Source organism: Melozone crissalis, unplaced genomic scaffold (genome assembly GCF_028551555.1).
Source record: "Melozone crissalis strain CALT ecotype California unplaced genomic scaffold, PUWL_Pcris_2 ptg000061l_1, whole genome shotgun sequence".
NCBI classification, from domain to species: Eukaryota; Metazoa; Chordata; class Aves; order Passeriformes; family Passerellidae; genus Melozone; species Melozone crissalis.
The window spans coordinates 10,478,348-10,736,870 of record NW_026535839.1 but is presented as its reverse complement, the minus strand read 5'-3'; the positions used below and the strand labels follow the sequence as shown (position 1 = coordinate 10,736,870).

The 258,523-nt window shown below is 44.0% G+C and overlaps 4 protein-coding genes across 12 annotated transcripts; all 4 read left to right on the top strand.

The window, feature by feature from the left end:
* Positions 1–29,181: 29,181 nt before the first annotated feature.
* P4HA2 (prolyl 4-hydroxylase subunit alpha 2) lies at positions 29,182–56,210 on the top strand. 3 transcript variants are annotated; one of them, XM_054288099.1, is made up of 17 exons: positions 29,182–29,228; positions 30,451–30,561; positions 36,333–36,425; positions 38,141–38,237; positions 39,422–39,573; positions 41,025–41,162; positions 41,971–42,210; positions 43,853–44,064; positions 44,833–45,009; positions 48,445–48,515; positions 48,748–48,847; positions 49,773–49,826; positions 52,183–52,242; positions 52,311–52,376; positions 54,485–54,553; positions 54,958–55,054; positions 55,792–56,210. In XM_054288099.1, exons 3-17 carry the CDS (start codon positions 36,344–36,346, stop codon positions 55,860–55,862), a joined length of 1,686 nt encoding a protein of 561 aa, XP_054144074.1. In that variant the 5' UTR covers positions 29,182–29,228; positions 30,451–30,561; positions 36,333–36,343; the 3' UTR covers positions 55,863–56,210. The 3 variants fall into 3 exon arrangements, with proteins under 3 accessions (XP_054144074.1, XP_054144071.1, XP_054144072.1); XM_054288096.1 differs by lacking the exon at positions 52,183–52,242; XM_054288097.1 differs by lacking the exon at positions 52,311–52,376.
* A 51,461-nt stretch (positions 56,211–107,671) lies between these two features.
* Positions 107,672–162,533, top strand: ACSL6 (acyl-CoA synthetase long chain family member 6). 5 transcript variants are annotated; one of them, XM_054288285.1, is made up of 21 exons: positions 107,672–107,762; positions 134,402–134,622; positions 136,228–136,342; positions 137,133–137,197; positions 137,602–137,703; positions 137,825–137,924; positions 138,586–138,764; positions 139,629–139,661; positions 140,634–140,685; positions 145,578–145,651; positions 148,648–148,725; positions 151,177–151,311; positions 152,398–152,532; positions 154,265–154,360; positions 155,185–155,257; positions 155,654–155,742; positions 156,303–156,419; positions 156,658–156,801; positions 157,524–157,625; positions 158,588–158,659; positions 160,695–162,533. In XM_054288285.1, exons 1-21 carry the CDS (start codon positions 107,714–107,716, stop codon positions 160,833–160,835), a joined length of 2,172 nt encoding a protein of 723 aa, XP_054144260.1. In that variant the 5' UTR covers positions 107,672–107,713; the 3' UTR covers positions 160,836–162,533. The 5 variants fall into 5 exon arrangements, with proteins under 5 accessions (XP_054144260.1, XP_054144259.1, XP_054144264.1 ...); XM_054288284.1 differs by lacking the exon at positions 148,648–148,725 and adding an exon at positions 148,514–148,591; XM_054288289.1 differs by lacking the exons at positions 107,672–107,762; positions 148,648–148,725 and adding exons at positions 107,900–107,963; positions 148,514–148,591.
* Positions 162,534–165,929: 3,396 nt separating this feature from the next.
* Positions 165,930–179,415, top strand: MEIKIN (meiotic kinetochore factor). The gene is made up of 14 exons (XM_054288209.1): positions 165,930–166,173; positions 167,543–167,630; positions 167,853–167,928; positions 168,875–168,935; positions 169,843–169,983; positions 170,406–170,525; positions 170,779–170,818; positions 172,038–172,099; positions 172,865–172,959; positions 173,322–173,495; positions 173,870–173,950; positions 174,439–174,594; positions 174,881–175,004; positions 176,345–179,415. The coding sequence occupies exons 1-14, from the start codon at positions 165,930–165,932 to the stop codon at positions 176,389–176,391; spliced, it is 1,509 nt and encodes a 502-aa protein (XP_054144184.1). The 3' UTR covers positions 176,392–179,415.
* A 935-nt stretch (positions 179,416–180,350) lies between these two features.
* Positions 180,351–244,938, top strand: FNIP1 (folliculin interacting protein 1). Of its 3 annotated transcripts, none has more exons than XM_054288201.1 (18): positions 180,351–180,521; positions 207,587–207,713; positions 216,085–216,228; positions 220,475–220,575; positions 220,825–220,899; positions 221,406–221,497; positions 223,893–223,976; positions 224,987–225,058; positions 225,889–226,024; positions 226,553–226,754; positions 227,128–227,213; positions 233,285–233,431; positions 235,376–235,545; positions 236,854–238,279; positions 238,637–238,805; positions 240,290–240,487; positions 240,827–240,942; positions 241,753–244,938. In XM_054288201.1, exons 1-18 carry the CDS (start codon positions 180,433–180,435, stop codon positions 241,829–241,831), a joined length of 3,513 nt encoding a protein of 1,170 aa, XP_054144176.1. In that variant the 5' UTR covers positions 180,351–180,432; the 3' UTR covers positions 241,832–244,938. The 3 variants fall into 3 exon arrangements, with proteins under 3 accessions (XP_054144176.1, XP_054144178.1, XP_054144177.1); XM_054288202.1 differs by lacking the exon at positions 180,351–180,521 and adding an exon at positions 200,562–200,997; XM_054288203.1 differs by lacking the exon at positions 223,893–223,976.
* Positions 244,939–258,523: the final 13,585 nt, after the last annotated feature.

Below are 258,523 nucleotides of genomic sequence, written 5' to 3'. Positions count from 1 at the left end.
TTCAAGTCCCATCCAACCTCGCCTTGGACACTTCCAGGGATGGGGCAGCCACAGCTTCTCTGGGCACCCTGTGCCAGGGCCTCACCACCCTCACAGGGAGGAATTTCTTCCTAATATCCAACCTACTCCTGCCCTCTGTCAGTTTGAAGCCATTCCCCCTTGTTCTGTCTCTCCATGTTCCGGGTCCCTCTCCAGCTCTCCTGGAGCCCCTTTAGGCGCTGGAAGAGGCCCTCAGTTATCCCCAGAACCTTTTCTTCTCCAGGCTGAATGCTCCCAGGTGTCTCTGTCTGTCCCCACAGCAGAGGTGCTCCAGCCCTCAGAGCATCTTCATGGCCATTGTACCCCAAGATTACTGTGTCCTTGCAGGGGTCTCTGGAGCAGCACCTGGCCCTGCAGAGGATCTCAGTTTCCTGGTGGTACAGCTGGATCAGTGACTCTTGAAGCACCATGGAGATGTCCATGCTGCCAGTGAGTGTTTAATGGGATGGTTTGCAGGCACAGAGTGGTGGGTTGCAGGTAGGGTAGGTGGTCAGCAGAGCTGCAAAGCATGTCCCCCAGAAGCTGAGAAAAAAAATCTCCAAATATCTGTAAAATTTCCTTTTCTTCCTGGAAAGGGCTGGGCCAGAATTTCCCACTTAAAAAAGAAAGACCTAACAAAGGATTCATTGTTTAAAAAGTCCAGTTCCATTGAGCACCTTCCCACTGCCTGGTTTCTGCAAGTTTGATTTATGTGCCATTTGCTGTGAATGCTCTTTGCTCGTGACACAGGAAGGTTTGTGTGACTGGCTCTTTGCTGTGCCCATTTTCTGGGCTTTGGTCTGGGACAGGGGTCACAGCTGTGACTCTGAGGTGTCCTGCAGCTTTGGGTATAGCAGCATGCGTACACTCTACATGCTGTGTCACAAACCTGAAACACAATACTCTTGGTTTGCTCTGCTAGAAAGGTGCCTGCAGAGGGGAGGTCCAGCTGCAGCCAATACCAGCAGAGCTTTCCCTGCTCTTTGTTCCTCACAAGAGTCTGCCTTCACCAACAGAGGCTACACAGGCTGACTTTGTCTGGGTGATGAATCATACCTCCTCATTCCTGCATGATATCACCCAGCCTGCAGAAGCCTGGGAGTAGGCTGGTCTGAGGTTTCTTGCTTGTGTTAGAAAATCCACCCAGCCAAACAGCAAAATTCCTCTCACAGAGAGCTGGACTGGTTGTGTCCCACCTCTCCTGCTCTCACTGTTCAGTGATGAAGAGGATTCTCTGAAGGACAGAGCTAAAAATGTGCACAAATGCAGCGTGCCAGCAATGGCATCTCCTTCCTCTTAGGAGGGAAGAGAAAAAATTCTTGCAGTGAAGGGCACTAAGTTTACTGCAAAGTAGCAACAATAAACCAGAACTATGGAAAAAAAGAGGAAAAAACTAAACCCGCGGTTCTGTGGAGTCAAACATTTCCCACTGCCACTCGCTGGAGCTCCATTCCCTGGGTGGGTTCTGAACTGCACCCTGCTGGGAAGGGCAGCTCCGCTGTGCAGCAAAGCTTCAGGGGTTCCAAGTAATTTGCTGGCAGAGGCAAAAGATGATCAAAACACAGAAATCCCCTCCATTAGAGTATTCATTTCAAAAGCAGACAGGAAACTGCTGGCTCCGAGGCACTTTCTCTTCAAGGCTTTTTGAATGCTCAGCCCAGATCACTCCTTATGGAACTGTTGCCTCATCCAAAACTTAACCCAAGTAGAACAAAATTAGCCAAATTGGTACAAATTTGTGGATGTGTTTATTCCAAATGAGACTATATTCCAGAATATACTACACTCTGTGAAGTAGAGGCAGTTTTACTATGAAGAAAACATTATGCATTTGGATTGCTCCTGATTGAAAGTGTTCACATGCAGAGCAGCTCTCAGGATTCAGAACTGTATCAGGAACTGATTTTGCACCACTCTGCCATAGATGTTTTTCCCCAGGATGCAGGGAACAAGAGCATTAGCTAAAGAGATCCATGGTTCACGGTGCCCCGTGTTCTCTCAGCTGCTCACACACCTTTTCATATGTGCTTTCTTTGAGCAAAGCAAACATGATTCTGCAGTCTACAAAGGACCCAATCAGCTCTCACTTCAATCACCTAAAGTGGGCTCATAAATTTCTGGTGTTGTCTTTGAGAGAATCGTAGAATCACAAAATGGCTTAGGTTGGGTGGGACCTTAAAGATCAACTTATTCCAACCCCCTCTCACAGGGACACATTGCTCTAGAACAAGTTGCTCAGTGAGAATTTTTCAATTCTATTTTAGGTAATTTCTAAAATCTAATTGGAACTAATTAAGAGAAATTAACAGGACCAACAGCAGCTGAACCTTGCTGTGGGAGCAAGCCTCAACTTCCAGCTGAAATACAGAATTGCCAATGAGTTCATTCTTCAGCTGAGTGCTGAAACCCGACAGCGAGCTCTAACAAAGACCACACATTATTCAAAGGGAGGTCAAACATGTTCATGAATTCAATCTCATCACTTTGTTCACTTTATCTTTCCCCTTCCCAATATTTTCCTTGATATTTGTTTCCAGTATTTTTCCACCCCAGAGACTTATCACCTCTTTGTTTCTGTTTTTGACTATTCCATTCAGGCTCTGCTTCACCACTGGTGACACTCTCAGTTTCCTTCCTTTGTTATCACAGACTGACTGGGTAAACTATGGATCTCTGTGTCCCATTCTGAATGAACATTCAGGTTTTCCATCCGCCACCCTCCCAATATTTAGCAGAGGTCTGTGTTTATCTGAGAGCCCTGATATGACCCTTCAATGCTTTGTTTTTGAACATCTGTCCATATGAGGGTGATTTAAAGCATCATTATGGCTTGATAGCTCTTCTTCAGGTCAGGAGATTTTCCTGCTTGTACAAATTGCCATCAGGGCTGTTTCTGCTTAGGGCCATTTCAATGGCTGAAGTTAGTCATGAGTTATCCATCCCTGGAAGTATTCAGGGCCAGGTGGGAAAGATCTTGGAGCAACCTGGTCTGTTGGAAGGTGCCTATGCCCATGGCAGGGGACTGGAATGAGTTTTAAGATCTCTTCCAATCCAAACCATTCTGTGGTTCTATGATTTAAAAGTAGCTTTAAGCACCAAACTAGCCATTAGCCTGTGGGTTGGCCTTACCAACAGCCACACTTCGGTTAAAATTGTGTGTCAGAGGCACATGGTTTGTGTTTGGAAATCATTTGTTGTGAATGGTTATTTTTATTTTTTAACGCTGGTTACTCCTCTTCATATTTTTGATTGGAAAAGGTCCCTAAAAGTGATGCTGATCACATGAGTTCAAAATCCTCGTGGGAATAAAAAACTCCAAGCAATGTTTCATGGCATTTGTGCAATTTGCCCTCCCAGTAGTCAGTGCTTCTCAGAGTACAATCTCTTTTCCTTTCTTACATTAATCAGTAATCCTTGATTTTTTCGTCTTGATTTCCATTTCCATTGCCTGAATGAGTCCTTTCTGGAGCCTTCCTGTCCCAAGAGGATTCACATACAACACATTCTCAAGGGTTCCAGTTTATTCCTTTACTTAATAGATTAAAAAAAAAATAAAAATCCAAAGCCTCAACATCCTGTGAACAATTAAATTTGAAACTCCTTACTTGGATTAAATACAGGCAAATCTCAACCCTATGGCAGCTTTAGCTGCAGGTTTCCAAAGGATTACTTAATTTATAGGCTTTGCAGGATCTCTCAGATCTGAGTTATTATTTTGGCTTTTGAAAGTTCCTTGGCAGATGCCCAAGAGTTGGGAACTGTCATTCTGAATTCTGTTTAATTCATTTGTTTGTCTAAATCATTTCTAAGAAGTTTGTCTCAAGGATCTAAGCATCCCACAGATGCTTAGATACCCAGCTGTGATAGAAACCATTAGGGTAATGAAAGAAATCTCATTCCTCCAGTAGAGTTTCTTCTCTGTAATCACGTTCAGGTGAAGAAGCCAGCTGCCTCCAGGGGCTTTGGAGATTTAAGGGATTGAAGTAACCTCGTCTAATGGAAGGTGTCCCTGCCCAGGGCAGGGTGTTGGATCAAGATGATCTTTAAGGTGTTTTCCAACCCAAAGCATTCTATGAGTCTATAAAAACTAAGAACCTTCACTGTGCATGGTCAGATTAAGCTTTGATTTGCAACACTGTACAGCAGGAGCAGAGTCACAAAAGGGACAAAGGCAAATCCTTTGTTATATGTGTTCAGAGAGTAAAATGCAGCAGGGCCTGACACAAAATGCAGTTTATTCTTCTATTCTGGCAAATGTTCATGGGTCAATATTCTAAGTCTTGCTCATCAGGCTACCAGTCATCCACCAGAACTTCATGTGCTGGGGTTTTGCGACCCCCTAAGCAGCAAGGACAAGTCCCTACCTCCCTAACAATGCAGACTAAACGCAAGATAAGAGCCTGTGATGGATTTCCCAAGGGGAGCACCAGGAAGCTATGACACAGCGTGGCCAGCTCACATCAGAGCTCAACAGCAGCCTGTCCTTGATAATGGCAGCCCTGCAGAAGGCTGTGGACAAGGACAAGGCTGACATCAGGGCTCAAAGAAAGGTCACAACACATTCAAAAAGTTGCAAACAAACCACTTTAAAAAAAATATATATATACATATATATGTATATTCCCTTCTTACCAATTTTGCTGGAAAATGAATTGGTTTCATGTTCACCCTATTCTCAGTGTCACTTTCCATCTCAGAAGTCAGAGCAAACAGATGAGCAAGTGCCTGTTAGGTCACACCTGACCTCTCTCACCTTAATCCTCACACTGAGACTGATGCTGTGACAAGCCAGGCAGCACAGAGCAGGCAGAGGACTGTCCTGCTGCCCTGCCACACTCACTGCTGCCACACCAGAGCAGATCCCTGGGTCTTTTTCACCTCACCTGTGTAGCTGCAAGCCTGTAATACAGGAGCAGATGGAAGGAGCTGGTGTGTTTGCTTGGAAGGGGCATGACCTCCTCCCGGCGGGTTCAGCTGCTGCTGACAGCACGGGCAGGATTAACCCTGGCTCTCACCCTGCCAGAGCTGTAACCTCTTCACAGCCATGCCACTGTGACCAGGGAATGGCAGTTGAGAAAATCAAAAGAAATACTGGCATAATATTGCAAGCAGAAGATGAGATTACAAGCGATTTGCTGTTTCTGCAAGGATAATTGTTCCCATTATGGGATTAAACTGATTGATTTCCCATCAGAAACGGTGCCTGGAAGAACAAAGTCAAAACCTCTGGTCTAATGTGAGTCACTTCACTGAGCAGCTAAACACTGATATTTTGTTGGTTTTTCTCTTGTGAAATCATGACAGATGTCAGCTGTTGCTATATTCTGCAAACAAATTTGGCACATTTTTCTTTCACACAGTAGAATCCAAGTGACTGTACCTACCCAGCAGAAGAGCTCCCCAGCCTTTCCTGGGGATCTCAGCATTTATTACCCTCTCTCTTGACTCTGTTTACATTGATGCATCCTTTTTTGGGTGTTGTACAGCTCCAGAATTCAGACAACTGGAGAGAATTAAGCTGAATGTTCCCAATTTATGCAGGTCAAGGAGAGTTTGCCTTTTATCCTTCAGAGATAAGTACAGCAAACTAACTCTTTTTGAAAGGCTGAGTTCCACAGATGCCAGCAAAAAGATTCATTGATCACAAAGGTTCCTGTAGATGGATTTCACAGGAGTTTCCCCATTCATTTCAGCCTTAAACTGATAGGGACAGAGGGACAAACAGTAGGCTAAGAAAGAGGGAACAAGTTTTGTGATATCTTATCCCAGTATGTTCTGCTGGAATTCATTTAGCCCAGTCCATCACTGCTGTCTCACCCCATGTAAAGCATTCCTGCTGTGCTGAGGGTGCTCCATACGCTCCCTGGGGAGGATCCAGAGGGATCAGTTCTCATCTGTGTGAGAGGCTGTGCTCTGCTAAGTGTAAACTGCATGGTAAGGGCAAAGCAGTGCTGCAGAATAGCTCAGGGTGTGAGAACAGGACACAGCTCAGCTCCTGAAGCAGATGCTTTCTCCCTCCACTCAGGCTGTGCTTCATCACTTCCAGCACTCTTGCAGAAGTGTCTATAGAGGCCCAAGGCATCTCCTCACACCGAGGTTCTGCTCACTAATGCACGTTTATATCACATCTTAGGGAAGGGAACATCCCCCAGAAGGACATGGAAAATGCAGTGCATAACTGGGGGTGTTTATCCTGGAGGAGAGAGGTATGTTTAACAGTTTGAACTCTCCCAATTTCCTGAATTCATTGGTTCATCAGAGGAGGATTTCCAAGAATATTTTGAAAAATATTGTGCTTGAACTTTGAGGTGAAATGCTAGGAGGTGCTCACACTGGACAGAAGATTAGGCATTCATCATCCATGAGCAAGAAATGAAGAAACTGAATAATACACAATGAAGAAACTCCTTCCTGATTTCATAGGCTTTTGCTTACTCCTTATTTTTTTGGTTACTGTAAAGAAACAAATACACTAAGCCTTCATCTCATTACTAGGGCTTGCAGGCCAGAATTAAGATGCTCCAAATCCTGCCATTTCTGGGAGAGAATCTCTTGGGCACCAGTTGAGACCAAAAGCAGGCAAATAACATGACAATAGAATTTTAAATATTTCTATAACAATTCAAGATTGGTTTTCTGAATTAGTATGTCTTGTCTTACTTCTCTCTTAATATTCCTGAAGTTTGCACTCGTGCACCCAGATTTCACAAATACAACAGCATAAATTCCAAACCCCGAACACAGGCAGTGACTTTATTGAATAGACAAAAAAAAAAATTCAAAGTAATTGCCAATATTTATGTTCTAGCACATAAGTAGGAATTCATAAATGCTTGCAGGAATGTAACATATCAGTGTCCTTAAACAGCCATATCCTGTTTCTTTTGTTTCCTTTTCTGCCTTTGCAGTGACTGTTGCTACAACACCATCCATCACTGCTCCTTTCATCTGTCAGGCCCTCCAGCCACCTGCCCACAGCTCCATACCTGTTTCCCCAGGTCTGAGCTGTCTGGATTTCCCCCATGTTTGCTGTTTCAGGGTGGAGATGCTCACCCTTTGCAGCTGGAGCTGTGTGGGCAATGCAGGGACTGCTCAGGTTCTTCAGCACCCTCCTGTACCTGCTCAGCTGGTTGCATGAATTGGGTTCACTCAAGCAAGGTTAGATTTGGCAGGTTTTGTCACAGGGCATTCACACTGGGGACTGAAATGATGGTTAAATGGTCTCTTGGCTGAGACTGGGAGCATGGTGGCTGCAGTCAGAGGACAGCATGCATCAACATCCCTGTTCAGAGAAGTTCAAGCACATCTTTCCTCTGCTATTATTAGCTTCCTAGCACATTAGTTTTGTGGCTGATCAGCTGCAGGATCCTGCTGCTGAAGATGCTCCTCTGCTCTCTCCAGAGCATTGCCCCAGGATATCTTCTGGATCATATTCCTTGAAGAAACTGATACTGCACAAATGCTAATTTAATTTTCCTTTACCCCTCATTTCAAGTATCCAGTTACTGGGTTGTGGAAAAGCTGAGCCTGAAATAAACCTTTAAAGTACTTTGAAGGATTTGTCATTACTCACAGAAATAGGTCTGACATTCACTTGAGTGCAAGGAAGTGGAGGGAACAAAATGGGTTCCTCAGAAGCTGCCTCAGCCAGGCCAAAGCTCTGCCTTGGGCTCCATCTGGGCAGCTCATTTAGGCTGAGAGAGCTGTGTCACATGATTTGGAGGAGGATTTGCCCTTGGAGCTTAACGAACCTGAATGATATTTAAGAACCTGCAAGGCTGTTTGGTGATACTGCACAAAACCTTATCTAGCAGCACTGCAAACTTTGATCCAGGATTCAGTGATATCAGTAGAAAAGATCCCACCAGTGATGGTGGAAGGTTGATTCAATGAGCACTTTGGCCATTATCCCAAGTGCAGTGGGCATTAGGATCACCAGGGATTCCACCTAAAATAGGGTCAGGTCTCACTGTTTCTTTTTTAACACATGCTGCCCCTTATGTTCTTCAGCCTTTTTCTGCTTTTCTTAGGAAAGGGTTTGACCTGACTATGGAATAAAATGCCTTATGTCTGACAAAATAATAAAAATCACCTAAAATCCAAGGAGCATGAAAAGCAAATGTTGTTAACATTGAACTGTTTATCTGCTTCAAGCACAATATTACACTGTGGTAATGAATATAGATCTGAACTTTAATTTATTATTAAGAAAATAGCACCCATCTGCTCCTCTAACCAAGGCACTTAAGAGCCTTCTGCAAACATTAGCCCCAAATTTGTCCTCACACATACAATAAATTATGTTTAACAAATAAATGAGACTGTGGCATCAAATGGTTAATTAACCAGTTCCTAGACAAACAGTCATGCTAGAAATTGTACCAAACCTCCTAGTTCACTCTACTGTGGTTTAAGCAAATGATGGATGTGTCTGAAAAACCCACTAGGGACTGAGGGTCCTCTTCTGTCCTGTGGTCCAACTGGATAAAGAACCAGTTAGCAGCAAGAGCTAATGATGTTCCACCAAAGGTATTTCATCTGTTAAAGATACCACAGAAATAACACTTGGTTGCCAAAGAATAGGATATTTTATGAGTGTTTAGGCATGCAAGGTGAGGTGTCACAAGATCAAACAGAACCTAGCAATTCTGATGCTCATAAAATTAGCAAGAAGGATGAATCACTCAGCTTTTTAAATTCTTCCATGACTCTAATTTAAAGATTTAATATGGGGTTTTTTGGGTTTTTTTGTGGTTATCTTTAAATCTTCACAGTGCTCTAAATCTCTTTATTTATTCTCAGCACCCCCAACATCAATCTGTGGATGGTTCTGCTGAGCTCAGCCAGAGGGTGCCCTGCTGTGCAGCCCTGTGCCATGGCCCCAGCTTGCCTGTTCCCAGGAAAATCTCACCTGGATCAAGATCCATTGTTTTGTTTAGTTCACCCCAAAACCTTTCACTGCTTCCTTCAGTATCTTAATTTCAGTACTACTTTTAAAACCATCAGTGTCGCTGCCTAGGGAGAGAGAATACAAATACTTGGCACAGGTGGACATTTACTTTTCTGTTTTCATGGATGTGGAGTCAGTTGTGCCTGTTCAGAATGTCTCAGGAGAAGCATGAATAGTTTAAACATGTGTTCGAGGAAGATTTTTAGTTTATGGGTCCCCAGGTATTATTCCAAGTTGTGCTTTGGTAAAATTTTTCAAATAGGTATACTATTGTTCTTCTAAAGGAGACTGAAAAAATAATTGAGGACAGAAGCAATATCCTTCAGAGCACACTTTGCAGAGGAAGTGAAATTGCTGAGTTAGTGCTGGAGGCAGCCCAGCGTGGCTCCAGCCCCTCACCCTCCTGGCTCCCCAGGAAGCCTCAGGCCAGCCATACTGCAGCCACACGAATCATCCCAACACAAGGTCAGTTTAGATTAGATATTAGGCAGAAATTCTTCCCCAGAAGGGTGCTGAGGCCCTGACACAGGTTGCCCAAGGAAGCTGTGTATGCCTGATCCCTGCAAGTGTTCCAGGCCAGGTGGGATGGGGCTTGGAGTAAAGTGGTCGGGTAGAAAGTGTCCCTGCACATGGCAGGGGGTTGGATTAGATAAGCTTTAAAGGTGCCTTCCAACCCAAAACATTCCATGATTCTGTGAGGGAGAGAGGTATAGTGCTCTTGGAATGCTACAGAAAGCTCAAGCATCTTGGTGGTTTGTAAACTGAAGCTGGGATGGAGCAAGCACATAGTTGAGTTAACAGCAGAGAGCTTTGTTTGCATCTGCAGCCACTGAGCTCAACTGCTGATGAGTCACTTGGCAATGCTTTGCTGGCAGCACAAAGGCTCCATCCCACCACTCCCACTGCCCCCCTGGCTGCACACACAGTCTCCATGGTGTCGGGCAGGGATGAGTCCAGCTGACAACAATAGATACCACAGGAGAAAATCCCCAAGAGTTTCTGCTCCTGTGAGGGATTTGACAATGAAAGAGGGGAAGTCCCTTCGCTGGACTTGGCAAAAAAATTTGGACAGTGCTGTCAGGAAAATATTCCTTGCTGAATGAGTGGTGCAGCTTTTTAGGTCTTTTCTGTATTTTTGTAACTATGAAGACAGAATTAATGAGTAAGAGGCCCTTACAGCTGGTGTCCAACTCAACAGTTACGACATGCTGAGGGAAGCACACGTTTTCTTTCCTTTTGGACAACCAAATGTGATATTTTTAGCCTAGCCCCATGGAGAGTTTTCTCCTCTGTAATGATATAAGGTTCCTGTTAGCTCATCAGATTTGGATGCCCACTGTAAAAAGCCAAAAAGAGATAAAACTGAACACCCCATCATGTCTGAGCCTCGGCTTGATGTCAAGAAAAGACTTTTGGCTGCTGAATCAATCACTCCTCCACTCCTCTGCAAGTGGAGGAGAAGGCAGGACACAGAACCCAAACAAACCACAAAGCCTAATTCTGGTTTGAACAGAACTTCTGCTAATGTATCTCTATTTATGGAGTTGTTTGATGTCAGACAAAATATTAAGCTACTTTATGGCTGCTTCATTTGAGAGGAAATATGTGATGACCTAAACAAATACCAAATTCCACAAATTATACCCAGGTGGCAAATTTATTGTTCATGTTTTCAGAGGCCTTTTTTCTGTAATCCTCCTAATGGGTGGCTGATTGGCTGGTATCAGCCTGTGTAGTTGTGTCCAGTGTATTCATCTCTGCTGAATTGTGCTAGCTAACAATTTGCCCAAGGATTTTCATGTTCTAATGTTGGATGGGGCTTGGAGCAACCTGGTTTAGTGGAAGATGTCTCTGCTTATGGCAGGGCGTTGGATTGAGATGAGCATTAATGTTCCTTCCCACCCAAACCATTCCATGAGTCTGTGATTCTTTGTAGCTAGAAATCTAGAAATCTCCCCTTCTCCCAGCACTGTGTAACTCCACTATAAAGTGTTATTAGGAAGGTTTTTTCTGTCTTATGTTTTTTCCTCTCATAGGCAACCAAATCACATTCACCTAAAGCATTCTATGCAAGAAATTAAAGTAATTTCCTTTGGGCATTCATTTGAGGGGTGTTAGTTTATAAAGAAATCTCGTTCTCTTCCATCGCCCTTCCCAGGCACTTCCTTTGTATTCCTGGGTGTGTGTCAGTAGGAAATGCAGGTGCCTCAACCTTTGGCTGCTGGCAGCCATCACCACAGGAGAATGAAAGTGTGAAATTGAGTGCCTACAATAGTCAGCCCAATGGTTTTTTAAATCTCCCCAGCATGAAAAGCTTGCAACTTCTAATTATAGATGCTAAGCACCCTTTAAAAAAAAAAAAAAAGGTTTCCTATTGATGTATAAAACATATAGGGTCAGTTCCTGATGTGCTGTGAGCCAGCATCAACCTGGGACTTTTAACAAATGGCTGCTGTGCCCTGTCATGCATGGGGACACTTCTATGATGCTTTGTATAAAACTTGGGTTTTCCTTGCTGGACACATGGTCCCTTTTCTGCTGACCCACTCACTAAAAGCCACAGGACAGTTTAGGTGGATGTCCACGCACAGACACGAGTTCCAGGTGAAACATCCTGCAACAATGCCCCCAAGTAATTCTGAGGTGTAGAAAAAGCCTTTCTGGCCCATTGCATGTGCCTGAGAATGAAGTTTCTAAGTGAGGCTGGAGCCTAAATGGGGTTTACTTTGCTGAATGCTCTGAGGGGCCCCTAAAGACTGTACTGGCTCCAGTCCAAGCCACGTGAGCATTCCCGTCAGTGTGGCTTCTGGAGCAGCCTGGAGCAGTAATGGATTGCTTGCAATATTTCCCAGGCATTTGCTTTATAGTCACTGAAGACAAAGTGTATTTGGTTTCTAATGAAACAGGGATGTTTCTCAGCATAATGAAGTTCCTGCCCTTGTTTTGCTTTTTGTAGCCCAGCACTACGTGACACATAAAACCAGCCCATTTGTTTTGCATTGACTGGAAATAAATTCCCCCATAAGACCACCACTGAGCAGATATTATCACAGAGGCCAGCCCCTCTCTACATTCCTGTCTCCCTGGACCCCCAGCCCTGGCTTATCCTGCTGCAGGGCATTAGTAGCTGGGTGATGCTGGTGTGTTCATGCAGTGTCCACCCTGTGCAGGCACAGCACACACTGCCTGCCATGGTGTAATGGTGTGTCCTATACTGGCACCAAGCCCCTGTTCTGTCAGGAATGTGTCACTCTCCTGCCACAGCACATGTTTACTCCTAATTTCCACGGGCCTTTTTCAGCCAGATATGCCCCATGCTCTATCCCACAGTACAGCTGGATGTGTAAATGCCTGTAACATTTCTGGGTGAGTGCAAATGCATGTGCTTTGTTGACAATAGTGCTTTATCTCCTCCAGAAGCAAAACACAACTATATCATAAACCGTGATCATAATAAATAATAAATCATATGGTGAATAAAATCATATGGTGGGTGTGAGTGGGATATTCTGGAATGGAGCTTTTAGTGTAAGGAGATTTTTTTGTGGCAATAGTTCCTCTTTCTATGGCTGACAGAGTCAGGGTTGTTCAGCTTGGAGAAGAGGGTCTAGGGAAACTCATTGCAGCCTTACAGTATTTAAAGGATGTCCATTAAAAAAAAGGAGAATGACATTTTACAGAGGCAGATAGTGATAGGACAAGAGGAAGTTGTTTAAAATTAAAAGAGGAGAGTTTTGGATTTGACATTAGGAAGAAATTCTTCCTTGTGATAGTGGTGAAGCCCTGGCACAGGTTGCCCAGAGAAGCTGTGGCTTCTCTATTGCTGGAAATATTCAAGGCCAGTTGGGTGGTGCTTAGAGCAACCTGCCCATGGCAGGGAACTGGAACTATATGATCTTTAATGTCTCTTCCATCCCAAACCATTCTATCATTCAATGATTGTCCATCTGTGGGGCTGATGGTGGAGTGTTTTGTCACTGGGGCAGCTCTGTCAACCCTGGTGTCAACAGCTGCAGTCCTGGCTTTTCTTCCTGTCCTGCTGGAAGTAATTCAAGCCAGGACAGATGATAGATCTAGCCCCAGGCTGGAACTGGTGTGTCCCCCTCCCTGGTGACTCCAGGGCCAACAGATGGAGACTGGAAAACTTGTGAGGTGGAGAGAAGGAATAACTGTTTTCCAGGTTGCAAAGCTGAGACACATAGAAATGAAGTGACCTGACAGAGGCCTTTGGGGACAAAAGCATGGTCCATGTCTTTCCAATTGCAGTCCTGTGAATTCACAGAAACCCATCCTTCCTGTCCCTGTGTCTGGCTCTAGTGGAGCCTTTAGGAGGAGCAGGAGGAGTCAGCCCGGAGGGAATGTGCCTGGAGAGGTTGGCAGCTCCTCTCAGTGCTCCATGATCTTCCAGCTGGGTATTTCCAAAGCACACAGAGAACTAAGCATGCTGTTGTGGATGTTTTCCCCACAAAGCCTGCTTGCAGAACTTACAGGCTGTGCAGGGTCTCCATTTCCTCCAGTGTCTGGAAGTCACGTTAGGAGCACCTGCTTCTCTTCACGGACAATAGCTAACACACAATCCTATATTTTGCTGCATTAAATGAAGGGATTACTCCCTAAAGGACCCAATACAGAATTCCCGTGTTGTTAAAGATGTGCCAACATTTTATTCACAAATCCTTGGTTCCCACCAAAGTTAGTGGAAAGATGGCTTTTAACTTGCTGAGGCCGTGCTGGGGCCCTAAATGGAGTTCACTTCAGGATAACCCTGAGAAAACCTTTTTTTTTTTTTTTTATGTGAAAAGAATCATATATTCCCTTGCTGTGATTGCCAAGGAAAAAATATTAGGGTTTTTTTTTTTTTTATTCTTTAGCTTGAGGCTTATTGCTTTTTTGCTCTAAGACCAGGTGCTCACAAATGTATGTAGACTGGTCTACACTGTTGGTATAGTGCTACTATTAATAACAACCTGGCCAGAAAAAATAATCTGACCCTGTTAAGAAACATGTTACATAATTCTCAGTGTATTGTGTGTATCTTGAGTTGAATCCAACCAATCTTGATTAATCTGTGTTTGACTACTAAATCTGCAGCTGGAATTAAATTCAGGACAGCAGCAATGTCCTACAGAATCTGAATTTCTAATAAATTCCTATAAATGTTTCATTTAAATGAATGCATCTTCAACTTGGATGTATTTTTTTTACTTTTGAAATAGCCTTAGAGGATTTTAATATTTGCTCTTTATTTATTCATTCATTGAGGCTAACCAGCAAAATTTTTGCCTTTTTTGTGTGTGACAGTAGCCAAAAAGGACGTTATAAGTCTCAGACTGCAGCATTTTGGGTATCAGAGGCTGTTTTTACAGCAGAAGACAAGTTCAGGTTGCCATCAGAGTTGTTTATTAGGAATCCTGCCAATTAAATGCTGAAGATATGCTTTGTGTTTACATCACTTGGTTGTCCTGGGCTGTGCTCACCCTGGCTAAACACTGTTTATTTTCAGCTGCTGCCCTCTCCTCCCCTTCCAGCTGTTTGAATTTCTGTGCCGCAGCATGAAATGCATGGAGGCATTTCAGCCAGAACCCCCAAATTCCTGTCACCACCTTCACGGTGGTGGCAGCTGTGAGGCCTGGCTTGGAAGAACAACACTGTGAGGCTGGAGCCAGCAGTGCTGACCTCAGGGGGCTGCTGCATCCTGAGGAGCAGTGCAGGGAGCAGCTCCTTCACTGCCTTCCCTGTGGCTGCAAAGTGCCTGTGGAGTTAGTCACTCCCACAGCTCCTGTGAGCAGCTCACTCACTCTTTGCTGGCTTTAGTCTGGAGAGTCCCTCAGTTAATGAGGCTTTGCCAATCTGTCTCAGCTCACTGCTGGCCCCACGCAGGGACTCGCTGCTAATTATTCCTGTGAGGAACCAGAGGTGGTTCTGACATGTGGATTTTTACTGGCATAGACATCACAGGAGTCTGGATTCCATTTCACCCAGGAACCCAGACATGGCAGAGGGGACAGGCTCAGACAGGAACCCCAATCAAGGAGGGTGTCCATCAGTATGGGAAACAAGCAGGCTCCTAAAAGGAGCTCAGTGGGTGCACAGTGGGGACAGGACAGGGTGAGGAGGGCAGAGGTGCGGGGGGCCCCAGCTGCTTGCCATGACAGAGCAGGGAACACGTCCTCCCTTGTCACCACTCCTCTCTAGAGTCAGCATCCTTGTCAAAGGGAATTTTCTGGCTCTGCTGCAAACAACCCCTTGTGCAAAGAGCTCCACAGAGTCAGGCTGCTCTGTGTTGTGCCCAGTGCAGGATGGTTGTGCAGGGGCTGAGGCAGGTCACAGCCCTTTGCCCTGCCTCCTCCTCCCTGTCCCCGTGGGACACGTGGCTTCCTCCTGATAGAGTGAAGGAATGATTTGAGTTGGAAGAGACCTTAGAGATCATTTCAATCCAAGCCCCCTGCCATGGCCAGGGACACCTTCCACTACTCCAGGTTGCTCCAAGCCCTGTCGAACCTGGCCTAGAACACTTCCAGGGATAGGACAGCCACAGCTTCTCTGGGTGACCTGTGCCAGTGCTTCAACACCCTCACAGGGAGGAATTTCTTGCTAGTATCCTATCTAAAGCCAACCTCCATCAGTTTGAAGCCATTCCCCCTTGTTCTGTCACTCCAGGCCTTTGTCCAAAGCCCCTCTCCAGCTCTCCTGGAGCCCCTTTAGGCACTGAAAGGGGCTCTGAGGTCTCCCTGGAGCCTGCTTTTCTCCAGGCTGAACAATGCCTGCTCTCCCAGCTCCTGAGAGCAGGGGGACTCCAGCCCTTGGAGCATCTTTGTGACCTCCTCTGGACCTCCTCTAACAGATCCATGTCTTCTTGTTGAAAGGACCTACACCTATGTTCTCATCTTCATCCTCTGCAGGAGCAGAGCAAGGCTTTCCCTGCCTCAGCTCTGCACCCCAGTAATTCCCAGCAGCTCTCCTTGGGTCCCAGATCTTTGCTTTGTTTTCCAAACTACACCTTAATAAAGTCAGGAACACTTAGAGAGACAGAAATGCACTTGACTCCACCTCCAGACAATATCTTAGGAGCACTGGAACCTTATTTCTGCTCTCTGAAGTGGACAGCAGATGTGAGCAGGGACTTCAAGCTCTCCTGATAATTTAGTGTAATAATAGTGTTAGCAAGAACCAAATTGCTAACTTGGTTGTGAATAAAAATAATCACCCTGCCAGACCATTGCCATGAAAACTCTAAGAGCAATGAAAACAGACTGGTCTGGAATGAAACCCACTCATTGTATCAGAAGCATCTTGTGCATATTCATTGCCAAGTATGTTGGCTTTTGGGTTGTTTGACAAAATATGGCCTCAGCTGCTCTCTGCTGTTTGGCACCATGTCAGGAAAACATGGAGAATAGGGAATCCTATTCCACAGACTTTAAGAAAGAAGGTGAAAAAAAAAAGGAAAAGAAAGACAAGGGTATTTTATATGCATTTTTAATAATTTTTTTTGTAGTAGCAATGATGCAAGCAAGCAATTGGATGGATTTGGTCTGATTTTTATTTCTTGGCTACAAATGGGATTTTTTTGTGGGGGAGAAAGTTCATAAAGCCTCTCTGCTATTTATCCCTTTGACCTCTGCATTACCCCAGCTGTGGCTGGGATGACAGATATACATCCATGCAGTTGGAATTGGGAGGTTAAAAGGAAAAGTGACTCATTCAGTATGAAACCCCCAGGAAAAAATCCCTTCCAAACAATAGAGATGTTAGACCAGCAGCTGAATTTTGGCCAGTTGCTGGACTGACTGATGGGCTAGTGCTGTGCATCCATGGCTGCTTTGGGGTAAGCTTTCTGGACTAACTCTTTAGGGCACAGAATGAGTGGGGGCCAAGCAAATCCTATCTGCACAGGTCCTGCCAGGACACACAGCATGGTGCTGGAACAGAAGCAGAGCTGGATATGAGAGGACTGAAGGAACCCTTGTTCTGTGCCTGCTGTGGGAGAGGCCCCAGCTGGTGAGGATGTGTGTCATGCAAGCTGGTCCTTTTTAGGGCAGAGACACAAAGCAAATGGACTTTGACAGTTTTTCATTGACAATTCCATTTTTGAAACACCAGGCATGATCTCTCAATTTCTGTGGTTTGTAACTAGTGCTTGAAATCAGGCTTTTCCTCTCTGTGCTTTTGGGTTTTTTTAAAGTCTGTTCTTTAGGGAACAAAAGTGGCATTTACAGCTCTCTCTGTGTAAATCAGTTTTATTATAACCACTCTGAGGACAGCTTAATCCTCTTGGTCACAGTTCTGTGCTGGGGATGTGTCATGTAATAACACATTCCCAGCTTAGTGGAGGAGGGAGCATCTTGGACTAGAGAACTATCCCAAGACAGATATTCGTCACTTTTCATGCTGTAAATGAAAGGATTGGAAACAGAACTGCAAGGGCAGAACTGACCTCCATCACTTCCATCTGGTTTACACCTTTTAATCCATTGTTTTCAATTCTTTGTCCTCATGTAAGGCAGTTCTCAGCTGCCTTAGCAGCCTGGGCTTAGGTACCAACATGAGAAACCTCATGGGCTCTGCCTGTCTGCCCAGCATAGTGTTAGGATGTTACCCCATAAAGCTGATCCTTTAATTTGTTTCTCTCTTTGATCCAACACTTACAGTATTCTTGCCTGCCCACATGCTTGGATCTCCTCGTCAGTCACAGACAGAGCCCTCTGTGCTGGGCACAGGGAAAATTGCATGTTGAGATGGAAAATACCAATAATGTTGTTGAATTTTGTTGCTGTGGGAACAGGAGCTGCCCTTTGTGAAGGATGCCCAGAATTCTGTCTTTAAACAATGACATGGAAAAAGAATGAGACACAGAAGGCCAAGAACTGCTCTGTGGGTTAGTTTTCTGTTTCTTTTGACCTTTAACTATAAATTGTCCCTCTTATGACTGTCTCATAATATAATCTTCTATCGTACATAATTTTTCATGGTCTTGCATTAATAAATGGGATGATGTATCCCCCTTCTTCTCTCTCTGTGACCTTCTGTGATTAAAATACTTTGTTGAGAGATGAAAGATACTATTTGCCTTCAGCCCAGATAAATATCTTGTGTTAATGCACTAATGCATGAGCATCTGCAGTCTGCACCCAGATGTCAGCCGTGATGGCTTTTTATCTTTCAGTCTGATGACTGGGTTGCTTTTATTTAGGAATGAGTAGGACTCAAAGAGGAGGTGAATAATTCTGTGGTTAATGAGCACATCTGGAGCTATAAAAAGCCAAGCTATGAAGGAGTAGGAAGGTCAAACTGCTCCACACATGTCCTGCAGACAGCAGGCCTCTTCTGAGCTCTCTGGTACTCATGGAGGTACTTTAAGTAGCCAGGGCTAATTCCGTGCTGACAGAATGAAGCTCAGTGTCATACCCAACTCCAGACCCAACATTCTCTGTCTACTAAGTCCTTTTCCATCACTGGGAACCACCCTCTGCTAATGTGTAGCTGGTTTGACGTGTTTAGAGCAAACTAAGTTCCATAACTTTGTAGCCAGGCCATGGCAAGGAGCCAGTTCCCATAATTTCTTCATTGGGGCATTTCCACCTGCACAAATGAGAGGCAGGTCAGTGCAAGGCCTTGATGCTCCAGTTCAGCTGCCATCCCAGCTGTGTCAGGGCACAGAAAACACCCAGCAAGCAGCGGGTCCCAACGAGGCCCATGATGAACCCTCAAAAGGTCTGTTTCTTCAAAGCTGCTGGGAGTTTGGTCTTCTGCTGACTTACAGCATGCACATCTGTGATGTATCCCCAAAACACACGGCCAAACACCGCAGCAGTGGAGGAGGAGGAGCACAGAGCTTGTGTCAGTGTACAGGAGAGGTTTCCAAGGCAGGGTGGGGTGATTACACCATGAGTCCCTCGGCCTGGAGCCCGAGGCTGTGACAGGCGCTGAGCGAGGCCTGGGCCCTGAGTCAGCCTTATCATTGGGGCCTTGCCCCAGGGAGCAGCTCAGGGAGGTTATGGATGGGCCTGTCAGGGCCTCCCGGCACGGCCTGCCAGCACCAGGCAGCGTCACAGCTGCTGGCCCCTTTCCACAGCACTTTGGAGAATGCTTTTGAAAAACGGTGCAGGGAGGTTGTATTAAACACACTGCCCAGTTGACAGGACTGTCTGCTCAGCACCACCCAAATTCCTGCTGTGTTTTTAACCTGTTCATTGCCCATTGCACTGGGTACCTGTGTTAGCTGTCTAGAGCTGCGTTAAATTTCTTTTGTACTTGGTCTCTCAGGAAGGATTTCAGCCCTGGATGCTCTGCTCTCTCCCCAGGGGTGGGAGTTACATACAGAGTGTGTGTTTTGGGTTCTGCTCATGATGAGCAGGTGGCTGATGGTGACCGTGCTCTGGGAGAGAAGGGAAGGTCTGACCCAGAGCAGGGGGCAGTGCATCCTCCCAGCTCAGTGATGCTCCAGGATGCACACAGAGGGTGTGCAGAAGACCCCATTCCTTCTACCTCTGCATGATTGCTCTCTGCTTCCTTCACACCTTCCTTCCAGAGCCAATCCAAAATCAAGACCAGGAGGAGGACGAGGGAGAGGGTTCTGGTCAGCTCCCAGTCAAAAGGGGCATTGGGATGCAGGGAAATGTCCAGGCAGTTATCGGATGAACTTTGGTTTCTACTCACTTTGCCTTTCTTGAGAAAGTGTCTCTAAAACTATGAAAATAAACAGTCTTGCTGTGTCTCAATTGTCTTTTCACCCAACAGAGTCTGTGATGCAACTCCTGGCTCACTGGTGTGAGGTCAGACACAGACCAGCTAATGCTGACGTCCTGCTCACCTGAATTCCCACCCAGAAAGTGACTATGCAATTCAAACAAATTAATTTAGAAAGAGATTCTCTCAGGCTACAAAGTTTCTGTAGCTCCCTAGGGAGTGATGCCAAAGGGGAACTCATTCTTTCCTGCTCATTGTTTCACGGCTGGCCTGTCAAAGTAGAAACAAAGGCTACATTAGCAGGAGCTATGACAGCAACTGATGCCATCTGGACCTCATTCTGCTTGTCCCAGTGATTCACAGGGGCTGTCACAAACCACCCTCCCTTCATAGCCAGCAGATTTCCCTTTCAACTGAATCAAAATGATTCTGTCAAGATAATGAGAGTAACAATGGCATTACCTATCTGGATGGCTGAAAGCCTATTATTAATCTTGCTAATTCTGTGTTTCATTGTCAAGCTGCTAAGTCAGTCACTGGTCTGTATTTGTGTATATTTAATGCTTTTAGGGATAAAGACAAGATCCTCGGGTTTTGCAGAACGCAATTCCATTTTTTTACTTTAAAATAATCATGCCACACATCCTAAATACAGAAATACCCATTGTTTTCCAGTTGGGTTATAACAGCACTGTTGGAACTGTTGAATCTAATTTCTGGGTTTTTTCCTAGTTACTTTGTTACTACCCAATTATGTGTGGCAGATGCTGGTATCGTGTTAGATTTGTGTAATGAATAGTGAAATATATTGCTTACATGTGTAGCCACAATATGTTAGCAGAATGTGAGTTTTTATTTCAGTTTGATGTGAGGTAACAAGTACTTCAGTATTACCCCATGCTGCTTCCTTGGCTAGCCTAGACTCTTCACTTCGAGGGTAATAACCATTTTACCACCGGCATGTGGAGTTAGTACAGCTACCCACAGGGGGGAATGGATTTATTCTGAGCACCTACAGCAAGAGCAGTGTGGTGGGGGTACCAGTTGTGTGTTTTTCTGGGTCTGGATTGAAGGCACTTGAGGCAGTATTTCATGTTTGGACTCAAGTGTTTATTATTTCTTATCAGTAAAACAGTCTCATTACTGTGAGTTTGGCAGCTATTTTTTAGAAGGCACAAAATGGCCAACAATCTCTTGGTACAAGGTCTTTTAAGACTGAAGTATCCAATTAAGAACTGACACCTAGACTATTTTCCCTTTTGACCCAATAACTGATCCCACAGAGCCCTCAATGGGGACTTTTCTGCCCAATTACAAAATGCCACCCAAACCCATGGAAAAGAAGGAAGAAGAAGCATGAAGAAGAAACCCAGGACGACATCCTGTGCCCTCCATCTTGCTCCCATCCACAGCATACTAAAATCTCCAAACCTAAATTTCTCACCAAGTGATACACCTACACTTCTTTCTGTAATCTATTTCACAATTCTATGGATTCTAATCTATCTTGAAGTCTAGGTAACTTTCTCCATGAATGAGGGTCAAAGTCAGTGCTCCCCTGGGGGTCAGGGCACTGCAGAGCAAACAGAGAAATATTCTCGGTACCCTGGGTTTCCACAGAGTGTTTATTATTTCGATGCTGAGTCTCAGCTGTGGAAGCTTTTAGGCTGGAAATGGATTCACGGGAATGCAGGGCTAGAGAAAGGCACGCAGCCACTCAGCCTGATCCAGAGGTGAAGCCGATCCTGCACCCGGCTGGTCCTGGACCCGGCCGATCCTGGACTCGGCTGATCCCGGACCCGGCCGGTCCTGAACCCGGTTGATCCTGGTGAACCGAGCCGATCCTGGACCTGGCTGGTCCTGGATCCGGCTAATCCTGAACCCGGCCGATGCCGGTGAACTCGGCCGATCTTGGATCCGGCCGCTCCTGGAGCCGGGCTCGGCGTGCTCCCTCCCGGCCGATGCTGGAGCCGGGCTCGGCGTGCTCCCTCCCGGCCGCTCCGGGAATCGCAGGCAGGGCCGGGCCGAGCCGGAGGCAGCGCCGGTGTCCGCCCCGGGCACAGGGCCTGGCTGTCGGTCACCGGCGCCCAGCTGGGCTGGGCTCGGGGGGATGGCGAGGCACAACCAGCCGGGCTCACACAGACGATGCATGAAGCCTGGAGCGGTGTTCTGTCCCGTGGGAAGGGTGGATGAGCTTCCCTTCAGGAAAACATCGCAGCTGAAGCGCTTGGTGAGGACAGACCCCGGGGTGCCACCGAGCTGGAGCAGCACCAGGTGAGCATGGCTCCCTGCATGCCGGGGAGCTGGGCAGCAGCTGGGGCCTCAGTGCGAACCACATGGCTGCTGGAAACTGCTCCGGGAAAGGAACAGTGCCACACCGAGGCACCAAAAGTCACACCGAAACTGCTCCGGGAAAGGAACAGTGCCACACCGAAGCACCAAAAGCCACCTCGCACACCACATGGCTCTGGGTTTAACAGGACACAACTCTTTAACCAGAGTGCACAATGCTCAGATACATCATGGGATTTTTGGGGTTGTCCCGTGGAGGGTCAGGAGCTGGACTCCATCATCCTTGGAGGTTCCTTCCAGGTCAGGATATTCTATGATTCCAAGGGATTCTGTCATTCCAAGACATTCCATGACATTCTGTCATTCCAAGACATTCTGTAGCCCAAGAATGTCCTTGAATTTCTCACAGCAAAATAATGCTGAAAGGGCAGGCGTGAGACCCTGCTGGGAGCTGGGCAGCCGTGGCCGCGTTCCTGGCTGCCCTTGGCAGCCCATGGGCATCAGGGTGTGAATGTAAATATGTAAATATGACCAGAGTGTAAATGTAAATGTGTAAATGTGTGCAGCAGGGTGTAAACCCACAGCAGCAGAGCCGTGCCACAGGCTACACCCTCCAGGAAGACTGAGTACAAATACTAGCTCTGCCCAGGGTGAGTCATTTCAGTTTTGACTTCCCAAAATCATTACAGGGACAGCAAGTTAGGACACAATGTTAGGGTTGGATCCACAGTTAATTAAAAATAGCTTCATCTCTTAGGACCTAAAACTTTGCTAATTAGAGTCTCTCTCCAGAAATTATTAGGGGTTTACAATCTGTATAAGCTGAGGATTTGTCTGTAGGGCCAAAATTATTTACCTTGTGATAAATTTCCTCTGTCACACCCATACAATTCAGTACAAGCCAGATTGAGCAGAGTGAAAATGAATATTTATTTTATGATATTTTAATGTGTTTCTTGAATTACAAATGAGAAAATACAATTTAATGTTTTCTGAATTTCCATCCAGCTCTACAGCAAGTGAAAAAGTCAAGGGACATTCTTATGTTAAAGCAAATATTGTTATTAGCCTCTTTGTTGCATTACAAATTTTCCAAACATTTCATTTTTCTGTATTAACCATGGAGCTTTAAACCTTCATTAACCAGAATAGCTCAGTTCAGTAATTGCTCAACAGAGCTGAAGTGAAGACATACATAAGAAAGAGCAGATTAGAACATAAAACCACACAATTACATCATTGCAATTATATCAGAAGTTATGAAAATGCCTATAAAGAACACTGGAATCTGTTCAAGTGGCAGAAATTGTTAAATGTCTATACTCTTTAGAGATACGCAATTTCATTTCTTTTTAATTTAATTTCTTTCTTTCATTTCATTTTCTGCAGGGGCAGTTTAAATCCATTGCCTTTCTACTTTTTTTTTTTTCTCTTCTTCTTGCTGATTTTCTAGTGCAAGGGAAGAACAGAGCCCATACTGATTTAAGCTCTTTGAGTTATTTAATGTGCTTAGAAAATGTGGAGTTGAAGATACTTCCCCACACACTATTTACTGCAGAACCAGTCATTGTGGGAGAAATCTCTGCCTCTGCACTTCTCCAGATCATGCAAAAATGAACTGTCTTGTGTATCCTATCACAGGCAGAGCAAGAAAAAGCATTTGCTCTGGAATAACACCAGCAAATGAATGGTGTGACTTTACCTATGGAGTTGTAGCATGGGTATATGCAGAAGATGTATTTTCCCTTCCAGCAGCTGTAGTGAAAGGAGTTCACTGCCTTATTTAATAGCTCTACATGAATGCTCATGCTCAGGTATTCACTGTTTACTTATGCTGAGTATACAGTGCACACACTGTGCCTCTTCTTCTGCCTGGGAAGGAATAAAGATCTACTGTTCAAGTCAGACAAATATTTTTAAAATGAAGCCATGTGCCAGGAAGGATTTCAGGAACTCCAGAAGTTAACAATTCCACCTCTGCGTTTTGCTGTGCAGATGTTGCTGCTCAGAGGAAGGATCAGGACTCATGGTGCCAGGGTTGCCCTGACTGAGCACTGAAATGGGAATTCAAAGACACTTTGCAGGAGCAGCTCCAGATCAGGTAGGAGAGGAGGCACCTCTGGGAACAAGACTGACTCTGTCCCCCCCTGGCCTGCATGGCTGTGCACGAATCATGAATGATAAACACTAATGAAGGGATGTTATGTGAGAATGATGAGAAGCTAAAAGACAAAGTATTCTGCAGCTGGAAGAAAGATATGTTTGCTTTGCTTGGCTGGCTACTGGCAGGACTGGAGGCCATGAGTCTGTCAGAGTGGAACTTACACCTCTGATCAAATTTAGGAAGGATGCTGTCATCCTCCCTAGGATCTCAATTCTAAGATCTGAGATTTCAGAATCTCAGCACAAAGCTAATGAGCCCTCTGCACAAGCATTTTTCACCAGCTGGGTTTCCCTTCCAAGGTGTCTGTAAATGATATTTACAAAGATGGGATGTGAAAAGCCAGCACAGGGTGATGCTGAATGAGTAAGGACATGGACCTGAGAGTGCTGGAGCCAGTCAGAAGTGAAACCACAGAGCTTGCAAGCAGCATTTGCCCAGGCTGCTCTCTTTAGTACAAAAACCCAGATGCAGTGACCCTTTCTTCATGTGAAGAATCTTTTTTGGGTAAATATACCTCAGTTCCATGTGGAAAACCCACACACATAGCAGGAGCTATGCCCAGCAGATGATTGCCACCTAAAGTGCAGTGACTGCAAATTACCATCTCTCCAGAGAGAAATACTTCATCCTGTCTGACTTCAGACTGATTCAATATGGGTTTTTTTAAGGTCTGCTTTTTCATTCACTAATTAGTAGCCTAAATAAAATAAAGAGATTTTTGTGGTTTTTTTTCCATGGGTTTGTAATGTCTTCTACCCGTATTTCTTAATGACATCTTTCTCTAAACCTAAAAGGAATAATGTGACTGGCTGGCCTTTCCTATTTCTGGATTTGATTTATGCTGCAGTCTGTGAAGGAATGACTTACAGAGCCCTTCCACTGGCTGCATAGCCTTGTACAGAATCTGTGTTGAAATCCAGGGCTTGCACAGAGAGGCCTGCCCAGTGCAGTGTGGGATGACCCAGTCCTCTTCCCCATTCCCTCTCGGAATTTATTATGCAGGAAATGTGCTTCTCCTCCACAAGCCCCTATGTTAAATATGTCACAAGCTTAAATCCCTTGCAGTTTGCTTTCTGACCTTCAGGCAGGGTCATCTGTGTTGCTTCAAAGTCTTCATTTCTTTCAGTGAAAGTCACTGCTCTGTGGAGAGCACAGGGGTTGGGTGGGCAGTGCACAGAGGTGCCTGCTTGCAGCCACCCAGGTGCATTCCACTCCACTTCCACCCCAGCTGTGGTGACACAGGGAGATGGGAATGTGTCTTTCTGCACAAATCAGCATCTTCCTCAGGCTCCAGCCATTTAGGGCATTTCCTTCTTAGTTCAAACAGAGAACACAGGGTGATTCATCATTCCTGCTAGCCAAGTTTACAAAAGAGTTTATTCATTTGCTGAGGCAGGGGCCAAGTTTTGATTAAAAACCATGAAATGTGGATATGGTTAAAAAATATTTCAGCCTGGACACTGCCTCCTTTGCATGCAAATGATGGAGGTCACAGTCCTCAGAGCTGTCTACCCCAAATGCTCCCTGACAGATTTCAAGGGACAATATCAGAACATCTTTTATAAAAGCTGCCTCATGTCCTGCAAGCCCTTTGGATGCTTAGCAAGGACTGCAGTCTGCATCACTACATCCTCTGATTCTTTTGGGCATCCCTGGATAATCAAATTAAAACATGGGCAATGCAATTTTAAATAAAAAGGAGAGAATATGTGTCTTTTTCCATCTCTGCAGTCAGACCCCTCAAATTCTGTATGGGTGCACTTGTACAGTTTTAAATTTACCAGTCAGACAATTACCAGTTTTTTCTGTGTTTGCAGAAGTTTAAACGGCCTTGTGAATGTGCAGCTGGGCACGTCTCAGAGCCCTGCCAGACCATAATTATGTTGAATAGGAGCAGGAGCTGTCAGGTCCCTCCCTGGGAGGATCCTGGTGAATCCAGCTTTATCTGCCAAGCCTGGCACAGGGACAGCTGGAGGTCCTGCTCTGTGTGCTAGACCTTTTCCATCTGAACACTGCGTGTTTATCTCACCTCTTGTCTAGATTATCTGCAGCAGAATTTAAGGCACAAATCCCATCCTTTCACTTCTCTCTGTTGCACTTCAGTGTCCCCAAGGGGTGCAGCCTTGAATAACACTGAGTTATTCATAACTGCCTGCAGCCTCCCTGTCTGCTCAGCTCAGCTGCACCAGCGCTGAGGTGGCTCAGGGCCTCACAGGGCTGGCTTCCCAAAACAGTCTGTCAGCAGAAAGCCTTCTGCCCATTCCAGGAGAATCCTGGCACGAGTCAGACTGCTCAGGAAACCTGCAGAGCAGGAGTTTGTTTACAGCCAGGGTCTCTGAGTTTTGTCAGAGGACAAAGCATGGTATAGTTGATACCTCCGTGTTTCTCACACTGGGTTTGTTTAGCCTGTGCAGGCAGCCCCATGCAGAGACACCTGAGCTGGCCTGAGCTGGCTGCTGGACAAAGTTGCCTGCAATCAGGACAGCAGATACCCAGTGGGGAGCAGTGGGGGCATGTAGAGCAGTGGGCTGTGTAACCTGATGTGGCTTTTTGTTGCTGCTGTGCACAGTGTGTTGTTCCAAGAGGAGGATGTACTCAGTCTGTTCATGGTGAGGTGTGTGTCTGGCCATGTTGCCTTTTTCCAGTGTTTGCATCTTAGTCCCACCTTCTTGTGACGGGGATGTTTCTGTAATGCTCCAAGGGTTTGATTCAGGATGGCTTCCTGACAAATGCTCAGGAATTTTGGTGTTTGGAAATTCTCTGTGATTTTGCTGTCAGGTACCTGGCAGTGCCAAGCCCTTAGGTACACCTGGCACAGGAGGCCTGTCCCAGTCCATGTACCCTTCCCTCGCCTCAGAAGCCCCCTGGTTTCTGCCCATCATCAGCAATAGAGTTTGTATTTCCTTTGGTACACCAAATCCTCAGCTTGTGAGATCCACCTGTACCCAGGAAGATTAAAAATTAGATGATACTTCAGCAGACAGCACCTCCTCAGCATGGCACAATCTTTTATCTACAGCTGATGTAAAGACATTGCTCAGACTTCTGTCTGGATCTTTGAACAGCAGACACTGGATGTTGGCATGCCTTGACTTTTGGCTTCCATCCTTGCTTTTCTAGGATCTGGTGTGATTATTTTTTCATTCATGAAACAAAAAGGAAGCGCAACAGACACAGCTAATTTTAGAATTCGTTCCTGTACAAGGCCTTTTTACACATGTAAGTTTTAGCTTCAGTTTCAGGGAGAAACATGAGCTCTGCTGAGGTCAGAAAGAGTTGTTATCCAGGCATATTCCTGCCTCCTCTGTTCTGACTCACTGCATTGTTTTATGGGAAATCCTATACAGCATGACATAAGTGCTCTTCAGTTCATTTTAATATTTCCTCTGCCTAGGTTTTGACCAAACCTTTGTAATATGAGAGACAAGGGGGCATCCAGAAATACTTGTGTGCACTTTCTGCAGACAAACTCTCTGCAAAGAGATTTTTACCTTAAAGGAACGCAAGAGCTTCCAACACCCACAGGATGTTTGATTCTCCTGGTTTTAAAGCAGAACTCCAGGTTCAGTAGTTCCTCTCACATATTCTCACTCCTCTCTCTGTCTGCAGTTGTGCAGGGCTTTTTTCTCTTTTAAAGTACATTAATACAGCTGCTGTTGCCAATGGGCTCAGCATAGTCCAGCAGCAGTGGACAATTGGCTCCATCAGGCATGGGGGGAGCTTCCAGCAGCTTCTCACTGATGCCACACCTGCAGCCCTCCACTACCAAAATGTTGCCAGACAAACCCAACACACCTCTACAAAAACATATTTTAAATTCTTTCTGCTAAAAGAGGGAAAAAAGATCTGTATCTCCCAAACAAAAGAGTGAGAAGTCTGTAGTAAAAATAGGTTCAAAAAGAAGCATCAGAACTGAATAAGAAATCTGGCTCTGACTCATGTCATTGGGTCTGAAGACTAATGGTGTTTTTACAGTCTCTAAAATGTACTAATATCTTTAATGCCATCACAGACTCACAGCTTGCTTCTCTCATGAATAATGATGCAATCATTTCTGAATTCACCCAATAAATGTTAATGTACAAAGTGTACGTATGTGCAACATATGGTACTGTGTTAGTATGCTCTGGTGTCAGGACAGCTGGACTCTTTTATTATGGTTTATGATATTAGCAGTTGTTGAAAGCCTCAGTGAAATTGCCCCCTTATGTTAGATATTTATTTCCCTATTTTCTATTTTTCTTATGGATTGTGCTTCAGTGAGTCATCTCCCACAACCTTGTTTTTGCAGTTGTAGTTCACTAGATCTCTCTTTAGAAAATGGACTTGTGACGGAGTGAATTTGGAAAGCAAAAGGTAGCTTGTTCATGGTGTTTTGCTTGGTCTGATGAGGTTCCTGGTTCTACTTAATGTTGGAAAGTTTTGGTAGAGGTGACTGTTAGGGTGATTGGCAATGATGATGGTCACTCAGAATTGGTGTGAATACTGGTTTCTGGAGAGGAAACACAGTAAATTAGACGTTTTGGTGAGCTGGGGAATGACTTTCTCTTCGTTTCAGCTCCACCCGTGCCTGTGTCGGGTCTGTGCTCGCCCCAAGCGGTGCCGTGGTCCGGGAGACCCAGTGGGGCTCCGGCTGCTGCTGCCCTCGGCGGAGCCAGGCCAGGTGAACCCATCGCCTGCTCATTCGGCCGTGCCACGTTCCGGCACTGAGACTGTTTTCCTTCATTTCCATCATTTTCCTTCATTTTCATAATTTTCCTCTGCCCCGAGCCCGGCGCCTGCCTGGGGCTCCCCCGGAGCTGCTGCGCGCTGGTCGGCGGTCCTGTGAGCAGCGCCACCGGCCTGCAGGGAGCCCGTCCAGAGCCAGGCGGGCTGCTCCAGGGATGGAGCGGGGGCTACAGCGGTGTTTGGGTTCCCTCTGGATCCGCTCTGCGCCCCGGAACAGCCGCTGCGAGACCCCGGCACAGCCCGGGGCGGCGGCGCCGCTACTCGCGGCATTACGGCGGGGGGCGGGGCTTCGGGCGGGGGGCGGGGCGAGGGGGCGGGGCCGGCGGGAGGTGGGGCTGGAAGGGCCGGGGCGCTTCTAGAACGGGCGGCGGGAGCGGCGGCTGCATGGTGAGTGGGGCTGGGGCGAGCGGGGCAGGGCTGAGGGCACCGGTACGGCCGGAGTCCGCGCTGAGGCGAGCGGGGCAGGGCTGAGAGCACCGGTACGGCTGGAGCCCGCGCTGAGGGTGGGGGCGCAGGTACGTCCGGAGCCCGCGCTGAGGACACAGGTACGGGTGGAGCCCGCGCTGGGGCGAGCGGGGCAGGGCTGAGGGCACAGGTACGGCCGGAGCCCCTGTTGAGGTCACAGGTACGGTCGGAGCCCGCGCTGGGGCGAGCGGGGCAGCGCTGAGGGCACCGGTACGGTCGGAGCCCGCAGCACGCTGTGCCCGCTGCCGCAGCTCCCCGGGACTCGCGGGGGTCCCGCTGCCGGAGCCCTGAGCTCGGTCCGATCGCGTTGCAGGCTGCTCAGCCCTGGCGAGCGCGGTTCGATCCTCTCCGGGGTCCTGGCTCCGCTGCTGGGGCCGGCGGTCCCCGCGGGCCGGGCTCGGGGGGATGGCGGTATCACAAAACATCCCGCGTCTCTGTAAGCGCGTTAGAGCTGTCATCGCTGAAACAATCGCAGTGCAAGAGCTTGTTGCCCTTCTCCGCGCTGTTTGGGTTTGATAGGACAGGCATTCCCGGGTAAATCACTGCCAGCTGACTTTGCCAGCTGCGTTAACTGGCTGTGCGTGTTCCCTGCCTGCCACAGGCTCACGCAGAGCAAGCCAGGGCTTGAGCTTCGTAGAGGTGTTCAAACCCTACTTGTTCTGCTCACGTCTCATTTTATATTACTCTGAGCTTTGTTTACCAAAAAAAAGCCGGTCCCTGGACAGTTGTGCAGCTGAGCTGGGGACAAGCCAGGAGAGCACAGGCAGCTGTGTGTGACCTGTGCGATGCAGCGACCGAAGCCTCGCTGGAAGAGGCTGAGCAAAGGCAGGGGAGAGCAGCTGGTGTGAAAACTGAAGGCACTACTTAAGTGTTACCACAGCTCAGCTGGGGCACAGCAGCTTGGCAGGTCATAGGATAGCAAAACATGCCTTTGACTAGACAGGAGTAATTTTATTTCAGGAAGCAAAGAATGTCCTTGTAACCTGGAAGCCAGGAGGAGAGAGGATATGTAAATAAAGGCTATTTTTGGGACTGTCTGACTTTGTGATGTTTGGTGTTTCCAGCCAATAATCATCCCTTTTCCTCAGTATTAAAGTAGTGTTCCCCAGCAGACCTTTTTGTAACAAAACCTCTTGTGCTTTAGCTATATAGGTGCCCTGTGAGGGTGGAGTGGAGCTGGAAGGCTGCTGTGGCCATCTTTACCAGGGTAATATTTCATCTTTCTGGCATTAAGGACTTGGAAATAATCCCACAGGTATGTTGTGAATATATATAGCAATCAATAACTGCCATTCATATTTCACAAGTAGAACGTTATTCTGCATTGGTAAATTGGCACTGCTATGACACTAACAGACAAAAATGTGGCCTCCTGCTAATGCCATAATTTCTTGGGATTCATTTTTTAATATGACTAATCATACTTTGGGAAGCAGTGCAGGAATTACACACTTCAAAGAAAGTAACAGCAGAGGGAGCTGGGTTTACCAGTAGGCATAAGAAATTTTTCACTGGAGGTTTAAGTCAGGAATCCAATCTGTTTATAATTTCCATGCTGTGTGCATTGGCAAACTTCCAAAGAAGCAAGCTGTAAACATAGATATTTTTCCTATGACTAGTTCTGATTTTTGTGCATGGTTTTCTATATGTCAGAGATGTGAGAACATGGAGTGTGGAAGCAGGCATGTTCTAGGGGGATGTTAGAACAGAATCAACCTCTGAGATAATGCCTGATTTTAATTAAATTGAATTGAAAGAAACAGTTCACTGACAGCAGACCTTTTAATATGAAAATAACTCCTCTTATATCTGAACAGGAAGATACTTTTAATGCTTTATATGGCAAATAAGTTATTCCAAGTTATGTTAAGTATGATTGTATACTAAAGTTATGGCCTTTGCACAGTAAAATGCAGTCTAGATATTAATGCTAAAAAAATAAGCTGTAGTGGAAAAAGCCCAGGGTCTTTTTGTCTCACCAACACTGTGGGATTTGACTCCAGGCTGCTTTATAAAGGCAGAGCTTGCAAAGTAAGATTCAAGAGGATTTGCTGTGCCTTAGACTTGCATCAGTTTTGTTCTCTACTGGAGTGTGGAAGAAATGTTTTGTTATGGCTTTAAAAAATTACTGGGAACTAATCAGGATGATTATGGCTTCTAAGGTGGTTATAATTTATTTTATGTTAAAAGAAATGCCAGCAGTTTTGCAGGACTGTGTTGTGTCCTTGTTAATGCTTGCAAATAAACAGCTTTTCCTCATTTTCTTTTGGCTTGCCTTGAGAAGCACAAGGCAATCACATTGGTGTTTTGCTAGGTAATTATAATTGGTTTTAGATGCATATTAAAATGCTTTGTAAAGAAGGGCAGTGATGTTGGCATAGGCTGCTTCAAGCAGTAAAACAAGTGTGCTCTGGAAAAAGGGGCTGGGTTGAACACTGGTGCATCTGAGTTCTTGTGGATAATGAATTGCAGCTTTGAATTACTTGGTTCAAAGTCTTCAGCCAATGGTGTAGGTTTTCCTTCCTTAGTATTTAATAACTTTTAAAATGTTTTATAGCTGCTATCATGTGCAGGGCGAATCTGCAAGACTTGAAATACTGCTACAGGTGAATGGTTTTATGGCTGCCTTTCTTGATATTGAGAGAGGCTCCTCCTTGGCATCATCTTGAGAACCTGTTTGTAATTAAGCCTATATTTTGGCTCTTAACAAATAAGCAGCCTTGCAGGTTTGGTTTGTATCATTTTCCACTTGGATATCATTAACCTTATTTACAGCCATCAGTACTGATAGCAGCTTAATGCCTACTGTTGAAGCTCCATTGTTTGTGGAGGGGAAAGGGATGAAGCCATCTGCAGCCCCAGTTCAGTGTGTCTGAAAGCACCCCTTGGGGTGTCTCCAGGCAAGAGGATGGGTGGAAAATGGTGGCATTTGGAGGAGCCCCAGACATTTCTGTCTCATCCAACAGTCCAACCTCAAATTGCTGTTTCAGTATGGACCAAAAATTTCAGAGCCTCAACTTTGTGGGCACGTGTGGTACTTTCTGGGGTCCCTTGTGAAGGGAGGAATGATGAATCTGATTCAGTGTTCTTAGAAGGCTAATTTATTATTTTATGATGTTATATTAAAGAATACTATACAAAAACTGTACTAAAGACTAGAGAAGGGATACAGAGAGAAGGCTACAAAGATAATAATGAAAACTTGGGCCTCTCTCCAGAGCCCTGACACAGCTGGTGGTGATTGGTCATTAAGTAAAAACAATTCACATTAAAGAAATGAAACATGCACCTGTTGGTAAACAGTGTCCAAACCACATTCCAAAGCAGCAAACCACAGGAGAAGCAAATGAGATAATATTGTTTTCCTTTTTCTCTGAGGCTTTTCAGCTTCCCAGGAGAAAAATCCTGGGCAAGGGGATTTTTCCAGAAAATATGATGGTGACATGCACCAAGAGCTCATCAGTGGCCTGGGGTGATCTTGAATTGGGATTTGCTTGTTGGATTTCACCATGGTACTTAAATGGAAGGAGCTGCTTTGAGAGTGGTTTCCCAGGTGTCTTTAACAGCACAGACAAGCACAGAAGAGGAGACAGGCTGTAACCCTTCCTTGTGTCAGCAACTTGCATGCTGTATTCCAGTAGCTCAGAAAAATGATATCTGAATCAGATGTTGACAGTATCTGGTTATGTTACTTTGTCTCCCAAGCTTTATCCCTCTGCAGCACGTTCTGGGTCTGTAAGCAGAGAGCAGTACTCTGCATTAATGGCTTAGAAGAAACCATTGCTCTGTGTGCTCTGAAAAAATCTCCCCCAGCTAGTGTTTGGAAGAACAGGTGACTTTGCTTGGAGCAGTTTGGAGCAGTTAGATTGCACCCCATTCCCCACCTCCCCTAAAGAAGCCCCATGGCAGGGGGAGTGCTGTCACCTTTACCTGAGGAGTGGAAGGGCACTGTTTGTTTTCTGCTGTTAATGTGATCAAAAAGTGTTCACATGAGTACAAGTAACACTCTGGTCTAATTTACCACAATAAAGGGTATGACTTGTGTTCTTTATGTTGTACAGTCTGGTCTTGTGTTGGTTCCACTTAATTTAGTTTCCCTGCCTGAGAAGTCTGTGCAAATTTGGAGCTGGATGAAGGACTTGCTTTTTTGTCCCTGTTTTTAGTTAGGCTGTCAGGCAAGTGGAGTTCTCTTGTACTTTGGTGCATAAGGGAGACCATAGCATATCAGTGTGATCAGAAGCTGAGTCCTGAAGGCACTGGATGTAATAGGTATTTGTTTCCTCTTCTGACCTGGAAAAAGTGCTCCCTTTTGGCCTATGCTCCCTGTGACTGCATATGGAATTCAGAGTGAATGAGAAACTGAGAACCATGGTAGATATGCAAGCAATTCCCCTTTAATAGGTCAAGTCTATTTTTATATCTTGTTGCTTATGAGGTTTTCAGAAAGCTTATTTAATAAAAAATTCAGTCTAACCTGTGGAGAAAATTTCCATCCTTGTGTGTTTTGTCTAGGACTTTTTTCCCTCTGCCAGTGTTCCCTGGGCCTGACAGCGCTCTTTCCATAGGAGTGGTGATTCACTGAGGTCTTGTACTGTAAAGAAGTAAGAAAACCCAAAACCCTCAAAAGAAAAGCCAGAAATGTAGGCAGTGTTTGTTATACAAATGCTTGTTTGGCATTTCTGTTTGAATAAAACACACTGCTTTACAAACATTTGGCTCCTTTATTGAGGCATGAGCTGCTCATGCCCCTTCTGCCCTCTTGCCCTCATTTCAGCTGAGTGGGGTGGGCACATGTACGTGTTGCTGTGCACACACGCTCCTGCCAGCCAGGACTGTGGTTATTCAGCCTCCTGTAATTCATTATTTGTTCTGGTTTTCCCAGTAACAGCTGTCAAAAGAATGTACAAACAATCTGCCAACCCTGCAGCCAGGTGTCCTGCTTGTTTGAGCAAGAGCTGCTTTCTCTTTTTACTGAGCTCTCTGTTTATTGACTCAAGTAAAGCTGAGTAGGATGGTAAAGCTGTTGCAGATCTGCTATAAAGACAAGCTGGTAGCTGTAGTACTTCTTGGCAGATTTCCTCAGCCATGAGAGAACATGGTGAGGAGGTGCAGGAAAGTGTAGAGTTGTTTTAACTGGAATATTCACTTGTAATTGTTCTCCCAGGCTTTATGTTGTGCATCCAAAAAACCACTCCATTAAGTGATGGCAGACTGTTCAGATGGACAGATGAGGCTCAATATATCCAAATTAATGTACTTCCCAAGTGCACTTGACTTGCTGTGCTTTCTGCTACATCACTTACTGTGGCTTGTAATGTTGGCAGACCTCTGCATGGCACTGTTCACTCAGCTTTATTCATTTCTCAGATTACCCATGTACTAGTTCTTAACTAACTTCAACAAGCAGTTGGGGAATATGTGGTTTGCAGGAGGGTGAGAAACAAAAGAGGGAAAGGAGACTTTTTATGATACTGTGAGACATTTTCCTGCTTACTCATGCTTGCAAACTGTTGTGGTGAATGATTCTGATTCTTTGTGTAGTCTTGTAAAGCAATCAAAAGAATAATTTAAAAATAATCATCTTGCCTTGTGATAATACACAACAGAGGACAGAGCTATTCCTGATGTTTTTAGTGGTGGTGGTGTCACTGAGGATGTGTTTGGTCTTTGTTTCTGTGGCACTGGTGAGCCCAGCTGAGGGTGAGAGTTTCAGTTGTGCTGTGGGCTTGAAAGAAAGAAATATTCGTTTTTCATCTTTTGTCTTGTGGGTGTTTCATCTTTTGGAGGCAGATGTGTGGAGCCCAAGGGAACAAGTTAGAGTTATCACAGAATTACCTTGGGTCCTTCCTATTTGCTGCATTGCTTGAAATTTCAGGACACTCCATGTATTTTTTTTCATTTTTCCCTTCCATTCCCCTTTCTCAGGTTGATTCCATTTTGTCCCCAATAGTTGCATTTTTACTGTATTTCAAGTTACTGGGTTGCATGTGGTAATTTTGAGCCACCAGTTTCCCCAGTTGCATTGAGCAGGAAAAAGCAATAACTGAGCTGAGGTGGGGAGTTGTCACCTCCCTTGTGACACTGCAGGGCTGTGCCAGGAGCTCCAGTGTGAGCAGCGGTGCTCCTACATGAGGCTGCCACTGGGGGCTGTTCCTGCTTGCTGGGCAGGCAGCTCTGGGGTGAGCTGTGGATGATCCCAGTGCAGTGCTGCTCACAGAGCCCCTGGGGAAGGCGTTTGGTCATCAGGGCTCCCAGGGGCTCTTCTGTGTGCCCCTTGCTTCCCTTGCTTCCCTTGACCCATCTGCTCACACTGGCTCTCCTCCCATACCCCTCAGGCTGTGCTCTTGGAAGTGGAACAATCTGCTTTCAACATCCCTCTCTGGGGCTGGGTTTCTGAACTGGCACAGCCTTTGAAATACAGGAGTTATAAGGGCTGTGCCCAGAGGCCAGTATGCTGAGATAATGCATCTTGAATAAGCAGAACTGGAAATTTCACTTCTAACTTTTCCAGCCATTGCTGCCACTTCTACACTACAAAATGTTCTATTTCTCTATTTGGCTTTCTCAATATTTGTGTTTCTAGACAGTTTTTAAATAACTGAGTTTTATAGAATGCTATAAACCCATTTAATTTAGACTTTTATTATTATTGGAATATAATTTTTGGGTCTCATATTTTCCAGCTCTAGTTATGTCTGACATGGAAGGTGCTAAACTGCTCTTGCAAAAGAGCTTTTTCTCACTCTCAGTGGACAATATGTGTATATAGTTTCCCTTTTCTCTTGTGGGTTTTCCAGTGTCTCCCATGTAAATCCCAAAGAGTATGCAGGATAGCATTTGATACTGTTAAGTAACAGCTCCTATGGTTGAAGAAGAGTTTTTTCAAGCTTTACTAATTAAAATTCAGAGTGTCTAAATAATTTGCATGAGGTTAAAATGACTGAAGATAAAGGTTAATGCTTTAGCTTGTTTCTCACAAATAAGTTAATTATTTTTATTCCTCCTTTTCCTTTTAATTTTTTACAGGTATCTGGAAGATGAAGCCCTGGCTGCAGTTGATGTTCTTCCCTTGTGTTTTCCTGGTCTGGCATGCAGAGGCAGAGTTCTTCACCTCCATAGGTGTGGGAAGAACCAGTGCATGATGTTGTGATGCGGTTTTTGTGATTGCTAGAACTGCTGAAGTTATCATCTGAAGCATATGGTTTTCTAAATGTGGCCCTGGCCAACACTGTCTCTATTAGGAAACGCTGCTCTTCTGCAACCTCAGTGCAATTTGTTTGCAGTTGGCTGACTTGGAACACTGACCAGCATGATCCAAGTTTCTCTGGGGCCTCTGTCAGTAAAATAGGATGGGCTCTGTGTTCTATTCGGATTTGTGCATCTGTTGTCATTTTCAACAGAGCATACCACCTTATGCTAGAAAGCTTAGTCTCCTGAATTTGAGTTATGAAAATAGTTTAAGTGGTAAATCTCCTGAATTTGAGTTATGAAAATAGTTTAAGTGGTAAATGTGTGAAGTTTCTTTTTCCCCAGCAGCCAAAATGTCCAGTCTTCTCAAAAAGCTGAAGTTAGGTGTCAGAAGGAAAAATCAGTAACTCCCTTACATGGTGTATTTTGCTAGGCCTGACTAAATCCTAAAGAATTTGCATTGTAATAAATCTGTAAAATAATTTGATTTTTATGACAATTTAGTTCCTGTGTTCTAATAGGATCCAATCATGTATGATTGTGGTAGAGCTTCAAATGAGCACAAACTGAGTTTTCTGCTGTTAATTGCTGTAACATTTTCCTGTTGAGCAGTTTGGGGACTTGCCCTCCATAAGGGCATTAGAGGCTGATTAACTGCCACTGGCTGTTCTCCAGAATGTTCTTTGAGTCAGTGGAGCTGGTTCTGAATGGCAAAGCTCAGAGCTCCTGGTGGGTTTTGTGCACCACTGTGTGGAACTGCTCAGCCAGTCGTGCTGCCAAGCTCCTCACGTGCCCTGGCTCAGCAGTGTTTAACTACATGAGTATTATTTGCTTCTGATTTTCTAAGTTAAGTAGCATTTTATACAAAGCTTCTACAAAGGATTACCTTCTCTTTACACTTACCTATTTCTGAACCTTTGCTGACTCTGAAAACAGCACATCCTGCTGCCTTCTATCTGCTTAATCATGCCTTATTGATAATTACTTTGGAATGCTGGAGCTGGGGTTGCATTTATGAATCTAATAATGTTCTTTCAGTTTGGGCTTTGAAAAGCCAAGTTTGTCATAGCAATTAGGACTGATATGTTAGCAATTTCCACTAATGCTAATCAGGAGAGTGTGTGTGAGTCTATGAACATTAGCCTGAAATTCCTCTCTGTGTAATGTTAGGCTGTTTCCATGGTTACCCATATTGTAAAGCTGTAACTTTCAATTATGTTAGTGGTTACACTAGCAATTTGTTAGTGTGACCTAATCTGTGTCCATATGTAGAACAGATGCTTTGGCAACCATTTGCATCTTTTGTTGCTTTGTCTCCATAGCTGTACGAGTGTCAAACCTTTCTTTTAATTTTCCTGCTTGCACTTGTAGTACTAAAAGTAATTCAGAGGCAGAGGAAGGGTCAGAGCAAAGCTGCATGAACTGTTGAAGCTGGGACTTTAAAAGCCCCTCGAAGCACTTGAATGCCAGACCTGTGTGTCTGATAGCTTTTGTGGGGTACAGGCATTGAAGTGCACATCCTTCATTTGTCTGTTGTTTGTGGTTGATGGTTTTAATAGCCCTGGAGCATTTAAGGTTTCTTTTCTGTGCACTTGGGAATTGTTACTTTTTTAGGACTGATGAATATTTGCTCCTACTCTTTTTAGGTCAAATGACAGACCTGATTTATGCAGAGAAGGACTTGGTACAGTCTTTACAGGAATATATCCGAGCAGAAGAGAAAAAGCTCTCTCAGATTAAAAGGTAGGGGAGATTTGTGTAATGAAGGGTGACAAAATGGCTCATTTGTGTTCAGTCACACCCCACCTTTGTCACCACTCTCTGATGCTAAATCTTGTTGGTATTTCCTCAGTAGATAATTGCAGGGAGAGGATAGGTACTAACTTGGTTTAATTTATTCCCATTAACCTACAAGGGTCCCTGCTTAAGATATCATTTAGAATTTGCTTCTTTAGCAATGGTGATCTGGTGGGATCTCCCCACCTTGCCCTGTCCTTGTACCACCACAGGACTCCTGCAGAGAGGACACATCAGAGTCATGTCAGTCTTGTCATGAGAGCTGAATGCCTCTGTGTGCCAGTGCTCTGTGCTGCCTGCTGTTTCATGCCATCAGCCCTGCTTACAGGAGCCAGGTGTGCCAGTGGCATTTACCAAATCTCTGGGTTCCTCTCTGTGTTGGCTTTGCCCTCAGGGACAGTTTTGCCCCGTTCTCTTCAAGTGCCAGCCTGGCTGCAGCACATCTCCAATGTTGTCCTGATTGCTTGGATCACTTGACAGGCTCTTGCTGACAGCTGATACTTTGTGTCACATAGGAAGATTGTTAATTCTGCTCTAGCCAAAAGCAATATATGCTAGGGTGTGACAGGAGGATGGGCTGCGTGAGGTCCAGGTTCAGAAGAGCCAAGTGCCTCTAGGAGGAGTTGTGCTTTCCAAAAAACTTCTCAGCAGGAGGCTGTATGTGTCAACTGACCTTCCTGTGGGAGTGTAGGATGAGAATAGAGCTGTGGAATGGTAGGAGTTCTGGTCTCATAGGCACAAAATGTTCTTTTCCTGAAAAGCTGCCCTTCAGAGGCAAAGCAATATCCTTTTCAAGTATTGGTTAAGAGAATATCTGTTCAATCTATGGATAAACTGGTATTTTTAAGGCTTGTTACAACTGAGATGCATGTCTGCTGAAGTCAGGTTTAAAATACTAAGCAGGGAAATACTTTCCCTTTGAAAGAGACTGTTGTAATTAAAAAACCTCCACTTTATCGTTGTGAACTTGAAAGACTGAAAGCCAGTTTTGACAGTAAAAGCAGCAATAATTTGATCTAGATGTGTAATTTGAATGATTTAGGAAGGAAGATGTGCATTCATAAATGCCTGAGAACAATTTATGAATGCACATCTTTCTTCTTAAATCTTGTGCACACTTCTCATTCCAGCTGGGCTGAAAAGATGGATGTACTGACCAGCAAATCGGCCTCTGATCCAGAAGGGTACCTGGCACACCCTGTGAATGCATACAAGCTCGTCAAGCGTCTGAATACTGACTGGCTGGAGTTGGAAAACCTGGTTCTTCAGGACACAACAAATGGTGAGGAGTTACAGGGGACTGCTGTTGGGAGGCAGCCTTGTGTTCTGGAAAACCACAAGCTTGGCTGTGGTTTAAATATTATTGCCAAGTTTGTTTAAAAAGCAGCTAAGGACTTGACTTGTGTGTACTGATTACCCGAGTGAGTGAGACTTGCAACTGAACACGTCTTAGTCAAGACTCAAAGTGTTTTATTTGGGGAAAAAGGGAGACTGGGATGTGCTAAAGCTGTGCTGGTAACTGATGAGTGTTATTGTTCTCTTGTATATAAACTGCTTTATTTGCTTTTCCAGTCTGTTGCTTCTCTTGATGATCACTGTTTTTTGACAGTGTTGATCAGAGAATAAGATTAAGAATCAAAATGAGTCCCATATTGAACTGGTGGAGAAAATTTATCAGCCCCAGCGTTAGAGCTGGCAGATGCTGTAGTCTGTCAAAATCAGGATAATATATGATTGCTATCTGTCTAAACCTGTCCTTCTAAATCAAATGCTTCCAGTACTAATCCTTGGGTTTGCATCATTTTTTTCAAGTGTCTGCCTGAATTTGCTTGCATACCTTTTTTAAGTGGAGGTTTATTTTTACTGGACTCTTGGATAGTGAGAAAGAGGTGGTTGTGTTTTTCAGGCAGAACACCACATGGTTTCCCCTTCTACTCTGCATATGCTAAAGTTTAGGTACTTGAAAGTTTTTTCCAGACAAGGCTTTTATTGCCTTTTGGAATAGTTACCCTAAATGGAAATAAAATACTCAAGTCTATTGAATATGTCTGTCCCTAATTTTTTCTAAATGCTTCTTTTTCCAGTTTGGCTTTCTGAATGATTAGAAATGGTTGGGCTGTTTTCCTTCAGTTGATGGCTTCCTCTTCTGCCAACCAACCTGCTGTGTAACCCTGACATATTTACTTAGTGCCTGTAGCAATTTTATTGCTGAGTATCACTTGGTTTACTTGTCAGGTTTAATTCTCTGAGTAAGGCCCTATGCTAGTGAGGGGATCCTGGATCAGGGTCTCTGTCCCTGGAACTGAGACTTGAAAAGCTCTTATGACTTTGGAGTTTGGAAATACTGAGTTGGAGATCATTGACTAGTACTACAACCTGAAATCAGTTTTCTCTATGGGTATTGCAGGAGATTTGATGAAAGCTGTTTTCATGTCAGAAAGAGACATTAGAGGACAGTGAAGATCATTAGATTCACATTGTGCATCAGTAATTTTGTTGCACAAGAAAACTGAGTTTAGATATTTATTACTTATTTTTTACTCATGAGCTGTATTTCTTGAAAAGGGACAGAAAACAATATGTTTATAACTTTTGAGCCTAATAAGAGGCTTTAAATCTGGGTTATTTGAAACTTAATTCTCAAGCCAGAGCAGATGTTTCCTCTTCTGTGTCAATCTTGTGCTGATATTTATTCAAGCTCTGGAAGTAACATCTTGCCCTTTTACTGCAAAGGCTTTATTGCAAATCTTACAATCCAGCGTCAGTTTTTTCCAACTGAAGAAGACGAGACCGGAGCGGCGAAGGCTCTGATGCGCCTGCAGGACACCTACAAACTGGATCCTGAAACCCTCTCTCGAGGGAACTTGCCAGGTAAGTGCACCAAGGGCTCCTCAGCTTTAACAGGAAGGAAATGGTAACATCCTCAAACTCTCTGCAAAAGTCCTTTATAAAATGAGGATTACCTGATTTTGCCACAGATGTTTCAGAAAATTTCAAGAAATGCTGGGATGTTTGATTATTTAGCAGAGTCCTGATTGTTTGCTGCTGCTGAGAATAGGTTATGATGGCTACCTACATGGTGTTTACTAACTTCATTGGTGTGTGGGTAAATGAGCTGACACAATATTTTTATTTGTTGTAAGTATTACTAGCAATTAATAATTAACTAAATTTTAAGTCTTACATGTGCATCTTCTGAGCTGGAGCAACTGGAAATCAGTGCAGCCAACTCAACTGGACACCCAGTTTGTTTAAATCAACATCAGCTTGCTTATGCACAAATACAGATTTACAGTAAAGAGAAACAAGCTGGCTGTGCAGGTAGTCAGGCTTCTCTGATCATCTAACAGTGTTCATCTGTAGATTAGGTGAAATCTGTTACAATCTTAGTCTGCTCTTCCTTTGTCTACAGCAGAAAACGCAGTAGCTTACCACTGTAACTTCTGTTAACTTCTCTTTGTTTCCAAAGGAATGAGTTAGAATAAAATCAAGGTAGTTTACTCTTTAATTCTGATGGTGATCATTTTAGTACTGAACCTAAAATATTGTCAAAGCATTGTTTCTTAGAAACATTTTTGGATGATAAAAGTGTGTATTTACAGATACTTCTCATTGTATCCCACGTATTTAAGGCAAAGGTGCTTGTGTGGATTGCTGAAAGCTGTATTTTTGTTTTTAGGAACAAAATATAGATCCTCCCTGACGGTTGGTGACTGCTTTGGCATGGGGAAGACAGCCTACAACGATGGAGACTATTACCACACTGTGCTCTGGATGGAGCAGGCTTTAAAACAGCATGATGAGGGGGAGGATACAACAGTCAGCAAAGTAGAGATCCTAGATTATCTCAGCTATGCTGTTTTCCAGTTTGGGGACTTGCACAGAGCCATGGAGCTCACCAGGCGCCTGATATCCCTTGGTAAGAGCAAAGACCACGTTACTTTAGCTGCTTTAGCAGAGCTGAGAACAGTTGTGGCCCATCCACATTGGTGAGGTGGTTGGAAAGGATATCCTGACAGATCACTTTAATAAATGTGGGTCCTGGAAAAAAGTCTGTTTATACATGAAGTATCTTTAACAAGCTGTCTTATGGTCCATGCTGTTGTTACCCAAGGCCCTGGTGTGTCTGGCTGCACTCACTGCCTGTGTGCTTTGCTGGACTGTACTGAGATGGATAAAGCCTTGCTTGTCTCAGGTAGAGATCAAGGCTACCACAGATGTAGGCAGTGCTGCACCTTCTGTAAAATCCTACTGACTTTACATATGCCTCTTTATTTTCAGAGCAGGTACTCATGGATACTGGAATACTTTGCCTGAGATCTTACAGTATTTATTTCTGAGTATTCAGAACAAACTGAGTTTCTTAAAACCTCCTTTTATTTCTGAACTGTTTTTAGCTTTCCTTTGAGTAAGCAAATGAGCTTCCTATCCAGCTTTGCCTACTTCCTGCAGTGGAAAGGTCTGTCCTCTTCATTTAGAGTTAACATTACCTGTGTTAGGTATTAGATGGGGTTTTTAATGAGCTGTGGTTGTTAGTTTAGATATTAGCAGCATCCTGAGAGTGGGTGAAGCCTTCCTATTGAAAAATATTTATTAGTCTAATTTCTGCAGAACTAGAATTCTTGAATTAAAATTTACAAGAATATGAATATGCATTGAATCTAGCTCTAGGGGTTTAGTCCTGATAGCAGAATGCAAATCCTTATCAGCAGCAAACAGTGGAACACAGTTGGCAGTCCCTTCTGAAAGCAGCAGCTTCCTCTGCTCTGGGCTCAACTTCCCTATGTGGCCACTTTTACCCTGTGCTCTAATGAGTGGTGACTGGAGTGAGCTTTTGGGTTGGTTCCATGAGATAAACACAGCAAAGTTGGGAAGTCCTGAAAGGAAAGAATCTGTTGTAGGTAGTAGCATCCAGAAACACAGATGAACAAGGAATTGTTCCTTCTTAGTTATCTGGGATAAAGGTCTATTGATGAGGATAATTAATTCTTACCAACATCATTAATAAATCACTAGTATGTCCAAAGATGCTCCCTCCCATGTAACCCTGTTAGAGCTGCAGATGGGTGCTGTAGGTGGGTTCAGAGCTTCCCAACCTGAGAGAAGTGTTTGGGACTGAAGACTGTGGCTGGACTCCACCACAGTACTTGGCTGAAGTCTGTTTGTGCAGTGTGGGTGAGCAGCATGGAAAGGAGGGGTGCAGCAAGTGGGCTGCCTTGGTCTCTGCTCATCAGCTCTGGTGATTGCTCATCTTGGGTAGAACTGGCCAGAAAAATTGAGAGAAAAGAAGGAATGTGAAGAACAAAAACTTGTATTCTTTTTCTTGGAATACAAGTTTTATGATGGGTTCTTCCAGAAAGAGTTCTTTTATATCCTTAATGCAGCTCTCCTTTGCAAAGACAGGAGCTTCCCAGGATTTTCAGTGCAGACTGAAGCCAATGCCTTTGTTTGCCTGATAATGCTTTAGGAAGGGAAGAATTGTTGCTGTCTTGATACAGGGCTTTGTTTGTCCTAACAGCTTGCAAAAATCACCATTTCTGTCTGGTTTTCTCCCAATGAAGACAGCACTCATGAGAGAGCAGGCAGTAACCTGCGGTACTTCGAGAAGCTGCTGGAGAAGGAAAGAGAGGAGAAGGAGAAAGAAAATTCAATAAACAAGACTGTGACAAGCACAGAAGCTGTGGTGCAAAGTGGAGCCTATGAGAGGCCTCTGGACTACTTGCCCGAGCGTGATATCTACGAGGCCCTGTGCCGAGGTGAAGGGGTGAAAATGGTAAGGGACAAGAATTTCCTGACTATGCTGCCTTTGCATAAGGGTGGTCAAGCTTGGTGGAACATGTTGCTTTTTCCTTCTGTGAAGCTCTTCTTTAAAGAAAAATTCAAGTTTGTTTCTGTCCAGGCGGAGATTTGTATCTTATATCTTGGCTTCTCAATCTTCTGCTCTTACACACAAACAACTCTTAGCTGTACCTCTGAAGGGTTGTTGAAAATTGATTCTCCTCAGTCTACTCAGTTTTTTCAGAATCAGCTTTACAGATACAAAAGGAGGCTTTTTCTCCTGAGAGCTGATTATGCTTTTTCACATTGAGGGAATCACATTATTCCTTCCCTCTTGCATCTTAGGCTTGTTCTTCTGGAGTGACTGTTTTGGCCAAGTGATTTCCAGTACCTCTCAACAAATATCACTTCAATTCTTAGTCCAGGGAAAAGAACCAATTTATTTCATCTGTATTGTCTTAATTATGAAGACCAGACTTTTTTTTTTTTTACAGCTCACTGCTTGCATAGTTCTTAATCTGCAATTTATTGTGGTTTAATTCCCTTAAAGGCTAGTGTTTCAGATGCTTCTCAGTGGTATTTGGAGCAGGATATCTTGTTTTTAATTGCAGTGAATTGCAGAATTGTTCTTGTTTGCCTCTTGTATCTTCTGGTCACCTGATGGCTTTTACAGTGTGTGTGGAATGAAGCTCATCTTCTTGTCTTGCCTGTTTGAAGTTCAAGTGTTTGAGCAAACAGTGCTTTGTTTGGCATTTTGTTTCAGACACCTCGAAGACAAAAAAGGCTGTTTTGTAGGTACCATGATGGAAACAGAAACCCTCATCTGCTGATAGCTCCCTTTAAAGAAGAAGATGAATGGGACAGTCCTCACATTGTGAGATACTATGATGTCATGTCTGATGAAGAAATTGAGAAGATTAAACAACTAGCTAAGCCAAGGGTAAGTTTCCTTTTTCCATCTCACTAATAACTGCCAATTCCATGCTTCAGTCTCTATTAGCAAGGACTAAGCTAAGGATTTGAAAGATCTGGTTTCATACTACAGATGGTACACTGCAGCTGTGAGCCTAAAGGGAAAGATTTTGAATCTGCCTGGTGATGTAGGACCATAAAGCCCAGGCTCCCAAAGGTACTTATGCATTGTTGTACTTAATTATGCAAAGTTCTCACTAAATGGCTTAGAAAGCTTTAAGAAATTAGAGACTAGACTTGAAAAGATAAATGGCTGACTTAAAATGATGGGAGTAGGTGTGCAATATGTCTTGAATCTGCCTTTTGAACTGGAGCCAAACATAAATGATATTTAAAACCCCCAAATCTCAAGAGAAGTGGAAAGATAAAAATGTAAGTTGTGCTAGAATAATACCTAGAGGTTTGGGTTTGTTGTGGTTTTTTTTTGTTTGTTTGTGTATCCTGGAATCCACTGCTTCTATTCTAAACCATAGATACTTCTTGCTACTCATGATATGAGTTCTGGTGACAGCTACCTCATGCAAAGCTAGTAATTATCTGTTTTTTCTGGAGGTGGGATTTTCTGTCACCTTTCTGGCAAAAAGTAGTATGGCAGTGTGATAGTAGTAGATGCCCCCATAGATTTTCTGTCAGGTCTGAGCAGAATGTGAAACAACAAATCTTTGCTTATAGAGGAGTGGTTCATTTTAGCACTCTTCAGGCTACCACTATGAAATATGGTACAAAAATTCTAGTGAAGACTTAGCTTTCTGTATTTCTAAATGTAAGCATAAATAGTTAGAAACAGATTGAGAAACTGGTGCTTCCCCAGATGATTAATAATTTGGGATGTTTGTGAAGCTGGTCTTCTATGACTATCAGCCAGCTAGGGAAATGTTGGCTGAACACTCCTGTCTCAGTGAGGAATCTCACCTCCTTAAATGGAGAATTTTTCCTATTACATCATAGTAGAAAACTTCAAGAGCTTCAGATAAAATGGAAGTATTCACATAGAGCATATCACTTAATCTATTTTATCAAATAAAAGCACTGTCTAAAGACTGCTGTTTTTTATTCAGAGTTTTATGGGAAGTCTTAATGCTTGGTCTCTGAATTTTGCATATATTACTAATGTTAGAGGAATTTTTCATGTAGTCTGTGTAGTGTAGAACTGCAGTCAGTCCCTAGAAGAGTAGGTAAATATTATAGCCTTAAGATTCAGATGAAAATTGTCAATTTTAAAAAAGCAGCCATTTCTTTATGAGTTGTTTTTTCTAAACCTCAGCTGCTGGAGTAACTTTAAATTCTGCACTACTACTGAAAGAATGGAAAATTCAAGTCCTGTGGTGAGATGGTCCTTAATAAATACAGCTTAATTTTAGCCTGGAAATTTTAGTTGGGAATCATGGAAGCTTTCAGACAGAACTGTGAAGTGTTATTTTATTTTAGGCTCAGAAAGGTGACCACTTTGTTTATTCTAAAATGCATTTGCAAGACAATTTTACTTTTGAGTCCAAGCACTTAAGCATTATCTGCAGTTTACACTTGCCAATACTTTTTGTAGAGAAAGAACATCTGTATGTGATTGGGAGTAGCTGCAGTTGAGTTGCTTTTTATGCTTGTTTTGCAAAATGCAATCACTGTTATTCCACTTCCAAAATGTAGATCCAGCTTTTCAGGCAATCCATCAGAACTGGCTGGGGAGCGTCAAGAAAATTCTTAGCTCTGTTGATGTGGATAGCATTGAGGCAGGTCCATCATAGTATGAGAAACATATTCCCAAAATTCTTAATGTTACCTGCAAGCCAGGAATGTCTGAACGTGCAAGAACATGGCATGAAGTGGGGAGGCATAAATATCTGAGCTCATGCTACAGAGTTTCAGCAGTGCAGAATTTCAGAAGGAAATAGCAACAGAGATTGCTAAACTAAACAGACTCTGAAACAGTCAGTGAAGCTTCTGACCAATGAAGGGTGTTATGATGATTTTTGAAAGCAAATGCCTCTTACAAGGCTGATTTCTCCACCCTGAGAGAGGAAGCCTCACATTTATCAGTTGGTTGTACCAACTGAGATGTAGACTGTGTGCCTTAAATGAAGAAACCTTCCTGTCAGAGCAGATAGGAAATAATATCAAAGCAGTCAGGCTTATTTGAGTTCTGATTTATTTATATCATATGCTAGGTGCAGAAATCAAGCAAGCATGTACAAGCTTGAAAATGGCAGCAGAATGAAAAGTCTGGGAAGCAAAATATATATCCTCAAAGCTATGCTTCACTGTACCAGTGAAGACCAACATTCAGTCAGTCTGGCTCTTCTGTTATGATTTACACAGGCAAAATCTGGAACAAAATAACAGTGAGTCAGAATTACAGCAACAGCTGTGCCAAGAACTCTTGTATAGGGACAAGACAGCTGACAAGGAGTGTAAAGCTGGCTGGAGACTTATTTGAGGAAAAATGAAGGAAATAATGACTGCATTCCCTGAAGAAGAGGCAAATAAAAAGGCCTTCTATGACCTATAATTAAGTGGAAGGAAAGAGGTATGATTTAGAGTGTGTGTGGTTAGCAGGAGTTAAATTTAAATGTGGTCTCTGAGTTTACAGTCAAAGAAAAGAGTATCCCAGTTCTTGTTCTCAGCTGCAAGAATGAAACCCAAGTGAGCTGGTGTACTGTTAGCAGTCATCTGTCACTCTGACACCACAGCAAACTATCAGTTTTGCCAAGTTCCATTTTTTTTCCCTACATATCTAGTCATATGGCCTACATGTGATGATACTCACAGTTTAAAATGTCTAGGTGTGCTGTGCTTTTGCAGAGTTACCTTCATCAGAGCTGGATGTTCCAGGCATCTCTCAGCTGGAAAATTTGAGCATGGAAATGTTGAGAGTTGTCTTTGGGAGTTTTCTACTACTGGGGATTTGCTTGTCCCATAGTTTGTAACTCATTCTGTAAAAGTTTTCACTTATTATTTTACATCTGAGAATGAGGTTGGAGTTTTAATCAATATGAGGAGCAGGCTGAATAAATTCATGGACTATCCAATGATTTTCTCTTTGCTAGGAACTTGGACTTCATATGTTGTTAACTTTTGTTGTTGTTCCCTCTTGCTAATATTGACTCCAGCTGTTTAAAAAAAGTGCCTTCAAAACCTGTTAAGCAAGCAACTCATGGATTTAATCAATATCATGGCTTGTGCAGTCCCTCAGACTCTTTTTCCAGGGTCAAATACAGGTGATGGATTGTACTTGTGATTCTGCATGTGTTGTTTTGGCATGAAATCAGATCATATTCCAGGTTGAAGCTCTTTTATCCAGTGAGTTACCGAAGTTGGACAAATCAGGTGTTGCTTTTGGTAAGATGTGAGAAATTTTCTCTCCTGTAGCTGATGTATTTCTTCCCCCTTGGGATTTTTTTTGGCACAGCTGGCACGAGCCACAGTACGTGATCCCAAAACTGGTGTCCTTACAGTGGCCAGCTACAGGGTATCCAAGAGGTAAGCAGAGGGAAGGGCTGAGCTTTAAGGGTTTTGTGTTTAACAGCTGTTGTTTGCTACCTCCTGTGTCTGAAAACGTGAACTGCTTTGCATGTAACCAGAGCTTCCCCAACAAATGCATGGAAAATGGCTCTTTTAGCCATCTGACAGAGGGCAGGAGAACCCTTCTGCCTTGGGAAATGGGATGTGGTGATTGGTATTGTAAAATCATGTGTTGCTGTCCTTCCCTTAGCTCGTGGTTGGAGGAGGATGATGATCCTGTTGTGGCCAAGGTGAACCAGCGAATGCAGCAGATCACAGGGTTAACAGTGAAAACAGCTGAGCTCTTGCAGGTTGGTGCACTGGCTTCACCCTGGTTAAGGTGGAATGCTGCAGACAGATGTTTTGTGTGTGCCAGGCAGAGAAGGGTGGAGAGACCAAAGCAATATAAGAAAACTTTATGCAGAAATCTGATATTTATCAGTTTGTTCTGAGGGAAGTGCCTGCAGTTTATTTTTCAAGTCTGCAAAAGCTTATTTTCTGCCCTAGTTCAATGTTTCTAAGACCCAAGTATTTTTTGCTATAGTCTGACATGAATTCTGATCTTTGGATGGTTGTTGGGAAGAAGAGTGCCAGTAGTACAGCACTGCCAGAATAGCTGTATGTTAGTCTGTTCACTGTTTCTCTTCCTCCATGCTCCTTCAATTCTGTTTCAGAGCTTGATAGAAATACTCTTGATTACAGGCTCTCCATAGAAACCAGGTAATTGTGTAGTGAATGGGAAACACATTAAGTGCAGCCTCAGAGTAACTAAAGCATGTTATGTGATTATAAAGTAAGGGAAGAGGTGCTTTTAAGTTAATTTTCTGTGAAACTGGAGAGGCATTAGTATGTAGCAGATCATACATGAGTGGCACAGAGTCCAGTTCTGTCCCCTAGGCCGAGCTCCCAGGGAGTTGCACACTTTGATCTGCCTTTCCTTCAGAGGAAGGAAGAAAAAAATGTGGTGGAACTATTGGTTCTGAATGTTAAACAAGCTGTTGTAGTGATAAGTACAAACCCTCAAGCTACAAAAGGGAAAAAGCACTCAAGTTGTTTCTCATCTGTGTACCTCAGTTCCGGCAATCTAAAAATAAATCCAGTGCACTATAGATAATCATCTTGCCACAAAGTGCTGGTTCTCAGAGCCTGCTTTGGATTTCTGAGAGCAAGTGCTGTTCTGCAGCACTCACTTGCAGTTCAATACATATTTATGTGCTTCCTTCTTCCATGCTGTAGGTTGCCAACTATGGAATGGGAGGGCAGTACGAGCCACACTTTGATTTTTCCAGGGTAAGATCACACTTGCATTATTTCTTAATGGGGTGGGGAGGAGGGAGCAGTTTGGTCTGAGAGAAGTTTTGGAGGTGTTTTCTTTTAAAGCATTTAATATGTAGCCCTGTTGCATGGATGGATTATGAATTTTGAAAAGCCTTTGCACTGCTTTCTCTGATGCTGCAAGTTCAAGAGAATTATGAACAAACTTCCCTGCTTACTTTGGGACCATGATTCCTTACACAATACAGAGACTCTAAAAGAGTCATGCAGCACTTGAATGTGCTCTTTGCATTGTTTTATTTGTAAACTGAGGTCTGCAAGCCCTGGGTTGTGAGTCTGCCTTGTTCCATTAGGCTTCTGAGTTCATTGATGTTGTCTAAACCCTGCTTTGCTGGGTGCCTTAAAGCATTTTGCAGGAGCTGACTGAGGAGGAGATATCCTTCCACCTTCCTCCTGAAAAGTAGACATTATGGAAATCCTTGTGGGTTGTCCAGCCCTTCTGGCAGACCCCTGAGAGTGGCTGCAGCACTGGGATCTGAAAAGAGTTCCCTGGGTTGGTTTTGAGGGCAGTGCTCCAGCCCAGGTTGCATGAACAGGTGCTAGTGCTGGGTCTTCATGAGGCACTAGAGGGCTCTGCCTGGCAAAGAACAGCTCTGGCTTGCTGTGGGAGAAAAGAAGAGCAGATTCTTGATAATGACCCTCAACAAGTTCATGGCTGTGCTGACCATACTGAGGAGCTGTGGTGACTGTTAACTTCAAATATAAAATCCATGTGATGCCTTGGTTTCCGTGGTATTTCAGTGGGATCTGGCATAATGCAAGTTGTCCCAGTGGTTTTACCTGGTAGGAGGGATTGCTGCAGCCAGAGTATACAACCCAATAATTGAGTGCAGAATTAAAGCCTCCCAACTTAGCACTGTTTAAAAAATAAAAAAATTCCAAGTTTTAACTCTATGGAAGTTTGTATTCATTAGCTTTGGCCCATTCTGAGAATTTTCCTCTAAACTTCAAGTCTGCTTAGTTTCCTGAGTTGAGCAAGTGTTCTTAAATTCTCTTCAAATCCTTTGAACTCAAGGACCTCAGGCATCATATTGGCCACTGTGGACTTTACTTTTGGATTAGGAGCTGGAGCAGAGCTCCACTTGGAACATAACCTTGGCTGCATTTGTCAGCTGAGGCAAGGCACTTGCAGAGGTTGCCTCAGTTCTGGTCTGGGTCCTGCAGGCTCTCTGTGGATCACAGACTGAGTATAAATAGAGGTGCTGCTGTGTCTCCCCAGCTTCTGATCAGCCTTGAAGCTTTTTATTCCCTTGCAGTTCTCAAATAGAGGCACTTCAGTAGCTGCCTATTACAACTTGGAGATTTTATTGGTTTTTCAAGTTAGATTTTTGCTGTTGAAGTTCAGAAATTCATAGTTGGACCTGGGTTTCACAGCAGTGGCAGTAACCAGGGAATTTTCTGTATCTGTGTTCTTATGTTGGCTTTTTTGGATTGGATTTGCATATGCAAGTTTGGGGGTTTTGTGAGCACATTTCAGGAAAGACCACTTGTTCATTAAAACATGCTTCAAGCAGATTGAGCTACAACATCTTAGACATGGTCACTGTCGTTTTCCCTGCTGTTTCTTTTTCAATAATGATTTATTGTTTTCTTTAAATGTTGAACATTACTGCTTTTGTGTGTAAAAATGCAGTTTGATATCTCCTGACTGGAATGACTTCCTGACTATTAGCAATGTAAATAAATTTCTAATTTCATTTTTTTGAAGGAAAGATGCTGGTATTCTAGATGTTCTTTCTGCTTCTACACTGGCACCAGTGCGATCTCAACTTCACCAAATGAAACTCAATGTCTTTTACAGACTAAAGACAATTTGATCTTTTTGATGTGGTCTTTAGTCCTAGACAGGCAACCACCTGAAACTACTCTATAGTTTTGTCTGCTGTCAAAACATGCATTTGCTCTTCTCATGACAGTATTTCTTTGAGTTGTTACATTTACAAGACTGTTATCTAAAGCCCACTGAAGATTAATTTTTTTGTATTCGTGTCAGTTGTTGACTTTGGATCAGTGCCCAGAACAATAATGGCCTGTTGTTGACCTTACTGGGATAACATCTGTGCCACAGGCCCTGAAATCAGTGCTTCCATTCTCCCTCCAGAACTGTTCAGTGCAACTTCTCCTTGTCACATCCCAGTGCTCTGTGCATGCAGCTGTGCACCCTGGCTGCAACTTGTGATGGCTGTAACATTGCCCTGTATTACTTGTCCCCTTTCTGTTCCAACTCTTTAAATTGGGCTTGAGGATCTCTCCAGAGCTGCACATGGGTAGCTCTGTTGGGAACCTGGGTTAAAGTTGTTGTCTGTTGCAGCGACCCTTTGACAGCACACTCAAATCGGAAGGAAATAGGCTAGCGACGTTTCTTAACTATGTAAGTACCTCTGTGTGTCTGCTGTCTGGGAGCTGGAAATTTGCAGTTATTCTCATTTAATTTTATAGAAAGATGAGCCAGATGCTTTCAAGCGGTTAGGGACTGGAAACCGTGTGGCCACTTTTTTAAACTATGTAAGTATGATGATCCTTTATGCATTGAGTGTAACTTCAGCAGCATCTTTTTACAGCTTGTGCAGTTGGTTATTTGTAGAGATTTCCTGGCATCTGGCAGTAGGGATTTCATTATTCATGCAGCATCAGGTGCTGTCTCATATGAATTGATAGAATTTTGGTGGTATTTAATGTCAGAGCAGAAAATTTGAATACAGGACCCATCTTCTCCTTTCGGTCACTCTGCTATGGAATCTTTTACCTAAGTGGATTCCGTGGGGGAAAGGAGATTTTGGCTTAATTCTGAGAGGGAAATACGTGGGGCACTCGTGTGCTTTTGGAGAACTTGACTAGCAGCCACTTAATGCAAGACAGTCATTTTTTTCCACCACTGTTTGACAGCACGTGATGTTGTGGTCTGTGATCCTCTTCCTCAGCTGTGTGGCAAAGCCAGAGTTGCTCAGTTGCTCAGCACAGGTGCTGCTTCAACAAACAAAGGCAGGCAGAGCTGATAAACTTGGTGCAACTAGGTTTCAGTGCAGATTTGAAAGATTCATTAGTTGCATGCATTAAGCAGCCCACAGACCATGTACACTGGAATCCTAAGCAGCTGCCACTGGGAGTAGTGGCCTTGTTTTCACAGTAGTCTTCTGACACTATTTTATCTATCAACCTGTACCCACTATATCTTTAGGATCACTGCATGTTCTGTGTTTAAGATTTTAGTGATATAGTTTAAATATTTTTATCACAGAATTTTAAATTTGTTGGCTGACATCACATTTTGAGAGTGAAAGGCAGCTCAAAACAGATTCAGAAACACTTCCAACTTGGTATAGTGGGGAGGGATATAATCTTCAAAACAAGAATTGGAGTAAGATGGGTAACTGAAATATTCTGCTGCAAAGAAATTTTAAATTGAGTCAATATTTTGTTTGCTTCTTGGAATTTTGGATGAGCTTTGATTTAGAGGGAACAATACACACCTCTGCCAGTTGTACATGGTCAAAGGCACTTTGCCCTTGTTTGTCCAATACAGAACTCATAACACATCATACATGTACCACCAGCCTTACTAAAAAGAGTAGTTGTGTGGCTAAGACATGTATTAACTTGCAAGGCTGCATGCACACCCTTTCTAGCTGGAAGAGGCAAAAACCTGTGCACCTGTGGTATCTGATGCCCTTTTATTGGACCAAGCAGGAGGACACCAGAGTGGTAACAACATTTCCTATAAACAGAAATCAAAGTTACAATAGGGATTGTGGGGATTTGGGGAGTGTATTAATAGTAGTTTTTAAATTTGGTGGGAGTTGGATCTGACTAATTTGTTTCTTTTAATTAGAATCTGACCCAAAGCTTACTGATTTCAGTGGAAAGACATTCTATTTTTAATGGGATCATTTCTAGAAACTTTGGGGTTTGAGTCAAGTCTAGAATTTACAATAAATCCTTTGTTACTGAGGAATACAATAGGGTTAAATTCATTCCAGTGTAGAAGTGTAAAACATAAAAGATACATGGTTTTGTTTAGAATCTCATAGTTGTAGCTTTTGAAGCTTGAGCTGCCTAAAGCACTTGAAATTGCATAAGACTGTTGGTGAACACCACAGAAACAGTGCAGAAAGAGGTTTTTCTAATAGTTTGTGTAGTTTTTGAAGTGGTTGACCAAGATGCATAAACTAAATTATGAAAATGAGTTCCAAAGGCATGGTTTCAATTTACAAGGAAATATGTGGTTTAACAGACACTTGTTTTCCTAATTGGATCATAAAGTAGAATGAAATTCTTGAAACCAGCTTACTCTGAAGTCCTCTCTGTTGTTCTAGAGTATTAGCTTATTAACATTGCAGGTACACAACTTCTAGTGGCTACTTGAAGTAGAGGATACATAATCTGGGAAATACAGAACAGATGGACATAAGCTGCACAAAAGCCTTCAGCTGCAATAAAATGCTTCAACAGCAGGTACTGCTTCTTCTGCAGCTTCTGCTGGTTGAAGTGCACCCTCCTCATCAGTGCTGCTTGTAGAGGTGCAAGTGGAAATGTCAGGCCTTGGGACATTTATAGCTTGTGGGACTGTATAAAAAGCCTTGTAAATGTACAGTTTGTGGACTTTGTTTTCTCAGATGAGTGATGTAGAAGCTGGAGGAGCTACAGTTTTCCCAGATTTTGGGGCAGCAATATGGCCCAAGAAGGTAAAGTCTGTTGATGTGTTTGGGTTTATTCCTTCTCTCTCCACTTCCTGGCTCTCCCTCAGCACAGTCTGTGTCAGTCAGCTGATGTGACAAGTGCAGTTCATTGCAGCTGCAGTGATCTTGCAGACCAAAGGACATCTCCCTTTGTTGGCTATGTGTGAAATGAACAGTTTCTCTGTACAGCTGTTTTTAACAAAGTAAACTTGTGTTCAGTAGAATTCCTCTGTCCTCTGAACATGGCTGTACTAAAACAGGACTAAGAGTTTTTCATGTGCTGTTGATGGTGACCTGTTAAAGTTCTTCCAGCTGCCTGCAGCTGAATCCATGGGCATCCTCCTCCCCTTACTTTAACCTGGTTATGTTGACTAGGTTCTGACTAATCCAGATCTGATCTCACTTTTCAGGGAACAGCAGTGTTTTGGTACAATCTCTTCAGAAGTGGTGAGGGGGATTATAGAACAAGACATGCAGCTTGTCCAGTACTAGTAGGGTGTAAATGGGGTAAGTAATTCCTATTTGGAAACAAATCCTGAAGGAAGGCTCATATACATAAAGCTGGGGATATACTGACCTCTTATGAAAGCATTTATTAACCTGGCTAGCCCTTCAACTACTGGAGTCATTTGGCCATAGTGAAATTTCCTGCCATTGATCTCATGAATTATTCAGCAGCTGCATTGTACAGCTACAGCTTTTCTAGAGAGTTTTTGTGTCAATGGCAGCACAAAGTGTAAGACTGTCACTGGGTTTGTGTCATGTATCAGCAGCAGAATGACTTGAATTGTCACTTGGCTAGAATCAGGTCTATTCCTACAAAGATCTGCCCATAATTTGAGCTGCTAAAGGATGAGAGCTCCTTGTAAGGTAAATGGGAGTGTCTGGACATCAGGAATTTCTACTTCCTGCTGAAAGCTTATCAAGCTTTGTGTCATCTCTTCCCATACCTGTATCCCCTAGCCTCCAAGGTATGTCCCTGGAGTGCCAGAGATGCTGACTGTCCCAGAATACACAAGCCCCAGAATACACTGCTCTCTTAGTGTTGGCTCCAGAATTTTGCATTGGGGAAGATCATTTCTTCTCCAGCCTTTTGCATCTTTCTGTGTTTTCCCTTGGGTGAGTAGAGAAGTATAAGCATGGATCCCCAAACTGAAAGATTTACCTAAAGTATCCATCTAGGGTGTGATGATATCCACACTGGATACATGGTGATAACTAATTCCAGTTCCCTGTTTCCACAGTTTCAAACAAATGGTTTCATGAAAGAGGAAATGAATTCTTAAGACCTTGTGGGAGAACAGAGGTTGACTGAACTCCAGCCTGCTGCAGACCTTTGTTTCTGTCTCCTTTTCTACTGTTGTTGGTTCCAGTTCATTTCTAAGAAATGATCCATCTTTTTCTCCAAGAGTCCTGGCACTTTACTACAAAAGAACAATAAAATATGTAACACCTGTGAAAGAAAGTAAATGGCATTGTACACATTCATGTCTTTTGGTTGCAGTTATTTCCACATTTTCCCTGCCTTCCTCCCTACAGTCTCCCTCTGTAGTAGTGGTGCAAACAGTGCTGTGATCAATTCTGTTTATTTGGGTGCTTGGTCTTGTGCCTTTTGTACCTCAGATTTAGATGTTAAATATTTCTTTGAACCAAAGTTTTTTTTTTTAAAAAAAAAGTTTTGTGTACATGTTGATTTTATTGTATTTCTATGGATCACAAGTTTTAAAGCAAAAATAAATATTCTTTCCATAAAGTGATTCTCTATTTGGAGTCCTTGATTGGTGCATCAGTATTTGGATTTAAGGAACACTGGGCTTTTACTTTTTCCTCTGCAGGCCTGTTGCCTTGTTGCCCTTTTCCTGTAGAAAATACATCATGATTTTCATCAGTGTTCTGTCTCAACACATATGGAAATCAGTAGGATGTCTTGCAAGCAAATCTTAATCTACTTCTGTAGACTGGAGGAGGGTTTTGTCATGCCCTTCAGGGAGGCTGGGAATAATCATTCCCTGTGATTCTCCTTTGCCCTTTTGCTCTGTTAACATGTGAGTATTGGCCCCTTGCCAACACACGGAGGACTGGAATGAGTTCCCATTTCTGAATTATTTACAAAGAAATTAGAGTTAATTGCTGACAAAAAAGCAAAAGTTACAGAGGAACAAGGCAATGTTTTAGAAATGTGGGTGCTTGGTGTTAGTATCAGGCTCTTGTACCAGTATGTGGCTGTGCAGCTGAATTGAGTTTGGAACCACATCCTGCTCTCTTCTTGGGAGAGGCTGGTAGTATGGGAGAGTTTTACATGTTAGATATAATAAATGTCATTAATTTATTCTATCAGTATTAAAGCAGTGTGCCTCAGCAATGCATCTTCATGTGCTCTTATATTTTATATGTAAAGAACTGATGAATTTGAGGGTTATTCCTTCATTTAGGTGCAGGATGCACCTGTACTCACTAAAGCTTTAATTTTTCTGTTAAACATACACAACTGATTGAAGAAAGAGGCCTAGCATTGTCCAGACAGAGACTTGCTGAGCTGAAGTTGTTAATAATACTGAAATGAGAATCCAGACTTGTGACTAAGCTTTGTGTGAATACTTAATGTAGGTAGCTATAGAAACTGCACATTTTTTTCCTAAAAGATTTGTAGACCTAGCACAGCAGAGCTCAATAACTGCTCTCTAATCTCCCAGGGCCCTTCTTTGCTTGCCATGAATTTTGTGGTTGCTGGCTGGCTGTTCAGAATATCTCATTGTGACCTCCAGTTTTCTTAGTAAAATGTCTGAGCATAACATAAACTTGGGAAATAAGGAGTTTTGCCTTATAACAAAGTATTCAATGTATGACAGTCTTGCAGATATGAAGAAGTGATGATGAGCCAAAGCCACAATCTCTGGTTGGAGCACTCTGGGTTTCAGGGGAAGAAGAGGAGCCTACTTAGGCTTTGTCGACGTGGTATGTTGACAGATAAAGTTTACATCAGGACTCTGGCCAAAAACTGCATATCCCACTTCTGAAATAGCATAGTTGGCTGGGAAACACCATTGTTAACTGTGTGTTATCATACTGAACTTGTAAAGATAATTTTACTTGCTTTTTTTCTCTCAGAAAAATCCTGTTCTGTCTTCCCAGTTGTCTTTGACCTTGCTCCCACCTAAAGTAGGAGGCAATGAGTGTGGATGCAGAACTGCTTGAATGCCAAGCTGTTTTTGGTGTTTTATGCAGGATTTGCTTAGTGCTAATCTGATCTGAAGAGTAATAGATAATAAATATCATAATTTGAGAGAAAAGAGCATATGTGGCTTTTGAGATTCAGTAATTTCCCAAGCATATTTGTGTAGTCTGTCACATTATACTCCCTATTCTGTCTCCTGTCATTGCAGAAGATGAACAGCATATGGCAGTTAACCTAAATTTGAGCCTGAATTTGTTTAAGGGATAGTTCTCAGACCTAAACCCAAGAAGTTTCAAATGCTGGAGCAAATCAGCCTTCCTACAGATAGGCACAGGGAGTTCCTACCAGTGTATTACTGGTAAGGGAAGTACTTAGTACTCTCTTGTTGAGACTGCAGTGGTTTTTCTCCTGGCATCATGTGGGTGCTGCTCTGCATGACAGATACTGGTGAAGGCAGACACCATATGAGCTCTTATGGAAAGGTGATTTCTTATTTTCTGTAGATGTCATAGGAGGAGCAACTACCCCAGCCCATGCCAGTAATCCACATTCTAGCCTGAGTGCTGCTTAGGTGGATAAAAACTGGGTCACTGAGCAGTTGTGCAGCCCTCCAGCTGGGTTGGGAAATGACCCAAAATATTCATGTTCAGCTGAACAGACTCAGTGAATTGCTTATAATTTTTTTGCCTACATTAAAAATTACTTGTCTTTCCTGTTGCATTAGAACAGCATGTGAAAACCATCAATCTAATCATCTTAGATGGAAAAACTGGTACCCAGGCTCAAATGTGTGGAGGGAGTGGTGAAAGGGTCTGGCTGGGATGGACATGGGAAGGGGTGCAAGCCCTGGCAGAGAGCAGTTCACATACTCTGCTCAGAGGGCGACTACATTTGTGTTATACAAGACAGTTCTGTACCTTGGCTGAGCTGTGGACTGCCTAATTCAGGAAGAAGAAGGGTCCTTTTTCAGTGATGCTAATCTGTGTTTGAGGTCAGTGTGGTGCATGTGTAAAAGGCAGCCTAGGATCTAGCTGTCCTCCAAGCCTGTTTCTGTTCTTCTGCACCCTGAGATGGTGCTGGGGTGGCTCAGCACAGCAGGTGACCTGTTATTAAAGCCAGGCAGTTCATGCCCAAAACTTACCCCTGCTTGGTAAGGATTTCCCCAAAGACAGACTTGGTTTGCAAAGCCCTGGGAGAAATGTCCCCCAGGTATTTTTCAGCTTTTAGAGAAGCTCTTAGCTTGAGCATGCACATCAGGATGCTTCTGAAATTCCTGATGAGGCTTTGAGAGAAAGTCAAGGATAAAACCAAGCCACTCACTGGATGTTAGGATCAGCTGGGTCAAAACTCACATGGACTGAGAATTATTTTTCCTTGAAATCTGTTTTTCTCTCATGCTCTAAGGCCTCTCAGCTGTATCAGCAGCATGTAGGGAACTGGGGTCATGGTGCCCTGAGCTTACCTGGCAGCAGCTTGCTGTGTAAGGGCACGTGTAACCAGAGTGAAGCCCAGCTAACAAAAGCAGCTGTGTAGCTGATTATTTGCTGGCCAAGGCGAGTATGAGTGAAGCTATTTGGTGGTGTGTTGTTTTGGGCTAGAAATATACTTTATCAGATGTTTCGCATCAAGATTTGGGTCGCAAAAAGCCGACCTCATGTCCTGATTTAAAGGACAGCTGTCTGCCAAGGAAGGCAGGAACCTCCATTGGAATAGAGAATTTGACTCTCTTCCCTCTAAGTTATTATAACTTTGCATTTAAGGGGCTTTCAGGCAAGGGTATGGGAAAGCAATAACAGCTCTTTGCTGGTGTGTGTGTATGAGAAGGCAAACCAAGGGCAGCAGCAGCAGCCCCAGCCAAGAGCGGAGCCGAGCGCGGCCTCCCCTGGGCCCAGGGCTGTCCCCGCGCTGCAGTTCCAGGCACGGCCAGCAGGGGCGCTGCTGGCTCCCGGCCGGGGCAGTGACTCCCCCGCGCTGCAGCTGCTGGGACCTGAGCATGGTGTGAAACGAGCCAGGAGTGAGCTGGGGGAACGCCAGCATCCCCCGCTGTGATTGCTGGTTGTTCAGGACATTGGGCACTCCCTTATTCCTTATGGCTTCGGAGGATATTGCTGTCAGAGTCCATATCTGCAAAGGTGATGGAAGATCGATGTATCACATTGAACACTCAGACCCGATGAGACCTAATGAACTTTCTGAATTTTCTCTGCTTGTCTGGGCTGGGGTGGAGTGACTCACCCACCGAGGTTCAGCAGTCCTGTGACCACATCCATTTGTAGACCTGGACAAAGTCTCCAAGTGATTCATCGCCTGGAAGAGGAGCCGGCTGATCCTGGCACTCATCCCTTCCTCGGCAGAAGATGGATTGCATCCATGGGGCTCCTTCCTCTGGCCCTGGAGCAGATGTGTGGGATTTGGTACGAGAGGGGCAGCTGCAGTCAGCTGTGAGCATTACCCACCTGCACTCCAGATATGCAGCAGCCCCAGTGGCATCACTGAGCCCTCTGTGGAGGGTGCAGCTGCTGCTGCTGCACCCCGGGCAGGCTGGCAGCAGGAGCTCACCTCCTCCTGCTACAGTATGGTTTTGCTTGTTTGTGCACTGATTTCCTCCTCTTTGAGTAGGCACAGAATAGTGAAATGTTTCTGACTCAGTGAGGTATGGGAATCTGTGAGCCTTAGTACCATCTGTGGCCTTAGGCTGTCACTTCCTAACAAGTGTTAATTTAGTCGTGCTCTCCTCTCAGCTCTCACTTTGCCCCCACATAAGTATTTTGGTGGGAGAAACACTGCTGAATGTGTTCACTCACCCGTGCCTGCAGGATGGAGGCAGTTGCTGGCTGTGCTGTCCCCAGCCTGCAGGATGTCACCCAAATGCAGCCACGTCTGGCTCTTGCAGGTGTGAGAGATGAGGTAATATTTTGCTGCTGCCAAAAGGTTATTAGGTAAAAGAATGAAAGTTGTTGGTTCTATGTGTTGTTATTTGTGGTTTGGATTTGTTGTAATTTGTTGGGTGTTGCTGTGAGCTGGGAGAGGGGTGGGGTTAAGACCTGACCAAAAGGAAGTGGGATGAGAGGGGAGGGGACACAAAAATTAGTGGTCAGGAGAGAATGTGGGTTCCTGAGTGCCCAGCTGATGGGAAAGGGGACAGGGACCACCCCGGCCCCAAAGGGCGGTAGACCTGGATGAATGGCAATAAAAAGTTGCCATTTTGTTGGAGGGTGTGTTCGGTTCTGGGGTGAGAGAGGCTCACAGCTGGCTCAGCTGAGTCAGTACAAATAAACAGTTTTCTTTCACGACTTTGTCCCGAATTAAATTGTATGTAAAAGTTAGTTTGTTTCTAACACAGGTGTCATTTACCGTGTCTTTGATGTGTTTCCAGCATGGCTTTCTCCAGCCTCTCCAGCAGCCAGAAGCACATGCTCTTGTTCTGGATGTGCTGGGTATAATTGGATCCCCACCTTCTGCAGCTCAGCCTCTCACAGGGCTTGCTGCAGCTTGACTTAGAAGGAGAGAGCTGTTTCAAATTAGCGAAGAGTCTGAGGTAATTGAGCTGTTATTAATGTCGTTTTACCCTTGCCAAAATAAATGACAGAAACCTCCTAGTGAGCCCTCTGGCCAGCTGAGGCTCTGCTCACTGACCAGTGTGCCCCATGGACACTCCATACACAGAGAACCAGCTGGGTACAGTGGCCTGGTCTGACGCATTTTTGGGCACTGTCACTATGTGGAAATGTTGTACCGTGTCACATTCAAGCAAGAAAGAGTTTGTACATCACACAGTTCATTTAAAAGAAACTATTTCTGCATTGACATCTTGCCTAGGAATTCAGACTGCTCAATGACTCAGGTTTGTACCTCAGTAAGACGAGCATCTGAGTTGTTATATGCTCCCAGCTTTGAATCTTGCTTCCCACAAGAGCTTGCCCATGACTGAACTGCCCGTGAAAGAAGAGCACTGACAAAAAATCTCTTTGAGTCAGAAGCTTTGCACAGGCTGCACTGCTGTGGTTTTCATCTCTGTGTTTTGCTCTGAGTAAATGATAGCTTGGATTTTCAAGGCAATTAGTCTGGGTTTACTCACAGGAAAGAGGAAATGGCAAGCTGGAGTTGGTTTTGAAGCAGTACAGAGGAAACACTTGTAGAACTTTGGGTGTGCTTAAAGGTGGAGAGGAGCAGCCATGGACTGCAGCCTCGGTGAGCAGAACCTCATCTAGCACCAAGGGACATTGCAGCAGTGTGATGTGCCCAAGGACTGACCAGAACCCCATGGCAGCACTGCCAGGACTGGAGTCAGAGCTAATGGAAGCTTTTGCATGAATTCAAAGTATTATTGGCATACATTGTTAGTTGTGATTTGTCCCCAGTGGCTCCAGGCAGCCAAAGCAAGCAAAGGTGTCAAGGAGAGTCACCCTTGAGAGTACCAGACCTTTGTTTCTGCAAACCATTAAATGATGAAATGCCATCTTAAAGTTATATCTGGGAAGCCACAAATTTGAAGCTCCAGACTGATCAGAAGCTTCTTACTAACCCTTGTGCAATCAGTGCCTCTTTTTGACACTTGGCATTCAGTTCTGCTGAGGTGCTGCTCTGGCTGCTTGCACTTTGATGTCTTTCAGAAATAGCAGTTCTGAGTTCAGGAAGTCTGAAGTGTGTCTTATACTCAGCTGGGAAATTGGATTTTACAAACCCAAGTCTAGAGGAGGACTGGGTGTTCCCAGGAGTGCTCCTCTACCTCATCTCTCCTGGGTATTTTAATCCAAGATTTAACTTCATCTTCCAGCACTGCTCTGCTCCTGCCATCCTGGTGGGCTGCTGCCAGATGGGGTTTGTCTCACCCAGTGCCAGGTGCCTCCTTAGGGAGGAGGAAAGATGCAGGCATTGAGGGAACAGCAAATAGCTTGGAAAATACCTCTCCCTCCATTACATGAGAAAAGGCACAATCAGGCTGGGGTGAACAAGTGCACAGTGATCCACCTAACTGTGAAAAAACCCCTTCCTCACTTTTCATGGCTGTTCTGGGGCACCTATCTGGTTTTTATTGAAACAGCATAAAAACTATAAGAGCTGACAGCAGATAAGACAGGCCAGGAAGGTTTTTGTGTCTCAGAATTCTTGCCCAAAGGCAGCACAACATGGGATGTTGCTGCATGAAGAAACCACCATCAGGCAGTAAATGTTCTCTAAGAAATGCCCCAGCACAGCTCCAGGGCTCGATACACAGATAAAGACAGCTGCATCTTCCACCCCATCAGTCACAGGTGCACAGCTCAGCACTTCTCAGAGTCAAGGCCAGGATGTGTGGAGCCACTTGTGCAGCCGAGGTGATTGGGGGGCTGGATAACAGCCAGTGAGCCCAGCAGGGCTGAGCAGCTGCACCTCATGGTTCAGGAACCCCCCAGAGCTGCCCCAGCAGCACCACACCAACTCTCAGGTTAAATCCCTTATGTGTCCTGTACCACAGTGATGACCAAGAAATCCCTTTCTCAAAGAAAGGATTTACCCAGCCAAGCTTGTGTTATCAGAAAAGCTTCCTGAGCTGCTGATACATAACAGCCCCCTTTAGCTGGACACTTGAGCTATCCAAATTCTGTTTGTAAAGTTACAATGAGTTTGCAGTTTGGGTTTAATCCTATGGGAAATAATAACTTGGGAAATTCTTCAAAGACAGCACTGTTGAACATTTCCTCTCAACCAGGATTGACCATGGCTGGCTCTGAAGCCACCCTTGAGGTGTCCCCTGCTTGTCCTCTGGATGTGCCACCAGCTCGTGCTCAGGCTGCCACGTAGCTGCAGCGTGGCTGGAGAGCTGTGTGGGGAACTGGGAGGCTGATCCTGTGCAGCTGGGCCAGCTGCTGGCCAGAGCCACCAGAATCGTGTGAGAAGGAGCATTTGGAGCTTGGGAGGGAGAAAATAATGGAATCATTCGGCTGGAAGGGACTTGCAGCAAACATTTGGTCCAACTGCTTGGCCACTCCAGGATGGAGTTGTTTCCTAGAAACCAACTTTATTAAAAGCATATTTGTTTTTAAAAACCCCAAACAAACAAAAAAACCCAAGAAAGCAAAAACAATTTAAAAATATGCTAAGCGTTATTAAAAAACCCTCCTTTAATAAAATGCTGAATTCTCACTTGTGAGTGATGTTTATCCCTTAAGTGCTTTGAGGAGCCTGTGCAGTGCTTGGCAGTGGGAGCAGTGGCCAGCTTGTTGTGGTGGCCCTGAGCCACAGCTGGGTGAAAGGACAAAGTGATAGTTGTGGATTCCAAAACTGGAAAAAGTTATTTTCCAGAGAACAAGACGAAGTATCAGATAGTTGTGCTCAGTCTACACAGTAAGTTAATGCAATATCCTTTGGAGAGGGGCAGGAGAAACAAGTGACCTTGTTTCCTTAACATGTTACCTGGAGTAAATATAGGATATTTTACACTTCCAGAAGCTTTTATAACTCACAGTGGGATTTTCCTGAGCTGAAGAGGGTGTGGGTGGGATCTGAGGCACCTTGCAGTGGAAGCACACCTGGCACTTCTGTTATTCAGCACATCAAAACAAGGCAGAGTGGAGCCTAAGGAGTTTAATTTGTTTGAGAGCACTGCTCACCTGCGGTGCGGACTCTGTGGTTGGTTTGGTTTTTACTGACAAAACAATTTTTAACCCTTCTGGCAAAAGTAAATAATTCAGAGGCAAAGTGATGTGGTGCAAAGGAGCTTTCTATGGGGCTGACAGAGGAAGCTCTGCTCTTCTCCAAGAGCTTGGTCCTGTCCTTCCCCAGTCCTGCTACTTGCTGCAGGCTGGTAGCTCTGTTTCTAAGCCAGGCCATGGTTTACATGTAAAAACTGGAACTAATATTTCATTAAAATGAGGTGGAAATTAAAATGAAATTTTTCTATCAAGAGCTGTTGTTTTGCTAGCATAACCTTGATCTGCACCAGGTGTGAAACAGCACCTGTGCAAGCTGCTCAGAACCAGCCTTGGTGCTTGTTAAAGCTGGGCCTGGTGGAGGTGATGATTTAAGGGAGATCAGCTGTGCAGCTTCTGCACGTGTCAGTCATTGGGCAAAGCTTTCCAGTTGATCATCACCTCCAGGTGTGTAACTACCTGCCATGGACATTGTTAGCTTGATCAACCAAAGCCTAAACTGCCTTGCAAGTCATTAATCTTGGCTCTGGGGCTACTGGTTAGTGCTCAGATTTACATTTCAGTGCCTTTTCACTTAACTGAAGGGATGCTGCTGTAACTGGAAAGCCACACTGGCAGAAGAGCTGCTTGGTAGCGATGCATTCTCTAGAACTGAGAGGCTCAGTGAGTAACAACTGGATAAAGGAGGTTTCTGATGATTGATTTGAATCCTAGTGAGATCACAGAACGAGAAGCTCCTCTGAGCTCTGGGAAATCATGTTCTACTTTCTGCTGGATTGGATTCCAGTCTGCAAACCAGACCTGGCACTCTGGGCCTGAGCCTGCCCTGCACTCACAGCCTGGCAGAGGATGGGAACCAGGTGGACACTGCAGCAAGATCCCCTGCTCTCAGCTGTGTGGTTTGGGGAGGCAGGACCTGTGCCTGGGATGCTGAGTACTTCATCCAGGGTTATCCATCCCCAACCTTCCAGCAGCACTCCATTCGCATCAGAAACTGAAGTAAGCTCATTTAATTTTGGTTTATGTGCTTTTGGGGAATGAATTCTGGATGGGGCAGGAAGTGGGGGTGCAGTGATGACCACTGCCTGTGCTCAGCTCCCACCACATCAACCACAGCCTTATCTCACCCCTCCATCTCAGGGAGGGAGGTCTCAGTCTATCACACCTCTTTGTGTTTTATTTTCTATCTTCCTTTATAACTTTTCTAAAGCTAAAGCTAAAGCCCCCTTTACACTTCTTCCATTGCATGCTGTCAATGATCACAGGTGACTCTGTTCTGAGTAACACCTTGGCAAGAAAAAAGAAGCAAAAAGGTAAGCTTATTCTTGTGGTGTACTTTAGAAATTACCAGATACATCCAGTAGCCTTCTGGCCACCAGAAAAATGATTTGTTCCTCTGGCTGTAGCTGTTGTATTTTTTCCACAATTTATTTGAAATATGCAATTTTTAGAGAGTAACATTTAAGTTTAGGAAGAGCAACTATTATAGCAATACATTTGTATTTGCCACCAGGTTCTGGGGGAACTGTGACTTTTCAAGGCTAATGTGTCTGGATTTTTGTAGAGTGGATCCATGCTGACTCAGTAGGGAGGTGGATGGGATGTGCCTTCTGCTTCTCTGCAAGCAGGATTGCTCAGATCAGGAGAGAGAACAGGGATGATGCTGTTGCAGATAGCAGAGGGAGGCAGGGAGGGGGCTTTCCCATTCTTTCTGTTGTTTGCTCATGGGAGGTGGTTAAAAGTGCACTCAGGTCCCTCAAGCATTCTGTCCTGCACCCTAAGTTTAGACCCTTTGTGAGGGCAGAGAAGAAGCATTTAATTGCAAGTAATAAAAATTAAGACTCCTTGCATGTGAAGTGTATCACATAAAATAGGCTTCAAGACATGCAAGCCCGGTCCTTATGGAAGTTATTAGAACACAGACTGTGCTGCTGCCAAGAACATTAGATCCAGATTTCTTTTTTTTCCATTGCCTTTGAGAGTATTTAGTGCATTGCACTTGAGAAGTTTCAAAGTCTGGATGAAGATTCAAACAACTTAGGAAATTGTATATAGAGAATTAGGGTTGGTTCAGGATTGTTTCTGACCAGAATCAGATGGGGTTTCTGTAGGTCTTACATCTTTGGGAAATGAATTCTTTTATATCTTTTACATAAGGTTACAGTCAATGATAACCAGGCTTACAGTCTATGGATTGGTGATGTGCCGTTAGTTCAAACAAATTATTTAATACTTGCCATGTCTTCCACTGACATTTTTAATATGAGCTTTTAAAATTATTTTTTATTCTGTCCTGTAGTTAGTTCTATTATTGTTATTGAAGGTTATAGTTTCTTTTAATAAGATTATATTCTTTGTCCGCTCACAGCATTTGTGACTCAAGGATGTGGCTAACAGCTCTTTGTATCTTAAGACACAAAAAAAAGAGTTTCAAATATGTCAGCTATGGTAAACAGGTACTGTAGCCTCAGTGCCTGGTTTATTTCCGTGCTCTGATAAAGTCATGGGAAGAATTTACGTGCTGAAGTTATCTGCCTGTGCTTCCTTTGGGTCAAATCCTCTGAGTTAAACTTGTGTGAGTCCTCTCATAATTTCACATTGATGGGTGATATCAGGAGTCATCCTAAATTATGTGTTTTCTTTTTTCTATAGAAGCATTTGCATTAAGTATAGGCTTCATCAGAGTATTTTTAAAAGCTTTGCCCAGATTTGTTTGGTTTATCCTTATACATACTCTGATACCTGAAAAAACATCAGGGCATTGGTGTAGAATTTTTAATGCTTGTTTGTAAGATTTACTTGGTTACTTCATGTTGTAAAACATGAGGAATAACTGAGCATGACTTTGACCTTGAGGACTTTATGTGAGAGGGCAACATATGTGTGCAGGAAACATGCAAGATAAATGCATTCATAAAGTAGTGAGGAAAATGCTGCTGCCGCCTACCCAGTTTGAAAGGTCGGATTTTAATTCTAATCTGGTTTCCTTTCCTGCATTTCCTTGATGCAAGGGCTGCAAGTAGATGTAGGGAAAAATAAACATTTATACAGGAGGAGTGACCTGAATTTAAGAGTGGGCATAGTAGAGTGTGAGTAGGTGAGTAGGGGTTTTTCCCTCTCTCTTTATGGACTTAAAAAACCAAACATGAGTAATGCTGGGAGTGCTACAGGACTTTCTGATCAGGTCAGTGGAATACTAAGCCCAAATGCCATGCCTGGGATTTTAAAAGTTAAACTGAATTACATTAAGGTTAAACCTTGGAGGAGCTGCTTGAGTAGGTAGGGGCTCAGTGGGAAAACCCAACTGTATCTCAGCCAACTTGACCACAGGCAGTAATAAAAAGATGTCCTCTGGCAAGAGCTCCTAAAAAATCATGGACTCCTGCAGAATAAATACCTTCCTGATGATAATGTGAGTTTTCTGTTTACCATCCCAGTTCAAACACTGACTGGTGCAATATCTCTTATTCTGTGGGGTTTTGTGAAACCCTTAGGGTGTGTTTGAACAAGGCCAGCTCCAGGAAATATTGTGGGCTGACTTGTTATTTTTCGTAGGGTTGGACAGGAGCACTTTGGTCATCTCTAGGGTTCATGAAACTGAACAAAGTTCTGTTCAATTTCTTTCTGTTTTTAAACTGAGCTCTGCTTTGAAATGGTTGGGCAGAGAAAGGAGCTGCATGACCTCGAGGAAAACCCCGGGGCAAAGGTGAGATCACACATACATCGCATTAAACAGTGACTTTGAGAAAGAAACACACTAGGCTTAAAACAAACCACTATTAAACTGGGTATCTTCTAATATTTTTTGAGATCCTCTGGCAGTTGAGGCAAGGCTGAATATATGAGCAAATTCATGTATTACTCAGCAGCTGCTCTGAGAGGAAGGCCAGGAGCTGGTTGCATTTACTGTATGTGCTGTGGGGAATTTTAAGACAGCAATTCAGCAGATTTGTTTCTTTGTGTAGTCCCATCCTTTCTCACACAACCACAGAAACTCATCCTTCATGTGGCTGTGCGAATATGGCCCTACAGAATCCTGCTACAATTCAGATCTTGTTGGGATATCAGATGTTTTTGTAGACTTTGAGCTTTATAATTTTGCTTCAGTTTTCAAGGTTGTCTATGATGTGGGGGTTTCCAGAGTGCTTATCTTGCCTAGGATGCAAAAAGATGCAGAGAGCTTCAGCAAGATCTGTATGACCCCATCACCACTGCTGTTTTAACCTGGAGATGCCAGATGGTTCAGGGCTTGCTGAGCATGGTAGAAAACTCCTGATGTTGGGACTGAAGCGTGACAATAGAACAGATATTTTTCTCCACATGCTTTATAAATGCTGTCTCTCTTCCTTCCTCTTACCACTATTTCATCAGCTGCAAAAATTAGTTCTGATGGTCCAGTCTAGATTGGATATTGGTTAGTGATCCAGACATGATGGGAAATGGTGCAAACCTTCTGGCTTGTGTGTATGAATTACATGGTTTCCATCTGTGATGAATTGTACTGCCATAACAAGGAATTTCCATGGTTGTTAGTGACTTTAATCAGTTGGATCCTGACCATTCCTTGTCCAAAGCTCACCAACCTTAGGTAGGCTGTGAGTGGGAGGGGTGAAGTGTGTTCAGTGGTCTAAGCACCAAGGTAAGATTCACCTAGCAAACAAATATCTGTCATGTTTCAGAGTTAGAAAACCAATGAATGACTCCATTATGTTTTATCACAGTAGTTTCAAATTTAGGTCCAGCTTTTTCTGTGCTTAGAAGAGCTATGGATTTTTAACTGATGTTGGCTAGATTTGTTATTATACAAGCCAATTGTTTTTTGGCTCAATTTTATGGCAAATTGTATCTCTATCTGTACTTAGAGAAGTCTGGGTTCCCCCCTCTTTTCTAGCTGTGAGGACACAACCCTTTAAATCTGTGGTGCCTCTGAATCTCATGGGAACAGTTGTCAGTAACCCTTGGGAAACCCATCATCCACGACCTTTTCTATGTGTTACCTTGGTGTTGTCAGTGTAGACTAGGAGTGCTAGTATTGCCATGAGTAGAACTGGCCTTAACCCCTACCTTGAGATAGTCTGCATTTTTAAAAACTTCTTCCCATTTAAGTCTTTACCTAAGACTTATTCAAAAATACAGATATATAGCAGAAAAAACAGAATATAACAGAAAAAACCTCACAGATATATAACAGAAAAACAGCATTGGCATCCAGTTTATACTGACCTACACAGAGCTGTGTGAGATCTTGTGCAAGGAATATTATGCTTAGTATCTTTTAAGGCATGATATTCAGCACCAGTTTGGATCTAGTCATAACCTGTACAATTCTGTATAGTAAAAAAGTGAAAAATTCAAAGCAAAGTCTGTTTAGTGCACTGAGAGAAGACACTGCAGCCACAGTCACACATGGAACATCAACGTTTATTAAGTTAGGCTCATGTTAAAGCTCATTGTAAAGCAGTGAAAACTAGAAGCATGAATTTTGTGCTCAGGCTAAAAGAACATGGAATGGTGGCTGTTGGGTCTCTTCAACCCTCCTGGGGGTTCTATTTCCTGGTCTGTGGGTCAATGTTTGGTTTTCTGTTCCTTTTTTCCCTCACATGTGATATAAGGCTATGGTATATCCTTATACCATAAAACTCTAGTGACATAATACACTTCACATTTGATAACTGCACAAAATAAATGATGACACTTGGTCATGCTTGTTATATGAAGTTTTAATTGCTGTGTAGAGTTTTAATTTGCCTCCTTGCATTAGCCATCAAAATTTATAATTGATTAGCATCAGAATATTTGCCTTAATTAGTAAAGACTCTACTTTATAACAGCCATATGTCCCACTCCCCTTCCCAGCCAGCCCCTCAGTGCCTGGGCAGCTCTTCCCTAGCCCAAGGCTTGGTGGGATTTCCAGGGGTCGTGGCAGCTGCATTTACCATCCAGGTTTCTATTAACCAGGTAGAAACCAAACTCGCTTCTCCCAACATTCCTGCAGTCCTGCTTCTGATTGATCCATCTCAGGAATTCTTCCAGACTCGCTTTAAATTCTGAGAAATCAGTATTTGACTTCTTTGAGCAGCTCTTGTTGAGTGAAGATTTCTAAGAGGAAAAAGGAGGTATTGATACATGAGTTACAGATGCTGCACATTCTGTCTCAGCTCCCTGGGATGGAGGATGTTGTCCTTCGCACCCCCAAATCCATTTCACACAATTCTTCGAGATCACTAGTCATTAGCTATTTCTCTGTGACTTTCACAGTAGTGCAGACTTTTCTGAGTTGATTTGGGAGGGCAGAGGAGTCATCTGCCAATCAAGAAGGTGTAAAACACTTCTCTCACAATACCAAATCCTGGGGATGTGAGGGACATTGGCTGGGTCCCAGCACACTCCCAGCTGCAGCAGTGTGAATCACTTAGACATGGCTTATTCTGCAGCTGCAATAGATAGAAAATTGATGCTTATCTGGCTTTCTTCCTAAAGCCTGCTTCTCTATTGCAGGGGATTACCTAAACACAGTTATTGTTGGAAATTTAGCCACTGGTCCATGCAAAACAATTTTCTATCCCCTAACTTCTCTGTCTTTCTCTCTTTTGGATTCAAAATCCAATTCTTTCTCTGTAGTATTTCTGATATGGTTTTTCTGCTATTAATTGTCTTGTTCTTTCTGAAGGACAAGCTGTACAGGTCATTATTAACTGCACCTAATAGACAATCTTCATTACTGCAGGTCTAACTGAGCCATATTGATATGGTCTCCATAAGAATGAATTTGTGTGTGGGAGAGAAAGCTTGATATCCTTCCCTAGGGCTGTAGCTGGTTCAAAATGAAAAATGAGTGATCATTTCTTTGATAAAAGGTGAGAATGGTAAATCACTTGGTTTTAAAAACCCTAGATAAATGGATAACAATGAGAAAAAAGTTTGAAATGCAAATCAAAAAATAGTAGAAGCTTACCTTCAAAATACTGCATTTTTTTTCTAGCTCTTCCATATCTTTCTCCACTTTTTTCATGCATGTCCATTTGTGAAGCTTTTTTAGTTCATGAATAAATACTTCAGCATTCTTATGTGCACAGTCTGGTTTCTAGGAGAAAAATGGAAAATATATAGTGTTCTCGTGCAACAAGAAAGCTTTTCTTTCTTAAAAGAACTGTTGATAAATCATATTGAATACACCATTTTTCTCTGGAAATCTAAACTTCTTTCATTCTTTGTAGGATTTCCTCTTTGCTTCCTTCTTGCCAGAAGTGTTATAATGGCAGTTTTCTTAACTATCATAGCTGGAAGCTTTGAAATAAAAAAGGTCCAGTTTCTGTCAGTGGAGGATGTGACCACATTGGGAATTTGATTTGATTTCATCTAAGTCAGAGAGTGATTAATTTTGTCTTTGCTTTGGAAGTAGGACATTTAAGGAGAGCTACTTTAAACATTTTCTTTATATTGCCAGCCCTTTGAAGACCAGACTTTGCAATCACCAGCAGAAATTTCTCTGGAAAAATATCAAAAAGAACTGATAAAAATTGAGTTATGGCGTGATTATCTTTAGGAGCAATTAGAATAGTTAGTAGCTCTCATAATCTTTTAAAAATAGGTCATTGCATCAGTATTTTGGGACACCACTTATATCTGCAACAATTACAACTTGCTTTAAATGTCCTCAGACTTGCTATGCCAGAGGTTACACTCCAAGTACCCTTTGGAGACTCACTGAAAATAATAGAAGGGAAGCAACAGGTTCTTACCTTTACGTAGACCGGTGTGGAGAAGTTCACCTGGAAGCAATAGAAATTTGTTAGTCACAAACTGGAAATCATCTCAAAAAGCAAATCTGGTGTGAGGGCAGCGGGGAAATGATTTACTTTTATGCGTGCGTTTTCACCCTCCAGCAAACAAAGCATTTCATCAACCAGTGAGTTAGCCTTGTTCAATAGACGAGGCATTTCCTTCTGAGGGAGAAAGTAACTGGACACCCCAGAACTCAGTAGTAGCAAGAATACATGAGGATGCATTTTAAAGGTGATAAGTTGGGAGCTTGACCCCTGATATCTGAAAAGGGCTTTGAATTCAAGCTCTTCTCTCCAGGCAGATAGGAGGCTGGCTTATATAGAGAAGACGAGTAAATGCAGGATGTGATTGCTATCTTATCTCATTCATAAATCATTCAAATCAGCCAACAACAAGAGTTTAAGCAGTTGAATTATCAGCATATCAGATTTGAGAAACTTCTATGATTAAAGTTCTGGTAAATTTCCTAAAGCCTCTGACTTCATAGCAATGCTTTAATGCAAGAAAAGTGATGTGTAAAGGCATAAATATCATAAAAGAATAACAATAATAATAGAATTATAGAATGGTTTGGGTTGGAAGGACATTAAAGCTCCTCTTGTTCCAACCTCCTGCCATGGCCAGGGACAGCTTCCACTAGCCCAGGTTGGTCAGAGCCCAATCCAGCCTGAACTTGGACACTTCCAGGGATGGGACAGCCACAGCTTGTCTGGACAACCTGTGCCAGGGCCTCACCATCCTCACAGGGAAAAATTTCTTCCTAACATCCAATCTAACCCTGCCCTGTCAAATTGAAGCCATTCTGCTTTGTCCTATCAAGGAAAATATCTGAGCAAACTTGGAGTAACACAGCCATGAAGGGGATTGCTTCCCCTCAGATAAGACTATATCTGTATTGCCGTAAATTTTTGCAGTTCAACAATTTCAGCACCTCTGGAGCTAATATCAGCTAAAGATGGAGCCCACAGGACCTAATTAATAATCTACATCCCTGCAGTGTGACTTGGGGGGGCATAGACATGTATAGCAGCCTTGCAAATCTGGCTGCTTTTCTAGAGCAAATATCATCTCTTTGACCTGAAAAGAAAACAATAGGCTGTTTGTTCATTGTAAGAGCTGCATCTTACCCTGGCATAATTAATTTGTATGATAATGCTGTGCAAATCTGCAGTCTCAGGTGGCAATTGCAGCTTCTCCTTCTAATGGGACAGGGAATGTTTGCTTCTTATTAATGGTATTTGGGCCTTTATGTAACACTTTATGTAACACTTCATGTAATTTACATGGGGACAAGAGGGGCTGCAAGGACAGTGCCACATTGTCAGGGGTCCTTTGGGGTGGGACCCCAGTGTCCCACAGGGCTCCCCCAGCTTTCAGAGTAACTGCAGCTCTCCCAGCACAGTCAGCTGAGAGCAGAGTGAATGTATGAGGCAATTCTCTTCCAAACATGAAGGCAATGAAGCTCTAAATACAAAAAAGAGTAATTTGTTCTATGCTAGGTAGCAATTAATGTTACAGCCAATCAAAGAGGAGTCATCAAGGGAGCTCTGAGTGTGAAGTTATTTCTGGCCACTGGGGAAAGGGAAATCACTCATCATCAGCATTGGTGCCAACCATGCCTGGCAGTGCAGTGGGAGGTTTTGTAACCTTCCCCAGGACAGCTGGGCTGCCTCACCTTGTTCTGTGCTCAGGAGCAGCCCTGGCTCCAGCAGAGAGCTGGGAGGAACTCCTTGTTCAGTGCCAGAAGCAACATGCTTGGCAAGTGCTCTTTGGGAAGGGTGAGGGAAGAGCCAAGCTCCCAGCCAGAGCACCAAGCTTTGCCAATGTCCTTGTCAGCCTGGGCCAGCTGGTGTTAGGGTCTCTGCTAAGTATTTCCTGTATAGGCCAGTTTCTATTCTAAGTCTATATTTGATTTTTAGATATGTAATTTAATAGAAGATGTCTGACAAAGCACAGAGTTGGTTGAAGGGTTTTTCCAGATTTGATAAAGGGAATTTTGTGTTGAGTCAGGGTTATGTTTCCTCCTGGATAGTCTTCTAAATAATTATAATAATAACATTACTACTAATAATATGAATTTGAATATTTGAGACTGGATGATGTTCTAAATTCTTTGTCTGAGTTTGTTTTGGTTTGTCCCTACTATAAAAATTAATCCACGTTAAGCATGGGCACGTTATTCACTGTTTATTTACCTGCTTTGCAAACTGGAGAAGTTATTTACATTGCTATGTGAAAGGGTCTTGTAGCAAAAAGCACATGGGAAATGGTTGTCATGGATGTACTTTCCAGCCCTGCTTTGATTCAGCTCTCTGATGAGAAGCCTGAATCCTTCTCTCAAAGGGCAACATTTCAGTATCAAGCTGCTTGTGGTTTTTTGCTGTCCAGGCCCCCTCATTTCCCACCCAGGCTGTTGCAAGACCAAGTAGCTTTGGGCATGCATCTCTTTTCAACTGAAACCCTGAGGTAGAGTAGATTAAAATGAGTTACCAAGATGAAAGTTTAAATGTGCTAAACTGGCACACCAAAAGATGCAAAACATGTAAATAGTTAACTAAAATGCCTTTGCACTTTCTCCAATGTGAGTTTCAGCATCTGTTGGTAAAACAAGGAAGCCCATTCTGCTCCTCACCTCTGGAGGTGGGAGAAATCAGGGAAGGACAGTCCCTTTTACCTTCTCCCACTTCTGTCTGGATCATTTGCTCCAGGGGAGGCTGTGGGTGAGAGGTTCAACCATCACCTTAGTGTGTACAAGGATTTAATAACCAGACCCACCAGATACAAAGCCCTGTATGGGCTGTATGTTCACCTAAGCCATTAGGCAAATACTGACTCCTTCTAAACCCATTTATCAAATTATTTTGGTACCAGATACCTTTTGGAACAGTGTCACTCCTTTTAATAAATGCCTAACTGGAAGACATACTCTGACTCTGTGTCAAATAGCTTTGAAGCTGCTGGAGAGAAGCAGCAAGATGTTATCAATAGGCTCCTGCTCAGAGACAGCTCCCTGGGCACAGGATGAATCTTTTGGTGATGCTGCAGGGGCTGGGTGTCAGTGCCCAGCCCTCGTGCCTGCACTGACTCCTGCTCAAAGCCAGCCTTCTCTTAGAAGCTGTGGGGACTGACAGAGTTGTTTTCCTTTCAACTCTTTCTATATGAGAGGTGGAAATCTGCTGGGCTTTATTAAACCCATTTGGTCTATAGGTTTTTAAAAAAATATGTTCTATACCAAAAATATTCTAAACAGGAGTGCTCATATTTTTTACCGGCTGAAGAGTTTCAAGGCTGTTGGCACAGGGAGTTTTGAGAAGCTGGGATAAACAAGCAGAACACCAAATTTCTCAAAGTGGTGAAAAATATCTGACATTAAAGTCTGACAGCTGTACACCTAGGGGATGCCTTATCAGTGAGTTTGGGAACTGAGGCACACAAGCCCTTTTTTCCAGCTCGTTCAGAAAACAGCTCATCTGAACTCTTCCTTCACCTTTCTGTGACACTTCTGAGCTCTTCAGAGTAATACTGAGAAAAGATGAAAAGCCTGATCGAGCAGCTCCAAGGCAGCGCTTGTTTTCATGGTTCTGCTGCGGCGGAGAACGGGCCAGGGCTGCCACCTAGAGAGCGACACCGCCACCGACACACGCGGCCCGGGGAGAACCTCTGGGGAAAAACCCTGCCAGGGCTTTGGGGAGAAATCTCTGGGGAAAAACCCTGCCAGGGCTTTGGGGAGAAATCTCTGGGGAAAAACCCTGCCAGGGCTTTGGGGAGAAACCCCTGGGGAGAAACCCTGCCAGGGCTTTGGGGAGAAACCTCTGGGGAAAAACCCTGCCAGGGCTTTGGGGAGAAAACTCTGGGGAGAGCTCCTGGGGACAAACCCCTGGGGAGAAACCCCTGCTCAGCCTCTGGGGAGAAACCTCTGGGGAAAAACCCTGCCAGGGCTCTGGGGAGAAACCCCTGGGGAGAAACCCTGCCAGGGCTCTGGGGAGAAACCCCTGGGGAGAAACCCCTGCTCAGCCTCTGGGGAGAAACCCTGCCAGGGCTCTGGGGACAGCTCCTGGGGACAAACCCCTGCCCAGTCTCTGTAGCCGCATTTCTCTTCGCAGAGAAAAGCAAGGCACGACTTCCCAAGGGTACTCTGGGATTCATATTCTCTGAACCTCAGAGAAAGAGAAAACAATTCTGATCTCTTTGCTGCTCCTGTGTTGTTCACAAGTGGAATGCATTGTGGAAGGTTGTTCACCTGCAGGGAATTGGTGATTGGATTCTGGTGTGAGTGTTGTGATTCACTGGCCAGTTGGATCCAGGTGTGTGTGTGTGTTGGGACTGACAGTCCTGGGGGCAGTTGAGTGGAGCTGAGTGCCTGGCAGGTTCAGTTTAGATGTAATGTAATATAATATAGAATAATATAATATGATAAAGTAGTTAATTAGCCTTCTGATAAGATGGAGTCCTCCTCATCATTCCTCATGGACATCAGGTGAAAGTATCACTGGTAAGCCTTGGCACAGACCTCTGAGGGCCGGCCTGCTCTGCCACTCATCCCAGCCTGAGGGGTTGCCTGGGGGAGATGAATAATAGTGGTAATAATTGTATTTGTATTTGGGCAAATGATTGCTCTGGGAGTATGTGTGTCCTGCTGTTTTCCAGGCTGTTCTAAGGGAAACATTATTGTAGGATCATGGAATCTCTGAATAGTTTGAGTTGGAAGTGACCTTAAAGCTGATTTAGACTCAGTTTCCTGCCATGGGCAGGGACACCTTCCACTATGCCAGGTTGCTCCAAGCCCCATCCAACCTGACCCTGGGCACTCTCAGGGATGGGGCACCTCCAGCTTCTCAGGGCAGCTTTCTGCAGTGTCTCACCGTTTTTTGATCTTCCCTCCCCACCATGAGCAATGGTCCTCAGCATTTCCCGTTAGCCCTGGCCCAGTGCTTTATCTCCGCCTCAGAAGATTTCAGCTAAAAAATGTAAAACTTCCTTTGGAAGCAAACTTTTTCGATGCTTTCCTGTCTCATTCCACTGGATCATGGCCCCTTCCCTCCTTAGAAGATTTAATATTCCTCTCTTTTGCACTCAGTCCCAAAGGAGAGAGCAGCTTTGCATGCTGGGGGTGATGGGACTAGAATGTTCCCTCGGGTCCCTTGTGAGTTCCTGTCATTACAGGAGCTACAAGCTCCATCCCAAATCACTGACATACCAGGGTCACCTTCCTCCCGCCTCCTCACAGGGTGAGCTGCTTTGACCTGAAGCCACTAAAAATGTCAGACCTTTATTTTCTGCATTCTTTTTTTTTTTTTTTTTGGTAGGTATTGGTTAATGTTTTAGTCCTGACTATTTTGGGGTGGCAGAGAGATGATGACTGAACCTATTGCTGAGTTGTGGTTTTTCCCCTGTTCATACAGTGACTACTTTCTTCTCCCACACTCAAGGAACTCCCCTTCAGGTGTTGTTACAGAAATTGGCTGAGTTTTCAAACATGTGGGCTGCCTTAAGGGATCCCTGCAGATTCCAGCATGGATTTCCCTGCCTCTTCAACCTGCCTTTTCCTGCAGGTGATGTGGTGTTTGGGGTATCCCACAGGCACACCATGGCTTGCACAGCCATTGCTCTCTGCTAAATTCTCCATGAATCATATGTTTTAGGGAAATTCTTTGTAGGTGCTCAGTAATGCCTGCAAAAGTACATAAATACAATGGGCTAGGTTTGGATTGCTCAGAAGGGAAGGTGTGTGTCCAACAGCCCCTGATGTCCCTGTTAGTTTCCCCATCAGAGCCCCAAAAAGGAATTTTTTTTCTGTTGGCTACATTTTGATTTCTTCTGCATGGGTGAATTTTCCTGAAATCAGAATATCCAACTGGATGGGAAAGAGGAGATGCTGGAGGGAGATCTCCATCGTGAAGTGAAAGCAAAGAAAGAAACTAAATCCTGATGTAGTATTTCAGTGCTACTTTTACCCAAACTTGAAAACACTAGTGGTATTAGGTGGTATCTAGATCTAAGGATGATGATTCTCTACATAATTCTTTGTCATTAATTTGTAGCCAATATAATAAACTTAAAGATTTCTGAATATAATACCCTGCTGACACTGTCCAGACCTCACGGGTAGGAGACATTGATTCAATCAATCAAAATTATTTTTAGATAGAACCTTCCTTACATCACCATATTTGTGTTTAAAACAATTATTCTACAGATAATATATCAAATATTATGCCATCTAGATATTTTATATCTAAAACATATATATCATATTACATATTTTATATATATTATATATAATGCAATATACTTTTATGTAAAAAATGTCTTTATGCTTGTGTTATATGTGCCACAAAAGAAAAACTGCCAGTTCTGATTTTGTGCAGGAAATTTATTTTGCATAGATTCTGTTAGAGTTTGGGTACATTTCATAGAGTTCTGCATACAAGTTTCTCAAGTTAAAACTTAAACATAAAAGTTAAAACTTAAACATAAAAAATGTACAAGTGCTGTGCCAGCAGCACACAGCTGTAATGAGAACAGTCGTGCTCACACAATTTTCACTTCACATGTTTAACATTTTAAAATTGTTGTCGCTGCATTTGTGCATAATAAAAGTCTTCAGTTAAAATAAGTATTTAGGTATAATTTGAAAAAGTGCATTCTTTCATAAGGCTGAAAGGGCCTCAGCTTCCTAGAGGGGAGGTGGAGGTGCTGAGTGACTTGGATGGCTCTGCCCCACAGGTTGGCTCCCAGAGAGCTCTCGGGTGGTGCAGAGCTGAGCCCTGGGCTGTGGCTTGGAACAGCACGTAGGAGAAATAGTGTGACATCAACCCCCAAACCGGATCCCCAGAGCAGCTTTTCTAAAGCAAATAATTATTGTATTTCTTCATTGTAAAAATAAATAATTTGAAGTTTCTCTAAATAAATAGAATGAATAAATAAATAATAATAAAGATCCAAATAAATAACAGCTCCCAATAGCAGTGCTTGAAGGAGTATCCTCCTGCTAAGCTCAGGTCTTCTAGCAATCTGGACAGGTGCCTCGAACTCCTTTGAAGCTTAGTTTGTGTCCTGTGGCTTGGCATTTTCACCCAGGAGCCTTAAGAACTCGTCCAAATTCTCGAAAAAATCAAACCCTTCCAGTGCCTTCCAGGGACGTTCCTTGGGGGCAGACTGAAAGGAGAGGAATGAAAAGAATCAGGACATGTAAGTTGCATTCTGTTCTCTGACTAGTTTTTCTTTTTTCTTAATAGTTAATTTTAAGACCAGAAAGAGTCTTCTGAAGATACTGGGGTTTGAATGGCTGAGGAATGTGTTACATGTTGCACCTTGTGCAGCTGTTTCTCAGCCAGCGCTCCAGTCCCCACCTGCACCAGGGCATCTCCTCTTGGTGGTGGGCTTTGTCCTAGCAAGGAGACTTTGGGAAGAGGTGACCAGAGCAGGGGAGGCACTGGGGCTGCGTGCCAGCTGCTGGCTGGAAGCTGCTGCCCTTGCCACAGGACCAGGAGGCAGTGGGTGCTTTGGTCAGACACTTGTTCTCAGTGCAGCCAGGAAAAATCACAGAATCCTTCGTGGTCCTCTAAGACAGGAGGAAAGAGCGAGGAGGGAATCAGCCCAGACATACCATCCACCCAGTGCAGGACTCTCCATAAGCCTGGATGTCCTTCAGTTTCACAAGTATGTGCTCCACACTTTCTTTGCTGTTTTTTAGGGCTTCAATAAATCCTTCCAGATAGGTGGCTGCATTCCCTTCCGCCTCCATCATGTTGGTCTGGAATAACAAAGTTTAGTAATTTTGTCTTTTCTGTACTCCTGGCGTAGATCACACCACATTAATGCAATCAAAATGCCTGCTACAAGAAATAATCTTGAACAATGATTTGAGGCCAAAATTACATAATAATTATTATAAAATTATATAATAATCTATAGAGTAGAGAAGCAATTGTGAAATCCAGTGCTTTCCTTTTGCTCAAGGCTGATGTTACCTTCACAAGTTACACAGTGAGTCTCCAGAGGTGGATCTATGCAAGACTGGGCATCATTTGTATTTTTATTGCCTCCTTAGTTGACTCAAGCATGGGAAGGCAGTGGTTCTTAGGAGAATCTTTAACCTCCAGCTTTGCTACCTGGGCTTTGCCTCTCCCGAGCTTCCCCAAGAAACACACGGCTACTGCTGGCATTGCTGTCTAACTACATGGGTATCTTTTTCCCCAAAAGGCAGGGAAAACAGCATCTTCCCCACTTTCCAATAGCAGTGAGGTACCTGTCTCCATCTGACTCTGGAAGACAGTCAGTTCTGTTTATCTGCCTGCGAAAAGAGAGCTAACCAATGCTGTCTGGGAGCCAGCTGTTCTGCACCGCTGTACTGAGGGCAGAGCTCTGAGCACTGGTGTTTCAGGGAGATCTTTGTTTGATAACTCTGGAGGGAGCAGAGCCCTGCACGTGACCTCTCAACGCATATAACCCCACCATGGTGCTCCCGAAAATTCAAAAGGGTGACTTGGCTGCCATCTAAGACCTGACTTAGGAGCACAAGAGCATCCTGAATGGTGTATAACAACATCTGCTTTCCCCCTCCCTCTCAAAAAGCAGCTAGCCACCCCACGAGCCCACAGCATTGCAAAGTGAACCACAGAGAGATCTTACCCGAAGCATGATTTCGCTGCTGCCCTGGAAGAGATTGGTAGAAATCACATTAGCAGGTTCCTTGCTAACACAGAAAGTCAGATGGGGGGCACAGAGGAAATGGACCAACCTTAGAGCTTAGCACCCGAAGGTCTTTGATGGTTTCCTTGAAGAGGTCGCTGGCAGGACAGGGTTTGACTGTGCTGTGTGGTGCAGGGGACACCAGGCACAGCACTGACAGCATGACCCCAAGCAGGCATAGCATGGTGGCAAAGGGTCTGTGCTCCCCTCCTTGGACTGGCTAATCTGCCTGCTGGCTGCCTCTTATATATGCTCTGGTGCAAGGAAGTGATTAATACTCAACCACAAACATGCTTAAACTGAAGGCGAGTAGTCACCTGTAGAATGGAAGCTGTTCTTATCTGATAGGGGAAACTACATGTTTCTAAAATAAGGACTCCCCCAGAAGTTCAGTGGGAGCTACGTAATGCAGATATTTGAGCCATTCTGATTTTAAATGCTGAAGCATCTTTATGAACTGATATTGTCTAAACGTTGATGCAAAGAAACTGTGTCTTGGATCTTTGCATCCATATTTGCCCTAGTTAATATTGCAAATACATTAAATCATACTGTCACTTCTACTAATTGATTCTCTGCCCTTGTTCTGTGTGTTTGCCATCAGAACCCCATGAATTGCTCAGTGGTACCATGCTCAGACAATGCAGGGTCTGTGCTGGGGAGAGGGACCAGCCATGGACTGCTGGGGTAGCTCAGTGTCTTGGGGGGACAGAAAAGCAGCTCCTCTGCTCTTTTCAAGGAACATTTGTCCAGTTTCTGTGCTCTCCTGAGGAGGTTTAAACCGTTTGTCTGGTATCTCATTTTACTTCATCAGCAGGAAGCTTGCCTGATGGGGTATGTAGCACTTCAAGTTTGTTTGTTGAGGACACTGACAGAATTGCTTCTCAAGCTGCAGGTGGGCTCTGGGGTGGCCACAGTGGGTTCTGGGTGTGCAGAGCCCTCTCCTGTCCCCCAGTCTCCCATCAGGGCTGCCTTTGACCCTGCTGCACAGCTCCTCTTCACTTGTCCCAAGAGGAATGAACACCATGCCAGGATTACACCTGCAGGACATCAGGTCTTTACTATCCAAAACCTCAAAATGTTATGTTAACATGTTTTTGCTTTAATTTAAATTAAGCTATTTCAATCCTGTAGGGGTTTATTATGTAACTGACATGCTTTAATGTGCATTAGGTTTTCTTGCCCTTAAAAATCTCAAGTGGTGCATAGCTAGAGAGATGACTTCATTTCTGCTTTTTCCCTGAAGCAAGGGCAGGTGACTCCCACACACGCACAGGTACCATCCAAGTTGATGAGAGCCCAAATGCTGCTTTTTCCACACTCATGGCATTTTCCTAATGGTGCCTAAGTTGATGTTTCACAGAATGCATAGTGTCATTGGTTCCCTTGCATGATATAAATTAAATCAGAAGACACTGTCTTGTTAGCTACAAACCAGGTTTTGGAGATGCTGCCAGGCGCTTCTCTCCCTGAGGAGCCACCTTGTCCAGTTTTTTGTTTTCAGTCATTTGGTTACTTATTTGGTGAGTGAGGCATCTCCCCATCTCTTCTCTTCAGCTCAGCCTTCAGGAGCCTTTGCTGGATGAGCTACCCAGAAAGCAGCAGCCAGGTGTGGAACAGAATGTTCTCCATTTCCTGGGAATGCAGGTGTGGGACCTGGGCTGGTTTTCCTGCCTTGCCGCTGTTATTCCCAATGCTTCCCTCTGTCAGAAGATTGGCTTTACTCCAGAGTTGAGCTTAACCCACTGTGTGTTACCTCAGTGGGGCAGCGTCCATTGGAATGTTTGTCCCTGTCTCTGGGTGGTTCAGGATTTTGCCTGTCCCTGGCACTGCTGTGGCAGTGGAGATAGAACAATTACAGCATGGTTTAAAGGGAAGGAATGAATTGTCTGTGTTGAATCATAGAACCATAGAATGGGTTGGGTTGGAAGGGACCTTTTAAAGGCCAGTTTGTTCCAACCCCTTGAGCCCCATCTAACCTTACCCTGCCTGGATGGCTGTACCTGCTGGTACCATAAATTCTAGCCAGGTTCAAAGTGCAGGGAATTTCTTCCCTTGGAAAAAGCAGTAGGAGATAAGACTGCAGCTAAACCTTTTGGTGAGCACTGGGGATTTTGCTTTTATCTCCAAAATATCTAAAGAAATGAGAGTTCCAGCAGAAAGGGCAGAAAGGAAAGGTGTGGGCAGGATGGACTTTTACTGCTGGAAAACCACAAATTTAGAAGTTGGGACTCTACCTTTTTCTCTTTATTCTTTTTAAAACCACTAATGACATGCAAATACTTTCTTAGATTGCAGCTTAGATTGCAGGGTGGAAAAAAAAAGAGGTGATAAAACCAGAAAGGAAGATGAAATTTGTGGTCTACTTGCGTATGCACATTCAGCCATCCATCTCACACACACCAACTCTTCCAAATATTCACTCAGAGGTGAAACTGCTGTGACCACCCTGCTGCCCCCAAGGCTGTACCAGCATTGACCTTTCTTGCTTGTTCTGTACTGAAGGGATGAGTGCTGTAGGAATCTGACAGGGCTGCAGGGAGTTTCCTGTCAGGGCTCATGCAGCAGTACCTCCATCCAACTCCACCCTCCACCTCCACCAAAACATCCCACAAGGATGAGCACTGATGAGATGTAAATCACTGATATGATTCCAGTCCTAGGCAGAGCCATATGAAATACCAATATCCTTGGAATTGAATCAATGAACAGAAAATGGCCCAGCCCAGCCCATTAGGAATTAACCAAAAGCTGCATGTAAAATTAACCAAAAATCTGAAAAGATAATAGAAAAATTAACTGAAAACTAACCAAATTGTTCACTTTTCTAAACCTGGAGAGATGTTGAGCTTCAGTTCTGTGAGCTGGGGTCTATGTAACTCAAGTAGAAATCCTGGTGAGAAGTCTCAGCACTGGTAAAGGGACTATTCTTCCCCCACGAAGAAGGATTTGGACAAGAAGGATTCTGAACTTCAGGTTCATCACCACATAAGGGTCCATTATAAAATTGTCACAGCAATATAACTCACCAGAGTGAAAGTTCAGCCAGCTGAAGGGTGACACAAGTTCTTGTAAGGCTTCTTGTCCTATCAGGGAGAAAGCAAACAGTTTTGACAGTACTGATTTGTGGCACTCTATCTCAAAGCTATCTTCCTGCTATCATTCCTCTGTGAAAAGATTGATAAGCATCTCCTTTCACTCCTCTGAATATCCCTGTCACACACATGCCAAGTCCATCTCTGTGCATTCTTGCACAACCTTGAAGTGTTTTGATTTCTCCCAGATGTTTGCCACATTTCTAGCTGGCAGCTGCACTTGTGCACCTCTGAGCAGACCAAACCATCAGGCTCCAGCCTTGATGGCCTCCCTCTTCCCCTCCTTAGCCCTTTCACTTTAATTAACCTTGACCAGGGAGGCTGAAATGATTTACAGCGTCCTTTGCACCAGCGGATTGGCGCTGTGCTCCTCGGTCTGGGCAGGAGTTAAGCAGTGCTGTGTCTCTGTGGTCTGCCCCTGCAGAAGGGAGGAAGCCATGCCTCTCCCTGCCCTGCAGAGTGATTTTACAGGCTGCTCAGAGCAGCAGAACTGAGATCATTGTCACTGGTGACTGTGCCTGGGGCATCTGCAGCAGATGTGTGGCTGTGCTCCCCAGCCCAGGACATTCCTTTTGCGTTTCATGCTCTGGCTGTGGTCACTGCTCTGTGGCCAGCTGTCTGGCCAGTGGGCTGTCATCCTTGGAAAGGGGCCCTTGGAGCATGGGGCCAAATCAGGCTAATTGGAGAGCAGAGCTACATGTTTTGAAATAGTCTCTGGAGAGAGAAGGATTTTTTATTTAATCAGAAGGTATTCCCCATGTTTGTATGACTTCTTCTGCAGCTACTCAAAAAAAGTGCCTGTGAGTCACAGAGGCCTGTCCTTCCCTTGCAGGAGCCAGCGGGAGAATTGTACATCAGAAATTAATCCAAAGATGACTCATCCAGCACATCTCAACCCCCTGGATCCCTGTCCTCTGCTGCAATCCCTTAGTCTGTCGAGGCTCTGCCAAGGTCTCCCTGGCTGATGGGGGTCAACAGGGCTCCCTCTGTCTCCTTTAACCTGTTAAAGGCATGTTTTAGGACTCATAGACAGAACTTTTTGTAACTACACAACTTTGGAAAAGGAAGGAAAACTTCCCTCCTTGGTCATAGAAGTGTCCTGGAGATGCACAACAAATTCTCAGGAACCTTTCAGGAAAACCTTGTTGGATTTCAGTGTTAAATTCTAAGAAGTGAGATGCCTGTTGGATCAGAAAAGATTTCATAGGCAGCTTTGGCACTTTTCCAGCCCCAGTGAGTCAGGCTGGTGCTCGCAGGACAACAAACATTACTACATGCACAACTTCAACTTCCAGAGAGAATAGTCTTCCCTTATTTTTTTTTTTAATTATCTACAGTTTCTTATATCTTCCCACACATAGGAAGAAATTGCAAGATGTCTCTAGACTTGGGTTTATGGTGTAAAAGCCATTCAAGTTCCCCCAGGACTCCTGTGCACCCTGGGAGCAGCCAGCACCTTGCACCTCTTGCGTCTTTAAGCTGGAGCCTGTCTCCCATGTGCAGTGGCCTTGGCACTTGTTGATTAGAACCCAAAGAAGGACAACTGTGTATTCAATGATGATTCATTGCATTCTCAGTCACTTGTCTGAAATCAAGTGAGTCTGAGAGAAACACAGATGATCAATCCAAAAAGTCTGTAATGGGTATTTTTCAAGCCTCACCCACTGACCTGATGAAATTTGGCTCCAGACAGGTGGTGTCCAGAAAGGGACACTTAATTTTTCAGTTTCAAAGACATCACGTATGAATGAGGAAATAAGAAAGAGGTTTTCCAAAGCCTGTGGGATCATGTTGTGCAGAAAATAGATGGTTTGTGAATCCTGAAAAGTGACTAATGAGAATTACAGATGAAAAGGAAGTAAAATATCAACAGAAAATGAGTCGTCAAAAGTTTAAAAAAAGAAAATAGGGGAATTACCCTTGTAGAGAGTAAGCCCAGATCTGGCTGCTGATTGCTCCTTGATGGAGCTGAGGCTGTGTTCCTCTGGCTGTGATGGCATCACCCCCCTCTGTGCACAGCTGAGCAGGGGAGCAATGCCACGGCTGATCTCCATTCCTCTCATCCCTAGTGCCAAGCAATGATGGCAAGAGAAGTGGTGCTGGGATGGCAGGGGAAGGATGGAGCATGGGAACAGCATTTCCATGTGCAAGCTGCTTTCTGTCAGCTCTGCCCTGGCATAAATCAGGGTGATCCCTGTGGGCTGGGGCACAGCTGCCTCCCTCGTGGCTGCCCTGCCTCATTCCCCTGTGCAGCTACTCCAGAACCATCTACAGCCTGGAAAGTGGAGCTCTAGGAGACACACCCCCAGACCAAGGGGAGAACATGGCCTTGTGAAGCTGGTGCCTGTGTGTCCCACATTGTGTGTCCCCAGAGCCCAGTGTCTCTTGGCAAACCTTCCCCCAGACCTGCTTGCTGTGATGGCACAGGACAGCTGCCAGCATTAAAGATTTGGAGAGCATCCCAAAGACTGTGGCTGGTCCTACACAGGGTGGATGGACTTCTTCCACCCTGGAGAGCTCACCACGGACCTCATAAACACAGGCAGGTCTAGGCATGTGGTATGTACCCCAAAGCAGTTTGGCAGACTGGAGGGGGTCTGTGCTCCTGTCACTGTGTTGGGGAGATGGGTTTTACCGTGAATAATTTCTTGCTTATCAAATGGGGAATGCTAAATATAACTCACACCTACAGCTTCTAAAAGTAGCACAGGGCTCTGTGCAGCACACCTTCCCCCACAGTGCCACCAGCTCACACATCTTGTCTCCTGCTGAGGCTCACAGAGCTGCTTTTCCTGCCTTGGTGTGAGGAATGCAACTGTCATTTGTTCATGGGAAAGCTGCTTCCAATACAAACAATCTGCAGCAGCCCTCGAAAGTCAAAGTCACCGCTTGACTGAGACATCAAGGCAGGTGTGTTTTGTTGTATTATGATGATGCAAGATGCTTATCAGGGTTGTTAGAGCTGTGATGAAGCTGTTGGGGTTATCATGCTCAGGCAGCTGTGCTCAGCACACCGGCGCTGTCAGTGCTGGCGGTCAGACTGTCCCGCCTGCTGAAACCAGGCATTTCCTTCACTGCTGTTTGCACAGCAGTTTCTGCTTGGCTTCGTGGTATCAGGTTATTTTGGAGCCACCAGGGGATCAGAGATAATAGTAGAGCCCCTGGAAGCCTGGGCCAAATGGACTTCTCCCTTGCCAGGGCAGGGTGGTGAAGAGAAAGGGCTGTGCCATGTGCCATGCTTGAGGGCTTTACAGGGTGCTGCTGGCATCATGGCTGGGAAGCCTGTGACCCCACTGCCTTCACCCCACTGCCCACATTGCACTGCCTTCACCCACTGCCTTCACCCCACTGCCCACATTCCACTGCCTTCACCCACTGCCTTCACCCCACTGCCCACATTGCACTGCCTGCACCCACTGCCCACATTCCACTGCCTTCACCCACTGCCCTCACCCCACTGCCCTCACCCCACTGCCTTCACCCCACTGCCCACATTCCACTGCCTGCACCCCCTGCCTGCATCCCACTGCCCACATCCCATTACCCTCACCCCACTGCCTGCACCCACTGTCCACATTCCACTGCCCTCACCCCACTGCCCTCACCCCCTCTCTGCATGCTGCAGGGCCCGGAGCTGTCCCACCGCCGATGCTTTCCCTGGCAGTCTGCTGCCCTGGGCAACAGCTCCAGCTGCGTTTTCCTGCGGCCAGCCCAGTATTGACTTGGAGTTATTTAATGCTTCACTTTTCCCTCCTGTCTGTTTGTCAGAATTTCCTGGACTGCTGTGCCAAGAATGCTGAGCTTGATTAATGTTTCCACTGTAAAAAATCCTGATATTCTTCTCTTGTCCGTGATTCTGAGACTTCCCATTTATCTAAAGGGTGAATTTAAAATTTAGTGTAAAACACATAATGTAATTTCAAATAATGTATCTGAAATATGAAACACCTCATTGCTAATGAAAACTTTGAAATTCAGGAAGGATTTCTTCAGGGTGGTTCTTGCACAAGTGCAGCACTGAATGAGATGGAGCTCAGGAGCAGAGATTTTCCTGGCTGTTTAACCTCAGGGAGTTTGGCTGGATACTCACTCATTTCTCTGATCATGGTAAACAGATTCAGGGTTTGGTTTGATTTCCATTTTCCCCAGTTCTTACAAGACTTCAATACAAAACAATGCCCAATGACCTTGCCCATGGAGCCTGGCCAGCTTGTGGTACCCAGGGACAGTCAGGGCACTTGTCCCCATCCAGGGCTGGTGGCTGTGTCCCCACTGTGCAGGTTTTTGAGGCCATTGCCCCTGTGTCAGGAGATGAAGCCTGGGCTCTGCCACATGCGGTGTTTGCCTGGGGAGGTGCTGTTTGAATGCAAAGCACCTGCTCTTGTGTGTATCTGAAAAATGGGATGTGCTGTGCACCATGGAAGGAATGGGATGTGTATAGGAGCCAACCCCTGCTGCAGCAAACCCTCTCCAGGGCCACCATGCTGTCAGCAGGAAAACCCACATATTTGGAGGTTTCTGTGAGGCATTCTCTGTCTCCAAGGGCGCTTGCCATGGTGGCTGTATGTCTCTGGCTGTTTGGGCGTTCATTCCTGCCTCACCTGGACGGTTCCTCCACCCCAGTCCTCTTGGTGAGCATGGACACTTCTCAGTTTTTCAGGGCTGGGAGCTCTCCACACCAGTGAAGGTGAGGGGATGGTTCTCAGCTGTGACAAGTGAAAGCTCTTCCTCTTTCACAGCGCTGCAACGTGGCAGGGACATGGTGCAGCCAGGAATGAATTACCCTGGACAAAAGGACATATTTTTTTAAAAGTTCAAGCACAACATGACTCAGTAAAGCTGAGTTCAGGGCCAGGCTGCAGCAGGTGGCTCTGGGCCTTGGGAAGGTGATGGGTTAGGTGAGATATGGGGTGCTCCCCCTGATCAGGGACGTGCCCCCTGTTGCTGGCAGCACCTGTTGTGTCTGTCCCACTTGGAAATCAAACAGCTCCCCTGAACAGCACTGAAACCACTCACCCTTCACAAACAAAGGACTCTAAATTACGCAGGAAATTTTGTTTATTTTTGTAAAGGTGCAAACATTCAATAACAGATACATAAATACAGGCGGCACATGACAGGAGTCCTTAAAAAACAGTCCTTGCAGAACATTCCCCTTCAATGCTTTTTTATTAAACATTAACTTCCAGAATCTTAACTGATAGCTTTACATGGGTATGCACTTTGTGAGTACCTGCCATAGCTATGGCTACTTAAACAGTTTGGAAAACAAGTATTGTCTGATTCAGTTCAGTAGAATTCAGCTCACATGAGATGTGGGAAACACCTCGTATCAGCTGAGTGAACTGGAGGAAAAACAAACAAGACCTCTTTGCTTTTGTGTTACCTAGTTTGGCTGGATGGTATGGCTCTGCTTCACAAACAATGAAACATGTAGTGGTTGAAGTTGCCCCCTGGATCTGAATCCTCAGGGAGGGAGTGGAGGTGGGAGTGCACAGCTGAAGTTAATCTTCTCCAGTCCTGCAGCCAGTTCAGGAGCCAAGGGGAAGTGAATGGGCTGGGTGGCACCAGTGGCCTTGTCCCTGTCCCACAGACTGACTTTGACCCAGCTCTGAGAGCCCTGGGGCTGTGGCTTGGGACACTGTGAGATAAATATTGTGACAGCTAATCCCAAAGCACATCCCCAGAGCTCCTCCTCACATACCATCACACAGCAGTTTCCTACAGCAAGTACTTAAATACAGCAGCATTACAATAAATATCTCGAAGTCTTCATAAATAAATAAATAAATAAATAAAAACTGCTCTGTCATAATGAAAAAGACATAAGTTAAAATATTAAAATTATCTAAAATATTTAAATATTTAAGTGCTTGTCTTTCGAAAAATCAACATGTTTCAATCATTATAGTGAACATGGCTGCATTATAACATCACTCTTTATACATATATTTATATATACAATGTATCTCTCTATATAAATATTTTTCTACCACATTCCTGAGGATAAGTTAATTGAGTCACAGTTTGGTTGCAACAGAGTTCGGGTTCTCCTTTTCTTCTCAGCTTTGGACTAGTTGCTCTATTTAGGCATTTTGAATTTTCTCAGAGAGCAATCTCAAGAACTTGTCTAGTGTGTCCAGGAACTCATCCCATGTTACTTGTGCAGTCTGACATTCCTTATCCAGATCCTTTAAAAAAGAAAGACACCATAATTCAGCCATGTAACTTGGATATCACACTGAAGTCTGTGGTATTTGACACCTGAACTGACGAGTGGGCTGTAGGAGCCCACAGTGTGTTTTGGAGAGCTGGGTGAGTTGCCCTGGAGGCTCCAAGGCAGGGTGGTGGTGTGTGCTCATCACCTGGCAGCATGCACAGGTGCCCTGAGCCCCAGCTGTCCCTGCTTCTCCTCTCATTTGAGGGTTTTTTCATACTATTATCATCCTTGCAATTGTGATTACCACAGGAAAAGATGTCAGAGTGTGATCTAAGGAAGAAGGTGGAAGTATTTACACCCTTCTTAATCATATCATTTTCAGAAGAAATTTCTAGTGTCCACTGCAGGCAGGTCAGTGCCATCCCAGCTGCCACACCCCATCACTGAACAGCCTTTGCTGATTATTTAGCTATTAAGTACCACAAAGCCAAACTTACTTTGGGGAGGATGTTTCTGTAGGTGTCAATTGTGGTCAATTTTGTGGCAATGAATTTGCTGTAAGTGTCAAGACCTGTCAAGGTGCTATTAAAGGTTTTCAGGTGGCTGTACATGCATCTCTCCATCTGCAGGGATAGGGAAGAGTTATTTCAACAGTAATAGTTGGTAGCATATAAATAAACATTGTATCCCAGGAATTTAAATACCCATGGAAAATAATAACCTACAGGAATTAAGTGCTTGTTTTCAACACTAGCCCTGATCCTGTACTTGGTGTATTTTTACATTTACTGGACACCAAATTTAGGACACCATAGTACAATCTATCATTTTCATTTAAGAACATGCCAGCATCCAAAAACTCCCAACTGCCTTAACTAAGCTGCAGGTGCCTCTAGAAACTGGACATATAAAATTTGGATGTCTTCAATTCTGGAGATATTTGTTCCTTGAGGAAAAGGAGGGCCAACCCTGCATTAGGTCTTCATGTCTTGTCTTTGTGTCTCTCTTGAAACTGGATCAGAATTGTCTTAATGAAATAAAAGCAATTATTGCTGCTGGTGTGAATTTTCAGCTTTTCTCCCTGAAACTAAGAGAGACTGATGCCATTTGTCTTCTGTTCACTTTTAATAGGAGATGAGCAGCTGTTTCTCATTGGTGTTCCTCATGGCCTCCATAAAAAACTCTTTTTTTCACTGGATTTCAGGAAAGTACAGGTCAGTGAAATGAATGGGTCTGTATAGGATATGGACTAAACACTCTGTTCTAAAACTAAGGGATCAGAGTGAATTTGTGATGCTTCCAAGAAGATGCTGGTGCACATCTAAGACCTTTGCCTATTGAGAGAACTACTGAAGCATTTTAGCACTGGCAGCAGCTTTCTGTAGCTGCTTGCTACAAGCAGGAATTTTGCAAGAATCTCTTCTTGCAAAAACTTTTCATTTCCCTAGGTTTCTAAAGCTATCTTACTGCTATTAGAATTCTGAAGTGGGAAAGAAATTTGGGGATTTTAGACAATAATTTTAAGTAAAAGTATGTGGTGTCTTACCGTGGCATTCACAGTTACAAGGCTGGGAACCTGCTCAAGAGAAAATGAAGTCAGTAACTTCAGAATAGAACCTGGAATAGAAGGGCAGCTAGGGAAAAGTTGTTCAAATTTAAGGAACTTACTGCATTTAAATTTAGTTCCTTCATATCTTGGAGAAGTTCTCGAATGATAGATCCCACCGAAGTCCTGGAGCGCTCCTCCTGCAGTGGTGCTGAGCTGCCCAGCACCCCCAGACCCAGCAGAGCCACAACCTGGACCAGCATTCTGAGAGTCAGCTCTGCTCCTCAGCTGGGTGAACTGTGTGTGGCTCTGCCTTGGGCTCCTTTTATACACACAGTGCTGCAGGAAATGATTAATATCTCACCACAAACATGCTCTTGCTGAAGGGGAGGCGGGGAAGAGTTACCTGAAGAATGGAATTTTATCCAAATGAGTAAGAGTCTATGTACTTGGTGCATCAACTTTATAGACTATCTACCTGAACCCCTTTGCAATATGTATTTCCAAGGCAAACTGTACAACCCTTTGGTGTGGATAAAATGTAGGCAGATATCTGGATCTATCTGAAGTTATTAGAGTATGTATTCATAGACTATACATACACCTGTAGACAAATATGCATGCAAATGTGGATGCTGGAAAACTAAAATATTGCTTTATATTAGTTTCTTAGCACTTCCAAAAATTTGGAGGTGATTTGAAGAAAATGTACAGGTTTCCTCAGAAAACTAGAGTTACAGTTCTCAATATCAGTAGATTTATGTTTTTTAAGGTTTATAATAAAACTACCAAAATTATTGAGTAGAGTTTCTACAGGGAATTCTATCTAATTCAGTAAATATAGTACAACCTGACTGAGTCAGGACTGAGACCTCAAAGTGTTGGTGTTCTTAGGAAGGGCACTGTTGCCTCAGGATAGATTTTTCAGGTGTCTGTGGAGAAAACAAACTGAACAGTAACTGAGACATTTTGCAATCAAACTTCATTTAATATGGGTAGAGCAGCACGGGACAAGCTAATTATGAGTATGGAGTGGAGAAATTCAGTAAAGAATGATTCAGAAGTCTGCTGACCTGTGAATATAAAAAAAATCAGATTTCATAAGAACAGCTGTCCCCTGGGTTGCATGAGAGGAAGATCACCACGGATGCTGCAGCCCTGGCAAGGAGAGGTCAGATCAACTATTCCCTGGACAGAATGGCTGTGTCATCTCTCCCTGACTTAGCCTGGGGCTACAAGTGAGGAACCAAGCTGTAGTTTTCCATGTTCTAGGTAACACATGAAAAAGGTTTCCAAATCAGAGTGTTACCAGGAGATTTATTCACTCCTGGATTATTGAGGATGCACTTGTGCGTGCTGGGTGAGGTTGTAGCCATATCCTGGGAAGGAAAGGAACCCTCTACTCAGTATTTTCCCCATACCTAACGCACTTCCAGAGCCAGTAGTAGAAGTACACGCTCTGTCATCCAGAAATTTTGTTAGGCTGTACTTTTCTCTTTAATGCAATATTCCTGATGAAAATCCTGACTAATACTGGACCCAGACCAGATCCTTTCAGCCAAGGAGGTATGACCTTGCAAGCTGATGATGAATTGCTTGTAAATTATATATTTAATGCAGAAATTTCCTTTTTTTTTCACCTAGTTTGCTTATGAAAACATGCTGTAGCCTTGGACAAAAATGTCAAAAAATGTTTTTCAACTAATCAAAGCAGAAGTCCAAGGAGCAAATTCTTTTTAACAAATGTTACATATGACGTGATCTGCTTTGCTCTCTTTGTGTTTGTTATTGCTCTCTAGGAATGAAAGAAGTTTTAAAATCAGACAGTCCCTTGAGCATGCTGTGCCATTATTCTGGATGGACCAAGCTGAGTGATCTTCAGGGAAGGCAACAAGGAGCAACAAGGCAACAGGGAGGGAGCTCAGTCTACAGGCAGGTGCTTTATCACCTCCAGCTCAGGGAACTGGATGCTCCTTTTGCTTTCATTCCTGTATGCTCAGGTACGTTCAGGTCACATGCCGTTTTGCATTTTTCAGATGCATTTTGTCAAATTCACTGAGTTCATTCCTCTCCTGAAAACTCAACCCTATGATAAAAATCTTCTTTTTTGCAGTTGTATTATGAGAGCCCTTGCACCATGACAAACACAGATGACACTGTGAATTTGGATGGTCTTTAAAAGATGTGAAGTAAGAGGCAAAAAGAGAAAGCATATCTCACACGTCAGTGTTATATCAGATCACATCATCAGGCTTTCTTCCAGCTATCTCTGTTTCTCCATATCTATATGGTTCATCTCAGGGGTAATTTCCAGCAGTGATCCATAGTTTCCTCATAATTTTACTAGTATTTCAGCTGTTCTTAATAATTCCTTCCACATTCCATCAATAATCTATGACACTTCTCTGGTAATTCCCAGAGAAATTATTTAGTACAGCTGTCAGGGTCATGCATATTTCAGGATTAACTTTTTACCATCCTGGACATACTTTCATCCCCAGGCAGGGGACATGATGTGCAGGCAAGGGCTGGAGACTGGCGGAAAACCAACTAACAAGTGTAAAATGTATTAGTAAGAAAACTCAGGATGCAGCAAGTGATTTACAACAGGGCTGTGAGTACAAAGGAGTTACTCATGCAATTGGTTACATCCTACAATCAGGACGCTTGCCAGAAACAACAGAATCCAGTGTTAAAATCTGAAGTGATAATCTGACATAAATGCCAGGACTATGACTTTTACTTTATTGGATTCAGTCTAGAGTGTTAGAGTAAGTAAATAGCTGTGCTGAGGAGACTGTGGAAAAACAGTGTAGCTGTCTGGGGTCAGCATCATCACTCTGAGGGAGTATTTTTTGGGTAAAGGCTTTTACAAGATGCTTTTTTATGTGTGCAGAGATGTGCTGGACAGAATAAGATGTCATGCCTTACATCTCCACAGCTTACTTGTACATCCTGCAGGGAGTGTGCACATTTATAAAAAGGGAAGCAGGAAGAAAATAAATTAGAAGAAAAAAAAATAAGACAAAAATCTGCACCAGGCCAACCTAGCTGATGTTTGTGATCCTTCAGTGATGCTTGGCCTCTGTGCATGTGTGTTTTGGCCATTTGCCTCCCTAATCATTGCACTTTATGCCTTGTCCTCCCAAGAGCACATCACACCCAATTCTGACAAGGATTGTCCCTGATTTATGATTCAAAAAGTTCATTATTACTGTTTTTATTATTATTATATCTGGGTCAGGAAACTGCCTATGAAAACTCCATTGTTCTTCCTCCATTTTGTAGGAAATCATCTACAATGATGTTTCATCCTCTGAAGAAAATGTCTTCAAACATTTCAACATTTTAGTCCCCAGCCTGTAATGCCAGGAGCCCAGCAATCCCTTCACCCTCACCCACATCAAAGAACAATTTAACTGTGAGCAACAGTGTCCCCTCAGCTCTATACTGACTACTTTAAAATGCTTCATTTCCAGAAACATCCAAGGCCAGGCTGAGCCAGTGCTGAGCTACCTGGTCTGAAGATGTCCCTGCCCATTGCAGGGGGTTTGGAATAGATGAGCTTTAAAGGTCCCTTCCAACACAAATCATCCTATGATTATATGAAAGCTCATCAATCACCTTATTTTTAGTAGAAAAGACTGATAGAGAACTGGTTTCCAGATCCTCCCACAGCTCAGGCTGAACTGATTGCTCTATAAGCAGCGCCTCAGCTTTCTACTGGTCCCAGACTGTGTTCATCTTCCTCCACTCCCAGAAAAATTCCCACAGTCCTCTGGATTTTCCCAGATTGTCAGCAGTCATCCACAGTCACACTGCAGAGAGCCTTAGAAGCTCAAAAATTAATTGCATATCCTGCAGACTTGGCTATGGTTAGTTTACTTAAATACTTTCTGTGAGGGATATTTTTACGAAGACAGCTCTTATGTTTTGTTGACCAGCTCTCTTACATGCATCCGGTTTATAGAATCTTTGCTCCAAAATTCTGCAATGGATGAGTAATAACAGCTGTGTGTTTGTGCAAAGGAAGGTCCTCAAAAAGACAACCCAGTTACAGAGGGCTACATGGTCAGCAAACAGGTTGTCGAGACATCTCAGAGTCTGGCTCATTCTATATTCTGTATCTGTACCTAAAGAAAGTCTCCCCAAAGCCTTAAACTTCAAACTGGAAGAGCATTTTGCAAAATCATTAGCATTTAACCACTGTGGCAGTTTTCTCAATCTGTGAAACAACAAATTCCTTCCAAATAAGGTACAAGTCTGTTCTAAGAAACCTGCAAAAGCCCTTTCTAGGAAACTGGGTACCTCTGGCAAGTGAGCTGTGTTGACCTATATTGGAGAGTGGAGTAGAGGAAGATTTATGTACAGTTATCAGTGGCAATTTCATCAGCCCATGGGCCATTTCTGTATGCTCAGAGGTGCCTGAAGGTGTCCAAAGCCCAAGAAGTTCTTTTGTTTATGGAGAACAGTGCTGGAAGACATGGTGGGAGAATGTCCTCTGTTCTGGCTCCAAAAAGAATCTCATGTTCATGAGATGGATTTAATGTCTCTGAACCGAGCATATTGCACTAACCTTGCACTGTTAGTACAGTAAATAGTGAAAAAATCTGTATGTTTCAGGCCACAATCCAAGTAGCAAGTGAGCCCACACCCACAGCCTTCTTTGCTGTCCACTACACGCAGTCACATAGAGAAATGTTTGATTTCTCAGTAGTGATGAGATTACTGGAAACCAGGTGGTGCAATGTGGGTGAGCCAACTGCTGTACTGCAAGACACTGAATTACTCTCATACTCAGCTTCCCACTAAACTGAGCTGAAAATTTAGTTATTTTTGGGATGCCCACTTTGGAATGAGCTTGTGCAAAATGGTACATTTCTTCCATGCTCAGTAATCTCAATTTATTTACTCTTCTTCCAATTACTTATTTTGAAATGTGTATATATTTGCAAACATATAAAACTTTCTCCTGGAACTATCAAGACCAATTATTGGGTCATCTTGATTAAATAATTAAGTTAATTACATTTACTCAACCAATTTCCTGAGGGAGTAAAGGAGTTGAATCATAGAATCATTGAAAGGTTTGGGTTGGAAAGGAACTTAAGATCCTCTCACTTCCCCGTGGAAGGGAACCATGAGCAGAATAAGAGAAATATTTGTGTCAGAAAGTTAATGTATCTCATCTAGGTTTTATTTCCAGTTTCTCATGGAAGCTTTACAGAGGTTTTGTCATAAAAACCACAAGTGCAGATAGCAAGTGCTTTCTTGTGTCATTAGTAAACCCTTTGTGAGATCAAATGAGGACACCAGAGATGCAATGATATGATGAGAGCTTTAACTTTCAGTTCTGATCTACAAGCAAATCTTGCTGCTCTGAAATGCATCTCTGCAAAAGTTGCTCAGATTCATGTGAAGATTTCTAGATTTTAGAAGGGGTCTTGGGGTTTGTCAGCCTGATGTGAAAATGCAAAAATGGAGTCTCCTGATGGGCTACACCCTGGCTGCTGCCCTGTTTTCCATCCAACCATCCACTGCACTCAGACATGTCTAGGCAGATCCATTTAGACAGTAACAACAAAAGCCATAACGTCAAGTGTATGGATGGATCAGTCTTGATCTTCCCAAAGGAAATGTGTCCTCCTGTGTACATAATCTCCTACCCCTTTGGGATCCCACTGCTCCAAAATGGAGCCCAAAATAGGCATTCTTGATTCTTGTGCTATTTGCTCCCATTTGGCCAAGAAGTAACTCAAGACATTTTGTGACAATCTATGCAGTTAGTAGAAGAACTATTTAGAACTATTTATTATCACTGCTTTTCTGGTTTTGCTTTTTTTTTCTTTTCTTATTTTCAAACTCACAATGAATTTGGTGCATTTGTAGTGGCTGTGACAAAGTGGGAAGTACAGTGGGTGTTTACATTTATACATACTATAATTTACTTTATAAATATAAATACATCAGCTTGAGATGGCTGCAGGAGCACTGTGTGAATGAGAAACTTTATCAATAGCACAAAGGGAAGAACACAAGCCAGAAACCATACATCCAAACAAAAATCAGGAGAGGTCCATGAAGTTGACCTGGCTAACATCAATGATTTAAGTACAGCAAGTAGTTCAGGATATTTTGCATTAAAAATGCCAAACAGACTTGAAAGTTTTGATGAGAATCTGATGGTCATCAGATTACTGCCATCGATGAGGGTAAAAATCAGACAATTTTCTTCCAAGCTCCTTCTGATGTGGCAGGCAGCCTTAGGCATGCTGGGACCCAGGTGAGAGTGGGCAGGACTGGAAACTCCTCTTTCCAGATATGGTGAGCTGATGGTGCTCACAAGTCATGTGGTGGTTTCTGTTTCAGAGGAAAAATGCCACCCATGCATAGTAACTGTAAAGGCAAACAAAAATAAATTTTTACAAGTCGTTGTGAATTTATATATGAATATTTTCCGTTGAATGGACCTTCAAACCTCAGGAAAGGAATAATCATCACAAAGCCGCAGCTGTTGATAGGATCCTTGTAGCCAAAGATTTTACCTGGGCGTTTTTTACAGGTTTGTCTGAGATCAAAATTACCTGGTAAAAGATTTCACAAATCCAATTACTTGTCTGTGTAGTGAATTCTTTGACCACTATTTATACCTTATTGCAAATAGAACCAAAGTTGAACTCTGAGAAGCTTATCTTAAGGGTCCTTTACAAACTAAATTATTCTATAATTCCTAAGAAACTGAATCCTAAAATGTAATTTGCTTATGCGACCATATATATTAATCTCCTTACATTGTGCTTTGAAACTTTCTTTAGTTATATTTTGTCTATTTTTTCCCATGAAAAATTTGTGGAATCTGTTTTGCTCAGGGTGGATCTCTCTTGGGTGGCAGTTTTTCTGTAGCATTTCTAACTTTGAAGTCGATTTTTTGCAAGCTTAATAGTCCTTTAAAGTAATTTTTTCCCAGGTAATTCTGGGGTTTGTTTTACCAAGTAAACCAAACCCCAAAATCCTAGGCAATCTACCTTGTGGCGTCACAGTGACAGTAGCATGGTCAAGAATTCAGTGAACTGCACTCTCTAAGGCCATAGAGATTTCAAACAAAAAGTAATTTCATGTTCTCAGTCTTACTAAATATCTTTTTATACTAGGTCCTATTTTTAGAACCTACTGACATCTTCAAGATGAGTCAGCATCCCAGTCAACATGGAAAATGTTGTCCTGGAGATTAAACACTGATATGTCTGTTGAGAAAGAAAATGACAGCTAACACATGAGGCTTCCCACAAAAGGCAAAAGATGCATCTTTTGGAAGTGGCCTAGGAAAGAGCATCACCTCCAGCCTGGTTCAACCAGTGGGATTCAGGGAGATGGAAAAATACCTGTGGCTGTGTGGGAGCTGCTGATGCACCCCAGCTCCTCAATGGCAAAAATGCAGAGAGTCAGAGGTTAAAGAGCCCAATATGGAGTTTGTGGAGCAAAGTGTCTCAAGGCACTTTGTGGCTCCCCAGCAGCTGCAAGAAACCCTGCTTGAGAGATTAATCACATCCTTTGGAAGTTTCTGAATCTCCAGATCAGCTGAGAGGAACATCAATGTTTAGAATTGCTATGCTAGTTTTAAACAAACAAGAAGAGAGACCATTTATTTCCAACTCATTTCAAACAACCAGGATATTTTTACTCTGAGCCTCCCAGATTGCTTTCCCCACAGAGCTATGGAGAGAGCAGCACACAGCCCATACCCATCAGTGCACACTGAGCAGGCCAGGGCCCATGGCAGCATCCCCATGGCTGCAAGAAAACTGATGTGACAACACAGAGGTGAGAAATCAAATATGGATCAATGTCAGTTTGTTCTGTTTAGGAAAAAATAATGGGGAATTTTCAGCTTGCTGTGAGGATTTCGGTCTGGTTTTCCACATCTGAGTACTGAGAAATAGGTTTCTAGATCTCATTTGATTGTCTAATAAACTACTAAATTCCAATACTTCTTACCCTTGGGAAAAGAGAAGTAGGTTCTGGGGGTAAGTGTGTGACTTTAAACAACCAGCAGACAGTGCCTTTACCATCATTATCCAGGCAGCACAACTTGCCTTTTGCTGCAGTGCTGCTGGCTGGCACTTCCAGCTGCTCCTGCCCTGCTCCTCTGGAAGGCAGAAGGAAACATTGGTCTCCAAGGAATGGCTTGATCTGTACTAGGAAAAAATCTTGAGGTGTCTTGAGTGCTTAAAGGCAGCTGCTTTAAGATTCAAGAGGTGTTTTCAAAATACTGACATAAATGGAAAATAAAAGCCTTTGCTATGGAGAGCATCGTGTGCCTGCTTGCAGCAGTGACCTGGGAGAGTTACCACTCCAGGGTATAAAGAGTTTTGCTCAACAGAAACATTCCTCATGTCATTAAAAAAGCCAACTCACTCTCTGTTGTACCCATCTGGGTTATATTTCCTGAGTGCATGTCTTTGCATACCAACACTGGGGTTTTTGTGCCATCTTCTTGCCCAATCTCTCATCATTGTGAGATCCTACTATGATGCCTCATACTCAGATTAAAAGAGTATTTGGCATCACTCCACTCCTCACATTTCATCCACCTCCCTTTGCAGAGGATATTAAGCAATGCTACTGTTTGCTACTGTTAATTCTGGCTTTAAATGCTGCTGCTGAAACACGGTCTTGTGAGTAATTAATTGTTTCATGCAAGGACTTTTCGCTTTGACTGAAGTGATCCAAATCCCTCATCATTTTGGTTTTATTTATGCCCCCTTTTGAGTCCTGCATCCATTCATTGAGACTGGGATTTGTTTCCCTTACATCCATTTCATTAGACCATACAGTCTATTTTACTCCCTTTCAAGAAATAATATTTGATTCAAAAGATGAATGAAAAGTCTACTATTTAGAAAAATCTACTATTTCTCCTAGGTAAAAGCTACTTTTGCTGTTACCTTGGTAAACAGTGAGTTTTCCCTCTGCAACAAACTCATTGCTGATGCTTCTACAGTATTTTTAAAAAACCATATTAAGGTTCAGCTCTAGAGATATCCATACCTCTTTTACCTTTGTTTTTCAATGGTTTTCTAAATTCTTAACCTTGCTATTATAAAAATTTCATGACCAATCAATTCTATCTTTTAATTAAACCAGCACAAATAGGCAGCTGGCAGATGATCATGGCAAGAAGGCAAATGACATCAAAAGCCCTGATAGACTGGGCTAAAGGGCTTTTTGTCTGCAACACAAATGCTTGTTTAAAAGATGCTCCATTTGAGTACAAGCTAATAGAAAATCATTAATAAATATGTGAGATGATAGATAGTAATAAAAAATTTTATTAAACGCATTTCAGCCTACACTCTCAATGAGGATATTTCTGCAGCTCTTTGACTTCTGATGCTTTTAGTGGAGTTGACTCTCTCCCAGTTGCCTGAATGAGCTACTGACAGCAGATGGCATCTTCCTCAACACCAGAAATCAAAAAGGGATTGCTACTGGAGGAAACAAGGTGGAAAGCTCATTGCCCTGCTCTGCCAGTCTGCTGTCATTGACAAGGTCACATCATGGATCAGCAGCAAAATGTGGCCATGAGGAGCAGCAAAATGTGACCAGGCTCTGTGCTGTGCCTGTGCTCACACAGGCTGGTGAGGCACAGTGCTTTATTCGAGCACTTACAGCTTGAAAGAGCCTGAATGCTTTTTAAATAATAGGGTGACATTTCAATGGCTCACAGCAGGAACAGTCAGTTGCTTTGCACCCACTGCACAACCTCACTGCCCACACCACTCTGCCATGAACAGGTCAGCATTCAGCTGCCTCCAGCCAAAATCTGTGGCAAAATAATTTAATATACATTAGATATCACTTAAAACTCCACCTAAAGCTGAGGAGTTCTGAGCTTTTGGATATGCTCAGGTCTTGGCTTTGTCCTTTACTTACTTTAGAGGTGTGGCTCATGAGCTGCAAGCTGAACCACAATACCTGCATTTGTTCACTATCCAAATCCAAAGAGGAGAGCTTTTGTGTAAAGAAAGCACAAAGGTCATTACAGTGTATGTTTATAGCTATATAAAGAGGTTGAAACTGTGCTTCCAGTCTGATGGAGGTGTAACATAATTTCCTGCAGCAGCATTAAGCTCTTCTGGCCACAGGAGAAGTGTGACCAGAGCTTGCTCTGCTTAATTGACAGGATCTTTTTGGATTTGAGCTGTGAGTATGTCCTCCAAGCCAGAAGAGGTTAAGTGAATATCACTTATTTCCCTAATGTGATTTCAGCATAGCTGGCATGAAGGGCTATGGGATTAAATTACTTCTGTCAAACTCAGATATTTTCATTTGTTCCATAACAACCATAATAGAACTACTTGTTTTCTCCCTTCTTACTGTGATGTAGAACGAGTGGGTCTGGGATTTGGTTTTTTTTCTAAAACCCCTCTTTTTGCTTTGTCTTTGCAGCTGGGGAAGCAGCAGAGCAGCAGTAGCACCTGTGCACTCCCTGAATAACCCCACCAGAAGTGGTTCAGAGAGTTAATGGTAATGAACGGATGTGAACAGAAACCAAGAGAACAAACTAGGTCATCAAACCACTTCTTATCTAATGCTTGTTGATATTTCTGTATCCTCAAAATGAAATATTCTATTTTTCCTTGTTTTTCACAGTCAGTTAACTGAGTTTTCCTATGAATAGTTGAGGTCTTGTCTCTAGCCTGTTTCTTACAGCCATGAAGATTTTGGCACTAAGGTCATTGATCTCAGCTAACAGTGATGCATAGGTGAAATTTTATGAAATTAATGAGACATACAAAAATTTGCGCTTGGTAAATTGATTCACCTTCTGTTCCTTCATTTAGCCACAATACACTTATCTAAATCTTCAAGGTCAAGAAGATATGGAGAATTGGCACCTTGTAGCATGTTTGTGTAGCTTTCAGCAGCAATTGGAACCATTCTCTTGGCTGTGAGATGCAAAACAGATTTATTGTAATGGCAGTCCTTGCTCTTCACCTGGATTTGGGCTGCCAGATAGCACTGATCTGTGTGCTGTCCCTCTGGTAAATAACTCCATGCCCATGCTGAGCACACCTGCTGTCCCAGCCCTTAGGCAGAGACCCACAATCCTCTATATGAGATGGCCATTGGGGGGTATGAGGAGCAGCTGGAGGGGCTCAGCCTGGAGAAAAGGCATCTCAGAGGGGAATTTTTCTCTCTCCAGTTCCCAAAAGGAGCTTGGAGCCAGGTGGGTTGGTCTTTTCTCCCACAGAACTAGTAGCAGGACAAGAGGAAATGGCCTCAAGTGTCACCAAGGGAGGCTAAGATTGATTATTAGGAAACATTTCCTCAGACACTGACAGAAGCTGCCCAGGGCAGTGGTGGAGTCACCATCCCTGGAGGGATTTGAAAGGTGTAGCTGTGGCACATCTTGAGGGCATGGCTTAGTGGTGGGCTTGATTATCTCAAAAGCATTTATTAACTTAAAGGGTTCTATTAGTCTGGTGCAGAATGGACTTAAATGTCTTCTCTTCCACAGGTAGGAAAAAATAAAATGGCAGAAGAGGAGGCTGGTGATGAAGCAGAAGACAAGGAAGGAACAACTGCAACTTCCAGGGTAACACATTAATCATTGTTGCTATCTCTAATGTTGGGAGTAATGTGGAACACAACAGGGAGTCCCTCAGAACCGCCAGGGATTGGATGGGGCAAGGAAAGGGTTTGTTAATGAAGAGGATAATTACTGAGCTGCCGCTGTCCGTGGTGCTGGAGGTGCCGCCTGAGCCCCCGGGGAGCAGCCGTGCCCCAGGCACGATCCCTCATTTCTCTGTTCTTTGCAAACCCCCGAGCAGGGGCACACCCGGTGGGAAGGGCCTCGAGCTTCCTGCGTGGCGTCAGGGTGGGGAGGGCTTGGAATGGCTGAGGAAAAGGGAAAGATGCCTGCAGGGCTAGAGAAAAATATTAATTATTCTTCCTCAGACATGTTTTTGCATTCCAGGTCTAAAATAACTATGTTAATGTTCATAAAGTGTACTGAAAAAATACCTCAGCTCTCCCCACATATATTTGCTATATTATTTGTCATAAATCTGTCAGCTTCAATTTTAGAAAATTAAAGTTGAGAAACTAACACAGCTGAGATCCCTGGCCAGCCACTTTAAAGGCACTTTCTTCCAGAATGTCATAATACAGTAAAACAACTACCTCAATGACAGAAAACTCCATGATGGGAGAGTTCACACCCTTCTAGCTCTGGGGAAATCCAGTCATGAGATGGGAAACCACAAACTTTGCAAGTTTCACTGTTATAAAAAAAATTCTTCTAAAATTTTGATGACTTGCCAATTGATGACTTGTGGGCTTAGACTTGATAAATTGGATGACTGTAGTAGATAAAGAATTGGCTGGTGGTCACACTCATAGAGTTTTGGTAACAATGGTAACGGGTTGGCCAGTCATCTCTGGGTTGAACTGAAACCCAAAGAAAGAATAAAGGAGAAGACCCAAGGTGTAAATACAGCCTTCAGAGCAAGGTAAATTAAAAAAAAAAAAAAACAAACACATGAACAGAAAGCAAGAAGCTTTCAACATTAACAAAGGGAAGGGGAGCTTCTACTCACAATCAGACAGGGATATTTTGGAGCTGGTTGTGTTGTGGTTTGATATGAGACAAACTCACTTAGCAGTATAAAGCTCCAAAGAAACACTGAGAAATTGTGGAAACAATTCAAACATCTTTGTGATCAACACAAAAGGAAAGCAGAAATAGCATCCTGAATAGGTATGATCTTTATTTAGCAGATTCTTGCATTGATTCCACCAATAAATGCTGAGTTTCACAAGGAAAGAATGATGTTTTAAACATCACAATTCTGCAATGAAACAATAAGGAGAAGACAAGGTTATAATCATAAGAAGCCAGAAGGGTAGACAGCGCTGCTACTGGAATGTGAGGGAGTGCTGAGTCACTCTGCATTAGGTGCTGCCATAGTAACTATTTACCAGCTGGTTGGGAAGGAAGACAGACTGAAAAACTTGAAATAAAAAACATGTAAATCCCAGCTCGAAATACATTTCATATGCTTTTTAAACTATTTAACAGAATGGAATACTTCTGAAGGTTTTTTATATTAGCGTTACTTGGGTCAAATAGATTATATTGGACTACTGAATAGACACATAAATGTATTCAAGCAAGAAATAAACTGTTATTAAACTGGAAATAAACTATTCCCAGCTAGGCTAATGTTATTGTATCTGATTGTGAGAGCAAGTAGGAACTGCCTTGTATTCATGGGGAGGTGATGGAGTGCCTGTTCCCTATAACCCAGCCTAGGCTGTGATGCAAACAGAAAAGATGAGAGTTGTGGTAGTAACAGCTTCTGGGGTGGACTGGAAAACTTAACACACTTCAGAGAGGTGTAAGCTCAGATTCCTTGGCCAATTTTTTCCTGATGCCGCCCTCTGCTGTATTAGGAAGGTCATGCTGGTGGTGGCTTTAATATTTTGGTGGCTGAAGGTCCCCTGCAGGAGAGACAGCTCTGGTGTAGTAGTGATTTGGAGCACTTTTGTGAATCATAAGATTCTGGGTGGTTTCCTAGCATGGAAAATTTCAGCATCATTATGACAGGTGTCTGTCACATCTCCAAAGACAGAACATCCATTAGCGTTATACCAGTAAGTGAGAGCACTTAAACTGCTGTTGAGGTGTGGACAATTTCAGAAGACTGTAGATGGGCCTTTTGATAATCAGTTTGGCCAAGTTTGCCTTGGACTGTAGTTACAGAGAAGTAGAAAGCTAGCAAAGGTTTTAAAGTCAAGAATTAGAGAAAGGTTTATGAGAACTCTGCAGAGAGGCAGGAAGTTTGTGGTGAAACACAGGAAATCACTTGTCTTTTTTTAATCTGTGTAGGGCTTGGAGGAGCTGCTGCAGGAGATGTTGAGGTCAGGAAAGCTCTGCTTTGCAGAGCATAGGCAGACACCTTGTGGCTCCCCAAAGCAAGGGCATGGAGGTGCAGGTGGGATTTGTTTTGCCAATGATATTCACACCTATGGTAGATGAACAAAAGGTGTTTCCAGGACTCATTGTGCAACTGCATGCACAGATCTGTTTGTATCAATCTCAGTGAAGTTTTGGGAGCTGGTACTCTTCAGCCAGCTTCCTCTGATCCCTCAACTTCCCTAAGGAAGTATTATTTAAAAGTACTCATCTCCTCAAAGATCAAGACATCCTGAATCATAGAACATTTTGGGTTGGAAGGGACCTTTAAAGCTCATCTAGTACAACTCCTCTGCTGTGACCAGGGACATCTTCAACTACATCAGGTTGCTCAGAGCCCTGTCCCACCTGGCCTTGAATATTTCTAGGACAATTTGTTTTGTTGTATCTGTTAGCTTCAGTATTGCAATTTCCAGTTAACAGATTTCAGGGGTCCAGAAGCAAGGCTCAGTTAAGGACACTGGTGGCTCAGGGAGAAGCCTGGGCTTGCTTAGACACAGGAGCTGTAGGATCCAGGTAGCCTGCAGAAGATGAGACATGCTAACAGCCTTGCAACACAAAAATTGCCACAGAGAGGCCGGTAAAAATTGGCATAGAAACTGTTTTTCATTTTCAAGAAAGAGAAGGCTGCAGGAATAGGCTACCAATGTTCTTAAGTAAATTAGATTGTGCAATATTTAATCTATAATCTATCTCACTCTCAGGCAAAACAGATGACAGTAGAAATGATTTTGCCAAGTCCTAGTTTATAGTTGTTATATTTGATTTGATGGCACTTGAAGGTGTAGCTGAAGTCCCAATTGCTTTAGAGGCATTTACTATGAGAATTGCAGTCTGAGGAAGCAGATACTGTTCTCTTTGGTTTCCAGCTCACTTGTTAGAGTGCTTGATGATGATTTTCTGTCTTGAGATTGTGAGTCTTGAAAGACAAAGGGCCCTTGACTAAAAGGGACATGACAATTTTATAACAGCTTTCAGGAGTGGGCAGTGATGGCTCTAATACAAATTACATCAGGTTTAATGAGCTGCTGGGCTTCTGTACACAGGAAGTTTTTTTAGATCCTTCCCATATTGAATCAGAAGGAAACCACATGGTGAAAAATTTTTTGCCATGGAATAGAAATTCTTAATTTTCATATGCTTCATTTTCACCTTTGATAAAACCAAAAGCTTTTATCTGCAAAGGAAATGTGTGTCCTTCACAGCTGTAATCATACCTGAACTAGTGCTAATTCCTGGTACAAGCAGGGAATTGTATTGGTGCATGTTGGCCTATGTTCCCAAAGAGTTAAACAGCAGCATATCACAGCTTGGAGCTGGCAGTTTTGCCTGCTGTGCAGACCTGCCATGTTAGTGACTCAAAGGGCTGAATAAAAAGACAGCATCTCTTCTACCCTTTGGCACTCCCATGCTGTTTACTCCACCGGCACTGATTCCCAGAGGGATGCAAGATATGTTCTCACCACTGCTGCAGCTCTTTTAACACCTTCTTCTGCAAAGTCCTCCATGTACCATGGAGCTGGGACATCAGTTTTTTAACAACTAGCTTGTTCAGGGAACAGTCAAGAGCACAAATCTGCTCTTCTCCCCTCTCTCTGTGTATTTAGTATCACACAGAGATTGCAATTTATTTGGTTTCTTTGGATTTTTTTTGGTTTAAGTAGGCACGAGCTGTATGATGATGAGATGTCTACAGGCAATGCCGAGCTGTCTCTGCTGATGAAGCTGGCTGTGTTTCAGCATCTCTGATCATCTTTAGTACCTCTGTTGTGCAGGTCACCGGCCAGCTGCAATTTCACCGGCCAAAGGTGAAAATAAAGCTATAAAGGAGTAAGTTTCTCCGCCTCGCTCATGGATCCCAGGGGGCAGGGATGTTCTGATGAGCATCCGCGCACCGCCGGCAGCATAGCCCCTTTTAGGAGGGATCTGGAGGGCTCGGCTGGATGGGGAGAGGAGGAGGGCTGCTGAAAACGCCGCCCTCCGCCGGGGGAGCGTGCGGGGCGCGGCGGAGCGGGCCGGGCCGGGCCGGGCCGGGCCGGCGGGGTGCGCAGTGCGCGCCGCAGTGCGCGGAGCGGGGCGCGGGGGCCGCTCCGCAGGGATGCTCGCCCCGCTCCTGGGCTCGGCGGGCTCCGGCTGGCTGCTGCTGGGTGAGCGCTCCCCCGGCCCGCCTCGGCTGCGGGGTTTGTCCTTCTCCCCGCCCCTCTCCCCGCTTCCCGGCTCCTTTCTTTCTCCGCAGCGGGTGGGACCCGCTGCCCGCCTCGGCACGGTGGGACCGGCCTGAACCCTCGGAAGCGGCCTCTGGGCCCGCGGTCCGGCTCCCCATGTCCGTCCGTGCTCCGGGATAAAGGGTATTGAAGCTGATTGAAGGGAGGAGGCAGGCGGGAGCGGCGCTCGGCGTGGGGATGGCATGATGCTCGGCGCGATGCGTGCGGCGGAGCCGGCACCATGAGCCGCTGTGGCACTGGTGCAGAGAGCTCGGCGAGAGGCATTACATAATATCTCTCAAACTGTCCTGCTGGTTCGTTCCACCAGTCCATCTCTGGTGCAACTGTTGGGGCACTTTGTCTGTAGTGGGTATGTGAAATAGGGCGGCGCGCTTGGAGGGGTGTGCGCGTTAAGAGCTGATGGGCAGAGGGTGATGCTGGATCCCATTGTTTTGTGGGCAGGCAGTGACGATTCCAAGGGGGTCTGCGTTAGGAAATTCTTGCGAGTCTGAAACAGGAGGATTTCTGTAAGGTATTTAAAGGTTCATCTTGAATTGATCTGCTGTGCTGATTTGAAATTGACTCCTTTGAATTTGTTTGAAAGAAAGGTAATGTTCAATGTCTGTGCTATTTCCCCCTTTATGTATCAAGGAGCTTCCCTCTAGACAGGCAGACTTCCAAGAAGTACAAAGGAAAAAAAAGGGGGAAATTATTTCAAAAGACAACACCTTAGCATCAATAGGTAGGTGATCTGAGGGGAGTGTTGATAATGGAAAATATTGTAATTATTTATGTTCATGTCTACTTGCTATTTTTGATTATGAAAAAGAATGTTTCATACTGAAAAAAAAGGGAACCTAAAATTGGTAGCCTGAATTTTGCATCTGAAAATACTCTGTTAGCTCTCATTAAAGGCAGTGGCCTTACAGCTGCTTATATCAGCAGCTTAAATCAGCTGCTTCAGAACTGTAGCAAAAGTCATGCAGTGAAATATGGCCCAGAGGGAATTACATGGGTGAAACAGAAAGGAGGACTTGGCTGGGAAGCTGTGGGCCAGTGTTTGTTTCCTGTGTTTTGGGCCCCAAGGCCCCAGGGACTGCTCTGAGCCACATTACTGTTGCACCAGGCTTGTTTATGACAACAACAGGAGAACAGAACCCACCGGGAACAGGTCTCCTCCTACCCTCAGTCCTCCACATGGGCCCTGAGGTATTGATTTCTGTGCTTCACATCTCAGTATTTCTGCTGTGTCCCAACTCTTCTCTCTTGTGCATCTGGCTATCCCAAAGTGTGTGTGTCTTGGGGCCTCACTTAATGCTGTGCTCTCTTTATTTTACTGTGGACATGACTTTAGCCCAACGTTTGTCTGCAGAATAGGTGCCCTCAGAAGAGAAGTGCGCTGTTATAGCCTTTTGCAGTGGCATTGAGATATCTCTGAGGGATGGATCCCACCAGAGAGCCAATGGCTCTGCCTGACCTGGCAGTGTGGCACCTGCTCAGCCCTGGAGCAGCAGCTGGTGCTCTCATGTCTGGTTCTGGCTTTCTGATGGCCCCATCCCATCAGTCATCTTGCAAAGGAGTGGCTGTGCTGATTTACTGAACAAGGGGCTCCTTGGCCATCACAGCCCAGTGAAGCATTGTTCTTTAATTCAGATAATTTCTGGTGCCATTAGGAAAGTCTTAACAAGTTGAGAACAGGTCTATAATGTTCATCTCAATGAAATAATAGTAGAAGTCAGTGAAAGACAAAGGCAATTGTTTCCTACTGTGCAGTCTTGGATGCTCTGATGGATGCAGAGTGGTATGGTAAACAAAACACAAACCTAATGTGTAGGGCAAATTCCCCTAGGGACTTGAACATTGCTGGTTTGGTTGAAATTGTCCAAGAATTCACCTTACCTCTTGAAACTCTGGGATTTCCTGCTTTTACTCCTCTGCTCTTCTCTTTCATGTGGCTGCAGCCATGAGTCTCTTGCCTGCCCTATCAGCCCTGCCTTTCAGAAAGGAAGTCTTTGTTCTTTTGCCTCCTGGCAGCAGCTGGAGGCCAGGCAGGCACCTGCACTCACGTGTGGAGGCACAAAAAGGGAAATCTGTCATCACAGTGTCCCTTCCCACCAGCACCAGTGCATCTCCAAACATTTCTCAGTGCACATTTGCAAAGGGCTGGGGGGTTCATCTGAGGTTACAGTGGATTTGTACAATCCCACTCCTGATCCTGGCTCTCGTGCCGTGACACAGGAGTCCTTGGTAATGCTTTGTGTACGGAGGAGATGCTCAAGGCTGCTCAGCCCAGCCTGTGGAGTGCCAGGTGCTGCACCAGAGGCAAAGCTCATGGTGTTGGCTGAGGTATATTTAGTTGCTTTTATTCTCCATCACTCTATTACTGCTCCATTTGAACATTTGCTAGATACTATCAAAAGGAAAGATTAGAAACATTTCTCTGCTCCCTCACAGGACAAGATAGGACATAGCAATTTATCTCTGCTGCTCCTGACTAATCTGGATGTTTATTTGATTCTTGCCTCCACAATAGAACTGTGGATATTACAATTACATTCAAGTAATAAAAATAGGAGAGAAGCTTTGAAAAGAGATGGTAAATGGAATTAACTGGATACCCTCAGAAATAAGAAAGCTGACTTGGGAGTGAGCCAGAAAAAAAGTACAACATTACATCAATAAGGGTATAATTGCCCTTTTGATGTCACCAAACACTGCAGATCACCAGAGGGTTTAAATGTTTCATTGTGAGTACATTTCTGAGAGCACTTTGAGAGAATTACCTTGTTCTTCCTTCATCACTGCACAGTTGCAGTCAGCACCTGGATATCTTGAAGGTAACTGGAGGCAAGTCTGGGTGAGATGGAAAGGGATGGTGGGTAACGTGATGCAGGCAGTTATCCTTTGGTGGGTTCACAGGCATCCAGGGCAGCTCTTTTCCCATGGCTTTGTTCTTAACTTTGCTACATTATTTCTTCATATAGACCCAAATAAAGAAACTCACCCTCTTTCTGATCAGAAATCAACATGAAAAAAAAATCTGTTAATTTGTTCTTTTATTTTTAAGTGCTCTGCATACGTTCTTTGGGGATGGGCCAATACAAGTAATGAGGTTTTTTCCTTCACTGCTATTTCTGTCTCTTGTGCTACTGTGTGAAGCCAAAGCCCTGCAGGTCCTTGGCACTGGGGACCCATCTGTCCCTGCTGTTGTCCCTGCAGGGCTCTGGGTGCCGGGAGCAGGGACAGCTCAGAGGAGGGACAGTGCACACAGTGCAGACCTCTGCTCCTGCAGCTCACCAGTCCTGTCCCCTCTGGAGAAGGCACTGGTGGTCCAAACTGCTCCATTTTCTCACCTCTTCTCCCACTGTGCAGGAGGGTTTATGAGCTTGGGAACCCAGATACCCTCTTACCCTGTGAAACCACTCAAACAGAGTGGAGAAAGGTGTATTAGAGAGCATGTGGACATAAATATATAAATATGCTTGAAATATACATGTAAAATCCTTGAATCCCCAGCAGGGATCCTCACACTCCTTTCCACACTCTCCTGCATTTTGCTGTGAGCCATGATTGGCTCTCCAGGAGCTTTTATTCCAAGATATGCTGATTCAGAGTCTTTGCAAATCCTTTTTGGAGACTTCAAGGAACTGAGTGATGATTCTGTGAGCATGATACAGGGAAATGTTCTGCTAGGCTTGGATTTATTGTGGTGTGCCATCAGGACTGATGACCAGTCATTTGCTGTGTCAAAGCCTCCTTGCACCATAAACATTGCCACAGAGCCTCCAAGGTGAACTGGGGAAGGTGGGTGAGGAAGCAGACCAGGGGCTTTGCCTCATTTTGCTTCTTCCTACACTCTGTACATAGGCAAAATTATAAATATTTTACCATCCTACCAGAGACTGCACTATGGAAAACATGGTAGCTGGTGATGAGAAAGTAAGACACTGGGATCAGTGGGGATTTTAGTCAGGAAAGAGTGCCAAAGCCACAGGGGTAGTTCAGCACCTGCGAGCTGGTGGTCCCCAGCTCCTTGCTGCAGCCACACTTCAGCATCCTTTACTCACTGCTGGGGCTTTTGCAAGCAGTGATGCAGCTGCTTCAGCTACAGTGTGTAGCAGAATCTTCAGAAAAGTATGGCTGAAAATGCAGCCCCTTCTTGTCCTGGGCTGAGTCCACAGCAAGGTTTTGGCAAGACCCCATGGTGATTCCCCCACAACCCCCGGATTAATCAGCCACACGGGGTTTTTCTGTCTTCTGTGTTGTGTGGGATATTCTAATCCCATAAACATGGAAAGAAGCTAAATCCAACTAACCTGTCCAAGTCATTATCTTCCACGCCACAGGAAGAAAATGTCACTTGTCAAAAAAAAGTGTGTCATTCAATGGAAATCATGGTTTCTCTAGGAAAGCCCCAGCTCAGGGAAGAAAAGCCTTTTTATTCAGACCTGTGTGCCATGGTTTTGCAAGAGCACAGCTCACATTTCCATTTGCTCAACAAAGTGGCTTTGGTTGTGTAGATAAAATCTCAGAGACACCGCATGTGAACTGCAGTGAGGAGTTTCCACTAAGCACTGTGTAGTCATGCTGCAAAATCCGCACTGGATGAGTTGACCTCTTTGAGAGTAACAGCTCCAAAGGCACCTGGGGGTTTTTAGGTGACTTTTCCCTCTGTGGCCAAGTGTGTCACTTGGCCCAGGAGCAGAAATTCCAAATGCTGGGTTATTTGGAAAAACCACCTCAGCAGAGGGTCTTTTGCCCACTGTTGCCTGTGGCAGAGGTGAAGGGTTACATGTGTAAATCCATCTTTTAGTGGCCAGATTCTAAGAGACCCCTCCCTGCTTTCACTGGTGAGGGGTTTGATGATGGCAAGGAGGGGAGCATCAGTCCTGCACCTGGGAACAGACACTTGGATGCTTCCCCTGGCCAACTGAGTTTGTGTTTTGACCACAGAGGAATGACAGCCACACCAAAGCTGTCAGCCAGATCAGTCACTGCAATGGGACTTTTTGTTCTGCCAGAGGAGGTTTGAATTAGATATTAGGAAAAATTTCTTAATGGAAGGTGTGGTCAGACATCACAACAGGTTGCCCAGGGAAGTACTGGAGTTGTCATCCCTGAAAGTGTTCAAAAAATATGTAGATGTGGTGCTAGGAGATTTAATTTAGTAGTGGGTTTAGCAGTCCTGGATTAGCCATTGGACTCAATGATCTTTGAGGGCTTTTCCAACCATAATGATTCTGTAACTATTAAGGTACAACTTTGGGTCAAGAAGCAGAAGTGCTGAGGTGGCAGGGACTTGGTACGTGGCGTCACGTAAGCTGATCCTTCCACATAAGTGTGACTCTCCTTGCTGTGAACATATTTTCATTTGGGAAAGTTCTAGAAACTACTAGAAAATCTTGCAAGTTTCCTCTCAAATTTGCATACGACTAATCCAGATCCTGCTTATTTGGATACCAACATGATGTTGAGACTTGCTAACAATAGCCTTGCTATTTGTTTTTCTCTGGGACACTTGCCTACGTGACAGATCTCTGCCCTGTCCTGTCTGCTCCTGGGGCTGTGCCCCCTCTTCAGCCTGGCATCTTTTGCCTTTGGAAAGGATGTTTTCCCTGCTGAGAGCACAGGCAGTGCATGGATGGGTGCAGAAGGCACCACGGCTCACTTTGGGCTGTTGCTTGACCTGCTGTTGGATGGAAAATTGCCTCTCCTGGTCAAGCCACTGTGCTTGTTCATGGCTGAGAATCACAGGGGCTGGCTGAAATGACCTTTCCTTCTCCCACCCCTTAGGAAATTGGGGCTGAGCTGTCCCCGTGCACAAGGCAGAGCAGCCCCTGGGCTGTGCCCACCCCTGTGGGCCAGTGATGGTGCCCAGGGAGGGACAGGGCTCAGGAACAGCCTCCTCAGGGAAGGCCTGCACATGGTAAGGGCCACAGCCCTGCTCCTCTTTGCCTCCAGAGCAACAAGCAATTCCTTTCCAAGGGCTATGGAATGCCTAAAAGCAGCTTCAGGAGCCACACTGACATCACTGCGACCGCTGGGGTGTCCCACTCGCTGCTAGATGGCCCCAGCCAAAAGTTACAGCAGGCAAAGCACTGAGACATTTGCTAAGTTGGCATTCTTTTTATTTTTTCCCCCATCTCCAAGGGCAAGTATGAGCTGTTCGGCACAGGAACAAGCACGCAGATTGCTAAACTGATTTAACTTTTTTTTTTCCTCTGAAAAATTATCTAGGAAACAGTCAATCATTCTGCTGTTGATTGAAATCTGTTGGAGGTGATCTAAGCAGTCAAATTACAGAAGGCAGGAATGATGCAGACTTAATGTCTTTTCTGCAGAAAACAGTACTTAGTAATAAGAAGTGGAGAGGATATTATTTAGTTTGTAGTAAGATTCTTTGCAATGATGGACAAAAAAAGACAAATATATTAGAACCTCTTTTGAGATGTTAAATATACTTTATTTAGTGTCTCCAGTTATAAGTTGGAGATTGGGATTTTTTCCTTTTTTTTTCTTTCTCTCAGAGAATTTTGTCCCATTCGATGCCCAAGAGATGATAAGAACTGGTACTTAAGAGAACAAAATATACGGATGGGGGGAGGAGGAGGGAATTTATTCTGGCCAGGATGTTGATCTGGCCAGGATGTACCACAGAAATAATCTCATCCACACATCGCCCAGATGTGCAGAGAGAATCATTCCATGACACGTGTTTTGCAGGATTTCTCCCCAAACTTTATACAGTCAAAACCCATAGAGGTGCACTGCTTCAAAGTACATTGGTCAAGAGTTGAGCAACCCCTAGTGTTCAGTTTTCCATTGGATCCAAATTTCTTTGCTTCTGATATAGATTAAATCTCAATTCTTCGATTTTCTTATCAGTCCTTTCCGGAGCAGAGGGTGGTAGATGTTCCTGTCAGGGTGGTAGATATTCCTGTGAAGGTAGATATTTGTAAGTGGCCGCTGATGTTCCATTGATGGCATTTTATCTTTCTGGGTATCTTTGGGCTGCTCCCAGTCTGTTGGTATGTTAAACCCATCTCCTTAGAGTGATATTACATCTCCTAAAAATCCCAAAGAAAATCCCTTTCTCCGAGGCAAAGTCAAGTCAAACGTAATTAGAGCGATAAAATAAAAATTTAAAAGTTATGTTGTTTCCAACAATTCAGTCTTTTAATGCTTTTCCTACCATGGCTGAGCCTTTGCTTGTAAGAGCACTGTTACACCTTATCAACCCCTGACCTCACTGGAAAAAAGCCCTCACCATCTACTGGGGTGCGCCAGGGAAAAACCCAGGGCCCTGAGCCCCTCTGAGGGAGCCTCTCCTGGCTGTTTGTGGGAGCCCAGCTGCTGCTGCACGGCCCTGGCCATTTTTTTGCTATTATTTTGGAGTTTTTGCCACACTTTAGCCAGACACCCAGTGCCTGCCAGGACCCCCTGCTGTTCTGCCTCTGCCACTGTTCAGGGTTTAGTGCTGCACTTTGTTTGCCAGTGCAGTTTGCTGGGCTCTGCCGTTCCAGTGCCGCTCCAAGGTTCCGCTGTTGTGGTGCTGTGAGGGCCCCCAGGACGAGGTGAGAGATGAGAATTTGACTCCAAGTTCTCAGAAGGCTGATTTATTATTTTATGATATGATATGATATGATATGATATGATATGATATTATATAATGCTATACTAAAACTATACTAAAGAATAGAAGAAAGGATACATCTGAAGGCTAGACAAGAATGAGTAATAAAAACCCGTGACTGACCAGAGAGTCCGACACAGCTGGACTAGGATTGGTCATTAAGTAAAAACAATTCACGTGCTGGGATAAACAATTCTCCAAATCACTATCTAAAGCAACAAAACAGGGAGAAGCTGAAGCTACCCAGGAGAAAAAATCCTGGCTAAGGGATTTTTCATAAAATATCATGTTGGCATTTTGCCATCAGGAGGGCACCGGACCTGGCTGCCCCTGGGGAGTTGCCAGGGATGCCCCTTTTCCCAGTCTCCACCGTCACCCCTGGGCACAGCGGGGCCGAGCCCGCGCCACAGCGCCCCCTGCGGGCGTGGGGGAATCACTGCAGTGCCCCTGCCCAGCCGGGAGCCAGCAGCGCCCCTGCTGGCCGTGCCTGGAACTGCAGCGCGGGTACAGCCCTGGGCCCAGGGGAGGCCGCGCTCGGCTCCTGCTCTTGGCTGGGGCTGCTGCTGCTGCCCTTGGTTTGCCTTCTCACACACACACACCAGCAAAGAGCTGTTATTGCTTTCCCATACCCTTGCCTGAAAGCCCCTTGACTTCAAAGTTATAATAATTTGGGGGGAAGGCAGTCATATTTTGAATTCCAGGAAAGATTCCTGCCTTCCTTGGCAGACACCTGTCTTTCAAACCAAGATACCAATACAGCTCAGTTTTAGGTAAAACCCTTCTCCATAACTCCAGGCAATCTCATTCAGAATTATCTTTTCTTCAGCCAAATGTTCAAATAGCTCCTTGGAGCTGAGAGCAGCTTGTGGCTGGCCTGTGAGCACCAGCTTGTAAAAGGTCACCCAAGTTGTGCCAGCATTCTGACATCTCCTGAACCTTTGTTCGCTGTAGGTCTCCCTTGCACACCCACTTGTGTTGCTACAGGACAGGGATACTGCCACTAACCCAGGCTGCTCCAAGTGCCATCCCACCTGGCCTTGGACACTGCCAGGGATGGGGCAGCCCCTGCTTCTCTGGGCAACCTGTGTCAGGGCCTCTCCATCCTCACAGGGAACAGGGCTTTGAGATGCTGGGGGAGCCATCCCCAGTGACCTCCTCCCTCTGTCTCCTTGGAATAGCCGAGTCCTGCTTTTTTTTCTGCCTGAAAAGGGTCTTTTTGTGCCGCCACCTCCTCCAGCCCAATCTCCCGCAGCTGAGAGGCTGCTGAGGGTGGTGTGATGCTCTGACCTGCCAACAACAATTCAGGGCTGTGTTTCCTTTCGGGAAAGGCATTTGCATATCCTCTATTCACTTTATTTGGTTAAATATATTTGAAAAGGCAAAAGCTCTGTGTCATTGAGACCGCAGAATGAGCCGTCTGGGGGCCTCCTCCATCTTAACCCTTTGGAACCTGGTTCCAGCATCTTGGAGGCGTAAAATATTCAGAAAAAGAGATTTTAAGGCTGTTTTTGCAGCAGGTATGGGGAAGGAGGCTGGAGACAGGGAAAGCCCTGACAAAAGTCAGCAAAAATGTGCCATGTACATTTGAACTGAAAATTCACTTCTGTGAATACAGCCACAGACTGACTTGCAGAGAGTTTGCAAAATTTAGCACGGATAGAAATGTCTTCAGGGTGATTTGAAAGTACTTGTGAAAACAGGAGAGCAAAAGCAAGTTACAGCAGAGTCAGGGACAGAAAGGTGCAGGGTGCTTGAGGATGTGGCATCAGCAAAGGGAACTTTTTAGAAACAAAAATAGAAATAACCTAATTGTTGGTTTAGTTAACGAAATAAATAAGAAACTCTGAAGCAACAACAAAGATCCTGAAACATAAACCGTATGTTTAAAAATCATTCAAACAATGTAACTGCTTGTTATTAGTGTCAGGAGAAAAAAATACTTCAGTGAAGTATTAAATTTGGACTATTTAAGGACATCTCAAATCACAGCCCAACCACAGATTTCTCAAAAACCCTCCATGAGATGATGCCAAATCCCCCCTTTTCCCTCATTTTCCGGCACAGTGCCAGGCCCTTGCTGCCAGGGGAACAGAAGCTGGGTGTGGGATGTGGCTGGGGTCTCTGGCTGGTGGATGCCAGCCCTGCTGACATGCCAGGGTGCAGGAGAGACCCCCTTGGACTGGGCCAGGACATGGCCCCTGCACCTCACTGTGTGCTGCACCTACCACGCTCAGCTGCAGGGTGGAGACTGAGCTTCTGGGTGCCTGTAAAATGTTCTGAGGATGACAGCTGGGAAGAGATGCATAAGCAATAAATTCATCATCCTGGGTTTATTTTTGTTACCTTGCCATCAGCTGGCATCCCTGTGGTGTAAGGAAATTGAGGGTTAGAGGGAGAGGAGGCAGAAACACTTGCCCAGTAACATAATATTAATGTTCCTAATTATTCAATTAATCCTCTGTTTGTGCTGTATGCTTCCTTCCTGCTGCTTTTTGGAAATGGTCAAAAATATAGGCTGTATAAACATAAAATCATAATACCTGACCAGAAGATATAGAAAAGGAGACCACTAAAAAGACACACAAAGCAGTAAAGTTCCCCTTTCTTACACATTATTTGAATTAGTGGTGGTTTTTTATTTCTACTTGAGGCACAATTTTCCATGGATGGGCCTTCAGGAATGTAGAGATACTGTTGGTAGATTTCTGTTCTGTAACTGAAACTGTCGCTCTGGTTTATGGGAACGCCCTGGAAACCATAGCAGCAACTGGGGTTTTTTGAGTTATGCTCAGAATTTTGAAGTGGAACTCTTCCACAGAGCAATGGAAGCTCCCAGGCTATCTCAGCTCTGTGTGGTTTCCTGGTGGTACAGCCTCACTTAGCTGCTCTGATGACTCTGTGTAAAGTCATAGAATAGTTTGTGTTGGAAAGGGCCTTTAAAGTTCATCTAGTAGTAAACTAGTAGTTTAACCCCCCTACAATGAGCAGATATCTTCAACTAGACCAGGTTGTACCAAGCCCTGTCCAACCCCACCTTGAATATTTTCAGGGCTGAGGCATCCATAGCTGCTCTGGACAACCTGTGCCAGTGTGTCACCACCTTCCTTATAAAAAATTCATCCCTTATATCTAGTCTGGATTGGCCATCTTTTAGTTTAAAACCATTACATCATGTGCTATCCTGTATTCTCCTGGCTAAAAGCAGCAATGTTTAAAATTCAATCTTAATCTGCGTTTCTCATTATTTTTGATAAAGTATAAAAGGACGGAGAGATTACATAGATTACTCTCTTTTACAGGACTCTTTAACTTTGTCTTTGGCTGGGATCATTAAATGCACTGTATTTACTGATACATCTTTTTTTGCATCCCATCCTGGATGGGTCAGGTCTCAGCCAAATCCCAGAGTTCTTTGAAGTCTTTCCACTGATTTTACTGGTAGGTGGGTCTTACTGGGCTTTAGACTGAGCACAAAAGGTGAAGTTTAATTTCCTTTGTGCTAGTATGAACATCCCTGCTACTCAATGCTTTCTCTTGGCTGTGAGTCCAAAATATTAGGTTGTCTTCCCATAAAGCCCTGTCCCCATCACTCTGCCCTGCAAATCACCTGGCAGAAAATTCTGGGGCAGAGTGAAAGCTTTTATTCAGTTTATTACTTAGAGTATGCTTGCATCGTTTTTCCCTTAAGGTAGGCAGCCCACATCCAGCTTCCTCTCTTTGTTCTCCCTCAGATATCTCCAGTGGTTGTTTCAGAGAGTGAGTCCATGTGCGTATGTACTGCAATGAGAGCAAAACAAGAGAAAGGGAATTACTGCTCAGGGTATTTACAGAGGAGGCAAAAGGGTCAGACTCTACCATGAAACGTGTTTTACTCAATCTCACCACTTTTCCTGAGGGCATATTGCCCATGGTGAGCTTCATCTTGGTAGGAAAGACCAGCCCTTACCAGCAGGAGCTTGAAAGAAGAGCTCCATAGCCCAGTATGTTGGTTTTAATCCAATACTCATTTGAAATCAGGATTCCCACCTCCCCTTTAGGGCATTTCAGCATGAAGACAGATATGCTGAGACTGTGGACTACTGGCACTGAAGCACTCAGTCAGCCCAGAACTGTTCACACACCTGAAATATTTTCCGGGCTACAAAGATTCTGTCAAGCTGTGGCTCATAAAGAACAAAGGGGCAGGAATCTGAGCTGGTGAATATTGCTGAGGTCCCATTAAGCCAGCACTGTGATGCTGATTTGCACCTGCAGACCATTCAGTCTAGTACTCCCTGCCCCACTCTGGCACTTTGATGAATTAAGCCTGATTGCAGAACATCCTCCATGTGACCCAAAGGAGAGATATTTTACAATCTTGCCTGAAATCTCATTAAATATTCTCTTCATTCATGGGTGTTAAGTGTTCTTTGAGAATTCTCCATTACAAACTCCAATATCATAAGTAAAATTTAGGACAGGTCACACAGAAACTTTATTAACTATGGTAATAGTAAAGTCAGCTTCTCACCCTCTGCTCCTCACTTTTCTGCCAAGCAGTTCTGGAGAGCCAGCCAGGAAAAAAAAGGAGTAGAGGAAAACAATAATTTCAGTGTTAATAATGCCAGGTATTCAGCTTCTAGAATTCAGCTTCTTTCTTCCCTCAAATGCCTTCCTAACAGCCAGAGTCCTAAGCAGGAATTGAACAGTAAAAAATGAGCAGTAAATGAAGTGATGATATGGAGCAGAGGCTCCCGGGGGCCCAGGGGTGGCACACCCACGTTATCTTTGCTCGGGAGAGGGGAGTTGGAAGCTATCAGACACTGTTGGTCTGTTGGTTTCCAGTTAAAAGGAATGCTCTTGTAGTTGAGAATACCTCAGACAGATCTCTCAAATGTAAATGTCAGTAATTTACCATGACAAATGAATTTCAGAGTTCTGGTCTTGCTATTTTGAGTGTAAATTAACAAAACCTGGTTTGGGCTGGAATACCAGGGGTGTTGGGCTTTTTCTGTTAATATATATAACAGTATAAGGATGATGTTACTGGCAATAGTTACTCTTACTATTTTATTGATTCAGGGGATTTGTACTTATTCTACTCGATCATCACAGAATGTTTTGGGTTGGAAGGGTCCTTTAAGGTCATCCAGTTCCAATCCCTCTGCCATGGGCAGGAACACCTTCCACTAGACTAGGTTGCTCCAAGCTGTGTCCAACCTGACCTTGGACATCCAGGGGTGGGGCATCCCCAGCTTCTCAGGACAGCCTGCTCCACTGTCTCACCGCCCTCACAGGGAAGAATTTCTTCCCAATATCCCATCTAACCCTGCTCTCTGTCAGTGGGAAGCCATTCCCTGTGTCCTGTCACCATCTGCCCATTTAAATATCTGCCGACATCCGACCTATGAAGTTTCTATTTCAGCAGACCTGAACTGGTGGTACAGACTTTCTCAGTGTCAGAAACTTTCTTTTATGATGACTTTTCCTGAAGGGAAAAAAAAAAAAAAAGTTTCTAATTTTAAACTGCGCAGTTGCAGAAAGGTTTTACAGTTTTACACCCAGAAGCGTTTCTTCGAGCCTGTAAATCCTCCAGTATGACAGAGATGTGCGAAAGTACTGCAATATTCAGGAGCGGAGAGGGTGGGTTTTCCTCTGGGAGGCGGCTCCCACCGCCGGGTGTGGAAGCTCAAGGGTTACAGCGGGCATCGCTGCCGCTGCTGCCGCGCTAATTCAGCCTAAGCCGATATTAGCCAAGCTTAACTTCTTTCAGCCGTTTGCGGATGGGAGGGGGAGGGACGGCCTGCAGTCAGCAGTTCTGTGCGGGGCTCGGCAGGGCAGAGCCCCGGCCATGAGCTGAGCGGGCAGCGGCGGCACCGGCGGATGGTGAGTCCCGGCGGGTTCATTGTTATTATCACAGCGCTTCCGAGGAGCCGGGGGGATCCGGGAGCTGCGTCTGGGAGGGCCCGGGGGGCTCCACACGGGACCCCCATCCCCGGGGCCCCGCGGGCTCCAGCGGGGCCGGGCTCCGGGATGCCGAGCCAAAGCCAAAGCAGAGCGGGGGCAGACCTGCGGTGCAGAGGGAGCCGTGGCTGTGGGTGGGTGGGCTCGTTCTTGGGGGCGATGCGGGACAGCTCCTGGGGGACACTGGCACGTGGCTTTGGCATTTTCCCGTGGTTCGCGTGTTTCCAGCAGCCCGAGCGGGGAAAAGCTCCTGCCCGGCTCCGGCTGGAGCTCCCAGCGCTGGAGGCAGCTGCCCCGCAGGTCCCGCGTGGGCTGCGGGGGGCCAGTCCTAGGGCTGGAGACATCCCCGGCAGCCCTGGGGTCAGCGGGGAGGAGCTCTACCTGCGAGGGGGCAGATTCACTGGGATGCAGAGACGGAGCCCGGCACTGCGGCTTCCCTGGAGCACTCTGCCCCTCTTAGTTCATTGCCCCAAATTCTTGATCCTACAGATCGGGGCTTGTTTCCCACAGCGGGAGCTCTGTGGAGCATGGCACACCTGTTTAGTTGTGGTTGACCTCAAATCCTGGCTTGAGTTTTGGGCCCCTCAGTCCAAGGAAGACATAGAGGTGTTGGAGTGTGTTTAGAGAGGAGCAGTGGAGCTGAGGAAGGGTGTGGAGCACAAGCTGGATAAGGAGCAGCTGGGGGAGCTCAGCCTGGAGAAAAAAGAGGTTCAGAAGGGACCTTATCACTCTACAAAGGAGGATGAAGCTGGTGGGGAGGTTTGTCTCCTCCCAAGTAGCACATGGAGGAGCGAGATTAAGTGACCTCAAGGTGTGCCAGGGGAAGTTTAGGTTGGATATTAAGAACAATTTCTTCACCAGAAAAATGTTTCAGCTCTGGAAGGGACTGCCCAGGAGAATGGTGGAGTCGCCATCCATGGAGGATTTGGATGTGAATTTGGCACTTTGGGACACAGTTTAGTGGCAAGCCTGGCAGTGCTGGGGGAATGGTTAGACTCGATAATCTTAGAGGGCTTTTCCAACCTAAATGACTGGAATTCTGTGACATCCTGCTGGTTTCTATGCTTTCTGTGTCTTAACTTTCAGCCACCCAGACTAAAGTGCAGGCTCTTTGCAATGTATGTCCCTGCCTGAGGGATCTCCCGGAGTTGGTGACAAAACTTGCCTTTGCCAAAGCTATGCAGCAGTGGTAGGTTGCAAGCATTCAGTGTAGTGTGCGATGTTCTAATTCCATGCTGTGCAGTCCCACTTTCCTCAAGCATAGAACCATGAACATGCTCCATCCACATGGGATGAGCCTGCTGCTGTGTGGGGTGTGAGAGCTCATGGGGGTGCACCGTGGTGTCAGGGACAGAATGTGAAAACCTTGTCTGTAGCCATGAAATGCCCTATCTGGACATAGTGTGTTTTCTGTCTTGCTGTGTTGTGTATGTGCCTGTTGCTGGTGCATCCCATCCTTTGGCATGCTGGGGACAGAGCAGGTTGGAGATGTGACAAGAAGGGAAGGATGATGCTTTCAGCAGTTTCAGAGAGCCTCCTGGATGGTGGAGGGTCCCTGCCTCCCCCTGGAGCTGTGCCATGTGGTGGGTCAGCTGCAGGGGTGGCTGTGGGCACTGTGGGGCCTCCTGGGAAACCCTCCTGCACCTGGGCACTGAGTGTCCCTGACACCAGGAGCCTTTCTGCACTAATCATCTGCTTTTACTGATACCACGCAAGAGAGAAACATCAAGTTGTGTTCCTTTAAAAGCACGGTGATACTCCTGAGCACAGAAGAGATTATTTTGAGAAGCTCTGGCTCTTGCAGGCAGTGTGTTTCAGTTCTGACTGGAGGCTACTGGCACCGGGCCCAGGCAGGCAGAGGGCACGGCAGGAGCCGGCAGGTCTGTGCAGGGCAAGGCTGCTGCATCAGGCTGCTCCTGCCCCTCTGTGTCCCTGCTGCTGTCCCCCACCTGCAGGGTTAGGGAGCACTTGCCTTCCTTTGGGTTTCTGGCACAAGGCCTGCCTCTTTATTTTCTTGCCCCTCACTGCACTGCAAGGTTGCCAAATAAGCCTTGAACAACTTTCAAAGCTGCCTTCAGTTTCTGGTTTGTTTTGGGATAAAACTTGGAGCGGATTCAGGCAGTCACAGTTCTGTGTGCACAGGGTCTGGATAAAACTCTGCTCTCTCCATGTGTACTTAACCTTTGGTACCCCCTCACTCCTTCCCATCTGTGCAGACAGGGTCCTTTAGGAAAGCACTCCAGCTACAGGGCCAGGTTGGATGGAGCCCTGAGCAATCTGCCCTAGTGAAGGGCATCTCTGCCCACTGTGTGGGGGATGGCTGGGTGATCTTCAGTGTCTCTTCCAACCCATCTGTGATCCCATGAACTTGCAGGGCACTTTCTTGTTAACTAACCTGGTCTAATTACAGTCAGATAACTCTAAAAGAGGGATGCAACTCTATTTGTTATGGTTAGTGACACTACTGTTACTTTTTTGTAAGCTCTCATTTTGATGTCATTTTCTCGTTTCAGTTTCCAGTGTGACCGTTGTAATACTGTCTGCATGGGCATGTGTTTGACACAGAGCTGGCAGAGCCTTTCAGCCCTCTCCTTTTTCATATGGCTTTGCTTTAACTGCAGGGGCAGGTCAGTAAGTATTGGAGCTCTTCAAGCTGTTGGATTGGCATAAAGAGAATTGCTCCTTATAATAATAAAGGCAGTGTTTGGCTGTCATATGGCCCAAACTGTGAGGTCTCTCTACATCTGCAGCAGAAGATGAAAATCTGTGGTGTGATAATGCACAGACAACCTCCTGCAGACAGTAACAGGCCAAATTTCCAGGATCTTCATGGCTGGAGGCAATGCCAGCTGCAGTCTGGCCTGCTTAGCCCTGCTGTGAACACTTGCTACATAATTGTTGATATTGCAGAAGGCAGCACAAAATTGAAGTTTGTCCAAATAAGTGTTTTGGTCCAGTCTGAGCTGTCAGAGAGACAAGGCAGGTTAACACTTGACTTGGAATAGGTGTTTAAAACATTCCTGTTCTTCCCTGCAGGATTAACTCTGGGCATGCCACTGTGTCATGTCCTAAGAATTATGGAAGATTTTCTGTAATGAGCTTGTTTAGTTTTCTGTGTGACTTTGGATGAAGCACTCCCATGCTTGCCTGAATGCAACTGGCTGGCAGGATCCTCAGAGTGTTATTCAGAAACCATTTATTCTGGTGCTGCTGCCAAAAGAAACGGCAACAATGAACCCAGAAAGGTTTGCAGCTGGATCAGTACCCCTGGACTGGTGCACAAATATTTGTGCTGGTGCCTGGGAAAGGCAGGGTGGGTGTGGGAGTGATGGAAGGGGCAGATGCTCAGGAGCACTCCTTGCCCTGGCAGGCCTGGAATATTGTGGGGCATCCCAGCCTGAGTGGGCTCCACAAGCTGTGCTCCAGGCAGGGCTGGAGGTGGGTGTATGGTGGTCAGGGAGCCATGCAGGGAGGACAGGACCCCACCCTGGCCCCAGGATGCCATCTGGTCATGCCAAGCGGGGATTTGCTTGTAAACCAACCACTTTTTCTGATAATATAGCAGGACAGTAATTTCTGTGCCAACAGCCATGTGCCCCGGCATGGGCATAAGGTGAAGGGCCCCTCATGGCCCAGTCCAGCAGTGGTGGGAGTTGGGATCATCCATCCTACCCTGCCAGCAGGAATCAGGCCTCTGCAGTTTGTGTGTGCAGCAGGAGAGCAGCCAGGCTCTCCCTTCATCACTGTCCCTGTATCCCTGTCACCAGTGTCACACAGTGACCCTCCAGGTGCAGCCCAGGGCAGGGTGTAAACGGTCATGGAGAGCAACTGGCAGGAATCTGCCTACATGTGTGTCCTTGTGTGGCAGTGACCTGCTGTGGGGACAGCAGAGCCAGCCCTCAGCAGCCAGGGCAATGCATGCTTGTGGTATCAGATCCTTCCCTGCCTGGCATTGTGCCCAAATGCCTCCACCCAGCCATGGCCTAGGGGCTTTGTAGGGTGAGATGGCCACAGAGGGCCTGGCTAGGGCACATTCATGTGGAGAGACTGAAAATGGGCCGGGCAGTGAGCTGAGGAGGGGAGTGCATCCCTCCTGGGTCCCTGCACCTCTGCACTGCCCAGCACTGACACTGCTGCAGAGCCTTCAGGTCACTGGGGTTCTTAGCTGGACCAGGGCCTCTACAGACTGTACTAAGGTTTATTTAAATTCAATATTGAAAGGCAAACATCAAAACTTTCCCTGGCAACAAGCCATCCAGCTCTTTGCAAAGCACCTTCACATCTCCTCTCTGCCAAGCCAGCTGTCAGGGGTGCAGCTCCCTTTCCATTCAGTGCTTCTCTTTGTACTCTGCCCCAGATAACTATTTTTATGACATTTTTAAGTTGTTTGTTTGCTGCCTGACACAGAGTATTCAGGAATCATATAGTATATGGGACAATCAACCATCAATGTCAGTAAAAAAAAAAAAAAAACTGAAACCCAACCTAACAAACCTCATTCTTCATGAGAACTGAAGTTGCCAATTACTCAATTACTTATGAGTACTTCTGGGAAGGGGGGAGCTCTGCAGATGTTCTGTGAGCAGTGTGCAGAGCAAAGCCCCAGCCCTGGCAAAAGCAGCCCCACGAGGCACTGTCAGGATCCAGCCCTGTGGGACAATGCCAGAAGCACGTGGCACTTCAGCACAAGCCCAGGAAACATGTGCGGGGTTCACTGCCACCTGCAAGCTTTGCCATAAGGCTGAGTGGCAAATTCTCTCCTGCTTTAGCCATCTCAATGGGATGCTCCTGTGGGCTGTGCTGCCTGTGAGCAGGGAAGGCAATGGGGAGGGATCAGGCTCTGGTTTCCCCAGATGGAACTTTGCAGCCCCTGTGCTGATTTTGGCACACTTGTGAGCAGGCTCCAGAGAGCTGAAGACAGCCAGAAAGCCCCACAACTGTGGTGGTTTGCTTTTCCTTCTGGCTGGGTTATGTTTTAGCTGGGTTATGTTTTAGCTTGGAGGAATGTCCTGAGCTCACTTGAGGTGAGCACACAGAAGCTACATTGGCATAAGGGGAACAAGAGGAATGTGATGGGGAGGATATTGAATGCAAAAATATCCCATTAAGGTTTTCCCATCTGAACTCCATCCTCTGCAACCACAGGCTGAGGGTTTTAGCCTAGTCAATGAAACCTCATGACTCTGGCTCACGCTGGTGCTGGGTAACCTTTTCAGGATGTTTCAGCAGTTAGAGGAGCTTTTTTGTTACTGTGCCTTAGGCAGCTGACAGACTTCAGAGACAGCAGAGTTGTTGAGCTTTTCCCTTTTGGTATGAAACTTAAAATGCTTGCACTGGCTTCCTGATGCTTTGTTATCCAGAGGAGTGGCAGATTTGGAGCAGATTCCCAGTCATGGCTTTTCCATATGTGTGAGTCATAGTGGCTTCTGAGGACTGCTACACCACTCTGCTCGGGGGTGCAAAAGGTATTTTTATGTTGGTCCACATGTTTGAGCTGTGCTGAGTGGGTGAGGAGGTGTGGGATGGAGGACAGAGCTTCTCATGAGGATTTGGCATCAGTGGATGAAGAGGGACTCAATGCAGAGAGATGAGGATGGGCTGGTGGTCCATGCATGGCTCTGAGCAAGGAGCATTTCCAGACAGCTGGGGGCTGGATTTTGCTCTCAGAAAGATCTCAAATGTCTAAACTAAGATCTCTGCATAGCACTGAATTATTTATTGAATAATTTCTCTAGGCAAGCGACCAATACGCTGTAGATATTTCAGATACTTTAAATACTTCTATTTATGTGTGATTACTGGTCTCTTTGAGGACATTGAGCTCCTTGTTAGCATTTTTCCCTTTTTAGTGGATGCTTGCAAAGATCTTCTGTTTTGCAAATACATTTCCCAGCAGTGCAGAGCAGGAGGGAGCAGAGGCCAGTGCTGCTCCTCTGGTTGCTTGGAGATTCCATCCTTTGTCTGGGCCCTGCCTTTGGGGTTGGGGATGTCAGGAAGGTGGATGGAAGCTGGAATGTCAGCAAAGCTCCTGAGCCCAGTGCTGTGTCTGCCATTGGCTCTGTCCCCAGGAACCATGGGGAAATGTGGTGCCATGGTCACACCCAGGCTGTTAATGCACCAGCTGCTTTAAACTTAGAGTTTTTTAAGGAGTGAGATGTTTCTACAGTAATGCTAGAGGCACATGGTCTTATGCATTTAGTGCTGTTAATCAGCAGGTACAGAGAGTAGGGGGAAATTCTGCTTTTTATATATATTTTATAAATATGCACATGCACACACAAGCATTTACATCCACACATGCAGATATATAATGTGTGTAAATGCTGTGTATAAATAGGACCCAGTACTTCAGCAGCCTTTTCTCTGAGACATTCTTTCTGTCCTGAGTGAAACTTCCTGTCTCTCCAAAAAAATAATGCACCATTGGGCCAAGTTTATACCACAGCCCCAACTACTGGGGCTGAACTGGTCTCTTTCATCCATCCCTGTGCTCTACTCACTCACTCACTAGGGGACACAGGAAAGAACTTCTGGCCTCCTTGCCATAAACTTTATTTGCTTTATTCTCCTACAGATGCAAGGCTTGACCTGGATGCAAAGCCTTTTTCCATTGTGGATAACCCTGCCTTGCTGAGTGGGAGGGAGGGCACTGGGAGAGGGTGAGGGGGAGCAGGGGCATGGGGACAGGCCCTGGTGGCGTTGCTGCAGCCCCATGTGTGCCCCCATGCCCAGACCCTGAGTTTGGGGTGCACTGAGCCCCCAGGCAGCTCTGCCAGCACAAAAGCAATTTGAGCTAGAGAGGCTTGGGTACTATTGAAACCCTGCTCTTTAATAGGCATGCTGGCAAAAGGCCAGTTTCACAGATTGGATGGGTCTGATTCTCAAAGGAAAGGGAGAAGGATATTCTTTGTTAGTAAAAATAGAATATAAAAGTTATAAACTGCTTTTATAACATTTCTGGATCATGGGGTGCTTTTCTAGCATCTGCTCCCCAGAGAAGTGCCACAGCCTCACAGGCACTGTGGGCCTGTCCTCCCTTGTTTGCTATCCATTGCTTCTCACCCTCTCTTTTGATGCCTGAGCACTGGCATAATAATCCAAAAAAAGAAATTTTATCTCAAAACCAGTTCCTTTACTTTCCCCTCTTTTTTTTCCCCTTCCAAATTATAACTCATTGAGTTGTAGTGGAACCACAGTCAATGAGGCCAAATGCCTTGGCTTTGAGTCCTCTATTATTATTTGACCCTGCAAAGAATTGCATGATCTAAGTAAAACACAGTAATTGTGGCTGTGCACTGGAGAGGCAATTATTTTGCTCAGTGGGTAAAATTAGGCACCTGTAAGAGTTCAGTTTGGTCTGGTTTTGGTTAGGTAGGGGGCATTTTTTTAATGGAAAACACAGCTTTTATGAAAATGTGCTGTCCCAAAAATCAAAGCAGTGATACCTCATGTGGAGGCTGTGAGAGATTGGCTTAGGGTGATGCGTCTGAAGGTGAGAGGCATTAAATGGAGAAAAGGGCTATAGTGAAATAGAGAAGTTCTCTATATTTTCCTCCACGTTAGAGGAGCAAAAGCAGGTATGGTTTCAGAAAGTTTTAGGTAGTATTAGCCTTGGTTTGATCAATAATCCTAGTAATTGCTGAATTGCATGTGTGGCTGATTAACCCCTGCAGAGTACAGAGGGTCTCTGTGCGTGTGGTGGGTCAGGGCTGTGGGGTCACCCCTGCCCAGGCTGCTCTGGAGGGATGTAGGACAAGCAGTGAAGTATTTTGGGTCACTGTTGTGGTCATGTGTTTATAGCACAGCTGCATGTGGGACAGAATCTGTTAGATGTCCTGCACAACTATGTGAGCCAAGTATTGCTTGTCTCCTGCTTCATTTTGGGGCTGCTTACTGGATTTCCACACAGCGATTCTTTCATTGTTTCAGATACTTCTGGTGTTCCTATTTTCCCCACTTCTGCTGGTTTTATTTTCCCCTTGATTTTAACACACCCTTTACTCCTTCTCAAGCAGTTTGCAAGCTTGCAGACTGCCTGGCTTCCTCTCTTACAGCAGGGAATTGTTCTGTAAGGTTTTCAGTAGCTCTCTGTAATGCCCAACAAATACGTAATGGCATTTTCTCTCTGTAATTAACACTGGTTTTGTTCCGCTGTAAAGTGTGGCATTACCATTTCCATAAACACTATAGTGTGAAACCATTAAAACAATAAATTGACCTGATCTCTAGTTGAAAATAGAAAGGTGACCAAGTGCCATGAGTTTTCCAATTTTTCATGTTTAAATAAAACAAGGGAGAAGAAATCTGCAGGTTTGGATTGAACTGTGTATTTTGTGGCTGAGGTACAGCACAGTCTGTAGCAGGAGATCTCATTAGATCACTTGTTCCCATAAAATCTAGAGGAATGTGAGCCCAGCCTCCTGCTGCAGAGTGGTCAGTGTCCCCCTTCCTCACCTGAGCCCAGCCCCAACCCACACTGCCTTCAGGATGAGGGCTGAAGGCTTATCCAGCTTCTCATTCTCTGTGCCCACACAGGGAAAACTTGTGGAGCTGCAGAGCAGAGGCTGACTTGGCATCACCTCTCTGGTTTTAATTACAGCAGTGATTAGGAATTCACAGCCTGTGGTGTCCCAGGAGCTCCCTGGCCAAGCTGGAGAAGGTCAGAGGTACTGAGCTGCATTTAATGGCAGGGGTTCCTCCCAGGAGCCTACATGGAGTCTGAGGAAAAAGGAAAAATAAGAGTGATTATACTCTGCAAGCAATACACAACATCCCCAAATGCCTCTGCCTGCATGGCTGTGACAGCCTCTGTGCATGTTTTCATGAAGATGTTAATTATTGCAACAGCTTCCATTTAAATAAACAAATGGTTTCCAGTGATGCAGTCTGACTAATAATTTTATGTGTCCCTGGGAATGCTGATTTTCCCTTTCCCCTTGGCAAATGGAAACTCTCTTGTAGTGACCTAGTCATAATTTGAGTGCCATTTGTGATTTGGATCCCTATTGCAAATTCCCCCAAGCCCTCTGCACAGAGCACTGGCATGTTTTTTGTTCTGTACAGGAAGGTGAAGAAGGGTGGTTCAAGTTTTGCTGGATGCTTCTTTGTGCAAATGTTCTGTCAGTGACCCCATTTCAGGAAAACAACTATAAATCTCAGGGTCTGGGCTCTGCAAAACTGAACATGAGAAAAGAGTTCAAAAGGCTTGTAGTGTTTCACTGGCGTGAAATCCCTCCAAATCAGCCTGTCTAGATTGAGATGTTTTAGATCCTGGAAATTCTGTTTCCTCAGTGAAATGAGTGAGCAGCCAGTGCCGTAGCCAAGGACACGGATCCATGGTGAAGGGATGGCTGAAGGGATATTCCAGCTTGCTCTGGGAGAGGCAGAGGGTCTCTGTACTCTGAGCCACTGCATGTCACTGGTTCTGCTTTGCAGTTCCCCACTGCAAACTGTTAATTCTCTCAGACATTGAAAAGCTGCTTATTTGGGTTTGGTTTTGTGCTATGGAAGTCTAATGTAAATAGTCTTTTTTGGGGCTTGAATAAAGGGATGGTGATGGGACACTTTGCCCAGTTTCCAGGATAAAATGGTTCACCTGCCTCTTCCCCACCTCACTGTGAGTGCAGGGGGCAGGAGGATATGGATGCCCCAACAGGAGTTGTTCTTCCCAAGCAGGCACTGATGGAATGGTAGAGAGGATGTGATTGTGTGGCTGCACAGGACCAGTAAGATTTTAATTGCATTAGGCACACATCAGTAGTCTGAGGCTTTCCCACACTGGCTTATGTCACTGAACTCCAACTGGAGTTACAGAATCACTTCCAGGAGAAAAAGATGAAAACTGATTTGTACAAGAGAGCCTTTTGTTGCCAAAATAAATAAATAAGCCCTGTTCTGGGGGTGATTGCTGTGAACACAGGCTGGTGGGTGCCCTGGAGCCCAGTGTCCCTGCTGGCTGCCCCAAGGCTGCAGGAGCCCTGCTCAACCCAGACCCAGGCTGGGAAATTCCCCTGTGCCAGGCACCCCCAGCTCTTACCCATGGCCCTTCTCCAGCACTTCTTCCTTCCTTCCTCCAAACCACTTTTTTCTGTCCTTCCTCGCATATTTGTTTCTCTTTTCTTTGCCATGGAAATATTTTGGAAATCCATTGATGTGAAGTACCATTTGGAATAAATGGAAATGTCAGTGTTGCCATGTGCATGGGTGCCATGCTCTGCTTGCTGGCACCCAAGGCTGCTCGCTTGTGGGGAACATGAATTGCACTTCTGGCAACAGAAATGGGGCCAAGAGGTAGCAAAAATGGGGCACAAAGGTAACAGAATTGTAGAGAAGGGGTGTGGAGAGCATCCTGCTGCTGATCCTGAGCCCAAGGTGACAGCAGCAGCTGCTTGCTGTGCAGTCTGGAGTGCAACGCTGCCTTGCTGATGGGTAACCCAGCCCAACTGTGCTGGGTTTCAATTACTATGATTTATTTTCCTGATCACATGAGAAATGTATTCCCAGAGCGTGTGACCATGAGGTGCTCACCTGCTTGTCATGACCTGTCAGAGGAGGCTGTGAGCCAGCACCCTGACCCCTCTGTCTGTAGGTATAGGGAGGGGTGAGGCAGCTCTCTCTGATCATCCCAAACACACCTGGGCCCTTTCCTGGCCACCATCCCAGGGCAGGTTGGCTGCTCTGAGCAGATCAAGTAAGGACTTATCACGAATCACTTGGGGATGCAAAACCCAGGATTAACTCTTGTGAAAGGCAACTTGTGTGAACTCTGCAGTGCCAAAATTGAATGTGAGCAGAAACTGCAGCCCTGACTCTCATGACCCTTCTGTTGATGCTATGAGCTCTGGATGTCCATGGATGCCCTCGACCCAGATGGGTGTAAAGGCCTAGTCCTGCTTCTACCCAGGCAATCCCTGGAGCTGAGCAGGACAGAAGCATATGGCTATAGCCAAGCACCTCCCATGGCAGTGCTGTTCCCACAGGCACCTTCCCAGCTTTCCATTTTCAACTTAACTGCACAGATGGATACAAAACAGCACTTACAGGCTGCTGTTGAGGGAGTAATTCCCAGGATTTCAGTGTAATCAGCAAGCTGGGTGGCTGCTTTTGGTGGGACAGGCTGTTTCTGGGAGCAGACTGTCTTAATTGGGACTTGCTGAAATGCTTTTGCACAAATAGGCAATTCAGCAGTAAATTAATAGCTCCCTTGCTAAGCTCTCCTAGTTTTTGTAGTAAGAGTGTGTTTGTCAGGCTGCTTTTCATAGTCTGGTGTTGAGAAATATTGAGGGGAGAAATCAGTACTCTGTCTCAGTTCATAGAATCATTCTACCCTAGAATACTTTAGATTGAAAGGGACCCTGAAGCTCATCCAGTTCCAACTGCTCTGCCATGACCAGGGACTCCTTGCATTATACCAGGTTCCTCCAAGCTCCATCCAGCCTGTCCTTGAACACTTCCAGGGATGGGGCATCCACAGCTTCTCTGGGCTGTGCCAGTGCCTCACCACCCTCACAGTTCATACCAACATTATTGCAGTTGCATAGTCAGTATTTTATCACATGTAGAAATTTCTGAAAAGGTCCTCACATCTCAGGAGAATGGTGGGTATCTCCCAGTAACATCATCTGGATGTGATTATTGGAGGGGTTTAACCGTTCTTTGAGAGGCTGGTTGTGGTCCCAGAGGTTTGCAGTCAGGAGTTCTCTGGGAGCAGAGGTGGCTGTGGGATGTTGGCTAGCATCAGGGAGCAGCATGGGGCCAGAGGGACATTTGGGCCAGAGCTCTCAGGGGCAGATGGATGACCGTGAACATGGGCTCTGTGTTGCTGTCTCCTTGCTGCTGCCCTCACCATTTCACAGCCCAAAAGTGAGTGAGGCTAATTGTTTGTTATGGTAGCTGCAAATTTACCAACCTTCTCCAGAGCCCTGTGCAAGGGATGCCCCTGTCTTCACCACCTGGCCTGTGCCAGCCCCAATGCTCACTTGGCACAAACACAGGAGAAGGCTACTAGAGAGTAGTCCTGACCCTGAGGATTTCAGGATAGTGCAGCCCAGACACTGCTCCCAGGAGGAAAAAAGCAGGTTTGTGTTAGTGGTGCTGTTGTGTGGGAAGTCCTGGCCCCCTCATGGAAGTGAAGCCATGGAACTCCACAAGCTGGAGCAAGGCCAGAGGGCAAGAGGGAAAGGGCTGCCTGGGCTCATGTGGCTGAAAAACTTTTTTAAGACCTTGACTCTTGTAAAGTCATAAATAGAGCTGTGGGAAACCTGAACTGTTTGGATTCCCCCTGGGCAGCACCTGCTTGGCTCATTCCTCAGAGGGCTGGCCGATACTGGGGACTCCTCAGTGAGGAGCTGATACAGGGCTCTCCTGTAAACAGGAGTTTTTTAAAATGCTCCTTGTGCACTCAATGCCCAAACACGAGTCCCCAGGGGACCGCCTGACCTCTCTGGAGCGGTGAGCCACCTGCTTGGCTCCTTCTCTCTGGTGGCTGTTTCTGTTTGTGCAAAAGCGAAAAGCAGGATAACCTGCTGTGGCAGAGTCTAGATGGATGCCTCATCCACAGCGTGACCTTGCCTTTCCCAGGAGCAGCTCCCACTCTGTGAGTCCAGCACAACTGTCTGTGCAGTCCTGCTCAGGGGAGGCAGAGAAAGCTCCTGGCAGCCCTGAGGCGTCCTAGCTGGATCCTAGAGCCTGTCCCAGCATCTCTCGCTCCAGATAACTGCAGCTGCATCACTTCCTGTACACTGGTACTCAGCTGTCCTTAGGGAGTGAGCTGTCTGCTCTGGCTCACCCTGCTATGGATGCTTCCTCCTTTCTTCTGTCTCTTCCACAGATGCAGTTTTTCTCAGTTAGGGTGGCCACTGGCAGGCAGCCCCTGGCTCAGCAGAGCAGGGTGTCTGCGATGGCTGATGAGGCAAAGCATGTTCTCCTCTTCCCCGAGCCCCGCGCTGCCTCTGCCCCTCCGCAGCCTGACCTCACCCGACCTGACCCATCCCTGTGGCTCTTGCAGAGGTTGCAGTTTCGCTGGTGGAGAAGATGCAGGCTCAGGAGATCCTGCGGAGCCTGCGGCTGCCCGAGTTCGATGACCTCAGCCAGTTCTTCCGCAACCTGCCGGCCACGGCGCTGGTGGGCCTGGGCGCCTTCGCCGCCGTCGTGGCCTACTGGTTCGCCAGCCGGCCGCGCGCTGTGAAGCCGCCCTGCGACCTGCGCATGCAGTCGGAAGAAGTCGAGGTGAGGGCAACCCCCGCTGGCTTTCTCCAAGGTCTGCATGCCTGGAAGTCACAGCATGGATTGGGTTGCAAGGGACCTTAAAGATGATCTCATTCCAACTGCCTGCCATGGGTACTAGACCAGGCTGTTCCAAGCTCCATCCAGCCTGGCCTTTGACACTTGCAGGAATGGGGCTGCCACAGCTTCTCTGGGCAACCTGTGCCAGGGCCTCACCACCCTCACAGGAGATAAATTATTTCTAGCATCTAATTTAAACCCACTTTATTTCAGTGTGAAGCCACTACCTCTTGTTCTATCACTATGTGCCCTTGTAAAAAGGCCTTTTCCAGCCCCTTTCATTAAGGTCTCCCCAGAGCCTTCTCTTCTTCAGGTTGAACAACCCCAACTCTCTCAGTATTTCCTCATAGGGTAGGTGTCCCGTCCCTCTAATCACCTTCTTGGCCTCCTCTGGACTTGTTCCTACAGATCTATGCCCACAGGGCACACCGGAAAGGCTTTTCTGTTGTTGTTGTTTTGGTAGTTCCCCAACCTCATCCTGAAGTCAACCATGTAATGCACTGTGCCAGGGATCACTTCACCCCATCACTTCACCTTTTCCTGTAAATTAAAAAACTAGAATACAAAATACATGTTATTCTCTTAGATTTTCAGTAAAATTTTGGTCCCAGCTTTGCTCAACCATCCATGGCCAAAAATTAGAGGCACTGCCATTGTATGGGAGAAACAACTGAAAGGCAACAGCTGATGAGACCAGATCACCTGGCACACTTTATGTGTGCCCATTGCTGAGTTTGGTGTTGTAAACTTGGTAATAGTAAGAAAAAGTAAACCTGAACCCATGCTTAGAGGCTGAGGAGTTACTAATTGTTATCCTTGCAAATTACTTTAATGATGTGCCTCTGTCTTAAAGAATAGAAATGTTTCTGAGTATTGTCTCCACTTATTTTAATATCTGAAAGTGGGATGAGAATTTTTAAAGCCTTTTGTGATGCTCCCCCTAAGACGTCATTGTCTTTAATTCCAACAGCTTTTTAAAAGGGTGGGAGGAATTAACATTTTTCAAGATAATTTTTCCCTGTGATTAGGGCTTTAGTTTTTTGGGTTTTTTGTGGCTCCCAGTGCAGTCCTGGTTTGCTCATTCTCACCCTGGTTGCCCACTCCTAAAATACCTCTGCTGAGCTCATGGCACTGGGGGCTGGGCTCTGCCTTGGTCTGTCTTTCATGTTGGCCTGGATGTCCTTGTGGAAGTTCTCATGGTGCTAGTCTTGGAGACCTGGGGAGCCCAGAGCAGTTGCTTCTCCCAGCACATCCCCACTCCATTACTTCCAGATCCATAATTCCCTATTAAATTCCCTAGGGCAATATCAATGATCTCAGTGACAATGAGCTGGGTCAAGTGTTCCTCTGTGACCAGAGGGCTCTCTGTATCCCTGAGGTGCTGAGATCTGACACTCTGACATCCCTTTGGTTCTTGGGGCAGATGGTGATCACAGAGCTCTTGCTGGCATTTGGGGAGTGTGCTGCTTTATGGTGGGGGTTTCCCCATGTCCCACCCTGGAGCAGTGCTGCTGGCTGTGTCACCTTGTGTCACCTCGTGTCACGCAGGGCCTGGCCGGGGCGCGCCGCTCGGTGATCGGGGACAGCCCGCAGCTGCTGACGCACTACTACGATGATGCCAGGACCATGTACGAGGTCTTCAGGAGGGGATTCAGCATCTCTGGTGAGAGCACAGTGGTGAGGAGGCCTAGGAGCAGAAGTTGGGAGAGGTGGGGCCAGGCCATGCAAATGTTCTTACCCCATGGTCACTGGTATTGTCACAGACCTCTCACACACTTGAGAGATATCCCTTCCCACTCCAAAGAGCCATGATGACTCTTCCCTGCACTACCAAACTATTTCCATGTCTGCTGTTTATGGTGTCCTGCCTCATTGGATTTAGCAATGTCATGGTCAGATTAGTATTTTTGGTACAATAAAAAACCCCAGAAGATCTGCACATATTCTGCCCCACAAGACAGGGCTAGATGAAGGACTCGGTAGGTGTGTGGAGGAATGGATCCCTGCAAGTAGGTGTCATTAGCAAATTATTCAAACTTTTCAAATTTTCATCTGCTCACACACTGCTGCGTGTTGTTTTACCTTCCTCCAGAGTAGGCTGGGCTAAATATAGTAGTTTTTACCTTTTAAAATCAAAAGGCAGCACAAAAGGCAGTGGGATGAGTGCCCTTATCAGACACTAATGCTCATGTGACCTTTGGAGAAGTGTCTTTTAATGAGGCTGTTTGGGGCAAACTGCTGCTGTCAGTGGGAGGACTGAGGCCTTTTTGGGGGTTCCCAGCAGCTCATCTCCCATCAGATGCACTTGTGTGTGTAATTTGCTGGGGATTGCTGTGAGAACCAACCCATTAACTATGGATTTACTCCTGGAGGGCTCCCCCACATCATGGCCCCATGTGTTAACTCCTGCCACTGCCTCTCCATAACTCATCATCTCTGCTTGTGTCTTTCAGAGAATGGCCCCTGCCTGGGGTTCAGGAAGCCCAAGCAGCCCTACCAGTGGCTGTCCTACAAGGAGGTGAGCTGGATGTGGCACCCAATGTGCATCCTCTTCCCCTGCCCAACACAAGAAGGGGTTTTGGGGTGCCTGCACATTAGACCAGGGGGTTGCTCATGCACCGTGTGATGCTTCTTGCTGTCCCCACCCTGGCACATCCAGGTGTTACATGGGTGTGTCAGCTTTCAGGGGCTGGCTCCCTGCCATGAGCTCACTCCTGAAAGCAGCACTGAGGCACTCTGGAGCCACCGGGCATCACCGACCTCATCAGCTGCTAGTCAGCTAATGATGGTTCATGATAACATAAAAATTGGACTTTTAGATCGGAAATACAATAATTTGAGAGCCTCCCTGTAAGTCTTGGCTTGATTTGGTATTGTTTATATTCCACTTTTTTAATGTATTTTCTCCTCTCCAAATTCCAGGTGGCTGAAAGAGCAGAAGCTCTGGGTTCAGGCCTTTTGCAGCAGGGCTGCAAGCCATCCACAAAGCAGTTCATTGGTGTCTTTGCTCAAAACCGCCCAGAGGTGAGGTTTTATGTCCAACTTGATATTGTATTAATAATGTTCCTTACCTGTCAGCTTGTTCTCAAGCTATATCTGCTCTTGTGGCCCCTTCTCACCTTTGTGCTTCCATGTTCTCCTTCAGTGGATCATCTCTGAGCTGGCTTGCTACACCTATTCCATGGTGGTGGTTCCCCTGTATGACACCTTAGGTCCTGGAGCCATTCGGTACATTGTCAACACAGGTAACATCCAAACTGATGTGATCTTCTCAGTTCTGTTTCTCAGAATGGTTCATTTTCTGCTTCTAAAAGACAGATGATCGTATAATCCTAGAATGGTTTGGGTTGGAAGGGACCTTAAAGCTCATTCCTCTTCATTGGCAGGGACACATTACACTGGACCAGGCTGCTCCAAGCCTCATACAGCCTGGCCATTAACACTTCCAGGGGTGGGGCATTGTGATTTTACTTGTTGAGTGTCTTGAATTCACTTAGAGAGGTTACTGAGAAGCCCTGTGTCCCTGTGCTGCCTCTGTTGCATTTTCCACATGCCCAGTTGTGCATAGCCATGGATAAGGGCTGCTCTGGATGTGGGAATGTGTCCACCCACTCCTGTGTTTCTTGATATTTTGCCTCCTAGATTTTTTAACGTATGTGGGGACCAATTTTAATATTTTGAACTGACTCCCAGAATAATCATAAATGTCAGCTACAGCTTTGTTACTGACTTAGGTTAGCTAAGATTGCATTTTTTCCTCATTTTTCAAGAGAAGCATGTGTTGTATGCTGGGATTTCTGGCTTATCCTGGAGTGACTATCAGAACTGATAGAGTGTTAGCTATGAGCTAATCTTGCATTAAAGAAGATTTACTGCAAACAGCTTGTTTGGCTGTTTTTCTTGCAGCTGACATTTCCACAGTCATTTGTGACAAGCCTGAAAAAGCCAAGATACTCCTCGACCATGTGGAGAGGAAAGAAACACCATGCCTGAGGTCTATCATCCTGATGGACCCGTTTGAGAAGGAGCTGACAGAGAGAGGGAAGAGCTGTGGGGTTCGCATCCAGACCATGCAGGAGGTGGAGGTGAGTTTGCTTTCTCTCCCCTTCTATTATTTTTTTGTAATATCTGTAAAAAGACAGTACATTGCACAGGGACTTGTGAATTGTGTGCCAGGTTCAGTGTCTGGAGAGCACAAAAGATCAACTTGTGGCTGATAATGCTGATGCTTGGTGCACTTGCCTCTTGGTGATATTCCTTGTTGGTAGCAGAGCCAACATTTCAATTCTTTAAACTCAAATATGCTATCAGCTGCTATTTAAGCATGGGAAGGGGGGTGTTATTTGAGACATTGTCCTCATACGATGTTACCAATAAGTAAAACTTTACAAAAGGAAGGCCTTGTAAAATCATGGCTCAGTTAATTTAGCTAAGCAGAAAAGGACTGTGGGAAAGAGACTCAGCTGAAATAGGGGTAGGAAAACAAGTTATATAACTTGTGTATTCACAAGTTATAAAAATTACGTGTTCACATTGTGCTGTATGGTGGTTGGTTGAATTATGTTTGTTATGCTTTAAAACTATGTAACTGATAATAGCCAAACTGCTTTAAAAGGCCTGGTTTTTGCAATAAAGCAGCTCTCCTTTGCACCTGCCTGGGGACTCTGCATTACTAGGGACCCTCACCCACACTACATGTAAGCCTACAGCCTCACACTTGTTTGAAACACCCTGGATGCAGCTCAACCAACCCAAACACTACCTGAAATCCAAGGAAGGCATTGCAGTTGAGGCAAGAAACTCAGGATAATGAAGATGGCCTCAGTGCCAGCTAGGAATTTGTCTGCTTTAGCTCACACTCTCCCTTAGTGGTTTGCAGATCATTAGCAAATGGGTTACACTGCAGGAATTAAGGTGGAAATCACTTTTGTTGCTTTCATCTTTTCCAGGACTGTGGCCGTGAGAATCGACATGTGCCTGTGGTGAGTGTTGGCTTGTTGCTTTTCTCACTTACAACTGCAGCAGAAGGGACCTTAAAGCTCTTGTTCCAACCCCTGCCATGGGCAGGGACACCTTCCATGGGTGCTTGGTTGCTCCAAGTCCTGTCCAACCTGGCCTTGAACGTTTTCAGGAATGGGACAGACACAGCTTCCCTGGGCAGCCTGTGCCAGGGCTTCACCACCCCCATAGGGACCAATGTGCAGTATTTGCTTTATTCCCTCTACCTGGAACACTTAATTGAGATAGCTCATCCTGCTATGAATGTGTTAATGGGACAGTAATTAAATGCCATTGTTAAGCTACCCTAATTCCACTACCTTAACCTGGTGGCACTGGAATGTCTCTGTACCCTTCACTTTCTGCTGGGGTTCCTGTAGTTCAGAAGCACTACTTGGCAGTATTTATATGGGATATTTTGGGAAAGTTGCTTTGATATTTTTCACTGGCTGCTCATACTCATACAAAACTCTCAAAAGCAGCTTCTGATATTCAAGCTGTTTATTTAATCACTAATGACCCAAAATAGTGCACGTATGGGGCGGTGCTGAGAATACAGAGATGCTGCTGGAAATGGGAACAATCAGCAGCTTTGGAATCTTGTCCCCTGTTGTGGAGTTGTTTGCAAAATTGATCTGGAAATTGATGAATTATCTCAAGCTGTCCCACGTGTCTAAAGATACAGGTGGTGGATTGGAAAATGCTAACTGTGAGACAAACACTAAGGCATGCTCTTAGTGCAGCTGGAGCACAGCATAAAAGCAGGAATAGAGCCTGCATCAGCTGAAGAATCCTGGTTATATATGCTGAAGGGAATTATACCTTTTTTTTTTCTCTTGTCAGAGCAAAAACATAATTGGTTTGATCTTTAGGTTTCTACAATGTCAACAGTCTCTACCACTGACACATCTGCATTTGACTGATGTGATTTTTTTAATCTCCTTTTGTATTTCTAGCCTCCTCGACCAGAAGATCTGTCAATTGTGTGTTTTACTAGTGGCACTACAGGTAAAAGAGGCATTTTAATCTAGAAATGTTAGAATATCTTATGAAATTAATTATGAATCCAACCTCAATACATACAAATGTGCTGTTATACTGATATGGCAATGATATTTCTAGGCATTTTTAATATTTAAGAATATATAGGTTTATATACTTCTGTAGATTGCAAATTAAAAATAACAATATATTTATTTTTCAATTGAATTCTCTGACATACATTTTGCCAGTATGATTTCCCAGTTGTCTGAAAATCCACCCATGTCTCTGCTTCCCATTTTGTTGTGTAGTTGTGAAGCACTTGGTTGATTGGTATTTATCTTTTGCAAATGTTTTTAAAAAAAAAAAAACAAAACAAAAAAAGTGGTTCCAGAGCTTTCCATTCTCTGTATCCTAAGCACATTGATGTCTCCAGCCTCACCAAGGTTCTTGTCACCTCTGTCTCCTCTTCATGTGTCTTGCTCATGACACCATGTGCTGGAGAGGTTTGGGATGAGCCTGGTGCTGGTACTCGTGTGTTGCTGGCCTCTTGTTCTTGGACAGAGGAGCAGCATAATTTTCCTGCCTGTTCTTAGCAGAGGCAGTTCTTTCTCCTCTCTTCAGACCCTGGTCTTCATCAGCTTGCAGGAATTTCCTCCTCTTGGGAGCTCAGCCTCTGTAACATCTCCCTGAAATCTGTACGGACAGATGCACAAGGCATCACTGCCCGGGACACTGCTTTCACACTTGCCTGCAGAAAAGGTCCATGCTCCAGGCACTGCTGGAGCAGCTCTTCCAGATCCACCTGTGCTCTTGGGATTGCCTAATGCTTGGTCCTACACCAAAGCATCCTCAGTTTGGTCTCAGCAGAAGATGCTGGTGCTCCTCAGATGGCGAGTCAGGCTGAGCACAAGGGAACACCTTCATCCTCCACCTCGCAGAGAAGACTTGTGCTTCAGACCGGGTAGGCAACTGCTTTATCAGCTCCAAGTAGAAGCTCAAGGTGTATTAAAAGGGTTTGGGTATTTTACCATTGTGTATGGTCCTTAGATTTGATATCTGCACTTCAGAGTGCCCAGGGCAGGGCACTGAGGGACAGGAGCCTGTGACTCTGCTCTGTTCCAGCACTGGGAATTCCTAAATGGGAAGGACTGACCTCAGTGCTGGACATGAACGTCACAGCCATGCACAGAGTGAGTGCAAAGTGGCTGGGCACAAATGGGAGCAGTGGAAATGGAAGGAGCCATGCTGTGGATGCAGCAGGGCACAGTGAGTTTCTGTGCGTGTTCAAGTGCAGAGCAATTATTTTTCAAGTCACATTATTGTTGACATTTTTATTTCTAAATAAGAAATTCTGCAATTATTCTTCTAGTCACGTTATTGTTGACATTTTTATTTCTAAATAAGAAATTCTGCATAGAGAAGGTTTCTTTTGATTTTCCTTTTCATTTGCAGATGCAATCGTGGGCCAGTTTCCGATTTTGTGCTTTTCTTAGAAGCATGGCCAGAGTTACAGAAATAGGATAATCAGGAAGTTCATTTCTCTTCTCCAATCCAAATCAGAGATTTCCAATTTTGCAAATCATCTCAAACTGAACATTTCATAGCAATGATTTGTGATGCATAAGCCCATCCTCTGCTGCTGCAGGACTTTGCACATCGCTCTTTGCCTTTTCCAAAGGTTGCATCAACACTCTGGTCTGTTTTCTACATTGTGCTTTGATGTAAGAGTTTTATATAGCCCATGTAATTTTTTGTGACTAAATTTAGAATTTTCTTCCAAAGGATATATTCTCTAGGGCTTTTCCAGTTCCAAAGGACTTTAAATATTTTTGTATGGTGTGAAAAAAACCTCTGCTCTAGAATTTGTCTCCTGAAAATTGTAGAATTGCAAAGAATTCCCCCGGAGCAGACTTTAACACTTGCTTTTCTTTGACAGGACCAGATGCCCCAGTGCCTCCTCAGGGAGAAAAGAGAGGCTGATCTTGGATGAGAAGAGCAACTTCCATGGCTGAGCCAAGAAGCCATCAGCACTTGGAAATGGGCCAAAGATATATAGATATACCCAAAGTGTCAGGATGCAATTTTTCATGTTGGCTACTCCAGAGAAATCAATCAACTGTCATTCCCTCAAGGATCCATGATCAGGTGGATAAAAATTGCTTCCCAGTGGTTTCTCCCAGCCTGGCCAGTGCATGTTCCTTTTTGCCAGAGCTCCCCAGGGGAGGAAAGTGCTTGCATCCCAGAACACTGATGGATCACACCATCACATTTGTGCTGGAGCACTTGAAAGACCCTTTGGCAATGTGCAAAAGGTTCTTCTATTCTTTCAAAAGTTCTACTATTGCTTATGAGAACTATCAAACAAGCCTGGCAGCAAGATAAGGAGGCCTTGACATTCCTGGATTATTGATGGATTGCAGGTATCCATTCTGTAACAGGACACTCACTGGGCCTGTCTTTGTGAGGAAATTCAAACAAGAACAGTGTTACAGAAATGGCGTTGATTTTTTTAAATAGAAGAGCAGCATCCCTGCCAACCCTCTTCTCTCAAAGTGGTGATTCTGGGAAAGAGCTCATAGAAAGGGGCACCTATTTTTTGCTAGGTTAACTCTTAGAACTACAAAGGAAGGTTAAAGCTTACAAGAGTCCCCCAGCCAAAAAAGCTGCAGCTGTCCCATAACAGCATGGTTTGTTCTGGATTTCTCCTGATGGAGGCTCTCCTGGCTCCCAACACTGCTGCTCTGCTTAGACACCATCATCACTGCAGCCTGTCCAGGGTGTTGAGCCTGTGCCAGAAGAAGGAGGCTGAAGAAGGAGTCAGGATGTTAACACTGCTTCCAGGCATGGCAGAGATGCTGGATCTGCATTCAAGTCAGAGGTGGAGTGAGTAAGTGAGTCAAATATCTGAGGAATCTCACAGAATCACAGAATAGTTTGGCTTGGAAGAGACCTTCAAAGCATGTCTAGTTCCAATTCCCAGCCACAGCAAGGGACACTCTCACCTAGACCTGTTTGCTCCAAGCCCCACCCAGCCTGGCACTGAACACTTGAAATCCTCTAAGGAAACATCTGAAGAATTTTGCCAAGGTGCAGGGACCAGAAGTGTGCCAGAGGGCACAGTTTTGAGTTTCCAAACGAGTACTGAGCACATCCTCTCCACTGTGACACTGCAGGAGCAGAGCTGCTTCTAGAACTGCAGGGGCTGAGCACCAGTGTTTGGCTGGACACACCTCAGTAACAGAAATGATTCTGGAGTTGTGTTGTGTTTGCACAACTGCCACCTGTTCATGGATGTTTCCTGGAGCCTGGATCCATGTGTGCACCCAGCTGAAAATAACCTTGGCACCCGTGAGCCTGGTTCAGCATGTTGGCATAGGAGCAGCCATGGCTGGCAAAGCTGCCAGCTTCACCCCTGAGCTTCAGATGGGACCAAACCAACCTCCTGTGCTCCATCTTCATCTGCAAATGTTTGGGACTGAATTACTCAAGGCACTTGGAGCAGCAAATAGGAATTATCAGTATAATACCTTGTGTTAAAAATATCCTACTCTACTGCAATAAATGTATGCAACAATTGCTGTTTGTGCCTGCCTTTAATTCCTTGGGAGGCTGAGTAGGAGTGGTGGTGGTGGTGGGGCTGGCAGGGCTCAGTGCTGAGTGTGCTCATGTCTGTGCCCATGCTAGCAGCACAGCCCTCAAACTGTTCTGAAATGAGAGGATTAAACATACTTTCCTGTGCTGAAACATATTCACAAAGCACCAGAGTCTCTTCCTAATCTAAGGAAGGCAGAATGAAATTCTGGCTGGTTTGCCTTTTTGTTGCATTAACTGGAGGAGCTTTGCCAGGCTGCTCATGCCCACTGTTCTGGGGACACTGGGCACCTGCAGGTAAAGCTCCCCTGATCTGCCTTCGCACAGAGCAGCAGGAACTACGTGGCAGCGGTGTGATGGAATTAAAACAATCTGCTTAAAAACATGTTGGAGAGAAAGAGGCTGGCCCCATAATCTTTATTTGAGCTGAGCTACACCTTATTTTCACAAGTAAAGCCTTGCAGGGTGATAAAAAGGGACAGTGCTATGATAGGAGGATGTGCAGAGCCCTCCATGTCACTTTTTTGTGAATGTGGAGGTTCCAGCCTGTGGATTTGCTTAACAAACACTGTTTTGGTGTCCAAAAGATGTGAAATGCAAGAGGTGTACTATGGTCAGCTGACCATGGTGTAAAAGGAATGTAAAAAGGCAAATATTGGTGGTGCTGAGGTGCCTATTGGTGGTGGATGAAATGCTGCAGGGGCAGTGCCCAGCTCTGGAACACAGCACAGGGGCTCTGCTGGCTCCCTAATGGGTTTAGGGGTGCCCTCAAGACACCTCTGCTGCTGATATTATTCATTCATTCATACTTCCCTTAATTGTAGTCTCAAAGGGTCTTCTTGTAGCCTAATTTTTACCTGCACTTCTCTGCATTTCTCATGTTATCCAGAATACTGGTTAAGTAAGAGTATAACAGCCTTTTAAACAGTTTCTCTTGGTGTTCAAGATCATTCTTAGTCAAAATCTGGATGAAATAAATCCTCCCAAGAGAGGCTAGAACAGCCAGCCAAGTCTGATGGCTGTGCTCATTGAGTGGCTCCATCTGAGCACTCTCAGAAATTGCAGTTAGGCTATTTTCTGCTGGAACCTGTTTTCCAAAGTCTCCAAGAGAAATATTTCTGTTTGCAGTATCATTTTATTAAGTTTTGAGTATTGAATTGTTTTTGGTGTGTATTAGTGCACAGAAATGATGGTGAAAATCACTGTGTTTTAAAATTGAAGAAGCAAGCATAATATTTTAACCACTTCTTGTTTTGTTTTTTTGTTCAGTTTTTGAAAGTTACCTTCTGGCTTATCTTTTAAATTCCCTCTCTGTTTCCTTTCAGGAAATCCCAAAGGTGCTATGCTGACCCATGGAAACGTGGTGGCGGATTTTTCAGGCTTTTTGAAAGTGACAGAGGTGATTACCCTGAGCTAGAAAACATTGCCATGTGCAGGGTGTGTGGGTTGAGCTGTGGCCCTGCATGGGCTGGAAGGATGCTCTTGCAGATAAAAGATGACATTTTTCCTGCTCAGAGGGCCAAATCCATGGGAATGGAGCAAGGCTGAATCTACAGTACTGGAGGGCATTAAATCCTCTTTGCAGCTCTGGCTCCCAGGCTCTGTAGGGCACTAAGGGCTTCTGAGAAACAATGCTGACTTCTGTAAATTAATTCATTAACTCTTTTTGATCAATTAGGAGAGCACATAAGCCCTGTGCAGTTGCAACTGGTACTTGAAGAGGAGTTCAAGCTTCTCTTGTGCTCTGTGTGTCTCATTGTGCCCAAAAATGTCACTATTTATTTGAAACCTCTCTGCATACAAAGTATGTGTGTATAAATATATATATTTTTAAGAACATACATGATTTTTTACCAGAATGGTTAATGGTTAATTTCATTGGTATTCCAGTATATTTCAGTTTTTGTTATACATATTTCTAACAGAGCACAGCAGAGTGCTGGCCAAGTGCCTTTATAATCTGTTTCACACAACTGTAAACTCATGTTTAGAAACAATATAGGAAGCAAAATCAGTTGACCATGACATAGTAAGGATTTTATACATCTTATATAAAACAAATCTAAATAATTTCTGGTAGTGAACAGGAATTCTATGAAGTAATTACATGCACATAGGATGGAAAATTGGTTATCTCATACCCCTTACTGGTCTTATTGTTGATGTTGAAATTACTGAAGTTTTTTACTTTAATCCTGGAATTTTCTGAGATTTCCGGACCACTGGTATAAAGAAACTGCAACATGTGATGTAAGAAATGCCACTAAACTCACATGTGCCAATGTTTGCAGGACTGTGCCTCCACAGTGTGCAGCACAAAATGCCAGTGAGAGCTCCTCAGCATGGAGCTTCAGTGGCAGCAAGAGGCACAAATGGAAGCTGAGGTGTGGAGAGGCCTGAGCTTTCAAGGGCAGGCATTTATTTTGGAACAGTGCTAATTTAGAGCTGAGGGAACTTGGCATTTTCCAGAACTGGTCCACTAGAATGGATTTAGTGTTTGCTGATGGAGTGGGACCCTGATTAATCTCAAAGGTATCAGATTGAGACCCAAGTCTGGTGTGATTGTAAATTTATCTCCAGTCACCAGAGTATTGCTAGCAGAGGGTAAATGCCTGTAGCTGATCCACAAGATTTGGGTAATGTCTGACCATAGTAATGAAATAGAGTAAAGTGTGAAACATTTGAAAGTAGTATAAATTAAAGAAACAAAATGAGAAGTTCTGTGGGTTTGTTGTTTGCAAGTTCTTGTGGCAGTTTTGCTTAGTTCAGTGATTTTTACAAACCAAATGTATTTTTAAGCGAGTCCAAAGCTTTATAAGGTTGTTCTCAAATACCAAGAAGCTGTTTGCATTTTTATATTTAACTGTGCCAACTGTGAAATGCTATTCAATGGCATAATTTTGTTCTGATTCAAAACCAGATCATTTTGTCTGGGCTCTTACAGCAGTAATAAAAGAACAACCCTGGTTGATATTAAAGGTTTTGCATTACTGTGCTTGCAGAAAATGAAGCCAAATTGAAATAATGTATAAATAGATCTGCAGGGCCTAATGGCTTCATTGAGACTGACAGACACAATAATATGAAATGGGATGCTGAGAACACCCCATGGTGAATGATGTTTGACTTTGGTAGGTGATGGCTGGGAGGCCATACCCAAATCTGACCAGCCCAGATTTAACTTCAATAAAATATCCCCTGAGGCATGAACTCCTGTGTCTGCCTCCACTGTATCCCAGGTCATGGGCTATTGATTCCTTCTGAGCAGTGGAGGTGCAAGTGGGTATAAACTGTTAACACTGTGAGCTGATAGATTTTTATACCCATTTTCCACTAACCACTGGCCTTGATGCAAATTATTGGGTAGTCAACCTTTCAGTTTTTCTAATCCATAATATTACAGCAAGCTGTTCCCTAGGAAATGCAGGTAGTAAGGTTATTTTCTTTTGGGGAATGGATTAGGTAAGGTTCTTGAGGCCTTTGTTTATTCCAGCCTTCAAGAGAGAGTTAAAAACTTGGCAAAATTAAGACTTTGGTCACTTTTGTTCCCCTATTCCCTTCTTCTTTCTCATCTGTGGGACAGTCATAATGCCCCTAAAATCATATTTTAATCATTTAAAATGATGAGAAACACTAACAGAAGTAATTTTGAAGCCTAAGATTGAATCATTAGTTTTCCAACACATTGATTCAAACCAATGATTAACCCAAGGAAAAGGAAAAAAAAAAAGGCTAATTTTGACTCTAGTAACACTGTGATTTTGGAATGGGTTGGATGCAATGTGGGAAAGTGCTGCTCCTGCAGGGCCCTGCTGGTGTCCAGGGGGCTCCTGCAGGTTAGCACTGGGATCCTGGGGGCTCCTGCAGGTTTGCACCAGGATCCTGCTGCCTGGCACAGCTGAGAGCACAGATCAGGGTCTCGGCACCTCCTGGTAGAAAGCAGTGAATAAAAATGGGATTCTCCATCAGGGTGAGCCTCCATTGCCAGCGAGAGCTGCGTGGGTACAATCTGCCTTCTGCCAAGGAGAGCCCTCTGCATTGCCCTGTGTGTACATCTCCGTGCTCTTTACTCCTCCTGCTAACTGAGCTCCATGATGCTGTGGCTTTAACGCTTCCCTGTGTCCGCCGCTCCCTCCTCTCTTGACAATCTTTACCCTTTTGCTCCTCTGGTGCCATTTTTCTTTTTATTATTTTATGACTTTCTTGTTGTCTTCCTGTCAGTGTTTCTTTCCTTTCTGTCTCCCATGCCCTCCACCTGCAGAAAGTGATCTTTCCGAGACAGGACGATGTGCTCATCTCCTTCCTGCCTCTGGCTCACATGTTTGAAAGAGTTATACAGGTAAGAAACTGCCTGAACTGACGAGGCCTCGTGGGGCTCCTTGTGTTTTCTTCCAGAGTCAGTGGTCTCCTACTTGTGAGGATGTACACATTTCCTATTTGCCTTTAGCACACATGTTTGAGAGAATGGTACAGGTAAGGTCATGGTGTCAGTGGAAATCGTCTTTTTTCCACGCCAACAACAAAAAAATAAAATAAAATCAATAAAATACTAAATAACCAGCGATATCTTGTAGCACTAAAAAGGCTTGTACTCCAGAAGTGCCATGTGCATAACACCAGAGCCATGGTCTCAGTGACATGGCTGTGAGTCCAGAACAAGGCCAGGAGAGTTTCCCAAGCTCTCCAGCTTACACCTGGCTCAGGGATTGAAAAACAGCCCTTCAGCAATGAGCCAAAATCTCACTCAGCTCATGGCTACTGCTACCTGAGCAATCTGTGGGACAGATTTTCAGAGCCAATTTTCAGATTTTCTAGGATGAGATGTTGTGTGAGTCAAGATACTTTCGTGCCATTTTCTATATCAGCTAAAATGATTTTTTTGCATAAATAACATGATCTGAAAAAAAAAAAATCCAACCTGGCAGGTACTGAAAAGGAAGAAACTGAGATCATGGTGAGACATGATCCTCCTGGCAGGGCAGCATGTTGTGGCCATTCACTGGAGCCTGTGTCCCCCAGGAATTATGGCAGATCCAAGCTCTTGCCAGCCCACAGAACTGACTCCATGTCTTTTTGACTTGTGCTGCAATTGGTGAGTTAGGCAAGTCAGGTGAAACAGTCACATCAGGTCTCCTGGCCTGAGAAGCTGCAAACTTAAAATAGATCCAGTATGTGAAGGTTGGATCTGGATCCAGTTGCAACTCTGTACTTTCTCAGGGAGGCCTGTTTCAGGCTGAAAGCACGCTTTCTGAGTCAGACAAGCATCTGAATAAAAACCTCCCACTTCTTAGTAACATCTGTGCCAAAAATAATATCTTTTTCCCTGTTAAAACTCTCAGAAATTGGAAGTAAAAGCCCATGAAAGATTTGGAGAATTACAGCCTCGCCTTTCTCCACCTGCAAGGCAAGTTGGTCAGTGTGCCAGCACTGTTCAGCAAACAAGAATATAATTATTCAAAATTCATCTGATGGGTGGGCAGAAAGAAATTAGAAACAATGAAAATGCTTTCATTTCAGAGGATGTTGCTGTAGTGAAAGGGACAGCCTCCAAAGGATGTCCAGGTTTATCCTCCCATCTGAAACAACTTAATATAAAGATTTTTTCAAAAGGGCTAAATGTAATTTTCAAAAGCATTTTGAACAGCAAGCACTGCATCAGTGTCCCTAGTTTTAGCCAACATTATTCATTCCTGTAATTTACAATTAAAATCATACAGATACATTCTTTAAAGCTAAAAATTTCTAGTTGTTACTTTCAATTCCCAATGAGCACACTGGTTACTTTCTTTTTTAAATTCATGTGCAGTGTAAAGCACAGATTCAGCAGTGTGATTTTCATTAAACCCACATCACATGTGTAAAATTCCTGTGGTTTCAGCTGATGGAGACAGTCTGTAATTGTCTGACAGAGCAGTGAGAGCAATTTGGCTAGTACTGCAGATTTTTAGGAGCTGCACAAAAGACGTGGATGTTTCTTAAGAAATTTTCAACTTATTTAGTTATTTGGGGAAGACAAGCCCACAAAAGGGAGCTGAAGTTTTCAGTCTACTCAGGAAGGCTGGGCTTAGCTCTGGCATCACAGGGGCACTTGCTGAGGACACTTTCTCCTCCATGCACTGTAAAACCATGGGAGAAGTGCCCAAATGTCTGGTCTCCAAATGTTCTTCAGTGACAAAATGCCAGAATGACCCAGTCTGTGGTGGCTCCTTGGCAGGGTTACTGGTTACCAGTAACCAGCTACCAGCTGGCTCATGGCCAGCAGCCCCTCTGCCCCATCTCACATATTGAGCTCCATTCTGCTGATGAGGAAAACACCCTGCTTTGTTTTCAAGTCCAAGGCTTCTGGATTTGTAGTTTCCATACAAGTCAAGCACCTTTCATGAAGTGGGCTTCTATTTCTGGGATACAGGATCAGGCACTGTATTGCTAACGTAGTTTATATTGTTGTATTTAAACAAAACTAAAGTATTAACATCTAAAAATTGGCTGCTGCTCCATGTTTCATGATGTTTCTTACTTTGCATTTCTGTATTGATGATAGGTCCTCATGCTGTGAGCTGCTATGGGAGGGCTGGGCTTTAGGAAAGTTCTGATCCAGACTCTGACCCTAACTGGGACTTCTCTATCCCCATATGCAGGGGATGAAGGGAAATCCCTTCTGAAAATTTTGATTCCTTGTTCTTCCAGAACAAGTGGTAAATTTGCCGGATGCTGAATTGCTTGTACTGAAAAACACCCAGAACTATTTTGATATTTCTCTTCAGCGTAAAATTTTATTGTTACTTTATTGTATTTCCAAAGTCCCATTTTTGCCACATTGCAGAGCAGAAATTCAGAAAAGGAGCTTCTGCGCTTGGGATAGGAATGCTTTGCTTTGGGAATTGAAAGCCAAGGGGTTACATGTGCTCCTCTTTCTCCCCTCAGTCTGTAGTGTACTGCCACGGAGGGCGGATTGGCTTCTTCCAAGGCGACATTCGCCTCCTGTCTGACGACATGAAGGCACTGCGGCCAACCATCTTCCCCGTGGTGCCCCGGCTGCTGAACAGAATGTATGACAAGGTGAGCTGCATTTTGATTTCACTCTTTTTGGAACAGTGGAGTTTATGTGCCTTTATCACTCATGTGGAAGAATTCCCTTAGTCATGGAGCTTTCTCAAGCAGATGACACTATTTCTGCCTTGCTGCAGACACATTCTCACCCTGTGTAATGGATATAGCTCCTTCAGTGTGTAAGTCTGTATTATGACTTACACAGACTCCAGACACAGCTATCACATGAATATGAAATCCCTCTGTACTAGCCTCCTACCTTGTTCTCACTAAAATTACCAGTGACGTTTCTAGAGATACAGGATATTTTTTGTCACAGAAACATCAGTCAAACCTGGCTGCACAAGGACTTTTTGTACCCTTCAACCAGATTTGAAACTCAAATCTCTTGTTCTGATGGCAACAACAGCTGGAAATCAGAAATTTCAAAAAGCCTTTGAGGATTTAGGCAGCGTAAGTGTGACAGTGGCTTTTGGATTAGAAATCTTTAAAACTAAGGTAAAGGTATTGCAGAGTATTTAAGACAGGCACGTCTGGTCATCCTGTTAAATCTGTTTGACTAGCTGGGAATATTTATTCCTCAGAAGACTTATCTGCTAAAGACAAGCTTAAGCACAAGCTACTGATGTAATTTTTCCCAAAGGTCAGGGCTTCTGTGCTTTATTAAGGGACAGGCACTGGGGTTTCTCGTTTGTTGAGGTGAAGTTTGTGCTGGTGCCTGATTCAGCTCAGGTAAATGCAGCTCCCATCACCACATCAGCCACCCCTGATACCTGTTCATGTTGCTTACTCCCTGTTGCTCAGGTTGCCTGTATTTCACTGAACCCTATCACAAAAATTATATATTAAAAACAGCCCTGTCAATCCAGTCGAGGCCTGTACCACCATCCTGTATTTTCCCCCCAAAGGAATCACGTGTGCAATAGGGAATGGCGTGAAACACATCATTCCTTTTTCCCCACTAACAAACCCTTGTTTACCTGTGCTGCAAATGTAACTGTGCCCACCTGGCTGTGTGGGTGTCATGGGGAGAAGAGGTGTTGATGTGCTCCCTCTCCTCTGTGGCACCTCATCTGCCATCCTGTGCTCCCGCAGATCTTCAGCCAGGCTGACACATCCCTCAAGCGCTGGATCCTGGAATTTGCGGCCAGACGGAAAAAGGCTGAAGTTCGAAACGGCATCATTAGAAACGACAGTTTGTGGGATAAACTTTTCTTTAATAAGATACAGGTAAGTGATTCAAGAAGTGAGTCTGAAGTCAAAGAACTCTCGTTCCTTCCAGCAATGACTGATTTTCTGACAAGGCACTTTCAGACAGTAGAAAAAATTTCTTCATGGATAGGATTGTCAAGTATTGGAACAGGCTGCCCAGGGGAGTGATGGAAGTGTTAGAAGAGGGGGTGGATGTGGCACTTGAGGACATAGTTTAGTTGTGAAGATGGTGCTGGATTGGTGGTGAGACTTGATGAGTGGTAAGACTTAGAGGTCTTTTCCAGCCTTAACAATTCTACGATTCCTTAAAGTCACTGTAGTCCACTTGCCTGATGATGAACTGTGGGCAATCACTACTCAATAGTGAACAACAGACTTGAAAATAGAATAGAAAAAGGGAACTGAGCACAGTTTGTTGCTGGTGAAGTTTTGTCTTTTTTGTTTGTGTTTTTAAGCACCATGCGTAATGTCAAAATTTCAATTCTCTCAGGGATAACTTTCCAGAGGGAATGGAGAAACACAAGGCAAGCTAAGGTGACATTTGCTACATCCCTCTTCAGCAGCACCAAGAAATCACTAATTTATGGAAGAGTGCCAAAAAATTTTTGCAGCTCTCAGATAGAAGAGAGAGGGAGGAGGAAAGGTATCTAGGGATGAAGTTCAGACAGGTGGTCGTGAAAAGAAGGTCACTGATCAAAGAGATGCTACTCCAAAGTTTTCTGGAAAATCCCAACAAATAGTATTGGACTTAGGGTTGGGTTGCAGTTGGGTATATTCAAACCCACTTTTCTTCCTAGGAAAAGAATAAAGTTGTAAAGAAAAATGCACACATGAATCATGGTTTAGCAACCATGAATAAAGAAATCAGAATGCCCTTCTGCTTCCCACACATCTTAGTAAAAAAAGATATTAAATTGGCTTTAAACCAGGTTTTTCTGGGCTCTGTACTACTCCAGGAGGCTCTAATTAATTTTTTTAATCGGATGACTTATCTGGAGACCTGCCACTTTATTTTTAACTAAAGAAACTGACTGTACTTGTGGTCTGTGGATTAGTTGTCCTCAGTGTGCAAAGATGGCAGAGTTCACCCAGCCGGGAGCGAGCCAGGCCGCATATTGATGCAAGGGCTGGCGAGACGGGCAGACTCAGTCAGCAGTTGTTTTCTTTTGTGCTGGGTTTTCTTTTTTACTTCTAGAATAAAGAAAAGGAAATGAAGGGGGAGGAGAAAGAAGTGAAATAGGACACAGGAATTGATGTAATACCCTCCAGAAATATTTGAAGGTCATCTGCCTTAAAAAAGGGACAACATTATTTTAGAGGGCTTGGGAGGCAGTTCATTAAAACCAGTGAGGTGTAAATAAGCAAAGAAGACTGGATGGGGAAGAGTCTGTTTTTCCCAGCAGTTCCCAGAGCCAGCTCTGCAGCCTGCCCACGCACAGCAGTTGCAGGAGCCTAGGCTGAGCAGCTTGTCCTGCCAGGGACATGAGCACTCCTGTCGCTGTACACTGAATGGGGTTTTATCCCTCAGGAAAGCTTCAGAGCTAGTTCATATTTCCATAGATGGCCTCATCACAGAACCACGGAATGGCTGGGTTGGAAGACTCCTTGAAGTTCATCTAATTCTCACCCCATGCCATGGGCAGGAGATCCTGCACATCTATCCTAGAGAGAGCATTTTGTGCAAGCTCATGGTTTTGCCATCTGCAGTAGCCTCTGATGCTTTCTTTTGTTTCCTCCTGCTCCCAACCAGGCAAGCCTTGGGGGCTGTGTCCGCATGATAGTGACAGGCGCTGCCCCCGCGTCCCCGACCGTCCTGGGCTTCCTCCGCGCCGCCCTCGGATGCCAGGTGGGTTTGTGTGCCTGCTCAGGGATGTTCATCCACTGTGAGCAAGAGAGCACCTGGTGTTTAGGAAAGGAGATGGGTTAGACCCTCAGAACTGCATTCAGGACAGCTGTACCAGGATGGGTTGAACAGCCGGGCTTGGGGCAGCCACGGAGTCCTGGTACACCCAGAGCTCAGCGGGGTGGGAACAGCTCTGGGATGGCAGTAACAGGCAAGAGATATTTTCACTTTGGGCATCTCCCAGAAAAAGCCCACAGGCTCATCCCACCCGCCTCTCAGCACCAAATTGAGTATGGGAAATTAAATGTGTTCGTGCAAATGCTGGGAACTTCATTACACGAGTTTTATTCTATATATAAATGGAGAGAGCTAATCCTCAGATATCAGCCTAACCCACCTGAGATGTCCACTGCATTATTTCTCTGTGAGAGGAAACCCAGTGCAACTGAGAGGTCTCATTTGAGAGCCTAAAATTAGTCAGAAAAAGAAAAAGGGTGGATTTTCAAAATGTCCCACAAAAATACATTTTTTTTCCCATTAATAAGTTTCTCTCATAGTGTAGCATATGTCCTGAATCAAAAGCTAAGTGCTCAACTCATCATCTCCCTATTTTCAATGATACAGAGCCATGGTCTTTCCTAGTTATGTAAATGTTATTTTGTACACAGTAGAAGCCAGGGACAGTGTCCCCATGGCAAATGGGCACCCACACACTGCAGCTGCAGCCTCAGCTCACAGGACTGTGCAACACAGGGCAATGCTTGGAATTGCAGTTTGTAATAGCAAAATCTTTTAGGATCTTTTAAAGATACCTGTCTCTTTGTCAGGTTTATGAAGGCTATGGCCAAACCGAATGCACAGCTGGATGCACCTTTACAACTCCAGGTGACTGGACATCAGGTAATTATTTTCTTCCACCATTGGAAGAAATAAAAGAAATGCACATTCCTTTAGGAAATTATGGACTGTAACATCAAGGCCAGGTTGGATGGGGCTTGGAGAAACCTGATCTAGTGGAAGGTGCTCCTTCCTCTGGCAGGGGGTTGGAATGAGATGAGTTTTAAGGTTCCTTCCAACCCAAACCGCTATTTCAGGATAGGTTTTATATCCAAAGAGGAGGTGTTGGTATTTAGTTTTAATAGTGCAAAACCTTAATTAAGTAAATGATTTCTGCACACAGACACAGCTCCTGCAAGAACATCCAGTGTATCTACAACTATGCAAGTAACTAATGATAAAATGCTAATTATTGTTTATAGGAGAGATGACAAGTGACTTGATAACTTTGATTTCCAGGTCATGTAGGAGCCCCTTTGCCCTGTAACTTAATCAGATTGAAGGATGTGGAAGAACTGAATTATTTTGCTTCCAAAGGAGAAGGAGAGGTAGCAAATCACATTTTTATATCAAATTCTCACTAGTTAACACTGTATGAAGTAGTTTATAGAAGCATTTGACCTTTGTAGCGTGCATGGTTGCTGATGGGTTACATCGTGCAATCAGGAAAGGAAAATGGAAGTTTAACAATAGAGCAGCAAAGAATTAATGAAAAAGGAGCTGTGGCAGTACTTCCAGCCTGATTCCTTAAACTGCTAGGACTGAATTAGTTCAGCTAAGAAGAGCTGAATTGCTTTGATTTCTACATTGCTGCAATCTCTACATTGCTGTGATTTTTATACTACACAAAAATTAAACTTATTGAAATAATTTTGTTATTTTTAACTGCAAATGGAATGCAAATCAACTTCAAATAAATCAGTTTTGCAAAGCCTACTTCATATTTCCATTTGCTTAAAAAAAAGCCATAGATAGTTTAATAACCCAATCTGTTTTAGCTTCATGGAGCCTAGTCATTAAAATATTTCAAATTTAGTGAGTTACTACTTAACTTATATTTATAGCAGAATAGGAAAATAATTCATCACCACCCCTGGTTGTTTTGCAGATCTGTGTGAAAGGACCCAATGTGTTTAAAGGTTACTTGAAAGATGAAGAGAGGACAGCTGAGGCACTGGACCAGGAGGGCTGGCTTCACACAGGAGACATTGGAAAATGGTTACCTGTGCGTACTGGACTCACCCAGAGTTCTTATGGCAATTGCATTATCCCAAGTAAATTTTCAAGGGCTGAACTTAGGTCTACAAGCAGGTCTATCTTTACAAAGGATTGAGTTTCTATTTGGCAGAATAAGCATTCGAAAGCACAACAGGCAATTGAAAGCCCTTTTAAAGACACAGAGCTTGCTGAGTTTCTGTGGTTAAATAACTTCTCTGGGAATTCTCATTTCTTTCTCCTAACAGAATGGGACCCTTAAAATTATTGATCGGAAGAAGCATATATTTAAACTTGCTCAGGGAGAATACATTGCACCGGAGAAGATCGAGAATATCTACATCCGCAGTGACCCTGTTGCTCAGATCTACGTCCATGGAGACAGCCTGCAGGTACAAACCAAGCTTTCAGAAAATCTTACTGTACTCTTGGTAGTTAGAAGACAGAGCTGGGCTTGAAGGAAGGGAAAATGTGAGTGGATCACACCACACTGTCTCCCTCCTGCTTTGGAGCTGGCTGACAGCCAGGCAGGAACCGAGCTGCTGGTGTGACTCTGAGCAGCTTAGAGAATGCTGTGACCAAAGATCAAGCTTTTAAGTTGGCTTTGGTGTCACTCTTTGGGTCTCCAGTGCTGTCCTTTGACACCATGCCTGTGGTAAGCCAGGAAAAGGCAAAGTCACTGCTGCCCCAACACTGCCTGCCCATTCTGACCAATCTTGTTCTGTTAATTTGCACATTTATACACACACCTACAGCTTCTGAAGCCATGGCAATTCATCCTCTGCATTCAAGGCTCACAAGCATGAGCCTTCCCTTGGCATCAGAGTTTGCCTGGGATTTGCAGGGCTATGTGAGTTATTAATGTCCAGGAGGAGAATGAACCCAACTGAGGTATTAAAACTGCTGGTAAATGCAGTCACAGACAACCTTTTATCTGAGAAAAAGGCACAGGCATCAGAAGGTACTTCATGACAATATGTTAGCAAATTACTGACATAATTATCAGGAAGTGGTAAACATGCAGAAATTCAGCTGACTTGTGCATTCACTTCAATGTAGAGCCTGGAATGTGGTTCAGCTTTCACCTGCAACTCTCCTTCTCCTTTACCTACAGGCCTTCCTGGTGGGAATTGTGGTGCCTGATTCTGAGGTCATGCCAGGTTGGGCAAAGAAAAGAGGGTTTGAAGGAACATATGCAGAACTCTGTAAAAATAAGGTTTGTGTCTGCAGTACAGACTTTTTTTATTATTATTTTTTGCTGTAGCATGATGTGTGCACAATACTTTGTCTAGGAATGACAATTTCAGTGACAAGAACTATTTCCTTACTGAACATTCAGCAGGGTTGACCTGGATCCAGTGATATGTGTTGACTGGTGGTACCAACTTCTGCCAGCACTGGTGGGGGAGGGCAAGAGTCTCTCTTGCAGAGAACAACAGTACAGCTGGAGGAGAGGTTGTGTTTGCTTAGATTTCTTAAATAAGACAACTAAATAAGACTTATTGCTGGTCTTCTCTGTGGTGACCAGCAACAGGACCAGAGGGAAGGGCCTGAAGTTGTCAGAGGAGGTTTGGATATTAGGAAAAGGTTTTTCCCAGAGAGGGTGGCTGGGCGCTGGAAGAGGCTTCCAAGGGGACTGGTCACACCATCAATCTGACAGAGCTCAAGGACCAATTGGATACTGCTCTCAGGCCCGTGGTGTGACTCTTGGGCTGTTCTGTGCAGGGCTGGGAGTTGGATTCCATGGTCTTTGTGGGTCCCTTCCAACTCAGGACATTCTATGATTCTATAAAAAGGACCCCAGTCTTAAACACATGCTCTCTAATACTGAGGAACTGCATTGGATCACATCAGCAAATACTGATGCCACTGAACCATTCCATTGGTGTCTGTGAGCAGTGATTCTGCATTGAAGTCTGGCAGATAGTGAAAGGACTGTAAATTTAACAGCTATGTCACATTGCTGGTTTGAAAATAGAACCTTACTTTTTCTACCAAGGAGACACTTAACTTAGTGTAATGTTTATACATTACAACAGAATTTTGCTAATTACATATTAACTGTTAGTAAGGCACTTGAACTTTACTCAGAAACACTTTGTTTGTTGAGCAATGAGCATTAATTGCATGTAAGGCTGGCTATGGTAGCTCATGAGGAATTTCTGTGTTTTGATGCAGGAACTGCAGCAAGCGATAATGGAAGACATGGTGCGGTTAGGGAAGGAGAGTGGGCTTCACTCCTTTGAGCAGGTAAAATGAAACACATCCTTCAGTGTGCTCAGACAGGCCATCTGTCTGTATAGAAGAGGGATTTGTCAGCATTTATCATGTTACTACAAATCTTTGTTGCAGATGCACATGATGTTTTTGGAAAGAGCTTTATTGCTGGCACGCTGTATTTATTCCTTTAGAAAAACGTATTTGCTGTGATTCTGCTTCCCACCCATGTTTGAAATTTTAATTAAATTTAGTGAAAGTTTTGGGTGCAGAGGTCAAAATCTTAATTGGGGACATGGATAATCTCCAGAAAACCAGAGGTCAAGATAAACATCTGTAGGAGTCTGACTTTTCTGCCACTGAAAGCTCTGTTAGAAATTGGGTCACTAATGACTACTCTTATACCTGACCTGGAAATGCTGCTGGTTTCTTTATCTTTAGTCTGGGCACTAGTTCTTTCCTGCTTGTGTAAATACTTCTGCAATAGAGCTACAAACACTTCAGAAGAGGAGATCTGAAATCAACCATGGTCTACATAGAATTAAAAGCACAGGAAAATTATCCACCCCATTTTAAAATGTCAAATGCTTATTTCTGTTGAAAAAAACAAACATCTTAATCATTACATATAATTAGCAAGGGCTTTTTTGCTTTTGTTTAGACTGTTTCTGGGTGATAATTCTAATGAGTAATTCACCATATTGGAGTGGAGCAGAAGCATCATTAAACATAACCCTATTATTTATTCCTCAGTTACCTATGCAAATGAAATGACAGCAAAAAGAAATTTATTTTAAAATAATTCAGTATAAAGCATCGTTTTTAATGCACATAATTGTCTGTGCCAATAAACATTGTTTGCCTCTGCCATGGTCTTCACAGTATGAAATATCCTCAGCTAATCAATTCCACCAGCAGTTTACAATTAATAAAGTATAATGTAGTGAGGAAAGACTTGTCATCTTTCTAAAACTGGAATAAAATAATAAGAGAATAAAATAAAAAATGATACAATTTTCAAAATTAAAGGGCTTCAAAACTTCACCTTTGTTGCAATATGTAATCTTAAAACCAAATTTTGAGCCAGATACTGTGGCTAATATTCATATGGAATGGGATTCTCTGTTTATGGGGATACTCTTTATCATCCCCATCCTCATCTGCAGCTTGGATTTCTGTCTTGGGAAGGACAAGTGTGATTTCTATAACCATCAGCTTCCAGGATCTGAAAGCTAGTGCAGCAAACAGGGGAGCATTAATAATGTGAACCCTGATTTATGAAGGATTGCATGGGGGCAGGGCCTGGACCACGATGCTTGCAGGGAAAGATGAATCACATATCTAAGGAATGCAAAATGGATTTGCAGCCTATATTGCTGCAGCTCCCAGCCAAACAAACTGCAAAGCAGTCTGGCTTGGGGAATCACAGAAGCAGCAGATGGCTGGGGAATTTTGTCTTAAATCAGTGGGCTCTGACCAGTCACGCAGCAGTTTTCTGCTTTCCCCCACACCAGCACGGGAAGGAAAAGCTCACTCCCATCTGTGCTGCCAGGCTCCCCACTGTGCTCTGAGCCACTGCCTCAAACAAGGGCAGCCTTGTGAAATGCCATTTGCACTGGCTGAAAGATCTGGATCATTTTAATTAGCTAAAGATGATCATCATGTACACATTTTGTGCCTGAAAAGCTTCATGATAACTTTGCAATATTGAATCAGTGCTGTTTGCTTTTGCAGTGGGGTTAAGTTGAGGTTTCCTAGCACAATTCCCTGCCCTTGCCCTCTCCCCCACTGCCTTTCAGCTGTGTGAAACTGCAGTGATGATCTCACACTGGCCCTTGTGCGCTGCCTCACTGTGCTCTGGCCTTGCTTTCATGCAGAAAAGCAATTTATGTTCTCATTCTCTTGGAGAGCTCCCTTCTGTGGGCAGGGGATGGAAATCCTGGGGACTCAGCAGAAGAGTGCCCTGGACTTGAGGCACCACCAGAGGGAAGCACAGCAAAAAAAATTAATGTTTAATCAGTTTGATGCTTGTAACCTTTGCTATAAATATATTCCTCTTTTATTTTAGGTCAAAGCCATTTATATTCACTCTGATATGTTCTCAGTGCAAAACGGTTTGTTGACACCAACATTAAAGGCTAAGAGACCAGAACTGAGAGATTACTTCAAAAAACAAATAGAAGAGCTATATTCAAGCATCTCCATCTGAAATCATGGGAAGAATCTTCTGAGTAATGGACTTCATAGCAATATTAGAATAATACTTAAAAACTACAGAGCCAGAACGACACTGCTGAAATGGATAAGCATCTGAATCTTACATCTGAGCCTTTCATTTTTCTAGGATTTCATCACTAACCATATTTTCCTTTCTTTTTGCCATCAGGTGTGATACAATTTCTTTTTTACTCTAGGTATACAGTAAGGCACTACTAAAAGTTATGCTAAATTGCCGCAAAATATGCAGAAATTTCAATCTATGACCAAGTAAATTATGGAAGCCTATCTTTTAAATTACTACAAACATTTCTAGTTAAAATAGGGAAAATTTCAGGTATGTCTGTTGATATTTGATTGTATACAACCTAATATATTAGAAACTAAAATAATAAGTAATTCAATAATGTGGTCTACCTCAAATAATCAGTGACTGATGGTGAAAATAAAAGTCTATTTTATCTCATTTGGAACTTCAAGCTGGATATTGGTTTATATAGTAAGTGATAGTTTTTATATTTTTCAGGACATAAATGACATTGATTTGATTTAATCATCGATGACTTAACAACCAGAACAGAAATAGGAAGGAATTTCCCACTGTTTGTACTTAATAGACCTATTAGTATGTTACATCTAATGGATTCATGTTACCTGGAAATGACAAGAACAGGGTAGGAAGCAATAGCACAGAATTCCCTCTATTTCCTTTTCATCCAAACACAGTTTATCCATGGTTTGCAGATTCTGCATTAGGGCTCCTTCAGTCCAATGCACTCAAGGACATCTGAACTGCTCAAACAGAGAAGGTTGGAAAAGCATCACTGGCTCTGTGGTGGCTTTAGGTTGGAGTTCACGATAATCCATATGCTCCCAATCCCTAATTTATTACTTCACATGCTGCTAATACTGCATAGTCCAGCTGGACTAACTCCCTTCAGAAACAGCGCTAAAGAAACGGAGCACAAGGAATAAGCTGTGATTCTGGATGGGGCTTAGCAAAATGGAAAGGTTTGGGAAAAGGCCAGCCTGAGATGCAGCAGTGGAGGGCATCCTATCCTTTATCTGGCCATGGAAGGGGAAGGAATACCGCCCCAAAAGACTCATGGGGATGGGCTAAAGGCTGTGTTGGCCGCTGCTGTGCAAGGCAGAACAGTGGATGTGGTGGCAGAAGGGCCTGTTAAGGGAACGTCTTTATGGTCAGACATCTGGAAGCATCAAATCCCATTGGCATCACCTCCAAAGGCCTCTCTGGGATAACCAGCAAGTTGTCTGGATAAAACCTTACATTTCTGTGGTCATCAGAAAGGGGATAAGTCTCACAAGGAGTAGGAACTGACTCTAGAGCTCTTTCTTGGTACAAGGCATGGTACAAGGCAAAGAGAAAACTGTCATGTCAAGTTGAATACTTGGACTGTTGATAGCTTCTTTCTGCTAAACAGGGTCCTAAATATCTGTGTCTTTTACTAGCTGATGTTTGTTGCACCATGTTTGTTACATGCTAGCATGGAGCTGTGCCTGCTAGATCTTTGCTAGGACAGTGGAAGCACACTTATTTTCTCTCTTATAGTGGAATCCACTGTAGACTTCTGAAGCTAAAAGTTTAAATTTTTGATGTAAACAGTATCTTATTTTCTCTCTGAACTTCTGTTGCATGCTTCCAAGTGAAATAAATTGAATTAATAAGTTAGTGTTTTACGAAGACTGATCTATTGCAATGATTTCAGAATAATACAGAGGAAACTGCATCAGTAACATAATGACTCAAAGAATGTGGCAGTTTGATTTATCAAATGTGCATTTGTCTGGATCCCTTTATGCATCTGATTCCTCATTTGATTTCAGTGCAGTGACTCATATCAGTCCAAAGCAAGTAAAGAAATATCTGAGATCTGATGGGATCATAATTTTTCACTGGTGTATGCAGCAATAGCATCCCTGGGGAATTTGCCACGTCAATGGAGGATAGGGATTATTGCATAAAATCTGGCTCTTTGGGTCAAGTCATAAAGGATTTTTATCTCAGAGAAGTTTAATTCATATCCTTTTTGTATCAGCCAAAAGACAGTCATTACATATACAACCTTCAAAGCAATGGAGAATTAAATTCAGTACAATTTCCTGTCTGTTTTAATGCAACAGTTTTAAAATAAAAACCTCCAAAACCTAGTCATCCAAGAAAGTAGAGAAAAGTTATTTTTTACTGGGTTTTTTTGCCATTTGAATTGGATTTGCTTTTCTCTTAAGGTGATTTCAGGCTTTTTGAGACAACTAAATTCTGTATAAGTACAGAAGATTCCAATATGAGTTTATTTACAGCTTAGATGGCTGTTATTTTTACATATATGACCCTGAATAATATATCTATATTCTTCTTTTGGTATTTGATGCAAAATGTCAGATGCACTAGAGCCAAATATATGAACACCAAAAAAATAAGAAAGAAAAATGCAGACTTGGCCACACTTGGATGATGTAAAATCTGAGTTGTTTTTTGTCACACCAAAAGTGTGAATGCTTTCAGAACTTGTGAAAATTTGTATAAATGAACTAAAAGCTCTCTTTTGTACTTGTATATCCAATTTTCCTCTGCAGGTCACTCTCTCACCACAATCATAACGATGTAAGAGATTAACACCTGAAAAAGAGACATGCATAAGGCATGAGCTAGGCTCAATCCTGCTTCTCTTCAAATTCCAGGCATATTTATTTTATACTGAGCTTTCTTCAACTGAAACGCTTCTTGTGACCACCAAGGAAAAATCCCCATCACTGTCCAATAACCAGTTTGGTTTTGGGTTTGTTTGTTTTTTTTTACCTTAAGATAACTAATTACAAAATTAGTTTCTGTTATTCATCTTAAAAGGTGGCAACTCTTTTTGCAGTCAGTTTTAGAGTTGCAGTACTGCATTCTTGGTTCTTCCTGGGCCTGGTGCTATGCCTCTGGAATCACTGGAAGAATGTCTTATATATAAAAAACCACAATAAAATACATTTTTCAGGAAGAGTCTCTTGCTTAGTTATATATTTTGTATGTTCTTTGCTTGATATATTGCACAGAGAAAAAATCTGTTCTGCCAAAATGCACAAAGTGTGAGCAGAAACCAGACCAGAGTCTTTAACCCCATGTGGGCAGGAAATATATGGAATAATTCTGTCCTGAAAGGCACATTTGCAAGTTAAAATGCTTGATGCACATCAGGTGATACAGAGATGGTGAGTTTTTATTGATAAAATACCATTTTGCAATCTGTTAGTCAGGATCTATCAGCAACAGTAAAGTCAAGTCTCATTGTTGCCATGGATATGAAATTCTCATGTGTAACAAAATAATCTGACCTGAACCTCTGGAACGAAAAAATTAATTAATTTTTTTTTTTTTTTTTTTTTTTTTTTTTTAGTTTTACATGTGTTAAAAGCACAAACTGCTGATCTATATGTAAATAAATGCTACAAGATGAATGTAAAATGGGAAAGAATATACTATTTTTGCATGGTAATAGGTGACTTAAAGACCTCTTGATGCCTTAGAAAAAAATTGAAAAAGCATTTTATTTTCTTTAGAGACAATTCTATTGGCTTGCCTTTTGTATCTTTAGTTCACTTTGGTATTCTTGGGGGGGAGGGGGGATCAGAATTAATCATTGTTTCTTCTTGGAACTGATGTTTTTCAGTATTTTACACATTTGGTGGTTTCTATACCACCTTTGCACCTGTGAAACAATGAAGCTTTTCAGAGAAATCTGGATGCCCAGAAATGAAAAAGTTTCAGATCCCTTGAATTCTTCCAAAGAAAACTGTTTTCTGAGGCATCTGGAGTCCCTTTAAGCCCTTCATTTCAGCTTTTTGTTATGTATTTTAGCAAAGTAAAAGCAGCCAACAGATGAGGCATTTTGGTAAGTGTTGCCTATTGTATTTTCAACTGAAAGTGAAGGGGGGTAAAATTTAACATATACATTTGTGTAAAAAAAAATCCTAACTGTTATTAAAAATTTTTCAGTTTTGGTATATTAGCATGTATATCAAAGAGTCATCTATGGAAACTTTTGTAAAAAACTAAATTTTCACCTTTCTCAAAACTGCTCATAAGATTTTCTTGTGGACTGACATACAATAAAAGCTCTTTTATAAAATCCGTTGTTCCTTCAGCACTTTGTCTTCACCATTGGTATGAAGTCATTCAGAATGTGTGGCTAAACTAAACGTGTTGTAAAAATAAAAAATTATGTAAAATAAAATAACGACCAAAAGCATATTGGGACATGAGATTGATTTTAGCAATCTCCTATGAAAACTAATTGTTGCAAAGTTCTCTGAAGATGCAGCAGTCTTTCTGTAATGGTTTCGATTTTAATTTAAAATCAATAATAATATAACCACATGTATATGCTTGTTTAATATGAATTGCAATTGGGAATGCATAGTATTTTTTCAGATTGTGTCTAAACCAATAAAGTTTCAAAGCATATGGGCTCTACTCCGGTTTTTGTGTGCACTTGTATCTCCCTTCACTTGGAAATCCACAAACGCCTGAAGCGCCCAGAGCCAGGCTGGATGGGGCTTGGAACAGGGTGTGGCAGAAAGGGTCCCTGCCCTGGCAGGGGTGAACGGGATTATATCTGGGCTCCCTTTAACCCAAATTATTCTGGTTCTATACGCTCTATTTTTTTAAGGTAACGAAGCAACGAGATTCCTCCTGTCTACAGCCTGAAGCTGAAACACGGGGTCAGAGCAGTACGGAGCTTATTACACACACGATTTACTGACTCCATTTTCACACGGGAGTTCTTCCTGCGAGGGCGGCGATGCCCGGATCCGCCGGAGGGTCCGCTGTCCCGCGTTCCTGCCCACAGCGGCTCCATCATGAGGGCCGCTCCCTCACAAGGGGCGATGCCTCCTAAGGGGCGATGCCTCACACTGGCCGATCCCCCATAAGGACCGCTCCCTCACACGGGGTGATGTCTGCTGAGGGCCGCTCCCTCACACGGGGCCCGCACGGCCGCCCCGCGCATGCGGGCTGGGGCGGCGGAGGCGGCGCCGCCGGAGGGGCCGCGGGCGGCGGAGGCTGCCGGGGCCGGGGGTTGCCATGGAGCGGGAGCGGCGGCTCCGCGCTCCCTGCGCCGGGAAGGCTCCGCGCAAGAAGCGACGCCCATCCCCTCTACCGGAGGCGGCCGCTCTGCCGGGCAGCCGGGCCGGCGGCTCCCAGATGTGCCGGCGGCGCCTGTTCGGGAGCGCGGGGCCTCGCGGGCCCGAGCCCGCCTGTAAGCGCCTGTCCCGGGCGGCGGCGGGACTTGGGGTGCAGGAGGCGGGGCCCGCACCGGCGGGAAAAGGTGGGGGAAAGAGGACCCTGTGCTGCGCTTTCTGCGGTGTGTTCTGATGGGTAGAGATGCTGGTCAGGGTAATGAGGCCAAGATTTTTGCCAGCAGCGTCCTCGGTGGCCCCCAAAGGTTTGTTCTCACATGGGTGCCCAGCGCAGCGGGTCCTGTGTAAGGCTGGGAGGTGATTTCTTGTTATCCATGTCCCTCACCGCTTGGAGAAAGCAGACTGCTCTTCTGGAAACAGGAGTGTTAATTCTATTTTAGCCGCTCGTTAGCAATAGGAAGGATTTTTCCTTCTGTGAAGTGCCTCCCCTCCATTTAATCGAGTTGGAAGGGAGCGTCGAGAAAGGGCAAGACAAAAGTCTTGCTCAGAGAGAATATTTTAAGAATTGCTTGGAGTCGTTACTCAGAAGGAGCTGCCTCGTTGAACGCAGTGCAGCGGATACCAAGCTAAGCATTTGAGACCTGTTAAGAAAAAAGTGCAGTTCAAGGGAAGGGATGGGAATCGAGTGAAGCCTGACAGATTCTGGGGAACACCAGCGTGGGATGTCTTGATCTTGGTCTGATCTTGGTAATTTAAAAGTAAAGCTTTGCTGTGAGAGGGTACAGCAAACATTTGTTATTGCCTTGTTCCTGCTCTGTTGGCTCCTGCTCGTGTATGTATTTAGTGCTCCAGTGCACTGGATGGTGCAACCAGCTGCCTGGAGGTCTTCCGTATGCTTGAAAAAAAGAAAAGGATGAATCCTGTCCATATATCATCCTGTCCTGAATTCCCAGGAAGCTTCAGCTGAAGGGCTCTATGTGGCCCTGGGGAAATACCGTGATTCACACCCAGGTTTTAGTGTGGGGATGGACTCTCCTTTGCAGTCATAAAAGTGTAAATCTAGAAAATTTGACTGTTTCTAGCTTTTAGATAATGAAAGCAAAGCACAAAGCTAAATTACTAATAAAATTAGTTTCAGGATAAGAAAATATGTCTCTGAAATTTGCTGGTTACTGATTAATTGGGTTGTTAATGCCATTTGGGATTATATACAGTGAGGACCAGTTTATGTAGAAATCCTTGATACTCCTAATAAACACCATTTAAAACTGATTTGTACTGAAACTACTTTGAATCAAGGTAAAGGTTGCTTCCAGGGTGGTGGGGTTTTTTCCTTTTAATCAACAGGTTTCTAAAACATGAGAAGTATTTCTTTAAGTGTGCTTTTTGTTTTGTCTTGATATATTGCTGAAAAAAGTAAATTCAGATTTTACATTGTTTGTGATAATAGGGTCAGAAAGTGTTATGAGTGTAAAGGGGGGAACAGCTAAATTAGAAATAATAATCTAAATTCTAATGTTGAAATTATCATTACTGAACTAAATATTTATTCTCTAGGCCTGAAGAAAAAGTTCAGTGGGAAAAATTTACCAAAGATTAAAGAAAATGTTGAATATACTGAAGAGAGCTCTTCATGCAACCAAAGGTCAGCTGGGCCTCATTTAAACACACCATAGTTAAGACTTGCTAGTAAATGATATTGTTTGGTCTTGTGAGATGGCAATTGGAGCAATGCAGTCTGAATTTTCAGTGCACTGATGTTTGACAAATTATTTATTGACACCCCATAAAGACATTTTGGAGTTGTTGCTTTTGTCTAAAGCAGTGTAGCTCTGTGATTGAACTTTGTTCTGTTCTTCAACTGCAGCAATCAAGTGACTGGCAGTGAAACAACACACTTCAAGATAAAAGAAGAACCAGAAGAAAGCAGTGTACCACTGAAGGTGAGAATGGTGTCTTGCTTTTTATCTACTAGTGATGGAGGATAAATCAGAGAAATGTGACACATTAAATTCTTCTTCTATTCAGGTAATATTTCCTATGAGTTATGTCTGTGAGCCCACACATTTTTCAGGCTGAACTTGGTCCTGTATTTTGGATTACATTTTCTGTGTCTTCAGCCAGAATAAAAGCTGTTGGAGGTACTGGTAGGATGAGAAAACATCAATACTAATTATCTTGGACAAGGCAAGGCTGTAGGAATTGTGTTGTGTGGAAGAGATCTCAGTAGATTGTGATTCCAGAGAATTGCTCACTTCCAGGTCAGGCACAGACCTTTGACACTCACTGATGCTCTTTCTTGTGTTATTAAAATTGGAAAAGTGATTGGAGGTGATGGTGCAGAAGTGGCAAGAGAATTGTTTGAACTGAAATCTGCTGCAGCAAAGAGCACAGGTGATACTGGTATAAAACTATTTTTCTTTAAAATGTTAGCTCTTCTGTAGAGTCTACCTATTCACGTTTTCTACAAAATGCCTAGTTTTGTAGAATCTACTGCCTACACATTGTAGATGTTTGTATTTACAGAAATGGTGTAGGATTCTGAAAGTGAGGACTTGGTGTCTGAAACAATAAAATCAAAAAACAGTGAAGTTCATTTCTGTTGTGTCTAAGTTCAATTCATGTCAGCAGGCCTTCATTGGCACTCTAATCCAGCAATGATTGCAGGATCAAGGGGTAGGATATTTGTCATGAATTTTAGAGCTGTAAGTTTGTAGATTTGTTAATGAAAAATCCTACAACAAATTACACTGTGAATAGCAGGCTTAAGTGGTGCAGTACCAGACAGTGAGTTTTCTCAGCATCTGCTAATGTAGCATGATATTTAAATGCCTTTCTTTGTCTAGATTCAGTTTTCTTAGGTTGTTTGTATTGGTCTTTTAATTTTAGGATTCCAAACTAATCAACTTTGACAATAAAGGAAGTTTGAAAAATGCTGAAGTGACTTCAAGTGAGTATAATGACTATACATTATACTATTAAATATATTTGATATTGATAATAAACTAAATGTAAAATTCCTGATATAATTTTATTTCTATAAAAGTGTTGCGCTGTTGTTGTACTGGTTCTTGTAGGGGGATACAGATGGGTAAATGATGTAGTATAGAGTGTAATCTTATCCCCTAAAGAGTTGCAGCTGAACCAATTACTAAAGATTAGGAGCAGGCCTGATGATAACAGGCCACACCTGTAGCCAATAAGAACAGTGGTATAAAAGAGTGGATTGGTGGGAGCTGGTGTTAGATGGCTGCTGCAAGGACCGGGAGCAGTCAGTGCTTAGAGGAACTGCTTACGAGAAACATTGAGGAGGTACAAAACTCAGGTGATATGGAATCCTTGCACTATAATGATAATAGAGCTCTTCATATATAAGACAACAGGTTCTGACTGTGTGATGTTAGAAAGTGAAGGTTCTGATACCCCTGGCTGGGCTTCTGCCTCTTACTGCAGCCTGTGGCTGGACTCACATGAATTGGTTCTGGCAGCACAGACAGACCCACAGCACCTGAGACAGTCTTGAGCCCAGCCTGCTGCAAACCACATGATCTTGGTTTTATCATTGACACTGCTAGCTGTGGACATGAGTTCTTCAGTTTACTCAAACCTGCATTTCTAAAAACTTGTGATGTATTTAAGATTTGCCTTGTGAACCTTGGGCAATGAAGGTTTCTTCTCTTGGCTTGTGGTAGTGTATGCTAATAAACAAAGGATGCCATTTAGCTGTGTAATGACTTATTATATAATGAGTGATAATATTTAGCTCATTACAGGAATGAAACTCAGATAAGGAAATCCTGATGGTTTGTACAAGATGACAGGTTTCTTTAGTCACGTTTTTTTGTCTCTTTCTCTAGGTACAGAAATTACTCTTCCCACAGGTGTTTCCACCTTCCTCATAGAGTGTTTAGATGAAGATTCAGCTGTAGATTATAGCACTGCTAGCAACAGCCTGCAAACTTACTCATCCCCTGAAACATTCAGAGATGATGATTTGGGTGAGACTTTTGGGTGACTTTTTTCAGTTTTATTTGCTGCAGAAAATGTGGGGAGACTCTACAACAGAAAGACTAGGGGCCTCCCTTGGTGTGACTCACCAAGTCACATCTTTGCTATAAACCTGTGCTTAGCATGGAATCAGTGTATCTGTCCTCTAATCTGGTGTGAGTCAGGTCCTTATGTAATTTGAATCCTGCTTTAAAGCTAAAGTTTTCACTGTTGACACAAGCTGTTTGTTGGGAATGACCCACAAATGTGTGTTCAGTCCAAACTTTTCTGCAGCTGTTTGAGCCAAGACAGTGCTTGAATTTTGCTTTTTAGTTCCTGTCCTGCAATTGTGTTTACTTTCAGTTTGGTCACAAATTTAATAACGCAATGAATTTCAGCATAACAAATCTGCACTTATATTTTTTATGTCCAGAAAGATCCAATTTTTACTCTATGGACCTTGGCAAGTACAAGAACTCTACTCTCCTAGACTCCAGCAAAGCAGTGACCATTGATAAGATACCACAGATGTCAAATCTTTCAGCAATATTAGGTAATTCTTTTCTACAATACTTCAGGATATAAACATAAACAATTTTCACTCTGGTTGAGGAACCTGTATAAAATATGTAATGATGATTTTATGTAAGATCTCTTAGCATAATGGAAAGCAGCTCCCTGCTAGTGGTTTCTGTTTGCTTCTAATACTGTGCTTTATAAGTTAGTTTGCACTAAAAATTGCCTGGTCTAAGCTGGCATAGCCTTTTCATTTGAAGTTTAGCTTTCATGTTTTGGGTTTTTTTTAGAACCTGTACCAGAGGATTTTCCAAACCAACGCACAAAAAGGTAATGACTACAGCAGACTCTGATGCACCTAAATGTTCAGACTCTTCTCTTTTGAGAGGTATTTAAAAGAAAGGCCAGTACAAATAAGCCTCTGCTCATGCAGACACTTCAGTGGAGTTTCAGCTACCTGTGTCCTCACTAACTTTGATATGGGTGGAATTTGAAATTGGTCAGGGAAGAGTTTGGCTTACAGATCTCTAGTTTGGCCTTGCAGCTGTAGGGAAGTCAATGCAAGAGAACTCAATGAAGGATTTTATGGAAGGAAATAGCATTTATTTACAAAATCACTAAATAAGTGGCTTTTGTGCAATTGCACTAACTCTGTCAGATTTCATTCAGTCACAGTGAGAGGGGTGTGCTCAGGTGGTGTGGCCAGGCTTGTCTGTGCAGTAGAGTTTGAAGGGTACCATTTTTGCCTATATATATATTTTACTTGTCAAGTCTTCATTAAGTCTGACATTCTGTGCTTGCCCAGAAAACAGTCAGTTTTTGGGCAGGTCTTTTATGTTCTGTAGGAATCATCAGCTTACATGGGGAGCAACCTTTACTTTGGAATCCTGCTGACTTTATTCTATAATCTTGGGCCAGGTTACTGCCTGTTGATAGTGTTTCCTTACTCAGAATGTGTGTGTGTGCTGTGCTGGCACCCTGTTGACACCCTCCTGTTGTTGGGTGCTGGGTTTTCTCTGACAAGTTGTCTGTGGTGAGGTTTTATCACAGGGCAGGGTCTTCTATACTTGGCTTTGTCACAGAGCTGCCTTCAGGTCCTGACATAAAAACCTGAGGAACATGAGTGTTTTTCTGGGAACAGCATCATTTCTTTTAACCCTTGTGCTTCTCCTTCCAGTCTTATATGCAGACATTTTCATTCATAATGCATATCTTACTGTTACAGATCTTTACACAATTGATTCAGAATTTTCTTGCAAATCTGATTTCCCCTGCATCCTCCTTAAATGTGTTCTGTCCTAGAATGCTGAAGTGCTGAGTATTTAGTGAATCTTCTGTGGGTCTTGAATTGCAACAGTCCTCAAGATAGATGTGTGACTTGATAAACTGTCAAATAACTGTAAAGGGTGATCAAGCAACTCCTTAACAATATTTTTTAAATAAGATTTATCCTATTTCACTCAATCTATATTTTCCTGTGATTTTCTTATTAATAGGTTTTTTTAATGTTAACATTCATTCAGAATCTTTTCTTTTTCTCCTCTTCTAGAAAGAGACCATCCAGTTGCTATAAGAGTTCTTCAGCATTAAGTGTTTCAGCTACACTGGCAGGTAAAATATGACCTGAAGCAGTTGTACTAGCTGTGAGAACAGAATATTCTACCCAAACTTAGATGGTTGCACAGTATCTAAACCAGGCTTTTACTGTGTCCTTTGTCTTCCAGCACAGACGAAACTCAGTTGTATTCTAGAAGGGAAAGTGTAAATTGAAAAATCGTCCTGGCAAATAAGACTTGGTTCTAATTAATGTGTTAGGAGAAGAAAACAAAAACAACCAACCAACTAAAGTCTCAGACCCTGCATTTTTCCATTTAATCACCCATGATGCTCAGTGAAAACTGACGTTTCTTATTTACCTTACCCAGGAGCACAACTGTTTGTGTCATGCTCTTTACTTGAGCTAATTTCATGTCAGCTTCACAAATACATTGATGTAACTGCAGTTCTGATGTGTGACCAGTACAATTCTGTCTGCAGCCCAGGTACCACATAATTCCCCCCTGCTTAATTTGGAGTGTAATAGCATCAGAAGTTGCCTCTGGTAGAGACTGCTGTGATTATGCAGGTCTCACTGTTTACCCAGCTGTATATAGCCAAGTGAACATTTTAATAAGCAGCCTTGTGTACAGAATGGGAGAGGGGTAAAGCAGTCCTGATGGTGGGGAGATGAGGATTATATTGGAGGGGAAAATTGTGTTTACAGGAATGGCTTTAGAATTATTCCTCTTTGGAAACCATCCTGTAAGACATGGGGTGGAGAGTAGCTGTAGTAGTCTTTGTCTCAAAGTTAATTAATGTGTTGGAAATCTGTCACAGGAAAAAAACTCTGTAAAATAACAGCTGCAAGAGAGAAAACTCCAGATCTAAAAAGTGGTATGCGCTGTTCTTCACCATTAGGACCGGAAAGCAAGGTGAAAGATTCTTAATAAATCAGCAAGGTTGTAGCACAAATGACTTCCTCCTTGTATGGGTGGAAAACTCCACCTAGAGGAACAGTAGTTCCTGCTACACTTGTAAAGTGGTGTTTGCAGCCAGGGCAGAGTGAAGATGTAGCTTGCCTCTCCCTCTTGAGAGAGCAATAATCATGATGTCCCCAGGCTCACTGCTTTTCAGACTGGCTGTGCCTGTGGTACTGAAATGGGTTGTGTAGCGCTCGACTATGACAAGGGGGACTCTTTTTTTTTTTTTTTTTTAAGTGCCTATACCAGGCTTTTACTTACCAGGCTATAGAGGTTCCCTTTGTAACACAAAATGTAATTGTTTTACTATTTAGTATGGTACTCGAACAGCTAAAGCCAAAAGGCTGAAGAAAAAAGAAAGCAGTTTTAATCCCTTTGAAGAAGGTTCATCATCATTTAGGCAGCTTGATGCCCCAGAAAACACGTCAGCCCGATCCAAGGGGCTGACAGCAGAAGTTCTGCCAACCAAACCCACAGATGCTGTGGTGGTAAGTGTTCCCATTGTGCCCCACTGATTAACCCTGGCATGGAATGGAAATGGGAGTTGTGAATCTTGACTGAAGTTACAATTAAATAGGAGAAGTGGCAGGAAGTGCCACATCTGAAATGTCCATACTGCATTAAACGAATTTGTAAATTCTTTGTCTTAATTTTGGAGAGCATAAGACCAAAACGTAACCCTGAATGACAGGAATTCAGTACTTATATCTGAAGAACTAGTAGTAATTCTAAATGGAGTTCTTTAAGTATTAAGAGAATACTGTAAGAGTATAATACTGTGTATTAGGAGAATACTGTAAGAGTAATTATAAACAGCAAAGACTTTGAAACTGATACTGAGGTCTTCTCTGTTTTTGTTTAGCAAATGACTTCCACCATGCTAATCATGGAGGAAAATAAAGTCCCAAAAAATCCTGGTAATGCTCAGCCTCTAGAGCTAGATGTGAGTGTCTATCTGATTTTTTTTTTTTTTTTTGAATGATTAAAACCAAAGAAATCATTCTTTGTATCACATTCCATTTTTGCCTGTATATATATTACACTGCAAATGGCACAACAGACTGATAATTCTGGACACTTAAAATCCCAAACAACCCAAGCTAGGAATTTGTTTTGCTTTTTTACAAATGTAATGTAAAACTAGCACTAGTGTCCTTACTTGCATAAACTCTTTGATTCAAAATTGGTATTTAAATGCAGTTTGAATTCTTTGGCTGTACAGTACTGCTAGTTGTCTCTTCACACTTGAGCTAGTGCATACTAGATTAATAAACAGAGAATATCAGGATCTTGGTGAATCCCTAAATAATTTTTATTTAAGCAGAAGAATATCTTCTGCATGAGCCAACAAGCATTAGCCAGTCTGAATTGCTGTCTGTTATTTAACTGGGCAGTTATTCCTGTATATTTTGTATTTTGATGGAACTGTAGCTTAGCCTGTCGCCGGTGTGTAAGGCCTCACCTGGGGAAGACCTGTTCCTGAATACCGCAGGTCCTTTTGTTAACTCAGAAGAAATTGTTCCTGCATCTCTGAGCTCAGAAAAAGAAATGACTCCTCAAAGTCCAGAAGAAAAGAATATTTTAAAGGTTCTGATTTTATTGCACTTCTTAAATCCAGTTTTGTCATGCTAATTTCTACTCTACTGTATATTTAATCCCTACAGTATCAAAACTGCTAAAGAGAATGTTTAAAGCTTTGAAGCTTTCTATCACCCTTTCCAATAGCATGTTGAGTATACACAAGTAGTCTTAAATGTTTGCTTGTGACATGCCTTGAAGTCTGCATGTAATCTCTAGTTCCCCTAGAAGAAAGCTAAAAGAACATTTCTTAGTGGGAATAGTTGTGTGAATGAAATGTCATTAATGTTTCCAGCCTCAGTGTGACAGAAGGGAGATCTGCTCCATTGTGAGACTGTCACCAGACCCGAGGCCTTCCCGGCTGCACCGAGTCCCAGTTAACTCCAAAAAGTGCCACCTTCCCAAAGGATTGCCTGAAGGTAAAGGGGTACAGACTTGGTTCTACACTCCTGGATGTATAGTACATATTGTATATATATACTGGGCAGGTGCTAACTGGTTAGTTGAGTTTTTAAGGGTTGTTAGGCTTTTTCTTAAAGTCTGAATATTTGGAAAAATCACAAGGCTAAAAAGAAGGAAAGACGCAGAAAATTTTAACTCTGGCTTAATAGTGTTCCTGTGCAACAGTACTTTATTAAAATTGCACTAATGTTTTTTCCTCCAAGGATCTTTAGCATAGGAATTAATACAGTCATAGGCTACTTCAGAATTAAGGCCTTACTATTAATCTGTGCTTTATTTCTAGGGTGAGTAAGCCTGAGTTGAACTTTGGTATTCACTACCACCCCTCCACCAAAGTAGTTCAAGTTATCAGTAATGTTTCTCTTCAAAAATTACCAGTTTCTCATAAGGTTTCTGTTCTTTTTTCCTGTAACCCTTAACACAGGGAAAGCTCGTTTATTCACTTCCTTGGTTTTTGTTATACAAAAATGAGAACTGTGAACAAAACTGTCTCATCACTTAACACAGAGGTACAAGCCTCTCCCTTTCCCATCTCTGATGAAGTTTCTTGGTGTACCACTGGATGGCACGTGTCTTCCAAAGTTTAAAGTAATTCTTCTCCAAGTTGCTTGCAAGTTGTGTGTCATTTATTTTAATTCAATATTGCCACACTTTATACTGCATAAGTGTGGCAGCTTTCAAAAATACTGAATACACAAAAATTTTCATTTGCACTCTCTTGGGTCCAAATGTCTTCCTACTTTATTACCAGTTATATGCAGCACCTAGAATGCAAGGAAGTGCTTGTAAGTGTGTGTGTATGTATTAATTATGTATTAATTAATGACACTCATCTGACGCTTCTGTACAGATCAAAGAACTGGGATTGTGCTGGGTCATGTGCCCAGGCAAATTGTGCTAATACAGAACACAGGCTGTACTTGGTGGGCAAGTGAATCAGAAATCAGCAAGTAGTGCTGTCAGAAAAAAAGTTTGGTTTTCTTACTCCTTTTCTAGAGGGTCCTGGTATCAGGAATTAGACTCCACTGTGATGGGGGGTTTATGCTGGATGTTCTATTCTCTGCTCAAGGAGTCTTTCAGATGATGCTGGTTTCCTTTAGGAATGTACATATACTCAAAACTATTGTCCTCTTCTCACTGGTAAATGAGATCTGCAAGATCCAGATTCTTCCAGACAAATGCTAACACTGGATATATCTAGTGAACATCTGAACAGCTGGTGAGATCATTGAGCTTTCTTGTACATGTGAGAATGTACCAGTTTATTGAAAATTATTTATTACTTTTTTTTCCCCAGATTCTATAACGAGTACCAAGAATTGGATCTACTGTAAACGGAGATGAGATTTTTGGCTCTCAACAGGAGTTAACAGAAGAAATTACTGTCTTGCTGCTGTGGTGGTAAAACAGAACTCCTAACTAGCAAATAATGGTTGTATGTTGTTTGGCATTTAGTATTACGTGTTTCAGTAAGCTGGTAAATACTCAGATACTTTATATTGAATTATTTTGTACAGCAGCTAGATCCTGTTCTGGGCATTATTCTGTAAGGATTCCATAAAGATGATTCTTCAGTTTGTTTAGATTTTTAAAAAGTTTGACTGAAGAACAGCAGACCAAATGCCTTTAAGAGAATTACTTTTGGCTCTCTCTCTGCCAAGATTTCTAGTTTTCTCTACCAGCATTAGTATCTAAAGATGAGACCTCTGTTTAAGTGTTAACATTGACTGTGAAGGTAACTGCACATCCTGGGAGTGGCCATGAAAGCATTCATGTACTCTTGGAGACCCAGAAGTCAATAGTATGCCACCTTTAAACTCCTTCAATGCTTAGGTCTGCAGAACTTCGGAGGACTGTGAGTTCTGCTGTAATTTGATTTCTGAACATGACTGCAGGTCATCTTCACCTAATCATCTCTGAGAATTGGCTCTTAATGATCAGCACTGTCACCATTCTGGGCATATCCACTGCCCAGCCACTGCCATCTCAGAGTTCTTCCTGCTTCATCTCAGGTGTTTTGTAATATCACATCTCTCAGTCATTGTTCCTTCTAGTGGCTTCAGACTTAAAGTAAATGCCTTACATGAACACAATGGTGGGAAAAACCCTTTTACAGCTGAACTGTTTGAAGAGATGGATATTGACATTCTGGATTTTCAGGTTACTGCTCACACTATGTCCACATAATTCAAATTCCCAGTGCTTCCAGTTCAGGTTGTGGATTGTTAATTCATAAATGTTGTTCTTAATGTGCTGAATGTCTCAGAAAACACTGTCAAGAACAATTTTTTTCTGTTTGAATTCATTGCACATTAAAGTAATTTGGAGCCCTACAGTGTTCTCATTACAATATCCTTTACTCAGCCTTTCTCTGGACAAAAAGGAAGTTTTTCAATGTTACAAAATGCTAGTATGGCTTTCAGAAGTCTGAGTTTGTTTCTCAGTGTTATCACCCTGGAAAATAGTTCTGTATTTCCTAAAAGAGCATTAAAAGAAGACATACAAAATCCACAACTGTAGTTTGACTGCATTTGAAAATACCTGTAAAAGTTCAAACCCTGATCTTTTCCCCATTGCTCTGGGGTAGAAGGAAGTGCAAATAATTGCTGCTGGATTAGTCTGTGAACAAGTATTATATAAACATTCTGAATGGCTCAAGGTTAAAAATTATGCCATTAAGCTATTTTTCTTTTAAGCATTAATAGAACGAGTTCTGCCAATAACTCCTTGGAGTCCTGTTGGGTACGCTTTTAATTATCAATATCCTTGTTCTTGCAAATACTAAATCGCTAGTAATTATGCAGGAATCTAGAGCCCCTAGGAGGCAGAGGTGAGCTCCTTGATGTAGCTTTAAGCAAAAATGAAAGTTACATATTTAGTAAGTTTACTTGAATAATCATCATAATGCTTATGATGATTATTCAAGTAAAGGATGGTCGACAATAAAGATGTTTATTGTAAGGATATTCTGGAAGTCATAGGAAAAAACACTTATTTTGCCCCAGGTCATTTGGTAGTGTTACACAAAGACTAATACTGACAAACTAATTGGAAAGTACAAGAGAGGAAAACATGGTCTGTAACTGTGGAATTTGCTGTAGCAGCCTGAAGATTGCTGGGGTTTGTCTTTGTTTTTCTTGATGTGATGAGGCTGTATAGGAGGACAGAAATATCATGAACCACAATCTCTTGTCCTTCCCTTCAGTTATGAAAGCACTGCTTCTTATCATCTTTTGTCGGACTCTTAGAGAAAGTGTAATTAATTACCAGGCTAGCTCTTTGCCCCAGGGAAGGAAATTCATTTTGAGGCTGCAACAATCCCTACTCTTGTTCTGCTGTTCTCAAAGGAAAGGCATTTTCCCATAGTTTGGTTTTCAGCTGAAAAATTACTACATAAAATTTCATTCAGAGTGGAAACTGGCTCTTCCATATTGGTAGATAAAGGTTATGGGTCATGGCCACTTAATGGGTAGGACTGAGGAGGTTATTTGTGCAGTGATTCAGGAGAAGAATCTGTTCAGTGTCACCAGGGCTGCTCTGTCACATCCCAGACATGATGAAGTCTTAATGGCTTGAATGGAATTGCTTCCAGCGAGTCAGTCCATGCAAGAACTCTGATAATCCTTTATCAGCAGGAATTGTGCATGGCAGATGCATGTTGAGTAAATGTATTGTACATAAATCTGTAAGAGGTTTTTCATTAACACTGTTCAGTTATTCTTGCTATCTGAAGTGCACTTTTAGGAGACTTTGACTCCAAGTACTCAGAGATGGTGGGAGATGTGTCTTGTACAGGAGCACTGCAAGGGTACATGTACAGGTCAGTGGAGGGCAAAGCCCTACATGAAAATGGTTCTGGTTTGGTTCATAATCTTCAGACACAGAAGAGATGTCTGGGGCTCAGATCAAAATATGTTGAATGTATGCATGAGTTCACTTACATTTCAGGGGACTCCATCAGCTTGAATTGCAATGCACTTGAACTGAGCTATTTCTTCATTGCTCTAAGTTGTGAAACTACTGAAAGCTGAGTTACATACCCTGGCGAAAATTCTATCTATTTTGTTCCCTGAGGATGTTTTATCTTTGCGACTGTACTTTTGTGCTCCTCTTGAAGCCAGGAGGCTTCCACATGGTGAAAGGATGTAAAGATTGGTCATGTGTAAATGTGTGGCAGACACGTGTGCCTTCCATACAGAACAAGGGGGAAAAGATGCATCTAAACGTTAATTCCTGTTTTGTGTTAGAATTGTCTACAACTTCTGGTAGATGGAAAACGAAGTTCATACAGATGGATGATTGTGAAGAATCATTCTGTAGATATGTTACACATGTGCTAAATTATGCCTTAAAAATAATAATGCTTCATTTAATCTTACATCATACATTGTTTTAGTTTAATTCCATTTTCCAGGGAAAGCAGATGAGTCAGTCAGTTTTGTCAGTCCTTAATTAAACTTCCTAGCAGGATTGTATCTGAACAGTGAGACATTGAAGGAGACTGTTTGCTGTTACCAGTGTTTCTATTTCACTTAAGTATTACGAATAAGGAGTTTTGTAAAAAGGCATGGATCCTTTTGATTTAAAAAACTATCATGCCTTTTTTTTTTTTTTTTTAAATTTTGGAGTCAGTTGCTGGGCTTTATTACCTACTCTTTTGTGGATGGATGTTTTACCTGTAATGATGGCTTCCTCTGCCATCAGCTGCACGCGTTCCACCTTCCCTGTAGGTTTTGACTCCAGTGCATCTGGGCTGAGCTGTTCTGCTACAGCTGTGGGATAATCGCTTCTTGTACCTGGAAGGAGAGCGGGAAGGAGCTGGGTTTTCGAGGTTTGAGGTAAAAGATGTCACTTTTTTCTGGTGCACCCCTGCTGAGTCCCGAAGGCGCTGGGTACTGCCACGGGAAGGATCTGGTGCCTCGATCGTGACCTCCTCTCGCCTTCCTGGGCCTCCTGCCTTTAACTTCCGTCCGAAGAAGGAAAACACAATAGCGGCGCGTTATCGCCGCCCCCGGGGCATTCCTCGGCCCTGCCCCCGGCTGAGCCCCGCCGGGAGCGGCTCTTTCCCCGCACACGCTGCGGCCGGAGGAGCGTGAAAGGCTGGGGCGGGTGAAAGGGAACAACTCCCAACTGCCCCGGGCTCTGCGGGGCTCCGCTGTTCACTTGGGGCCGCCCCACGGGGCCCGCCCCGCCCGCCGGCCGGCCCCCGCTGCCTGCGTCCCTCCCCTCGCTGCCTCCTCCCCTCCTGGCAGCGCCGGGTGACTAATTTCTGTCATATGACTGTGACACCGAATGGAGCGGGGCGGGCGGAACTAGCCGCGGCGAAGGGACGGCGCTGCGCGGAGCCCAGCGCCTCGGCGGCGGGGGCAGCGGCAGCGCCCCAAAATGCCGCCCACCCTCTTCCAGAAGCTCTTCAACAAGAAGCACGGCCTGATTTCCCCGGCCAGGGACGCCCGCGACGACTGTGTCTTCAGGTAACCGGGACGTGGTCGCGCTCCTCCCTTGCCCCAAACTTCTGCTCCGAGTTCCTCGCTCCCTCCGCCGCCCGGAGGACGCGGGGGCTGGCAGACCCTTCCCTGCCCCATCGGCAGCTCCTCGGAGACGCGCCCCGCACCCCCGATCCTCGGGGGATCCGTCCCCTGTCCTCCGCGGGAGCCCCGGCGGGGCCGCCCCGGCCGGGCCCCTCCGGCGGGCGCGGGGCGCGAGACCCCCGGGACCGCCACGTCGGGGCCGCTGCGGTGCCTCCGCTCGGCTGCCTCCGCACCGGGGCCGCGGCTCCCAGTGCCGGGCCGTGCCTCGCCCCCGGCCCGCGGCTACCTCCCCTTCCCCGGCGTGTGTGAGGCCCCGCGCCCCGCGGGCCCCTCTGGGGATGCTGCGGGCCGGGGGAGGGCGGCAGGCGGGCAGGTCCCCAGGGAGCAGCCCCAGGAACGGGGAGAAAACGTGAAGTTTTGGCGAAGAGAGGAGTGGGGCTTGTAGCGAAATTGATCATGCTCTGACCGCAGCAGCCCTGGAGCGGCCGAGCGGGGCCAAGCTCAGCGCGGGGAGCGGGGCAGGGGCCCCAGGACAGCCCGGGGGGGCTCGCACGGCCCGGGCCGGTGCCTGAGGGGCCGGGGCGGGCAGAGGCTGCGTTCGGGGGCTCTGCGGGGCCTGGGGCTCCCCGGGGCTGCCGCGGGCTGGTTTGCTTGGAAACAGGTACCTTTTGTGCTGTTCCACGCGTGGATAATGGTCAGGCTCGAAAGCGATGCCGTGTCCGTGTCCTGGCAAAGAGAGAACCGTCACTATCGTTTTAAAGTGCCGTTTGCCACCTAGATGGAAATAAAATCTGCTTCATTAGTAAGAGTTAAAGGCTTCTTAAAGCGCTTGTAACAGTGTGGTGAAGCTCTCTCCCACTCGCTGCCTTGAAATTTACTGACTACAAATGATCAGCCCTTGGGTTGCTCTGTAAAGAGACATCTCTGACTGATGGGCTTAATTTTCTGTGGTGGGTACCCCTTTTAGCTGCAGTATTTAGCAGTTTAGATGTATAACAGTGTATCTGCAGTTTTCTAAGCACAAGGGTTTTCAAAAAATATTGATTGAGCTGCATGAGTCCTCAAGGTGTCAAGACATGCTCCTGGACATTACCTGGAGCTCACACAACGTTTGAAGGCACTGACCCGTAACTGCTTTCACACCTCTCTGATATTCACTGTGGAGTGAATCCTTTTCTTTAATGATCTTTTCTAAGAAACAGAATGTTTTAATAATGTCAATGTCATCTTACTTGCCAAATCAACTTCATACTGGCCCAGAGCCCTTGGTGGGGAAGGGAAGGGGTACTAGGACTGCTCTGTATCATTGTCATGCCTTTTGTCCTGCCTTAGTGATGGGTTTGTCTAGAGACTGGTGGTTCAGGCAACAGCTTCAGTGCAGACCTGGGGCAGAAATGTGGGAATCACACCCGTGTTGAAAGGAGAGTGAGTACTTGGCAAGGTCTGTGCTTTCCTCGTCACCTGTATCGTTCTGTGCCAAACTGTGTCTGAAACTGATAGTGCTGTTTCACTTCGTGATAAGAATTGTCAACTGGTAACTGGTGAATTTGCAGCTGGGATTTTTTTGGTGGACCCACAGGTATAATTTTCAGGGAAAGGCTGATGAGGCTCTGGGGAGGTGGGAGATCCAGCTCTGACTTAAGGGAGCCAAGCAGTATTTTTGAAGATTAATACAGATGCTCTCTAGGTACACTACCTGATGGCTGCCTTCATTTTCCAAATGAGGCTAAGTTTATCGCTAAGATCACAACTTGATAGGATTATCAATTCCTGCTGAAACTTTCAGATAATACACAAAATAAGGACTGATATTTATGACACCTGAGTCTTTGGAGACTGGAAATAAGCACTTTAGAGTTTAGACTGTTGCATGTTCCAGTGAATCTGAATGCAACAGCCTCATCAATTCCACTAGGGCAAGGTGATGTTTTATGGATTGATACATTATATCTGTTTACAGTCTAAATAACAGAGCATTTCCTAAATATTCGGAGCAGTGTTATTTTTGTCTATCTTCACTTTGAAAACACAGGTCTCTTATTGAGAAGATTGTAGAGCAACCATAAAAATGCATAAATTCTCTTACTATATTTTGTGAATAATATGTGCTTGGAGAGAAGAGCCCAGTTACTCTGGCAATGACATTACTATAGCAGAAAACGTTTAAGGATGATTTTGCCGCTCATTTTTTTTACTATCAATATATTTTACGTTTCCATCAGGCTTATTGTGAAAATTCACCAGCTCTATTTATCTGACCTTACACTGTTTCAAAAATAAAACAATACTTTTCAGGTGAAACATTTTGTTTAGTTGTTAATTTGTTTGTGGTGGGCTTTAATTTTTTTTTTTTTTTAATTTCCTGCCAAGAATCTATCTCTGTGCTATGGGTATGTGAAATTTTGTGTGCCTAAGTATAGTCAAACTCTGTGAAACCCTTTGGGACTAGGTGCTGGAGAAGTTAAGAGGTTCAGTAATGGGAAGAGTTAAGTTAGCAATTTTAAAATATTTGCTGAGGTGCCAGTTTGTCATTTATAATATAATACATATATATATATATATGTGCAGTTTATTTTTCAGAAGAAACTTTAGGAAATCACAGTAGATCCACTGCTTGTTAGTTTTTTAGCTCTTCCATTTAATTCAGGGTGATTGGCAGACTTGGTCCTTAGACTGAAATCTCTTGATACAGCTTGACATTCACATGGTGAGCAAGAATATTCAAATTTTAGTGGTAAAATCTGTTTACAAGAAACACAGAAACACCTGCAAGTATTCTAGGAGGGAAAAATTAAGCCCTTATATTCCAAGATGTAGAGTACCTGCTGTCTACTGCAAATAATACTCATGTGAGTGGATTTTCCCTGAGGGTAATTCTTACTATAAATAGGATCTCTTGGCCATATTGTAGCATCTGGCACAGACTGCTGCTGGTGACAGGAGAGCTCAGCCCAGGCTCAGGCTGTTACAGTTATTAGGAAAATAAAATTTCAGGTAAGCAGTTTTCTAGAATTTTAGAATCAAAGCATTCCTGTTGTAAAAATACATAAAGGTGTTCACATCAGCTGTAAGCTGTATGTATCTAAAATGGAGATATACTTTAAAATAGTAAATAAATGAACCCTGTTCCAGTAAGATGGAAATAATCTTACAAAAACTTCCTTAAATTAAGCAGAAGCAGCCATGCATTTCTGCTGTATATTATATGGGCACATAAAATATTCCACTGCACATTTACATTACTGACTGCTACAGATAGGGATTTTCAGCTGCTGTGTCTTTCCTGGCTTTCCAGGGATCCACTTCAGCCCTCTGGAGAAAAGGAAGCTGGTAAGTCACTGAAAACTCAACCAGCTTTTTGTTCTTCAGGATGGGCTCAGTAGATTGAGCACAAAGCTCAGTAAATTACCAAGAGGGCTGAGGCTTTATATCCTTGTCAGGATGTGTGGGCAGCGTTTCCAATGGTAAATACAGCTGCAAGGGCTGCAGCAGGGTTTCTGCAGGAGAGGGTTGGGATCCTGAGGGACCTGGGGCACTGTTAGCATGTGGCAGAGGGAGAGGGATTGTCTTGTAACACTGAACTGTGGGATGTGCTGGGGCTCCATGTAGGAGGGAAACTCAGTGGGCATTTTTTCCATTTCATGTATAAAGTTCAAATACTTGTTCCCTTCTGTCTCTAGACATCCTGCTTGCCTAGCTCGAGGATAGAGGGATTATTAATCAGGAATTCTTTTTACACTACAGCTCAATAAAAGCTTCAGTGTCTCTTTTTTTATTTTAATCTAGGGAACTCTAAAGAACCATCTCACCCCGAGGGGCATTCCACTGATGTTTGCAAACTCCGTTTTGCTCTTGTTAAAGCACCTGTTGTAGAGGTACAGCTGTGTGGTGATTGTTCAAGCTTGACAGAACCCCTTCCAGTTTCACATCTCACCAATGGTGTGGGGTATCTGGGCACATTCTTCCTTTAGGGGTTTGCTTTGGTGATCTAGGTACTATTGAGAACGAGTGCTGTTTTTCAACCTGGGAGAGATACAGGAATAAATAATTTTAAATGTACTTTATGATAGAGAAAGCCATTTTTGGTTTTCCTGGACATGTGCTTTCTTGGGGTCTTCTAGTAATATGTGCTGCTCCTTTATTGAGAGAATAGTTTGCCGGGTTCCTGAGATAGGACTGGCCTCAGGCTGACTGTAAAGTAGTATTTCTTGAAATCTGTCTAGGCAAGCATTCCCCATCAGCCCAGACTCTTTCTGTTCTCTGTGGCAGTGACTTTAAATGGTATCCTGAGATTTGTTTCCTTTCACGTAATTTTTGGCAGTGGCATTCATCAAGGGAATTACAATAAATCTAGAGTTGTAAATGGGTAGCTTGATACAGAGATGCTTCATGAGCCAGTTCTTCTGCAGAGCTATTGTTCTTGCACAGTAAAAATGGTATGTGCTTTCTTACAAAAGCAAAATTGCTTCTTGAACCAGAGGCTAATTTCTTGAAAAAAAGTGCGAAGAGACTCAGAGACTTTTATTAATGTGTAGCCAGAGACTACTGCAGGTTTTTAAAGTGAAGGCTGGAGTACAGTGGAGGAGGAACATGGAAGTTGTCTTTACATTGGTATTTCCAGTCAAAAGTTTTACCCAGAGAACTTTTTTCTCAGGAGCAGGTAGCTTTGTGTACAGCTTGGCTGAGCCCAGGAAAGCAGATCTCTTGCCAAATTGTGTCAGTTCTTGGGAGCAACGCAGCCAGCAAATTCCTGATCCTAGTACTTCTGCACAAGGCTTTTTAAAGTTGTTCCTCAGCAGTGCATCAGGCCAGCCTGACCAAAACCTGTTGTTAATGAAACAGCATGTTTTGATGTTTGTTCATTTCTGGCATTCTGCGAGGTTTTTTGTCAATATTTGTAAAACTCCTGGAATTTCACCACCTCAAAGTCTTTGTTCCAAAGGAGCATTAGCTGGATCTCATTTTGTAATAGGTCCAGCTTTTTATCTTTTCCAGTTATCTGATGAATTTAAAAAGCTTTCGTGCCATAATTTTTAAGACTACTCGAATTCTTTAACATCTCAAATGTTACTGTGCTTTTATTGAGCTAATTTCTGCCCTTTAATGTCCTTTTAAGTTTTGCTTTTTTATAAAAATCTGTCTCTTCTGTAATCTTTGGAAGAGTATGGTTTTGGCTTTTTGGTTGCATTCATTAGCTTGAGTGCACCAAGTTTTAATAAATACTTCACTTTGATTTATGCACAGTTTTCTCTCTGCTGTGATGACTTTGGCTTGTGTTTTGAAATATATTGCTGTTTTCTAAAGTACTTCTTTTTGCCAAAATCTGTTTTGCGTTTCCTGTCATGTAAGTTTTTATGTACCTTCCTGTGCTTAAAGTCAATTTTCATCTTGGAAACAGACATACAAACGACAAGGTTCCACTGAGCACCTCTGGAGCTTGGAGATAGTTTTGTTAATTTCTCCTGAAAGGGCCACCCTCCAAACTTTCCTTGTCACCATTCTCTAGGTGTCCCAGTGCTTCTCCAGGTTGGAATGTGGTGCTCCTAAAACACCCAACATGTCCTTGAAAATGTGGTGCTAGCTCTGAACGAAGCAGTGCTGCAACCTAGGTCTGTACAGTGACTGAAGGAGCTGATTATCAGAGGGTTGGCAGTCCATCCAGTGATTATTTACTTCTATCATCACCAGATCTGAAGGAATTAAGTTGGATTGATATTCCCAGCATGCTAGGTGCATGTGAGGGCAGAGAAAAATGAAATAATTTGAAAACTGTTGGGGTGCTTGTGTCTGCCTGGCTTTGTGCCTTGGAAAGTTTTTCCCTGCCCTGGTGGGACCTCTGCCTAGCCCTTGCTTCACCTTGGCTTCTTCCCATCACCAGTGGAACAGGGAACATGAATGGTGGAGTGAGAAAATCCTCTGCTAGTTTTTTGTCTCGTTTGTTAGAAGGAGGTAAAGCTCATTACAAAATGAGCTAATAGGTGAAGGGTCACCCTTATTGCCTTTCCTCCTGGCATAGCCTGTAGTGGCTGGGAGCTCGTGGTGTCTTGAGCATTTGGCATCACGAGGCTGCCCTGCCCGTCCTGGCCATCACGGGGTCGGCGCTGTCAGCGCGCGCTCCGCTTCCTCCCTGTGGCATGGCCTGGGCTGCCGGGGGAGAGCTGCAGTCTCCTGCCTCGCTGAGCACCCCTGGAACAGTCACTTTCTTGCTTCCCCTTCCTGCATTGCAGCTCCTTCCTCTAAATTAGAAATCTTTTTCAGGAAAGGTTGGGGTGGGTGAATCATGTGCATATAGATGTATTTGAGTGGAAGTGCTTCACACTTGGGTTACACTGGCAAGTGTTGGAAGAAGGTGTTTCTACAAACCCTTGGGTTCTGTTTCTTCCCTCTCCTACTCCAGGTGAGGATGTACCGAGAGCATGGGGTGTATGTACCTGCTTGTGCATTGTGATGTCTTCTTTTCTGAAACGATTCCACCATTTCTTTTCAGGTGACTGAGGGTGTGTTTACGTGTCTCATGTTCCAGACCTTGCTGACTTGGGATGATCAGCTCATCTGGTTGACTGATTGTCCTTGTATTTTCAAAGGGCTTTATCCCTTGCTCTGTGTATGCTCTGTTATGCTTCGAGTTAGCATATGCTCATGGTGACAGCTTGGATGAATCCAAGCTTCTGTTCTGGAATAAACTGGACCAGTGTGACTTGGAGCCTGCAGCTTGTTTTGTAATTTTGGCTGAATGCTCTAGGTGACCACTTCAGCAGTGTGTTTTACAAGTGGAAACTAATGCATGCAGTGGTTTCATGCTCAGTGGTTGTGTTCCCTCCCAGTGCTACATCTGGAGCTGGATGTCTGCAGGATCACATGTTTGTGAGTAACATTAGGAAAAATGCAAAGCTCAGTTACAGCAGCGAATCCACAGTGTGGTTGTGTTGTGCTTCCAGAATCAGCCAAGAGCAGAATTTGTCTCTGAGGACTTGAAACATTTTGCGTTTGTGGTGTTAGAGAACCTTAACCTGTAAAATATCTGGTGGAGGAAAAAAGTTGTGCCCATTAAAAACAGGAAATAATTTTATTAATCTGTAATGGGTTAGCTAATGCACTGGCTGCTCTACCTTACAGTAAGTAGTAGCATATATGAGAAATATTCAAATATGGGAAATATATTTGCACAAAATTCATGTGATTCTTTTGTGCCTAAGGAATGTGACCATAAGCACTATGTTCAATCATTAATTTCTAACAATACCTGCCCAATACACACAATACAATTATGTTCTGCTTCATAGACATGTGAGTGGTTATTATGTAGTCTTTGTGTTGAACAGGATTTATTAATTTTTACAGCAATGCATGGTTAACAATGTTGCTTAGTGCTCAACCAAAGCTTTTACTTGTTGATTCTGCACATTTGCCTAAACAATCTTTTTCTTCTCTGAAACTGATAGCTTCTGGAGATACTATTATTCAGAACACAATGCATTGCAGAGAAACTTGTTCAAACACGTGAATTGCAACATGAACTAGATATAGAGTATTAACAGTGCATGTATGTGAGATGCATCTGCAAGTAAAATGTGCTTGTAATAAAGTTTTTTGTCTTTTCTAATTTCATAGCTCTTGCCAAGCAATTAAGCCTTTGGACTTAAACAGTTTGGCTGTATGTAAAAACTTTTTATATTTAACAGTCTTGTCTGATGCTTTTGTGTTGATAATCAGGCAGGGTATCTCCCATGGTATTTCCATCTGTCTTTGGAACTCAGTTCTTGAAAGAACTCATTTTCTACAGGTGGAGGATTCTGCATTGTTGCCAGTGTCAGTAGCAACAATCCTGGCTGTAGGTACCCCTGCCCACATCAACAGCCCAGCAGTGCCCTGTGGTTGGCTGTACCCAAGTGTGGATCTGCAACAGCCCCTGCTGACAGCAGTGAGCTTCAGGCATGGGAGTGATCCCTCACACACCACTGATCCTGCTCTGTTTCTCCAGGATCATTCCACAACATCCACTAGTTATTTTTGTCTAAAATGAGTCAAATACATCACAGAAACAGTCACATTTCCTTTACTCTGGGGACTGATCATGCCCTGCACATTCATGGTGTTTCATGCCCCTCCAGATCTGTGTGTGCCTCACTCTCAGGACCTTCAAATGTTTTTTCTCCTTGCTCCAGCTAAAATGTCAGCAAAACATAAAATTTGTAATAGTACCAGAAACCTTCTACTCTTTCAGTTTGTGTGATATAGAACTGGGAAGAAACAGGAGCCAAATTACAGTTCTCTTCCATCTGTTTTAGTTGATAAATGAAGAAACTTCGAGTGCAGTTCAGCCCTGACTTTAGATCCTGGCCTTGTGCCTGTTTAAGCCAGAGCAGTATCTTCACCACAGTTCCTGTGTCATTTCCCACTCAAAGAGAGAGAAGGTAAATTGTCTGAGCATTGCCCAAAGGAACTGTTACTTTGCTATATGCCTTTTTATTTTGTTTTGTTTTAGTCTCGGGAGCTGTGGAAATGGTGGCTCACACATTGCAGTGCTTGGCCTTGCACTCCCCTCAGTAATTTCTAAACCTTTTGATTGATTTCTGTCATGTCTGGTGGAGAATGTGAGAACAGAAGTTTGAGTGAGCTGAGTTTCTCTAAGTTCAGTGAAAATGCTGTGGGTGCTGTTGGGTGGCTCCTGCCCCTGAGGATCTCTGCAGCTCTGAGCTGGCTGCACTTTGGCCATTCCTGTTTCTAGTGGCTGTGTCCTGGGCACAGCCAGAGGATGGCAGGTTGGAGGAAGACAGTGGTCATGTGGCTCCATAGTTTGCAGGGAACTGTAGTGTGACCTCAAGAAAGGCCAGCCCTGGACTACTGTGAATACCAGAATATCAAATATGTTAGCTAAATTATTTTGTTTTCTGACAAGTGTTAAAGCACACACTGCCTGCTACATACCCAGGGTTCTCTTGTCTCGTGCACGTCCAAGGTTAAAATCAGGCCTCCCAAGCCTGTGTGCTCAGCACTTAGTTTGTCATGTTTGTGGGTAATTGTGGAAGACTGCAGTTGGGCAGAAGGAAGCACATCACGTGTGAGCAGTTCATGGGAAATGAATGAGATTCTTCTCGAGTATTTTTACACTCTCCTCGCGCTGCCCCCGTGAAGCATTACCTAGAGAATGTTCTTGCCATTTGGAGAGTTAGCTGAATGCTTTGTTTACTCCTTTTCATGAAATTTGATACCAGAAATTTGTAGTGAAAAACTGTGTTAGTTCAGGTGTTAATGAAGAATGGGTGCAGATGATAAGCTGTGTGGTTGGGTGTGCAGGGAACAGGCTGTGGAACTTGGGGGAAGTGTGTGCTCCTTCTCAGAAGCTTGTTCTGCTTGAATGACATTATCTGAACATCTGAGAAGCTGCTAGGGGAGAAGTCTGCCAGAATTTTCTTGTTCCTACAGGAAAAATAACAGTATTACCCCTTAAGACAGAGTTAAAGAAATGCCTCAAATGTAAGGACAGTGAATTGGCTTACAGTACTAACTGTGTTTCTATTTAAAGGCAGCCCAAACTGACATAGAACTTAAATAGTCAGACAGAAAAAAGTGGTTGGTTTTTTCAGTACCTAAATGTATTTCAGCTGCTGTGAGTTACTGGAAATTACTCTACTTGCTCAGTAGAAAGGGAAATTGTTCTACTGATAGCATGGAGTACTAAGAAGCTCTGAAAAGGAGCATGATGGTTTCTTAACTGGGTATATTTTCTAGTCATACAAGAGATTCTAATTATGAACTGCTGACCTCTTTTTTTTTTCCAAAATAGACATAATAAAATAAGTGTCGAAGTAAAAAAAAAAGTCAAAGCAACTTTAACTTCATTTGAGACTATAACAGAATTTTATCTTTGTATAAATAAATATTTATCAAACTTTTTTCAGATAAGCAAAAATATCACTTTGTAATAAGACTAATTTATTTTACTTTATTTAAATTTAGTAGGGTTTTTTCCCCATAGTATCTTTTCTGCAGTTATCAGCAAATTAATAATTTTGGTTAGCCTGAATATGTAGCTACTTTAAAATGTGTCATCAGATTTCCTTATTCAATTGAAGCACGCTCTGAAACTGCTAGGTAGCTTATGTTTGTGTGTTATGTGAGGCTTTTTCTCACATTAGGGTCAGAAGATAAGACACCACGTATTATGGGCTTTTGGTATTTTGTTTGGGATTTTGTTGGGTTTTTCCTCACATGGGTTTAGTATATTAAATTTAAATACTGATCTTTTCTATTAGTAGCTAGCAGGACAAATCAGCTGAATTGCATTCAGGAGGTGACATCAGTCTATGCCCACACTGGAGAAAAAACCCATGCAAGATAATGTAAGATTCAGTAATGGCAATTGTTCTCATCTGTATGGATAGAGAAGATGGAGGAGAAGAAAATATAGAGGAAGCGGGGAATTTGACAAGAAATTGCTTTTATATAAAAACTAAAATAAAGAGAAAAACATTAAACAATTACCAAATGGCCCAGTTCTATGAAGTCCTGAGCATCCTCACTAGGGTTTGAAGGCTTTCAGTGCCAAAGCCTTGAGCTTTGCTGAAGGATATTCATGATGGGAGAAAAGAGATCACAAGAGCAGGACAGACCTCACTGTTGGATCTGTGTCATGTAGGTATCTATTCGTCTGTGTCAGACAAAACACACATATCTGTATATTTGAAAATACACCCAGGTGTCTTCATTTGCTACCATGGCTCTGAGTGTGTGAGCACCTGTCTCAGCTCACAGTAATCAGGATACCACAAAGCAGAAACTTGCCTGCCTTGCTCAGCTGCTGTCTGTGAGAGGAGGACTCTGGTGTTTCCCCCAGCAGTGAGACAGGTAAATTCATTCCCTGTGTGCACTGTGTAGACAAGCCTAAATTGCTGTAATGTAGCACATCCTTTGCTTCCTAGATCAGAACCATGATGGTAGGATTTTTGTGGTTTTGGGGGCTGATAGATGCTGTATAAATATAAGCATTTGGAGTTGCCCTGTGTTCAGAAGGTTACAAAGGTACATGTGCGAGTGCAGCTGGAAGCAGTTGTGTGATGCTGCTGTGATTACATACGTACAATTTACAGGATATAGTGGTTTTGTGGGCATGGTGGTATTTGGCCAAAGGTTGGACTTGATGGTCTTGGAGGACTTTTCCAACCTTAGTGATACTGTGATTCATTTTACTCAGGATTTTTGTTCCTTCTAGTGTTCTCCCTCATTGCCTCTGTCCCTGTTTGGTGCTCTGCTTTGGGAACTTGTATTTACTCACATGCACTCATACACAGAAGAAGAGAATTAAAGTCCATCTTGCTTTCTCTTCCATTCTTCTTCTCTCTTCTTGGTGTCTTCTGAGGCCTGCAGTGCTGCCTCTCCTCTCTGAAGGGTTCCCCTGGGTGCTGTGCTGTCCCTTCCACCTCCTCCACAAGGAGTGGTGTGCATCCTGTTTGGGGTTACTCTTGTGTCACATCAAGTGATGTGCATGAGCGGGAAAAGGGGAAAGGGAAACAAAAAGCAAAGGGAGCAATTACTTTGAGAACAGCTTCTTTAGAAAGACCACAATGAAACAACCCAGTCCAAAATGTCCTGGTGGCATTGACAGCTATTGCTGTCCAGCATGAGAACCTTTCATTTCTCTTGATGGAGTGGAATAAATAGCTTTGTGTGTTGCTGTGGCTGGTTCACAGCAGGTTTCCTGCAGCACTAGGCTTCTTTGGGTTCCACATTTTAAGGATGCTCATGTGGGCAGACTGAAATCTGCTGGCAAGCTGTGGTGGCTGGGAGTGTCTGGAATTATGTTTGCATCAATTTGGTTACTACTAGCAGAGAGGGGTTTATTGAACATACACTAAATATACATATATATCTTGATTAAGTACAGCCTCTCCCAGTAGAACAATGTAGGCTTTATCAAGTGATTCTGTTGATTCTGTCAGGCAGAGCTGGTTTGGACTGTGTGTTCCAGCTCAGCTCTGTGATAAGGAAGGTGTGTGTTTGGAGTGAGTTTCAGTGCTGATACCCAGGAAGGGCATGTTGAGCTGAACCTGCAGTTTTCTTTATCACAAACAGATTTTAGCAGTAAGAAAAGCTCTGAGGCATGTAGGGGCTATGTTCAGCTGACGCTCGAAGCTGCCATGTATCTGTCATGTGGGGTTCTCAGTAATACTTGACCAGTTCAGTGTTTCTGCTGTGGAAAATCCCTCTAGATGGATAGTTGTATTGGAGAGCTTGGGCAATGGCCAGTCCTGCCCTGTATTTTCCATTCCTGCCATTCTTGGAAACCCAAAACCGTGAGCGTGTAGTGAAACTTAGAACACTGAAGGGGATGGCAGAAAGCCTGAGGGTGCAGAGCTCCTTGCAGCAGTGAGCAAAGCACAATGGAGCAGACCCAGTAGAGCACTTTGTTAAGCTTGGTTTAAAGGTTGAGCTGATAGCTAAATGCATTTTTACACGTTCTTCTGCTTTTGGGAACCAAAGCATTTAGGACCTCACAGTTAAGGTACATTTGCTTGAAAGTGCCAGGCTGCTCCAGTATTCTGATAGTCTGTATCTTTTTTTTCCAGTATGAATGAAGTTGTGGCTTGTTCAGGCATCTGATTTTTATTTGTCCTCATGTCCTTATGAGTTACATAAAAGTGAAGTCAACCAAAGTCTTTAGTGTCTGCTCTATATAAATCTACCTGAAATAGTTTCAGGTCACCTTTACATGCTTAATTTGGAAAACAGTTGAGCAGCATGACTCTTGCCTTGGAGAATTAAGCAGTCTAGGCTCCTCACAGTAGTCTTGGGGCCCTGGCAATATCTGCACAAATCAACATCTCATCCCTTCTGCAAGTCAAGTAGGGGCCTGTTTGACTCGTAGAGCCAGAAAGGGAGGGATGTTCAGTGCATGGGTTGGAGCCAAGTTAGAAAAGTCTTCCCTCCTGAAAAGCAGCTGTAGGATAGATCCAGTCCACCTGAATATTCAGTAGTGTTATTTGGCAGATCTGTGAAATCATTTCTAATTGTTTCTGGTTCTGAGCCTGGCAATAGTTTTGAAATGCAGCATACTTGACATTTAGGGGGTTTGAGGGTTAACTAAAGAGATGGGTTAAAGTCTGCTGGGGCTTATGGCAGCAGGTAACCCCTCTGTGTGCAGAAAGATTGCAGAATTGGGCCACATCAGACATTTGAAGGTGTTGGAGGATGCTTAGGTGGCAAGTGACCAACACTCATGTCAGGCAGTTGTTGATTCCTGGGGAGTAGCTATCATTAGGACTTGTGGGATGTTGATATTAATGAGCATCACATACAGATAGGGCAGCCTGGGGTTTCATTCCATAGATATGAATTTCTTATACTTGCTTGTATAATCATCCTCTGTCTTTAGTTTGCAGTTGTTCCTGTGTAACTGAGATGGGTTTTGGTGGAAGCTCATCAGCTTTCAGGGGCAATAAGGCTGAGTCAGCACTGGGCTTAGGCATGTGCTCTGAGTCTGGAAGTAGTTTGGCTGCTCCCAGTGAACCCACTGATGTGCTCAGCACTAGGCATGTGTTTTAAATAAGTTATAAAATCTACACAAATGAGGAGGGTGAGACTACAAGCACAGAGTGTTTAAAATCAAAGGTTTAGGGGGCTGCATTTGTCAGGAAAAAAGCTTTTGGCATTTAATGCATTTTAGGGACATACTGAGCTTAAATGTCACCTGCGTGGGAAATGATCCTCATCTGTTAATTTTGTGTGACTGTCTTGATAAATGACCTGATAACATAGCAAGCTAAAGTCCACTGGAGTCCTCTACAACCCCAGGCTTTGGACTGAGAGCAGCATCTTGGGATTATCCCTATGTCAAACCTTGTTAGAACTGAGTGCATATAAATAATTGTCCGCCAGCTTTTCCTATTACAACCATATACACAGTTTGTGAAATTGGTTTACCATGTCCTGAAAATTTCTTTGATATTTTTAAAGGCTGTTGCTATGGGAACCAGACCCCATAACAGAAAAGCTTTTTGGTGCTAAGGAGGCCAAGAAATTCACTTAACAACAGGAATAAAGCCACGGAAAAATAGCTTGTATTCTTTTTCCAAAAACAAACAAACAAACCCCAGAAGAAACCCTGATATCCTGAAGCAGCTTGGACCTGGGTTACCAGATGGAAGGGGACACTCTGCTCTCAGGGCTTCAGAGCCTGGCCAGGGAGCTCACCCTGTGGACACTTGCACTGGTCCTGGCTCTTACAGGCAAGAATAATCAGGGAATCCACAAGCATCTTTCTCTGAAATAATTCATATGTCTTTTTTTACCTTTTTTTTTCAATATGGAAAGGTTGAAATGATCTGATGGATTGGTTTATGGGCAAGAAAACACAAGTTTTGCTTCTCAGAACTGGATGTCCCCTTTGTGCTTTGCTAATACAGAAACTGGCAGAACAGGCATTACTTTGACGTTAGGGCTTGCAGCCCTGTTTCCTTGTGTCTCATGACTGAGTGAATCAACACCTAATTAAAGTCACATGAGGGACAGAGTAAAATGCTGTTCAGGCACTGATCCCTGTGAATCTTTGGAGAATAACTACTTACCTCTGTCTCCCTCCTTTTCCAAGCAACACTGAACAGCTGTGGCTCTGCCTTTTTTCTTTTCTTTTTTTTTTTCCCTCCTGAGAAAAGAATAGCACGTAGACCTCCTCTAAAGCAATGCTGCCTATGCAGATAAATGAGATCTGGGGTAGGGGGAAGGAAAACCAGGGAGTTCTCAACATAATCTTGAGGAATTGGAATGATTTGAGTTTGTGCTGGGGATGATTTAGCTGAAAGCCTGAAAGTACAGTCCTTGTGCATTTGACACTCCTGGAAATTTAACTGAGAATGTGAATGCTGGGCAAGGAAGTTGGCAGTGATCTGTGGGCTCTCTTGGTATTTTTAATATTAGCTGTAATTTTACCACTTGTGGCTCGTTATGAAGGTCCATAACAATTGCTTTCCATCTCTGAGTGACAAATACTTGTGTGGAGATTTATTAGGCTCTCAATTATCACTCGGTCACAAGCACAGCCACCTTAATCAATTACAGGACCGTGGCTTGCAGCCAAGGAATGCTCCAAGCCCCATGCTGCCTTGCCTGTGCTGCATGACTTTCACCACCAAGGCCATATTTTTTCCCCTTATAAAACTCACAAAACAAGTATTGCAGGATGTTTCAATCAGCAGAAGCAGATGTCTGCCTGCACCCTGACACAGCAGAGGCTCGTGGGTCGCTGCAGGGCTGTGCAGCAGGTGCAGAGGCTGCAGCCAGAGGTCTGGTGGCTGTCATGTGCTGGCACTGGAGGGGTTTGGGCACTCCATGGAGTGGCATCTCCAGGCTGGAGGTGTCCTGGCTGCCTGCAGCCAGGCCAGGGGGTTTCAAGGTGGAAAAAGCAGGCTCTGGGGAGGCACCCTGGCAGGGACCCACCATATCCTGGCACCCTTGGTACAGCATCACCCACCCTGGTACAGCTCGCAGGTTAAAAAGCATGGCATTAAAAAATTGCAGCTGTTTATATTCTAGTCTTTTAGTCTTTAAAAGTGTACGTATTTTTAGATGTATCTGTCTGATTAAAAAGAAAGCTTATTTAGATGTGTATGCTTGTTGCAAGAATCAGCTGACATGTCGGGCATAGCTAGAGCACACTGGCAGTTTGGTTATGCACGTTGCAGCTTTTCTTTTAATGTCTCCTGAAGTAATATATTAATAATCTCAGTTTTCAGCAGTGCAGAAAGAATAAAACTGCTGTAGTCCTTATGGTTTCTGAAAAGTACTTGAAAATAAAAGCCTTAAAGACACTCTAAGCTGAAGATAAATACAGGGAATTCAATATTTGTCTATTAAAAAATTGGAAATGTTAGGAGTATTCAGCCAAAGTACCCTTATTCCATCTGGAATCTTTCAAGGGTTTATTATTATTATTAATATTGGTGTTGATAACAATAGTGGAGCCTTAGTGATTCCTCTAAGATGCCTTCATTTTCATGACAGGAGAGGTCTTGCAGTCAACCTCGACTCTCATTTGTCTTTTCTCCTCATTGTGTCATCTATTAATATTCAGTTTCCAAAATAAAAAGCAGCAATTCACCATTAAGTTCTGTAAGCAAACTTTGCAGTTGATAAATCCAAGCTTGTGAGCTTGATTTTGTTTTGTCAAGTTAATTCTGTGTGTGGATTTAAGGATTGTTGAACCTCTCGTGACATCTCCAGAACTCCCTCCAGCATAAAGGAGGGAACACAGCCTGCCCCCCATAACCCTGCTCTGCTGCATTACATCATTCTGGGTGATTTAGGAGGGCCTTTATTTCCAACAGCTATGCTATTTCCAGCTATGTTCATCGAGAGCAATTTGTATTGGAACTTTTTTCTCCCCAACTTTTCATTAAGCACACACAACACTGAGCTATTTACACTTCATTTTTACTAACTAGCTACAGCAGAAGACTCTGCTCTGCACACCCGAGTGTGCACAATAAAATAACTGTTTGGCAGGGGGAGAATGCCCTGTTGTCTTGCAGTACCAGTTGGTATTATGGAGGTTTGTTTGGTGTCTTATAGTAGATTGCAACTGGAAATGTGATACAAAATGAACACAAATGTTTCAGTAGCCTAACCATGCATCAGATTTTTACTTTGATAGTTATTTTTATTTTCAACATTTTTCTAATGACATGAAAAATTACAGCAGTGGATAGTCAGTCTGCTGAGGTATCCATGTTCTTGAAAGAGAGATAATTGTTTCATGTCCTACCCTCCAAGAATGCTACAAATCATAGGCAGATTTGTAGTTGCTGGTGCTCCTTTACAATGCTGGTAGAGACAGTTTATTCCAGTCATGAGACCTTGTGCTGGTAGTGAGAATCCTGTGTATGGAGAGTTTATAAACTTGTGTATTTTTTTTTAATCTGATATCAAAAGCACTCTTTCCAGCATTTAACAATCTGTTTTCCTTTAATGAATAGAGGGCCCAAGTTTTGAATTTCCTGAGGGAGAATCTCCTGTTTGCAGTGATCTTTCTCATCGTTTGGGCTCTTGCTGACCTTTGGCTGGACTTATGTTTGTGTGTGCAGGTTTGAGTATGCTCCAAGTATATATGGAAGGTTCATGTTTTAACATCTCCACTCTTCCTCTCCAGCAATGAGAATTTTTAATTTTTTTGGAGGGATACAACAATGCACAGAAAGCACATTTGTTTAGAAGTCTAGCTCAGTGGTAATCCTAGTGAGGCAAGTGTTTTGTAGAGAAATAGTATCCAAGTATTTCTAGTCAGATTTCAAATAAAATCCTAATTGGTTTTCTCTCTTTTCGTCTAGTGTGGCTTCCAGCTCCTACCTTTGTGCATTACTAAGCAATAAATATTTCTTGGCTCACTCCCTGGCTCTTTGTTGTGTGCGTTTACAACATGTGTGAGGGAAGCCTTCCTTTAGAAGAAAGACTGAAAAAACTTGTTAAGGCAGTGAAGACCAAAAATTAATTATTTCATTACTCTTTAGCCTGTGGTTGGAGCAAACTCTGTTGTCTGCTTGGTTTAAAATCAGATGATTTATACCCAAAAGGTGTATATGAGCCTTTGCATTAGTTTTAAGTGTTTTCAGAAATGCCTTTGGCTAGAGTGAAGAAAGTGTTTATTTTTGGTGCTGTTTGGTTTTGGCTGAGTGTTTCAGGACATGCCCCAGCCCCAGTTGGGCATGGGGGTCTGCACTGGGCTCTGGGCTGCTGGATATAGTTGAACTCCATCACCCACATCTTTCCCATCTGCATCTGGGTGGGTGTGCATGGATACTGAAATATGTCCCTGGCAGGTGATGGGTTATCACAGGAGATTTTGATAACTTCATTTTTTTGGACTTGAGTGTTTTCCTGAAGCAGGGTAATATTACCAGCTTTGTTTTTCAAGCTCAAATTTTATACACACAAAAAAAGGAAAGCCTTCACCCTTTCAAAGAGAGGCCTGGATATACACGTAGAGAAGAGGATGGTGCATATCTCATGTTAAAGATGCTCCAGCATGTTAAAGATGCTCCAGTGTTTTCTTGGATAGGGGAGTGGTGACAGTGTATGTAAACAAACATTGAATATCTGAATTCCTTCCTCAAGCAATAAATATTCACTGTTCTGGCTAAAGCACTGTTTACTCTCTGTACAATTTGAGTCTGTCTCTATTTGCAGAGAAATTCCTTCCAGTATTTTTCCTGGTCAGTTGTTGGATGGAGGCTGGGTCAGCTTTCAAAGCACTTCTTTTGATACGCATCAGGTTACCCTGAGGTAAAATGGAAACCTTAGATGTTACTCCTGTAAATAAATGTTTACATAATACGAGGCACTTCTCAGCATTGCATGTCTAAGAAAAAAGGTCACTTTTGACATCAGTAACCTTTAGAGAATGGTGCCTTTGCCACACAGGTAAAGGAAGTTACTTTGCACTGCACATTCCTTCCCTAGATCAAGAAGGTAGCTGGGAGTGGTCAGATGTTACTGTTTTTGTCTCCTAAAGCTTGGCATTTTACAGGCACCATTTGGGCTTAAGGCATGGGTCTTGTAACCAGCACATGCCCAGTTCTGCTCATGTGAGTAATTCCATTGAATTGCCTGGCACTAGTCATATATGAAAAGCCAAGTCTGTAATGTGTGTGTTTGTGGCATCAGGGCCACAACACATCAGTTCTTCATTTCTAAATGAGAAACTTCCTGTGAAGCATGGTAACAAAAGATAATGGTTTTATCTCTCTTTAGTTTTGCTGCTTTTGTGTCAAAACACTTGTCCAGCATCAAACATAAAAATATTATCATCCTATAAAACAGCAACAAAACCATTGCAGTGGTGACAGATTAGGGATTTCTCCTGTATTTAACCTATGAGATGTGTAGCAGAGCTTTGTGTTCTGCTTTGGAATCCATTCCAGAGGACAAGCAACATCTGTCCTCTTGGGATTGTATGGTCTTGAAACCATGAACAGGTGCACCAGTTCACCCACTCTGTGATGCAGGGGAACCATCAATAGAATTGGGTTGTGGGATACAGGAGATCCTGATGATAAATCTATTTTTGCTGTTTATGTATTTAAAATACTGGCAAAACTTGTAGGTTTTCAGAGAGTTGGGGGAAAATATAAAGTAAGAACTATGATGCTGTAGCCTTCTGCCTTCATGTATTACTTGAGTTTTATCTAAAGATCATAAAGAATTAATAGTATGAGTGATTAGCCTGCCTGTCACAAGACTAGATGGCTTTTAATGTATGTGCATTGCATTTTTGAACGCCCAATTCCTTCTTCACTTCCCCGTCTATCTGTCTCGTTCCTCCCCCACAGTTTAGAGATAAAGTTTGTTAAATAGCTCTTTGCTATTTAATGTTTGTTAGACCGCGCTTTGCTGTTGTGATGTCTGGGTACCCTTCCTCGCATGACCCGGCGCACAATCGGGAAACCTTGTTTACAGCCAGCCGGCTTGCTCGGGTTTTCTTTCAGCCCATTATTTTGGGTATTTAATGTTTTTCCCCGTCTGTGGCCATCCAATTGTCTTGCACATGCCCGTTTCTCCCCGTGTAATATTAATGAGCCCTCGCTGGGCGCACAGAGCGCTCTTTGTTGGGAGCGGAGGGGGAGCGGGATGCGGGAGTCGCTCCGCAGAGGCGGCAGCGAGCGGGGGCGGCGGGGGCTCCTCGTTCCCCTTTCCCCGCCGAGCCGTGCCCGCAGCAGCGCTCCCAAGGCGCCGCGCAGGGCGGGCTGGCGGCCGCAGGTGGCCGCGGTGACAGCCGTGTCACATGATGGCTGGCAGCGCGGGCTCGGCCGGCCTGCGCCGGGAGCATCCCGCTGCCGCCGCCGCTGCGGGGAGTGTGCGGGCCGGGGGCGCCGCCTGCCCCGAGGCCGCCGTGCCGCGCCCCCCGCTCCTCGCCGGGCGGGCTCAGTGCCCGCCGGGGCCCGGGGCTCGGCCGTGACACGGAGCCGACAGCGCGGATGGATGGATGGCACTGATGGCACTGCCAGGGCAGCGCTTGGCTTCCCCCTGAATCCCGCTGATCTCCTCTGCAGCAAGCCCTGGAAGAGACAGAGCAGCGGAGAAAGACGGGCGCTCCTTCCTCGAGCAGAAATCCCGGGCGGTGCAGAATTGTGGGGCAGGATTTGGGTTATGAAACTGCGGGGCAGCGCAAACGCCGGCGGGTGCAAACCCCGACACTGCTGTCCTTAAGGTGGTTTCTGTGCTCCTGTTGCTAGGATTAAGGCTTTGCGTTGCAGCATGGAGAGTCTTTTGTTTGAGTTAAATTCAGACCTCTTGATATGTCACCTGACAGTCTTGTGGTTTTGGATGAATATGGCTCATTGCTATTATTAACCTGAGTTGGCAGCCAGGCACAACAGGAGTTTATAGGGATTTTCAAAAGTGGAGCTGCTCGGGGGACAAAGATGCTTCCCAGGTATGGTCGCTGCACAGTTCTTGAGATAATTTTAATTATTTCAAAGCTTATTATTTTCCCTGTGATGAAAATACTTATTTTCCAGAGATGTGAATCTTCTAGAGACTTATTTTTTTATGATTTTTACTATGATTTTATGCTAAAGGACGTGATTTTTTTTGCCTGAATTGATTCTATCTTGTAACTTTGCAAAGGGAAGTGCAGTCTGCTTGAATAATGTAATTTTGTTCAGTGCTAGTGAATTTAACTGAAAGGAACTGTGTCTCATTTGTGTGTGGTTTTAATTAAAACGTATTTCAAGAGAGCATGAAACCTGTGTGTGTGTATGTGCATATATTTTGCATGCATACATGTACCTAAATCAGCTAAAACCTGAACAGGTGCTTTTTGAAATGGCATTAAGTGAAGTAGTCCCAAAAATATTTTATGAAATTATTAACAGTGATTGTAAATTCTGCAAGGTATGTGAATTGCAAAGTTATTCAACATATTACACAGCTTTGACAAAATCTTCCCACCAATTTATTTTCAGTGTAACACCCCAGATTATGATTACTGTGTTGACTAGGCTTCACCTAACCTGTCAATGTTATGTCTTTTTGCTTGTGGAAAACGATCTGGCTCATGTATTAGACTTTAGAGTATAAATTAGCTATCTTAATGAGAGTCAAGTGACTCTCATTAGAAGGGAGAAAAAATGAAAACAAACTGAAGTCAGCTTTATATACAGATAAAGAATTGGACAGAGCCAAGGAGCTTGGCAGGCAGTTGAAGTTCAGGTCCAAGTTTGTTCTACCTGTGAAATACCTGGCTGATGTACTTTGTTCCTGGTGTACAATATGTACTTAGTATAAGCAGTACAAGTTTCCTGGAGCTCAAGAAGTGCATCTATTCCAGGTGAGGATTGCTAAGCTGGTAAATAATGAGACTGACTTAGAGATGGAGCAGGGAGCTGACCTCCACAGTGCTGCAGTGCCTGTGGGCATGTCACCCTCTTTCAAGAGATTAAAAGCAGGGGGCTTGGATTTCTTTTTTTGCATTTTAAAGAAACGTTATTTCCATGGTATAAACCCATGTCACTGCCGCAAGCAGTCAAGGGTGCTTGTCCCTGAGATGATCCACCATCTGTCTATCCTTCCGTGTTCCCCAGAAGCCAGGTCCTGTGACTTCTGTGGAAGCGCAGCTGAGGTCACCGAGGCAGAGGGCAGAGTGCCCCGGGCGCTGGGCGAGCTCCTTCGCAACCCAGCCCGAGGGCTCCCTGCTGCCCTGGCCAGGGCACCAGCGCTGCTTTTCTGGGCAGAACCAGCCAGTGCTCTCCACCACAGTCACACAGCCCTGGCATGACCTCAGCTCTTGTAAAGACAAATGTCTTGCAACATTTTTTCTATTTTATAGGCCCTGTAGTTTCTCTACTGTAGGGAACTTTCTTCCTCCTTGCAGCCTTATGGTTGTGTTAGGTCACCAGCACTTAAACGGAATCTCTCTCTTGAAATGCCAGCTTTGCAAATCAGCCGTGCAGCCTGGATCATCCTTGTCTTGTGAATGCTGAGAAAGTTCTTTGTGTTTCAGGTGCTGTTGTTAAAGAAATAAATAACATACCTATGCCTCTAGGAGAAGATGGTTCTCCAAAGCTGCAAGCATCATTAATACACATTACAGTTCTGTTTTCATTGTTTCCAAATTAGTTGTGATCTTTCAGAATGGTCTGTGCGGCTGTTTTGTGCAATAATGATCAAATAATAAGTGAATTACTGAAATGCAGTAAGAAGGTATTAAAGTATGTAGAAGATCCTCGCCATTAATCCTGTATATTCAATTTTTGTTGTATCTTCTCAAAGCCAAAAGAAAAAAATCTAATAACAGATAATAGAAATCTGCAGAGGTGTTTGGGCAGGAGAAGGGAATTCCTGGTTGGAAAAGGCATTTCAGGGCTGAGAGGAGTATGATAGGATGGTTGGACTAGGCAAGGACCATTTTCCTTCTGGACTTGATCACATTTCCCTGTAGCAAAGTAACTGCAGGATCCTATATACTGGGCTGTGTGGGTACAGGTGAGTGGGCTGTGATGTGGATGTACATCTCCATGGAATGTGGAGATAATCTGGAATCCCAGTGCACTCAGTGGAACAGTCTCATATTTGCAATGTTAGCTCTTCATGACAGATGCAGCCTCTGTCAAAGGAGGTGTAGTACAAGTTGGCTGGGTCTAAGCACCACTACAACAAGGATAATACCTGGAGAATCATCTGCAGGTGCTGGGGATAAGCTCTGGAATCCCTGTGCCTCTGTTGTGGTGCTCACCCAGCAGCAGTGAAGGAAGATGTTTCCTCCTGCCAGAGCCTGTGAGGGGAGCATGGGACAAGGTGGGCCCGTCTGCTCCGCCGGGCTGTTCTGTCACCCTTTAAAAAGGTGCTAACATGTAAACCATGCAGAACAGATAAGCTGGCATAAACTATAAATATCATTTGCGTAGATGCATTTAAAAATAGTTCCAAGTGATTCATCACCAGGCAATTTTTATAACTATGGGTAACATGATGTAGGAAAACAATAGTTTGACTGATAGTTTCAACTTACTTTTTACATGTTTAGTCCTTTTCTGGTTTTGAGCAGCCTTACTTTTTAGAAAACTCTTTTCCAGTTCCTACTTGCTAAATATCTTGATCATTTTGCTTCAGTTGGTTTAAGATTTCAGTTGCTTTTTAAGATTTCTAAAGTATCTGTTTTTATTAAAAAGTAACCAGTGACAATCTAAGCCACGTTAATATAAACAGTTTTAAAAGTAGTCTCAGCCAGGAGGGAAGATAATACTAAGCTAAACCTTTAATGTAATGAAGAAGTGGTGTTCATGTTCTAGGTGGGAATGAGGAGGAAGGAATGTACTGGGATTCAATTACAGGGGAAAATCCTGTATTTTAATTGTTGGAGTGGTAACTAAGGATCTCGGTGTCTGTTGTGTCATCTATTAAAAACTGCACAGAGTGAAATAATATCACTTTACAGCCATTCAGTTCTTGCTGAGAAACGTTGATGGTGGTAATAAACTCCAGGAAAATTCATCCTTAGAGAAAAGTTGGAATTCTGGATTGCTATGAATCTCTCTAGTAGAGGTGTCAGGAAACATGAAATGAATTTGTAAGTGTAAGCTACAGGTGATATTCCTTGTGATTGAAAGTAAAAAAGGCACAAAAGCAGAAAGGATGAAAAAAGGGAAGAGCTGAACAACAGTAGGGATTCAGTGCGAATATGCATTAAAATACCATTTTTCAGACCTTGGTCTCATTGTTGCTGGTATCTAATAATTCCATCATGAATAATATGGGATTTTCCCTTTCTCTCCCAAATAATTAATTTTCTTTTGCACTCTGTACTTGCATGAGTGTCTGTGCGGGGGCATTGGATCAGATGCCCTCCAGAAGACCCTTCCAACCTCTACCAGTCTGTAATGGTGTGAGAGCTGGGTTTGGTTCCTAAAACATCCCATACAGCATATATACGTCAATGGGTGTCCACTCCAAACAGGTATTTTTGAGCATCTCATTCTAGAGGAATCCCCACTTGTGTAGTGGAGATCTCCACAGGAGCAGTGTCCTGCTCAGAAGGAATTTGATGGGCACCAATTTTTCTTTTGTTCCATGCCTGAGGTCACAGCGCTGTGTGGCAAAGTTGCAAACACTTCTGCTGGTGAAAGGTATTTGGGGTTTTTTGGTAGTGGTTCTTATGGGTTTTTTTGCCCTGGGTTAATTTTGGGTTTTTTCTTTAGATCTACTAAGTTTCAAGGAAAGATCAAAGAGTGGCAGATAGTTCATGCAGGGAAAAGTCCTCATTAAGAAACTGTCATTTCCAGAGCAGTATGGGAAATGGAGACTCACCTTTCGTTATCATTGCTAGAACATTTCATTCTATGTCTCCTGGTTTTCCTGTAGGAATCTCAAGAAAACATCAGTTAAATGTCAAAGTTAGTTTCCATTTATAAACAGAACTAATTATATTCAGAAGATCTAGGTCAGTTTTCATCTGCTGAAGAGGAGTGCTGGAGTGCTGCCCTGTTATGTTTGTTTTGAGAATGCCTCTTGCATGCAGGAATTTTATGTTTCTGGGGATAATCTATTCAGATATCAAGCTTAATGGTATTTTAAATCTGCTAGCAACAAAAGCAAAGCTCTGTGTCCTGCTTCCCCCTCACTGGTGGGGGTGAGTTGGAGGTGCCAGGCTGCCTTCTGTTTACTGTCTGTCTGAATGAACTTTCCCCCAGCTCTCTGAAAGGCTCTTCTGGTTTGGGAAGTGGCCTGCTATTGCCAGGGAATGTTTTTGCAAGGCTGAAATGTGCTTAAGGATGCTATTATGTAACAGAGATAGCGCTTCTTTGGAATTATCACAAATTATGATGGATAATAGCTACTAAATGCTTGTCTAGAGAAAGTTGAAATGTCATGTGAAGAAGCTGAGAAGTAAACAAGCTCTTGTTACTTTCATCAAATATGTTTCTGAATACAGTAAGAGTTTTATATTTAGCTTTCTCTCCTCTTAGTGTGTAATCTGCTCTTGGAGCTTTTTATAAGTAGACTTTCCTAAGATCTGGAACAGCTACTGCCTTCTTCGCCAGTAATTTCACAGTCAAATATCAAAAGTACTAGGTAATGGAAGACATGCTTTTGTCTGAGTGTGAAGGAAATTCAATCGCATTGCAAGGGTGGAGCAAGCAAAAGCACCCTCCTGGCAAGCAAGTCATTGTTATTGTCACACAGCTTCTTTATAGGAACCACAGTGGCCTATCTGGAGAAAATGTTTGTTTCTGGACTTCCACTGATTCCACTTTAATGTATGGAGGCTGTTCTTCCAGGAAGCCAGTTTATCCAGTGGTTCTCCTCACTTCTAGCCAAAGTCATGCTCGAGCAATTACGATGCCCAGCTCTAGTGCCTTTTGTGCCTCTCAGTTGGTAACACCCCAGGCATGTGACAAACTAGGGGCTTTGTTTTCTTATATTTTCTGAAATGCAAGATGGGGTTAATTAGGAGAGCCTCCAGTAAGTGTAGGCTTCTCTTTGAGTTTGTCACTGTGCTTGGGTTTTGGTGCAGTTTGCTCAGTTTGGTGTCTGCACTTTGTGTGGGCATTTCATGCTGTGGATAACACTTTGCTTTAGGTGCCCTAATGAGAGGGTGTGTGGCTCCTTGCCCCCTAATCTAGACATGAAGTTATTTCAGCTCGAGTTGCTCAAGGTTTTCTTTCTTGTAATAAGTTGATTTGGACATTCGTTGCACACCATCTTCTCTGCAGCTTCTGTTTTTCTCTCTTGTTGCTAAATGGTGCGGATGGGCAGATTAGGAAATAGATTCCATCTCAGGAGAGTGTGTAACTGTATGTCTTGATGCTTAGTTCCACCTCATTGGGACTACACTAGTTGTAAAAATTGTGTACCTATACTGGAGCATCCTTGAAAACTTCTGATAGGTGGTGATGGCTTTGGTGATCAAATGAATTTTCTGCTGTTACAGAACTTGTTGGTCACATAAAGCATGGGTGCAGAGCAGGAAACCCTTTGGGTACCGAGTTAGAGGAGAGGAAATTTTACTGTTGTCTTGGAGTCTAACTTGCCAGATTTAACTCATGTTATGGATGTCTTTTTGCTGAAATACATGTTCAGCTTCATGCAAATTGGGAATCTGTATCCTTCATTAATGGCTGGAAAGTTCCAGTGCCTCATTTCTGGCTCCTTGAAGTTCATGCTAACACTGCTTGTCTAAAAGCCAAGAATGAGGAAGACAGAATTCCACTTGATCTAGGAAATGGCTTGTAAACTAGCTGAAAGATGATCCCTGGTGGTTTCATGGATGCAGCAGGTATCTTGTTTCCTATCTTCCAAGAATTGACATGGTGTCAGTGAAAATGGACTCCCAAGCCAATGGACGACAATGCTTGCTGGGCTTTAAAGTGATGGCTGGCTTTTTAAATTGAAAATTTAAGATGGTAACTACAAAACACCTTTAAAGAGGAGATTGTAGAATGGTTTCCAAGCCTGATCCCTGCAAGTTCTCCCTTTGAGAGCTCCTCTGGAGTAGTGGCACTAGGGAAGGTTCTGAGGCTTCAGGAAAGCTCCTTCCTTTGGAAACCAGTTTGGGAATAGGTGTGTTAGGACTGCTTTGTGTGGTTTGCTGACCATGCCCTTGAGTCACAGTGGCTTATGTGGAGAGAACCAGGTGGTTCTCTGAAACCACCCTGTGATTATTCATCTTGGGGTTTTTTGTGTCTTTAAACACAAAAGCTAAGTTCTATGACGTTGATTCTAGATAGGTGGAACTTGAAGAAAACATCACAAGACAGAGCACAAGATCTATTAATCTGCACACATCATTTTGTGCAGTTGTAGAGGATTGGTGCAGTTTATGACAGTGTAATTTGGCAATGTAGGGGAAAGAAAAGAAAACAAAGGCAGTAGTTCTGGCTACAGGATCAAAGGGTTTGATGAAATGGCATTGAATTTTCTGGACTCTGTCTTAATCAAGTTGTATATACAGATAATGTAAAAAGAGCAGTGTAATAAAGAGTTGTGGTAATTGATCCTTCTGCTCTTTTCTTTTTCAATTAAAGCTGGCCTTTGCCGGAGTTTGACCCAAGTCAGATCCGACTGATCGTGTACCAGGACTGTGAGAGGAGAGGACGGAATGTCTTATTTGATTCCAGTGCTAAAAGAAAAATAGAGGATGTTTCAGTCTCGGTGAGTATTTTGCTAATTTACATGTTTATAGTTGTATTTTTCAAATGGCCAAATTGATAAATTGCATACATTCTGTTTTATTCACATTGATATATAAACCTTGGTTATATGCAGGGCTATATTTAAATGCCTGTTAAGTTGCAAATTATTCAAGCTTCAGGGGTTTCACTTTTGCCAGTTTTAAATACTGTAGGGATCTCTCTATTCTGGGATTTATGTATTTTCTGCTCTTGCAGTGAGAAGGATTTCTTCCTGGGGCTGCAGCAAACAATGCTGGACTTGAAACAGGGCCTGAACTGGGATTTATTGATCTGGTTTTGTGCCATGGTGGGGTCTGCATTCTTAATCAGAAGGTCCCCCCAGCCCTGTGTCCTCTTGTGTCCTGTTTGGTTAACTTTTATCAATTGCTGTTTGTATGCTTTGCTGACAGTTTTTTCACACAAAGTTACTTGAAAACTCTGGTTTTCCTTTTGGCATGATTTGCATGGTAATCTATTAATTGGAACTGAAATGGATGTGGTCAGGTGAGGATACTTCCTTTAAGGGCTCTGGACAGAAGATTAATTTCTGGCCACAGTGCTACTGAAAGTGCTGGTATAAGGCTGGACTACTTATTTAGCTGCTTTGAACTTCCTTTTCACCATTTCAAAAAACATTCACAAATCATTTTAAGCTCTGCAAGCAGAAAGCATGATGTGAATTAATTGAAATTAATGATTCCAGCTGCTTTTACCTATAGGACTTACAGAGGTCCTTCTGTAAGCAGGAGTACACAAAACAACACATTACTTCTGAGCCCTGGTTTTCCTGTTGGGTATTGGAGTACAGCAAGAAGATTTTTCATCCAGCTTTCCAAACTCTTCCAGCCTGTTGCCAGCCTGATGCTCTTAGCCCTGGTCTCAAAGGCTGTGTCCAATATCCAAACCTCTGGAATCTGTGTTTTACCAGGCACAAACTTCCAGGCTTCTCCATTGCTTACTCCAGTGCTTTTGCAGCCATGAATCAAGATCCCAATTTCCTAGTTTTTAGAGAGAATTTGTGAAATAAAGCAAGTTTCATAAAATGTTTAGAAATGCATCTTTCTTTTTTATTTAAACTTGCAGAATGGTTCTGTTAGTTCCTGTTCTTCCTGATGTTCTTGCCAGGAGAACAGGTTTTTAAAGACAGGAGATCTTTAGAAGTGGTTTATTGGTATGAATTGCTGGCTGTACTTTCCACTATTACTTCATTAATAAAAGTAACTTACAGTATAAATCCTCTTGCCAGATTTAAATTAATTTCTTGAAAGTCTAAAACCTCTTTAAGATAGATGTGTACTTGCCAACTTCACTGTTTTGAGTTACTTCAGAAAGCTCATTGACTGAGGCATCTCAACAGCCACAGGATAAATGGCTGATAATGGAGCTGATAAGGTTCCATATTAATGTTCCCTTTTTCTTTGCTAAGGGGGAGGGAAACAGCTGTACTCACCATATCCACACGAGACTAGTGGAGGAAAACTCTTTCCAGGGCATTTGAAATACCCAGAAGTCATTTCTAGGAACTTTATACATTTGTTTTTCATAGTATTAGGATTCTTTGAAAGTGGATATATTGAAACATTTGCTTGCCATATATCAGCATTCAGATAATGTCATGTCAGGCAAAACTTTTCTCATGAACCAAAAGTTTGCTGGTAAAAACATGCAGGAGAGTCTTCAGCTGGGCTTGATGTGAGCTCAGTGTGGGTTTGTGCAGTGAGCAGGATGTACTGGCCATTTTCAAGGAATTGCATTGTTCCTTTCTCTGCTCTTTATCATGATTTTCATTAGCAAAGACACACCCTGCCTATACAAAGCCAGATCTTGGCTCTAAGCACATTCCAAGGCACTCTTGCCCTTTTGCAGCCAGCCATGTGTGGGCTGGGCACTCTTTGTTCTGAAAAGGGTGTCTGTTCAGCACCCCACTTTTTGTGCAAGGCTTTCTGCATCTCTTCCCCCTCACCCCCATTTTCTAATGTGACTTATACCTCTGGATCTACAAATAACACGAGGGAGACATTTGGAAGAGTGCCTGGCAGTGGCCAGAGTGTTCTGGTTCAAGTCAAAGCAGTCTAGCACAGAGAATCAAGAGGGCTTCACTTTGCTTTATGGTGCTGTGCTCCTCAGTTCCCATTTTCTGTTGTTCATCAGACAAGAAAGCAATTATAATTTAAGAGTTGTATGCCTGCAAGGTGAGATGTATTTTGGTCTGTTTTATGTGTATAATCCCTACATATGTTAAAAGTTGTGTGATGGGCCAAGGTTGAATGTGGCTCAGGCATTTGAATTCTGTAAGGGAGGGTGTGGTCATAAGATTTAAGGAATGTCAGAGAAAATCTTTGCAGACACAGATGTTTCAAGAAATAAAACAGTAAGCTCTGGATTTTCGACCAGTGAAAACTGCTGAGTTTGTGCTCACACCAAGCTGGGCTCTCCTTAGTAAAGCATTAGTAGGTTCATCTTACCTGTGAGGGAAATGTGGCTATAACACAAATAAGGACCTTTTGTTTTCATTGGATGTTAATTCAGCCTCTTCATGCCTTCAGTAAAGGTAAATATTAAATAGACAAGAGTTTGGGGAGGGTTTTGCACAGCAGGACATTGAAGGCAGTCAGGAGTTTGCAGTGGCCATTCCAATATTCTGATTGCTCAGGAGAAGTGATGATTCCCCCAGCCTTGCTGGAGTTAAACGTGCCAGGGAGGCTGAGCAGCAGCCTGGTGAGGGAGGAGGGCTGCAGGCCATTCCCCACACCGGGAATGTTGGCCCAAGGCTGTGCCAGGCACAGATCTGCCTCGGGCAGCTGTGGGCACTTTGCATGTGGGAGGCAGAGAGATCCCCTTTGTGAGTCCTATACCTTTTTTGGTGCTGAGCAGGAGAGGTCCTTCCCCAGCTTTCCAGGGCATGGGCTATTGATCAGCTGGGCTCTGGAAGCAGAGGGGAAAAGCTGCTGTCTCCTGAGCATCAGAAAATGGAGTGTGTGAGTTCTGCCAGGGTATCCCAGAGAGAGAGTGGCTGCCCCTTGCAGCCCTGTGGCACTAGGTCATGAGCAAATGCATCAGAGCAGCCATTTGCACGCTGACTGTACAGGGCAGCCTGTGCTAGGAGGAAGAGGCATTACTGATGGCTTTACTGAACAGCCTCTGTCCCCACCCAAGCACCCACATCCCTTGGATTTTTGGGCATCCAAGAACTTCTATGGGGAAGCTTGTGGGTTTGAGCCACTGTCTCCTCTCTAAAGTTATTTTTTTCATTCTTCATAGCAGTAAGTATCTCATTTCTAATGAGACTGTGTTACTTGATGTGCAGGTGATAATGTTACAACCTATGACTGGTTTCTTCTGTTACGTTCTGTGTTCATCTGCTCCTCTTGCTGTGACACCTCCTTTCCTGCTCTCTGCTCCCAGGTGCCATCAGCCCTGCTCTCCTCCCAGTGCCCTGGGCTGTACTGAGTGCCTGAACCAGGAGCTGTGTGTGAACACAGGTGTGCTCCTCAAAAAACTGTGGCACCAGGCCTCCTTTGAATTTCAAATAAGCACAACAGGCAGCTCCTTTTCCTGCTTAAGGTGCAGCAGCCAGGTGGGCAGGCAGTGCTGGGCTGTCAGCCTCACTCTGCCTTTCCCTGTGCTTGGTTGGCTTCCCAACCTTGACACTGCATCCATACTCAGCTCCTGCTAGGGCTGGCTTGTGTTTTACTGTGTGGTGCAGGAATTATGTCCCCATAACTGCCAGTGTGCAAAGGCCAGCTGAAGATGAGGAGTTTGCCTCCAAGGGCTGGTAGTTGATTGGGATAAGGATGCCAGGAATGGTGCCAGGAGGGAGGAGTGGGGAGTGAAGTAAAGAAGAAGCTGAAAAGGGGAACCTTGGATCATGGCTTCCCTTGGAGCAGGCAAAGTGGGACAGGGATTAACTGTCTCATTTTAATGCTCATTTTCCTTTCTGTGTTGTCCAGTGGGGATTTATGACAATAGAGTGGTTAACATTGGGGATCTGGCTGGAAAGAGGTGCTGATGGGATATGTAAGAGCTAAAAGATTTCCTGAGTTTGAAGATCAGCCTAGAGGAAGGTTTGAAGTACAGGGAGGAAGGGGAGCTGTCAAGGGACCATGAGGAAGAGAAGGGAGGAACAAAAAGGAAGGACTCAAACTGCACTGTGCTGAGCAGAGATCTAGAGTTTGGGCATGTGGTAGGAAAGGGGGAGAGACAAGGAATCAGAGAAGGGCAGTGACTTGTTGCCAGGACCCAGAGGCAGAGGAAGGTTTTCAGAAATAGCATTTGTTTTGGTGTTCTGATGAAATGAGAGACCTAGGGTACAGAATTTGAGATGTAGAGGTGCCTTAGTGAAGTTCAATTTGGAGAATGCAAAGTTCACCTCTTCCACTAGTTGTCTTTATCTGTGAATAATTTCTCTAAAAGGTCATATGATACTTGATCTCCTTCAGTGTCAATTTCTTTTACTCTGAATGTCATATTTATCCCAAAGTAGAGAAATGGCATGCTGCTTGAAACAAGCCAGGATTAGCCACGTGTTCTGACAGACTTCAGCTCTGGATAAATGTTGAACAGCAAATTGCTTTGAGGGATTAGTAATTGGATAGTGAGCCTTTTGCTTTTAGGTGAGTTGTGTGAAATGGAGACTCTGGACTCTGTCTGAGCAGAGTGGAGCAGATGGATAAAGCTGTAAGCACAGAGATCAAGTCCCACCTTCTTAGCTCAGCTTATTCTCTCTAAACAGACATGGAAAAATACTAGTGGAGTAAGGGAGCACAGGGTTGTCTTGACTTCTTTCACTGACCTCTGAGTAATAGAGGAACTCAACAACTCTAGAAATAAAGGCAAATTGCAGCACTTGGCAGCTGCATTTTAAGAAAGATGTCTGGATTTTTACGTGAGCACTTGAAGGGGAGGAATGAGTGCCTGTTCAATTTACTCCCATGTGTTAGGTGGATACATACATTTTATTGCACATACAGACCAACTCATATTAATACAGCAGAAGAGTTAATTTATCTGTTTTGAAATATTTTTTATTCTGGAAAGCCTGTTTTGAAAATGAGGAACAGATCTCTTGAAGAGTAGCAACTTTGCTTGGAAATAGAGATTTCTCTATCACTGCCACCACAGTGGTATTTGAGCACCTGCTGTTGCAGAGAGGTAAAAAAGAGTAAAACATATGATGACATTTCTTTTCCCTTCTGTCACTCAGTCACAGCCCTAACACACCTACACAGACTCTGATTTATTTCAACACACCAGGCTCCTTTCAACTTTCTTGTTATCCCCAAAGCAAAACCTGCCCAGCAGAAATTCCTCTTCCTATTCACAGCACTGGGCATGTTTTTTCCCCTTGCTGAGGAGAACAGAGAGTTTGTGTCAAAGAGTTAAAAGGCTTTGCTCACAGATGTGGAGAAAAGAGACTCCAGAAGAGGAACTGAGGAAGAAAATGACTTTGTACCCTGTTCCCTATAAAGACATTTTACTTTAAGTTATCTTCAGATCTGCCTGATAGGTCTCCAAGACTTTCAGCAATGATGACCTCTAATGTCAGAACTGGCACTGCCAGAAGTGTTTGGAGCTGGGTGGCATCTGCAGTGAGCTGGCAGGGAGAGAACAGAGTGTGACCCCAGCGGGGAGAGCAGGGTGGCAGCCAGGAGCAGAGGCATCCTTCCAGCAGATGTTCTGCTCTCCAGCAAAAATGGGCATTTCAGAGCACTCCAGCACCACCCTGCCCAGGGATCAGATTTGATGCAATAATTGGGAAGAAAATTCACAGCTTTGAAACTTTCCCTTGTACAGTTCTTAAATAATGAGGTTACTTTTTTATTTTTGGAAGCCTGGCTTGAATATCTTTGGAATATCATGTGGGAATGCAAGTAATCCTACTCCTTTGATGGATAATATCTTGAGATTTGTAGCATCTAAAATTTCATTGACATTTGAAGTCAGAAATTGCTGAGGGGAGGGTCACTGCAAGTACTTGATTTCATTGTCCAAGGAGTTAATCTTAAACACATGCTAAGTTTGTGAAAGAGCAAACACCAAAATTCGTCAGTGATCTGCATTTTAGGAGGGATTTACTGTTCACAAGGGTCTGAAAAGTGAGAGCTGAAAGATTCTGACCTCATTTAAAGACTCCTTGCAGGAGTTTTGGTTCATTAAACTCCACTGCAAAGACCAAACAGCCATTTTCCTGGTTTGCTATTTAAATTAGGCAACTATTACTGCAAGTTACCCGACCACCCAGTGGATCTGGGAAAAGCTGCTGTGCAGAAAAATGCAGTGACAATGAGAAGAAATTATGCAAAAGCAATTGATTTGCAAACTCAGCCTGTTCTTTTTAATGCACAGAATTTTATTTTCTCTTGTAAAGTCAGTAAATGCATTTCTACAGTCTCAAGGAAGCTTAGTTATAATTGTAACATTTTAGAAGGAACTTTCAACATCTGATGGAAAATGCAAGCTGAAATGTGGTTTGCCTGCAAAAGCTGCTGTAACCCTGTGGATTGTATGTGGTTTTATCACATGATGCTTGCCTAGCCTAGGACATTGTTGTTTGTGTCAGAGATAAAATGCAATTCTAGTTCACGAGCTCCTACTGAAGTCATATGATGATCGTTCACATGTTCCAGCCATTGTGCACTGTGCTCAAGCCCCACATCCTCAGCAGCCATTAGCAAATCTGCATACTGCAGGATTTCAGTGAGCTCTCCAGTGTGTGGAAAGGAGAGGACACTGCTGTGTGTCAGGAAAGCTGACAGGGCTGGGGGAAAGTGAACACTTCCCTCCCCTCTGTTACTAATTCCTCTGCACATTTTTTCCTTGAGGCTTTCTGTGGCAGCAGCTCTCTAAGGGAGCAGCAGCGAAGGCTGCCACGTGGGGCTTTATAATCCTGGCTATTTTCTGCTGCTTTGCTGAACCACAGTTAGGGCCAAATTTAAATCACCTGTCCCTAAAAAAAATAATCTGGACAACCTAGGACAGAGGCATGGGACTCCCATCCCTCCACAGCAGTGAGGCCAGTCATCTTTTCCAACAGCCATTGCTGATTATTGAGCAGTTGTGGAGATACTAATGTGTGCCTTGGCTATCTCACACTTTTCTTTATGCCTTTTCCTTAAAAGTTGAGACATGGCCATGTTTTTGGATGAAGAGGAAGCTTGTGGCAGGGAGCTGTGAGTCCAGACATGAAGCTGTGACATATAACAGCACTTCTGTGTTCCCATCTGTCCTTAAACCTTCCTTTCAGCAGGGTTTGCTTCCAGCTTGCTCTTACTGGTTTGGTGATTGTGTAGGAAATGGTAATTAAGGAAGTCTTAGGGCAGAGTTAGTGTGGAATTTTGAGCAGTGTGGACTATTTCTGTCTCCTAGTGCTGCCTACCAGCAGATGTAAATAATGCCAACCTTACGGGGGTGTGCTGAAGTGTAACGAGTGTGTGAAAAATACATTGAGATCTTTAGGTGAGGAGGGTTGGCAGTGCCAGTGCTGTGTAAACTGCATTAACTTGGTGGATGCTGATTCTGCTTGGGATGCTGGCATTCTCAAGGGAAATCACAAATGCTTTTAAATAGTGAATGGAACATAGTAAAGCATCTCCCATGCTAGTCATTGATAATTCTCTGAGTGTAGAGTGAACACAGATCCTGCCCATTCTGTACATCAGTTGCAGCTCCATCTGGGCCCTCTTTTCTCTGCTTTTTGTCTGAATCTCTATCAAAATTTACCTTTTGGATTGATTCTTCATAATTTTGTGAATATTTTCTGCCTTCTCTGTAGCATTGTGTTTTTCGGTGTTGTCCGTTTTCAGCCTCACAATTCCCTCATACAGAAAACGTAAGGAATGTGTCACCTCTGTGCCATTCTTGAGAAAGTCTAGGGGGCTTAGACACAGTTAGGGAGAGATCTGTGAAAAATAGGATCTTTTCTCTCCACTTGCTCTTGTAACATGAATCTTCTGAATTCTGTGTTATTCTTTCTTGATAATTAATGGTGAGCTGCTGCTTACACTCCTGTGTCATCTCCACTCTGGCAGGCACAGGGAGTAAGGTGGACATTGCCATCCTTCCTTTAAATGCTTTGGTACCATCCTCTCTCCTAATCCTGGGTCTAAAAAAGTCTACTTAGGGAGATGGAGTTGTAGTGACCTCTTGGCTTCTGGCTAATTGGAAGTAAGAGAGCTCAGCTTTCCTTTGGACAGCCAGGCTGCAGAGATATGGGTATATGTTCTATTACCTGTTTCGTGGGGCATGAGCCTTTCAGCTGTTAAATATCTTACTTGAATAGGTAAGTACAATGATACTAACAATGATTTCAGGTCATTGGACTTAGTGTGTCACGTGTGTTGTCTTTATTTCAGAAACTCTGCAGTGATGCTCAGGTGAGAGTTTTTGGGAAGTGTTGCCAGCTAAAGCCTGGAGGAGACAGCTCTTCTTCCTTGGATAGTTCAATCAATTCATCCTCCTCGTTTTCTGATCCAAAAGAGCAATGCCCAAAATACCAGGTGAGTCACTTTTTTTTTCCGTGTCAGATGCTAACAGCAGGTGAGGCATGACTGTTTTAAAGTACTTGAAATGAGAGGCTGGCAGTGGAGAGCAGTGAGAACCAAGACCTTGGGTGACTCAGGAATGTTTAACACTGCAGCTTTGGGTATTATCAAGTCTAAAACCAGCCAGCTGGTTCTCTTGGGATGTCTTGAATGGCAGTGATTTCTCCAGGGCATTTGTTCTATTTCGTGACCCGGGTGATAACACTCATTTGGTGTGATCAGGCATAAATGTCGTGGTGTAGATGGAGTAGTCTATTTCATTGTCAAATGCCACAGAAATAACATTGTCTGTAGGGACGGTCTGTGTAACAGCTTTTTAAGGGATTTGGTGCACTTGAATTCCATTTTATATAAGAGATTTTGGCCATGAGAGTAGCTAGAGTCATCTGACATGGATATATTTTTGTCATCTCTCCTTCCACAGATCACAAGTGTTTTATATTAAGCCACCCTAAAATAGAACTAAGCCCTTTTCACTCTTTGTAATGAAGTAATTGTGTGTTTGAGGGAAGCTGCTATCTCCACAACCTGCTCTGGAGTACAATACTACTGATGTCTTAATCTCCCATAGATAGAAGTGAAGAAGCTTCCAGTGCTGACTTTCCTACTGTCACGTTAACTCCTGCTATATTTGGCAAGCTGTGTATTCTTGTTTTCTCTGTCTCATCACACTCTTTTCCACAGCTTGGGTAAGGTGGCTGAAGATCTGTTTTCCGTTCCTCCCTTCCTGGCAGGGCATTTACTGTGGTTATGAAAGGCAGAGATGTTTCTGTCAGCAGCTCCCTTCCAGCACAAAGCAACCTCCTTTGTGCACTGTGTGCCCAAGGAAAACCATGCCCCCCACTCCCAGAACCTGGCTCTGCTCCAGAGCAGGCTCTCTGCAAACAATGCTCAGAGCTACTAAAGAAAATGAATTTTAGTGTTTGGCATGAGGGTGCATTTTAAAGCTGTGGAAAGTTTTCCTTTTGAAGTTCCCATTTCCTCATGTGTATCACTCACTCAAAATGTTACTGAGCTGAACTGAAATCTCAGTGGCACTGTGCCACACACTTCCAGCTGAAGTTGGTCTTCCACAGCATATTTATTGTGAACTATCTACTGCATTCATCAGACTCCATCCAGGCTACCCCAGCAAATGAGCAGAGAGACAAAAATACAAGAATTCTTTAATGTGCAATAAAATATAGTATTGGGTATGCAGAAGGGCCAGAGTAAGTTTGTCCAGACTTCACTCAGCCTGGCATTTCCTATGTTCTAACTGCTGTGTCTGTAGCCTCAGAGGTTACTTATTGGAGTATTTATAAATTCTCTTGTTTGTTTTTTGTAAGTCTGTAAAATGGAAGTTCAAATAATATAATACCATGGGGTTTTTAAAATACTGCTTTATGTTTTCTTGTTTAAATACACTTTGATTATATATAAGCAACTTTAATTGCAAGGTGAAATAGGATTTGTTCCAGGGTTCCATATTTGTAATTATGTCCCATATTTACCATATTTAACACTTATTTCCTTATTGCCTTTTTAAGGAGATATATATATATATATATATGTATGTATGTATCCTTAATACATATATATTGAAGGATATATATATTGCCAATTTACAGATATACTTAGTTATTGACAGGACAATATGTACAGTAAAGGGAGTATTAAAAGCTGTAAATATGTTCAGAAATGTCATTTCCAAATCATGCACATGTTACTACCTCTAATATGCTAATGTGCAATCACAAACACTTGTGGGTATTTTGTGATCAGTTTTTGTAGGAACTCTAAACTGTGACCTGAGGAGTTGGTTTGTGTCCAGGCTGTCAGTGCCCCAGGCTGTGCCCTTCTTGCCAGATGCTCCTTGGCTACTTTTTGTTTGAGTTTTTAATATTTAACCCCTTTCCCCAGTTGGTTGTACTCTGCTTTGGTCTTGAGTGACCTGAGTTTTGCAGCATTAGAGGCCCAAAGAGCTGAGCTGTAACAGTGTTTCCATACTAAATGCATAAAATATGTGCCTTTGGTTATGCATGGCAAAATTACTGTTATTAATTGTAGAGGAAATGCCAGACTGAACAGGCCATGGGCTCATCTTATCACACTCTTTGCCTTCAGCAGGGCTTGTCTGTCTTTCAGAGGAAAGGGAAACCCCTATAATTAAATTTGAAAGCAGCTGATTTTCACTTTAATTTGGCTGTCTGACAAAGAAAATCAATACTTTAAGATAAAGTATTTTTACTGAGCTTTAGAATTATATTTTCACAACAGCAGAAAGTTGAAATCAAAACCCACATCAAGGGCTTGGCATTTAATCAGAATTGTGTCCTTCATTTGGAGATCTGCAACAGATTTAAAAACAACAATCATAGCATGAGGCTGAAATAATTTGCAGTGTTCTTAAGACAGGATTTTGTGATGCTGGCAAACCTGTTATTTCCAGGAGTCATTAACATCTATGCTGAGATTTCCTTGGAGCTGCTGGTTCATACTGACTGGTTTTAAATTCTAGTTTTTCCAGTACTGCCTACAGTGCACCTGAGCAGTGGGATGTCCTGGGAGGCAGAGAGGGAAATTTCACTGAGGCCCAGCTAATGATCAGCTTTTGTCCTGTCACTGAACACTTACAAACCTTGGAGTTGTGCCCTCGTTTTTACAGTTGTGGTTTCTGCTTTCAGTCATCCCCTCTCCTTGCAGGGATAGATTCCAGAGGTTAAAAGCATGGCTGTTAAAAGTATCATCAGCTTAATTGAGAGTGCTTGAAAAGAACTAAAAATTGAGAAACGTTGTGAGTGTGCTGCCTTTTGGCTGATGAGCATTTCCCTGTTCCTGCCCTTGTTCTGTGGGCTGGTGTGAGCAGGAGCACTGAGTGGGATGTTCTCAGCTGTTCTTGCTGCCTGCAGGGGTCTGTGGTGGGGACACCCTGTCCTTGGTGGTGCTCCAGGCTCACTGTCTGATACTGGCACAGGCTGCCCAGGGAAGCTGTGGCTGCCCTACCCCTGGAAATGTCCCAGGCCAGGCTGGACTGGGCTTGGAGCAACCTGGGAGGTGTCCCTGCCCATGGCAGGGGGTGGAACTGGATGAGCTTCCAGGTCCCTTCCAACCCAAACCATTCTGCCATTCTGTACTTCAGTCCTGTGTAGAATACATGGTTACTCAGGATTCTGGTTTGTTCAGAGGAATATGGAGATGCACTGAGCATCTTCCATCAGGGTTATTTCTGTGAGGGGTTTAAGGGACCTTTTAGAAGGATTTCTCCAGGGAATGGAGTAATGACATGCTATCACACACTTTGAAGGAAATGTGTTGCTCTTTTGCACAGTGCCAAACCACCTCACCTGAGAACTGGCTGAGCTCTGTTAGGGAGTGATCACCACATTTTAAATTATTCAGGGCAAGGCACAAGTGGAGACCCAGCACTTACACTCTGCTGGCCTGCAGGTGAAACAGCCCTGGACAAAGGGACAGTAATCACAGTCATTGAAAACACACAAATTAGAAGTCTGTCTGCAGAGCAGTTGTCTCCAGTTGATTGCCCTGAGTAATTTTTTAATTTTAGGGTTTTGTTTGCAGAATTTGCCCTAGCCAGTGATGCAGCATAGTGACTTTGCTCCTTGGTATTTAGCCTGTGTGCCTTACAGCAAGCTCCTGCCACCAGAGAAGCAGGAATTGCACCACTGTAGCCTGGCATCTAATGTGATGCTGCAGCTCTTTCCTGGTGCCATCACAGAAGCACCAGGGAGAGATTCATCCCATATAAAATATCATCCATCGATAAGTTATGATTCAGTCTTTGTCAAGTAAACATTGGTCCAATTTGGCTCCATTGCACAGTCTAACATCTCCAATGAACTGCTGATTCTTCTTGTCAAGCAGGAGCAAGGTTTAGGCTTAATTCAGTGAGGTGTGTTAACACATTGTTAAAAGTTTGGTCCCCTGGGTCGGTGCTGTTGGAATCTGCTTCCCCTCACCTAGGTGGGTTTGGTTTGTTGCATGGCTTTAGGGTTGAGCTCACAGCCAGTGAAGATCACTTTCTCTGTTAGCATTATCTGGATTAAACTGTTCAACTTTCCATGTTCAACAGTGTTCCAGCAAGATATTTTGCATATTTATCTTTTAAATAAGGAATATTTTCTCTCTTGTGTGTTGTCTTACTAGAAGTGTGCCTCTAAAATGCTTAAAACCAAACCTTGGTGGGTTTGATTTTTTGCAGGGTTCTCGGTGCTCCTCGGATGCCAACATGCTTGGAGAGATGATGTTTGGCTCTGTGGCCATGAGCTACAAGGGCTCCACATTGAAAATCCATCAGATCCGGTAAGATGAACTTTTTGCTGCAGGTGTTTTCAGAAGATTCACTCCTTAGTGCTATAAACAGTGAACTGAATGGCACAAGTGCAGAGTAAAATGGATTTCTGTGTTTGCTTTAAAGTCAGTCTGATGTCATTTTTGAAATACAAGGCTGTTATGTCGCGTTAAGGTCAATAAAATCTGGAGGGCTGTGAAATGGAAGGCAAAGCCTGTCGTGGCACTGTTTGTGACTGACATCTCCCTCCTGTTCCCCAGCTCCCCTCCCCAGCTCATGCTCAGCAAGGTGTTCACAGCTCGCACGGGCAGCAGCATCTACGGCAGCCTGAACACGTGAGTGCCCTGCCCCTTGTAGCTATTGCACAGAAAGAGGTGAATGCAAGGACACACGGGACCTTCTTTGGACCCTCCAGATTCTTCCTCTAAAAAAAAAAACTCTCTGCTGCATTCTGTCAGTGGTGTCCTCACCTTTCCCTCATGGTTGTCTTCACCTCAGCTGGCTCTAAGGGAATGAATGAACCATTCCTTCCATGCTGATATGGTGAAGCTTGATACTGTAAGATACAAAAGTACCGAGCCTGCAACCTTGGGGATTCAGTCCAAGATGAAGAAAAATACAAAAATATCAAAATAAAAAAATATTATAAAAATATGTTACAAAAATATCTGTTTTCTGTTATTAAGTGACCCACCTGAAGACGTGGCTTAGGCTATGAAAGTTTTTTCCAGTAGAAGCCTGTGTTTTTACATTATCTGTTCCATTTTGGCTATAATGAACTCTCTCTCTATTTTACTGAAATACAAATCACTGGTTTTGTTATGTTTTATGTTTGTTATAGGTTGCAGGACAGTCTTGAGTTCATTAATCAAGACAGCAATACATTAAAGCCTGACCACAGTACAATTATGAATGGACTTCTTGGGAATATAGGTAATTGCAAACAGATTTTATTTGCTGATATCTTTAATTGAATAAACATAGATTCTAGAACATGCAAATCTTTTAAATAAATTTTAAAAAAGCTAAAGATGTAATAGAAAGTTAATGCTGATGGAGCTTGGAGGAGAATAACTTGGACTGTTCAGGGAATTAGCAGTTATTCAGTATACACAGCTGCATATGTGTATACAAAATACATAATAGAAATATTTATATATATTTAAGTTCAAATACAGAAAATGTTGGAAAATAACATTCTGTAGAAATTCCTGAAGAGCATATCTCTGATCAGGCAGGACTGATTCAGCCTGGCTCAGTTCCCTGGTTTTATTGCCATTAATAATTCTCATTCTGCTCTGTACTCTGCCTACCTGAGCACTTGTGGCTGTGTGTCCTGTACGAGTCTCAGTTAACCTTGCACAGCTGAGCTGCAGCTTTGGATCAGATTAGACAGAATATCTGTGTGTTCTCTCCTCTGGCTGACCATGGCAGCTAAGCAGTCTTGAGAAACCATCTGGTGTCCTCAGTCCTGTGGGTGGAGGCTCCATGAACATTAGATAACAAAGGTCTTGTCTTTTCCTCTTGGAACAGTAGAGCAGATAGGACTGGACTTAAGTGCTTGGTTGTCCAGTGTAGCAGCCTGATCCATGGCTCTCTCCTCCCTTTCTGTTCATTTTGATTGTTGACTTGCCAAACAAATGTCTGTTGTAGGTGGAATAAGGGGGTTATTTTCACAATTGCTTTCCAGGAAACTGCTGTATGTAAAATATGCTTTTATAGGGTTGGAAGTAAGGGGTATATTTGATGACTGTGATACTCTTAAATGGGTTTCTGACTCTGATGTGGTTCTAGATCTTAGGGCTGTTTACTGCTTTCCTTCACATTGACTTTGCTAAGACTGTGCCCAGGCATGGGCTTAAATCCTGCTCAAGCTCATGGCTGTATATACCTCACTAAAATAATTTGCAGTAGTCCATTTGTAAGGGAAACCAGTTACAACCTACAAATGCATTTCCCACCATCCTTTCAGGCTTCAGTTGTGATTTTTGCAGTGAATGTGGTGCCTGATTTAAGAGACAGGAGATCACCTTCATCTACTGTTAGCTTTTGCTGTGGTTTGTGCCTGGCAGGAGTGTGCTGTAGCATTAGATCTAAACTGCAAGTTCCAGTTCAGATAAAGCAGCTCTTAGGCATGGGGTGATTCAGGTGTAGTCAGTGCCACCTGTTCCCTGTGTCCAGCTGTGAGGTGACCCTGGTGACTGCCCCAAGAACCGAGCAGGAGCTGTGGGCACCACCTGGGTGTGTGGCAAGAGGCACAAGGTTGTCAGCAAGAAGTGGATGCTGGAGTTTTCTTTGTGATTGAGCTGCACAAGTTTTCAACAGTGTTTGTTTACAGTTCCCATTTGAGTACAGAGGGAACCCTAGGTAAAGCTAAAGCAGGGAGAGGAGTTAATCTGTAACTGCAGCATTTCCAACAACTGTGCTCAGCAGCAGAGACTGCTCCTCACTCACCTCTGACAGGAGGAGGGTTTATGTGTTTTGGCTGGGAACTGTTTACAAGGTGCTTTTTTCACATGTGCTGGTTAAAAAAAACCAAAGCAGCCCTGGTCATGTGTTCCCTTTAATGACTGGAGGCCTGAGAGAAAGGAAGGAGCTTTGAGGTGCAGCCTTTGTGTTTTGTATAATCAGAAAACTTGGAGTGAGCATGGGCTTCAAATATAGGAGAGGGACTGGCAGTTAACTCTTTAAAAGTACTTACGTGTTTTTTCTGGCTCTATGTACAGTAAATACACTGTTTCCCTGGTAAATCTATAATCCAGTATTACTTTTAAAATGCACTACTGAGACTGCTAACATTTATTTTCTATGTGATCATTTCACTCAACTTATGTACTGACTATTCTCAGAACTACTTCAGCCTATAATATTCTGTTGGTTCTACTAAGATGAATTCCTGCCTTCTTTCTCCCCTTCCTCCTCCTCTTCAGAAGCAGTGTTCCCAGGCACCCCACCAGTGTGGATGTTAAAACAAACATTATACTCTGTGATGAATCTCCTGTTTGTGGTCAAGTTAGGCTTTGAGCCTGCATAAATTAATCATTTTTCAACCTTAAAATTAAAAAAAAAGCCCTTTGAGAAACCCCATCCTTGTATGGGAGACAGTGGAAAGCTGGGTCTATTATTATAAACTGTAAATGCTGTATAGCCCAGCTGTGAGACTCACCCTCACATCAGCGTTCTGGTAAAGCCTCAGAGCTGTTCTCCTGCCTGTGTTACTCTGCATTTATGTTGGCTCAAACCTTTCCCTGCCCTGGCCCCCTCCCTATGGACTGTTCTGCTTTACTAACCTCATTCTCTGATGTGTATTTTACGTTTTGCCATGTAGGTCTTTCCCAGCTTTGCAGCCCCAGGCGGGCATTCTCAGAGCAAGGTCCGCTCCGCCTCATCCGGAGCGCCTCTTTCTTTGCAGGTTTGCTGTGTGCTGTGTGCTGTGCTGTGGGGCTAGTCTAGCTGGGGTGACAAACTCTGTGGAGTTGTAGTTTAGCCCTGCAAATAAGATCTCATATTAATAAAAAAATGAAAAAGTAATAATAATAAAAAAAGAAAATAATAAAATGGACAGTGGTGTTTGCTCCCTTACCTTTCTGGACACATTCCGTAAATCCCCAAAGGACAGCAGGCATTTAATAGTCCTCTTTGGGATTGTCTGTGTTGTTCTGTTTTGGAAACTTAAATATTTAAATATGGAATTAATATTTATGGAGATAATATTTCACAATGATGTCAAGTTATTTTGATCTGGATTGGTTTCAACCAAACTGTAAAAATTAGAGCTAAATTAGGTTAATTCAAAGTGGACATTTCTTGCTTTTAGTGGATCTTATTTTCATGGCTGAGTAGCTTTATTTCACACAAATATTTGTAAAATATATCACATTTAAAGACTGTTGAGCCTGACACACCTTTGATCTTGTCTGTATGCAGACTGTGAATCTGGACAGCTTACAGCTTAGTTGAACAACCAATGCACTGCTCACAACTTAAAAGTATCCATTTCTTAAAGACAGCATTCAAAATTCCTTTAAAAATACATGTTGAATACCTGAGAAAGCTGGTATAGGAATGAAGTTGTGTTTATTTTGAGTTTTGGTGAGTTTTTGCTTATACACTGAGTACTGCAAATGTGACCAGCATCCTCTTTGTGCAATAAAATTTTATTGAAAATTATCTTTGCAAAGAAACAAAGTCCAGTCCTGATTTTGCACTAAAATAGGTGTATGGACTTGAGAAAAACCTATACAGGCTTCTCAGGTAAGTGTTTTGGTTTGTTCAGCTAAGCAGCCTTTCTTGGTGATGGCCTTGTGCGGTGCTGTTGATCTGAATTAATGAGCATGTTTTTGTTTCATTAATTACATGGAGATCTGCAAACAAGAAAGGAACTGTACATTCCCCTGCTAATTGGTATTCCTTGTTTTACAGTTCACAGCAACCCTATGGATATGCCTGGGAGGGAGCAGAACGAGGACAGAGACAGCGGGATAGCAAGATCTGGTAATGGCAGTTCCATGTGTTAACCCTGTAAACTCCAAAAATATTCATTTATTTTGGGATCTCTGCACATCATGAAGTAGTGCTGAAATGGGATTGTTCTGGTGTGCTCTGTGACATTAATGACACCTCTCTGTACAGGTCCAGGTGGTGCAGGTGTTGAGGGCACCTCACAGTAACCTGACAGCAGTGTCTTTTATTAAACAAGCTGCTAATAAGCAAGGCAGATTAAATATTGAAATGAGCTTGCAGCATTTCTAAACAATACTTGCTGTCATCTCCTTTCCAAATCCAGGAGGCCAGGTTGGATGGGGCTTGGAGCAACCTGGTCTAGTGAAAGGTGTCCCTGCCCATGGCAGGAGATGGAATGAGATGAGCTTTCAGATCCCTTTCTACCCAAATCATTCTGTGATTCTGTGTTCCTATGATGGTGATGTTAAAACATGAATTGGCTTCAACAACACCCCTTTCCTCCCTCCAAATTCAGGATGTTGAACACTTGGGCTAGAATTGTAAAGGCTGTTAAAGGATGTGATCAACACTACTCCTTTCCACAAGGAATTTATTTCCTGATACTCAGGTTGCTGAGCAAGGTGCATCCTGTGCATTACCTATTATGTAAATCAGCAGGACTGTCCCACCCTTGTCATGCTTGTATGGCTTGTTAATGTCATTATAAACTGGTTATTTTTATATTCAAAACATAGATAAGCAAAAGAGAAGGCGCTTGAGAAGCAACATCAGTATCTCCTGAGAGACTCGGTTTAGTTGCTGGTGTTATATTCCGAATGCTCTTTTTTCTGGAGAGGTTTTTATTGCTCTTGTTGTTGCAGCATCTCTCAGCAGCCTGCTCATCACCCCGTTCCCGTCCCCGGGCTCCTCGTTCAACAAGAGCTGTGCCAGCAGCTACCAGCGGCGCTGGCGGCGCAGCCAGACCACCAGCCTGGAGAACGGCGTCTTCCCCCGATGGTGAGCTGGCCGTGCCAGGGCTGCTTGCTGCCCACACACCACTCATTCTGCTCTTGCATGTGTGCATCTGCCCTTGCTGATGCTTTCACTGGGGTATTTAGAGGTGTAAGTCAGGCTGATCTTTTTTAGTCTCTGTGTGCCTCATGGCATTCAATGTTTTTTCACTAATTGGAAAGCCTTCAGCAACATGGAAATCTGTAGGCTGTAGTTTTCAGGATAAGAAGCCCTAATATCATACTCAAAGCACAAATTCTTGGCAGGTATAGGAGAGAACTAGAATATCATATTCAGATCCTACAAACACTTCGAATCTGGTTCCAGAGTTTTGTGATTGCAGAATCAATTAATAGTTGTTTGTAAAAAATCACAAAGGGGTTGTTATCAAAGATGATGATTTGACAACACATTCAGCAAAAGGTATTTGTTGAAGTTAAATGTTCAAGAACTGAATCACACAGGAAACCAAAGTACAAAGTACAACTTTAAGCAGTGGATTACATTAACTTTCCCTTTTGTTCCTGCCCCAAGGTCCATGGATGAAAGCTTCAACTTGTCAGATGACAGCTCTGGTCCAAACCCAGGAATTGTTAGGAAGAAGAAAATAGCAATTGGGGTTATTTTTTCACTCTCAAGAGATGAAGATGAAAACAACAAATTTAACGAGTTCTTTTTTTCACACTTCCCTCTTTTTGAGAGTCACATGAACAAACTGAAGAGTGCAATAGAACAGGTAAACAATTGCTTTGGCTTCTTGCACTTGTGTATGTTCTCCCAGCCCTGTCAGATTAATTTCTAACTCCTGTTGCTAGTTACAAAAGTGGGATCAACTTGATGTTGGGTGTGGGAATTGCATCACTGCAGTTAAAACTTTGAGTTTTATACCTTGAATGGTGAAAAGCACAAAAGAAGCAGAAGCTGCAAATATGCCTCACCTGTCTTCCCTCAGATGGGAAAGTTGGCACTTGGACCGTCACTTTATCACTTAAAAGAATTATTTGCATGACCTGTTGAACAAAAGATAAAGTCAAGCACATGACTTGGTTTTCCATTTTCTGTGCTCCTGTAGCTGTGTGTTACTTATCTGTTTAATGATTGTTTCCAAGGCCATGAAAATGAGTCGGAGATCAGCTGATGCCAGCCAGCGGAGTTTGGCATATAACAGAATTGTGGATGCCCTCAATGAGTTCAGGTGAGCCACATGTCTCCTGTCCTTTCTGTCTCTTTCTTCAAAAGCACATGAGCCTGTTTTAGAAGGATCTTCTTAGTGCAGGATAAGTAACTTAAAATGTCTAAAGTCTCCTGCAAAAGTCAGTACAGCAAAGGACTGGTGATACCAAGCCATCCTAATGTGTCTGAGGTTTTGGATTTTTCCAAGTGTGTGTGTGTCCATCAGTCCTGTGTGAACAGGGCACAGATGTTCAGGGTTTTCTGTGCTTTAGGTGATAGGGAAGCTCCCAGTGACCTCCTGAATGGTCTTTTGTGGCCTGTTGAGAGGGGGAAAAGCATTGCAAAGCCCTGTTTTGGAAATCCTCCTCTAGTGTGTATTGTCCTGATGTGTGAGCAAAGCTCACCCCTCTCTAAGCTGTGCTCCAAAGGTGTTTCAGAAAAACAGTTAGGAAAGAGAAGAGCTGTCTTTTCCCACAGTCAAATGCAGTGCTGTAATCTCTGGCTATTGGTACCTGCAGAGCCTCTCTGTCCAGCAGTTATTATACAAAGTAACACAGATAAGCACATCCCTGGCATTTAGCTGTATTTTCTTTCCATAGTTGAAGTCATGGGGAGGGAGTTAAGATGAAATCCATCTGTTTGGAGTGATTCATCTCCTCTCAGATGGGAGTGGCAGGGTGCTTCCTTTTACAACCACTGTAGAGCTACTTTTTAGAGACATTATTGAAGACAGCTCTCTGATGTTATAAAAAGAAATTTCTGACATCAGGATGTATTTTACTGAACAGAGAGGGATCCTGAGGGCTCACTTATTTTTCCACAATTTTCTTACCTGAATGCCACAGATTGGGTGGTGCTGCAGGATGAAGGCACAGTGTATTTTAAAGTTTTTTAGAAGCTCACCTCCAGGCAGTCACAAGGAAGGGGAGAGGATATGTCCTGTAGGGACAGAAGGCAGAAAATAGGGAGCACGTGGGCCTGTGGATGGGATAAGCTGTGCCAAGAGAGGGAGCAGAGGGAGCTCATGACTGCTGGGAGCCACTGATCCAGCCCAGGGGCCTGAGACAAGTTCAGCAACTCGGAGCAGCCACAATGATTCCTCCACTCCCACAGCTCTGCCCTGTCTCCCCTCCCAGTCTCTCCCTGAGCCATTTCTGTGCCTTCCCACCCTCTGTTAACAGCAGCTCCCCAGCTGTTTTCCAAACCTTTCCCCCAAAACATTCCCTTCAAGATACACTCAGCGGACTTTGCCCGTTCTCCTTTGTCCTTCCAAGTTAAACAGTTCCAGAGGGAGGGGAGGGGCCCCTATCCCAAGTCAAAAGCAGGAAAAAAACCCTGAAAACAAGGGCCAAATCCCCTGTGCTGGCTTTTCCTCCTGGAGGGACACTCAGCAGTGCTGAGCTGGGATGGGGTGAGGAAGAAAGCACTGTCCCAGCAGACAGAGATTGGCACTCAGTGCTCACCAGGAGCTGGGATCATTCCCATGACATGGCCATTGCATAACCAGCACTTGGAGCTGAACCACCAGTTCTGTGCAGAGGTTTCCATGGTGATATAAATATTGCTCTTTAATAGTGTAATGAAGTTAATTAAATCCAGTTTAATTTCATAGAAATGAATTTCCTGGGGCAGCAGCCTTTGGCAATTTTGGGTTTTGCTGGGGTTTTTTAAGGTATTGCATTCAGAGGTGGGGAGCAGCTGGTGCCCCCAGTCTGGGCAGGGTCCTTGTGCCCCTGTGACATGTGTGACATGCATGTCACCCTCATTTCTGTGACATGCAAGACCCCCTTGCTTTTCAAAGCAATGCACAATGTGTCTGGTAAGAAGAGAGAGGTATATTTAAATACCAAAGGTGGATGCAAAGATGCTTTGGCACAGGTTCAGCAAACCCATTTAGGACACTATTATCTCTTTAGGTGTCTGCTTTCCCACTGAAGTCACGGGGAAGTCAGGAGACGAGTCCTTTGGTGAACCTGAGACTTGTGTTGATTCCTGTCCTCTTAGCAAATTGTGCTGGAGGGAAGAAGGGTGCTGACTTCAGTGGGCTGGTGATTCTAAAATGTAATCCTGTTGCTGGTTTAACTCATTGCAGTCTGGTTGTTTTAAGGAGAATATTTTTTGTTTGTTTTTCTTTAAACCCCCCCAGATTTTCAGAGGTGCTCAAGAGTAGCTGATGTGCACTCATCTGGTGATCAGAATAACCTCAGAGCAGTGGGCATGGGGGATGTGCTGCCCTGCTGATCAGGGAAGGAAGCATGCCACCCCAGAGTCCCCTCTGCAGGGAAGGGGCTGTGGCTGTAGGTCACTCCACTGCCTGCAAAAAGGGAGCTGGGTCAAAGCTGGAAAACAAAGCTGCCTTCTCTCAAAGGCCCAGGCTGCTTCTGCAAGTGGAGGCTGTTGATAAATTTGCCATCAGTTTGGTGCCCAGCTCCAGGCCTACCTTTGCATCATCAGTCACTTTACAGCAATTTTTAATTTTCTAAAGCACTGATGGGTTTAGCTATTAACACTTGACTTAGAGGCTTAGAACTCTCTGTGGATGTCAGCTGTGCAGACACATGACTTGGGAAATAAGCTACTGTACTTGCATAAACATTTTGGCTCCCCCAGTCCCTGAGGCCAGCGCAGCACATTGATAACACAGATTATGCATGTGACTAATACCTGTGCGGCACAAATGCTGGCTGGCAAGGAAACCCTGATGGCAGGGCCTGGGGAAACACCTCTCTGCTCGCTGGCAGACAGATTTGATCCCATTTTCTGCCAGTAATTTTTAAGCAGCTTATGCTGCTGTGAACTGAGTGTGCTCAGTGGTGCCAGCACGGGCACTGAGTTGTGGGGGAGCCCCGCTCCTGCATTCCCTGCAGTGGGGATTGCCTTTGTTTTGTTGTTCCTTTTTAAGGAAAAATCATCTTTGGAAGGATGGAATGAGGGTAGGAAACAAATGTATGTGAATTAAGCTTTATAAACCACTGATTATTTTTTCTCTTTGCCATTATGTTGTTGCTCCTAAATAGCAGAGCTGCTCTGGGGGCACAGTGCTGAGGGCCAGTGTGTTTTCCTTGGGGAATAGGGGGCTGTAGCAGGATGCTTTTATCCATGAGGTGCTATGTTCATCCATGAGGAGCTGTCTGGCTCGTTTGGTTTGCGCAGCACCAGGGAAAGATGTCTTGGATTGGTTCTGAAAATTGGTACTGAAAGCCAGGGTGGTTGGGGGTGCATGAGGGTGAGGGTGGAGCAGCTGTGCTGTGGTGTCTGTGGGACAGGGCTGCTCCCCTTGGTGCCACCTGTGCCCTCAGGGCAGGCAGACCCCAGAGGAATTGGGCTGGGCTTGGCTCAGGGCTTCCTTTTTGCTTGGCCAGGCTGGGTTCACTGGCTCTCAAACCCTGTGAGATGTGAAGGTGTTTCCTGAGGGGCTTTCTGGCCCCTGTGCTCCATGCTGCACTGCTGGGGCCAAGGTGCCTGGAAGCTCCAGCCTGAGTTCAGCCTCCCAGAGGCGTTTCCAAATATAAACCAATTTAAATGTACTGGAACCCTCAAAAGAGTAGAGTCTCTCATTAACTGAGCTTTCCCTCACATGCTGGTGTGTGTGGGGAGGGAGGGGAGGGGGTGCTGCTGCAGATGGCCATGAGGAGAGTGGCCAAGTGAGTTTTTAATGATTGTTATTTTTAAAATCCTGTTAACTTCCCCGTAGTGTTTGAGGAGGGTTTCTTCGTGTCGTTTTTTGTTTTGTTTTCGTTTTTGCCCTTTGCTGTCTGGCAGGAGAGCTTCCCTGGGTGTTTGAGGAGCTGGGAAGCAGTTAATCCTTGCCCTTGGTCTGTGTGCCATTGCTGCCTTGGCTGGCTGAGGGTTCCCTGTGCTGCAGTCACATGCCTGCTGGCCAGGGGCCAGGGCAATCTGATCTGGCTCGGAGGAAACACTATCAGCTGCAGATGCAGCCAGGGTTACCAGAATAGTAAATAACGAGTCACAAGACTCGGGCTATCTTTTCAACGAAAACAAGTATTTTAATATGTTGGTTTTAGTATAGAAGTAGTTTCTTTTTTCAAAACAGCCAAGCTGCAAGAAGCTTGGCTTGGGTTAGTTTGCATAGGATGGAGAAATAAACTGTGTTTTACATTAAGTTGTGCTGTTTATCTTCAGCTTCTCAGGTCAGCTGTGTCTGGGGGGTGTAAGTTTTCATACTTGTTTTGAGCTTTGAAACTCCTTGAGTTTGAGATCTGTGGACTTGAGGGTTTGGTTTTTTTTTTGGCATCTTTAACATCTGCTCCAGTTAATGGGCTGTGAACAGAAAGCTTTCCCCTAATAAACCCCCCAGTCCCAGGTTACCCCTGCAGAGGAGTGAACCCCCAGTACCCCAGGACTGTTTGTGCTGCTGGAGACTCTCTGGTGCCCCAGAGGCAGGGCTGGTGTCCCTGGCTGTGTGCCCCACTCCTGTCTGGGCAGCAGGACTGGTGCTCAGCTCTCACCAGGCTGGGTTTCCCTCCCAGAACAGGGCCAGCAGCAGAGGGTAACGGGGAGCAGCTGGTGAGGCTGCTCCAGAGTGACCCAGCAGAGCCTCTGGGGAGTGCAGAGGTAACTCAGCTGTGCCCCTCTCCAGCACACTGACTCTTTTGTGGTGCTCTCATCGTGCTTCTGGCCGTGGAGGATTTGAAGGTCTAACCTTTGAAGAACACAGGGTTGATTTTGGCTGTTGTGAACACTAGAGAATGGATTCTGTATTTGATGAAAATTGTTAGGAAAAGTAAAGCAGAGAAAGCCATGGCCCCCTCACCTTCTTCCTGCAGGAGCAGCCCTGGTGAGCTCAGTCACCTCTGCTGCCCTTTGGGGAGCAGCTCTGGGGTCAGCACCCAGCTGATCTGTGCCCAGGAGCTGTGGGTGCCTCCCTGGGCTGGGATGGGCTGAGCTGCTGCTGCTGCTGCTGCTCTCACTTCTGGGAGTTTCACTTTAAACACTCAGCCATGGAGGATCTGGCAGCTGCTGCTCCAGTGTGTTTGCCTGCCTGCTCTGCACAGCTTTGCTGCTGGAAGTGTCTGTAAATTCTGAGACCACGATATCCAGAGAACATATAGAAGTTTTTATATCTATAAAAGAGTTTTTATATCTATAAAAAAGAAGATATAAGATCTTTATAAATCAGGGGTGGTGCTAGGGATAATGGGGTAATGTATATCTTTGCCTTTTAAAACAAAAATACTTTGCCTAGAAAAAGTAGTGCATTAGGCAGGGAGGAACCTGAATTGATCAGTCATTGCCCATGTCCTTTTGGGCTTTTTCAGGCTTACATTTTTACTGTGTTAAAAATACAGCTTCCCATAGTGTCATAATGTAGGCTTTGTAATTTAAACTATAACTTCTTTATATTTAACAGTAATCTGAGGGATTTTAATCTGGTATTTTACTGCAGAGCAAATTTTTAATCGTACATGTACTGTCCTCTGTAGAGTCAAAAAGGATGTGGTGAGTTTGTAATAGGTACAGCCACAGGGTGCCTTTACTGTCATCCTCTCTATTTAAAGCTAAAGATGTGAACTGCTTCCCTGCTCTACACACCCACACTTCATAGGTTTGGCCTGGAGATTCACCAAGTTTTTAAAGCAAGGAGGAAGTGAAGGTATTTTTATAAGTCAGATACATACAATCTTGTCCTAGTCATAAATAAAGCAGAAGTTTATTTTAAATGAAATGAAGAACAAGCAGGGAGATAAGAAGAAATGATCCATTCCTTGTTCATTCAGAGCAGGGCAGCTCTTGACTTGTGCCAGGGAATGTTGCTGTGTTTGGGATCAGGTCAGGTGGATGCAGGAGGAACCTGTGAGGTTCAGCTCTCTGAGGTAAAGGGTGAATTTGTGCTATTTAATGAACAACATGGTTTGGAGAATGGTTGCTGAGAGAAATTTTGTTTCTGATAGAAATGAGAGCTGGATCTAAATGTTGCACAGAATTCTCTTAAGCTGGGATTTCTACTTTTTGTTGTTGTTTGGGGTTTTTTGTTTGATTTGGTTTTTTGAGGGCTGTTGGGTTTTTTGTTTGGGGTTGGTTTTGTTTGGTTTTTTTCTTTAACCTCCTGGATTTTTTGGTTTTGTTTTCTAGAACAACTATTTGCAATCTGTACACAATGCCACGGATTGGGGAGCCTGTCTGGCTCACCATGATGTCAGGGACACCAGAGAAGAACCAGCTGTGCCATCGCTTCATGAAGGAGTTCACTTTCTTGATGGAAAATGCTTCTAAAAATCAGTATGGTGGATTTTAGTTTCTAAATGACATATGTGATTGTGCCTTTGTATTTCAAACCAGTTTTTAAATTAGTTATTGAAATCCTTATAATCAAATAATCAAAAGGCCATCCATAAATACCTTCTTTCTGAAACATAAGAAATTATCTCATTGAATTCCTGCTTCCTCACAATCCTCTACAACTTGATAGAGGCTGAACATCTGAAACATGTCCATAGGAAGTGTGTGATATATGTGGATGTCTGGAAAGGGGTGAAGATACCTTACAAAATGCATTAACTTATCTTTCAGAATCATCTGAATGTATAATCTTTCCTGAATGTATAATCCTGATGAGCAGGATTATACATTCAGGAAGAGCTGTGTCTGTAGTACTGTCAGACCACAAACCTTAAATATCATTTTAAAATGCCACTAAAGAACTGCTGTGCTCTTTAGTGCTCACTCACCTCTCTGACCTCAGGCCCCAGCTGTGAGCAGATGCTGAAAACTGAAAAAGAAAGAAAGTTCCTGATAAACTGGGGAGAATCTGATAAATTTACTCTTTTGTCAATACTTTATCCCCTTTCCTCAGGGCATGAGCAGGGGAAGTTTTTAAAGGGTTTATCTCCATTACAGTCCTAAAAAGAGCACAAACCTAGTTTGGGTGGGGATGGCACCAGCAGATGAGATGTGTGGTCAGGGCACAGCTCCCTGCAGGGTGGGAAGGGGCTGCTGCTCCCGTCCTCCAGCTCTGCCACCACCTTGTCATCCCTTCTGTCCCCGGAGGAGATGGGGACAGTGGTCACTGTGACAGTGGTCACTGTGGTCTGCCTGCTCCTGCCCCAGGGCAATGGGACAAACCCCAGGGAGTTGTGAGGGGTGCAGATGTATTTTCTCAAGATCAGTTCCTGCTTCAGTGGATGTCTTTGCTGGGGTTGTCTCCTTTGATCCCTGCCATTGAGTTCTGTACATATTGGTTACATTTAAATAGTCATTTATTTGGGTTCGTTCTCTTTATTTTAAATATAATAGATTTTAAGTGATGGAAACCAGAGAAAAATTAAGCCCTTTATCCTTCCCAATTTAGTTTTAAATCTCTTTTCCTCCTTCGGCTGTCTCTGGTGTGGCTGCATGGAAGCTGTAGGGTTCCTGATGCTTGTAAATTATTCAAATAACACTATTTTGAGACTTTTGGCTCTTTTCCTCCCCACACATGAGCCACTGTGGCCAACAGCGCCATGTGTTGGTGTGTGGAGCCTCCTGGGCAAGCTCCTGCCAGGAAAACCAACTGGGAAAACTCCACAGAGCAGAAACCTTGCTCTATCATTGCAGTAAATCAGATAGTTCATGTTTTTCAGGAAGTTTTTTCACCTTATTTGCTTAGCCAGTGAAAACTGTTTTGCCGGCATAAGAACACAGCTTCTCTGGCTGAGCTACAGAACTTTGTGGGGGTTATTTTTGAAAAGGAGCAGCCATATGGGCTGAAATTGCACAATAGTTAGGTGAAAGAACACAGCAGCCAGCTGTTTTACAGGTTTGGTGGCAATAGTCTTCCTTCTCATCCACAGTCACAAGGGGTTTGGGATCTCCTTGGAGTACAGGGGCCACACAGTGCCACTGCTTTCTTACAGTAAGTGAAATTAATTGGTTTTGAGATGTTTTACAACATAAAACTTGCAAAATAGGAAGTCTTATAATTGTTGCCAAACAGAGTAAGTGAGATGCCACAAAGTTAAAATATTGCATTTTACTTTAAATGTGTGTTCTAAAAAAGAGCTTTGCCAGGGTGGGAGGGAGAGTCCAGCCACCCTTTCTCTCCCCAAGGAACCAAGACTGAAGGGATGATCTCTGCTGATTTTGTTTTTTTAATCCTTGATCCATATAGACTAGAGCTGCTGTCAGTTTAACATCTTGAGTGTGTATCTGGAAAAAGAAAAAACATATTGAACATTTTGCTTTCAGGTTTTTACCAGCTTTGCTGACTGCAGTGCTGACCAACCACCTGGCCTGGGTCCCCACTGTCATGCCCAATGGCCAGCCACCAATAAGGATCTTCCTGGAGAAGCATTCTTCCCAGAGTGTGGACATGCTGGCCAAAACTCATCCCTACAACCCGCTGTGGGCTCAGCTTGGTAGGTGGCAAATACCTCTGAACCCCCAGCAGCTTTACAGAAATGGGAGTGCATGAGGTGGGGTTTATCATGCTGCTTACTCCCCTCCCAGGTTATTTATTTTCAATACAAAATGAGAGAAAAGTGTTTCAAGCTTAGAGGTGGTCATTGTGGTTTTTTAAGCTCTAAGTTTTAAGGTATTATCTATTAAAAAATGTTGGCCAAAAAGTAAAGCCCTCTTTAGTCCTCTGGGTTGGGTCCCTTAAGGTCCCCTGCTCTGGTGCTGGGGGAGGATTCCAGGCCTCCTCTGGTCCTCCTCCAACTGTAGGGAAAATCTGCTTTTATGTTTTGAGATGCCACTATCACTAAACCTCATTCTGGAATGAGAAAATCAAGAAAATTCATCTTTTGATCAGAAGTGAACATACTTTTAATACAACAGGGTGAAGCAGAACAGGAAGTCAAAGCTTGGCAAGCCCCAGGGAAGGTCTCAGAGCCCAGTCAGTGCTGTAGCTGGTCACACTGTCTGATAACTGCCCAGGGGAGAAGAGCAGGGGAGGTCAGGCTGTCCTGCTCTGCACACAAACTCAGTCATAGGATTTGATTAGGGAAGGTAAGGAGGGTTTTGTGAGGTTATCCTATTTCTGTACAGGTAGGAATGGCCAGGGTGTTGGCAAGAAAACTTGATTTCAGGCCTGATGTGGCTTGAGGGAGCCACTGTGGTGAGGGTGGCCTTCAAGAGGACTCCTTGTCCCCTCAGCCCTGCAGTCATGCAGTGCCCTGATACCTCCAGAGCACAGCCACTTGCCCAGGTGACTCAGTACAGCCAGAGCACCCCATCCAAGCCACGGCAGAACTCAAGGAGGGCAAGAGAAGGAGGTTGGCTTCAGCCATGCACCTGTCATGGTCACTTTTTGTCCTCATTCCTGGCATAGGTTTGTTTCTTTTACAGCTTTCTTTTGTGGGTAAAAGTCCGGCCCACTTTCCAGACTCTCCAGGATAATTTGGCACAGGTGCCTCCTCTGTGCCATGGCTGTACAAGGATCCCAGGAGATGAGCCTCCAAAGCTAGAGTGAGGTGGTGTGAATGCTCCCTGATGTGTGAGATCAGATGTCCCCCTGACCAGTGGCTCACCTTACAGATCATACCAACAGCATTTTTGGGATTCTCTTACTGAAAACAAAATACAGCATAGCTGTTTTAACTCTACTGCTTCAGTATTTCTCTCTTATAGACCTGGTCTTTGAAAACCAGCCTAACAGCTGTCTGTTAGAAGAATAAATTATTGTATAGATGCCAAATAATTGTGTGTTTAATTTCTTGTCCTAGGTGACCTGTATGGGGCCATTGGATCACCTGTGAGATTAGCAAAAACAGTCGTGGTTGGCAAAAGACATGACCTGGTCCAGAGGTTGCTTTATTTCCTCACTTACTTCATCAGATGCTCTGAACTTCAAGAGACACACCTTCTGGAAAATGGGGAAGATGAGGCCATTGTCATGCCTGGCACTGTGATCACTACCACGCTGGAGAAAGGAGAAGTGGAAGAGTCTGAGTACGTGCTTGTCACGATGCACAAGAACAGGGGCAACTTGCTCCCCACCGAGTCTGAGGAGATGAGAGCTCCCAACTGCAGCTGTAAATACTGCAAATGTCCCATCTCCCTTGCACAGAACATAGAAGGTGTTGCACAGCAAGAGAGAGAAGACATGCAAAGCACTCCTAAGGTAGAGCTGGAATCTTCTTCAGATGAGAACAGAACCATTGTTCCTGAGGATGGCCAGGACGATGCCGTGGATGGGACACAGCCAAGGCCCTGCCTGGATGCCAAACTGGAGACTGTGGTGTGCACAGGGTCAGCTTCACCCGAGAAATGTGTGGGGACAGAATCTTGTTTGGAGCCAGCAGGCAGCACGTGGAGGAGTGAGGATGCTCTGGAGGCGGGCAGCCAGGCGGGAGGGGGCACAAGGACACCTGGCATTGCTGTGGAGAAGAAGCCACCTGATAAGCTCTTCATGGACACGTTCCCCTGCAGCGCTGCCGAGGCTCAGACAAAGGTGACTTTCCTCATCGGAGATTCCATGTCACCTGACTCAGACATTGAACTGAGAAGTCAGGCAGTAGTGGAACAAATTGCCAGGCATCACAGCCCGCCAGCAGCGGAGGCAGGAGTGTCTGCTGATCAGAACTGTGAAGCTAAACAAACTGTTGAGGACCAAAATAGAGACTGTGGGACAGCTGAACCCTTTCCTCAAGTTGCTAGTGAGCATCAGAGCTGGAACTCAAACCCATACAGTGCTGAGAGCATGAGTCTGTTTGATGAATATTTCACTGATGACAGTTCGGTTGAAACCCAGACTACTGATGATATTCCAGGGCAAGCAGCTGCGAACCTTCTTGCTCACAACAGTAGTTTAGAATTTTCTAAAAAACTCTGTACAAAGGCTTGCAAACCACCTAGTGAATTTTGTAAATTTATGGACTCTGTTCGGCAAGAGACCTACAAAAACTGCTTTAATGAGCAGGACCAAAGAGAGAAAATCTCTATTCGCGTCCCCCATGGGGACAGGGAAAACGTAGAGAAAAAAGTGGCCCCGGGAATTGACTGGGACATTCCAAGAAATGAGAGTTCAGACAGTGCCCTGGGTGACAGCGAGAGTGAGGATACAGGCCATGATCTAACTAGACTGGGCAGTAACTATTATGGAGGAGAGCAAGAAGACTGGGCAGAGGAATATGAGATTCCCTTCCCTGGGTAAGTACTGTTCAGCACTAGCAGAGCCCTACAAAGATGGAGCCTCTTCTCATGTCACATATTTGGAGGACTGTAGCCTAACTTGGCATCAGGGGTTGGAAAAGTGTCTCTTGAGCTTGCTGGTTGTTGAGGAATATTGAGAGATCAGTTGTCTGGAAAAAAATACTAATGATGTATTGTGATCTTGGCTTGTATTCTCTACTTCCATGACAAGCTGACTGCAAAAGCTGACTGTAAACTTTTTTAAAAGTGCTTGACTTCAAGTTGGAAGAGATATGAAAAATATAGAAATGCATCCTATGTAAGGTGAATTTGCTGTTTACTGTTGTACATCTCTTTGATATGCCTTTCTTGCAGGTCAAAATTAGTTGAAGTCAACTCTGTCCAGCCCAGTATTGCCAATTTTGGAAGATCCTTACTAGGAGGCTACTGTTCCTCTTACGTCCCTGACTTTGTTTTGCAAGGAATAGGAAGTGATGAAAAGCTGAGGCACTGTTTGGTGTCAGATTTGTCTCATGCTGTGCAGGTAATTAAGCTATATTTGGTAAATGTATTTCTCACAGTAGGGAAAGATAAATGTTTGTGAAGGTACAAACCTGCTGGAAGTGGAAATATTTCCTGTCACAGCTCCTGTCAGATTTCTCCAGTCCCAGGTCACCAATTTTTCTTCTCTCTCAATTAATGTATCTGAAAAACGTGGATATTTCACTGCAATTCTGGAGCATGAACGATGAGGCTCCCACTGAAGCCAGCTGGGAGGCTTGTGCCCTGGGAAGATGGATCTCGGTGCTGAGCTGTATCACTGTCTCCTGTAGCTTGGCAGCTGATGGTTGTGTCCCCACAGGATGGAATGATGTTAAGCAAGCCCATATTCTGAGGTTGTGCCTCTCTCCCTGGGCACAGAGTCCTTCTGCAGTGCTGCAGAAGCTCTCCTTGCTCCCTGCTCTGTCCCTGCACGTCTGACTCATGTGCTGCTGCTTGTGCAGCAGAATGTGTTCTCCATCACAAATGCTCAGTGTTTTGGAGACATTGCTCCTTCTTTAGGATGGTAGTCCATGTGTCCAACAGCACTGTCCTCATTGGAAAAGGAGAAACCAATGTAAAGATAATGGTCTGAAGGGAACTCGTGCTTCTGACGTGTTGGAGATCATCTCTCCTCCACAGCAGTTTTTCCCTAGATGAACTGGGCCATGACTAGGAAGTGTGGTATTTCCTCCCCCTTTTACCAGGAAAGAAGTAGAAAGCAGGCTGTCACTGAAAGTGTGACATCTGCTCCCATCCAGTTTAGTCTCCAGAGAATAAGGAAAAACAGCAGCCACTTTCCTGAGATCTTCCAAAAAGTCCACTTTTCCCTACTTCTCACTTCAACAGTGTGCATTAGACCTGCAGCCCTTCTCTGCATGCCCCTGCTGACTCCTTGGAAGCAGATAATTGCTAACAGTTCAGCCCAGAAAATTTATTAGGGAAGGACAGTGGGTTTCCAAATATCCCTTTTTGAACCCTTTTTCGTGGCTTTGGAGAGGTGGAAGGCCAGCAGGGGGGAATGGCAAGGCACAGGCTTGGTTCCTAACTCCCTCTGCTGGCCTCCCGTGAAGGAAAACCTGTGACAGCTGGGGATAATCTGACCTCGTTAACACACTAAATAGCAAGTTGGATTTCTGGTGCTTTCAGTTTTAGGAGTTTAAAATACACTTTAGATATGTTTGAATTCTTTATATCAAATACCAAAAGATGTTACTGTCAGCCAGTGACATGCTTTAAAGCCTGTAAGAAAAGATAAAATAGCCATTATCCTTCTAAGACTGTGCCTTGTTCACAAAACCCTGCTGGTTTTAATGGATGGAATGCAATGTGGGCAAATGTATTTTAGGTGAAGCAGTGCCTGGGATGCTATCCTGCTATCCAGCAATGCTCTCCTAATATCCAGGATGGATACTTCTGTGAAAAGTTTTGTGAAGAGTGCTGTCATTTGTCATTCTTGGGGCTCTGCTCTTCATTTTTTGTTCCTAGCACCCTGTTCTGGACGAGCCCATTGCAGAAGCTGTGTGCATTATTGCAGACACGGACAAGTGGACGGTGCAAGTGGCCAGTAGCCAGAGGAGAATGATTGAGAATAAACTGGGAAAAGAAGTGTTAGTCTCCAGTCTCGTCTCCAACCTGCTTCATTCCACTCTTCAGCTTTACAAGCATAATTTATCTCCAAACTTTGTAAGTCTAAATGGAAATCACGAGGGCAATGGTTTTGAAGCACCCTTTAACTTCCTAGGTCAGAGATACGTAAGGCTCTGCCTAGTGTTTGTTTTCATAGCCAGTGCAACTTCTGGTGTAGCTGTTTGTGATGCCTATTGAAATGCCACTCTAATCAAAACAGCTGCCTCATTAATTTTGATTTAACATGTAATCAAAGGCTTCTGCTCAAAAATGAAAGTCCTGCCAGTGAATATCTTACCTAGACACAGCCACAGAACAGTCAACAGGGGGATGGGATCTGTGCTCTCTGGTTTGGTTCTGTCTTCTCCCTGACACAACTCCTTTTGCTTTTTTTAGTGTGTGATGCACCTGGAAGATCGGCTGCAGGAGCTCTACTTCAAAAGCAAGATGCTGTCTGAGTATCTCAAGGGCCAGATGAGAGTCCATGTCAAGGAGCTGGGCGTGGTGCTGGGGTATGGTCACAACCTTGTCCCAGCAGTGCTACCCTGGGTGTCCTGGTGCCACACCCTGCGCCTGGGCTTGTTCCTAAGCACGGCAAAATGGATTCCTAAATGGGACTGGAACTCCTAAGTTACCCATGGCTTCAGGCTTCTCCTGAGGCTTTGCTCAATCACAAGGATCCCCCAGCCTTTCTGTCTTCCCTGCGGGCAGGAGGAGGGGCTCAGCACTCAGGAGCTTATCAAACTCCCTTAGTTGGTCAGTCGTCACTGAACAGCATGGGGCACCTGATTCCTCCAGGTTGACTTCCCCTACATGGCAGGAAACACTCTCTGTGTCATGTAAGGCACATAATACCTCTCTGTGGGTGTGGGGCATGGGCAGAGGAGCTATTTAAGGGGTGTTTATAGGAAGGCTCTGATACGTTTTCCTGCAGAGGAGTGCAGTGTGAGCAGGAAGGCACACAGAGCATGTGTGGTGTGGACGTGGCAGCTTTAGCTGGTCCTCTGCTCCTGTACTGTGTCTCCCAACTATTATTCCCTTTACTCTGAAGTTAGGCAGGAATTTTCCTTCCCCCATCTGCTTCCTCACCAGTTTGTTGGCCCTGTTAAAACCCCACCAGACAGGTGGGAGCTCAGGCAGTGCTGACACTGTGGGAGCAGGCACATCTGGAGGGGTGGGAGGAGCAATCTGGCAGCTGCAGTGTGTAACCCATGGCCCCAGTGCAAGTGCTGGGGCTCGAGCAGGCGGTGTGGGTTCTGACACGTGTTCAGCCCAGTGACATTTCAGGCTGGATTAAACATGACTCTTCTGCTTCCTTTCAGGATTGAATCCAGCGACCTCCCCTTGCTGGCAGCTGTAGCGAGCACTCACTCTCCGTACGTTGCCCAGATCCTGCTTTAAAATGCCAGAGGCCACAGACTTTGACTTTTTGCTTCTCTGGAAACAAAGTGGAAGACAACTTGTTCTGGCTCCTTTCTCTTTGCAGCAAGTAAAACAAACTGCTTGTTGAGCTTGCAGCACCTCCATATATGACTGCATGGTGTGCAAACAGTTGGAGACTTCTCCTCTCCCACTTAGCAACTTATAAAAAGGATAAAGAAAGGAGAAAGGAAAACTGAGTAAGCCCACGATTTCCACCACAGAAAAGTGGAGATTTTAGCAAAGCTGAAGAGATGCATTTTTTAGCAGTTTCTGCCACAATGGCTGACTGTGACTTACACTGGGGAATGGAGGAAGAACTGCTCTGAGAAATACATGATGCCATCACCCCTTATAAACTGAACTGAGAGCAGCTGCCTTCAGCCAGGCTGCAGCTGATGAGGATCACATTAGGATCTGTAATTCTCAAGCTGCAATGATTTGTAAACAACTTCTACTTTTTCACATCATAGTCCAATTCTGAATACTTCCCAGAGGAATAACGGGGCAGAGGCCTGGGGTTTTTTTGTAAGGAACTTATTAATGACAGTCAGCTACAGAATTTATTTATGATCTTTCTCCTGGGAAGAGGAAATAGTGGGGGACAGAGGGTGACAGGGAGAACGGAGGAAGAGGCCAATAGACAAACTAGCGATGGAGATTCTTGGCTGGATGCTGTAACCAGTATTAAATGTTTATAATGTTTAAATGTTGCTTTATACTAAATGATGCTTTTCTTCGTCAACGTAATCAAAATGTTAAAAACAAAAATAATCTAAAGAGAACGTTGGCTGAAATTTCCCCATGGGTTCCCCAGAATGACATGACAATTACCTCTAACTTTTTTATGATATATAAAATCTTGGACCATCATATTCTTTTTACAGCAGTCAGTCAGCTATTGAAATAATGAACTAGAAATAATTGTACCAAAGCATTGGGGAAAGAATGAGTAGACTATTACCCTTAATTGCTCAGGTAACAAATTGATACATTTTTTAAAACAAACAAAAAAACAAGAACATTGATTACACCATAGTGTAATAATATCCAAATTATTTTTTGACAAATATACCCTTGCTGCAGATAACTCTAATCCCTTTTCTACTCACTTGTGTAATTACCAGCAGGAAATGTTGTTTCTTTTATTCTCAGCATTTCTCTTTTACTCAGCCATCACTGGTTTGTCATTGTATATACAATAGCTGTACGAGTAGCTGATGGACCCAACCTGGTGTAAGTAATGTAAATAGACAGTGGGAGGTGGATTATGTTTTCGAAGGCTCTACTACCTCAGTTTAACTGGACACTTCATTCTAGGCTTTGCTTTCCATATTTGTCCTAGCAGCCAATTAATGTTGCTGATTTTTAGCTTCTGTTTTCATCTGTTAGGTTTAGCATATTGAAATTCATGGATTATCCACACAAGTAGGAGACACGTATTCACTTGGTCGCTGAACTTTATAAAATTTCTATAAATACATCATTCTGTAATCATCTTTTCAATAGTACAGCACGCCTGCTATTGTTGTTTGCAGAGTTACTTTAAGTACAAATCTTATTTTAACCATTTGATAAACTTGAAAACAATAGGAGAGATCCCTGCCCCACCTCTCTCCTCCCTTCCTTCTTTGGGGCCAGGATTCACCTGGAGTAGTTTTTCAGTACTACTTAAATCTGTCACCTAAAACTCTGTTTCAGGGAGATCTACGTGGCAAACCCACCCTCCCTTCCATGTAGGACTGAGTCTACATCAGGAAGTGACCCCAACATTCACACAGGCAGTGTCATTGGAAACTCTTTTGTATATAAAATCTAATGCTGACTGCTGCAGGGGAAAACCTCATGTTTAATATGTGATCCAAGGATTTGTTTCTCCCATTTTTCAAATGTCCTTCCCTTGCCACACAATTATATTACATCTGGCTTTTGGAATGAGCACAAAACAGGGGCCCAGTTGTGTAAACACAATTCTAATGAAATATAGGATTGCACTCAGAACATGGATGTTTAACTCTTTGCTAGGACATGTGGTACAGGCAGTAGTTGGATACCATGTTGTGCTCAGACTGGCAAAGGGACTTGGCAGTGTCTGTGCTGCTGGGGCTGGCAGAGGAGGGTTCTGTGGGTGAGCTCATCCACAGCAGGTGCCCAGAGAGCTGGGCAGCTGCACCCTCAACCTGGCATCCCCCAGGACTGTGCTCACAGTGATCCTTACAGGACAATACTGGTCCTCATTTGAGCCTTTATTGTGCCAATTGTTGGGGTCACTTTGAAATGGGTTTGACTCTCCAGAAAGGCCCTTGCAGGCCTGCAGTGATGACTGATGTGAGGAGAAGGAGGTGGCTCTGAGTGGCACCTTCTCTGCTGCCCTCTGCCCAGCACCAGCCAGTAATGGCATTAATGGTGTGCTCAGTCAGCCCCAGATGGAGCAGACACGGATGCAGCTTCCTCATCATCCTCCCACAGTGCCAGTCCCTCCTGGCATGGCAGCAGCCCCTCCACCTCTCAGCAGTGTTGTGGCAGAGCACAACCAAACCCTTGTGTGATGGGAAGTTTTCCTGTGAGTGAACTTTTTGGGTACGTGAACAATGTGGTACGTATGTCCGTTTGTTAAATACGAAAAGGGATTTTTACAGGATATAGAATTGACTTTTTAAAATATATCACTATTCTTTTATGTGAATAGAAAACTAATGTTTGATTTATTTTTTTCCACTGCTCCCAATCTCCATTATTAACATGTCTTAATTTTCTGGCTGAAACCTAATTATACTAGGCACACAAATTAGCAAATTTGATTTTGTTGCAATTGGCAAACACTGGGCTGCTAAGAACAAAAAACTGTTTAAAAGAACAGATTTTACACCTTGCATATGTTTTCCCTATTAGTTCTTAGAAATGTTTTATGATATTTTTTGCTTTCTCTAAATTATTTAGATGGTGGTACTTGTAAAATGCTGGGTAAAATGTACATACTTGTTATCTCTTCTGTTTTTGTATATATTTCCCAAGATGTGCACTTGTATTATAATAACCATTCCCAATTTTAGGGGAAATTTGTGCAATAAATACAGTATGTCAGTTTAGTTCTGGTACCTTATGTGTCCCTTTTTTGACATGTGCTATGAGTCTGTGGATGACTGAACCATATTACATTTGACATCTGTCTCCTCTCAGCTCCCCTTTTTGGGGCGTTGATTCTGGCACTTTCAGTGCTGCAGCCATTTTAATTTGGGAACTCGTAAGGAATTAATTGTTTCAAATAGGAATTTGTGATTGAACTTGCTGTCCCTTCAGCTGTGAATGTTGTTGGGCCCCAGAAGGCAACAGTGAGATGGGAGGGAGGTCCTGATGCTCTGTACCAATGCTTGACTTTGTGTGAGGTGAACAAACATAAGCAGAAAGCAGAAAGCCATTGTCTTTCACCGGTTCGTACATTCATTCCTAAAGTGACTTGCAAGGAAGTTTGTCACAGAGGTGTTTGCCATTGTGCTTGTCACTCATTTCTGCCCATCTGCCTGAGGACAATCCCTTCTCTGTCTCTCTGGGCTGCTGCACAGGAATGAAGGTTATTGAGGAGTCATTGTAAGGTTTTATTAAGTCTAAGTTCAAATTGTGATAGCAGTGCTGCCAAGAAAAGTGAAGTAATAATCATACAACAGGAAAAACAATTAGGAAGGTGTAGCAGAGTGTATAAATGAGGCTTTAAAGCATCTGGGTTAAATAAGGTCCTGTGTTCCCAGAGAATGGAAAAAGGACAAGCAGAAGATGGAAACCTTTGCCTGAAGCAGCTGATCTTCTATTTTTGATAAATGCTACATGGATTCCTGCCCTGGTACATACCTGCCCCAGGTGCCCTTGCCACATGTGAGGTGCAGGATGAGCTGAGGGATGAGCTGAGGTCAGTGTCCCCAAGCCCTGTCTTGCAGTGACGAGGGAATGCTGTGGGTCCCACATTCAGCACAGCCAGACAGCACAGGAGCCTTCTAGGATTTCCACTTGCACCTGCCAACTCCTGTAAAAGGATGCCCATGATGGGAGTGTTTGGAAGAATGGAATTTGTCCTCTCTCAGACGAATGAAGGCCACAACAACTGACTCTTGGGTGCTTAACCTGGTCGTGTAACACCACCCTGAGGTTTCCCTGTGTGCAGGGATGAATTGCTCTGCCTGCCTTCTCTGCTGGCATCCCAAGTAACACTGTGTCAATGGGCAGTACTCTGTGTGGGTGAGTCAACAAAAGCAATTAACATGGGATTCCTTGCCTTTTAATAATGCTGATTTGGGGGGTTATTGCTGGCCTGGTGTACTGTTCCATGATGGATTCTCAAGGCAGAGCGTGCAGTCCCACAGCAGCACTGAAGGTGTCAAGCAGGCAGCTCCAGCAGAGTCTGCAGCAGGAGATGCTGGGCTTTAGCTGGGAGTTCTGCCATGGAACACTGAGATGTGCACTGTGCACTGTCAGACCTCCTGCAGGGCTCCTTGGGCTGAGTGCACCTGACAGAGGGCAGAGAATTTTGTGTTACCAGAGTAGATGATCATGAGGTGTCCTCCTGACGGGGATGGCAAGAGTAGCTGGAGTCATGTGTCTGTGTGGGTGTTTGGCAGCAATGATGTGAGCAGTAAATTCAGCAGTGTAATCACTGCAGCATCCAGAAAATGCTGATGTTAATGCCCAGAATTGATTTCCTTTTTAACTTTCAAGCAAGACTGGGACATAGCACTTGCTAGGCAATATTTTTAATGTATTGTTGCTCCTTTTCTGTAATTCCCTTTATTTTCCTGAAACAAAAGCAAAAGCTAATTCACTTAGCTGAGGCAAAGGCAGGAAGGAAGCCACAGGCACCCGAGTACCATGGCGTCTCTCATCTCCCACATTATTCCCAGGGGTGTGCAGAAGAGGATATGATTATTTTCCGTGTGGCTTAGAGCAGAGTAACCACAGGACAGTTTCTGGATCCAGGGGTGGGAAGCAGCTTGATGTGTTGGCTGCACAAAAGCACAGAGCTCTTAACAGCTCTTTGCTGAGCTGCTGTTGCTTTCTTCTCTCTTAAACACTTATTGTTAAAAAATAGTGGCCTTGTAGTTGGAGGTAAAAGTAAGCAGAGAGCCTGGAGATACATGTGACTTTTGAGTCTCTGTGCTGTAAGGAACATTTCTGTTTATGTGCTGCAGCATGCACATTCTGTTCCAGCCATCCCCTCATTTATTTTGTGGTACAGGAGCAGTACAGACTTTGCACACCATCCCTGCAGCCTTCTTGTCTTCCCCCTGTACAAGATCATCTTTGCTGTTGCTACAGGCAGATTTAAATACACCAGTGCTTAGGGTTTTTTAAAGTTGCTGGTGCTGGCTGGAGATGCTTCTTTACTGGAAGCAGTGCTTTTCTGTTTTGACTGCCAAAGAACCGCAAGTTCAAATCCTATGGCTTTTGGAGCAGAACCTGATTCCCCAGCAGGAGTGGCTTTGCTTTGAGAGTCCTCTGGCCGAGGAGCTGGAAGGTAAATCATCTGTGCCCAGTGGGCCTGGTAGCTCTCCCAAAGCGGTGGTTAATTTTCCCGTTGCTGTGGTCAGTGGGAAGGAACAGACATTACAGGACAGGCAGCTCAGCACTGAGGAACAGGAGTGAGAGCTCCTGCCCTGACTGGCACAGAAAGTGCCAACGTGGAGCATCCCATGGGGCTGGGTCCCCACAGGGACCTGGTGGAAGAGCTGGCATGAGGGGTTATGTGTTGCAGAGGTGCTGTGACTCTCCTTGCACCGAGGCACTGCTGCTGGGCAGCATTTTCTGCCTCAGCAACACCTGCTGGCCTGCAGGGCTGGGCAGTTGTGTGGCCTCTGGACAGGAACAGCTTCATGTGAGCCATCACCTACATGTCACCCACTTGGGTCTTGCTCAGGCTCTCAGGCAGCTTGTTGTCTCTTAGAAGCAGCATAGTAGCAGGAAGCAGCATGTTACTCCCATGTATTTGTTTATTTTCATTACCAAAAATATTTGTTCAGCGGCAGAATTTGATCTCCAAGCCTCTGTGTGTTCCAGCTGTTTGTTCCCAACATGTGCTCGGAGGGTGGGGATCAGTGTCTGAGCTCCGAGAACCAGCCGCAGCGGGGCTGGAGTTACGGCACGAGAAGATGCAGGAGTAAAGGCAGGTGACACAAGTAGCTGGTCCGGCGGTTTGGGATGCCGGTGATAAGGAAAGGACACCTGCAGCACTCGGGAGTGGTTCGTGGTGAGGCGGCAGCTCCCACGTCCGGCATGACCTCAGAGGCCGCGGCGGGGACACGCGCCCTTCCCCTCAGCGCCCGTCAGCCGCACGCCAGCGCTGGGCGCTGCCCGTGCCCGCTGCTGTTGCTCAAAGCTCCGTGGGTTGAGCAATGCCCGCGCTGGCCGTGGCTGTGTGGGCAGGGCAGGCCGTGCCCCGGATCCCATCGGCGCCCAGGGAGTGCCGCGATGCGCTGCGGCCGGAACAACCGGCCCAGGTGGTTCGCGGGGCGAGCCCGGCCGCGGGGCTGCTTCCTGCTGGCACTGACTGGGGCGTAGGACTCGCTTTGTTTCAAGGCCAGGTTTCCCCCGAGCTCCATGTCGGAGCCCTGCAGTACAGCCCGGCACTGTCTGGGTGCCCAGACAGCAGCGAGGGCGAGCGGCCGTGACTGCGGGGCAGACAGAGCTGTGCAGCCGGGCCGCACGGAGGAGCCATTCCGGCCCGGCCAGCAGCCCTCATTGCAACACCCCAGAGGAAGTATTTGGGCCGCAGGCGCGTCCTGGATTTCCAAAGCAGCACAGGCGATAAGCAGATGCCTTTTTCTTATGACACAGCTGCTCTGCCTATGTCCCAGCTTTGGCCAGGCCCCCGGCTGTGAGAGGAGCGCCCAGTCCGAGTGCTGGTGGGGACTGATGCTGTGATTCACTTCTCACTGACCCTTCGTGCTTTCAGTTTGGTGCTGTCTTCCTTAAGGACCTGCAACCCAGCCCCTCTGGTAACAGTTTTTCTCTAGAGAAAGCTTTTCAGAAATGAAATTATAGACCAAGAAAAATCTTAAGGAAGAACGAGCCAGGGGCAGCAGGATGGAAGCCCTACTCTGGCTCAACTTTTTCACTTTAGTAAACCAGAACTTTTTCTTTTTGAGTGGGAGGGAGCCCCTTCCTCTGGCACAGGTCACAGGGGAACACGGGCTGGGAGAGCCCTGCAGTGCCACAGTGCCAGAGGTCAGGGCCATGACGCTGCCTTTTAGCCCATAAAAACATTGTTTAATTGCTGGTATCTTTTGGTTTGAAGATTTCATCTATCCTGTGCTTACTAAACCGCTGAGGGAGTGGAACTCTGTCCTTTGCCATGCCTTTACCTGCTTCCATTGTTCAGTTTCTAGCACTAACCAAAGTGTCTGTTTAATCTGGAACTTGCTTTTCCTTCTTCATTAACTCCTTAAGATGAGCTTTGATTCCACTGGTTGGACAGGCCCTGCTTTTTCCTTTTGGAAAAGCACTGAGGAGGAATGGGGGTCTTGCAGATCACGTGTGGCTCTGCTGTGCTGGAGCAATCGCAACCAATGCTGCTCTCGTCATCATTTCCTGCATGAGCAGGATGGGCTGAAGTTGCGGCTCTGGGACACATGAATGTGTCACTGGTGGCAGTGCTGGGGCCAGGTGGGAGAGCTGAAGGTGGAGTTTCTCCTAGGTTCTTGATGGAAAACAAACATTTTCCTTAAGTGGCATTGAAAATGAAGGCAATGTTTCTTACAGAAGTGCACGTAGCTGGGCTGAGGAAGAAAGGTGAGAACATTTCCTTGAGAAATGAGCATCTTACTTCTCAAAAGCCCATTAATTTAGTTTTCTTGACTAATCAAATGAATTTCTAGAATATTTTCACTAATGTCACTGAAAGAAAAGTAGTTTATAAACAGCCTGGAGCCAGCAGAGAGTGCAGTGGTGAGGGTGCCTGGAGGCAAAGCCCAGGTCTGTGCGGGGGTGACCCCAGCAAGTCCCTTGGTTATCTCCCAGTGCTCACACAAGGCCACTGGTGGGTTGTCTCCTGAGCAAACATCCTCGTGTGGGGTCTTTGGAGTGGCACTGGCAAGAAGTCCCTGTGCTACAAAGGTGTCCATAAACAGTGACTTTAGTGCAGAGGGTACCAGTCGGTTTATGTACTTGATTTTCCTGACAGGGATGCTATTAACTTTGGAGAACTTCAGTGTGTTAGAAAGACTATGTTCAGCATTTCTTCTATAGCTATTTCTAGAATTACTTCAAAATTACAGCCATGAGCAATTATAGTTTTCAATAGCTTATTGAGTGCACTGAATCCTAAGACATTAACTACCACATTTTCAAGGAGCAGATTTATTAATAGCAGCTGTAACTAGAAATCTTGTCTAATTTTGATCACTACCAAAAGACATGAAAAAATAAGGACTCCTGTTTTCATGTATTAACAATAAGACTGATAAAATTTGTGGGAGATATTCTGGGCAAACAAAAAAATTACAGCTGTGTTCCTTGTGCTGCAATAATTAATGATCATGCACTTTATTCTCCAAAGCTCTTTTTCTTGTACAGTTTAACTAAAGGTCTTGATCTCTGTCATTTCACATGACATTGTTCTGAGGCTGTAAAAGCCATCAGCCTGAAGGAGAATTTATTTTTCAAAATACAGCTTAACTCTCCAAACTATTTCTTAAATTATAGGTTAGTGAAAAGCAGGCCCTTCCCATGGAAACAGAGTTTTTTAAGAACTGTAGACTTGATCTGATTTAGTATTAAAATCAAGGGCTCTGTCTTGGGCTGGTAAGAATCCCCATTGCTCCTGGCAACTGCAGCTCTTCACCGCTGTGAATTCAGACGCACATTTTTCAGGGGAGGATAATCCTTAACCTAAATACAACTTTTCAGATATTTTGAGGTTGACCTTTGCCTCCTTGTCTGTTTTTTTCCCAGGTTGGCTGGCTGGGAAGATGCTGACCCTGCTGGATCACAAGCTCCTACAGCAGCTCATCCTTCCAGTGAAGGAATCACAGGCTCTGCTGGAGCCCATGCAGGGTTTGTCCAGTGCAAGCGATTAATCTCAGAAATACGGGGTGAATTCCCACTTTTCAGGATGTGAACAACAGAGGCAGGTTTGGAGGAAATGTCTTCCATCAGAAGTTCTATCCTCTGCCTTCATCACTTACAGTCAAAGCATGAAAGCTCATTAGGTGTGATTTGGCTGTTTCCTGTCCAGGCTGTCAACTCCAGAGGCAGCAGAGCAGCATTGCTGGAGCATGTGGTGGTCTCATTATCTCAGCAAGGGAAACACTCTGCAACAGAGCCCTCACCCTCTCCTTGCCCATGGTGTTTAAACTAAATGGTTTTAAATGAAAAGAGGGTCAATTTTGTTTAGATACAAGGAAGAAGTTTTCTGCCATGAAGGTGGTGAGGCCTGGTACAGGCTGCCCAGAAATCTCTGTCTGCCCCATCCCTGCAAGTGTTCAAGGTGAGGTTGGATGAGGCTTTGAGCAACCTGGTCTGGTGAAAAGTGTCCCTGCCCATGGCAGGGGGGTGGAAGAAGATGACCTCTAAAGGTTCCTTCTAACCCAAACCATTCTGTGATTTTGTTATTGTATGAGTTACTGACAGCTTTATCTGCTGGACCACCATCACTGCACCTCCAGGTTTGGGGTGTCCTTGAACCTGTCTCCACTCACAGTCTTTCCACACCCCAGGACATGGCTTTACTGATGACACCCTGGCCCAAGGTGCTGCAGAACTCTGCAGTGTCTTACTGCAATGCTCTTGCCAATTTTGATTGCAGATTCCTTACCATGTGTGTGCACATCCTTCTTTAGACCACAACTGGAAAAAGCTCTGGGGTGGTTCCTGCTCAGGGTCTCCTTAACTGCAAACCCACAAACTGTTTCCATTTCTCTTGGTACCTTCAAAAGTGCAGCTTTACTTTTGTAATTAATTTTGTAATTACTTTTGTAATACCCTCCTAGTGTGCGACCCAATGATGGTTCACAAAGTAGCAACTACTACAGCAATAGTTTATAAAAAAGAAAGCACTTCTACTGCAAAGGCAATTTTGCCTTGGATAATGATAGCAATGAAATCCAACTGTTCCAATACAGTGGACTGCCATGGGAAATGTTTGCCACTTTGTTGGCAAAAGCTCTGGGAAAAAAAGTAAGTCACTTTTTAATCAAAAAAGTAGTGAGTTACCTGCTGCTACTATCCATGGCTTTTAGTGTGCTGGTATGGCACTGAGAGTGCCTGACACACAGAGGGGAGGTAAGGGCACTTGGAGGGCAGCTCCACTCAGCTTTCTAGAAAAGTCAAAGGTTCCTGGTTCTACTTGTGCAGTCACTTCATATGCAGCTATTGAAAATTATATTTCCTTGACAAGATTGTTTTGGTGTCAGGGTTTTTCTGGAAGTCATTGTGCTTCCTATGGGCCAAGCAGGTCACTGCAGGAATTTCATTGTGTTTCCCTTTTCAATGGAAATTGCAAATACTTTTCCAGGCACAGCTCTGGAAATACCCCAACAGCAGCCTCTATCACCTCCTCAGTGTTTTAGACTGAACAGTGCTTGTGTCTCAGCTTTCAGCTACATGGAGTGAAATGCCTAAAAATCTTAAGAAATTGCATCTGCCTTAATGCCATCACTGCTATCCTACCTAATAAATATTTTCCTAAAAACCCTCAGTCCTCTCTCTCTGATGAAGAAGACTGCTTGCACAGGGGTAAGCAGTGATAGGTAAGTGGTATTTGTGTACTTGGGTGACGTGTTTTATTGGGCAGAGCACTCAGCTGGGCAGTGATAACTTGCATCACCCTCTGATTCATACAATCATCTGACCTTCATCTAACTGCTGTTCTGCTTTTATTTCCTTTTCTCCCTGTCAGTTACAGTAAAGGAAATTCTTCCTGTGCTCCATACACAATGCTTCCTTTCATTCAAGGTTTGGTTGTGCTTTTAGCATTTTAAAAAACAACCAGTACAGCCATGTACTGAAAAAGCACAGGATGAAGTATGACATCCCTCTCCCCTCACATTTACCCCCCTGCAGACTACACACACTCCAGGAGTTGCTGTACTTTGGACACAGCCTGGGTGAAATCCCAGCTGGGAGATGCTGCAGCCCCTCAGGGTGGGATGATGGGGTTTGCTGTGAAGTTTGCTCCCTGTTTGGTGTATGGACAAGTAAGCAGGTCTTCCAGGAGGAGCCTAACTCTGCTGGCTCTGTCTGGTGCTGTACCTCAGCTCCTCTCTGCCCTGGTGAGGCTGTTCCTCTGGGCACACACTTGTGTCCCTCCCTTGCAGATTCCCAGCCATCTCCCTGGATGTCCCAGCTTTCTGAAGCATGAAGGTAAGAGAGTCTGGTGGTCTCTGAGCAGGAGCATCTCAGCTGTCTGATGCAGGAGAGCTTCTGGGTGGTGGGAGGAGGCCACCACAGGCTTGGGACACTGTTAGGAATCAATATCCCTGGGCATAGAATTACTGTATGTTACCAAGGGCAGGGTCTCTAGAAGGAAGGGAGGAAAACCACATTGAGTGGAAGAAGTCATCTGCAGATCTTTCTAAAGTTAAAAATAGTGAGGATTTTGTTGCCAGAAGACAGTTTGTTCTGTTATGCTGCTGTCATCATGTGAGCAGGCTGTATGCTTCTGCATTTCAAGACTAAAACTGAATGCTGAAATGCTGAAAACAGGAACTTTCTGGAAATTCCGCATGCCTGAGGTGTAATGGTTTCAGTGAGTTTCCTGATATCATCTCATCCATATGGTTGTGCTTGGATGGGGGAGCTAAACATTTCATTAGCTCTGTAGGGTCACTAAAAGTCGAAGAAGAGATCATAAGGAATCATAAGGATGCATGACATCCTGCAAAGACAGATGATAAAGCAACTGCCCCTGACAGTGAGTGCTTCAAGTTGAGGGAGCCCAGTTTAAGAGCATGGAGGAACTGAGCTCTTGCTAACTCATGTCAGCAGGAGCTGTTTATCCCCTCTTCATCAAAAAAATAACCCTGACAGCATCCAAATGTGACTAAAACCAGAGGATGATACAGGGAATTTTGGCCTTCATAGCTTTGCAATGACTTCACCGAGCATTCCTGGCTCCCAGGCCTGGACTGAGTCTACTAAACTGTGCAACATTTCTTTGTAATCAAATTACAGTTTATACACAGGCACAAAAACACAAACACAGGGACCTGTATCTTCCCACAAATGCACCAAATGTCTGCAAACAATGGAAAGCTGATCTGATGCTGGCTGAATCGTCACTGTGGTCCAGGCTACAAAGCAAAGCTCGTGGTTGCAAAGAACCTTAACAGCAGCAGCAAGAGAAGGGTAAGAAATGCAAGTCTTCCCCAGCCCTGGTCTTGACTCAAATGCTGTAATGTTTCTTGTAGGATTTCACAAATGACTGGAGTGTATTTGATTGCATAAAGCAGTGAAATTGCCTGTCAGGCGTTTATTCACAGTTTCTTAATCCAGATGATTTCCAGTTAAGAGAAAGTCTAGACCGTTGGCTTGTTCTTTGGCAGAAGAGAAGTTTTTTATTATTTTTTCACATGCTCAGAGAATTACTCAATTTACTTAAAAAAGGGGAAGGACTGAGATCCTATTTACTCTAATTTTTATCATATTTAAACTGGCTGCTCTCTGTAGGCAGGCCCCATTCTTTTACCAGCTCAACATTGTCGGTCAAAGTGTTGTCCAGTAACAAATGCCACAGATACACAGAATGGTCACATTGAGTTATGCAAGTGCTTGGCTTTTTGCCTCTGAAAATAGCTACTCAGTAGAAAAATACAAATCCCACTGCATGTTCTCTCTGGGTTATAACAGGTCACAGACACAAAATCCTCACTGTTTGTAAAATCTTCTTGCAGCTTATAGTTGTACAGCTTTTTACATCCCTGAAAAATTAATGGGAATAAGATATGTTAAATTGGCAATTGATACCAAATTACTGGTGGAGAGTTTCCCATGCCAAGATTGCTCTTTTTCTTAATTAATTCTTCATCTTTATCTGTGCCCAGCCCATTCTTTTACCCACCTTCCACTTTCTAATGGTTTTTGGCGTGGTGTTTCCGACAACAAATGAAGAAATCTTTCAGCTGAAGCTGTAACCTGATTTTAGCAACAAAGAACATGCAAATGAAGCAGTCACCAGACTCCAGATTGCCTGCTGTCAGGGCAGGTTCTCCCCCGCCACCCCCATCTTTAATTTTTTCAGGCTTGAGCATGGACATCTGGATACTGTTTCTGGATACCTCCAATATCTAGACAGGTCCATATGCTCTTTTGGGTTTTGTCAACAAAGTGCTGGGACTGGAATCACATATCTGTAGGTTGTGTGTAGTAAAAATAAAGTGGCAGAAAACACACAAAAAATTGATACAAGAGCCTGTTTCAGACAGAGTTGTTCCATTGTACAGTGTGTAGCAAGCCACCAACTCGTGGCTTGGAGCAAAGCAGCTGGGGTTTAGATGTTATTTTGTAACTATTTTGAATGGGTTTTTTTCAGTTCTTATTCCTTGTTGATAATGTTGTACACTACACCGTGCCCGAGGCAGTTTGGATGCTCTAGTGATTTGGCAGGAGCCCTTTTTTATCTCATCCCACTCACTCACATCCATCAGGGCTTGGTAACTCCTTTAGGGGGGTGGCAGGCCCTGGATGGACCCTTGCAAGTCACTCAGCAGTGGCAGGGGACAGGAATGCCCTCCTCCATACCTGCTGTTTCCCATACAGACAAGGAAGGGAAATGAGAAAGATGAGAACATACATGTCAGTGTCACGGGACAGCCACCGTTCTTGCAACACAAACAGCTTTCACTGTCCTCACTGCAAACCTTCAGAGAGTGCATCAATGCCTGCCTTTGTGCTCACAGAAACCTTGGTAAATGAATAGCAAATAACCCAATTCACTGTTTCCTTTTCAGATTGTTCCTGACTTGGGAACAGGACTCCATAAGCACTGGCCAAGGATTACATGACACAAAGGTCAGGGTGACATGTTCCCAACACACTGTGCATCCTCAAGCATCAAATATTTGTCACTTCAGAATTTCCACCTGTCCTCCATGAAGCCTTTCCTGTGGACAGCCCACAAATTGCCCTCAGCTGAGAGATGTGTCCTTCAATTGGGACTAAGACTTAGGAAATTGTCACTGCCTCCAGCTGAGCTATGGCTCAGGCTGCTCTTGGGAGCAGCTGGGGCTTGTCATTCCCTCTCTTTGCAAGTTAAAAAAATCTCAAAATCTTTTAATCTTGAGGCTCCCTGAATTTCCAGTCCATTCACAGCACTCAGCACATTAGAGACCATCACAGATGTGTGCCAGTGAACATGAAAAGCAAAAAAAATTGTCACTGAAGGTAAAATGTAAGTAAGGAAGGTGTTCCATCCTCACATTTAAAAGGTGTCAGGCTCCCCATTTGTTTCTGTATTGTTGATGGCTGAAAAATAAGTGTTTGACTGTCATAAAGAGATCTGCAATTGCTTCTGTGTACATACATGGCTTTGACTCTTCAGGAAAAAAATCTATATATGGAACAAAAGCCCTTCAGGAAAAATCTGTACTAGATTTTTTTTAGAAGGAAAGCCATGTTAATCTTGAGTTAAAGAGAAGAAAGATGAGTGTTTGGTTTTAAAAAACTAAATGTTAAAACTAATATTATAATTACACAGCAGAAAGATAATGATCTCACAGTTCTGTTTCTTCTTTTCTACTTTCACCATTATCCTTTGAACTGAAGCTCTGGAAATATGCACAGTGGGGAAAAGTAGCTTCAGTATTCAGATAATTTCATTCTTGCTCTTGATTTTTCAAAAATAATTTGGTATTTCACTTTTAATTTCAGAAATGGAAATTTTGAGCTGCAAAATGCTGCCACAGCCAAGAGGTCAACATTCTTATGTAGCTACCTGAGCAGTGCTGTTCCATTTGCAAAAATGTAACTTTCCTGCAAAAGGTGAGCTCTTACAAAATTCCTAATGATCCCTCTGCCTCCCCAGTATTTCAGAAGTTCACAATCAGAATAAGTATATATGGTACCTCTGTCTGAAGAGGTTCTTCCTATTGGGCATCCCAGAACATTTTGTTTTCCTCTAGTCAGGCAGAGAATTAATTTGTGTATCTTCCTTGTGGTGTGTTAACCACATACTTAGCTAGCAGTTGTTGCCAAAGATGTGCACGAATGTCCAAAGGGATTTTTTTTCCAAAGCTAAGAAATTAAAACCAATAGCCCAACAGCCAGATTGGAGAATGAAAGGAAGGAAATTGCCAGGCTGTAATAGAACTCACAGGACACTAAATACATAGAATACATAAAAATAAAAGTTAAAAATATTTCAGTGCATGATGATTATGAATCTCTCCCACTGGGAGAGTTGAGAAAGTTGAGTTTTACCCTGAGGAATCTGGGATGTGCACATGGTGGTAAAAGGCATTACATTAAAAGGCATCTTTGGGAGTGTCAGCAAAGCAGAACAATTGAGGGAACACACTGGGAGGAGGAGATGTACTCTGTAACTCAGCTGCTCTTCCCAAACTCACAATGCTAGAGGCAGAAATATTTCATCTCCTGAGACTGCAACTCATCTGTATTAATAGCAAAGCACCTCTGATTCTTACATGATACAGATACTGTTAGTTTTCAATTTAAAAACTTTGAAGTGATGATGCTTTACTTGTGCAGGGATACAATCCAGATAAAGGGGAAACAAATTTTCCCCTCTGCATGAACAATAAGTGCCCTGCTTGGCCACTTCCCTTAATCCCAGCCCTGAAATTACTCACTTGTGAAAGCCTTTTAATTGTGTTTAACCATGTCAGCTTTACCACATGGAGACATTGGCTGTAACACCAGTAAGCAGTGAGGATCATGACACTGGTTTCCATTGTTGTCCAGATAGCTGGGAAAATAAACCCTGTGGCTGAAATAGCCCCTGAAATAACTGCAGCTATTAGAGCCATTACCTACCCAAATTCAGGTGCTTTTGGAGTGAGGGAAGGTCAGGTGAGCCAAGCAATTAAATTGGAATGGCAGCTTTGGTGCCCATGGAATACTGCTGGCTCCCTCACTGCTCCTGTCCCTAGGCTGGTGTTCAGGATGGGAATTTCTGTGCCCAAGAAAAAGGAATTTTTAGGCTGCTAACTTTATTCCCATGGTGAGTGTCCATTTCTGTGTTATGTTTGTTGTAGGAATGCTGAACAGCTGGAATAGGTGATAAAATGAGTTCCCCTCTAAAAAAGAGGTCTTAAAATTATTTCAGATCCATGAGAACCATGATTGCATAGATCTCACCAAAATCTGGTGTTTTCTTGCTAGTTGTTAATTGGGTTTTTTCCAGCCACCTGCACCTGGAGAGTATTGACTAATTTTTACATGATCTTTAAAAATGAACTGAGCTGGTAAAGCTCTTGATTTGCTATTATATCTGATTTAAAAAAAAGAATTTCCTAACAGAAAAGGATTCATGCTTCAGTTCTTTTCTTCTCCTTAGTTACTCAGGAGGACTTTTTCTCTCTCTTTTCCATTTGGTTCCTGGCAGGGAATCTCTGAAGATTCCCACACCACTGGAAACAATATTTTATGTACTAAAGTTGAAAGAGGATAACATGTTCTGCCAAATAACTAGTACAAACTTCTGACCTTTGGAAGAATAATAGACCTGATATTTGGAAA

Coding starts and splice junctions, on each gene's coding strand:
- P4HA2 (XM_054288099.1), top strand. CDS start 36,344: ATGAAGCCCTGGCTGCAGTTGATGTTCTTCCCTTGTGTTTTCCTGGTC. Junction 52,243..52,310: donor TAGCGACGTTTCTTAACTAT/GTAAGTACCTCT, acceptor TTAATTTTATAG/AAAGATGAGCCAGATGCTTT. Junction 55,055..55,791: donor ACTAGTAGGGTGTAAATGGG/GTAAGTAATTCC, acceptor CTGTTTCCACAG/TTTCAAACAAATGGTTTCAT.
- ACSL6 (XM_054288285.1), top strand. CDS start 107,714: ATGCTCGCCCCGCTCCTGGGCTCGGCGGGCTCCGGCTGGCTGCTGCTG. Junction 148,726..151,176: donor TGTTTGAGAGAATGGTACAG/GTAAGGTCATGG, acceptor TTCTCCCCTCAG/TCTGTAGTGTACTGCCACGG. Junction 155,258..155,653: donor TCCAGGTGACTGGACATCAG/GTAATTATTTTC, acceptor TTTGATTTCCAG/GTCATGTAGGAGCCCCTTTG.
- MEIKIN (XM_054288209.1), top strand. CDS start 165,930: ATGGAGCGGGAGCGGCGGCTCCGCGCTCCCTGCGCCGGGAAGGCTCCG. Junction 173,496..173,869: donor AACCCACAGATGCTGTGGTG/GTAAGTGTTCCC, acceptor GTTTTTGTTTAG/CAAATGACTTCCACCATGCT. Junction 174,595..174,880: donor AAGAAAAGAATATTTTAAAG/GTTCTGATTTTA, acceptor TAATGTTTCCAG/CCTCAGTGTGACAGAAGGGA.
- FNIP1 (XM_054288201.1), top strand. CDS start 180,433: ATGCCGCCCACCCTCTTCCAGAAGCTCTTCAACAAGAAGCACGGCCTG. Junction 238,280..238,636: donor TATGAGATTCCCTTCCCTGG/GTAAGTACTGTT, acceptor CCTTTCTTGCAG/GTCAAAATTAGTTGAAGTCA. Junction 238,806..240,289: donor ATTTGTCTCATGCTGTGCAG/GTAATTAAGCTA, acceptor TTTTGTTCCTAG/CACCCTGTTCTGGACGAGCC.